The 286,858-nt window shown below is 37.7% G+C and overlaps 3 protein-coding genes across 8 annotated transcripts; 2 read left to right on the plus strand and 1 right to left on the minus strand.

Moving 5' to 3' along the window:
• Positions 1 to 5,623: 5,623 nt before the first annotated feature.
• Positions 5,624 to 14,643, minus strand: LOC113950822 (vitamin D 25-hydroxylase). Its single transcript, XM_027651083.1, has 5 exons — positions 14,395 to 14,643; positions 11,859 to 12,000; positions 10,938 to 11,570; positions 7,659 to 7,988; positions 5,624 to 7,056 (listed from the first exon to the last, which is right to left on the minus strand). Exons 1-5 carry the CDS (start codon positions 14,641 to 14,643, stop codon positions 6,881 to 6,883), a joined length of 1,530 nt encoding a protein of 509 aa, XP_027506884.1. The 3' UTR covers positions 5,624 to 6,880.
• A 10,045-nt stretch (positions 14,644 to 24,688) lies between these two features.
• Positions 24,689 to 30,053, plus strand: CALCB (calcitonin related polypeptide beta). Of its 3 annotated transcripts, none has more exons than XM_027651268.1 (5): positions 24,689 to 24,801; positions 25,808 to 25,903; positions 26,218 to 26,349; positions 29,086 to 29,273; positions 29,589 to 30,053. In XM_027651268.1, exons 2-4 carry the CDS (start codon positions 25,818 to 25,820, stop codon positions 29,246 to 29,248), a joined length of 381 nt encoding a protein of 126 aa, XP_027507069.1. In that variant the 5' UTR covers positions 24,689 to 24,801; positions 25,808 to 25,817; the 3' UTR covers positions 29,249 to 29,273; positions 29,589 to 30,053. The 3 variants fall into 3 exon arrangements, with proteins under 3 accessions (XP_027507069.1, XP_027507070.1, XP_027507068.1); XM_027651269.1 differs by having other exon boundaries at positions 29,089 to 29,273; XM_027651267.1 differs by lacking the exons at positions 29,086 to 29,273; positions 29,589 to 30,053 and adding an exon at positions 27,154 to 27,689.
• Positions 30,054 to 48,918: 18,865 nt separating this feature from the next.
• INSC (INSC, spindle orientation adaptor protein) lies at positions 48,919 to 184,634 on the plus strand. Of its 4 annotated transcripts, XR_003528942.1 has the most exons (14): positions 48,919 to 49,112; positions 91,943 to 92,036; positions 121,932 to 122,277; positions 122,771 to 122,823; positions 124,410 to 124,533; positions 127,198 to 127,311; positions 132,460 to 132,585; positions 162,708 to 162,879; positions 165,060 to 165,238; positions 175,943 to 176,009; positions 178,872 to 179,027; positions 179,638 to 179,714; positions 181,665 to 183,764; positions 184,624 to 184,634. XR_003528942.1 is itself a non-coding variant. In XM_027651398.1 (13 exons), the coding sequence occupies exons 2-13, from the start codon at positions 91,984 to 91,986 to the stop codon at positions 181,791 to 181,793; spliced, it is 1,596 nt and encodes a 531-aa protein (XP_027507199.1). In that variant the 5' UTR covers positions 48,919 to 49,112; positions 91,943 to 91,983; the 3' UTR covers positions 181,794 to 184,339. The 4 variants fall into 4 exon arrangements, 3 of the variants coding, with proteins under 3 accessions (XP_027507199.1, XP_027507200.1, XP_027507201.1); XM_027651398.1 differs by lacking the exon at positions 184,624 to 184,634 and having other exon boundaries at positions 181,665 to 184,339; XM_027651399.1 differs by lacking the exons at positions 48,919 to 49,112; positions 184,624 to 184,634 and adding an exon at positions 49,370 to 49,438 and having other exon boundaries at positions 181,665 to 184,339.
• The last annotated feature ends 102,224 nt before the right edge of the window (positions 184,635 to 286,858 follow it).

A 286,858-nucleotide genomic window follows, 5' to 3' on the forward strand; every position in this document is an offset into this window, starting at 1 on the left:
TCCTTTCTGGACCTATTTTTTAAATACTAGGACTAGAGATGAGATCTGATATGGATCACCTGAAATACCAATACAAAATTGTGCACAGCTGTAGAAAACACCAAAATAATAACATTGTTTGTTATGTACTGATCCTCTATTTCAGTGAATATTAAAATCTTTGCATTTACTGAGCATTTAACTGATAATGCATCTCCCACCAGAAACAATCTTTTTATTTGTTGAGGGAGAGAGCTAGAATCCTCTTGAAAAAACAGACAAGGTTTGAAGCTTGGCCAAAGTTAAGAATCTATCTAGTTGTCAACTTGTGAATAAATGGAGATGCAGTAGCCAAAATGTTTTTTAAAAATATGATTATCTAAAGTTAGTTTGCTAAAGCTAATTATATTTTAAAGATTTGTCAAGCCATATGAGCCTTTCTAGATCTTAAGAAAGTGCATACTTAAGACATTGGGAGGTGTTGGACACTTTTGAAGATGATGTAATTCATATACTTACAAAAAGAATTACTTTAAGTGATTGGGGATTTTTTAGATAATTTTTAGTGTTTAGCACTAAGTTTTATTCCCATCAACAATGAATTATTCTTAGTCTCTTTTCAAATTTATAATTATGACATTCATTATGACACAAAGAACTTGAATATTCTATAGATTATACCTACAATTTACGATTAAGTAAACCCAGTATTGGTATGTTGCATTTCCCTCTATACTGTGGCAGTTTAGACCATACATTCTTTGAGAGAGAAATGGTATGTCTTTACACAGTGTAAAATAAAATGGAACAAAATCTAAAAATGCCTTGAAGGGTCTTTAAAACCCAATTTTCATATGTCAAAAAAACCCCAATTAAATTAATCTCCTAAGCTATATAGGCACAGTATTTATGTTTTTCCAGGAAAAAGTAGGCTTAAAAATTCTGTTGTGGTGCATGGTCAGCATAATTATTACTTTAAATGGGCTTATTGTACGAGTTGAAGAGAACCAAAATGGCATTTGGACTTCTTAAACAGCGATGCATGTGGGGAAAGGAAACTTAGTTACCTGAGAATAACTGGAATTCTTTAAGATGTTTCATCCACAGTGATTCCGTTATGTACCTTTCATTCCTTATTGGTGTAAAATCCTACCTGGATTACCTTTATTAGTGAAGGACCTGAACACTGAGGCCTTGTTTTGGTGAAGGTATAAGTCTCCATGGGGCATACAGTGTGGTTCCTGTTGTCTAGGTGGTAAGGATGGGCCTAATGTAGTTAAGCATCCAAACAAATGAACTTTACCAAAAAAATTCATCTTTTTAATGTGTAATGTTTTTTCATGCCTCTGATAAACCATAAAAGATTTCTTTTAAGTTTTTTAGAATGAGTGTAGAAAAGGAAGTCAGCATTTAAACAAAGCAGCAGAATAAATAGTAAATTTATTCTGTTTTCTGGTAAATTGCTATAGGCCGGTCTATATCACATGTAAAATTTTAGGCAAGCAGCCATCTGCTGCAGTAACAGTAAACTATTGGATTAGACTGCATATTCCTGATATGCTCCATTATTTTAATGGGTTTAATCTATTTGGAATGTTACTTATTCAGAAGAATGTAACAAATGTAATATCTCCTGAAGTCTGGCAGTCTTCCGAAGGAATGACCACTCTGGGTATGGGTTCTGTCTAATTCTAATGTCATCGAGGCAGTTGACAGCCTTCAAAAATACCTAAAGGGATAATCCAGAAATGGGAGAATCTGCTGATCCTCAATTTATATTGTTATGAAAGGACAGAGTAAGGCATATTATTTCCAGAATGGGTAGTTGGATTGGATCTTGATTAGACAATGGGTTTGAATTGTGAGGCCCAGTACAAAAAAAACCACCTTGGCCACGTAGCTGGTATGAAAATGCTTGTCCGTATCTTCACAGAGCAATTTATACTGAGAGCTGACCTTTCCAACTCTTATTGAACAGTACCCTGTACTTGGCTTGTTATCTTGTGTATTCATCATTCCATCTCTCTCGATCAAAGGTAACTTCTGGTGTCTTCACTGGTATGATTTCCTTCCCCTACCACCCTGCATTTATCCTGAATCCTTATGTTTTCCTATTTGATGCATTGTTGCAAAAATCACAACATTTTATTTTCACAGCTTTTTCTAAGTGATTTGACTATTTTTCATTGTGTTTCTCTCTGAGCTTGCTACTTTTCTTGTGAAAGTGCTATCTTCATGACAACATAATCTGCCTCATCTACTGCTGCTTGCACAAACCCTTAGACTTAATTCAGGCTAAAGAATGCAGATTGGTTGTTATTTTCAGTTTTCGGACAGCCTGAAATGGAATTAGATTCAGAATCTAATTGTGTATCAGAACAACACACTAAATCAAGAAAATATCTGCTTGCTACATGAGCTCAGGCTGCTTTAGCACTTGAATAGTTAGGAGGGGTTTGGAGTTCAGAAAGAATAGGACATTTTATAAGCTGGTGATTGAGATAGGAGGGACTACTGTAAAATGATGTTGTTAATTAGATGCAAATTAGAACCACAGCACAGAAGAAAGCTCTAATAACTAATTTTAAAGTTTCGGTAACAATCCAGGATTAACTATCCTCACTGCTAGTTGTATACCTGTTTCTGCATTTGAAGGTGTTCAAAGTATTCACCTCATTCCTAGTTTAAAGATATTTCATCTTGACTTCTATTTATGTTCTTGTCTACTTACTGAAGAGATCATTTATCTACTTACTGAAGAGATCATTTATCAACTTTTTGGACTCAAGTCACAGTCACATGTTTGGTAAACCAAGCAAATGAATTATCTTGAATGTGTCACTATTCAGTACGTTTACTGTACTGTGTATATTCTGGTGTATATTCTGGAGCATGTTCGGTCACCCAACTGATCCAAAAATTTTATAACAGTGCCAGTGGGTCACCAAGTCTGAAGTGGAAGGGTATTAGCTTGGACTTGGTGCTGCCCTGGTATGATCACATACTATTTGGTCAATTTATAAGGCAGTAGAAGTACCTTGCAATAATCCAGAATATATTGCACAAGCATATTCTTAGTGATTTTTATGGCTTTACAGGAACACTACTGATTTTTTCTTTTTAATCCTCCTTCAGCTATAGACAACAGAACAAGGCTCAGTATTCAAGGAATGCTTGTGCCAGCACCAAATACTTATATAGCTTCCACAACTGTCAATGGTTGGACTCAATGATCTTAAAGGTATTTTCCAAGCTAAATGATTCTATGATTCTATCCTCATTCAATATTCCATAAACAAAAGATCTTTTGGCTGAACAGTTAAAGTTCATGTTTAACTAACAACCCACCATGAATCCCAAGCTCTTTCTGAATTACAGCTTTTAATGTAGGTGTCCCTCATCCCATGCCTGTTTTCTGTGTCATTGGCTCATACACATATGCATTTATATTTGGACATGCCCAAACAGGTGAGTCCAGAAGAAAAGATTTTCCTTCTGTTGATATTGGATCTGGCCCACAGGGGGTCAAAAACATACTCTGTGAAATGAATGGATTGCAGTATGAGTGTATGAAATGAATATCTCACCTTTTTCACTGCTAGATGCTGTGCTGATATACTACCTACCAGAATCCTTTCTGAACATGATCTGAAAAGATATGAGCTCACCTTAAGCATCTTCATGCCAAGTTGCCTTGTTTGTCCTTGGCACACTGAGTAACTGGAGGTTTGGACCAGCCAGTAAGAAATTATTTTGAACATACAGAGAATCTACACGGAATCTGCTTCTCTCTATGAGGTGACAACTATTCCTAACAAAACATCTGAAAATTTACCAGCTGTTGTCCAGCCATCTGCAGGCTAAAGATGGCATTGCCATGGATCTCTTGGGCTGTTTAAGCAAGATCCCATGGCAGATGCCAGATCATGGTTCCACATAACCTAAATCATACTGGATTACAATCACTTTGCTCTCTTGTAAGATTTCTATGGCTCTAGAGCACCACATTTCCCTTTACCCATGATACAGTGACATACCCCCATAGCTGAAGCAAATATTGGTTCTGCCCTGTGAAAGGTAATTTCCTTGCAAGTTCATAGTGCTTCCAGTTCTAAACTACCATCATGAATTCAAAGAGGTAACTCTGAAAAAAAAAAAAAAACAAGGCAAAAAAGACAAAAAATGAATACTAGGGGAAATAAAACATAGGAAAATGGTAAAACAAAGAGCACAATAAATGACATTAATATGCAAAAAAAATGAGGAGTCACAACTTAAATGCCAAGAAATCTTTTTGATCAGTATCTGGAACATTGTTTTAATCCAAAACGTTAGGACACTTAAGGTCAGGCAGAAAAAACTGCTGTTTAATGCCTTTTGTCATCCTTAAATTCTACACCAGAAAAAGATATACTGGTTAATATATCAACCTTTAATCCCAAAACAATGTTAAATAGCAGCCAGCTGCTATCTATGCTAGATATTTCAGCCTTTGAAAGCTCACCAGGAAATTCTGAACATCTGGCTGGCTACTGATATTCATTACTAATGAATGTAGATACAACAGAGAAATTCCAGAGGACTGGAAAATACTATTCTTATGTCAGTATTACAAATTATTAAATTGGATCATTAGGATAATTCTAAGTCAGAGGGAAAATAATGAAAAAGTTGATACAGAATGAAACATGTAGATATAACTAAAACTGATAAAGATTTATAGAAAAGACAGTTTGTCAAACGTATTTGATTACTTAAACGAGACCATAAGTTGGCAGATAATGGTAAAAGTTTGGATTGATATTCTGAGGCTTTTAAAAGGCATTTTGATTTAGAAACCAGAATGACATATAATCAATATGGTTCTCATTAAATGGATTAAAGACTAGTCAGGAGTTAGATCTCGAAATACCTCAGCAAAAGAGAATTATAACTGTCCAGCTGCATTTTGAGCATAGCCCCCTGAAAGAACTTGTTCTTGACGGTTTTTAATCTCTCCTCACTTCAAGTAGCAATATTTCAATCATGTTTTAACCAAAGGATTGCCTAGAGTTCTTGCAACCCAGAAGGCAAGACTAGATACTGACAAAACTCTGGCTGTCTGATTTAAGAGCACAGGGTTAGGTATAAAAAGAATTAACATGAGTCCAGAACTGTAACTTGAACTCTTCAATGTTGCTTCATACTGAAGGCACCCCAGTTCAATAGATTCTGCAATTTTTACTTTTGCATTTCACAAGCACCCAACATCTACTTACGCAGGTATCCAGGAGTGCCTCAGTCATGACTTCTAAGCCCCACTGTTTGCCAGTGTCTTAGGAGTGGTTTATTCATGGTTTTCATGGTGTGCCCAGTGCAGAGCAATCAGACTTGCGTCCTTCCTCTCTTTTTTGAGTCTTAAATCCTCTCTGTGAAAGGCAGTTAATTATTCAGCAAGTAGAGTAGCCTGCCCACCCTCTTCAGAGCATGAGGAATAAGAATATGAGCTGCTCACTGTGGGACATGTGGGTGTGACTACCCTCAAATGAGTAAATTAATCTGGACCTGCTGCATCTGAAGTTAATAGGCTACTACGTAAGTGAACTGGTATTAGCTCTGATTCTTCTCTTTTGCTGTTTAAAAGGAAAGGAAATATTTCTGAAAACATCAGGTCAGCGGAAAAACACCAACTCCTGCCTTTCAACTTTCCTGCAACTCCAAGTTGAAGCATTATTTGTATAAAACCCGAGGTCTAACACTCAGCCTTGTCCTCAAATAGCTGCTTGCTCAGCACATGTTTTGTTCTGAACCTTGTTCTGAGGCCCTCTCTCCCCACATGGCAGGGACCAAACATGCCATATTTAGAGTATCAGATTCTCCTGTAGGGTCTGCAGACACAAATCTTTTATCTGCCATTAACCTCAAAGGAGTAGCTGTCAAGAATAGAAAATGAAGCTGGCAGAAGTCAAGAGTAGCTCCTACGCCTAATATTTGTGCTTAAAATGCAATTAAGGTGTTTCTCTCCATCCTATTCCAACCTCCCTCCCCAAAAACTCTCTTCTCTGGTCAGAACGATGAGCAGCTTATTTTCTTTACTCATAGGATAGTTACATGTGACTCTGGTCACATAAACACTGATTTTTTTCAGACTATTTAAGCAGAGATTAATCATTACACAGTGCTTCGTGTGGGAAGGCAATGGAGGACACGTGTCTGGAAATGCAACATACTGGCATAAAGTTCCTGTAATTGTCAGGAGTATGGCAATAACTGAACACTTTGTGTACTTGGCTAAATCAAAAGGAAGTCATAAAAGATTCTGAAAGTGAATTCAGTTATCTGATTCACTAGAAAACTATGACCACCCAGGAATATAGAGCAAGGAGAAAGAAGGATTAAAATGCCTTAATAGACAATCTGTCAAGGCTGGAAAAGATAGTTTATTCTTGGTTACAGAAATTTAAATAGATATCTTTTAAACTTTTTTAGCTATGAAAACTTTAAGGAGAATTATAAAGAACAGCTTAGTTGGAATAATGTAAATGAGATTTCCATGGATGAATTCAAGTATAAACATTTTGAAACATATTCTCCATGCTTATAAAAATATCCTCTCAAAGTAAAATGACTTGCTAAGTAATTAAATATATAAAAACCATATCAGAAGTTAGATTTAAAATAGTCCCATGTAGTGAAAGTATCAGTTTTACATAGGATGTGTTCCACACTTTTGGTTCCGTTCTTTTTCTGTGAAAAACCAAATAAAAAGAAATTATTTATTTGTACATAAACAGCCAGAATTTATCTGCAAGTCCTTTAAGTTGGCTTTCTGGCATGAACATGTTTAGAAATATAAGGCAAAGTGGATCTTGAGCTGCAACTTGGAGCATTGTGCTCCACCTGACAATCCTGACCCTTCTCTTCACCGTCTCTCAGCGCAGATGAGGTAAGGCTGTGGTTGTAATGTCATTCCTAATCTTGGTTTGAGGTCTGGAATCACACCATGGGGGAAATGCAGGTGAAATCGTTGTAGTAATGAAGTAAAAAACAGGAACATTTCCATTCGAGCAAGGTGTTCTCCAAGACAATGTCTTCTTCCTGGATTGAAAAGAAGGTTTTAAAAACACTTTTAAATGTCTGCAGTTGCATTTTCACTCTTACTATGAATAAGAAGGATAATTTCTGTGTTCTAAGAGGAGCTGTACGAACTTGCTGGTAGTATTGTTTAAGAAGGATAGGTGATAATTTACACTAAGAAACAGATTTTAGAGAATTTGTTGCTCTCACCTCACAAATGCCACTGAAATGAATTGTCAAATTTATTTAGACATATTTATTAGCTACTTTTTCTTGCCTTGAAGTACCAATCTAGACAGAAGATGCTTCAAAAAAAATTATACTGTTAATTTCAGCCTTTTCCCCCTACTATTTTACTAATTACACCTACTTTCAGTCATTATTAACTGGCAATTATTATAACTTTTTAAGGTGTATTTTTGTTAGTTTATATATAATAATGAGCTCACCTATATAAAAGATATTATGCCAAAATTTGTTATCTCCAGATTGCATTAGATTGAATATCTTTAAAATCTGTTTCATCAGAACAGAGGATATCATTCTGTCCCTTTATTGCCATCACCTCTGTGTCATACATCTCTAGATTTACGAAAAGGAACAGTGGAAGGAAGCACTCTTACCTAGTGAAAAAGGAATAAATGCATCTTTCTTGACAAACTGCCCATTGCTGTCCAAAAATCTCTCAGGAAAAAACACTTCTGGATTGCTCCAGTATTTTTCATCAAAGTGAACGGAGTAGAGGTTTGTAATTACTGTGGTGCCTCCAGGAATTGAGTAACCACGCACAACAGTATCTTTGGAAGTTGCATGAAAAATCCCAAGTGGAACTATGTTACAGAACCTCAGAACCTCATGTAGAACAGCCTCAGTGTATGGCATCTTGCATTTCTCTTCAAAGGTGGGCATTTTGTTTGGGCCAACGACTAGGTCGACCTCTTTTTGAACTTGCCCTGTTAGGAACAGCAATAAAAGCTGATGTTTATTGTGTAATAGCCTTTACATTGTAATTTAAACTAAAATATATACTTTTAAAAGACTACTGAAACATGAAGTATCTTATACAAAATATAGTAGCTTACAAACTTTTAAATTTAGACTATATTTCTTGTCCAGCTAGTAGGGATTATTCCTAGCATATATACCACTAATCTTCATTTAGAATGTAATTATTCTTAGTAAAATCGTGTTTTAATATAGTTTTCTTGTGTATATTTTTATTTCTGGAGGTCTTCAAAACTAAAGAAACAAGTAAAAGGCTGTAAAAGATAAAGTACATTAAATACTTGGGTGAACACAGATAAGGCTCAAATCAGCCACTTGAACTTCCCCTTTTTTAAATCTGCTATGATTCTTTAGAATTATCGGAGTGTAAAATCATTCACTCTAGAACCAAAAATATCTGAAAAAACACAGTGAGAATTAACAGCCACATGAGCCAGAATTTAATCGAAAAGGAACAAATTCAACCACAGCTATTTTTAAAATTAAGTTCATGTATTATTGAAATAAACTCAAAGGTATTTAAACCGCCTCTTTCTGATGCACTTTTTTTTGTTGAAACTGCCAAACAACTCCTAACTAAAACAAATCTGAACTTTTACAATTCATGTGGAACCAATAATGAAAATCTGGGCAGTAGCTGAAAAATTCTACCAGAATCACCAGCTTTTTCAACCTGAAGTGACAATGTTTCACATCAAAATAAAGAGATGAAAAGCAGCTTGGTGAAAGCACACTTGTGATGTAGTGGTGTGTCAGTGCATGTTGTAATAGCTGGACAATGAAATTCTAAATAAATGAAAAATAACAGTAATTTTTATTTTTATCGAGATGAACTGTTTTTTAATCCAAATTCAGAAACTCATTGTATTGCAAGAGCTGAGATCAGATTAAATTAGGTGGGTAGATCTCTGCAAAATCAGTCAGTGCATAGCAGACACAAAACTACAAAGTTTTCTTGATCTTTACTGAGAAACAATATCTTGGTCAGATGTTAATTGAGAAGAAATAAGGATGTTCTTGTTTTAAGATATGAATGTTGTTTGTGAGCCAGGACAGACTGATTAGAAACTTTGATTTAAATGGACCTTATTGCATTTGGGCTTTTCATGTAACATAAAGCATAAACATATCCTATTGCCTAATTATCACCCTTAATACAGATTTAACTAAAACATGGATCATGTAAGTACCTATAAAATCAGATTTTTTTTTTATTTTACTAAATGTTTTTATTTTTTATAGATTTTCTTATTATTCTGTGTAAAGCATATAAATTAATTGGTGGAACTCAGGTGTATGAAAAGCAATATTTCTTTTTTTAAAAACTCATTTTTATCATTTGGAATGTGCTGTCTGGTTATAAACGGCAATCTTAGTTTTAAGCTTCCACAAAAAAAATTTTTGTCTGAACTGATTGAGCTGAAGCTACATATTTCTCTTAAGCATGTCCCTCAAATTCTTTAAAATTAGCATCTCAAATCCCATTAAATCTAGGCTAGAAGAAAGCTTTCCCATTTTTAAAAATCTTTAATCAGTTCATTCAGTTAATTCATCAACTAACTTAAATAGCTGAATAAATGAAAGTAAGAAAATATGTAAGAGGTTATGGCTCTATGGAGATATTTGAATAAACTTTGGTTCTACTTGCTTAGCCAGATATTTTAACCAGCTAAGTGAATATGGGACTTAAAATAATGATAACAGCGGCAACAATAGAGCTTTGGCATCAACTTCTTTATTTAGGCTGAATGATTTGTACTGTTTATAGCATGCCAGGCCTTAACATATGATACCGTCATATTTTCACTTTAATTTTTTCCAAGTAAAGCTGTATTTACTTTAAAAGTAAATATAAAATTTGATCTCCAATTTTAGAATAATTGTATTTTGTGCCCCAAGATTTAAATTAAAAATTATTCTAGCTGAGAAAATCAGAGTGTATAGAGTCATGCACATACTACCATAAGAAGAAAGTCTAATTTTTCATACATAAAGATATCTGATTTCTATGCAGAACTTGAGAGCTCAAAAGCCTTAGAGCTACAGGTAATGCTATTGTCCCCACTCTGAAATGATGACAAAATTGATGTCAGAGCAATGATTTTTGGTCAAAGTATCAGCAGTAACTGTCCAAGTTATCTTGGCTGCTCTTCCTCCAAATACTGGAAGTCCCTAATTGAACCAAGCACTGCTAAGGTTTTGACAGGAAAAGTGAAGTGGAGGCAGGGAAACTAGAGACATGACTGTTCAATTCTAAAATCCAAACTTCTGCACAAAATGTTTGGGCTGACAGTCAGACACCTATTGCTGTCTTACTTCAGAGTGAATATAACACATCTTCTTTGTTTTTAAATGCCATTCCCGTTCTTTCAGAAGTGTGAATATGAATGTCTATAACATGTAAATGTACTGTGAACTGAGCACTTAAGATAAAAAGAAATAGTACCTAAACTAACTACAACCTGATTTACATTTTTGCTGATGTTTGTATATTTTTAATTTAGTTTATTACTTTCATATTTAATTGCATTTTCTTATTATTTATTAACAGCATAGGTTAGTATATCTGCCAACAACAGACCATGCATCACAACACTAAATTTAAATATACTGGAAATACTTAAAAATATTAAAGCTTCATAAAAATGTATTCCCAAAATAATATGTTTGTGGTGGTTTGGGCTTGACATGACACTTGACTTTTGATATCCTCTTCATCTGCATATAAAACAAACTTTTCACCTCTGTCCATAGTATGTTTGGTAAACGATACAATAGAATAACATACATAAACCTTCTTTTTGGTTATGACTATGGATCACTGCACAACTTTGAAAAAGCATTTTAAATTTGCAATAGGAAAGGATATCCGTTCCTCAAAATGTCAAATTTCTTACCTTGTATGTTTGGATAAAGAGCCATAAATAACACTGCCCATCTTAAAACATTTGTTGTGGTTTCAGTTCCAGCTATGATGAGTTCTCCAACAGAGAAAATTAAATTTTCTCTTGAATATGTAGATTCTGGATCATTTTCATTGCAATCCATCTCATCTAAATATGCATCTACAAAATGTCGAGGTGATTGAGGCTTCCTATTTTCAGAGACACGTTCAATGAGATCATGAAGAAAGTCATAGACTTCAGCTGCATTTCTAAACAGCTGCTGGTGTTTCCCAAATGGCAAGATACCAATCCAAGGAAAAGCATTATATAAAAATACAGAAGCACTAGCAGCTAATTCAATGTTTTCACTAAAAATCTCAATCATGTGCTGAAATTCAGTATCTTCGTAAGTAAAACGTTCTCCAAAAATAATCAAATTAGTAATGTTTGAAACAGCATTTGTTATCAAGTGCTTAAGATCAAACGGTCTGCCTTTGTATGTATCAATGGCATCAAGAAAAAACACAGATTCTTCTGAAATTTTGTGTTCAAAGGACCTTTGACCATATCCAAAAGTTCGAAAGGTATTTACAGCTAATTTGCGATGTTCTGTCCATCCTCTGCCATATTTACTGTTCAGTAAGCCTGAAAAAATATTTTGACATGTATTTTATGCAACGCTTAATTTGTTTTCCCCCATAAGATAATAAAATCATTTAACAAGACAAAAAGAGAGACAAAATATTTCAGACATCTTTCTATGGAACATAGTCCAAGACTGACAACCCTTTCCAAACAAAACTGTTTAAGAAGCATCAAGTATTTTATGAAAGGAGACTAAGTAAAGAAAATGGCTAAAACCAATGTTTCATGTGATTATGTCCATCTATTGGACAAAAATTACATTGTTATACAGAAGATATTAGCACTCACCTCCCATGTTTGTCAGCTTCTTAAACAAGGGAAGAGATGGCCTATCTGCAAAGATTTCACTTTGATGAACAAGGCATTCTTTCACTGCATCATAGCCGTTCAGTACAACAGCAGATATACCTCCGAGGTCAAGACTGAAGATCTTGGGGGGAAAAAAAAAAAATAATTGTAAAACGCTATTACAACCAAATCCTAAGAACAAATAATGAGAACAAGCAAAGAAAAGGTGAAACAACACTAAACAATGCAAAATACTTGAATAACTTTCAGTAGGGCATACAGGTAACCAGAGGTGGTACAGCTGTGGCATTACAGTAGAGTCTGTTGTGAGATAACTTGCTCTGTCAAAAGATAAAGCAAATTATCTCACACTGCATTCTGTGCTTTGCTGTACACCCCAAAGCAACCAGCTCTCCAAAGTAGGGACTGGGATACTTTCACAGTCATTAAAAAAATGTGAATTTGGTACAACAATGCATATTTTTCAGAAAAAAAATGTACTTTCTCCTAGCATTAGTAGATATAAGTAGGTATTAGTAGAAGTATATATTTATCTAATAATATTATGTTATATACTTTATATATATAACTTTTTAGTAAGCACTGGAAATAAAGTACATGTATTGTCTACTTTCTTAATTTGCTGAGACTATTTCCACAGGAGGGAGAAAAGCTGTATTATTGTATCTGCTTCTCTTCCCTGCCTGAGTCAAGGTAAATTCCAACAGCTTAATTTGTTTAAGGGCAGTAGGGCTGAAGTTCCTATCACAGACTCCCAACATGTCACTTAATAATGGTAGACACAGAAGTGGTGTCAGTTATGAGAACAAACAGGCTGCTCTCAGTCCTTTCTGCATCTGAACCCAGACACCAGTTTACTTTGCACAGGCTCCCAAAGAACGAGCAGTGAGAGCCATGAGGAGAGCCAACAACTGACAGCACAGCCCAGCTAGGCCCATCTCCTGTTTCCACAAGTGGTTATCATTAGATGCTTTGGGAAAAAATGCAATACAGCCTGCAGAAGGTATAAACTTCTGCAGGATAAACAAAATTAAAATCTTAACCTAAGTTTTAAAAATTGTAACCGACACTAAACTCAAGATTGAAATCTTACATCCCTTTCCATACTTTCCTTAGCGTTATAAATCTGTGTTTTTACCTATACCAATCTCTGTGTTTTTCTTCATCTCAAAGCTGTTGACCTCCACAATAAGAAATTATATTAGTCTAATTACACATTCTGTGACAACTGGGTTGTCACCAAAAGGGTTGTCAGGCACTGGAACAGGCTGCTCAGGAAAGTGGTGGAGTCACAATCCGTAGAGGTATTTAAAAGCTGTGTAGATGTGGCACTTGGGGTCATAGTTTAGGGGTGGACTTCATGCGAGATTAATGGTTGGACTCAATGATCTTAAGGGTCTTTTCCAACCTAAATGATTCTAGAGTCTGTGACTATTTTATTTTAGCAAACTTGACATTTTCACTGTTATAATGGCTCTTCTTTTCTATGTGCCAAGAACACATTCCCAATATATTTCTGTATACCATTTGTGAGTTTTGTATACTTTGATCTAGCTCATTTATCTTTATTCCTTTGTCATACATAATTTTAAAAAAAATTCTCTTATTGTATTTTTCCATTTTGAAGTCCCTCAAAATGCTTCAGGATCTTTTCTGACAGTGACTAGAACTACATACAGCACTCCAGGCAAGTAGAAAGCTTACTTTATTTGATGACGTGTTTTCCTTCCTATTTCCATTCTGCTTGTCCTAATATTTTGCTTGAAACACATTTACTTTTTTTTTTTTTTTCCTACTGCCAAAACACATGCCTGCTTTTCCCCTCTAGATCTAGTTTGGAGTTAAATTTTATGATGCTTGTAAGACTATACTGCTGATGAAAAGAAAAACCTGATCTGTAAGAAAGTACAAAAAGAAAATAAATCCATTCTTACATAGTAACACTAAGGGACTGTAAATAAGTATCCCAAATACACCACTGAAGGTACATTGAAAGTACACTGGAGGTACTTTGAAGGAAGATGTTTTCAGTGAAAATGTTGCCTTATCCCAGTGCCTGCTCTTTCAGTGTTGTAATTTTGTTAATTTTAAGCCCAGGACTTGTGGATATGAAACAAGGGAGTTATTGCCATTTACAGGACACCAGTTTAAGCATTGCACCCCCCAAAAAAAAGAGAACTAAGAGCAGGAGCCTAAGGAGGGAGCTGCGGCGTGAGAGATAGGTGGAAATCCTCCCCGTTTGCCGCGGGCCTGTCCCCGCTCCCACGAGACGGGTCCCGATCCCGTTCCCGGCTCCCGTTGCCCGGCGGGGCGCTCCGCCCCCCGCGCCGCTGCCTCCGCCCCGGGGACACCGGCACCGAGAGTCGCTCGGGGCCGCTCCGGGACAACTCCGGGGCACGTCCCTCCCGGCTGCTCCTCCCCGGGTTCCGCCGCCGGCAGCGAAGCCCGCCCCGCCCCATCCCGCCCCTCTCCCGCTCCGGGGGCCCCGAGGAGGAGGCGGCGGGAGCGGCGGTACCTGCCCGTGGATCTGGCTCTGCCGCCGCATGTAGACGTGCGGCTGCTCCGCGCCCAGCGCGGGGATGTTGCCGAGGAGCGGCAGCCCCGCGGGGCCGGGGGGGAAGCCGGGCGGCCGCCGCTGCTTCAGCAGCTGCCGCACCACCAGCGTGAGCAGCAGCGCCAGCGCCGCCGCCAGTGGCAGGAGCCAGGAGCCGCTGCCCGCTGCTGAGCCCGGGCGGTGCCCCGGGTCCGCCGCCGCCGCCCGCATCGGCCCGAGCCGCCGCTTCCTCCTGCACCGCCCCCGGCCCCGCGCATTGGCCCGCGGGGGCTCCGCCCGCCACGTCAGGCGGGTTCTGCCTTTTTTTTTTGTTACTTCTCCTTTTTTTTTTTTTTTTTTTTCCTGTAATAATAATATTCAGAGTTGGTCCCTTCGGGTTTATGGAGTGTTGAAACCCACCGCTGGCTGACTTTGCGCTCTACACGCTGACCCTCTGGCAACCGAGAAAAGTAATCGGCAATTCTTCGCTCCTCGTTAAAGTCTCTGTGGAATCTAAAATCCCCGGTTTTGAGATGTCTTTTCCCAGAGCCCATTCGGGTCTGCGGAGCCTTGAGACAATAAATTCCTCTGTGATTCCCACTGGCAGATCTTTACCTTGCAGATTTCTTATAGTAGGTGGGTGGGTGGCAACTCCACGTGTCGTGCCTGTGGTTCCCTGTGCTGTGCAGCCTGTCCGCGGGTCACTGGCCCAGCCGCCAGCGGTGCCGGAGAGCTGCAGCTGAAAGGGGCTGGTATGCCTGTGCTCACGGGCAGCTGAGCACGGAGGAGAATGTCCCCAGTCTGTGTGACCGAGCCGCAAGGAGATCACATACTTAACGTGTAAGGGTTATTGTTATTCAGTGGGATGATCCCTCAGCAAAAGGGCACGAGTTGCAGAAGAGACCGAGATCTGTTACCACAGAGCTCAGAAGCCAATTCTGCTGTGCCATGTGGCATTCCTGCTAAACTTCCTAAACAAACCCAGATTTGTTTCCACTTGCACTGGTTTGGCTATTCCATTACTACTGTTTTACAAGCAATTTTAGGCATAGCAGAAGCATTCCTGGTCTGTTAAAATTTCTATGTCACATTTTTCTAACTTGAGATGTCTTTTTTGTTGAATTCAGCTTAATATCTCTACATAGATTCTTAAGAACATTAATAAGATCTAAACTGATAAAGAATTTATCAGTTGTGGAACCTGGCTGTGGCTACATACTTTACGATCTAACCATCGAATGCCTAACTAACTCTCAGTGAGTTTCTGTGATAGGACATTCTGCTTCAAACGTGGTGGTACTGACCTGAGAGCACATGGAACAAAAGCAAATGTTGCACAGAAGGCAGGTGGCCAACAACTCAAATGCAGCAAAGGACGTTTCTTTGGGAGTACAGAGAGGAGGTAAGAGCTCCCCTGTACAACAGGGGAACAGGGATGGAAGCTGGAAAGTGACAAAGTGTAGCTCTTTGGCTGGAAAACCATCTGCAAGGGGTCTGTCAGGCTTCATGGCAATCAAAGTGGCCATCCGGGTGCTTGCTGGATACATCACGGAGCTATGGAGTGTAGAAAGAGAAGAGGATTCAGAGAATGTATTTGCTCACATAAGCAAAGGTTGGGCAGGTTGAAAAGGATGGACAGAGGTCCCATGTTACCGTAACTTTTAATGAAGGCAAGTACAATGATACTGTCCTGGTTTTTCTCAGATGGATCTGATGCCTGTGTGTTGTCATGCCCCGAAGGCTGGTTGGGCTGGTTGGCTGCACCAGGGTCTGTGCCAGTTTCCATGGGTCAATGGAGAAAGAAACTCTGATTTCTGGGTGAGAAAGACTAATTCACAACCTACAGACAATTATACAGAATTAACTTGCAAGATGAAATTGCAGTTGATTATAGTGAGCGTAGAAACATTAATATGCCACGTACATCGTGCGGTTTATATGGTGAAAGGTGTGGTGTACATGCATATGGTTGTTATGGCAGTCTCAGTTAGTAGGATGTAAACCATTATGTACCTAAACTTCCGTCTTTGGAAAAAAGAGCTTGGTACTTTTTGTCCCCTCATCCTCCCTCGGTAAGATGATACTTGAATAGTTCTTAAAGTATCTGAGAAAACATAGAAAGAGGTACTATTGCTTTGGTTGATTTTTACTGCCTATCTTAAATGTTCTGTTATTTCAGTGCGTAATACACAATGTTTTAGACCATCGTGATTTCCACTGCATCTGTAGAAGAAAAGAAAGGAAAAGTGATTGACAGTTTTGGTAGCAAGCATTTTGAAGGGGAAACCAGGAAAAAAGACCCAAGAATAGGGCGGGGGGGAAAGATACAGAAGGAAAGTTGAAATATTTGACTAAAAAGGAAGGAATAGACTTGTGTGGGGAAAAAAAGGCAACAATATTTGACAATTAAGCAGAGGAGAGAACAGTCAAAACTGACTTTACCATGGTTTTGAGCCTTGGTGACAGAGATGGTGATGTTATCCACTGTAACAGAGGAAGGGAAAGCAAAGAGCGTGACTGCAGAACAATAAAATCTATTTCGGTCAAGCCAAATGCTAAAAGGTGGTGAATCAACCCAGACTAAAGATCCGAGAACCTCTAAAAGACGCATGATTAAATGGAGGTAAAAGGATCAGCATGGACAAATATGACTGAAAGTTGTCAAAAGTAAGTGATAAATAAACCCTTGTGGACAGATGAAATCACTTAAGAATGCAGGTTTAGGGATGCAAGACTCCAATGGCTGTCCAAGGGCAGGATTCCTTGCCAGTTTCTGATTGATCTTTTTTTTTTTTTCTTTCATTCATTCATTCCTTCAGAAGTGTGTGGGCAGCTTGTGCTGAATTGCTTCTTTGGGAACGTTTTACTCATCTTAATCATGAATGATCAAATGAGTAAACTCATAGGATGAATAAAGGTTTTTTTATTTCAATTATAAAAATGATGGCTGAGTAAAGAAACCCATTAAAGCATGTATCTTTATTAAATTCTAAAACATTGTAGTCATCAAGTTTTTTTTTGCATTGAAAATTCTGTAAGTAGAAGTTGGAGACAATTAAGTAACAGGAAATGATTGTACTCCTGTCCTCTCAAGAAAAGCAGAAAACAATTATTTGGCTTCTTATTCTTTGACTACACATATATAGCTTTGACTTTTGAAGAAACATACTGACAGGTGTGGCTGCTCTTTTAGTAACAATATGAAGATCCTGATGATTATTATACTTGGGAGAAAAATTAAATGGTTTCCAAGTTCCATTAAATACCTCACAAACTTATATTTAGCTACAGTTTGAAACAGTCTTCAGATATTTTTATTCTTCAGTGTTGACATTGTTGCTGCACTTCTAGAAAACAAGGTAAACCTTTATCAGGTGAAAGTGTTTCCATTCCTATAGTAATGTCTGTTGTGCAGTGGAATCATGACAATCTTTAAAAAATGTTATGCAGGAAAACAACTTCTCTATAGCCATAACAGTAAAGGTTTTACTCCTTCCTTTTGAGGGTGGAGGGGCAGGGAAAAGAAAGAGATCTGTAGAAATGCATGTAAAACAGGCGTGCTTCTCATGGAAGAAATGAATTTCGTAAGCCCACTGACGAGTTTAGAGTCATGTGCAGATGTTATCTATTACACTCACAAAGCTCTTTTTAACCCATGTCATCATGCTGAATGATCACCTTATATGTTACAATTACCTCCTGAGTTAAGCCTATAATGGTGTTGGTGCTTTCCAGATTTGCTAAAACAGAAAAAACACATCTGATGTTTTCCCCTGTGAATTTTTTCCTTCATCACAGTCCTACTATGCCTAAACATTTTATGTCTGTCAGGAAGGCTCATAAAGCTATGAGACTGGCTTAAAGACTGTAACTTCAAAAATAGTTTTGACTTGTTTTATTTTCTGGCTCTTTCACAGTATACTTAGGTCAATTCTATGCATAAATTTAGAAATTTTTCTTTTTAATTGATAGTTTCATGTAACTATTGGTTCCCAGAAACTCTGCTTTAAGTAGATTAGCAAATATTATGTTGTAATAACCTTTGTCTTCACGTGGTATTTACCAGCACTGAGAGAAATCTTTTTAAATCCCAAATTTAGCTGAAGGCACAGGTCTTGCACGGGTTACTTTTTTAAATTAAACAGCCAACTGAGGAACAAGTGCACCCAGTCCTGCTCATGTGAAGGGCTGTACTGGAAACATCAGGATGTGTAGCTGTAGTACCTTACAATGCCAGGTCAACTGCGTGGTTCTGGAAGGGACTGAGGAAAATATGTTTACATACATACACACACAGTGGCTTCATCAGACCTCAGTACTGCAAGACAAAGAATGAAATGATGACACAAGATCTTCCACTCTTCTTATATCCTGTAAAGAATAAGCAGGGATTAACTTGAGGATTTAAGACGCAGTTTCTCACCATACTTTTGCTGACATGCTCTGATGATATATAAGATAGTAGTATAGTAGTTGTGCAAGCAATCAAATCAAAGTTTTATAACTCTACTATTGCTTAACAAGGTTAGGTTTCTGTTTTGAGGCTGTTTGTTCAACTCTTATTTTCCCTGCAGAGTACATAAAACTGAAGTGGAAATAGGTGTTGATTTTGAAATATTTTTGGAGTGAGCTTTTCCTCTGCAGTTCCTCGATACTACCCTGGTGATACTGCAAGTCTGACCCTGGCTGTGTTTGGTGAGCTGCTAGGGGTTCTCCTTGTCAGCCCACTGGAAGTGCAGCCTGGAACAGAACTGGGTCTGGCCAGAGCATGGATGAGTTTTGCCAGTTGTCAGAGGGTGGGAGCATCTTGCCAGGTGTCATGAGAGAGGGTTGGAGCCTCTGTGAACCTGCTCCAAAACTGAGCTGTGGCAAAGCAGGATAGAGGATGATTCAGCCATAGCCAGCTTCCTTGTGGTCTGCCCTTCTGCCTCACCAAGCAAACTTCAGCACAGAACAGTGTGGCCCAGTCAGTTTTAAAAGATTTTTTTCACACTGGATTTTGAATATATAGAGGGAAATTGCTGCAAAACCTACAGAACTTTTTTTTTTTTTGCAAGGTAGGAATGTTTCAATGAGATTAAACCAATGCCACAGTGATCTTCTGTTTAAAATGTCTTTCATAAATCAGTCTGGAAGCTTTTCTGAGGCATTTTGGAGGAAAATTTTCTTCCAGAGTGATTAATAGATTTTTCAGTGATTAGCTCAACAGCAGTTCCACGTTCTCAAAAGTAGGCACTGAAGCAGCCCAAATTCAGATTTAATGTCCATTAAAATGGAAACACTTTAGTGCTGGGTTTTATATCAGTATTCTAGTTCTCAGGAAAGTACTTTTATAAAAAAGAATATTTCATTTTTGGGCCAAATTCAAACCAAACTACAAGATGGATAGGTAAAATATTATTTGTGTGGATAAGCTTGATGTGAGCTTATGCTAAATCTGAATACAGCTTTTCAGACACTATGAGAACAGAATTAAGCAAAGAATTCAAACAATTAGGGATACAAGCTTTGCAAAAGCAATTGCCTACAAAAGTTTGGATGATCAGTAGTGTTATGTTTCAGAATTTAAGCCAGTCTCTAGTTATTAAAATTACAGTATCACAGAATTTGGAGGTGAAAGATATGAAGACAGCACACGTTGCCAATTATGATCCTTCCCCAGAGCATCTCTCCTGTATGTCTTTCCTGACAGATGTTAGAGTAACATGCCATAAAACCCTCCACTGAAAGACATGCCATAACTACAATGCAACCTAGCCTTGCATGCCATTATTCTCAGTTGTAGAAAATACTTTTAATATATGGTATCTTCTTTGTTGCCTTTTAAGACTATATATATATATATCTAAAATACAGTACTTCATTGTTATTGCTTCATGGCAAGTATTTATATTTTTGTTATTACATTTCTCTGTAGTCTTTCCTTCTGTTAACTGTTTCCACAATCTTTGAGTTTGTTTCTCTAAATCATGTTATGGGATCTCTGATAATTTTTAGTGGCATTTTTCTGGACTTTCTCCAAGTTGCCCAAGATTTTTGAGGTATGGCATGCTGTCCCAATTGGAGTACACTAGCTGATCTAGATCTTATCAGCAACAAGAAGAGTGTGAGGATTACTTCATGAGCCTTAAAAAAGATATTCCTTCTAATATACAGCTTGCTTTTACAGCAGCACACTGTTGTTAACTCTGGCTTAGCTTATTTAACTTTCTGCAGAACAGGTTGCAATGAAGTGTTAGAATGGTAGCTCAGCAGGGCTCACTTTGCCCCATGGGGCTTATGGAGTCTTCTTAGGTGGCAGTGTTTGCTGACAGTTCATGGAGACAGAATCCTGAATTAGAAAGACCAGGCATCCACTGGAAACTCAAATAAATAACTCCCTGGCTTCTCTTTGTAAAGAAAGACCATGTGATTCTTAAAGATGGCTTTATCATGAATTATCCCTATCTACAAAAGCTTAATTAGGTGCTATGAAGCACTAACTTGGAGCAGAAACCTGAATCATGCTCACCTCCCTTGTGAAGAACTTACTGTGTCTGTGGATTGTGGCATCATCAGCCTACCCTCTCCTTTCTGTAAAGTCTGCTTTTCTCTGCTATGAACTATTATTTGGAATGGAGATTTTATCTCTGCAGCTTGCAGTCTTTTCTTTCTTGAAGAATTGTATTTTATTATTGAACAAAAATTGCAACATAATAGAGAAATGTGTTATTTTTTTAACAGCATGTCAGCTGGTAATACTTAAAAACTTCACTGCAGTGTCTGTGGCTTGTTGACATAATGGCAATATTTACAGTAGATGAAATGGCCACATTTTCAAATACATTGGTTGAACTATATCAAAGAGTATAATATTGTAAGAAGTTGCATCTAGTGTAGAGAAAGTCACTTTAAAATAACCCAGGTTTTTCTTATTGTCTACAAATTTAAACAAATTTATTTGAAAAAGAAATTCCTTTTACTTGGAGCTGTGGGTTGCATTAGATAATCTGATTTCTTAAAATAATAAAAAAATCCAGTAATTCTGTAGCTTTTCATTTCACCTGTTTTGAACTTATACCCATTGATTATTTTACCTGACATATTATCAGGCACTGAAGAAAGCAGAACAAGTTCTTCAAAACAGATTGTTTCAGTAAATGTCTTACTTTCCTAGTGCAATACTACAAAATACCCCTCTCTGCTAGTTTTTCCATGAATACTTAACCTCTAGTTTTGGATTTATCAAGCAACAGCAGACCATTACTCTGTGAAAATCCTATATCTTTTTTACAGCTTCAAATACACAAACTCATCAACTCCCCTTCTTCTCCATCTTACATATAAGAGAAGCGAGATTTGCAAAAGGCAAATCTATCTGGGGAGACCAGATGACATATAGCTGTGGGGGAAAAATAGGATAAGCGTTCCAGCTGGGAGTCCCTCCATTAGCGCTGGCAAGGAGCAGCCAAAGTGCTTGCCAACATCCAAGTGCTACATCATCTATACGTGCACAAAAGTAGATCTATTGGCATTCGTACCTGTTGGTTTAAATTTACGTTTCTTCCTGTGAAAGCTTAAAGTAGAAATGTTGGCACCTGAAATCCTGTAATCACTTCATCCTACAGGCTCCAGCCTGGGACGGAGTTGCACTGGCAAGAGAAGGACTTGAACTGACTGGAATCAACCATAAAAAAAATTTAGCTTTTTCCTCCCTGAAGGAGGAAACTGAAATATGCTATTACACCAGAATGGTCTGGATTTTTTTTTTTTAACTTTAAAACGAGAATATTCTATATGGAGAAGGAGTACATAATTCCGCAAAGGAAATGTGAACGAGTAACTGTTAACATGGGAAGAGAAAAGGAACAGTGGAATTGAGGAGAGAGAGAGAGAATAACTGTCGGGCTGGAAGCCCAATCATTTAAATTCCTACACTTTATTTCTGCTGGTGTAACTGTATAAGTCACATTAAAACAGCAATAGAGATGCCGAGCCGTTTCTTTAGGTGCTGCTTAATGTTCGTAAATGCAACTTCAGAAAACAATACTTTGAAATCAGAACGGGAGTCCTGAAATCGGAAGAGATTTAAAAATCAAATACTTAAACTCCTTCTCCCTAGGGATTCCCGTGATGAGCATACGTGCGAGGGAGCTGCCGTTTAAAACGAACTTTCAAATTTGGCTGTGCCGGGGGGAGGAGGAAGCCTTCCAGAGATCATCCATCTGTGAGGGCTGCAGCTACGAAGACGTGTTAGAAAAAAAAAACAACAAAAACCCCTAAACCAAAAAACCAAGTGGTTTGAGTTGTCGTCTGGAAAAAAACCCCAGAACCAAGACCTCAAAAAACTAAAGGGCTTTGCAATCGTCGTTCTGCAAAACGAGGGCGTGGAAGCGGCGCAGCGCCCGCCGGTGGCCACCCCCGCGCTGGGAGGGGAGGGAGCAGGGGCGGCCAAGGGGGGCTGGCACCCCAAAGGCTGACAGCGAGGTAAAGAACAAACCCTCACCTCACGGACAGCGACCCGCCTGTGGTTTTCTGTATGTCAGTGTTTCGTTCTAAACTTCCCAGCTAAAATCGCATCAACAAAACATCACCCGCCCCGCGGCTCTCCCCAAATTTTTCCGGTGAAACACCCGGCTCCAGCCGCCAGCAGTGACCCGTGTCATCGGCTTCTGCAAGAACATAAACGAGGAGCCGCCGGGATGTCCCCAGGAAAGCTCCTCGTCCATTTTGACAGTGAAACGAGCGATCCAGCCGCGCTGGGCACCCGCCCCCGGCGCGGCCGCGCTCTGTGCGCGGGGCTTCGCTCGCCACCGTGTCACTGCGGGCGACAGCGGCACAGGCGTCACCCACCGAAGCCGCCGGCGGTGTCCGCAGCCGCCGGGAGCCAGGAAGCACCAAGGCAATGCAGGGGACTGAGGGCAGGGGCGGGGACGGGCGTGGCCGCACCGTGCCGGGGGTCCCAGGGACTGGCCGCGCCCCCCGCCCGCCTCCTCCGGCCGCGGTCCCTGTGCGCCCCCCGCCCGACCCATCGCCCGCTGCCGGCGACTGCCGGTGCCGTCGTCCTCTGCAAACGCCCAGCGACTTCGGGCGGGCAGGAAAGGCGCTCTCGGGGGACGGTGGGAGCACTCTCCGCGCCCAGGTGCTGCCGAGCATCCCTCCCGGCCCGCTTCTCCCCCTCCCAAACGGTGTTCTCCCACCCCCGTGCCGCGTCCAGCCGCGTCTCCCCGTGGCCGCCCCCGCCGGGCCGGTACTTGCTGCGCCTGGGCAAACACACCACCCGGGCAAACATCCTGCGAAGGCAGGTGCAGTGCCGCCCGCCGTGACAGAGGGTCCTCGGCGGGTGATGCATGGGCAGCGCGCAGCTGCCCGGTAATCCCCGCCGGCGGGGATCAGCGCCGTGCAGCGCGGGGGCGATTCTCCCTTGCCAGGTGCGTCTTCCGTGCACGGAAAGGCGCTGCACCTGTCCCTAAAGTTGTGTGATGGAGATGGTGACGCCGATGATGATGGTTTCCTTTAGGACTGCGGAGTTACTAGGCGGACCCGTTCCGGGGTGGGGGGCGGTGTGTGCGCCCGGCAGGGCACGGAGCGCCGCTCGCTGCCGCCGCGGGGCTGCTCGCAGGTGCCAAGCGTCCGTCGCTCCGGTGAGGAGCGGCGGGCATCGGCCGCCAGCGCCCCCTCCTCTGCCGGGGCACCGAGGGTTCCCTGGGGTGCACGCTTCGTGCGGGGATCAGCGCTGGGGAGGCGGCGGCCGCGAGCACCGCGTACCCCAGTGCACATCTCGCCTGTCCCCGCCAGCGCGGGGCCCCCGCCCGCCCTTACTTCGCTGCTGTCGGGGCACCCGGGCTCCTCGCTGGAGCCGCGGCGGCTGCCCGGGGCGGGGGGAGCGGGAATTCCCGGGGAGGGAGCGGCCCCGCTCTGCAATGCGGTCCCGCTGCTGCAGAGGTCGCCACGCGTGAGCGCTCCCGCGGGGGAGCGGCAGGAACAGTCCCCCCGGCGCTCGCTCCGGCGCTCGCTCGCTCGCTCGCTCGCTCCCTCCCTCCCTCCCTCCCTCTCTCTCCCTCTCTCTCTCTCTCTCTCTCCCTCCCTCTCTCTCGCTCCCTCCCTCCCTCCGCAGTGCCCGCCGGTGCCTCGCCCGCCCCGCGCCCGATTTTTGTGAATGGGACGCGCGGGGAGCGGGCCATGACGTCACCGCCGAGCCGGGCCCTGGCGCCCAATGGCGGAGCGGGGCCCGTCGCGCGGCCGCGGCGGTGATTGGCTGGCGGGCGCGCGCGGACGCCCACGCAGGCGGCGGCGGCGGCAGGTATAAAGGGGAGCCGGCGGCGGTGCGTGACAGCGCGGAGCAGCGGCGACACCCGCACCGGCAGCACCCTCCTCTTCCTCCTTCTCCTCCTGCCCGCCGCACCGCCGGTAAGCTCCGCGCCGGCTCCCGGTCCGGCTCCCTGCGCGGGGCGGGTCGCGGCAGCCCTGTTTCTCTCCCGGGGTGCGGGGCCGTGATGCCTCCGTTCACGTACTTGTGCCAAGGCAGGTGGGAGGCAGCTGTTCCGCGGTCTCTCACTTCCTTTTACCGCGCCGACACCGCGTGGAGCGTACGGCTGGGACCGGCGCTCCCTGCAGAGCGGTGCGGCTGCCGGTCACAGAGCCGTAGGGAAGCGGGGCGTCCTTTGGAAGGTGTCTCGTCGTTCCCGTGAGCCCCGTCGAGTATTGGGAGCTGGCAGAAATGAAGATGATGTTCTAGTTAGGATGTGCTCCTTTGAGTCCAGGGAACCGATGCTGTGAGAAAGAGATGTGCATCTCAAAGCAGCTGTCTTCAGTTACAGAATTTTTTTTTTTTACAGGTTTTGTTCTTATGACTGATTTTTAACTTATCCTTTTTCTGGTTTCAGAGTAAAAATATTTATTAAAATTAAACTACTTAGTTCTTATAGTGTAATCTGGAGTATTAGTGTGCTGATTGCCAAGAAGCAAGTATCTTCAGGTAAAGTGCTAACAGGGGCACTTCATTCTCAAAAATGTTAAACGCTAAACATTTTTTTTCCCTTGTGACTTGTATCCCATAGCTATCTGTTCATGTTGGACACACTGTCTATGACACTGTGTGCAGTAGTTAGAGGAATGTCTTTTCCATTAGTTTGGGGGGGAAGTGCATTAAGCTGAATGCAAACAGCTGTATAAAACTGCAGGTCTGAAAAGCCACATTTTTGTGTCCTGTAATAGTGCTAAGCTATCTTAAAATTTTGAGAAAACCAAAGCACAATAACAATAATCAAAATAAAAGGAAAGTAACATTAAAAAAAAATATAAGCTGTTAGTATTTGTGCTACTTGTGGCTAAGAATCAATGACCTCTTTAGTGGAACTTGCAGGATTGAGAGGGTTGGAAAACAGCCATTGCTTGATGTACCTCTTTGTTGTAGAGAGGAAATCATGGTTATGCTGAAGATTTCATCTTTCCTTGCTGTTTATGCCTTGGTTGTGTGCCAGATGGACAGCTTCCAGGCAGCCCCAGTCAGGTAAGAAGCTGGTCCTGTTGCTGAGTGCTATGTCTGAATGGTATGAAAACAATATTCTTTAGAGGTCTAGCAGGGAAAGAGACTATAGTGAATGAGAGACGTGGCTGCTTTTTATGCTGTGTTTGACATTGTGGCTTTTTGATTACATCTATAAAATGCCCAATGCTGCGCACGAGGGTGGCTTGCACATTCACATTGGTGAACGACATTGTCAATGACATGCAGCAAAACGCATGTCAGACCCCTCTCTCCTGCCTGTGGCTTTCTGCAGCAGCCTGGGTTTTATTCACCCTGTTGTGCTTGCCTCTGCTCAGACCTGGCTTGGAGTCCATAACGGATCGAGTGACGCTCAGTGATTACGAAGCTCGGAGGTTATTAAATGCGCTGGTGAAAGAGTTCATACAGATGACAGCAGAAGAGCTGGAGCAAGCCTCTGAGGGGAACAGGTAAGGACTGCAGTCCTGGGCAGGAGAAAGGCAATGGGGCAATGTTACGTGTTTGAAATTTAGCAAAAGCAGATGCTTTGCAGGTTCAAGATTTTTTTGTTTTCTCGGGGTTATGGCTCACTGTGGTCAGCTAACTGGTAAAGGATGATACTGCAGAGGCATCCTAATACCGGTGTTGGACAATGTCTTCCATCTAGTTAACCTGCTTCTATCTATCTTTTACATCTGAAAGTGGAGGGCGATTTGATCTTGAATGAGTAGGTTGTGTAAAAATATGGCATCAAAAGGTATGTCTTCTAGTGGAGAGTTAGGGGTGATTCAGTCACTCTTGGATTCTCTGTCATGAAGGTGCATGCTGTTGTAAGGCATGGAAAGTCCCTGGCAGAGGGGATGTGTTCCTCCTAATGCACGCAGCATCACTCTGCCTTAGACCAAAGGCATGCAAGAGCATTTGCATTATCCTAACAGGATTTGCATTGCAATGCATGGTGATGTATGAGTGACTGAGCAGCATGCTGGAAGATGTGGGAAGTTAAGCTTCCTGACCTCTGACTATGAGCATTCAAAAGGCTAATGAACTTGCTTGTCAACAAAGTTGGATTCATTGAAAAATAATGTTTTCCTTCTGACTGCTTTTGTATGAACTTGCCTTGCATGGAATGTGATGCAGAGGGTTTGGATTTATTTTGAATTCATTTTTAAGTTAACTAACTGTAGATTTTTTTTCCTAGGGAAGAATGGCATGAATGTGCATGTTTGAGGTTACTCTTCCTTTGGCATGTCTTTATTTTTTCCCCCCTGCAGCCTGGATAGACCCATTTCCAAACGCTGTGCCAGTCTGAGTACTTGTGTGCTGGGCAAACTGTCTCAAGAATTGCACAAATTGCAAACTTACCCTCGCACTGACGTCGGGGCTGGAACTCCTGGCAAGAAACGAAATGTGCTGAGTGACCTGGAACATGAACGCTATACAAACTATGGGGAACCCCTAGGAAACAACTAGACATGCTTATTTCTCCCCCTCTCCCTTTTTTTAACTTGATGCATGTGGATCTAACTTTGATTGCTAACTTTGCTATGTTCTTTTGATTCTGTTTTCGACAGAGAATGTTTGAGATGGACCTAATGTTAGGAAGACAGAGAATATAACATGCATACCAAGCTAGGGAATAAAATAAATAAAAATGATCAGCACTACCTTGACATTTCAAATGATTTTCTTAGACACTGATTAAAAAAATTTTAAACAAGGCTCTTCATTTCTGGCTGCTAAATGTAAAAGTAGATTCTTTCTTTTGTGCTTGCCCATGCACTTGTTCAATAAACCTATTTTTCTATAAGGATTAGATCTGCTTGGTTTAATAACTTGTTTTAGAATGTGAGACTTCTAGATAAGGCTAGAAAAATTTTGTAACTTGTCTTAATGTTCAAGAGAGGCAACGATAGTAATTTCTAGAAAAACTGAAAGAGAACTTAGAAGTCAAAATTATACATATACGTTAATATGTAGTGCTGTAATCAGACGTGCATACAATCCTCTCGGTAAAGAACCTGAGAAGCAAAGAATTCAGGGAAGGCTCATGCATATTCATTCAAACAAACTAGAAATGTAATCCTGTTTAAAACTGGGTACTGAACACGTCCAGGTAAGAATTTTGTGTTCTTTTTCTTTTTTCTTATTTTACAATAGGTCTTTGCACTAGTATATTTAAAACTTGTGTACCTTTAAAATATTTATATTAATTCACCTACATTATATTATCTTGAATTAAGGATTGAATTAGTTCTGTTGCATTACTGCATCTATCTATCTTCTAATTCAAGAAATTGGCATTGGTGTTACAAACATTCTTCATTGTTAACATTAATAAACTGTCTTGTGATGGTTATCTGGCAAAAATCCCTCCTACTGCAAGAAAAAGTCAATGCTTTAGTAGAAAATTCTCCAAGCAAGGACTGTGTGAATGAATATACCTTAAAGTTCCCGTCTAGCAAAACTGTTAGCTGCAGGCTGAACTCTGTGCTCAGAACTAATACTGTTGAGGTCTGTGACCTATTCCCATGGTGAAGTACTGTAGCAGACAAAGCTCTAATTGCAGGAAAGAGAGGTTTCCCTCATTCCCATTAAGTACCTGGAAGCAGTATTTTTATGTGATTCAGCCTCTGAAAGCAGCTGGTCAGCTACTGTGCATGTACAGCCCTATGAGAGTCACTGACAAAGCTCCCGCAGTCATCAATGATGCTGGAATTCCATGTGCTTTTTGGGTGTTCTGGAGCATAGGTGTTGAAGTGAGAAGTGAAAGATCAGTGTCTGCTTCTGCCCTGCAGCAGCACCACAACCAAAATGCAGATCTGAGCTTTTGGATGAAGCAGAAACTGGTTAAACGCTCTAGACCTGGACCTCTGGCACCTCTCGTGGCCATGCCTAGCTGGAGGCAGGCAATAGCTCAGGTGTTGCTGAAAATGTCGGCTGGCTTAGTCTCCAGTCCAACTGTCCAGGAAAGGCAGGGCTTGACCACCTTTTGTAAAGTAAGCTTGACATTTAGAAAACTGTAAAGATGCATCTTTTAGCACTTGTAAGCTGTGCACACAGAAGGTGACAAATCCTCACTGCACAGCAAGCCTGCTTTTTCTGCTACGGAAGAGCCTTTCCTAGTCATAGCGTCCTTTACTGATATTCTGTTGCATGCAGGGTGTGTGCTGTGGGAACTAACTCTTCCTTTTCCTTCTGAAAAGCAGTGTAACAGCACAGAAGCGGGCGTGCAACACGGCGACCTGCGTGACCCACCGCCTGGCAGACTTCCTGAGCAGGTCAGGGGGAGTGGGCAAGAACAACTTCGTACCAACCAACGTGGGATCCAAGGCCTTTGGCAGGCGAAGAAGAAGCGTTCAGATATAAAAAGCTGTGTGATAATGTGAACATGGTAAATGCATTGCAACAGTCAGAATCCCACGGTGCAGGCAGCCTGTGCCATCACCAAAGTTTTAGTTTTGCTGCACGAGTAACAGACCTACAGTGGTAACCTCAGCAGGGCAAGTAACAGTATAAAGAAAAAATGTTACAAATAGAACAAAGGCATGTTTGGACTGTGAAGAAGAGCTTTTGTAGATGTCCTGCTTGGAAAACTATCTTCACAGAACATTAACTAAACACAACAATTTGGTTGAAATTATTTGCTTATTTTACCAGTAACATTTCATTATCAACATATCAGTAACTCTGGTTTTCTTTCTTTCAGATTGCAATGAGACTGAAAACTCGACTTTAATTTCTAATGGAAGCAGCTCTTCTCCATAAACCAAGACAGCCAAAAAGAAGATTAATTTTTCATCCTAATATTGAAAATGTTTTATTTAATACAAATGAAAACACTTCTGTTATGTATAGTACAAGAGAATCTAGTTATTAAAGTTAAATTATTGTATATTCTTTTTATATGCAACTCTATTTCAAATAAAATGTGACAGCATCTATTATTTATTTATCTTCCAGCTTATGTGATCCATGCTACTTATCCTGGCCCTACTGCCAAATCTCGGGGATTATACTAAACTGCTGCCTGGCAAGGCATGTGTATTATACAGTGTGCTGTGCCTTGATGTAAAACAACTAACCTGATTGTACAGTATGTTTAAAAAAAAATCACTTCAATATTGTATTATTTGTGAATTTACGCAAAATTAAAAAAAGTATTTTAGATACACTTGGATTGAGATACTGATTTTTCATTTGGACCCACTTATGGAAACATTTGGCTCTAAGCCAACATCATTGCAGATCAGCTAGCCCATTGATCTGTTCTAGCATTATTAACTATAATACTAGAATTTGAGTCAAAAGTTCAGAACAGGAAGAATAGCTGCTTTTTATATATATTAAAAAAACCCCGCAAACAATCAAAAGACACGACTCAGTAAGGCTTCTGCTATAAAAATAAAAAGAAGCCACAGTTACATTTAGTAAAACCATGGAGACAAATTTCATCATATGTGGTTTAAGACCAAATATTTTTATACAGGATGTAGTTCAGATGTAATGACCTAACATACTCTGAAGATTTTTGTGTAAGGTCAAAAAAGTGAATTAGAAAGGAAGAGAAAAGAAGCTACGGAAATGTACATTTCTTTGAAGCAATCCTGAGACAGAGTCTATTTAGGGATCAGGGATAAATAATTAGAGTGAGTGGAGAAGAGGGTAGCTGGAAGCGTTCCATGGACTTCTAAGTAGTGCTGCCAACTTCCTTCTTAAAGCTGCTGCTGTTTCACTTTAGTAGCTGAGTCAGATATTTGTTTAGATTTGTTTCGTGCTTTACAGCCTGACCCTAAAATCTGCTTCATCAGTTCAGATGAATTCCAGAATGAGTAAAGGAAGGGACCACAGTGGATCATCTGGTCCAACCTCCCTGCTCAGGCAGGGTCGTCCTAGAGCACATTGTACAGGATTGCATCCGGGTGGTTCTTGAATACATCCAGTGAGGAAGACGACTCCACCTTGCTGTGCAAAGGTTAAGGCTCTCACAATATCTCTGTCTGTCTCTGCTGCAGGTGCAATAGCAAAAGAGAAGCTTGGTCAGCCTGATGTAGGCCTTCCAGTGATGACGCTTCTATACCGTGCTCATTCATGGCTATGATTTTACTCCTCTGGGAACCCTTCAGCCCTGGTAAGTCAGTGTACAAAGTGGATCTTGTAGGAGATATAAGCCAGTTTATAGGGAAAAGTTCCAGTGCCTAAATGGGCAAAGAAGGGATGTTCAGGCTTGGCTTTCAAATTCGTTGTCCAGAGGTAGTCTAGTGCCTTTTTTTTTTTTTTCATTTTTTCCTGAAGTATCTGAGTTTGGCCGTAACTGGGTGTCTTATACCTGCATGGTGAACCACCACACTATCTTTGTGCAAGGATCTGGTTGGGTTAGACCAAACTGCCAGGTTTGGAGCCTGTAAGCATTCTCTACCATGTTTCAGGTATTTTTCCCCATTTTTCTTTACATGAAGTGGGAGGTCGTACACTGGGGTCACCTGGCTACCTCAGCAACACATTTCCCTGTCACTGCAGATCCTCTGGGCACAGGTGGCAGTGTGTCTCTTTTGTTCCCTACCACAGCACATAAGAGCTTAATCTTCTCCAAGATAAAACACTAAGCACAGTTATTGGGATGAATACATGTAATTTAGTGATTCGTATTCAATAAGAAGCCAGGCAGCATTCCTAGACCCCTGCTGGCTTCAAAGTCTAAATGCAGTTTATTTTTTCCATTTACAGCCATTCTCTACTGAGAGACACCTGAGACTGCTTTGTGTAATTGAATGGCATCTGCAGTGTCCATCTAGTCTAAAAACTGTTAGTCCTTCTTTTCACTTTAATGAAGTTATACATTTTTTCTGTCAGACAGAGAGATTTTCTCAGGCTAACATTGTACACCAAAACACAGACCTTACATGTAAAACATTATAGTAACCTTAGTGCTGGTTTTAACATTGTCCTGGTTGTAGAAATATCAGATGGAACTTTTGATACATTTTTTTGTTTAGATTGTTGTTTTCTTTTTCCTTAGGAAGAAATAGCTACTTTCCTGTCTCAAGATCTATTCCTGTTATATCTTCTGTCTCTTTTCTCATTAGAATGTCTGTACAGAAATTCAATACACCTACCTATACATACACCTACAAAGGACAGAGTGCCAAAGCACTATGGAAGAAAAGGTGAATATGAAAAAAATTGAGGACCTTTATATCCTTTTCCATGATGTGAAGGGATAGAAACCCTTCACCAGGAAACTGAGTTGCTCATTGCTGCTTTCAGAAGAAGCAGGTTGTTGTTGAAACGAGAGAAGAAGAGATGTAAAAATTAATTTTTTAAAATTTTTTTTTATTATTTTTATTTTAAGACAGAAGACATGGTAGAAGCAATTGCAGAGATGCTAGAGGGTTGTCAATCATTTCAACTGACTGCGAACAAGTGGAAGGAATTGTTTCCATTTTTAAAAAGTACTGTCCTGGGTAATATTACCCAAAATTATCAGCTGTTAAATAAACCCTAAACTTCTACCCCAGGAGCAAATCTGGTTTGGAATTAGCATTTAATAAGGGAAAGTATGGTTTCTAATGTACTTATCTTTCCATTTTAATTACATTGCCATTCTAAGCATGCTTAAAGCAGGTGGAAAATACAGTGGTAGTGCAGTATCTGTGAGTGGCATCAAACCCAAGTTACTTGGTATTCAGTCAGCAAAGACACTACAGATCAGTCACTCATGAGTGTTTGTATTCTTGTTTATGAGGCAGTATCATCATGACTATAGTTTTGTTCTGATGTCTTCAGATATTTGTCTGTGTGTTTTCTTCAACCACTAGGGTGTTTTTTTTTAATCCATGTGCAAATGAAGGTTTTGAGAGAGTACTTTTCAAGTAAACGGAAAAGCGGAAGAAATTTCCAAGAAATAAATATCTGAGGATAATTTATTGTAGATTGTATTCATGTAGCTGTAGAGTTTTTTAATTTGCAGACTGTTTTCTAGTGTTTTGGTTTTCCGGTACAAATATGGGCACATGCACCACAAGGGCCCAGGAAAGGTTATGAATTTTGCCCAGTTCTCTGCTCTGAGCTGATGGCAGGTAAAAAAGCACCATCTTGTGCCAAGTGACAGTGAGAGAAGGGCATCCAGGGATCATTCAGATGCTTTTGCCTTGCCGGTGGGTGCAGCTTCCAGCTGGACGTGAGCAGGGGCAGCCACTTGGGATGATGACACAAGGCAAACTCACCTGCTTCCCTGCTGTTGTCATGAGCCCCCAGATCTCCTGTGCTGGGCTGTGGCACCACATGGGGCATCAGGCAGACATGGGCCAGCTGGTGCCGTGCCAGGTGATGGATAACAGGAACTAATATCAACATGTGTCCCCACGGACCTTTGCAGCTGCCGAAACAGAGAGGCAGGAGCTGTTCAGCTGTGTGCTTCTTGTCAAAGGGCAGGTGCTCTTCTGCTCCTATATCTGACTGAGTTTTTGATTCAGGATCATTCACCAGGACATTGCTGCACATATCACTAGAGCATCATTTTGAAATAACCCAACTGAACTTTCACTGTGTCTCTCTCCAATATTTAGATCATTTTTTTTCTCCTTCTGTTAGTGAAATTTAATTCATCTTCCTGAAAGCTTCCATTATCTGCAGTGTGAGAAAGGAACAGAGCTAATGCTATTGCTTCTGACACTGAACACTGCCAAAAGCAACTTATAGCAGGCAGTAGTAAATTTTGGTATTGGTTATCTAATCCAGTCATGTCTAATTAGCAGATTGAACATCTCCACAAGGTGAATAGTTTAATATGTGCTGGAGAATTTGGGTTTTTCTAGACTGAACTGTCTCAAAACAGGTGAACACTGGTTAGAAATAAACTGGATGTTTCCAGCCTGGCTTCACCCATGTTGAACACTGGCAGCTTGGTTCCAAGCTGGTCATGCTCACTGCTTCTGACAGTCAGTTGAATGCCCTGGCAGCTGGAAGGAGTCTGCACAGTGCAAACATTCGCTACCTCTTTATTGTTCTAAAATGCACCCCATCCTTCCCCTGTTCTGTAGAGAGTTGTCCTCTACTTTTGCCTTCTAAAACTGTTCTTTATTGCAGAAAATATCCAAGGAGTATGGTAACTATTTTTTTTTCCTGAAGAAAGTAAATAATTCCCACTTCTAAATTATTCCAAGCATTACAATACTTTCTCCATGAGATTTCTGATCTCTGTGAATTTTCCCATTTGATGGAGTAATCAGAATCATTGCAACATTTCTCTTTTCTTTCTATTCTTGGCTTTATCATAATTCTTATTTTCACCAATTACTCTTTTGGCTGGGGCTGAGCTGGGATCCCGGCTAAATTATTAGTGTCACCTCCACGAAAGCACACATTGCCTTTAAAAATCTGAATGTATATACCTCTGGGCAGGCTTTTTTCCACCCCTGTAATGTGCGAGAAAACACTCCCACTTGCATTACACTCATATTGGCTGTCCACAAAAGAATGATTACACTCTTGCTTATTTGGCTTTCTATTTACTTCCGTTGTTTTCTTCTCCTTTTCAATGGCTTTTCCTAACAACATCTTGTCACATCAGCACATGAGCCAATTTGACATTGCATTAATCAGTCCAGTGTCCACTAACTACAGCATATATCTGTTTGGCTTTCCAACTGCTCTTTGAGAGCCTTGAAGCCACTCTTCTCAGAGGAGCCTACAGGGCAAGGAGTGTGGTCATCTGCAGGTGTTTGGTAGAGGCACAGGTACAACAGGCTTGAGTAACCCCGGCCAAGGTTGTCTTGAATAATTGCTTCCGAGATAGCCAGCAAACATGAACACTTGAGATGCCAGCAGCCATGCTTAAGAAAGGAAATTGCCTTGGGATGAAGCAAAGGAGAGGAAGCTATGAGGGCTTTAAATGCTGAACAGTTTGTGTAATTACAAAGTGTGGATGCAGAAGCAGTGCTGTTTGGGAGCTGCCTGCCAGACAGCTCAGGTGTTCCTCTGAGAGGCCACCTATCATATTAGAGCACAGAAGGTGGAGAGGACAGCCAGATTAGTGTTTTCAGTACGTTACTTTGTTTTTCTTAACGTGGTGTTTTGTGTCCAGCCAAGCACTGCAGGTGTTCTCTTATCTCAAAGTTCTCTCTGTCAGCTGGCTCAGAAAGGCTGGATGTGCCTGGTTCTGGGGGCTGGAGGGTTGGTTTAGGGCAAATTACTCTAGGGCTGCCAGGTGCCCCGAAGGCAGACTGTGCCCCAGCCCTTTCACAGGGCAGGAAGAGGGACTGACAACTTCTACTTCCCCAGGCTGAAGCCCCCGCCTTGACAAGTGGCCAAGGTGATCCTTTTGGCCCCCGAGAGAGAGGCATATAAAGGCTTCATCCTACTGCATGAGCTGCCTGGCATGATACTACTGTCATAGCCTGAGAAGGAACATAGCTCTGTGCTGCTTTGCTGCCTCTCGCTGGCTCCCGTCCTCCCACAGCAGCTGTGACCCAGAGTATTGGGCGTGCTGGAGGCTGCCTACTCCTCCTCTGCTAGGGCTGAAGGAGATAGCCTATGGACCCCAGCTGTCCCCTTCCTGGTAGGTTCCACTGACCTCTGTTGCTGCACAGCCAACAATTTTCCTGTATAGCTTTGCTACAAGTCAGAAATTGTAATCATAAGGAAAAATTTTCTTTTGCTGTTTAGAAAACCAGAGGTTTTGCTCACTTTTTGTTTGTTTCCTCTCAGGCTGTTTCTGCTGGTATTAGGTTTGTGTGGCAAGGTTTTGGTAGCAGGGGTGGCTTCTGTGAGAGATTCCCCTGCAGCCTGTGGTGCAGACCAGGGTGAGGCAGCAGTGCTCCTGCAGCCCATGGAGGTCTGCACCCCTGTGGAAGGGATGCACAGTGGAGCAGTTTGTGAAGAAGTGCAGCCATGAGAAGGAATCATGTTAGAGAAGTTTGTGGAGGACTGTGTCCCATGGGAGGGACCCCACTCCAGAGCAGAGGAAGAATTTGAGGAGTCCTGTACCTGCAGAGGAAGTAGCATCAGAAACCACATGTGATGAACTGACCACAGCCCCAGTTTTTCATCCCCTTGTGCTGCTGGTAGGGGAGGAGGTAGGGAAATTGGGAGTAAAGTTAAGCCCAGGAAGAAGAGAGAGGTGGGGGAAGGTGTTTTTAAGGTTCGGTTTTACTTCTTGTTATCTTACTCTGATTTGATAGGTAATAAATTAAACTAATTTTCACAAGTTGAGTCTGCTTTGCTCACATTGGTAACTGCTGAGTGACTTCCCCCCATCCTTATCTCATCCCACAAGCCTTTTATTTTCCCTCCCATGTTCAGTTCAGAATGGAGGGGAACAGAGAGACTTTGGTGGGCACCTGGAGTCCAGCCAGGGTCAACCCACCACACTGAAGGAGCATCCTCATATGCCTATCTGGAGTCTTTATACTTTCTTTGCAGCTTTCCAAACACTTTGAAAGTCCAAATCTATTATGTCAGACATGTTAATTTGCTTATTATTCTACTGACATGTTTGAAAGGCTGTCATAGGTCTTCACTGTGTCTTATTGTGGAGGGAGCCAATTATTCTAATTAGCATATGTTCCTAAAAAAATTGCATAGATAGTTTATAATTCCATTTTTAGCTCATGATATAACCATGTTTTTGTATGGAACAACATCATAGTTACTATTAGTACTGGGTAGCAATGCCTCATTATTGCAAATGAATTTGAAGCAAGTGGATTGGGGGAAGGATGACAATCCTTCCAGTGCAGTGATTTCCATGAAGACAGGAAGATTTTATCTATGAAATAGGCTTAGTAACTTTTAGGTACTTTTTAACGTCCATCCTCCCAGACAGGCTGAAGAAGACAATGTGGTCAGGAATGTTTTTGAGTGTGTGTACATTTTCCAAACAAGGTTTGCAATACTCTCCTCATAGGCTGGAGCAGTCTTCTTTATCATTTTATGGTTAAAGATACTATCTAAGAGTTAAATTAGTTATGAAAATGAATATTGATTTGTGTTCTTAATGTAATAGATGCAGAGAATTAAATAGAAAAAGGAAATAGATCTGACCTTTAAATGCTGGAATTGCAGAGTTTAAATGAAAACTGCCTTAGTTTTTTTTTTTTTAGAAGATTTACAGATAAGCAGATGAGAGACCAAGCCATTTGAAACACTTGATGCATATTGACAATGGAGGCAAAGATTTTTTTCATAAACTTTATGCATTGGCTGTTACTACTTTAGGCTTATTCCTGGTAAGGTTACACATTTCAGTGTAGAAAAACTTTTGTTTGTGTTACGTGAAGCTGCCTTTTGCTTCTCTTTCCTAACTCAGGTTCTCAGAAGAGACAAAATGTTTTTATTGTACCCTTTTCTACTAGACAGTGGCAGAACTATGTGTTACCTTGCTCCTCATGTGTCAAAGCACTGGTTTTATAACTTAATATTTTAAAACCAGGTGCATTTAGTATTTAACTTACTGATATGTCCTTGTGAATGAAGTTTTTGATAGGATTGGTGTCTCTATTCTGTTATTCCAGTGACTCTCTGAAAGATGATGGAATACCACCATATAACTGCAGTATCTCCAGCTGCAGCAATGGTAACTGAAAACCTTATCCCTGGGTCCTGCCTCTTGTTAGCACAGGTTGCCAAAGTCTTCCACTCACAGAAAGAACAGCCCAGATATCCTCTGTCTCCATAAGACCTTTATCTCAGTGTAATCACCAATATTTGCTCTCAACAAAAATTTTATTTCTTATTTATGTATCCCTTGCAACATTTCCAGAAGCTATGTTTTAGAGGCTGCCACTGGTGCCACCCTAATGGTGTGGCAGGTAGAATTTGAGGTAAAACCTCTACTCTTTCAAAAGTTTATAATTTAGCAGGTGAAATACACTTCTAGTTCAGTTGCTTGTGATGATATCATAGAGCCATAGAATGGTTTGTGTTGGAAGGGGACCTTGAAGATCATCTAGTTCCAACCCCTGCTATGGGTAGGAACACCTTCAACTAGACCAGGTTGCTCAGAGCTCCAGCCAATCTGGCCTTAACACTTCCAGGGATGGGGCATCCACAACTTCTCTGGACAACTTGTTCCTGTGCTTCACCACTCTCATAGTGAAGAGTTTTTTCCTAATATCTGATATAAACCTACTCTCTTTGGTATAAATATAAAGTGTACCTATAAAGCCCTTTTATACTGCCACAGAAGTATGAAGTGCCTTTAAGATAAAAAAGAATCTAGACTTAAGATTTTCATGTCTTCAGTTCTGTCTGAGGTTAAAGTTATATCTGGCAAGAAGACAGGGAAAGGCTAAACTTTCTGTTTTAGCAAGTTTTCAGTGACTGCATAGAAATGAAAAGTATATAAACCTGCTTAAGTTAAGGGATTGATTGGTAAATACATCTTCTAGAAGCTAGAGGGCACAGGAGCCACAGAAAGTCTCTGGTATAACTCAGTTACCAAGAGGTGTGAGTAAGTCAGAGTAACTTTTGAGTCTTTTCACATAAAATGGCACTTGCTACTCAAGTTCAAACTAATTTTGTTCTCTCTCTAAAGAGAAGTTACTGAAAATGAGTAATGTCTTTCTGGATTTTTATAATTTTTTCAGATGGTCTAAAGGAAAATAAAGTATTTGTATTGCTATTGGTCTAAATGAAGATGTTAAATATGCTTCCCATTTTTAATCCAGATTAGTTCAGTAATAAATTTATTCTGCAGGAGCTTCTATTATTAACTGATAAATATTTAAATGGAAAAAGTCAAAGGTAAGTTCACAGGCACATTGCTCTCAAGCATAATAACCACATACTTCAGATTTTCACTTGTCTAGCCCGTCTGGTCGAAGTATTTGATAACTTTTCTTCACCCCTACACAGTATCTCTGTGATAATGAAGTCCTGCTGTGTTTTATGTTACAAGCCACATGTCTATTAGAGTGATACTTGTGTGAGAGAGACACTGGCAGATTTTTTGCGGTATACACCAATCCTTCTTTTGTTTGCATTAGAGAATAAAATTCACAGGCCTTGCCCTAAACATGTAAGAGGAACAGAGCACCCTGACCTGCTCTTGGAAGACCTCCCCAGATTCCAGTGTGTTTTTGTTTTCAATTCAAATTAAGCCTGTGAGAGAAAAGAATTTTGCCACAGCATGTAAAGAAGATGCATGTATCGATTAATTTCTCAGGTCAGTTGACTTTCTCATTAATAGAAAATCAGAGGTACTGTTTGTAGGACTCCAGCGTCACAGAAAAAAATTCCCCCCAGCCTTTGTAAATTGCTATGTTTTCCACAGGTTTTATGCCTAAAGCCAGATGGGTGCTGAACCCCAGGATGATATTGCAGTAAACAAAAAAAAAGACTGATGGAGTAATGAGACTCCACTGAATTATTCATTGGGTCCTAAATGATGCAGAGAGAGTTATCATAGTGAACAGCCCTGAACACGAGACCAGTGCCAGGCACAGCCCTGCCTGTGCTGTGCACCTGACCTGTTTTTCCAGGTAGGCATCCACAAAAATGAATACCTTGTATAAATGAGCTGGAACAACTGTGTTTGGTAGCTGTCCAAGAAAAAGAATAAGAATTCATCTAAGAATAATCAATCTAATTTCAAAAAAAGCCTAGTTAAGTGCATGCTCCAGTGCAGTGGACATAAAATTAAAAGCACATTCAAGGACTTTGCTGCAAAGCAATGGACTTCTACACATCTTTAAAGAGAAACACATCTTCAGGCTTGTTGGCTGAAATCTGATGATGGCTCATAGTAAATATCACAGATAAGTACAAGAACACAGAATATGTCAACACAGAGCAGGTTGCAAAAACCGGTGTGTACAAATAACACAATTTTAGCACATGAAGCATTTTCCCAGCTGGCTTTTGGAAGCTGAGGAACCGTACAGCCTCACCCAAAAGGTAGGTATCTTGAGGTATGGTATTCCCACTGCTGTCATGGTTTAATAATTATCAGTGATGTGTTAATGTACTGAGTAGGGAAGTTAAAAGAGGGTGTCCAGCACGGAGAAGCTGTAGTAGAGGAAATTGTGATAGTAAGGTCAATTGTGTTTGTAAAATGAACTGGCCTTTCAAATAAAAAAGTATTTGGAAGTTTATTTTTGATGGTTCTGTGAAGGAGTTTCTTCTGAAACCTGCCAGTAGTGGTGTGAGTGAAGCATTGTTTCACTCTACAGCTCTGGAGGAAAGATCACATTGGGGGTGAGGGGAAGGTAGAAACCCCTCTGTAGAATGAATTTGGAATCCCACCCTCCCACCTTCCCAAAGGAAGGTTTTTTCTTCAAAACGCCATTACAAGCTTTGGTGGAAGCATCAAAAGGTTCAAAATTACCATACAATAGTCTGGTTGCTGGTATCCACTCATGGCAGAGAACCACTGGCAGGGAGAATCGTGCTGTCACTTCAGATTTGTTCTGGGCTTGAACGTGGCAGTGATGACAGGTGCTATAAGAAAATAATGGGTGATACCGCGAGGTTTGAGAAACGTGCAGTGTCACGAGGGCTGAGGAGTTATAAAATACTGTTCATTGGGTGCCATCTGTGCTGCCATTCAGCGAGGCAGAACCTTGTAAAAAAAAAAAGAGTAAAAGCATAGAAATCAGGGCAGCATTTTGAACTGAGCAATAACAAATCAAGGGAAAGCTGGTATACTCAGGCTTTCCTCTATGTAACTTCGTAACATAATGTCTTATTAACACTGTATTATTATAACATCCGAGTGTATACTAATATGCAGACTAATTTAACTCAGCTGATATCCCATTTTGGATGTCTGGCTTCCACTGCTGAGCTGTCATAGTACTTGAAATTACCCGAGAACAAGGTACAGATGTTCCTCCATAGAACAATTTTTTTAATCCTCTGATGATTTTAAAAAATATAATTTACAATTTATGACAACAGTTTTCTTTTTTTCATTAAAGGGAAAGTTCATTAAAGGGAAAGTTCATTAAAGTTTATTAGGATGCCTTGTAATCCTAGAGTAAAATTTAACAAATTAATCTGATCCTTTGTCATAAGAAGCAAAAAGTTATTTGTTTTGCTATGGGATATCAAAGCATATGGCTTTTTGAAAATGTGACTCTGCTTAAAGGCATTTTTTCCTCACAGTAATTTGTGGGAGACTGAGACATGGTTTGTCCTAAGAGGGCAGGTTTCAATTTAATAGAATATTACCAACTTTGTGTGGTAGAAGACTGCTGTCTTTGCATTTCCAGATGTACATACTGCCTTTGCTAGCTCCACTTGGTGAGATTGTGTTGTTAGGCAGAGGCATGGAGAAGTCTTAGTGTTGTTTCCCTGAAATTATATGTATTTATGTGTTGCTACTGTCACAGGCCTTCCCCTTCCTGCCTGGCGACGAGCTATCTACAGTACCAGGCTTGGTACTTTGTTCTCTGAGCTTGACTTGTAAGAGAGCATAATTTATAGGGAGAAGAGAGAGCAATGGGAAACTGTTAATTTTAAAAAGTTATGTAATCTTGACTTCTCCTGCACAATGGGCTTTCAATTTCTGACTTGACTTTTTGTGATATCTTTGTCTGTAGGGCTGAAATAGGATGATGTTCAGTTTCTGCTTCTCTGAACTTTTGACACTCTCACTGGCTATTTTCTGTGTGTTATTCCCTATCCAGTCCAGATGTTTCTGCACATGAGCCACCCAGCCATTCATGGTTTTTTTGGATGGCAAAGCCTTGATCTTGTCTTGTGATGGAGGACAATGTTACAATGTGGAGACTACACGTATTTTGTGGAAGGGCTCCAGCAACCTTGGTGTTCTTGCATGATTGGATGTGGTTAACAGAGCCATGACTTTCAACTGCTGCTTTAAACTGACCTTGGCTGAGGCTGTGTGATTTCTGTAGTGTTTCTCTGGACTAATTTGGGTGCCCTGTTTTGTGTTCCTGAGAGACTGTAATTTGAGCTTGGGGAAATCACATGTGAATTGTGATCACTGGGGCTCCTCTCAACCTGTGCTTGACTGATGCTGCCTGCAGCCTGTGCTCCCAAGGGGCCTTGATATTTTAAGCCTAAATTCGGATCTGTTCCTCCCTTGAAACATATGTTGACTGGTAGTATTTTTAAAAAAAGATTATGTTAAAAACAGGTTCATCACTCCTCAGGCCAGATTTCTAAACTAGCTCTGCACTAAGCAGGTCTTACTGCAACAACAGAGCCCAGCTGAGCACTGTGTCCATAGACAAGACAAAATGGGAAGATTTTTCAGAAAACCTTACTTTGGGATATCTTGGCAAAACCCTGATGAAACTTCTTGTTTTGGGCCACAGTTCTTGTATGGGTGGGAAGAGCACGTGGAAACCTTGCCTTCTCTGCAGAGCTGTCAGCCTAGGTCAGGCTGTCAGAGAAATGAAAAACTGGGTTTCCTCTAACTTTCTCTATTGCTTGTACAGCATTAAGTTGCTGGAATAAATCCAAGAGGGAGGCAGAAAAGGAGAAAGGAAGCTCATGTTTTCTAGTAAGAAGATTAAGAAAAAACTTGAGTGGTGATTGTGCAAGGACTTTGGTTGTGTCTTGCTGTAAGCACTGCCTAATTACTGTGGGGGGCAAGACAGAGCAAAGGCTAAGCAGGGACTGAGAATACACACAAGTGAGACTATGTAAGAAGTAAAATAGGAGGAGATAAATTGGAAAGGGCTAAAATTTAATTCCAAGAGGGAAGATTATTCTTCTTCTCCCCCTTTCAATTTTTGGGTGGCCAGTCCTGACTACAAGCTGTATGGAGGAAGAAATGTGCCCTAGTCTTGACAGAATTTGGGATGCTATTTAATCTGCACTGGACTGTTGTGGTTTAACCTGACAGGCATATAAACATTACACATCCACTTGTCCCATCTTCCCCTGATACCAGTCAGATGAGGGAGAGAACTGAGAAGAAAGAATAAAATTCATGAGTTGAGATAAAGACAGTTCAATAGGAGACAAATGAAAGGCAAAATAATAACAATCATAATGACGATAAAAGAATTAGAAAACACGAAACAAGTGATGCTCAGTGCAATTGCTCACCACTCATCAACCAATGCCCTGCCAATTCCTGCGCAGCAGCCCCTGACCAGCTCTCTCCCCAGTTTATATATTGACCATGCCATCATATGTTATGGAATATCCCTCTGGCCAGTTTGGATCAACTGTCCTGGCTGTGTCCCCTGCCAGCTCCTTGTACACCCCGTCTCTTTGCTGGTGTGGTGGGGTGAGAAGCTCAAAAGCCCCAGACTTACTCAAACACCATTTAGCAACAACTAAAACATCAGTGTTTTATCAACATTATTCTCATCCTATATCCAAAACAGCAGCACTGTACCAGCTACTAGGAAGAAAATTAACTCAATCCCAGCTGAAACCAGTACATGGATGAAATGAGGAAGAGAAAAAAAGGAAATCCAGGCTCAGCAGAAAGAATAGTTTTTGTTGAGTGAATGCAATTGCAGGATGCAACCACATCCAGTAGCCAGGGATAGAAAAGAATGTTGGTGGTATCCTTAGGAGTGTTAAGGAGCACTGGTGTCAATGACAGTGCTTATTGACCAGTCTGAGCCCTTACAATGAGAACAACTAATACCAGATTCCTAAGAAGGTGGTGGAATTTGCCAAGCATCCAAAAAACAACCAGACCATTTTCAGGTCCTGACTATTTCCTAAAGAACTGCTTGACCCCAGGGGCCTATAGCAGCCATGACAATCTTCCTTTGCAAAGCCTCTTAGAATAGTTCCATTCAAATACAGACATAATTACACCTCTCCTCACAATATTATATTTCAAATATCCTCCCAGTAATCAGAATCACTGCAGTGTGTGAGTGAAGAGCTCCTTTATCCTTACAGCAGAAAGCATATGAACTGTTATGAGCTAAAGAAGGTTTATAATGGGAAAGGCTAATAGAAAAGGCTTTGAGGCATCATCACAGTCACGAAAAAGCCATGAGCAAATCTGAGTCTGAGAGCGAGCGACAATGCTGCCCCTTTACTAGAAAATGCCCCAATGGAGAGTGACTGAGAACAAGAATCCTCTGCCTCCCCCGCAGAAAATCACGGCCACAGAGAAGTTGTTGTATATTTCAGTTTATTCCCATGGTTTTAATCTTCTAACTTGCTCTAATTATTCCTGTTCAAGGCTGATTTATGTTTGGCAACTTTATGTTAAAATAAGTTCCCTTTAACAGAGCAACACTCATGCTTTCAGGCAGGATGGGGGGAATATGATGTGTTTAGATGCAGTGGGAAGCAGTCTTTTGGCAAAAAAAACCTCTCTGATACTGGCGGTGTGCCTGCAGATTTTTCCTTATTTGCAGTAGGCCCTTAGTTTTCTGTCTCTCCTTGATGAAGAGCAGCAGTGTTGACCTCATAAGGGATTCCTTACAGTTTGTTTCCCAGGGTTTTTTTTGGTACTAATGCATAGTTTATTTAACAACTGCATGGTTTTTTACATGAGCAGTACGTAGCACAATAGTAAGCCCACAAGAAGTTTCAACCAGCTGTTCAGTGTTATGCTGCAGCACTCAGAGCTCTGCTTTCCAGAATGGAGCAGGAGTTCTCAGCATCCTCACTCTGGGACAGTCACTTCACAGGTGGGAGTGGGACATGCCTGACAGCTGTGTAACTAGAAAGTCTGTAAAATCCCAGCATCTCATAAGAACAAAATTTCCCCAAGTTTTATCAAAATCAGCATCCTGGTGGTTTCCTACTAAGGTAAAAGTGAGGAATTAGCTGCTTTCTTCTTTCAGGAACTGCTTGTCATGGGGAGATGAGCTCGAGGGGTTTGTTAGAAGGAAGCAGAGGAGCCGTAATGGATGTAATACAGCACATGGCAAAGAACTGAGAGCAGAAAGTTTAATAAACAGCATGGAAATCTGTAGGAAAACAACCTTTGCTAGTTCTGCTCCCTGTAGAGGTGCAGACTTCGCAGTTTCTCTTCGGTGGGTGTGCGTTCACAGCACAGAGGTGGGTCAGCTGGGGAGGTGACTGTTTTTCCAAATAAAAAGCAACTGGTAATGGTGGTTTGATCATGGAACAGAAAGTGAGACCACAGAACAAACAAATGATTGAGGAATAGGAGCCAGAAGTTATAGCCAACTGACTCTAAATGTCAGACTGATGGGCCTGCTGTCACCTACACACAAAGATACACAAACAGCATGCAAATTGTGTTTAAAATGGAGGAAGAATTAGTAATGAGTGAGCTCTACACTTATGAGTGTTACTTCAAGAAACTTTGCTGAAAGTCTGCAAAGTTTGTGAACTGTAACCATACAAAGCTGGTTTGACTGAAAACCTGTTATTTGCTAGATTAGCAGTTTGCAGAGATATGGTTTAGCACTAAGTGAGGGTTTCTAACTAAAAAAAGAAAAATATTGTTCAATAGATATTGATTTGTCTGATTATATGCAGGGTCTATTTAAAGTGGAGACTCGTCTACTTTAAAAAAGAAAAAAAATTGTAGTGAGTGTGTCTGAGTGCATTTACTGGTGGAAGCATTGGATTCCCATATATTGTTCAGTTGGTTTTGAAATGTATAAGAAGAAATGCATTTCTTCATATCAAATTGTCTTATCTTTGATAAAGTGTAGGTGATTCAACGTTATGTCTCTGGTGCTATCAAAGTAGTATTTGACATAATGAAGGACATTATATATGTCCCATGGTCATTAGTATTTCTGAGGAGAATAACAAGGACTTTTTCTGATAATTACTCTGTGGAAAGGGTCCTGGTTCTGCATGGCAAAATGGGTGAGCTGGAGCCATAGCTCTGTGGAAGCCATCCAGGGGTGTTTTCCTGGTCCCACTGTCTCCATGAGTCGTAGGGACTGTGGGAATTTGGTTTCTTATGAACTCACTAATGAAGAGTGGCAAATGACAAATTCCCGCTGGAATTTTTTTCCCAGTTTTCATTAACCTCTGTATAGATATTATTTTAATTAAAATAATCTTGACAGCACCTATGAAAAAGTTGTGGGGGTTGTAACAGTAATTAAATGTGTTGTCAAAAATGATAAGCAGCCTGGTATCACAGGAAGGAAATTAACACTCTGACCAATAATGAAACAGTAATCTTAATCCAGAGGTTTTTTCCTCTCAGAAACTCTTTAAAATGGATGGATTTTAGAGACCAGGCAATTTTGGAAAAAGACAGTTAGGCAATCAGTGCCATAAACCATCTCCATTTTAAAAGTCAATGTCATACTGGTGTAATAGTGGCTGATAGCCTGTCAGCAAGAAATGTGATGTTAATTAGACATTAATAGTGCAAAGTCTTGATGATTTTCGTGCATTTTGGATATCAGAATGATTGGGAATTGTGTTCAGCATTAGGTGCTGGTGGTAGTGGAGTTTAACAATGATCTGCATCAGTGCCAGCTGTTTCTTTGGGTTGTCCACTGCAGAGAGAAGGTGCGGAAATGCTGGCAGGCTGTTCACTGCTTTGGGAAAGATAGGGTTTGAGAGCCTTGGTGTCTAGGTTGTGTTACCACAAGTCTTTTATTGCATGGGAGCTGTGCTGAGCACAAAATACACGAGTATTTTGGTAAATTACAAACTCCCTAAATTACAGTATTTTGCTCAACTTGAAAGCACTGTTTGTCCTTTAGATGAACTGGCATCAGATTTGGGCAGGCACAAGAAAAATCAAAACTTCTGTGCTGGTCCACACTGGAAGGCACCATCCTCTCCCCCATCACACCAGGCTCAGAAGATGCAGGTGAAGCTGCCTTGGGTGCAAGAACTGGGTTGTTCTGCCCAGCATGCTCACAGGGGTCTGGTGAGAAACGCTGCCCAGAGAGGAGCAAGCTGTAAAAACAGCCACAGTGTTACTATGGGAGAGGGTATCAGGAGTCTGACTAAGGGTTGGATTCAAATGGCTCCTTGGTAAACGAGAACTGGGAATAGTTCATCAGTAGGCACCAGAGCTGATATGGGCAGGTTTGTAGGACCTAAGAGTGGATGAAGCTGTGCTTATTCAGAAAGTCTGAGGGAAAAATGAGCCTGAAGAAAGTTTATGGTCTCCTTGGGCACCCCTGCCTGAGGTAAAGTCTTCTTTATCTGTCACCAGTGAAAGATTTGCAGGTATCCTTGTATCTAAGGATTAAACAGAGAAATTCAACTCCTATGTCAGCAAGAAAAGGGCTGGCAAATTTAACAAAGATAATCCTGCCTTATCCTAATCCTGTCTTCCCAAATGTAATCCAAGCAGAACTGCACTTTAGCAGTTAGGGCTCCTTTTGCCCTTCTGCTGCATCCCTGAGCTCCAGCTTGTGCTTCTCTCCTTCACATTTCCTTGTCCCACTCTTAGCAAACATGAGAATTAAAGAATGAAATGGTAGCATGTCGTGTTCCTGGTTAGAGAAACCTGCACAGTAATGTGCCTGAGATGTTTCAAGAGGGAAGCAAGTTCCTAGTTCTGCTGAAGCTTTAATAGCCTATTGTCTTTTCTGGTAATGTGTGGGTACCCATCTACAATGTGCACCCGTCTACACAGAGGTTTTTTTAGTCTACTTTTTTCATCCCTAAAATTAAAACAAGTCTATTCATTCAGTAGAAAGCTATATCTCACAAGAGCTGTGATTTGAGGAAGAAGAAAATAAGTAGCAAGATGTTAATGAAAGAGCTTATTTCTTGCTTGCTTTGCGATAATGTCCAGCAGTGTAAAAAGACTGGATCCTGTTATTCCAGGGACTAATTCAAAATGTAGTAAGTGATGTCCAAGGACATCCACACTGTAAGGGAACTTGAAACATTTGAGCAAAAAAGCAACATGTAAGTATGAAGAACAGGGGGACAGCAAGTGCTTCTTTTCTCCTCTGTTAAAATATGTACTCACAATTCTCTAACTTACTGCTGTGGTTCTCTCATGTCTTCTAGTGTATGTGGATGAAGGCTTTGACCTGAGGGATGGTGACAGCCAGGACCAGCTTACTTCGTGGACTAAGTCAGGAGGGAGCTTTCTACACTTAGAAGTAGCATGGAAGGTAACCCAGCAGGCAGCAGTGGCTGGAGAAGCCCTAAGACAGGCAGGGCAGGGCATTCACTCAGTGAGCAGGACCTGCAGACTGGGACTCAGAACTGTAAACAAGACTAAAAAGGGGTATCAGTGCATAATGGAAAAGGGTAGCGATGGAGGACATCAGAGGAGGATTGATGGGAACAAAACACTAAGTGTGAAAGGGGCAATGGGTGAGGAATTTGGAGCAGAGAGAAGGCAGCAGGGACAAAAGTTCAGCCTCCTCGATGATGACAGTGTTTTGTGGAATTGAACTAAAAGCTTCCCTTGTGAGGAAAGTCTTGGGTCTGAATAGCTCAACGGATCAGTAATGATGTTCACTGAGTTTCAGTGTCACCTTCCAGACTGAACATACACAGGAAATGATCATACTTTCTCACTGATACAATAAAAATAAAAATTAAATCCAACAGAAGTGAAACATATAATTTCCAAAGTATTTTCCGACTTCACAAAGCCAGAAGTTTAAAAAGTTTATTTTGTAAGACAGCAATAGGCAACATGTGAAGTACTTCTAAGGTAACAGCTGTGTCGAGTAAAAACACTAACATACCAGACATAACATGGGTGGTAAACCAAATTTTTAGTACTCTGAATAATATAATTAAATTTTTTACTGAAATTATTACATTAAAAAAGATCAGCCTACATATGTTGAAAATTTGGTGTTATCCCACTACTCCTGACAACAATACTGTTTTCAAAAAAAAGTTTTTACAATTTTCTTCCAGTAAACCACATCTGGATTTTTAACCTCGTTAAAAGTTTTCACTGTGCTTTTAGATCAGACTGTATTGTAATGGAACTGTTATTTATCTCCAGATTTATCCAGTTCCTCCTTTCTGGACTCTCTTACATTTATCAGGGTCTCTAATTACATTCCTCTACTAGCTGACCACTACAAAAATTGAAATCCTCACCACAAATCTGTAAAAATGTTTCCACTTGCATTGGGAGACAAAAATAGAATAATTCCATGTCTTTTTGGACGGATGCCTAGCTGAAACTATGCAGGGTTTGACTGACAAGAGGATGTAGTCTTTACTGAGAGCACTTTCTTTAAGGTTCTTTTTAGTCTTCAGGAACATTTGACTAGATGAATGAGGAGAGGATTTATGCTAGTTTCCTTTCATTTTTGTTAACTTTGTCTGCTTTTTTGTAACTTTTGTCTCCTGCAACAAAATCTCTTCAGCTCATCGGGCTTACTGAATATATAATCACAAGCTGGTAAGTAGTAACTTCAGGAGTTTTGGGTTGAAATGGCACTCTATTCTTTTGTGTACAGCTGTGCTAGAAGACTAAAACCCCTTTGTGCAGATAAGCAAAACCAGAATTATTTAAATGCTCAGTATTTGCCAGAGTTATAACTGTAAAGTGTAGTCTTTCAGTAGTGAATAAATACGGTTAACACATAGCTCAGCCTGCAAATGCAGTGGAGAGACTTTGAGTAAGTTCAGAATTATTTTGCATCTGAGTGATCTCTCCTCACTGTGCTGCACGGCACTTTATCCGTTTCCTGGGGAATGTGGACGGGAGCTTACAGTGCACAGCAGGTAATTGGCTGCTTCAGCTGGAAAAGCAGAAAAAGGATATTTGTTGGTATATACAGAAAGAAAATGAGGGCAAGTGATAATTACTATTGGGTGATAATATTTGTCCATAGTCTTCTGAGCTGTCTGTGAAATTAAATCTATACTGGTACTTTGTAAGGGTAGTGAGTGTGTTCAATGTGAAGTTTAAGCAGTTGAGCAACTTTTTCTGTCGATGTATCTTGGACTGGAACTTTCATATGCTTTGAATGTGAAAAAGGAGGTGAATATATATGTGATAACACATTTTTTCAGAATGATTTCTTCTGCTGCTCAAGGCTTGTGTTTCTGTATCTTAGCACACACTCTTATGTTGTTGCTTATTTTGAACCATATCTTCACTTTATGTGAATGGTCTTATCTGATGTCTATGGGAAGTGAACATACCTCAGCCTTTAGGAACTCATTTCTGTATTTCTAAAACTTGCGTACGCCGAGACAAATATTTCCTCTTGGAAAGGGAAAGCTATTACTGGGTTAGATACTTTTTCTCAGTTGCACATGTGGCAGTTTCTACAGACAGCCCAAAAAGAGCTGTAATGGTATATCTATGTTTTCTGTTTAAAGTGGTTTATATCCAGATGGGGTGTGGAAGTGTGTTGGCAGTGTAGTGTCAGTTGCACCAGGTTCCTCCTAAAATAGGGTCATTTTCATAAAAACTTTTTATTCTCTGCTTTTTCTATTTCTGCTCGCTTTAACTAAATGAACCATACAGTTTAAAGTCAAAGCTGATAGATACTAGAATAACATCAAATCTGTTTTAATTTTCATAATACTGTGTAAAACCCCACCTATCTGAGGTTTGATAGTTCAAGGATCTTTGCATATGGGTAAATATGCCTGATTAATTTTGCTGGAATTGATTGACACACGAATATAGTATTTGCTTCAAAAATCTTTTGCAGTTTCATGTTGCAGGACTCCAGTCCTTGGATAGTTTGATTTTGTTTGCTGGAAATCTCACAATGAACCATGCACACTGTGTTGGAGGTTGAAATTGTGCTACATCTGTAGAAAAAGACAAATGAAATATTTTATGGATTTGGTAGGTCTACATGGCTGTATGTAGAGAGGATACTTAGAAGACTGAAAAATAGATAATACATTGTTAGCACTTTACAATCTTTAAAAAACAAAGATTTGTTTCCTCCTCTTTGCTAGAGATGAAATCCAAGTGTTTCTTTGCTTCTTTTATAGACCCTTGTACTCTTTGAGCTGGCTTTAAATTTTCATCAGTGTCATATGAGGTAAAATGTGTATTAAAATATTAAGGAAAATGGGGTTAAGACATGCTCTGTCTAATAAAAGATATTAGTATTTTTTGGCAGTCATCCTTTGGCCTATGTAATTTTTTTTCCAAGGGGCACTGACATTGGTCCTGGTTTCTTTAACGACCATCATTCTGTGTGTCGATGTGCTTTTTACCCACTGACCTTTTTTATTTATTTTTTTCTGAATGCCAAATGCTTAATGTGTCATTTCTGGCAGAAACTTCTGGTGATCAAAGAGAAAATAAAATGGGCTTGAAGAAAGTTGCTGGAAAGGCACATACAGGATGGCACAGGCATGTAAAGCTCTTTTTTCCTCCTGCAGGAGTTGCATACCAGTCTTCATACCTACTTAATGAACACAGGAGGAAGCACATATTTTTCTTGGGCCTGGAAAGCAAATGTGGTCTCAGAGTGCAAGGTTTACTACCAGTATAATCAGCTAGAGTGGCATGAGAGACCGCGTGCCAACTTTCTTTTGCCTCCTGTGTACCTGGCCCAATTAACTCCATTCTTCATTCTTCAGTCATCTCCCCAGGTAGCTACCTGGTGTTAATGGGCCATAAAATGCATGGCACTGGTCCATATGGAAATGTTTTGGGGTATAGGGGGTGTCTCAGCCCTTCATGGGTGTCTTTGAGAGCGTCAGAGGTAGAAGTGCTGTCTGAAAGGAAATTCAGAGGATGTGTACCTGTACCCTCTCCCTGATTGCTGGAAGAGAAACTTTGAATAATGCAGATCACCAGGTGAAAGCTAGATTAGTTTGGGAGAGTAAATTAATGGCACAGAAGACCCAATGGAGTGAATTTCTGTTAAGCACAAAGAGAAGAACCTCAGCTGGGATTAGATACTGTTGTTCTTATCTCTTAAACAAGATTTCTTCCCTTGCTTCTTCCTGCCTGCTTGCTTGTCTCTGTCTCTCCCTCCCAAGCAGGGATTAACCATAACTTTTCTAATTGGACTTCTAAACGGATTGTGCTTAGTTACAAGTCAAGTAGCTCAGTTCTTTCCCTGCTATCGCTCCTGTGTTTCCTGGACTCTATCCCTCTGTCTGCAGAGGTTGATGAAGTGAGAGGTAGCAGGGGACAGATGGTCTGGTGGAAAGACACTCATTCTGCAGACATCAAATTGCAAATAAAAAGCCCTAGGAAGGCCTGAACTTCTGCAGGTGAAGCTCTGCAGGGAGGGAAAGCACCTCGTGCTGTGAACCCAGCAGAAGGAAATAGATCCACAACTTTTGGGTAGGTTCATGCTTGAAAATGCATTGAAAATATTTTAGCAGGCTTGTGACCTTTAAAAGAGATTAGACCTAGTTATTAGTTCATTTCTACTTAAGCATGTTATTTGAGTGAGTGCTCTATATTAAGTGTGACTAGTATGCAAGTGGCTTTTTTTGGTATTTCATAGAAATTGTGCAGAGCTGAGGAATGTATTTGATTACCTATGCCTATTCCTTGGGGTCTTCCATGGATACATGCTCAAGCTCAGGACATTATCTAGAGCATCTGAATCAAAACTGTTGATTGAAATTGGAGTAGATCAGAAGAGAAGATCTGAGACTCTGCAAATTTCTCAGATCCTACCTTTCTTCTGTGCATATTTCTGAGTGTGCCTTTGATATCCAGGGACTCCTGTATGGACCTTGTTAGCATAAGGAAGAGGTGTTGCCAAACAAAAACTAATAACCTGGCAAGCCAACTCAAATCTGCTTGGAGTGATTTGAAGGAGCACTGAAAATTGGAAATTGGATTTCTGACTCATATTTTTCTGGGAATGTTGTGACATATTGGGATAATACACCTACTCTGTGTCACTCTTAGTCACCTAGCAAATTTATACCATTTTGTGAATTTAAACCTGTCCAGGTCTCCTGTCATACAGGAAAAACCTGTGGCACAGCCAGAAATGGTTGGGAAACATTTCCTTGGGAGCTCCTGTGGGGACACAGGGCCACCTGTGCCATGTCTGGTGGCCTAAATAGTTGTAATTTCCCCCCTGATTGTAGAGGAACCATTCAACAACACATTTCTCTTCTTACTCTTTGTGTTTAGGAGGAAAAGGGTTATGTACTGCTCTGTATGCCATGCCTAGATCTGAAAAGTGACCACAGCATTCAAGAAACCAAATTACTTGCTTGATGCATTTCAGGAGTCAAAAATTTCTTCCCAAACATGCTTATTTTTGTACCTTCATCTTCAGTTAGATCAAGTCACAAGTCAGGTTTTGGTGGTCCTGAGCTCTCTCACATGGAGCTGCAAACGATAATTTCTGATGTCAGAATGCCAACTCATCAAAATTGTAATAATTCAGAGTTATGGAGAAAACTTTTTGGTCAGACCTAACAGAGATCAGTGAAAAGCTACTTCTAGAGAAATTATGCTGGTTTTATATGCTCACAACCCAGACTCTGTCACTGTGTCACCCTGGTAGAGCCCTAATGTAGTCAGTAGAGCCATATTAATTTGACTCTGGCCAGGATAGGCCAGAGTAGTACTTAAAACTCATAGTTTTGAGTAAGTCATATCTATGTTAAAGAATAATTAAATCTGGGACCTTGAATCATACAAGCGTGCCTGGAGAGGGCTGAAATTACAACCAGAGGTGCTGGCACCTGCCAGATTTAATGGTGACCTCTCTCTGCAAATCCAAATGCAGCTCACCGAGTTCTAGAATTGTTAGGAAAACTCAAAACACCCAGATGGTGATGGGTCGCTTTCAGCCAGAAACAGCTCGCTCTGATTCTTTTTGAGTTCTTGGTTAGGAAGGACTTGAAACTAGTGCAGGAAGTGAGCTGAAATATTCAGAGTAATAGTTTTCCAGAGGGAGCTGTTCTGACTGAGGTTAAACTTAGCACTTTCAGCTGCTCTTCTGTTCTCTCAAAGTGTGAAAGGAGAACAAACTCACTGGTTGCGGGGTCTCCCAAGGAATGGCTCACACCAGTCATTCAGTATTGGCCTAATTGAAGCATTTCCATGTGCACCAGCACTCACATCCTTGATTTGTCTACTGGGACACAGATATGCCACCCTTCTCAGTGCAGTGGAGTCAGGGTTAGTAAAAGTGTATTGCTTTATTTTCACTGTTGTAATTTCAGGAGAGTAAACACGAAAAGGAATAAAAGTCAGACCATCTGGGCAATATAGGCTCTATCTCCCATTAAGGATTTGCCACAAGAAGATGGTACACCTCGCCTGAGACAGGAATTCTGACTCTGGGCAGAATTTTCTCTCCAGAGAATTTTCTCTCCATTTCTCTCCAGAGCCATGCACCAGATACACCCTCTCTCACCAGCTCTGTGTCTCTCCTTGTGAGGATGTAATCTTCCTTCCCCTGATTTTGCTGCTGTGCAGTGGCTGCCAAGGTCCCAGTGCTGCCGGGAGGTCATTTCCAGGGCTAGACATGGGGAGGTAAAAGCTGGATTGCTAAACAAACCTTGGTGAAAACTGATCATCTCTTGGCTAAACTCTTAATTCCTTTGGCCTGCTGAAGGTCTGCTGAGGGAGCCAGAGAACTCATGCAGCTCTGCAGCCAGCTGTGTGTGCCTGGTGCAGGAATTAAAACTCACCAAGACAGTACAGCTGTGTTTTTCATCTCCTTCACTTTAAAAAATGTGTCATTCCATGTTAATTATCCTTTTCGTATATGTCAGAATTGATGTATGATTCATAAATAAGAATATTTTATGTGTTGCCTTTGACACTGCATAAGTCAGGCAGTGACATGGCACAGACTGTGTTTACAGAGCCCTTATTGCAGGCGAGACCTGCAGTGGGGTCCTGACTGCAGCATGCAGGGTTGGTGACAAGGTATAAAAACTTAAATTCAAAAAAGTGTCTTGGAAGCATTTCTCCAGAAACAGAACATATTGCAGGTGCTGTATTTCCAACCAGTGAGGCCCGCATTAGGAATAACTTTTCTGTTAGCTAATTTTTGTCCTTAAGAGAAAGCTGCTTCCTTCCTCCCCTCATTTAATTCCTTTGCTGTTTTGACCTTCACCTGTGTGACTCGCTCCCTGAAATCCTCTCGGGAGGATCAGTGTCAGTTCTAATAAGCCAGCTGTCACTTTACACCAAACAGAAAGTAAGTGTTTCATTTGTTAAATGGGCCAGGAGAATACATCGGCTTTTTCTACCATCCTCGGTTTTCTTCTCGGGGAAAGTTACTTTTATGTGACTGAAAGTACATAAAGCGGATTTGAAGCTGCAGATTTAAGTGTCTTGAATGAAGACTGTTATGTAAGGCTTTTCTTTATTTATCAGTTGGACTGAAATGTGATCAGCGTTACAGCACAGGGTCTGGGAGCAATGAATTTCCTTGTGTTTCTAGTAAGAAGATAAGGGACACACTGTGTAAGGAATGCACTGGGAATTTTTCTTTAGAAAGCTGCGCAGGAAGGCACAGGAATAGTAAGATTATTGCACTGAGCTCTTGGCTGCTGATTCAGGATGCAACACTGCTTCTTGTTGGGAGTTTTGCCATTGCCTTGATTGGGAGAAGGATAGCTTTCCTCCGTCACAGCTTCTCTTGTGTTTGTTTATTGCTCCCCTTCCGCTGCTGTTTAGTGCTGACAAGCACAACCTGTGCTTCTCTACCAGCTTGCACAGGTGGGGTAGATTTACGTTACCAAGCTCGGAAAGTATTTGGGAGTGGCTGTTGAAGGGGAGCATCTACTTTTTTGTGCCTTTCACACAGAAGTTGGTGTTTGGGTTTTGCATTCAGCAGCTTGTGGAGCATAGTTTTTAAATAGTGTTTGACAAACACGAAGACAGTGCATCTCACTAACTAACCACTACAGTGGAGAGCAATTTGAGACAGGAAGAGAAGGTGGCAGCTCCAGTGCATGAAAGGAAGGCCATGGCTTTATATCATGAATCAGGAGATTGTGTAAGTATGGCTATGGTTGTTTCTGTGGATTTGGCTCTGTGGTGTGGTTTTTTGAGCTGAAAACAAGACTGTTTGTGGAGTAAGATGATGATGGTGAAACATCAACCCCTGGCTCAGCATTTAAACTCTGAAGCCAGACCATCTTATCTTGTAAAGTAAGGCCTTTTGGTGATGCTCCTGAGGGCACTGGCTGCTCAGCTCTCAGGGCAGATGAGCCTTCTTGCTCAGTATTGTTTGGAGGTATCTCCACAGCATTGTAGCTATACCCCACAGATTCTCTCCTCCCTGTGGGCATTACCTCATGAGCTCTTCAAACTTCTCCTGTCACTGCTGTTCCATGGGAGCCTTTGCCAACAGAGACTAAGGGACAGCAAGCTGCTTAGTGCATGTTACAGGAGGCTGCCCAAGCTTTACCATGGAGATCATCCTTTCACCTTCTTGGCTGCAAAAGTAGGGAGGGCAGCTTGTATCTTCTGGGCATTTAGTTTGTCCTTGTTTCATGATGTGGATAGGCTGGGGGCTAAGGGTCAAAAATCTCTCTTTGGTAGCACCCTAATTTATGCTCTGAACTAAATGTTTGCAGTAACTGAAATAGATATCTATGAAAATGATTTCAAGATACTAAAATCTAGTTAAGTCTCCAGTATACCATCCATCAGGCTGAGTGAGCTTTTAAACTGTGTATGTATGACAAATATACATCTTCTATTCAAGTATCTTTCCATGTGTTAGGAAAGGCCTTAAAAATTTTAAATCTAGAACCCTGTGCTTGGTCCTGCTCAGCAATGAGCATCCCTAAATTGCAAAGAAGTGGTTCTGTCTTTGTTGGTTCAGATTTATGTTGGATAGGGGTGTATTTGATATTTAGGAGTGTGATTCTCCCTCACACCCAACCCTCTTTGTCACTTCAAACAACTACAAAGGAGGGGGTGGCTATCTAATCTTTAGAAAAAAAAAAAACGAAACAAAAAAGCACCACCAAAACTTCTGACTATAGCAATACCACACCCTAAAAAAAAGTACCCTCTGGCCATTAAGCTGCACACCTTTGAACAATTGACTTTCTCAACAAGGGCTCAGGTTTGTGGCTTTTCAAGTGTATGGAACCCGAGCCTATGGAATCATTGTCTGTTCAAGCCACTGCCCAGGTGGGAAGCGGTGCTGGGATGATGAAACAAAACTTTCTATAAGAAAGGAAAAACAGATAGCTTAATTTACAAGAGATCTAGGATTGGCTTTATTTTAAATATAAGTGTATATATAAGTATATGACTATACAAATTTATATATAGAAGCAACAACAGGTAATTGGCCTGTAAAATGTGTAAGCAATAGATGTCTTTCAGCATGCACTACCTGGATTTAAACCTAGAAAAACAAAGAAGATTCTTTTATGGTTAAATCTCATCATGTGAGAGAAGTCAAGCAATTGGTAGACTTGCTGTAAATCCTTGCTGTTAAATTTGGAAAATAGGCAACATGGAATTCAAAAGATAGTTCAGACTTTTTATTTTTGATAAAACTTGGTCTGTGCCACTCCCTGTGGATGTGAACACAGCTACTAGTTAGGAAAATGCAATGTTCCCTTGTGTAGGCATAAGGCTGTGCAGACAGCTCTGTCTATTTGCTCTGAGAGTAGTGAAACTGGACAACTGAAAACTTGTTGATGTTGAAACAAATTGTGATTTGTGAACTCAAGCTCTTTTCTGATTTGTCCTAGAACAAGAAGCCACAGCATGATATAGCACATTTTATATACAGTGAGTGTGTCTGTTACAGAATTTTGTCCTATATAAAGGGGTTTTACTACTTATAGTCTGCATATATGAATTAATAAAATATAGGTTTTCTTCTTAACAACTTGTAATCCAGATATGGGTTTAGAGCCTTATCTTGGACATTACAAACACCTTGGAGGAGCAGATGTAAAACATCAGCATGCTCAAATAATTTTACTTTAAATATTCTCAACTTTCTTGGCTCAAACACCACCTTACTCTCATCACTCACATTAGCCTTTCTACAGTCCAGTTGCGAGAGAACTTTCTTGGCCAGAGAACTACCCTTCTCTGTTCCATGTGTTAAGGATTAGTTGGTTTAGTAACTTTACATTTCCCTTTCCTAGCTGTATTCCTCTGAAAAGTGCTGTTGGTAGATGCCCATAGCAATCACTGAGTACAATGGTCCTGGGTGCCCTTTGCACCAACTTGTGCAAAGAAGTAGAGCTGTTTCAAAATGAATTGCCTCAAGAAAACAAACAAAACCAAACCTCAACTGGCTGGACAGCCAACACGAGGTGATTTGGTAAAGGAATGTAAATCACTGTTTGTTTTTTTTTTTTTTTTAGTACAAAGTGTGGTTTTGGAATTAATAATGTCTCTGAGGGTGGGATAAATATTAAATATGCTTCCTCATTAAGTGTCCTCTAAGCTTTCATTGCTATTTTGTTGTTCTCTACAAATGGAGAAGCAATCAACTGCCTATGAAATGCAGGATTTGGAGAGAAAACTTCACAACTCCTGAACCTGTTTAATTTTGAAAGTTATACTGCTTCTGTGTGGTTGTGAGTATGTACTACATGTGTGAACCCACCTTTGCACTTACAAGCTGCAACTGAATTTTCATAAGGAGGGATGAACATTTATGTTGATTCCCACTTAGAGGTTGGTTCCCTGCACTTTGGAAGATAGGGAAATTTTTAATTTTATTTTTTTTTTTCTACTCAACTAGACATAGGTGTGCATGTTTTCTGTTTTTTTTTTTTTTTTTTTTTTTTTTGGGGGGGGTGGAGTATTAAAAAAAAAAAAGAAGCTTGGCTCATAATTACTGTGTGAGCAGAAAATGTGTTCCCAAGTTAGGATTATTACAGCCAACACCTGTGAGCTTGTTTCAGTCAAACAGCCGATGCTGTAAATTCCTTAGTAAGTATTTTGGAGTCAGTATTCTTCTCCTGAGTGCATAGATCTGTCCTCTCCCCCACTAAGCCCCTAAGATCTACTTTCCTTTATGTCTCGAAAATGACCCCAAGCACCCACTGTCTGTCAATCTAAAAAAGTGTGCAAATCCCCATCAAGACTTTTAGAATAGCTGTGTTCAGTGAAGATTGTATCCTGTTGGATCTGTTAATCTCTAGCAAAAGTTGAGTTGGGGTTTATACAATTATTTTCATGATATCATGGAGGACCCAATGCGTGTTGCAGAAAGGTCAGTGATGAAATAGGCCTGGAGGCTACACACAGATCCAAAATGATGTAACAGTAAATTGTAGTGCTGGTAAGTGTCTTGTTGGTGTTGAAGGGGGGCAATGTAGTAAAAATAGAATCTTTGTTATGGTCTGAGTGTCATTGTTTTGTGCAGATGTGAAAGCAGAGAAAAGATATGCTGTAAATGGCCAGGACTTTGCCAACCTGTTAGAGTAGTTTGTTCATAATAAAGTATAAAAATGGCAAAACAGTTTGGTCGTAGTTATGAACATGCCACTGCTGCATTTTGTTTTTAAACAAAAATAGGACAAATATGAAAAACGAGGAGGACAGAGGTGTCTCTTTCAATTGGATCATTTAAATTTCTAATGTTTTTGGATTCTCCATACTCCACTGGAGTATGGAGATGACCACTGGAAATCAAACTACCATCTTAATTTTAATACTACTCTGAGCAAGGTAACAATCCAGATGAGGTTAAAAGAAGATTGATAGAAATGTCCTGGTTGTCACATTGGAGACTATGATTGCAGCACAACTCTTCATCCAAACTAAAGCCAAAGATGGAAGGATGCTCTCTGAATGCTAAGTTTTGTTACTACACTAATAGACAAGAGTGAGGAATTTACTTTCTTTATGAAGTAACTTAATCTTCTTTAGGGACTTATTTTAAGACAGAAAAAGAAAAACAGAAGCCTCTTTCTAGAGGTGAAAGTAAGAGTAGGACTTCAGAATCCTATAAATCACTTTCTAAAAATGATCCTATTCATAAGGAAAACACTATTTTTGTCTATTTTGCATTGTAACTTTTAGTGGGAATGTAGATATCCACTCGGCAGTGCTCAAGAGCAGTGCCAGAGCTCATGGACTAGTGTTCTGTTCCATCTCTCACCAAAAATCTACATGCACAGAAAAATGACCTTGTGATGAAAGGATGTAATCCAGATAATATTGTTTGATTCAAGAATATTCTTTTTTCTTCTCACAGTTTCCTTGCTGGTTTCCATGGATAAACATGGCATCTAAATGAGGTGCTTATAAAAATGTACATTTTCCTAGAGTGGGGTTATTTCACTAGCACCTGGTGGCAGATTTTGGAGCTATTTCTGTGGAGAGGTTGACAATTGTGCCTCAAGAAAAGACAGGAGAACAGTTTGAGATTAATCAGGTTCCCTACACCTTGAGTTCCTCTTCGTGGTTTCTGCCTTTATGATCCTAGTTGGCAGCTTTTGCACTTAATGGTACATTGTATGGAATAATTTTGGCTTTTCTCTTGAATCTTGTGTTTTTTTGGACACAGATAGGGAGATTGATACAAATAATTCCTTCTCCTTATTTGTTTGTATTTTCAGTGGAATTTTAACTGTAGTTGTCAAAACCTGAGCACAACAAGCTACATCACAAAACAATAGAAATTAAAACATTTATTATAAATGAAACAAAACCAATGTTTAGTATTGTGAATCTCTGTGTCATTTGCCAAAGGCAGACTGCAGTTTAACAGGCTTTCAAAGTAGAAATGTTAAATCAATCAGATCTATTTCTGAGGAAAATAAATGTAGCAATTCTTATCAGATGAATAAATTGTTCCTTTAGAATATTGTTTTGCACCATTGTTGCTTCAAGTAGCATTTATGTAGTCTACTAATGAAAAGTCTCTGTAACAGCTAACACACCAGGTACAAAAAAGGCTTAAAATTCCCAATTTCTTTCAAAAGTGAATACAGTGTGTCAGAAAGGAGAGGAGAAGGGGAAAAAGAATAAGGAGCTAGAACTTTTTTCTTTTTTAAATAATAAGAACAGTGAGCTATCCTGGGGAGAAAAGTTCCTGTGAAAGGATAATATATAAAAAGTTTTTCACACTACCTCAAGTTTTCTTTGTTAAAAATATATTCAAGTTTTCTAGAGTTTTTTTCAACTTAAAATACTTTTTTTTCCTCTTTCCCTTCCCCCAGCCTGGGTAACTCCAAAATAAGTTGAAGGAATGAGCAAAAGGGTAATTGGTTTAAAGAAAATGAGATGGGGACACAGAAAATTGAATAATATTGCTAAAGAGGGAAAAATCTGGTTGAAGGAGGCAACTGACCCATCACAGTGTTGCAAAAGTATTCTTTTAGCTTCCAGGTTGTATTAACTAAATTGCTTTATTAGCTATTACATATACTAAATATAAGTAACTATAACTCTAGATTTCGGAGAAATAATGAAGTGTGACTTTATGTGCCAAGTCAATCTGTTCATTACTTGTTATGGATTTGATTCCATAAACAAAGTGCCCATCGGTGGAGATGAGATCATATCTGAAATGCCAGATGAGCTCTGTAACGGTTCCAGGTCTCTGTAAAGCAATGCCTGACTCTGCAGTGCCTGCCTCCCTTTGACCTGGCTAATGGCTGCTACATTTAGAAAGAATATTTCAAGTTGGTGCCTGTTCCTCTTCTTTTTATCTCCCCTTTCTTTTCCGCCTTCTCAGAAGTACCAGGATCCTCATGGAGGGGAGTCCTGTAGTTTGGCTGGCTCACCCTCTGATTTATTGCAGCTGAGATGCTTCACAGTTTCTGGTAAAAACAAAAAAGTGCATTTGTGTTAAAGACTTTTTATTTTTCTTTTGATTGCTGTGGAGTTTAACTGCCTCAAACTGGGGCCAGACTCTGTTTTCTGTCTCGCAGTTAAGTAACTCTGGTATTTATGATAGCCTGCAATTACTGTACAAACTACAATTTTTCCATTTCAAAAGTTAGCATTTCTCCACTCTTGCAGCATTATCTCAGATACCACAATTCTGTGCATCCTCAGGAGGAGGAAATGGCTGTGGCACATCACGTACTGTGGTGTGGTGAGGGTAGGGAAATGTGTTTTGGGTGTTTCTGTGATAAGTGTTCTTGTGAAGCCAAATTTTCATAAGTGTCCAACACAAAAATTTAGTTCATTGTGCATAATGTAATACCTTTCTTAGGAAGACTTTAGGTCTGCTAATCATTGTTAAGTGTTTTAAACATATGTGTAGCAAGGTAATTATGAGGTAAATTGGAGAAAAAAAAAAGAATCCTCAAGGTCTCATTTAGTCTTGGGCCCACATGAGAACAGATTCCAGGAATCAAGAAGAACAAAAATGTTTTTCCAAGTAGGCAGTGGTCTCAAAGGTTGAAATTAAAACTGATGTGCAAGGAGACCACTTCCTACAGGAACTGCTAAAACAGCAGATTGGCTGTGCCAAACCTGGGAAAACTGTGCTGTGTTGGATTTGTTTGTTCTGATTTGCTCTTTGGCTTCCTGGAATTTGTAGAGTTCAAGCTGAGATATGTGGTACCTAAAAGCAAAGCAAGAATAAATCCCTATCCTCCCTTTTTGTCAGGAGTTTGCTATTTATTTTTTCAGGCAATGTGCAATCTACATATGACACAGTGCAAGTGGGAAGATGGGTTTCATCATTCTCTGATCTCTGATTAGCTGGGATCCTGATGGCTTCAGTGTTCTGGAAACTGAGGGATATTTGCACGTGGATTTGGATGTATAAGATCTGCTTCAAAAATAGACGCAATTTTAACGAAACCTTACACAAGAGGCGTATAAATATTTTTGCCTTTTGCCAATGTATTAACTAGGGATTTTGAAAAGGTATGTCAATCTGTCTTTTGCCAAAAGCTGTTGGAGGAACTATGTTGCAGCCCTTTAAGTCTGACAACTTTCTACTCTTGTAGAGCTACTCTGTCAAGCTAAATTTTTTTAATAAGAGACTAACTTTTTACAGGGATGTTGATTAATTTTTTATTATTCAAGGTAGTACAAGATAACTGGTGGTTTATTTTTCTATCAGTTAACAGAGATGTAACAATAACCATGTTCAAATGTTTTGATATTTTAATGTACTGGGATGGCCACATATTTCAAATTTTGGTTTTTATTCTTTCATGGCAGAGCCTTTCATGACTTTGAGATGGTAAACGCTTCATTCTGCAAAAAAGGGTAGAATCAGCTGAGTTTATTGTAGAACAATACAGTTTTGATTTGGGGAAGAAGAGACTAAAAGTAACAAGGAAATATAGTCCTGAAGCTTGGCTGACACCACTCGTTGGTAGCCCATCTAATATATGAGGGCCTGTCTCCTCCTCAGGGTTCTTTGGAGCTCAGGACAGGCCTGTCTTTTATTCAATCTGCTTGTCCTGCTCTGTTCTGTGGCTTTGCTCACACTTTTGTCTCACCTGGTGGAGGGGACACTGCAACCCCTTCCTGCTGCAGCACCACTACCAAAGGCCTTCTCTCCCTAAGACCAGACACAGTGTTTTATGTGGCTTCTGCTGTAATAAATCAAATAAGGCAGCCACTCAAGTAGAGTTTGCAAGAACTGACTTTTTTTGTCTCAGTGGTGGTTTGAATAGTATTAGTACTGTGTGTCCTTCTAGTATTAATAGGGGAAAAACAGGCTACAATTTTAAACTTATATTTTATAATGGCTTTAGTGCTGTCTTAAAAGAAGAGATTCAAAGGAATTGCTTTGCAAATTCATTTATACACTTAATGATATATATGTTTACATGAAAAGTAGTGTGCAGTGGTTTCTCAATATATAGGCGACAAAGCTGGTGATGGGTATAGAGAGTAACTCCTGTGAGGAGTGCCTGAGGGAACTGGGGGTGTTAAGCCTGGAGAAAAGGAGGCTCAGGGGAGACCTTATTGCTCTCTTCAACTACCTGAAAGGAGGATGTAGCCAGGTGGGGATCATCCTCTTTTCCCAGGCAACAAGTGACAAGAAAAGAGGAATTGGCCTCAGGTTGTAACAGAGGAGGTTCAGGTGGCACATCAGGAAGAATTTCCTCATGTAAAGAGTGGAGCTTTTGGAATGGGTGGAGTCACCATCCCTGGAAGTCTTGAAGAAGTAACTGGCTGTGGCACTTAGTGCTCTGGTTTAGTTGACAAGATGGTGATTGGTCAAGGGTTGGACTTGATGATCCTGGAGGTCCTTTCCAAGCCTAATGATTCTGTGATATGTCTGTAGTCTCTTTAATCCCTTGGATGTGTAAAAAGCTCTCTTGGAAGCATTGGAAAGTTTTTACTTTTGATAAACTTAGCACAAGTGTGTAGTGTATCACTTTTACACTAAACTTGCTTATCTGAGAAGGGGAATGTGGTACCAGGGAGGACAGTAACCTCCAAAGTGTTACTAATACAATCAGTAATTGCCCTTCTGTACAAGTACACAGTGTGTACACAGCTCTCCTCTGCCTCCTATTCTCTGTTTATTTTCCTAAGCAAGAGGGGGAATTACCTTTAACTAGCCAAAGAAGTAGCTTTGTCTATTTTCATATCCCTTTGGAAAAAAAAAAAGGCAGCCAGATGTGGCTCTGATTTAATGGTAGCGGGGTGCAGTCCCTCCTTGGACTGAGCACTGTTTTGTAATATTGACCTCAAATACTCTGCAAATGGATGAAAACCATGGCATGAATACATTAAAATATAAGCAAACAGTGAGAGAACTCTTGATAATGTTTATGGTTTGTCCAAAATAAAATATTCTTCTGAAATAACAAAAAGGATGCATCACAGAAAATGACTTCAGTGAAATTGTTTGAATGCTGAGCAGCTGGCCAAAGTTCAGTGCAAGTCAATTCTGTTGACAGTAATACATCACAATTCAGTGCTGATCGATATTGGGACACTGCAGTCCTTGCTTATAGCATGACAAAAAAGGCTATTGATAAAAGGAAGCTTCAGATATTGGTATAAAAACTTTTGCACCTCACCGTATGTAACTGTATCTTACACTTTTCTGCAATAGCACTTCAATAGTCCAGAATTTAAAGTGCCACTAGAAATTATAGGCAGTTGTGTCATTAAATCAAGGTATGTTTTTCAACACTGCAGAATCAAAATGGTATTCTCTGGTCCAACAAAACTTTGGTGATGGAAAGAAGTGTTGGTGCTGACAAGAAGTCAGTAGGTTCACTTGATAAACAATGTTCACAGTATCAGATCATTGCATTTATTCTGGAAACCCCTTATCACTCCTTTGGGATGCAAATGTGGGATGAAGTTCTTTTTGAGTATTGCAGTGCCAGTTGCTCGTTTGAAGGATCTGTGACTGGCAGTGATATACAAAAGAAGACATTTTTTTGTTAGGTAGTTAAATGACATGAATTTACATCAGTCTGGGATATCATGGACAAATATACTCGTGCTGCTCTGTGCACTTGCAGTAAGTTTGAAGCTCCCAGGAAGTATCAGACTCCTTCATTTTAAGTACTGTGACTGTATTTTCACAGCATGTATGCTTCACTTCCACAGCGCTGAATTTATGATAGAGGTATGCTCAGATTTCTAGCATTACTAATACAATGCACATGACTAACAATATTGGGATGTTTCATTTATTAATAGGCTTATTGTGTGTTGGGGGATCCCGGATTAATGGAAGGATTCCTCAAAAGTCCTGTGTACAATGAATTCCTGCTTTCTACACGGGGAATTTAGTCCCGCGTGGCTTTTCGATTGCTGTTACAAGGTCAAGACGAATGGGTGTGATGGGTTTGGACTCGAACCTTGGAGTTTTTGGTGGTGTCATTCAGTGAACTGGTGTCACAGAGACATACATGTGCATGCAGGCAAGACTTATGTTTTATTTTATTTTTTCCTTTTTATGTTGTTTAAAGGGAGGGAGACCATCTTACATACTTCCATATTTTTCTTTTTCCTAGTAACCTGACTTTCAACTCACACCACGAGTTTTCATTTTTGATGTTCAAAATACCCATTTGTGCAAGTAATTTCTGTATAGACTATTCCAGGAGACCAGAGGCTGACTGAGGAAAACGTGCAGATGCTTGTCAGCCACCACATTCATCCCCACAGTATACTGACACAGTGTTCGTGTGCTAAAACAGTGTTGTAGACTTTGCGTTGTCCCTTATTACTGAAAAAGACAGTAAAGAATGAAACAAACTTACATATAATCAAAAACAACCTCAGTTTGCTGTTCTTGTTTCTTTTTTTATTTTTCTAAATGATAAGCTGATTTTTAGCTGAGTTTGTGAATTTTGATATCATTGCCCCATGTTCAACTTGTTATTATCAAAATCCTCTCCATTTGCAAATGACTACATTGATTCATGTAGGAAAAATAGTACAAGACTGTTGTTTGCCTACAACTACCTATTTTTGGTACTATTTCTTCATTGCAACACACTTCTAAAGACTTGATGGCTATGCATTGTGTTTCTAGTATAAAAGCTGGGAAAGTCTGTACAGCATATTGCTTTGTCTCTTACTTTATCACTGGGAATAGATTGCCAGCTATCTCTGTACATCTAATTTGTCTAAAAAAAAGGCACTGGCCAAATTTTCCCATTTTAGAGTTATTCAATTTACCCTAATGGTCTTTAACTGAGAGTTATGTTCACACAATAGAGGATAAAATAGACTGAAAACTTTTTTCAGAGCTATTAAATTTTTGAACTCAATGAGTTCCCATCCAATCCAGAAAATACAGGTTTCTAAATGTGTCCCATATGCATGTAAAATCTGGCAACTAGGAGCTAGATTTCTTGAGGTTGTTGGAAGATAAAGGAATAGCGGAAAGAGAAAAATGGAGAGGAATGTGATTATTTCTAATCTACAGTGATTGAAGGGCTAGATGCCAGTTGTGTCCAAGTGACATCATGTCAAAAGCATAACTGTGCTGAGGCAACTTGTAGGAAGCAGCCTTCTGCATCCGCTCAGTAAGAGCACCTTGCTAGATGATATACTGATGTTATTTCCTTCTTCGAGTTGAGGGGAAACAAAACCTTTCAAGTACTCTAGTTTTGTTCTGGAGTACTTTATTTTTAAAAGCAAATACCCTCAAAAACCCTCAAAAAAGCAACCCCCCAAGCTCAATGTATTTAAGGACATACTTTGTAACTAGGCATTGTTAAAGAGCCTGATGCCTATGCTCACTGTGAAGGTGAACATGAAAGGGCTGAGAAACCTGTATTGAAAACCATTGCACTGAGCTAGACATGAAGGGGGGCAACCCAAGGAAGCTTCAGAAAGTTCCATCTGAATATGGAGAAGAACTTCTTCACTGTGCAGGTGACTGCACACTGGAACAGATTGCTCAGCGAGGTTGTGGAATCTCCCTCATTGGAGGTATCAAAGAACTGTCCTGTACCATGTGCTCTAGGATGACCCTGCTTGAGCAGGGAGGTTGGATCAAATGACCCACTATGGTCTCTTCCAATTGACCCTTTCTGTGATTCATTTCAGTGTATCTAATTGACTAAATAGGCAGGACTGAAAGGCAAACAAATAGGAAAAATAGTTCTCTGCTCCTTAAAATTATTATTATTTTTTTTTTTTTTAGGACTTAGCATAAGCCTATAGTCCAACAAAGCACAAGCTTGCTTAATTGACAAAGAACAAATCTTAATTAAATAATTTGACCTTAAGGATATGCTCTGTCTCTTCCTGGTTAGACATACGTTTTGCAGAATCAGAGTATGAGTGAATCACTGGGCTGTGTAAGAAACAGGGACAGAATCAGACTGGTGCTCTGAAAACCATGTCTGTCCTGAAAAGTGTGTGACTTCCAAATGAACTAGTGAGGGTAGCTGCTGGTAGAACTTAAGGTAGACGTGTTGTGCTACCATCCCCTAAAAGGCATTTAAAAAAAAAAGTTCCAAGTGTAAACAATTGCATGGGGGCCATGTTCTTTTCAGTATTGTTCTTACTGAAAGTTTCTGTGCTAGAGTTCTTTAATTTCTTCAAGAGTTGTGTCAAAGATTTAGAAACCACTATTACTCTATGTGTTTTAATAGCAGAACAGCAGCTGTGCTGAGACAAGCCTCAGGTGGCCCATGTACAAACCATGGAATGTTTGGGGAGGTTAAAGGCAAGTGCCAAAGGACAGCAAAACTGACTTCAGTGAAGATTCAGAAGCAGCTTAGCTGAGAAGTCATGAGGTTGCTGGCCCTAATGTAGGAAAGTACTTAAGCAGGTGTATGGTTTTAAGCATGTGAGGTTTTTAATTTTGTTTCCTATGAACATCCTTAAGTACTTTGCTGGATTAGGATTCTGGCAGGACTGAAACCCTGGATATCTTTGCACATTAAGCAACATAGATTATAGCAAGAATTTCTTTGGATTTTCAGTTTTTCTGTAAATTCTGTACCACAGTTATACTATTTCCTTTTCGGTTGTTCTTGCTTGTAGTGCTCGAAAGAGTTCACTGGGTTTTACAACATTTAAGATTCTACATTTTCCTGCTATTAGATAAGCAAATGTGTTTCAAGAGTTTTGGGGAGGGAAGGAGTCCCAACCAACAAAACTCAAGAAACTAAAACGGATGGAAAATACTCCTCTTATAAAGCTTTGAGGCTGGCCGTAGAAAGATTGCAGTCTTGTCAAACAAGTCATGGCAGAGTAGGAATTATTTGTGTTCTGACCTGCAAAAAGAAAAAAAAAAAAGTAAGTTTGCACTTAGCATGAAGGCAAAGATAAAGCACACCTAGGAACAGCTCAGCTCAGTTTATCTGAGCTGTAAGAACTCAAAGTTAACAGCAAACCATCATAAATGACATTAGTTCTTCTACAAAATAAGTGTGGTTGGGCTTGATTCTGCATTACACACCTCTCTGTGTCTCTCCAGTGATGATACCTTTCTCTTTTGTGAAGTTTCTTCATGCTGTTTTTACATATTATTGAAGTAGGAATTGGGAGATTGGACGGCGAGCACTGGATGCAAAGAATTTTTCAAGGGGTGTTGGTTGTTTACCAAAATTAGCTGAATTAAACGGCTAAAAATAATCAAATGATGTTTCAGCATAGAACAATACAGCTTTTTTTCTGGCTGATGAGAAGAAAGCTGAACCAAGGCTGGGAGAGCTGTCATGATTCAGGCAGCAGGACCTGGACTACTCTTGCTCCGTTTATGCTCTTATAACTTGCAGATTTCCTATTGTTCTCCTAAAACAGATTTTTACACATTGATTGAGGGTTTCCTTTGGCTTGAACGAAGGGATAATACAGCAGTTTTTCAGTGCAGAGGGGGAGTGTTTTCCAGCTGTAGGTTCTCTGTCTGCCTGGCTAATGAGTCTGTCTGAGGTAGATGGACTTCAGCAGTTTCTAATACTGAAGACTGGGCCAACAAAGGAACCAAAGAGGATGTGATTTCAGAAAGAATTTTACTTAATTAAAAAAAAAAAGGTAGCCTGTTGCAAATAAATGCTGTTCTTTTGGAAATGAGCACCATTTCTGCTCTTTCTCCAGCTGGATAGATAAAAAGTTGGAATTACAAAAGCATACCCAATAAGCTGGCTCCCAAAATATGATACTAGCTGCCTCAGTCACAGCACAGACCTTACTATTATTTTGAGGTTGCACAGGTTTTCCAAGGGCTGAATTGACCCATTCATTTCTCTTCTAAAAATTCCATTTTGGTAATGAAACATGATCTCAGCTTTCATTCCTAGTTCCAGTAGAAGTAAAAGGAATTGAGTCTACTTTCGCCCTTATGTCAATTGCTGGTGTCTTATCTGACACTCCAGCAGTATCCAAACTTTCAGGTTCCAATGTTCACAAAAACCATAAATAAGTAGAGTGGTGCCATGCATCATTCATCCCCTTCCTGGTGAACCTATTAATTCAATGATGGTAAAGCATCTTGGAGCAATTCTTTGACCTTAGCTCTGCTAGTTTGTCTTTGTTCAGGTTACTGAAGGGGGAGCACATGGAAGGTATAGCAATGTCTTGGGCAATATGTATAGGGTTTATTTATTTTTTTTTTGGGGGGGAGAAGTGTCTTCACTCAATGCAGTATGAGATGCAAGGTGCCTATACAGGGCTAAAGCATTTGGTACTCTCTGACTCTCCCCTCTGCAGGCTGGCAGTGTGTGGAAATGCACTTAACAGTCCCACAGATAGCTTGAAAAAGTGGCTTGTAGGATAAATGTCTGCTTGTTTATTAGGGTGGATTAAAAGACAGGAAAGTAAATGTCATGTCTAAGTACTAAACTGTGCTGCTATGCTGTGTAAAACAAATTGAACTTTACATCTATATTGCATTAGTGCACCGCCTTCTTTGTTCTTGATTTATAGTTTTGAAAAATACTTTTAAGCCTTAATGTGAGCATTTCTGTAGTTGCATAATTAGAACGAACAATTTATCCTTTAAAAAGGAAGGGATTTTTCTTATTCACTTTTTGGTTTGTGTCATTACTTTTTAAATTTCATGAACTTAAATGTGCTTGTAACTGTTACAAAATGATCTGAACACCACATTCAAAATCTCAGGCTTTTACTGCAAACAAACATTTCCTTCATTCACAGCGATAAGCATTTCTTCTTCGTTTTCTTTAAGTCAGACCATTAATTATGGTACACCTAGTATGGTGTTTTACTAATCAATGAAATATCAATTGATTTTAGTCAAATGTTTTGTGTGATCGAAGTTGTCTTACTACACAGCTCACAGTAAATTATTCCTAAAGGTTTTGGATTAAGTTGCAAAATTTTTGTAAAAGCAGCTAAATATTTTTCTGCTTTATGTGAAAAATCTTCAAATTATTTTGATTTTAAAATTATACTTCATATACCCTAGTTAATAGCAACAATAGAAAAGATATTTTTGAACTAGCTTGTTATTGATAAGTTCTTAATATTTACAAAATTTAAATTATATATCCTGCAGAGACCTTTCTGAATCATAGTTTCATCTTGTGTGCTGATCCTACAGGAAAACAGATTTTCATTTACTGGCCCTATGCTGCAAGATAAAAACAAGTGTATGGGGGAAAAGAAGTATAGGATTTACCACTGAGTTTTTCTGTGAGGCAGTAGAACCCTGAGATGCTACCTTTCCCCAGGGATAGTTTGCTGTGTTGCATATACTGAGTTCTAGTTCATTTCCTCTTCGGGACAGAGAGGAAAAATTTCAGAGAAAGTACAGTATCTGGAAATCTACATTAAAAAACTTGGGCCATAGCATAGTGTTTTAAGATTCCAGCTCTCTATGGCAAGGGGAGTGAGCCGTATTTTCAGCTGGCATAACCTGGCACTGCTCCATGATTGCCATCTCTCATTGGCATCTGTGTTGTCCTCCAGTAAAACAGATGATGTTGATTCACTGTAGGTTATGTTCCTAGTGAACCTATATTACAACATGATGTTTCGATTCAGAAAAGTGCTTTTCCAGTTCATATGTCAGATGTATGCCTTGTGTTACCCTGGAATCCATATATTTGACACAGAAAATGTGTTTCCTGAATTTAGAAAAGACGTATTTTTTTTGTTCTTATACTTTCTATATTTGAAAATGGGATCTCTTGAATCTGATCTGATTTCTTGAGAGGTATTGTCTTTCAACATCTGCTTTATGAGATCTACTGGCAGGTGGAAGAAAAAAACATTTTTGAAGACTTGTTCACTAGGATAAAATGGTCTGTTGATCATTAACCGTCTTCAGAAGACAGATGGAGAACCACCAACAGATTAAATAGGTGGAAAATAACTATGCAAGAACTTTGCTGCAATCAGAAACAAAGCTTTAGAAAAATATTCTGAGAAAGTCTTTGAGGGCTGGCTGGGTTATATATTTTCCCAGGCGCTGCAGTTGGGGAAAACCAGCCTACTGAGACTTAAGCACATGAATAATTAAAACTTGGTCAACTCATTCTCAAAGATCAAGGTCTGAGTAATTTGCAAATGTCAAGTTTCTTTATATAAGCAAACTACTCTGTCAAGCACACACTACATATAGGGTTTTAACATGCCTTTTCAGTCCAAGTGCAAGGGAGTTTAAAGTGTTTGATTGTACTAACACTGGACTGACCTTTTGGTATTTCATTTTTTCCACCTCCTGTTTGTTACAGGCCAGGTAAGGTGTTTCAGGATTGATGCCTGATTGTGTTCTAAAAGCAATATTCATTGCGAGTCACAAAAAATCATTTTGATACTGTGTGATGAAACAGGTAGATGAAAGGGCTAACGACAATCCTTGCCACAGCAGTGACAGTCTGAAACATGTGCTCTTGTTTCTTGAACTTGTGTCTTTATCAGTACCAGTTTAACACAGTAAAATTTAAACAGAGTAGGAAAAAGGCAGCTCCTGGGAGTCTGTAGCCACTAATACCAAGTCAAGCTGATGACTGGGGTTATATTGTCTTTAAAAAACGTGGTATTTAATGCCAGTTTTTGTCTTGGAGCCTGAAGAGTTTATGTATATTGGACTCTGAAACTCATGTTTCAAAACACAGCATTGAAATGACAAATTTACTCCTTGCCTGCTGGAACTGGCTTTTGTTTTGGTTTCTTTCTAAGCTATTTAGAACTGAAAGAAAATGAAGATAGACGAATACCTAACCCGTGCTGGAAACTTTGGGGTTTTTTTGCTGCTTCTGTTAGCTAGACACCATGATGTACTACATCAAGGTGCAGATGTTCTAGGGATTGCATTTACATAAATGCTTGAAGTTTTCTGCCGACACTGTGATGGTTCATATTCAAAACAGTGCAGGCAAGCAAAGTCATGATTATCTCTGGGACACTCTGTTTCCCAGGAAAGCAGAGCTAGATGTGCCAAAGCAAATAATAGTAGTGAAGATGGTGATCTGACTGCTTTAGTCCCTCTACACACAGTGCTTGCATGTTTACATGAAGTCCCACCAGAAAGGTCTGAGTGGTTGCAATAGCTGTACTGAGAAAAGAAAGTGAACTTGCAACACTCTATATGGTGATTTTTTTGCATATTTGATCTGTTGTGTCTTAAGAAACATGCTTACCTTTGATTTTTCTAGATCTGATTTCTGACCCTTGCAGTTTCTCCTTACTCTCTCCCACAGTCTGCAACTATTCTGCCAAATGAAAATAAAAAAGTACACTAACTATACTGAGGAAGTGGTTTCCTTGGAAATGGTGACCATACGAAAGCTATAAATGCTGATACCAAAACTATAGTTGATTGTACGGATGTGGGCCCTGTAAAAAAGTAAAATGGGTTCCCTTTGCTAGCTAAAGGGAAAAATCTTGTTGCTGCTTAGGCTTTTTGCCAAGGTGCAGCTGAAGTAAGATTATTTTAGCTGTGTGATGTGTGAGAGCTTTTTGTATCTTTCTGTTTTATATAAGGTCCTTGTAGGAACGTGTCTATGAACAAAAGCCATTCTGATTTCATATTTTCATAGACTTGTAAGTGAAAAGGTGAGTGCATACTTTGACAACTGAGCATGGGACAAGGCTTCCAGTGCTGCCTTCAGCTGTGAGTTGGTTCTACTCAGCTCCCTGTCACAGCTATTGTGGTGTCCAGGCAGACACAGGGCAGACACAAGGCTGTCCCCGTTGCAGAGCTGGTGAGGAGATTTGACAGCTGGAAGTGGTCAGAGGAGCAATTGCTGACAGAAAAGTGGGAGGCAAAGCTCGGGAGGCTGCAGTGTTGGTACACGCAGAGCTCTGTTCTCTCTGCTTTCTCCAAGTGTCCATGCAAACCACATCTTCTTATCAGGCCTGAGTTACAGCACTGATCTAATATGAACATGGTGTTGGTTCTAATCCTGAGAAAATGTAGATCTATGAACGTGAGATGGATAAAAAGTTGGAGTTGGATTTCTCTAGAAATGTTAGAATATGGCCATGGTGCCTGGCACTGCTAAACACCAGTCTAAGTCAGTGAGCTGCAGAGCTTTATATCCATCTCTCAAATAGAGATTTGCTGTTGAAATTGTTATCCTTCTTCCTTATAAGATATAAACTTTGGTACTTTTGTATCCACTCTATTTTTTTTCACCTGGGACCTTCACTTTGATGTAAGTTGCAAAATCAGTCAATATGTTTCCTTTAAAGGAAAAATCAGGAATGAATATTCAGCAGCTGTAAAAATGCTCTGGAGATTGATATCTAATAGAGATGAAATAAAAAGCAGAAGCTGATTAGAATTCCAGAAAATAAGATATTCATCTATTTATAGGAATTTGAGTCTTCATATGCCAGATTTTGTAATTTAATGCTGAGAACATCCTTGATTTTAAGCACTTCTGGATAAATCATTAAATGAAGGAAAAGTAAAAGCAATGTTAAAAGAGCCAAGTTACGTTGATTTACAAAAGAAAAATGTAGCCAATATGAATTGTCTGGTTGAAGGATGCATGAGTAAAATGGAACACTGTGCTGTGTCTGAGATGTGCTCTCATCATTGTTGAGGCATTGCCCCATACCAGGGACTTACTGTCTCCAACACAGACTGATGTGCTAAGCTAGAAACACAGGGTGTAATAAGAATGTTTCATGGTGGATCTTCTTTTGCTCTTGCCTCTCCCATTTCTAGCTTCTAAGTTTATGACTTCGGAGAGCATTTGTAGGATTTGTGAAATGAAGATGACCTCTGACCACTGAGAAAATGTAAAAAAAAATGCTGGACTTCCACTACTATGGAGATGTATTAAACAGCTCTGTGTATAATTTTTTAAATCTAAACATGTACGAACTATGAAATTAAGGGCTGTTATAGGGTGACATATCTCATGTGGAAGTATTCCACATCTCATGTGGAAGTATTACCTGTTCATTTGTTTATCTAAGTATTGCTATAGCTAGAAAAGAATGTCAAGGGTTTTGAGGGGGGGAAAAAGCCTCAAAAAAAAGCTAAGCAAAGCTTGGTGCTCTGTGAGCAGGGTTGGGCCAACTAATCACAGTGCCATTTTCTAGCTGATGTGCACTCCTGACCCGTAATTTTTGTGAATTGTAATGTTGATGCAAATACAGAGCACCCACATAAGGTGGAGGGAAATTGTACTGTATTTTGGTACAACTTCACTGTGGTCTGCCTCTTGGCAAGGGATGTTCAGGTGCTTTGTAAATAATACTTGTTAATCAGGTCCCCTTGTAGCAGTTCATGTCCTTGTGCACAATATGGACAGGACACAATATGGACTCATGCTCAAGACAGAAGGGATTGGCAGTAAATGGGGATGAGGACACAGGAGCTGTGTGCCTCAACATTACTGTCTGTACCATCTGAAAGGAGATGATGTCAAGTGACTCATCCTAGGCCAAGTCATTCCTTCCAATAGTTGGTCCTATGTTTTCTTGGCGACAGTATGGCCACATTATCAGGCCAGCTTGGCTGTGCTGTCACTGCTGGTGTGAGTGGCCCACAGAGCTGTGCTCCCACCAAGTGACTGGACAACTAATGCACTCACTACAGCTTGGCCCAGGGAAAGGCAAATGAAGAGCTTAGGGAAAACTGAAGTGCAACATTGACTCCTTCTGCCTCCTTCACTTCAGTGCCTCCTAACTTTTTTTCTGATTCAAGATGTCTGTTCTGAAAAACTGCTCAGAAATATGTATATTTTATACACTCATTATTCCTTATTCAATACTTATTCAATACTCAATATTCCTTATTCAATAACGTGGGGTAGTTATGATGTGTTGCAACTTTACTGGGAATGGACCTTCAATGTCTCAGTTCCTTTTACCTCTCCTGTTTGGCCATCTGGAGGGATTTTGGGACTAGAAAAAAATACAAAAGTTAATGATTTGATGCGGAGAAGTCTGTTTTAGCCGATTATGTTATTAAAAATGTGGATCCGAATTTACATTATCAGTAGTTTTTGTCATCTGTGATTTTTTTCTTTTTTTTTTTTTTTTAAATACTTTAGGCTTACTGGGTGATTTCAAGTGCCATGAAAAGTATTGTAATTATTCTTCACTCTTTACTAGATGAAGGATTAGCTTGCAATCTTGTTTAACTCAGTGCCTTTCAGGCAGGTAAAAAAATAATTGGAAATTAACTGTGGAATTTTTCAGAAGATCATCTCATGTTTAAAGGATATAAGACCAAGCCAACTCCTTGTGCACCAGAAGGAATGTCAGCAGATATGAGCATGTTTAGTCTGCGAGCAGGAGGGTGGACAAGGAAGACATTGTATGAAGAGGTGTAGGTCAAGCAGAGATGGTCACCAGGGACTCAAATATCAGAGTCCTGCTTTTTAAAGTGTAGAACTGTTATTACTATTACTTGTATTACTATAGCATCTAAAAAGTATTTCAAGGGGAGGAGGGTTTTGAGCTTCTGCAAATAATAATGGAGTAATATTTGGCATAGCTTAGAGTCACTGAAAATCTGGGCTAAAATTTGCTTAATATATTTGGTTTTGCTAGAGCTAGAAATTAAAATAATAGATATTTCATAAGAGGATGAAAGCAGCTAGTAAAATAAGGAACAAATATTGAATTACAGAAAATAGGATCTGGAGCCATAGAAATGCAGACCTCCCTTAGGAATTCAGGAGTTGTGTTTAGGAGGTGTTTTGAACAATCTGACCAGCAATTTTGGCTATAAGGCACCAACTGACAGTTAAATTTACAATAGTCTAGTTATGGTAAGCTGGTCTTCTGACTAAATTCATCATTACAAGCAGCCAGCCTGAATTCCTTGCTCATGGAAGTGAGTGAATACATGCTAAGAGTAAGAAGGGTTTCATTGTGCCAGCAGCTTTAGTGGAATTGAAAAAAATAAGAAAAAGAGTAGTTCATGCAAATACATCCTTTGAATACAGATGCTGGCTACACTTGTATTTTCTGTAGTGTGTTGCTTGCAGTCCCCCAGCAAACCTTCACTTGCTGGCATAGGCAAGTACAGCTCCCATTAAGCTCAGCAGGAGCTGTGCTTGCTGAACTTGGCCCTCTGCCTGTAGAAAATTAAATGTGTTGGCAGGTTAGCCAGAGGATAGTGTTCTTCTATTTGGGGTGCTCGGCACTTGTTCTGAGACATTCTGGGCTTGTGGAAGACAGAAATTCTCCAAAATCAGGGCTAGTGAGGAGGGGTCAGACAAATTGCCTCTTCCTTCTTTCCCTGGGTGTTAAATGCTGAGAGACCTGAGAACTGTGTGAAGCATTTTTACTGGCAGGCTCAGCATGCACAGTAGCCTTTCCTGCACCGTGGACTTCATGTTGCTGTCTATAATAGTGAGAACTTCTCATTTACTTTCTTTTATGAGTCGGGGGTTTTACAGGGGACAGCCAGGTCATGACTTCATGCTTTTTCCTCCAGATGTAGTGGTCAGACTAGAATGTATACAACAGGGATTGTAACACGTGCTCATGCACACCCTTCAGCACCTCGGAAAAAACAGAAGAATGTGTAAAGGAATCCTCAAAGACTATTTTTGTGTTGTTGCAGTGTGATCATTCTCCCTTCTTCGGGGCTGTATTTTAGCCCCAACCTGCACTTCTCTAACTTGTTCTTCATTTGATTATTCTTCTGAATCCCCTTTGTGAGGGCAACTGGGTTGTCCTATCCTGGGATTTCACGAATTAAAAATCTCCCCCTCTCCAAATGTCTTGGGACATTGAATCCTGTTTTGGAAAGTGAAGTAGGCACTTAGCAGTATAAATCTCATTACAGATAAATGAAATTCAGAGTTGCTCATGCCCAACTTTTTATTTAAATGGAAATTTTGTATCCTTCTAGCATATGGTCCTGTTTTTTTCTTTTGTTTTGTTTTTTTTTTTTTTTTTAAAAAGGGCTCATTTTCTGTTACTTGAAATTGTGCCTAAAGTAAAGCAGTTGTATGAGACGCTGGTTACTAACATTCCTTGCACTGTATGATGACTTACTTTTGAAGTTGACGGAATTACATTATCTGGAGTTACAGCACTTTGGTATCTCTTAGAATGCTTACAATAAAAATCTGATGCTGACAAGCATTGTGGAGTATATTTATTCTCTTGCTGTGGATTAAACAATTGATTCCAAAAGATTAAAATGCCCCACCTGCCTTCTTGCACACTTCTGTTTTGCCGTGTCAAACAATATAAAATGAATACTGCACTTCCCTCTATCTAATTGAATAATTTACTGTAAATAGCTGTCATTTACTTTAGAGCAGTAGGGGATCATTAGCCAAATGGATGTGAGTAAGTCATGCCTTTAATGCGTTAGAGGGGCCTAAAATGGAATCATCTAAATGGGACCATCAATACAGCATGCTGAATTAAGTCAGAGGCACTTAAAGCTTTAAGTCCTCTTTCTTGTAAATTACATGCTTCCTCGGCAGAAAGGTAATCAAGAACTTGCATAAAATATGGCATCTTTGTTTCAAAGCATTATTTTTAATGAATAAAATAGTACAATTTATATGACATGATTGGTATATTGAATCCATAACTGTGTTTTGGATTTCCCTCGTTTTAATTACATCCCTTCCTTAATGATTGAAGCCTTCTTGCTTGCAAGCAGCTACTCATGCTGAGTAATACTGGCTCAATTCTGTGAATGAGTAAGATGAGCAGGTAATAAATATGTTTTCTTGACTTTTATGGGTATATGACCTGACAATTATTTGCAGAAGCTGATATCTTGCATATGCAATTTTAGAAAGGTCCCAGTCAATCTTAACTCCTGAATGTACAATATGTTTTTGGCTTCTTTCACCGCTGAACTCAGTGGCAGGACTGTTGGGTGCTTTAATGCATTTGTTCTTCTCATTGACTCCTCCTGGCCCCATCTAGTTCTTCCATTGAGTTTTCTGTTCTCCTGGAAAAGGTTGGTCTTCCATTAAATTGGAAGCCAAACTTTCAAGGACATTCCAATAGGAGAATGCACTACAAACAGTGATTGTCTTGAGGTGAGAGAGTTGATTTAAAAATTATTGCAATTAATTTTAACTTTGGTGATATGTATTATCTATAAGAATTTTCCTTTTGGAGTTTACTGAAGTCTCTTCTACCTCAACCATTCTGTGGCTTCTGAGCCACAGTGACTTTGTGGGAACAAGTGATGTGTGTTTTACAAAAAACCAATTCCCATCTGATTTTGACTTCGCAGTTTTATTCTTCTAATTTTTTATGGGCTCTCAGACGTCAAGCTTCCTCACCTATTTTTCCATGTTTATTTCCCACTGAATTCCCCTCTTAGTCACCTCCTGTCAGTAGTTAACCACTTTGCATTTTTTCTAAAATCAATTTCTGTGCCTTAGACGTTCCACTCTCATGTGCATGTGGTCTTCAATTCCTAGAACTGAATTTGGGCTGATGTTGTAAAATCAACTTGAGGTTCAAGGCACACCTCCCTATCCCCATTGCAGATATAATCTGTAACTGCACTAAAGAGATTTGAAGAATTTGATACACCATCACTTCAGAAATATGGAGAGAGGTTAAATATGTTCCTGTGTAGTTGTGAGGAAGATGGTGACAACCTTTGTTGTGGAAAGCAGGATGATGTCTGTATTTTCATTCCCTTGATGTAACCACTGCCCTGTGTTTCCTGTAAGTGATTTTTTTTTTCCACCCCATCTTACTGAATTTTTTATTTTTTTAAAGGTAAATTCATCTTGCGCTTTGAAACTTTTCAGAATTTGCTTATGAACTGCTTTCACTTTTATTGGATGAGTCATGAGAAGAAAGCTCTGTCCTGTAGATCTACCATGAGTAATGCTTAACATTTTCTTGGGTTCTCTTTTAGAAGACTATTAAATTAAAAGAAGAATCTGTTTTTTGATATCTTAATGGAGAATTAGGTGGCTGGGTCTCAGAACTGATTTACATTTAGCACTGCAGTAATTTTAATTTTTTCCTTGCATGTATATGTTGCTGGTCATAGCACTCTATCTTTAAATAAATAAAGACACTTCAGTTTTGGGGACTGCTGTACAAGTACTGATTCTGCTTTTGGGGACAGTTTTCTCACTGATGTCTGTATTGACAGAAGCTACCAGAGCTGGACAATGTACACAAGCTTCAAATGCAACCTTCCAGTCATGGTAAAGAATATAGTTGATAAGCCCTTCCAGGATTCTGTTCTTTAGCCTGAGTACTGAGAGAGGTCACAGGGTATTTCCCTAAAACCTCTGTTCTGAGTCTTGTCCAGATAACGTGTACCTAAAGAAAAGCAATGTGCCGCTGGAGGAAATTTTTTTGCCTGACTGCTCAGGTGGCAGATCCTTCCTCTTGGATGCCAAGGCACCGGCACATCAGTAGATAAGTATTGGCAATACCTAGCAAGTTATTTGACCATGCCTGACCCTTAAGTATTTACTGGTATAATGTAAGTGTAATTGGCACAGGCAGTTCTTTGGGTCCAGCTGATGTAAAGGTTGGATTGTTGATAGCATCTCTAAACTTAGGCACACTGAAAATAATGAAAGCCGTATTTTCAGGTAGAATGTACACTCTGTCACCCTCAGTGGTTAGGAACGTGTCTGTTTTCTTGCTGAGGCCAATTATTGCCTTCAGTTACATTGGCGATGTTGGGAGATGACAGGTGTTAGGAAATAAGCAGTTTTCTGAGGCTGATCATGGAAAATGGAGATGTCTGAAATTCTTAAACGTGAAACTATCTCTAGAGGAGGTAGGTGGAAAGATGCTGGTAATTTAATAGTGAAATGAGATCTCTGGAGGGGTTTGGAGTTTGCTTGGATACTTCTCTAAATGGGAGATAGTCTCCACAGCCCACATATCACAGATAACAACTGAAACAAGTCTGAAGACTGAAGTTTTCAGGGCAATGGATCAGCAGTGTGACCTCTGCTAAGTTTTGGTGCATTTGCAGCTGGAATGGAAGTTCATGGAGAACTTTTACATTTCTTTGTTCTTAACCAATCTCAGGTGTCTGGAGTGTTAGTAGTGCAGAGACTTGCATTGGAAAGGAGTGAATAGACTGCTTTCCAAATGTGAATCTGATGTGTATCTGTCTGACCTGCAGGGAAACAAAGTTCTGTGACATAGTCATAAATAACTGCAAAGCTCAAGCCAAAGCTGAGCATAAAGTCCCCATTGGTCACTGTTATATTTTTCTATGGGGAGGAAAAATGAAGTCTGGAATCTGAGCACTCCTAAGCCTAATGATTAGGAATTCATTGAATTTGGCTGCTAGTAGCAAAATCTTGGCTCTGGGACCTTTATTTCCAGCTAATTCCAGTGTATGCGTCTCTACTTGTGCCATCACAAACTGTTACAACTGCATGATAATAAAGGGAAATATTTATCAAAATGTTAGCCCTCTTCTGCAGTGAGACCTGTACTGTTTAAAAGATAATTTTTCTTTTCTTTCAACATCATTTTTTAGAAAACCATGAGGACAAACAATGCAGCCATCCTGGAACAGGCTGTGTAGTAGTTCATTGTGTACTCAAAACCTGTGTGCCAGTTCCTTGCGTCATAGGTTACCGGACATCAGCTGAGGAGCACAGTCAGTTACTGTAGTTCAGCTGATAAATGAGAAGTTGTTGAACTCCTGTAATTTGCTACATATTGGGGAGTTACTGATGTGAAAGAAGACACAGGCCACAACCTGTACGCCTTCCAAATTTGGGGGTTTAGTAACTAAAAGTACTGCGACGCACAATCACTTTTTAAATGAAACTTCACAGGTCCCTACTGAGGTACCATATTTGTAGGAATGGCGCCATGTAATGCAGAGTTACAGTGTATATTAGTAAGTATTGTTATAAACTGATAGGATGTGCCTTTGACTCTACAGCATCGCTGGATTTTAAACAAAAGACAAAATCCAGAGGGCCTAACAAAAAGCCCTCGTTGCTCCACACTAATATTTTTTGTCCTTGTACTCAGTGCAAGCGGCAAATACTAGGGCTTGCTTTCCCATTTTCACTAAATCCTTAGTTATGCAAGTTTTTCACTGATAGACAGACTTCTGGAAAAGAGCATTCAGTTGTGTTCTGTCAGGACCATTAATGTTGCAAGCTCCTGGGTGTGGCACAGTTCTTCATATGTACATCCATCAACATCCAAACTTCACTTGCTAACAAAAAATACTCCTCTCCTTATGTTTCTTATTGTTTTGGTGCCTGTGCTCTCTTCATTGGCCCTTCTGCACTAAAACTTCAACCTATGAATTCGGAAGGGGGGAAACATTAAAAAAGCCCGAACTAACAACATCATCAACAAAAACTACAAACCCCAAAAGTGCCAAAGAAAACTGTGTCCTGCATAAGGCCAAGAGTTGGACTCAATGATCCTCATGGGTCCGTTCCAACTCAACATATTCTATCAACCACATTGCAGTCTACAGTCTCCTCACGAGGGGAAGCAGAGGGGCAGGCACTAATCTCTTCTCTCTGGTGAGCAGTGACAGAACCCAAGGGAAACCATGGAGCAGTGTCAGGGGAGGTTTAAGCTGGATATTTGGAGAAGGCTCTTCACCCAGAGGGTGGCTGGGCACTGGAACAGATGAACAGACTTCCTATGGAAGTGGTCACAGCACCAAGCCTGCCAGAATTCAAGAAGTTCAAAGCTTTGGACAATGCTCTCAGGTACATGGTGTGATACTTGAGGCCGTCATGCGCAGGGCAAGGAGTTGGACTATGATGATCTTTGGGGTCTCTTCCAATTCAAGATATTCTATGATTCTAACAAAAGCATTACATCAGGTAATACCATTTGAAATTTTTTTTGTGGGCCTTCTGGAGCCCTGTGAAGGCTTGGGAGTGCTCACTACAAAAGGAGTGAATGCAGCATGTTTACTTGAAGTAGGCTTTGCATTTCCTGCTCCAACACACAGCTTTAATCTCTGGTTCAAATCTAATGTGTGCAGCCTTTAGTTGTGCTAGGAGTTTCTGAATGTGCTCTGCTCTTGTTACACCTACCCCTGAGACACCAAATACGGGAATAATCCTACAGGGCAGTTTTGCCTCTAGCCCTGCTGGGGATTCCCTGTGTTACTGCCACAGCTTTTTGGCTCCTCCACATTTTTTGTGCGAAGGACAGAGGAAGAAGAAAATGTCTGAGTGGATACTCTTTGGCAGTGGCTCAAAAATATAAATGCAGCATTTTCTCCTCATGAACAGGAAAAAGCCCACTGCTGCTTTATTACTTGTTCTTTATGTAGAATTATAATAACTAGGCAGTATAGTTCTGCTGACAGGCTCTCTGGAATTGTTAATTGGAGCTTATTAAGGGAAAAAGGCAAGAAATAGAAACTATACTCAAACTTTGACATATGCTTAATGTTCTGGCTTTTTATGTATAGATAATTTCACAGCATAGTCAGACTATTTCCACCCCCCCCCCCCCCCCAGCTTTTAGGAAATTTGACTACTAGATTTGTTGTGTCTATCTAGAAGAGGCAGTTTGAAGTTAGAATCTGCAAACAGCATGAAGATAGCCTAGTGGAGGGGAATCATTGTTCAGAGAGTTGGAATCCTTGAAAGTATGTAACTGAACCACATGTGTTCAACATGTTCCTTGGTGTGTGTTGGTTCATCTCATGTGCTTGTTGCCCAGTTGGATCTCCTGCTCTTGCTTTTGTTGAGTAACCTTTTTAGCAGGCAATAACTTTGATCTCTCTTATCTACTTTCTTCCATTTTAACTTTTCTGTAGTTCTCTGTCTTTTGTTTTTCTTTTCCCCACTGTGTAGAAGAAAGGTGAAAAAATTATGCTGAACTTCATTAATAGAAATAGCAAATTTATTAGTAATTTAAGAAGGGAGGTGATTAGATGACTAGAGGTAGCTACTCTTGGCCTTTTGTAATTGTGCTAAATTTTAGATAAATGTGTGTTTATCTGTACTGATCTAAAGCTGTTTTTAAGGTTTTTGTTATTATGACAAAAAAAGAGCAATTTGATATTAACTCTGTAAAATGATAAACTTAATCACTGCTGGGAAATATTGTGAAAATACCACCACTGTTTACCATGTAATGCCTTCTGATACCTCCAGTAGAGACTCGGCTAGTGTGGGCTATGACCTGAGTTAATAATATTGTTTTGCTCATCTCTGTTGAAATGTCAGTTGTTTTTTTTTTTTCTTTAGAGGAATATCAATGCAAATAAAAATGTCTTTCAGACTGCCTGTCTGACTAACTGAAATGGATATTAAGATGAAATCTTTTCATAACAGAAAATGGATTGTACACAGAGATGTGCAAATATATTATTGTCATATTTCCTTGCAGTGAATTTTTTGTGTAGGTCCTTACTCTTTTCCCTCTGAAGTTGTTAAATACAGTGTCATCTTCTCTATTTACTTGTTTACAGTATTGAATGTTTGAATATTTTGTTTCAATTTCTACTTGCATCATGTTTAACTTTGGGTAGATTACTTAATTTTCTCTATTTCCTGCCTCAATAGGAAAAGGATTTTTTTATCTCTCTTAATTCTAAGAACCTTTTGGAGTTTTTACATGTTTGTCAGAGAAATAATGAATCTTAGTTGCAATGTTATTACAGCTGGAAGACTCGTGCTAATAACAGAAAATTGTGATATTCTGGAGGTATTTCTTATGAGCAGCATAGTCCATACTTGTACAACTGTACATTTATACAATTTAAGGTGAAAAAAATCTCCCCCTGTTTTCCTTTATACCCTACACAATGGCTGGTTGAAATAGCAGCTCTTTTATTTCTGATTTCTCCAAATGGATACTGGGACACAAGATCCTGCCTGCTGTTGAGGAGACAAGATAAAATCCATGGTGTCAGGGGTAAATGAGACCAAAGCAGGGGAGTTTCACTTGAATGAATTTACAGCCAATCAACACAAAACTTGGATCTCTAACACCAGACTGAGATCTCCAGCACAGGCAGGACACAGTCCTGTTGGAGTGAGTCCAGAGGAGGGCCACAAAGATGATTAGAGAGATGGAGCACCTCTCCCATGAGGAAAATAGGAGAGAATTGGGATTGTTCAGCCTGGAGAAGAGAAGGTTCTGGGGAGACCTTAGAACAGCCTTCCAGTACCTAAAGGGAGATACAGGAAAGCCGGAGAGGGACTTTTTAAAAAGGCATGTAGTGATAGGACAAGGGATGATGGCTTTAAATTGAGAGCAGGTTTAGATTAGATATTAGGAAGAAATTCTTTACTGTGAGGGTGGTGAGGCACTAGAACAGGTTGCCCAGAGAAGTTGTGGATAAAGTCAGGTTGAATGGGGCTTTGAACAACCTGGTCTAGTAAAAGGTGTCCCTGCCCATGGCAGGGGGGAAGCGTTGGGAAGCCCAAATTCTGGCCTCAGCTGCCCTTACTTTCATGGAGTTGTGTGAGGTTGAGGTGATAGCAACAGTGGTTTCCTCTCAGTCCCCTCCCATGGAGGCTACAGACCCCTCCTCAGGTCAGCCCTGGGGCTGCAGACCCCTCCCCTGCCCTGGTGTGGGGTCTGGGCTGGATTCTGCTGCTAGTCTTGTGCTCACCTCAGGGCTGTCTGGGACCATCAGGTGGGGACTCCCCTTGTAAGCAGGGTGGGGGCCCTCAGAGACATGTCCATGAGATGCTGATTTTACAGCTGGTGTGTCCTTGATTGCTGCATTGTGTCTAGTCTTGGGGACGTAGGGGGAGAAAAGAAGAGATGGAAGGAAGTTGTTTTTCAGCCTGATGGCAGCTGGGCATCTTGAAAGAGAAAGCTCTGGTGACACATAGAGGCCACAGGTGCAGGAACTGCCATGGCTGAGAGCAATCCCCATTGAAGAGAGCTGGTCTGCAAACCAAATGGTGAAAGCCTGTTTTATCCATTTCTCTTTGGAAATACCTTTGAACCCAAGTGACCAGGAACAGGGATGCCCCTGTTGTTTTTGAATTGAGACTGGTGTTGGTGCAGGTGATGTTGAAGTGGCTGTTTGGTTTAAGGAAATAGGAAAGCCCTATGCCAACTGTCAGAAAGCAAGGAAAGTGTAAATATCAATGAGTTGTACCCCTCAGAATTTTATGGTATCGACTTGCATTGCTGCTCCTCTGAGAACCAATAAACTCTTTCATATGGTGATTATTCTGCATTGCATTAAAGATAAAATATAGCTCTAGAGTGCACAAACTTGACACCTATTATTCAGTTCCTGAACCTCAGAAGTAATTCTTTTCTAGTAGAACTGCCTCTAAAATGCTGATTTCTAGAAATATGACCACTAGTCAGTTTGTTCCCATAATACTGCCATCTATAGAAATTGGGATGCCCCTTTTGGAAGGGGAGATTTTAGAGAATTTGATAAGATTAGAAAAAAAAAAGATGCCAGGTGATAATTCTAGTGGCCTGTTGCCTAATATATTTTTGAGGGGGACTGGGAGAAAGAAAGTCATAGAATCTGTTATGCCCTTTTCTATCTTCTTATATTAAATATTTTCATAATGTAGTCCATGATGATAAACTTCATCTTTCTAGAGATTTTGGATCTAAATGGGAAATTTGCTAAAGATGTATTGTAAGAAAACTTATTCCTTGGCAAAAGGACTTTTATAGTGTATGTGATGGTAGATCTTCTCCATTCCTAATCCTGGAGAAAGCTGGATTACTTGGGTAAACAGGCATCTATGCTTTCCCTCGTGATGCAACCAGAAGTTGCTGATTGCATTGCATATATTTTCCAAGTGTGTTTTCATGTGATCCGCTTACTAAAATAAAGATATGAAATGAGCAATCCAACAGCTCTTGCTTTAAAAGCAGGGGTTTGCCTTGTGGTGACCAAAAAGAAAAAATTGTACATGTTCAAGGAGGGCTTTAAAAACAGGAAGTGGTTTAGGGAATTGAACTCTGTATGCAGAGGAATGGGACTGGCCTCAGATTTTGTATTTTCTTTACTTTGACTCTCAAGAATCTACACAGAAATGTTCCTCATCTGTAACTTTCAGGATGACCTATTTGAACTAAAGATTTATCAGCTTCTCCCCCCCGCTCCAACCCACTGGATATTTCCAAGGTATAGGTGAGTAGAATAAGGTTAAAATGAGAACTATCCAGAACACAAAAGAAGTAGCACAAACTCCAGTTTGCATGAATAACTACATTTGATGGAGAGAGATATAGATATATACCTCTCCCATACACATAATATATACTTTAAAAATATTTAATATAATAGAAACTTATGATTAATATATAATAAAATGCGAGATTTTTTTGACAAATAAAAATATAAGTGAATATAATATAGTTAAATAAACAGAGGTCAATAAGTATGTATTACATACATATTTTTTATGTATATATTCAAGGACAGGTTAGATGAGGCTTTGAGCAACCTGAAGGCATGGAAAGTAATAATGAAAGGTAATAGAAGGTATGGTGGATGGTATCTACCTAATGGAAAGTATCCCTACCCAAAACCGGGGGGCTGGAACTAGACTATCTTTAAGGTCCCTTCCAAAACAAAACATTCTATTATATATTAAGAGGTATTGTTTAAAATGAGATCCTCTCTCTGCAGAAGGCAGAGAGAAAAGATGGAAAGAAATATGCAATAAAAATCTCTGTAACTGAAAATAAATTTACCCTTCACATAGTACTTGAAGTGTAAGGCATAAACTTTTCAGCAGTGCTTCCTCTATGATTATTGGTTCTGCAAGAGCAGTTACCATGAATGAATGCCATATGTAGTGACTGTTCCCACCCCTCTGTCCCAGTTTTAATTTGGCATTCTAGGAGTGTGGCACATAGATCTGTGTATATGATCCCATGGTAATACAACACATTTTAATGCATCATTTAAAGGACTCTTCATTATTTTTGCTCCTGGTTTTATGGTTTCTTAGATTTGTGATACCCAGCTTAATTCTGAGTTGGCTTTTACTATTGTAATTAATTAATGTCTATATAAGACTCTTACAATGCAAAATGACATGGGATTCTGAGACCTGAAATGGCTAGTGTGGAAAAACTTCTGATGGTCTGGATTGTTGCTGAAGGACAGAATGTATGTATTTACTTTCTGACCTATCACATAAATGCTGTCAGAATTTTGCTCTTAATTTGATTTGTGGCATTCCATTAACAGTTTTTCTGTGTACAGGAGAATAATAACTAATGATTCCCAGACTCCCAGAATTGTAAAATAAGGGCAGGCTCTGTTTGGCAGAACAGAGGTTGTACTTTAGTACAGACAGGAACTGTTCATATTAATCAAGTGATATCTTGTCTGAAATGACTTTTAGCTAATGACTGTTATTCTCAGGTTAACCATATTGGTTATAGGCAGCATGTTCATCTAATTCAAGTGATTATTAATAATCAAAGGGTAAGTGTGTGGATTTCTGTCTTTTTCTGAAAGAGAAATGATGCTCTTGATTGACCTTATTTTAAGACATTGTTAGTGTTGAAATTATGATGTTAGGGGTTGGAAGGGGAGTGAGGAAAATTCATGGATTTGCCTTTTGATTTCAGCCTTTACAAAGGTGGGCATGTGTGACATGAATGACTTCAAAAATGTGAATTTAATTGTATGAAGTTTCAGGGCTTAATTATTAAGGACATCATTTTGTGATAAAGAACTTTAGGGCCATCAGTAGTAGAAAAAAATGAGTCACACACATTTCACGTGTTATCATGATACTTTTGGTCATGGATGTTGTTTCCAACAGAAGCCTGACTGCTGAAATCCTCCTAATTTCTAGCTTATTAAAGATAAACTATCATGTTAAATGATGTAGAAGAAATTTAAATTGGGACAATTTAAACAAGATTTTACAATTTGTTTACCTAGCAGGAGTAACATCTTTTGTAGGTTGTTAAAACACCATGTGGCACTGTAGAAGCTGCTCTCCAATGGTAAACAAACTTGAGCAAGAGGAGGCTCCCAGCAGGGAGTTCTTGTAAGGCAGGAGGGGGTCTGTTGTTGTGGAACAAGTGGGTTAACAGGTTGCAGCTGCATCACTCCACTAATGAGGTGTTGCACAGCTTTCACAGATGCTGCCAAGCCTGGCATAAGTCAGGGTGAGACTCTTCCTTCTTTAACTTATGGGTGGGCTAGTTTGGCAGGTTTTTTAGGCTGTTTTTAGTTCTCTGTGTCAATTGCTGGCAAGGCTTGGTGTTTGTATATAAGCAAGTTCCCTCTTCCTGGTTATGTAGTGTTTGTTTATTTATTTATTGGTCATGAAGACCACATCCTCTGCTGACACTGCTTTTTCTGCCAATAGTACTTAGATGCTGTCTCAGGTGTGATGCTTTGTCTTCTTATGAAGGCCAGTTCTCTGAAAGAAGCTTTTGGCTGACTATCTTAGATGGGATTGAAAGGATGTTTGTGATCTGCTTATCTACATCTATCCAATAAACATGAGGAAATAACATCTTAAAATCTGATCCAGTGTTAACACAAAAATGCAGGACATAGAGGCAGCTGCCTTGAATAAATCTAATTCCACACGCACACCCTGCTATCTACCAGAAGAATTATAAGTTATTATTTACAATTGAAATACAAGTCTGTGTACAGACATATATTTATGTATAATCCAGTGTAAGGTGTTAAATAAAAGACCTTATAATAGTTCAATAATACAATTTTATTATTTCAGTGTGTCGTTCGGGCTTGTACCAAAATCACCAATATTGCAAAATACAAGTAGTGTTACTTTTTTGTTCAAGTTTACCTAGACAGCATCTCTGACCAGCTGTGGGCCTATTCAGTGGCCACAGAACCCGCTGGAAAAAACAGACTCTCCTGCAGAACTCTACTGATGTTACCTGTTAGTGTGCATATACTTAATAAATGTGAGTATGTGTAGGTATACACACACAAAATATCTACATGGTCAGCTGTGGGAGAGGACATTCCTTTTAGGAGTGCTGACTAGAGCTCAACACTGTGTTGTGGACTTGAGTAAAAAGCAGCATCAATTAAATAGAAGGATTCATCAGTCCTCTTATAGTCTTTACCAGGAAGTACAATTCTTGGTCTTACCCAGAAAGATGAACGAGAACACTGAAAACTGAACGTCTGCCATTGAGCACAGTAATTGCCCAGCATGTGGTGGAGCCATTCCAAGCAGGACCAGGAGCCTGTACCATAACAGTCACTGGTTCTCCAGCTTCTCTTGTAGTCTTGGGGATATTATGGGTCCTCTGGCAGACTGCCAAGTGCTTGGAGAGAGCATTTTCTCATGCTGCCAACATTAACTTGGGATGAAGGTTTGAGCTAATATCTAATCATAGTCTTGAGCCAGACAGTCTGGTTAAGATATTGTTGTGTATTTTGTTATTGTTCCTGGGGTGTAAGTAACCTCTAAGTAGGAGTTGATCATGTTTTTAGAGGCTCTCAGACATAATATAAAAGTGTGTTTTGCAGGAAGAAAGCATATAAAAACTTGCATTTTTGTCAGGTTTCTAATTTATAGGGAACAATGACATGCAATAATCTAATTTATGTCTGTGTACATTATGTCACTGATCACAAGTAATGGAGTACAAGCAGGTGGCTTTGATTTGTATGTTAGAAATTGTTAGTAGGCTGAGCTAATGGTGAAGTAGCTTTAGCTTGCCAGAGGGAAGCTGTTGATTTAGTGTTGGTAGCATAAGGAGGTAAATCCCAGTCTGATGCTGAGCAGAAAGAGATGGCTAGTGTCCATGAAATCTGTACTTCTGTAGGTTGAAAGATTTATTTTCTTGGTCCTTTATATGATAAGATTCAGGAGGGGGAACTTCATCTTTGAAATTAAGGTGTTATGCAGATGTGTTCAGCTTTGGTTAAGGGTATTGCCTCCAAGGGAAGACAGTGCTAATTGTGATATTTGGCTATTTACAGAAAATGTGATTATATCATTATTTGAATTTGGTAATCTTAAATATCTTTGAAAAAGGGAAAAAAAATCTACTAGCAAAAATAAATGAAGATAGCTGATTTATTCCAGTTAGTGAAATCTTTCCATCATATGCTAAATGCTTTGAATAAAAAAGCCCAACAATAAGCTTGTTTTTCAAATCTTGGTGTGTATGGGAGTGGAAGGATACATACTAACATTTGCATACTTGGGCACATGAATTTTCAGTCACAGTCTATCTAATACCTGCAATCCCTTTAAAGTGGACAATTCAGTAACACTTAAACTGCCTATCTGGTTTTTTTAGTGTTGGTTTTGGGATTTTTTTACAGATTCTTCTCCCATGTTTCAGTCTTTTAGTCCATACACCTTATTTCCAGGAAAATCTGGTGTGTAGGCAGGAACACAGGCAACAGCATTACAAAGGCAATCTGATGCTAATAGTGGGCAGAGTATTGTTGATTGAACACATTATGTTGATTGTAATACTTTGAGGTACTCAGGACGATGTTTGTGAGATCTAGGGGAAAAAAACAAGGACATGCATTAGTAATGAGATCAGTTTGCTAGGAAAGATTCTGAGGACCACTCTGTGGCAATTAAGAGCAATTTGGAGTGGCAATATCTTAAATACTGGCTGACTCCACTTGCAGAATGTACCCAATAACCAAATAGCAGAATTTCACAAGCAGCTACATCAAAAACATTCTGCCTTAGTTGGTGACACAAACAGCAGTAATTTCCTGTGTAAAGTATTTTCTTCAGGAGTGAGATTCATTGATCCTGTTTTTTTCTTCACGTCTAAGAAACTGTAATTTCCCCACTGTTCCTGTCTCCTTGTCCAAATTAATTCATCTCCTCCTTGTTCTTCATGAGTCATAGATTAATCTTTTTCTTCAAATATTTTGCATTAGTTTTCTGTGGCCATGTGGGTGAGTGCAAATGACTTCACTTTTGGTAGAATAAATCCCCTACAACTTTTGTTGCAAATACACATTGATCTGTAGTAGGTAGTGTAAGACGAGGTTAATTAAAAGAAGAGGGAAGGAGATAGCACCCCTTCCTCGTGTGAAAATGAGTCTCTCTCCTCCTTTCTTGTATCTTGCCAGTACAGTTAATGTTTGGATGCACCTCTTGGTAAGTGGGTATAAAGGGAAAACATGGAGGAGGAGTGTGTAGCCTTAAAAATGGATAAAAAAATGAAATTGTTTAACATGGATGGGATTAATACTTCGGTAGTTTAGACATCAAGGACCTTTCTGTAAATGTAGTACTAAATGATCCTGAAATCATATGAACATACGCTCACTTGCAATCTTCCTCCCAGTAACATGAATAATTACAATAATACTCATTAGATTTTTTTTTTCCTAGAGTTCAAGTTAGTACAAAACAAATGAGGCTAAATAATAACTCAGTATTAACTCAGAAATGTTCAGCCCAGATGACTCTGACCTCTGCAGCAGTCCAGGAAGTTCAGGAAATGCAAACCCTATGTTGCTTATGCCATGAAATGTACTTAAGGCCCTTGGTTATCTGCTGGAGTTGTGAGGTAGTCTGTGGAAAAGAAGCTTTTTGAATTGTTTTTAATGAGTTATCTCCACAGATGAGTAGGGCAATGCATGAAGAGGCCTGAGTTTCCTTAGCTTTACTAAATAACTGTTTTCTTTCTAGATCCCAGCCTATGGGGAAGTGCACATAAGAAGAGGATAAATATGGCTTTTAAGGGCGAGGATCACTTAGATTCCCTTTCATTACCAGTTCAGCGGTAAGTGGTGCATTCTATCATCCAGATTTGAGTGATTAAATGCCTCTGAGGCTGCAGCTGCACTTTCCTTTGAGGACCCAAGGATGTTTAAAATCTCATTTTTAAACTCAGTAGTAGGTAATGTTCCTACAAAATGTTGAGAATGAATATGGAAATCTGAGATGTATTTCTTGAGGTATTTGCAAATTTGTGTACCTGAAGTCTGGTAAATCATGACAGTGAACATGCAGCCATCATTTTTAAAGGATGACCATATTTGCAGTAGAGATGTGATTGTGTTTACTGGATCAATTCTTTGTCGTGATGGAAATCCCTGGAACTTGCTACTCTCTGTGAATACTGCTGAAAACTGTAAATATGAATCTTTTTAAATTGGTTGACTTTCTTCTGGTGTAGATATGGAGGTATGGTAATGATATGAAGGCTATAGTAAAATCTCTCCAGTCTGTGTTGCCCATTTGGGAGTGGAGACACTGGTGATTCTGCTAATCAACAGATTAAGAAAAATAAAATTTATCAGTTGGTTGGCATCTAGTAGTATAGTTCTGTTTCTAGCAAATGGCTGTTCCAGGAAAAGGAAAAAAAAATGAATGCAATAGTCTACGGTCTTCATATGTGGCACAACTGGGGTGGTTTTGTTTTTATTTTGGGAAAGGGAGGAAAGGTGGGGCTGCTGAATGCAGGAATAAAATCAGAAATTAAAAGGTTTTGAATTTCAGTCTTTCTTCCAGTCTTCTTTCTTCAGGTCCCACTGTAATTGCATATCAGGGACCATTTAATTATGATAAAGAATCTCAAAATGTGATGCTCTTCTTTGTCAGTAATTTGATATTTCTCTACTTGTCCCTACCTGAGTCTTCCAGCAGACACTTTGGTAATGCCATTAAGCTCACAATCACAGTAAGACCGTGTGAATATATTCTCTTCTACAACAAACACTCTATGGAGGAACATAGTTTAGGGATACCAGATTCCAGGACAACTGTTACTGTTCATTAGATGTTAGCTTAAACTTGCTTTGGAAATAAGTGAGTCCTAGAATCCTGAAGAGCCAAACATAGAATGGACTAGCATAAATAGCAATGAGGTGTCCTATTTTACTTATTAGTTTAGTTTTCTTCTGTGGGATGAAGCCATGGAGGATCATTTCAGATGGAGACAGTAGTGAAATCAGGCCAATGACTTTGCTATGGAAATTCTCAGGCTAACCAAGTGGTCAGATAAGGTGCCAGACATCCAGGTTAATTTCTTGGTGATAACTAATGGGTTTCACAAGCTGAATCCTGGATCAAAAGTCAAAGAATCTATTACAGCCAACTGGGCCAGTGTAACACTTATAGCAGTAGAAAACTATCTGCATAGGCCCTGTGGGTGGCCAAGGGCTGATCCAGGCTGGTGGTGGCAAGATTGTTTGCCCACACGTAAATGGGGAAATTAGCTGGAGGCTCTCTATGCTAGTAAATGGAAATGTGGAGGAGGAATAATGCACTTAAAGATAGCAGCAGCACAGAACTGAAAAGCACTGAATTTTGTAGGCTAGAGACCTCTAGAAAAGGAAACTGCCTGTGTACAGTGTTCAGGGAAGAAAAGCTCTGCCATGCTATGTGAACTGTCGGAGGATAGAAATTGTGTGAACAATTTCCATTGCATTTCTATGACCTCTGCCTTGGCATGACTGGGTTCAGACACTAATAATTACTGCGACACTAATATGGCTGCGGGCCTTGTGCCAAGGTGAAGGAGGAGTTATACTGGCAGAAAAACAAGTTTTATGGACACCTGCTGTGGTCCAATTGGTAATGTACAGCTCAGTATGTTTCTCTTATGTATCCAATGTAACCTGGGGAAGAATCACATGCCTGTGTGTCACAAGCAGCATATAAGCTGCCTTTTCTCTAATAAAGGGGACATTTTTACCAATCATATTGATTCGTGTGCAATTCTGTCCGAGCCTCTCCGCCGAGAGTGAACAAAGCCACACCGTCTCACAAGGACTCTGCACTAAGATGTAGCTTAGCACAAGAAGTGACTTGGAGAAGTCCCATGTCACAAACATTATGTTCTGACAAACATCTTGACTCAGCAGGGCAATTCTCTATAGCGAAATTCAAAGAGAAAAAAATATTCTTCCCCACCCCCAATAAAATATGAAGCTCTTGTATTTTGTGTCTCTTTTGAAAGAGAATCCTTTTTTCTGCCAATGAGGATTATTTCAGATAAAACCCTTGTAACAAAGGGGCAGACTGAAGTTGACAGTGGCCGGAGAGGTGAAGGCACAGAGAAGGCCAGAACTGAAAAACATCTGTTTTTACCCGAAGAATTTGGCAGAAAGAACACAGTATTGGGTAGATAATAAAGTTCAGGAGTTGTACAAAGTGTTTTTCTTGATTATTAAAAATCCCAACAAAACTCATTCCACATAACAGCTTTTCCAAAGAAATGGAATTTTTATGAGATTAAGCTTTTTGTCTCAGTTAGAGAAAGGAGTGATATATGGCCCCTGTGTAAGGGGGATTTAAAAAGATTTAGTTTTCAAAATAACAAAATTCAAGTATTTTTACTTCATTATTGTTCTTATATCCAAACCTAGGATGTATGTCTGTCTCAGGATTCCAGTTCATGCTCCTGCTTTTTGAGAAAAGGGGCTTGAATATACCTGAGGGGCTGTGCTGTTGTGTCCTGTCACAGCGAAAATCTAACACAAATTCAACTGAGGGTCAGTCCTGTGTAGCACCACAACTGTGTCTTGCCTCACATTTAGGTCAGAATATTTCAAAAGTAAAATCATCCTAAAGCAAGAATATCTGTATCCATAGGAAAAGTGTACCATACACATGGAAACGGACTCCAAGTGTTTCCACAACAATCATTAAAGTCAGAAGTTATTGTGGCTGTGTAAGGAATTTAAAACTGGGACCTTAAACCAAGTTTCAGTGCTGCATGAACTGTTGTTTACACTCTTTCCTCAGATTTTATGGGAAATTACAGCTTGTATTGGAAAGTCTCTAGAGTACTGAGTCACTATGTTAATGGTTTTCTAACACACTGGCAGACCTACTTTCTGTAATTGATATCTAGACTCCTATAGATGCAGTATTTAAAAGTATCCTGAGGAAAAACACAAATTATTGTTACAGAAACTTTATTTTCTATTTCAATGAGTTAGGAACTTACTGATGGTTTTGTCTCCTAGGAGAGAAAACAACTGACAATAGGTAATTTTTATAAAGAACTGATCTAGTTACTCTCCAAAAGCTGTTAGTCTTATGTAAAGCATTTTACATGGTCATAAAAGTTATCTGTTTTCGTCAGTGATAACCAGTTCACTACAGCATATGAAATGTGAATGTATTCCTTAGAGATGCACACATCCCCATTCTGAAGTAGCTATTTTTAGTATAGCTTTTGGAAAATGTCATTACCCTTTCCTCATATCTTTGTATTGGTATCGTTTTTCCATATTTCTGGTGAGCTTTTACCTTGGCTTTTCTATCTGGAATAAAACCTGTTATGTCCCTGCCCCTCTTCCCATGTAACAAAAGTTCATTGAACTTTCTGTTTTCTGTAAATTAAAGTTGTAAACTACACAGGTTTTTTTCATTAAGGGTTTCTTATACTTTCCATATTGGATGGTAAACTCACCACTTGGAGTGCTGAATCTAAAGTCATTCAATAAAAGAGAGAATACTCATAACCAAAAGTGAAACAGGATGCTGTTTTTGCTTCTCGAATTACGTGTTCTGTTCAGTGTTGCAACTGTGAGAAACCGTATAATTAGACATTTTTTGAAAATAATAAATGAGGGTCTTGTAGTGAAATTAGGTAAAAAATTCCATCACCAACCCCCTCCCCATTCCAAAACCAAGTGAAACCAAAATGAAGCAAACAAAAACAAACTGAAGAAAGACATAATCTTGCTAAAAGAACTTGAAATATACGCTACTCTTGAAGTGGGTAGAGAATTTGTCTTTCTAATCTCCAGAAATGCAACACTGCTGGTCTGTTTAATCCGTTGTCTAAACATGTTTACAGCTTCAAAAATTAAAGATGTTTCTGGAGGTTATAACTTAAACTAACATACAAACAAAGGGCAATGTTAATCATTTAAATGGGATGTTTTGTTGTTGTTTATACAAGGTCAATACTTTGAGGACCAGGAAGACGTTGTATCTGTTTTGACAGATGATATTTGTCAAAAGTTGAAAGTTGTGACTTGAAACAGAAGCAAGAGAAATTCAGGGGTTTTATACTGTAGGAACTGCATTTATTCTACTTGTTTCTCTGCCAAATCAGAATGACAAGCTTGTAGAACTTCATGGAACATATGGACAGATGAGATGAAAAATATGGAAGTTTATAATTTTTTTTTTCATAATGGAAAAAGTTGCTCATCCAAAACCCCCCCAACACTTGACAAAATAGTCCCAGTAATGAGTATGTGGGTTTAAAAAGAAAAAAAAAAAACACAAAACAACACAACTTTGTAAAGATAATTTCTACCTGTATGGGAACTGAACTATTTCAGGGACCATTCACATCACATTTTACTTCTATTTCTGGAGCTTCATGTGGACTCTATGCTGCTGGAAAGAGATGTTTTGAAAAACTTTGACTTTGAGATATAAGACACATGAAGAACCTTTCAACATATTTGATATATGTTCAGATGGGGCTGTCAGGAAAACAATGGATCTGTTGGTTTCTATCCCTAGAGCATCTAATATTTCTCAAATACTGGGTGATTTAATCCTAAGAATCAAAAGCAGGGAAGTTATGTTATTCCATTTAGAAAGTGACTCTTGACCAGAATCGTACAAGTAAGGTAGGTTGCCTTTTTTTTCAACTAGCCAGTGGTGTCTTGCCCCTTGTATTCTATGGGCCATGAGAATCTGTAGGTTTTGATGCTATCTCTTTTTCTGGCCCCGAAATTTGGGCAGCAACTCATTTCGTTGCATGTCAGTTCATTGCAACATTTCCTGTTTGGTTATCTACCTATTTTCTTAGATGTGAAACGCTCAAGTGAATGATTTCTAGGGGTTTGACTGGGGTTTGACTTCTGTGAGTTAACCTGAATAGGGATTATTTTCTTTTATCTCACTCTGGTCTATTCCTTTTTTAACCTTATCAGTTCTTACCTTTCTACTTTGAATCTGCATGTAATTTGTTACTGACTTTGTTCTCCCAAGATTTACCTTGTTTTTTCCTTTTTTTTTTTTTCAATAGCACTTTTTTTAGTCTCAACTCTAAGACTGTGCTTGGGTTATAATTAATCATAAAATCATGTTTAAGTACAAGTGTTTAAATGCTTTGTCTGATCAGTGATTGTATATGTCTTATATTTTTTGGACATCTTCTGTGTGAATTCTTTCTGTTTCATGGTCTCCTACAGTGTCTGCTGCTGATAATCAAGGGCTTGTTCTATATTTCTGTCTTCTCTATGTCTGTGAACTGAACTTCTTGTCTGACAAGCATTCCCTGCAAAATAGAAAACAACATTTGTATTTCGTTTTTGTATTGTAGAGGCTACTTACTGTGCATATATCTTGCCGTGCTTATTAGAAACCTACATTCCCTATGATCAGTTTTATTTGGATGATGTCAGGAACTTGTTTGTTGTGGCTCTTTGAAAGCATTCAGATAAAGACTGTAAGAAACTCTAGAGAAAAAAAAATGCATTGTTACTTGTAATACAAGAGCTATAGAGCAGAAGATTTTCAGAATTTCAAGTTCAGTGTGCCTACAGGGCTCTATGAATCGCTGCTCTATCAGTTTTTGAAAACTATTTGAGAAGTGAATGCTTGCTAGGGAATTGAAAATTCAGTGGCTGTAGGAATAGAGTACAGCAGAAAAAAGGAAGCTGCTTTGCTTTGCCAATAATGCAATAAAGTTACCTTCCGGTGACAAGAGATAAAATCAGTTATTGCAGAGCTCGAGGCACTAATGATGTCTCGTTTAATGACATTGCATTCTTTTCCTTTCACTCAGTTTACATTATAGCAATTCAGCAAATAATTTTACAGCGACAGAAAGGGAGCTCACCTTACTACGTATTTCTGATTTTAGTGATTTATGTTCTACATGTAACCAGGCCGAAAGCTGAGTAGTTTGTGGGAGTTTTGATGGTGGTAGTAAAACAAATTTGTGTATCCGTATGGTCCTTCTGGGAAGGATTTTCAGACGTTCTATCTGGCTGAGGCCAAAGGGTGATGTTAGTAAACCAGCAACTATTGATTTGCTATAATTTGGTGGCATTCATGAGGAATATGAACTCAACAGCTTTTTTTTTTTTTCCCTTTGAATCCATGGGTAAAATATCTCTGTTCCTATATTCAGGATGTTAAAATGTAGATCAGCACTTAAGCTTGCAAAAAGCAAAAAAAAATGCATTTAATTTGAACTTTAGGCATTTTTGGAGTCTGCAAGCCTGCCAGAATGCAAGATATTTCCCAGCCTTTTCTTTATGATTGTTTTGTCACTATATCTTTATATTTAGTTGTATAACATACTGTAGGAACATATACTACTTCCCAGAGCTGTCCTGTAAAATATTGTATGTTGAACTGTAGAAGTCACAAAAGAATTTTGGCTTTTAACCTAGAGGAAATTTGAGTTTGTCCATTATAATAATTGTGAAGTTATGGTGACTTTAAAATGTGAGAAAATTGATGAATTTAAACAACCTGTTCAACTGGCCTCTCTAGATCTTTTTTCATTAAACTTGGTATTTCATATTTGTGGCTTGCTGTTACTTGGAAACTACTTTTGAAAGATCAAGACCATCTTTCATCCCTAAAGACAATCAAGAGTTTATCCTGAATCCCTCTTCTCAGGGTCAGTAACATGTTTCACAGCATGTGGCACGCAAGCACTGTAAAAAGGTCAGGCAAGTGCTGGTATGGCCTTTATCACGGAAGAAATTTGGCTGATTATTTTGAGAATGAATATTTTTTAAATGTGGGAGTCTATAGAAGAGACTCTTTTTCTGTGTCTTAGGGAAATAGCAGTCCCTATCTGCCCAATGAGTATCTTGTGTGTGGGACTTGGCATCCTTTTCAGAAAACACCCTCAAATAAGTGTATTGGAAAACTTTGACAGAACTTGCCTGAATATTAGGTTACCTTATCTGCCAGACAGAGGTGATGCTTTCTGACTGTCTTCACAAGTACTGCATGAAATTTTTATCCTTACATCAATGTAGTAATCCTGCCAGCTTTACACCTTGCAGCCAGCTTTTCTATTAATTGTTTTATGGCTTTGACTCCATGGTTTGTGCCTCTCTGCAAAATTTTACTGGCACTAGCATTCAGATGTTGTTTGTGGTCTGTTATGTTTACTTGCATTCCTATCTTCATCGTGCTTGTTTTTCTGTAGTACATTTTGGAAGAGATGTTGATCAGGTTTACACATCTGCTATCACTCCCGCTGGAGTGCTCTGTTTTCAGAAGACATCTTGCTAGTTATTTATATGTTTAAGGTTTTTTTTGATTTAGCGTTACACATCATTCCTCCTGTTTCTCTGCTGGTTGTAATGCTGATTGATCTTCTTGCCTTAGGCAAACCACTTTCTCTTCCCCTGTTTTTGTGCTCCACCTCAGCTGGGGAAACACAAAGAAAGTCCTTACTAGCTTACCTTCAGAGGTTGCTATTTAAATGATGCTTATACAGCACCATGTTATGAGCTCATATGCCTTGTTGTGCCTGATGTGTGTACATCATTCTACTGCACTGTGCCAGGCTGGCAATGTTGAGTACTACCTAGCAGATGCTTTCAGTAAATTTTGGGTTATGTTCCTGTTCACAAAACCTAACTTGTTCCTTCCATGTGTTAACATTTTATTATCCTTTGCACAGTGCTGTTGCCTGGCAAGTGAGTTCATTAAACTCTCTTTACAAACATGGCTGTAACAGAGGATGATGAATAAGTACCAGTACCTTGTTATTTCTGAGGTGTTTTCCCACAATCCAATTAAAAAAAAAAAGTAATCCCTTCATTAAAGATATTTTAATGTTCTTACTATGATTTGTTTTCTCAGTTATTTAGCACAAATACTAAATACAGTATTTGTCATTTCAGTTCGCGTTTCCTGGGAATTTCTTCCTTATTTAATTGCCTGGTCTCTCTTAATCTGGTTTACTGCTGCCTGGGGATGGTGGGAGGATCTTGTTGTTCAGTAACCTGTAATGAGCAAATTTGAGAAAGCTAGCAGGACAGTGCTGCAACTTTGTAAATTTTTTTTTTTTTTTTTTTGACAAACAGTATAGTGATCTTAAGAAATGTGCTGGTTGGTCTGACCCCGTTTCTAGTCTCATTAAATTTGGTAGTGTCTGTTAGTGGTTGGGTTTCTGAGCTCATATTAGGCCTGAGGGATTTGGAGTGAAATGCACACAGGAGTTTAATATTAAGATGAAATGTGACTGTTAGCAATTCCAAGTTTATTATTTTTGCCCATTACAGTATTTCAGAGAATGTATTAAATTGAGTGTGTATATACCTGTATATATATGTACACACACTTTTATTTAGCAAAATATGCCTAAAGGCCAATATGCAATATTTTACTTGTTTTTAAAGAAAAAACTTTTTACTATGTTGCATGTGTAAACTATTCTTCAGGTACTTGAATTTTGTATTTTGCTATTTGTGGGTGCTTTCTTGTTCAAGTTCTTTGAGGGGTACAATGGAAACACGGAAAACAACTACATCAAGAACATAATATTCTGACAAACCTAGGCTATGGAAATATTTTTCCGATACCTTAAATGTCAACAAGACTGAGCTCAGGATAAAGATTAAACAGGAGCAAACCAGGGAAAACCAGAAAATTATTAAAAGACAAAGGAAAGAACTAGGCAATGGTATCCAAGCAGTCGAACTTATTCGACAGATGGCAAGATAGTTGAAAGCAATCTTTTAGGAAGAGTTATAGAGCCAAAAATGTCTTGTTCAGTATCAACTGTGCATACATCAATGCTTGATTTTGGAAATTACCTACTTGGCATTTCAAAATGAACTTCCTAGATCCGACTTGACAAACATGATGCAAGAAGTAAGTTACTTTGCTATGGCAATGAAAAATTATTTTTCATACTACTTATGCAAAAAGTGTAAAATAATTTGGTTTATCTGTAATTTAAAAATGAATAAATTGAAAAGTAAAGAACATTCCATGATTGTGAATCTGGATTTTTTGCCTAGACAGGAAGCAAACATGCATGGTGAGATATTCTATTAAATTTTTCATTTTAAAAAATATTCTGCTGAGTTCAGAGCACAAAGTGTACTGCTCACTGGGAGAATTAAATGTTAACTTTCAACCACATTTGTTGTCTCCCAGTAGAGTAACTGCACTGTCAATGGACACAGAGGGGCTTCTCTGAGAGTGTTGTAAGCCTGTGGCCAGGAAGCCTCAGATATTCTCATCACAGATGTTTTCTACCTTCTTTGCTTTTGTAACATAGCTGAGAAGCTCTGAAAAACTATCCAGAATGTTACCCTCTTTTTGGTGTGAGTATCATTAGAATTAGATTTTTATTAGATGGGAATTAAATCGGATCATCTTCATTGAGGGGAAACAGTTTATGTGTGACAAGGAAGATCTTTGTTCAGTATGTGAAATTACTGTTTCAATAACTACTACTTTTTCACATTTGATTTTTAAGATTTATTTAAATTGTAGAAATCAGGGAATAATTTGTTTTGAAAAGAATCTGTCTTCATCCCCTGTTTCCTGCAGGCAATTCTTTTTTTTCTTTTTTTTTAAAGTGATATGTGTAAATTTGACACATGTATTATATAATATATGAAGATATATTTCATATATCTTCATATATTTATACAATGGTTTTCCAAAACTTGGAAAAGCAAAGTTTGTACTAACATCAAAATCAGTTTGACAACTTGCCTCTGGGATAGGTGTGTTGGTGGAGATGGTGGTGGTGGCAACATGGGATAAAATCAAAGGACAGGCAAAAATTAGAATTGGGAAAAAGTGAAATCAGCTAATGATACCTATTCAGATTGTTAACCTTGTTTGTCTGGACCCCAAAGTATGGGAAACATAATTGTCTGCAGGCTGACTTATAGTCTAGGCTTGAATTCTGGGCCATAATTTTCTATGCTTTGTGCCATTGATGCAAAAGAACCCTTCTGATTTAAAAAAAGGATAATTTGCTGTTTTTTTTTTTTTTTAATTGCAAGTCTCAAAAGTAATTCACTTAAATCAAAATAGTAAAGTTAAAATTCCAAGCATAAAATCTGACATGCTGACCTGTCTTCAAACCTTAAAGGAAGTAACCTTATGAATATTACAAGTCTCTAACCTGTAGCTGTTGAGTGCTTTATTCACAGGTGTTTGGGTTGGGTTCTCAGTTTTGAGAATACCTTGAAGTCCTCAGGCTTGCAGATTGAAATAAGAGTCTTTGTAAGTTGCTGTTGTTTAACACTTTCTTTTAGTCCAGTGCACCCAGGGGGAACTCAGGAGGGAGAAATATGGCAATGTCTCTTCATAACTTTTTAAAATTTTTTTTACAGAAAGTTAGCTCTATGGCTGAACCATTATTGAGAGAAGTTTTCCATCTCATTTAGAAGCAAACAAACTTTTCTCAAGCCTGTCTTCCTGTGGCACAGTCCTGATATGCCCGGAAGCGATTAGATGGGAGCACTGCCGGTTTTGCTGTGTAGAGAGTCTAAGCCCTATTGCTCTTGGCTAAAATACCAGGAGCAACCTGAAAAGCAATCAACTGCTACTGCCAGGGGAAAGTAAGATATTTATTTCCCCAAGCATTTTGTTCTGCTCTGAAGGGCTGGAATTGTACTGAACGTTTCCTGTAGTTCAACTGCTGGATGAGAGTTTGATCTCGGTAATTTTGAAAGTATGTCTTGGTAAAACACGAAGACAGTCCAACTGACTAAAGTGCTACACAACTGCCCCATCCAAGCCAACCTTGAACACTTCCAGGGATGGGGCATCCACAGCTTTTCTGGGTAGCCTGTTCCAGTGCCTCATGACCCTCACAGTAAAGAAATTCTTCCTAATATCCAATTTAAACCCACTCTCTTTCAGTTTGAAGCTATTCTCCCTTTCCTGTCACTGCGTGCTCTTGTAAATAGTCTCTCTCCATCTGTCTTGTAGGCCAATTCAGGTACTCAAAGCCTGGAATTAGGTTACTTAGCTTTCTACACACTCGTTGTAATGCAATTCTCTTTCTCCCTCTAATCAGCATTTCATTTGGACCCCCCTCAACGTGTGCTTGCATATGGACATATGTTCATGTTATAAAATGACACGGAGGCCTCATATGAAGACCAAGTGAAGCCACCTTTTGCACTTTTCATACGCCTCCACACTGATCACCTGTTTCACACTCTGAAAAAATGCCTTGGGCAAATATGATCACCTCAGCATTAAATAAATCAGGAAAGAGAAAACGGATATGCTGAAACATGCATAATATTTCACAAATGTAGTACAGGAATCATACATGCTTCCTGCAGGTATATTAACCTTAGTTTTATTTGAACCTATATATAGCCTCCAATCACTCTTGCACCCAGCATACAGCAGTGCTGCTTCCCAATTTAGGTCTTTATGTAATCTATAACTAGAAGTGCTCTTAGTTATTTTTTATATCTCAAAGAGCATTGATGGTGAAAACAGCCCATTATCGTCAGAGGTCTGTATATGTCTCTGCAGCTTGTTAGGACTAGTTTTTCTATTTCAAGAAGATAAATGTGGTACAGGTTAGCTTATTTATTACAGTAACATAAGACAAGTTAGGATTTCAGACATCCTTTTATGTCAGAAATGGTCAAATCTTTTGCTAATAAGCAGCAAAGTGCTGCTGCTATTTGCCTTAAAACCATTCTCCAATATTTTTTTTCTGAGTACTTTTAAGCTGTGGTGCTCAGAATGCTGTCACTGTCAGGCATCTATGCACAGGGTAGCCAAGTGGTACACTGAGCCACATACTCGTGAAGAAGTTGTGAAAGGGTATCCTATCCAATGGTAGTGTGACTTAGAGATTATTCAACATGACCTAGAAAACTCCTAGGAGAAACTCTTTTGCAGTTCTCAAGAAATATGAAGGTAGGAAGTTGAATTAATCTTGCATGTGTGTGCAAGATGATTATTTCACGGTAGCTTAGGTCTGCAGATTAAATGAAGGGAAATAAGGTGTTTATCAAGTCTTTGCTTTTGTTTTTCTCAAAGCTGAAGTTGTGCAACAAAATGACAGGAATTCTGAGTACAGTGGGCTGAGAAATGGTTCTTCTGTTTGAATATTTAGGATTTTACCTCTATGTGAAGATAATGTTTCTTGTTTGGTCCACTTAACTATCTGAAATCAGCAGAGGAAGATCTTCCCCTCTCTGACAGCTTCTATTTCGTAAGACCATCCCTTGAAGTATATAGGTATTGATAGGCAAATGGTTCCAGCAGAATCTAGTGCGTGAGACTAATGTTAGAAAAGCAAGTAGCTGGAAGATGGAATATGAGGTTAAAATGTGTTAAAAGAGCAACTTAGTGGTTGGATTCAGCAGATATATGGCCAGTGATTAACCCCTCAGGTGCTGGGATTTTGGCTAGCATGGGTTGCATATGTGTGCGGTCTTGATTGTGACTACAAGTTCAGTCTGATACATAAAAACTGATCTGATAAAAAAAAGGAGGGTAGGAGAGGATAGAGTAAGACAGAAACAACAAAATTGCTCAGAAAATGGCCAACCACTGCTAGATCTGATTTGTTTTTGATATTTGATATGTAGTCTCATGGACGTGGTAGTTATCTTTTTCTTTGTATGAAGCATCATGACATTTGGTTTAAACTGTGTGTGTATGGACACAAATAAGATAATGAATTAGTTGGCATATGCCCTGTTGTGATCTCACTCCTGCTATCACCAGCCATCCTTTAAGGCAACTGTGAAGTACAGCAGAGTTCCAGTTCCAGTAAAGTTATGCTTGATGAGAAATCAAACCAAACATTTAATAGGTCAAGGGTGCTGTGAGACAAAGGTGATATTTCCTGATTAGAGGAAGAAGATACTACCCCATGTCTCTCCAGTCTCAGTGGGACCGATGACACTTCTATCCACATTGCCCTTCAAAGCCTCACTATCACGCTTTGACTTGAATAGTGCAGTCTGGGATATCTCAGGTCTTCAAAACTTCTGAGTTCAGGTCAGATGTCTGCAGGGTTGAGGGGCTGTGAACAGCTAGGAAGGGAAGAGAATAGCAAAGACATAAGCACACAGTTTTTGTTGTCAGTACTCATCTGAAAAATACAGGCAGGAGACATTTAATCAGGTTTTCACTGATTCAGTTGTAGGAGTAAGTTTGCAGCATGTAGCATTGACTCCCCTCCACCCTGCCTTCTACGTAGAGAATTGAATATAATTTGAAAGTGTGAAATTGTGGTGAATTGCTGATGTTTTGCTTGCTTCTTCATACTGTTTCCAATGCCTGTTTTTTTGATCATCCTTAAGTAGGTTCACTGACATTTCTTTTCTGCTGGCTACTGGAAATGGGTTGTCTTTTGATGGCTTTTGTGCATAGCAGGAGTGAGAAGCAAGAAATCAGGGGCATTTTCTAGTTTGGTTTTGAGAACAGAGGTGCTTGTCAGTACCTTTTGAAGAGTGTACCTATTTAAATTATAAATTTCTGGAATATATTGAAGAGAAATACTGGATCTTTCCCCAGATAGGAATTGTGTAATTGGATCTTGTCTCCTGATTCTGTGAGAAAGTTTCAGCTGCTTTGCTCTTTGTTGGATAATTTCCAGTCTAAGAATGAATTCAGTTAAATGAAAATTCTGCAGGGAGAGGGACACTAGAGAGAGAAACTACATTTCTCTCCAAGTTAGAGATGGCCCAAAATACACAGTGTTGATCCTGTTTCAAATGTTTTAGATTTATTGTCTGATTTTCAAGACTTTGTTTGAGTCCTTCCAGAAACAGGTGTCAGGTGAGGTGGAATTTGAATTGCACAATCTTTTGCTTGCAGCCAATGTACCAAGTTAGTGCTGAAATTGCTGCCTTAGTTTTGCATTAGTGGTAGCTACAGAAATGTACCTCCTGCTTGAGAACAGGTAGACTGAAAAACTACTGAGCATGTAGTAAATTTTATGAATGATGAAAAACTTTTAGTAAAGCCAAATTGATTTATCTTTGCACTCCAGAAACAGTAGAACATAGAAGTCATGTAAAAAACTGTATCTACTTTATTTGCTTCTCTATGCAGTGAAGTCAGTTAACTTGTTTTCTGGTTACATGGTAGCAGCAGAAAAGGATTGTTAATCAGACACATGAAAAATTTACAGAGATTTTTTTTCTTTCCTCTGAACTCCTTACTCTCATAGAGACTGACAAGGGGGAGGTAAAAGAGAATATTCATTGAATAAGTAATTTTTTCTTCACACAAGTGTTTCCTGTTTGTGAGGAAGTTCTGTAATCCCACAGTAACTTAGATGAAATAAATTTATTTAGTCGAAGTGGGTGATGATAACAAAGTTAATATGATGGAACAGTTTCTTGCTTCCATTTCTGATGTATTTTCACATCCAATTTGCTTGCTGTACTATGAGATATCATAAAGGATTACAGCAGGACAAAAACCTAGTTCCACTTATCCTTTAATTGTTTTTTTAATGCAAAATAATGTACCCACATAAAATATCCATTTATTTATATTTGGTGCCAGAGGCTAATTCAATGAACCTGGGATGTATTATTGAAAAACAATGGTGTTCACCACACTTTTTTGCTCTGTTAGCTGTTTTTCAGGTTCTTTGATGGCCACTAAGAGTTTATTAATGTTAGTAAATAATTAAGAAGGGATAATTGACTAATTTTTGTGCAATGACACCATAATGACGCTTTTTTTTTTTTCTGAAAACATCATTTTTCTGTTTTTAATGCACTGCAGAATGTGAAGCCTGCACACCCTTATGAATCATGGATAACTCATTTGTGCCAAGGTTTCACTGACAGTGACCCAAACCCTCCTCTTGTTAAATGAAGAGGAATAAATAGATATGCTGTTTCATTCTACTAACTAAGAAGGGGGAAAAAGAAGCAATCTTTATTCTGTCTTTTCTTCTTGCCATCGTTTGTAGTATTTTCTCAGCCCCTGTAAAAGCCATTTGGTTCTATCCTCCAGGCTAAGTAATTCTTTTCACTTGGTCCCTTGTGAAGATGGAGATTGACACCTGTGCAAGGGGGCTCTTGTCAGCAAGATTTGCTCTCTCCCTTGCTCCTGTTTTACACCTGATATTATGAGTTGCTGTGAACAGCAGCAAGGTGAAAAGTCCTTGCTAATGAATTATTTCCAAGGAATGAGCAAGGGTGAGGATCTGCAGGACTCCTCACCCACTCATCTTTATTTTCACCAGGAAACCAGACTGTTGTCATTTCTTCACCTCGTTTGCTCTTTTGAAGAACCCTCCTGAACTCTTGTCTATTTCAGGTCTTGGAATCCATTTGCTTTGGATTTTATATTTTAATGAGACTGTTCTACTTCAGGCATTCTTCACACTTCAGCTGTTGTCCCTCATTCAAAAGCAACTCTATAGTAGTAAAAATAACCATTCATTTCCTTTCTCCTTTTCCTATTTGGTCTTCAAAACTCCTCTCAGGATTGTTTGAAAAACTTAGATTTTTGCTTTTCTTCACTACTTGTGTTACAGTAACATCTGGAAGTTCCAATCAAGATCAGAATACTGTGTGCAATGCTTAGAGCAAAAAAATAAAGTGTCACTTCACAGACTAAGAAGAGAAGAGAGACAGAGTTAAGCAGGAGGTGATAAAACTTCTCTAAGTGTCAGTAGGAAAGCAAAGAGTAGAGCTCAACTTTTTGAATTTCTATTTGAGTCTGTCCACAAGATCACTCCGCTTCTCTGAATAACACTATTGTGGCTGTAGAGGCATGCAAACTCAAAGCAATTCAGAAAATAAAAGTCTGACTGTGTACAGCCACCCAACACATATATAAGATGGGCAAAAAGAGAAAAAAAGATCGTATCGCTCTTTCTGATGTGACATAATGCACAAAACTTACAGCTTTAATCCAGAGTTATGCAGAAAGCCTTGTGTGAAGAGCACATTATGTTATGGAACCCGTGTGTTTAATACAGACCCTGGAAAGATGATGTTTGTATGGGTGCCTCAATTGATTTGGTGGTGGTTCTTGAACAATTCTGGCCATCTTGGTGCAGTACTCAGTGCTTATGCAGATTTCACATCACATGTGTTGCATTTGTTCTTGAAAAATAAATTCTCTGAAAAATACTGCTTATGGAATGGAAAGAGGTAAAACTTTGAAATGATCCTATCCAGTTAGTGGTTGTTGAAACAGATGTACAACCTGCGCTCTGCATCTGAAGTGTTTCTGAGCATCCCATGGTGTACCCTCCAAAACCTGAAAGTTTGAAACATGCACTATGCATTCAAGTATCCATTAATGCATCCTAGGAGTGAAGATCCTGAGAATTAGCTCAGCTGGTTAGAAAATGGGGTTATTAAAGCCAAGACTGTGAATTTGATCCCTGTATGGGCCATTCACTTAAGAGCTGGACTTGATAATCCTTGTGGGTCCCTTCCCATTCAGAATATTGTTATTGTCTCTTTACTGAAAAGTAAAGAGAAAAATCTATTGATACCAGTGAAGAGAGTATTTCCTACAATTCCTTTCCAAAATTCTATGGTTTTGAGACTTAATATTCAGTTTAGGAATGGTTTGTAGTGGGGGTCCAAAAACTACACGATCCCAGTATGGGGTATAAACTGGAATAATTTATTGAACGTGAGAACACAATTTAAGGGTCTTGGGGGCAGGACATGTTAATGAGGAGGATGACCTATGTTAATTAGAGAGTTACACAAGTTTTACTGCAGTTGAACCAATAGGTTAATATTTCTCTCAACCAAGATTACATAGGGTGAAAGGGATTAAAGGGGTTTAGAAATGGTCTGATAAAATAATTTCAAAAGTCCTTTCTTGTTTCTGCTGGATGCAGGCTTAATCCACAAGGTTGAACTTTTACAGGTCTTGTGAGAAGGATCCAACTCCTTCAGATCACAGGATTTTTGTCAGCCCTTATTGCCCAAAGTTTATGGCTCTTTTTTGCAGATATTACATTTTTGGAATCCTACGGTTTGTCATTTTCATTTAAGTCCAGTCATCAACATTAAACATATTTATCTTTCTTACCAGCACTGAATGACAGTGTAAGACTTCATTCTGAACAAGCAACTCTGCATTCCTTTTTGCTAAAAGAAACATTGCTAAACTGTTACCTCCCCGCTTTCCAGTAAAAATGTCTATAACATCTCTCTGAATCATCTTCCTCTAAGTTTCTATAAATTTAGCATAGTAAGGCATAAAAGTGGATTTAGTAAAGAGTAAAAAGCACATCCATAGCATTGTTTCAAAAATGTGTTCTCTATTTCAATGACATTTGTAGTTCAGTTTGTAACAATAATGCGTGATGCAAGGAAAATGCAAGAGTTAAAAGATGAAAGTCATTTGGTTGTAAGCAAAAAAAATTCTGAGAAGTTTATTGCTTTGCTTTAATCTGTCTTATTTCATTAATGGAAGCGTAGGATTTATAACAATAAATAAAAAAGTAATTTTTTAATACATTAAAGCACAAGGTCTTTGTTAGTGGAACAAAGTAATTTCGAAGGTAAGGGAACCAGTGAACTTGTAATTAGAAGTCTTCCTGCAGTTCTGTCCATGTGGATATAAATGCCACCATGTAGCACAAAGGGCCTTGTCAGGGAATGCCACTCCTTTCCACGCTTTCCTCAGGACCACTGTGTCAGTCTCTTCTTCTTTGCTGTGCTGACAAATTGCTTTCTGCCAATGCTGCCTGCAGAGCTTGAACAGCACCAAGATGACCAAGGAAAGGAATTTCCACGTATGCTGTTGGATCTTTCCAGTCCTAATTCAAACCTTTCCAGAGCCTTCTGTCAACGCTTATCTTATTCTTACAATTCTTTATCCTTGATTCTTTCCCTTGGAGAAATACACTCTAAACGTCCTCTAAAGAATTATGAGTGTCACACACCCATGCCTGACCCAAGTCCACTGGAACCAGAGGTGGAATTTACTTTCAATTTTAAGGAGTATTGGAACATAGTACATTTAGTTATTATGTTTTAAATTGATGGTTCACAGTTACTGCTTATGCTGCAGTCCTGAGGTATCTGGGAATATCACCCAAAAACCTATGACATATTACATTACAGTTATTCCATAGAAATATATTTTATAGTGAGGTGGCTCAGAATTCCCTTTTTCAATTGAAAAACACTGCAATAATTTGTTAAAATGCTTTTTCTTTACATGTTTTATGACAAAACACACTACAATCATGAGCAAAGTCTGATGGAAAAAGTGATAGCATAGCCCAAGTCTTTGTTTTGAAAGGAGGTTTGAAATGAAGATATAATGTGAGTTTGGCTTTTTGTATTGATTTGTAATTTTTGAACCTGCTTTATTTGTGTTTAAACCTTCAGTTGATATCAGAGACTGGCTTTGTTAGGTTCAACACCTGCACAAATGGAAATGAAAGGCAGCCAGGAGCATCACTCGTCAAAACCATCTTGTTTTGACTCTGTCAGGTGCATGGAAAGAGAATGAAATGTGTCTGAAGGAGAAACAAAACACAACTCAGCTTACAAAAGGCAGGAAAATTATTCTGTTTAGGCTGCTGAACTTGCTGGAAAAGTTTCGTAGTGACTCTGAGTGTAAAGTAGCAAAATATAATGCTTATATCTAAGGGGTGAGAAGAGATGGAATAAGAGGCAATTGGAAATGAAAAGCAAGACATTCTAATAAAGAGTAGTTAAGGGTTTGGAATCAGGCAGGGAATGGGATGCCAAAAAAATGAATTTGGCAGAGGTGTATAGCAGTGAATAATCTGCTAACATTCTCTAGGATATACAAAGTTACCTTAACATTTTCCCCCTGAACAAAGGAAATTCAGGGGAGATTATACACATGGTAATTTGCTAGTAAAAGCAGAAACCTAGTGATTAGAAAAAAGGTAAAATGTAGTTCACTTGAAGAGGAAAAAACAGGAGAAGGATCTATGTATGCTGGTTGATTGAGATGACTGCGACTGCATTTGCCGGTAAGATGCGGTGATGAAGGCAGGAACTTTGGTCTTAGTATGGATGAAGTGAGATATTTCTGGAGAGAAGGGTGTATTAATGTCACTGCAAATTACTGTTAGACTTCATTTGCTATCAGGCAGGATATCAAGTCTTTCAGTAAAAAATTAATTTTACAGGAACTATAGATCTATCAGACTCTTTAGATTGGGGGACAGGAAAGCGACAGTTTCCTAAAAGGAACCTGAAGAATTTTGCTTGCTAAGTCTTGTAAAACAGAAGTGGAGAGCATGCTTTCTAGAAATGCATTTAAAAATTTCCTTTAAAAGGAAACATTAAACCAAATAAGAATTAAATTACTTTTAAGAAATTTAAATTAGATATAAGAAACTTCCAACCATCAAAGCACCATGATTCTAGAATAGCAACTTAATAGAACAATTCTGAACCCACAATAAATTATTTTTTGAGTTGAATTTTAAGCCATTTATGAACAAATTTTCTGACCTGATTGCTTCTGGTATCAGGAGAGTCAAATTAATGGTGTGAGATTTAATTTTCAGTTCCTCTGACTTCTACAGAAGTATAAAAACATGTGCATAAATATTGAATTTGTTTGATTGGAAACTGCATTCTTGTTTGAATGTGACCACATAAGGTATTTTTGCCAACTCATTCCAGTATCTGTGACACTGTATTGCTAGTTTTCATCTTTTTAACTTGTCTGTTGAAGAGTTAATGTTCTGATGTGAATCTTAGAAAAGCCCAACATCAGGTTATCCTTTTCACACCCCTTATTTGACAGTTTTAGCTAGAGCTGCAGTGTAATAGGTGTGAATGAGGGTCTCCAAATTTCTGTAGTCTCCTGAGTGATACTGATCTCATAAGTCCCTGTAAAATGGTTGTTGCTTCCTTCATTAAGTAATCCAGGCTTTACTTAATCATAGGGTTAGAACCTTAAATGAGTAAATAGTAGAAGGTGAAAGGCTAATGTTGCTGCTCATAATGCATGTCATAACTCCTTTGGAAAGGGGACAGAGAGCTGTACTGTTTGTTATTAAACTGCAAATTAAAGCAGATTTGGAGGAAGAAAAAAACAATGTTCAATGAGGCCCTGGTGCTATTTTCATGGACCCTCATATTAGTCTCCAAATGAGTCCTTGCTTGTGATTGTGTCTGAGCATTTCCACTGTCTATGGCCCCAAATTATGTTCAGTGTTGTTTTTCTCCTTCTCACTCTCATTTCTAATTCTCCCTCCCTGCTAGGTGTTTACAAGGACTTCTCTCTCTTGCAGCATATTGTTCTTATAAGGCTATGAGAAATACTGTCCTCTTCAATTACAAGTGTAGCCTGAGCATCATGAAACAATGAACTAGGATGAACTCTCTGATTAATATCTTGAGCACATTCTCTCCTGTTGCTGACCTTGTTGACTTTTCTTTTTCACAATGCAGGAAACATGTCCAGTTATTTATATTAGTGAAAACTATGTGCGTACTCAGTAATTTGCAATTTAAATATATGCTGATGACAACATCCCTTCAAGATTATCGATATACTTCACTCACCATGTCAGATTTAAACTTTTGTAAGAATCTGTAGAAAGGTTCTGAGTAGATCTTTCGTGGGATGTTCCATGAGGCAACGCTGTTCTTCTCACGTTGGGCTAAATGAAGTCTAAAGATATGGATTCTGCCATTGTACACAAAGTTAACAGTGCTTTTGTCTTTGCCTTGGAGAATAGTTCGTTATTGAAGGACCTAACAACCGATAGAGGGAATGCCTACTTCATTTGGCTCATGAAAGGGAATTTACCTGAGAAATGAAGGGAATCTGCTTACTAACTGCAGAACAAATCATCAAGCAACATACTGAACAAATGAAACAATATGTTTCATAAATCTCTGTCAGAAGAATTTTTTTTTCCCCATCTATCATGTCCAAACTGTAGAGTGGCTAAAATTGCCTGTTTATAAATCTGGTGGATTCCTTAAGTTGTATCAAAGCTTATTAAGTGTGATCTGAGTTCATAACAGTTTACTAAATCTGAATATACCAATATCCCAGGGTGCAACAAGCTAATTGGTTTTGAAAATTTTACTCAGTTTACTAGTTTATAGCAACACTACAAATGCAATAATAATCCCTGCAAGTATGAATTAAGGATACAATACACATATAAATTCAACAGACGTATTTTGGTTGATAATCATTGTAACTATATTAGCACACTGTTCAACTTCACCTGAAAAGAGGCCAATTAACAGCCTTATACTGTCATTAACTTGCTGGGACTTTTCAGCATTTTCCTCCTTTCTCTCAGGAAATCATATTCGCTTTTACTGTGGTCTTTAATTTCTGTGAACTCAGTGGTTTATGTGCTTGTCAAGACAGCTACTGTTTTAGCAATTTAATGTACTAGGCACAAAAGAAAAATCCTCAAAACTACTTTGAACTGTCTCTGACTATGCCTTCAGTTGATGGAGTCTGGGTAGGACTTGGACTTACTCAAACTATACCCATGTAAAAAAAATTACTACGTGATAAGTTATAAGTTTATCCTGGACTTTACACAAACTAATCAACTGAGTTAGTTTGTGATTTTTTTATTTTTTTTTTTTTTGTGTGTGACTTTGTGTTCTGTAGTGTGCCAGTAATTCTAGGCTGATATAATATTTCCAGACATTTTTAGAGGGGCAACTTACAATGAGGATTTCTCAGAAAAACATGAAGATCTGAGAATGACATAGGTGCAGTAATTAACACTAAATTATTTACTTGGCCTTTTAAACAGGTGTGATATAGTAAGTTCACACATCATACCTTATATATTACAAGTGTTTATAGTGTTTTTACTTTCCTTATAGATTTTTCTGCATTGGTGAATATATAAGATCTCACAAAATGCAGTAGCCTGACCACAAATGTTTGGTTCTAAGTTGTTCATTTGATATCCCTGCAGTAGTTGGATGGATGCTTGACAAGGCACAAGATGTTTGTGGGTTTAACATATTTTCTCTATAGTAGCATTGATTTTTCACTCCATCCTCCCAGAGTGCAGATGCCAAACTGAATTTGGTGGTACTGAAGTTTCAGCAAAAGGCAAAGAGGGACCATTGTTGTATTGAGGTCAGGTGAAGACATTCATAGATATCAGTTGCTAGAAAAGTAGCAATATTGAGGTGTCCCTAGTGGACAAAAAACTTATTACCACTACTGTAATACATTTCCATTTCATTTGTGATCTTTGAGTAATTCTAGTTTTGTTACCAGTATTTATTTATTCTGCTTCCTGAGACCAGTGGTCATCTCTCTATTACTTCTACTGTGTTTCTTCGTAGTTTAAGCCTACTCCTAAAATAAATGGAAATGTTAAAAATGTTAAAATATCAGTGTTAGCGAACAAAGTTCTGTCTTCCACAGTACGCTTTAGGACAGTTGGCTTAATACAGCACAAATTTCCCTAAGTTCTTCTGTTTTGAGAAATATTTCAGGGCTGTAGCTTAAATTGTCTGTTACTGAATTTATTTGGGGAAGATGTTAGACTTTAGTAACTATAACAGTTGAGTAATCATTAAGACAAATTAAAATACCATTTTAAGATAACTTGTTAACTCCTTTAAAGGCTAGAAACTAACTTGCTTTTATCACTGCGTTCTAAAGGCTTAAATAATTCATACTAAACTTACTTTTTGTCACAATGAAGTTGGGTTGCTAATGTTCTGTTGGAAAAGAAGTAGGTAAGATTAAGAGGAAAAAAAGAACACACTACCACATCAGTTACAAAACTGAAGTATTCATAGGACATGTTACCTTAGGAATGATTTACAAAGCAAGTGCATTCACTTAAAAAAATGAATCTGATTCTCAGCTACCTTACAGCTATTCTGTATGTTCTAAGCTAGCTCTATACAGTTTTGCTAAAATCAGTGCAAATACAATATCATGTATCTACAGGGCTCTTATGTGATTAATATTGTGTAAAGTAATAGAGGATAAATAAAAGCTGTCTCTATGACTCTTCTCTACATCCTTCCACTGAGAGTTGAGTTCTGCTGTCCATTGTATTGATGTGGAAATTGGCCCTGGGTGTACTGCATACCTATGAATAATTTGAAAAGATGAATTAGAAAAAAATTAGAGATTATTTATGTTCAAAGAGGGGGCTAAATTCATTCAAGAAGTTGTTTGTTGCCAATTAATTACCTACCAATAATTAGAATAATAAATTTGAGTACAGTTGTAAGACTTGGCATTGATTTTCACCATCAGCTTCTCTGGAAGCTGTACTATCATTAGTATTGGTAATAAATCTGTCATATTAGGTAAAAATGGATAAAAAGGCTGAGAAGCCTTGAAAATATAATTTGACTGAGCAGAAGTCTTTGCACTTTATAAATATGAACACTGGAATTATTCATGTGAATTGATCAGCTCAGACTTCAACACAATGTTATAAAACAGGAAACTTTTGCACTTAGTGAAACTCAGTGCTAAATTGGAGGTATAACTCTTCTTCATTGTAACACCTGCAATTTAAAAAAGAAGTGTATGTGCTGCCAGTAAAATTGTGGTAAAGCACTTCCAGCTGGAAGTTTAAACAAATCATCTGGTTATTAACTCTTCACTTTTGTATTCCTGTAACACCAATATGAGATAGATCAATCCTTTTGATGCTAATCTGTCTTGTCTATCCTAAAGACCTTGATTTGATTTGTTAGTCAACAAACTACTTAAAAGATGATAGAAAATAGCAAAAAAAAAATAATAATAAAAAAAATGCTAGTTAGAGAACTCTGAATATCTCTTATCTCTTTTTAGAAATTTAAAATAGGAGTATTTTTTTTTTTTTGAGTATTTCTCCAGGATGAAATTTGCCTGAAATGTGTTATGTAGTGCATACATATTTGTATGAAAAAAAATCTGATCATCTTTTGAAGCAACATACTTTTAACATGCTGTTGTTCTAAGTTGGCCTTAGTCGACTGCACCAGAAGATTTTGTCAAAATAACACAATTTTAAAAAGACTTTGTTTTTTTGTCAAGCATTAGAATTCAAAGTATTCAAATTTCTAGTTACTCAAGTTCAGTTGAGTGCTCTTGAAAACTTCATGAAATATTTTACAACCTCAATTAAAATAGAATGACTTGGAAGAAATGTTGGAGACTTTCTCTTGAATCTTTATTTTGCACTGAATTATTTTTACAACAGTTTTTACATTAAATGCTACTTTTATAATGTAGAGTCTAGATAAATTGCTGTTTTGTCAATATGCCATGATGTACTAAATTCAGGAATTCTAAGTGGTGGGGAACTACTATCTATCTATGTATCTATATATCTTCCTTTCAAGAAGGAAATCCTAAAGGCACAGGATCAGGCTGTCCCCATGTGCCAAAAGATGAGCCAGTGGGGAATAAGACTAGCCTGGCTGAACAGAGAACCTTGGCTGGAATCAGGAAAAAAGGTGAGTTTATCACCTCTGGGAGAAGGGAGAGGGCAACTCAGGAGAACTACAAGGATGCCATGAGGTTATACAAGGAGAAAATTAGAAGGGCTAAAGCCCAACCAGAACTTGATCTGGCTACTGCTGTAAAAAAACAATAAAAAAAAGTTCCTATAAGTACACTGGAAACAAAAGGAGGGCTCAGGAGAACTTCCATCCTTTATTGCATGGGGAGGGGGAAATAATGACAAAGACTGAGGAAAGCGCTGATGTAGCTAACACTTTCTTGCCTATGGGCCAAATGGGATCCACCCAAGGGTACTGAGAGTACTGGTAGAAATGCTCAATGAGCCACCATTTACCAACAGATTTGGCTATATGGAGAGGTCCCAGTTGACTGGATTTTAGCCAGTGTGACCCCCACGTTCCAGAAGTGCTGGAAGGTGAATACAGGGAACTACAGACCTGTCAGTCTGACCTCAGTGCCCAGGAAAGTGATGGAGCAGATCATTTTCAGTGCCATCATGTGGCATGTACAGACTGAGGGGGGGATCAGGCATGGGTTCATGAAAGGTAGGTCCTACTTGGCCAACCTGACCTCCTTCTATGACAAGGTGACCTGCTTAGTGGATGTGGGAAAGGTTTTAAATTTTGTCTGTCTACCTGGACTTCAGTAAAACCTTTGACACTTTTTCCCAGTGTTCTCCTGGAGAAACTGGCTACTCAGGGCTCAGATGGGTGCATTGTTCACTTGGTGAAAAACTGGCTGGCTGGTTGGGCTCAGAGAGTGATGGTTAATGGAGTTATATCCAGCTGGCAGCCAGTCACCAGTGGTGTTCCCCAGGGCTCAGTATTAAGGCCAGTCCTGCTTAAGATCTTTATCAATGATCTGAACAACGGGATTAAGGACACCCTCAGGTCAGTTTGCAGACCACACCAAACTGGGTGGGAGCGTTAATCTGCTGGAGGATAGGAAGGCTCTACAGAGGGATTTGGAAAGGCTGGATTAATGGGCTGAGACTGACTGCATGAGGTCAATGAGGCCAAGTGCTGAGTTCTGTCCTTGGGCCACAACAGTCCCAGGCAGTGCCACGGGCTGGGGGCAGAGTGGCTGGAAACTGGCCTGGCAGAAAAGGACCTGGGGGGTGCTGGTTGACAGCAACTGAGCACAAGCCAGCGATGTGACCTAGTGACCAGGAAGGCCAGTGGCATCCTGGTTTGGATCAGCAACAGTGTGACCAGCAGGACCAGGGCTGTGATTGTCCCCCTGTACTTGGCACTGGTGAGGCTGAACCTCGAGCCCTGTGTTCAGTTCTGGGTCCCTCACTGCAAGAAAGACATTGAGATGCTGGAACATGTCCAGAGAAGGGCAATGGAACTCATGAGGGGTTTGGAGCACGGGTCCTACGAGGAGCGACTGAGGGAGTTGGGGTTTTTAAGCCTGGAGAAAAAGAGATTGAGGGGAGATCTTATTGTTCTCTGCAACTGCCTGAAAGGTGGCTGTAGCAAGGTGGGGGTCAGTCTCTTGTCCCAAGTAACCAGTGATAGAATAAGAGAAAATGGCCTCAAGTGGCCCCAGGGGAGGTTTAAATTTGAAATTAAGGAAGATTTCTTCACTGAAAGGGTTATCAAGCATTAGAATGGAGTCTCTGGGGAAGTGGTGGAGTCACCATCCCTGGAGGTATTTAAAAGCTGTGTAGATGTAGCACTTAGTGACATGGTTTGGTAGCGGACCTGGCAGTGTTGGGTTAATGGTTGGACTTCATGATGTTAGAGGCTTTTTCCAACCTAGATATCAGGGTCTCTGCCAGTTGACCAGATATTGTTGCTCAGTTAAACAGAACTGTGGAGAATCACACCAGCAAGGTCTCTTATGCTTGAACCAGTTCTGCTTAATGTATTGAATGACCTGAAAAATGGTTATAATAGCAAGGCAACACAATAATGTTAAATTGCTAAATGAAATTATATGTTAATGAACATAAAGTAGTGCATGTGAGAAGGGAAAGGGAACTGATGAACAATTTCATCGTATGTATAGAGTAGAAAACTCTACATTATGTATTATCACTAATGGAAAAATTCTGAAATCAAAATAAGTAGATTTTTTGGTAAGGTAAAAAGGTAAAAATCAAAGAGCCCTCTGGAAAACACTTTGGTAAGAGGGAAATTTAATTTAAGAATTGTTGGAAAATAGGGGCAGTGCAGAAAATGTGTTTCAAATTTATAAATCTATAATTTGTCTGAATATTGTATATTTTGTCCTGTCCTTGCCATCACATCTTAGGACACAAGGACACTGGAAATGACTTTTTGAAAAGGTGGGGCAAGTAAACAAATGATCAGAGGAGTGGAAAAATGTCTGTATGATGATAGACTATACAGACCGAGTTTCTCTACCTTGGAAATAAAATAATCTAGAGAAGATAAGGTGGAGCAAATGAAATAATGAATTGCATGAAGAGAGTGAGTGCAGAACTGTCATTTCAGTATCCCTTAAAATATAAGAACTAAAGAGTTTGTGTTTATATGTCCAAACAAGTTTAAAGCAAAGAGTAAGAAACACTTTTTCATACAAAAAATAATCAAACAATATGAGACACTGCCACTAGATGTTGCAAAGGCCAAAAGTTTAACTGAGTTCAAAAAGGGATTAATGGCTACTTTTGTTTCATGAATTGTAAAAACATCCTGCTCAGACACAACTTCTGGCTGAGGAAGTATCTAAACCACTAATTGCCAGAAGATGGGAAGGAGGGGTTGCTAAACTATTGCCACAGTTCTTATAATCTTTCCTTATGCATCTCCTAATGGGCGTGTTGGGACCAGGATAATGGGCTAGACAGATTCTGTTGTTTTGTTTCTTTTTTTTTGGTCTGACCTATTATGGTTCTTTTTATTTTGTAGGTGTAGATTTTTTTTTTTCAGTAATAGGGAGACAAAATGGAAATTTTTCAACTTGTTTTTTGAGTTCAGTAAATGCTGTCTGGAATAACATTCTTAATAGCTAATTATGAATGATCACACTTTTTGCTTTTCTTATTTTAAAATATAAAAAATTAGTCCAAAAATTCGTCTACTGCATATTTAGGAAGCTTTTCTCTAAACATAGGGAGATGTGGATGAAGGTGAATAATTTATATATGTAATTTGAGTGATAATGCTGTATGTCTAATTTAAAGACTAATGTGTCAGAAAAGCTGAGATAGTAAGCAGAGGGGGAGTTTTCTGTGGCCCTTCTCTGAAAGGATGTGGAGGGTGTTATTTTTGCTGTTGTTGTCAGTTAAGGAATACTAAGTTTCAGTGAAAGAATATCCTAAATTCTACAGTTGTACTTTCAACAATTAATAGGAACAGAAGCCAACAAGGAGAGTTTCTTTAATATTTGTACTTTTTTTTTTTTTTACAGCTCTGTAATCTTTTTTTCTCCTCAGAGTGAATTTTGGTTTTTGGGACCAGAGGAAATGTGAATGATTTTTTGTTGTTGGGCTTTTTTTCCCTCACTAAGCTTCTATTCTATTTTTTTTAATGTGAATTTATAATATAGAAGTTTATTTCTATTTACTAAACAGAGGTTTAATCAATTATCATGGAGCACTTTAGAAATGAAAGATACATTACTCTGCGTCAAATGAGTTTATCCTGATCTGCACGCAAACTATGCACAGTATTATAAATCATGGTCTCAAACTTCTAAAGTTGTTGGTTTTGTTTATTAGGAAACCTTGCTTCAGATCCAAAAAGGCAATAAGAAAGCATGAAGAAAGTGGGCCTCAATTGATCATGAAGTGCAATTACACAATATTCAAAGCTGAGTGAAATAAAGACGTTAAATAGCAGTAGCCCGTAAAGTTTAAAATTAAAAGTAGTTTCATCAAATATGGTGAAAAGGGAGATTGGATCAATGAAACTTATCTCTTGTATCTTGTTTGCTGTCAATTTATATGAAATGATATGAGGTCCACTCCTTTTCATATGTACGTAAACACATTTTGTTTATTTGTGGAATATTACTGGAGTGGTCTGGTAGGAGTTTTCTTGAGTTCAGTGTATAAATGGAGGCAAAAGAATGAAAAAGCCTTCCATCTGGTCATCCTTAGCCTAGTTAATGTAATTGCAGATTTTGTTCTAACAGTAAAGTTTAATATAACAACACAGAACTTTACTATTGTGTTGCTGCTGAGTTGCAATGAATCAGTATCTGAGTTAAATGAATGGGAACTATAATAAAAACATCTTTTTTGTCCTATCTGGTATAGTATTATTTAAAACTGCAGCTTGCATCCAGAAGGTAGCCAGCAATCCACTACATTGTCAGATTATCTGTAGGATACCAATAGAAACTTGAAAAAAAATTAAATTAATTTTCTCTTGCTTTTCCTGAATCTAATTTCTCCTTTACTTTTTATCTTCAACTCTTTGGAAACCCTTAGTATGGTTGGAGTGAGGATTAAGGTATTTTTATTAGGGTCTGGGTATCTTTTTATAAGAAAAAAAAATTAGGCACCTCCATCTCAAGGCTCTGGGGAACTTGTGATCCCTCACAAAGATGAGCTCAGAACAGCTCAGTACAACTTCTGCGTTGGGTACAACGTTTTACTAGCTGGAGGGTGCAAAGGCATGAAATGCAGGCTTGTTGCCCTTGTTTCAGGGAGTACTTATCAAGGAGTTTTTCAGCCTTACTGGTTCACATCATATTTGTTGTAGTGCAAAAATGTGGTTTGGAAGTTAGATGCGTAAATTATACAGAGCGATGAGAAATAAGGGGGAAGGTACAGATCTGGTGAGGAAGTAGAATCCAGCTGAGATTTAAGGGATTACAATATGGCAGAAACAAATATTGCTGACAGTATTGTTCATTTGTCTTGGTTTGGCTGTGTAACTTTGTGTGGAAGGGCTTTGGAGAGATGCTGCAAGGTAAAACTATGCTAAGCACTTAATAGACAAAGTGTCTAGATAAACCTGACAATCCCATAAACAACAAGCAAACATACTCATAACTTTGTTTCTTCTCCATGTTAAATGTACATCTGAATGTACAAAAAACTTTTTCCCTAAAAAGCATAGTATAAACTTCTGTTTACTACTGATTTTTCAGAAATAATTTTATAGCAGGGAATGTGATGTAAAGGTAATTAGAAAACCAGAACCTATATTTGGAATGAAAAGCTAAACATGTCGCTGTGTTACTACAAGCCAATTGTTGGTTCAATTTTTTTTGCCTTTTGTCAACCAATTGTAACCTAGTAATGGATAGAGCTGTATAGTGTTGCTGGTGGTTATTCTAAGTTTTTTTTGTTTTACCTCATTCTTTCCTCTCTTTCTCTTTCTTCTAGCATGCATTTAATCCAGGTGGACTCTGTTCAACGCTGGATGGAAGATTTGAAGTTGATGACAGACTGCGAATGTATGTGTATTCTCCAGTCCAAACCCATCAGCATTGAGAAGGATGAACAAAATGAACTTATGCTTTCCTCACAGTACAGCACTTGTGATAACTTGCAGCTTCTGTTAAAGAGAGCTTGGATCATAAGCACAGAATTGACAAGGATTGCTCAGAAGCTGGAGAAGAATAGATGGCAGAGAGTCCACAGCATGACAGTAAGAGTCAACTGCCATGTGCGTTCAATGATAAATGAGTACAATACGTTCACCAGGAATCCTTCAGAAGAAATGCACCAGGTATGATGCTTTACCTGATGTCATGTTTCTCTTATTTTTTGTTTGTTATTATTATTATTATTACTTGCTTTAAACAATCTGTAAGAAATCCTTATATACTGATACTGGTCCCGAGTTTAAGACTTTCTAATGTCTTTTCGGTGACGGACATTTTATTGAATTATTTTGGATCCTATTTTATAGGCTTGATTCTGAATGTTATTAATGACTAATTGTGTTGAAAAATGTTTTGCTTTTGAACACTACAGGACTAAAGTATTTTGATACCCCATCTGTGAGTTCCTTTGCATTTCCTACATAGAAAATGCTACTTTTCTGTAAACTTCTGTTTTATCTCTACTTGTTTTATTCAGAAAAATAGATAAAGAAGTTTTATGTGAAATATTACATTTCTGGAGGTTTTTCAATTAACAAACAAGTATTATTAATTTTTGTAAAGAAATTATACATATGGATATTGCTCTAAAACCACTTTCTCTTTCTCTCTCTGCAGTTTGAGAAACTTTTAATAGACAAGTGTTCAGAATTTACAGCATTCACAGAAAGGTAACCTAAATTTTGTAATTGAAATATTAATTTTGCTGGTTTATTATGTTGTGGAATTTCTAATGAGAAGCATAAATCCACTAACACCCTCAGTTGTTTGAAATAGGCCCCTGTAGCTCTACAAGACTTTCTACGTATTAGTTTGCAGTGGGTGAAGTGAGTCGCTTTTATCTGAACTGCATCGTTATGAAAGATGGGATCTGCTGCTGCACAAAAAGCCTGGCATAGATGTGAAGCTTCACGCAAGGGGATTTTTCAGGACTTACAGACATAATCAAGGGAGAAAGTCTGGCTCTAAGGATGTCAGTGACAAAGTACCCTTCCAGTTCTGTGGAGCCAAGATTTCGGTTGGTGTGAAAACCTAGTATACACATATCCATGTATGTATTAGTAAATAAAACCAAAGTAAATACACAATCCTTTAAATTGTAGTTGTAGGTTTACTCATCTCCCTGCACTCTGGAATGCTGAGAGTAGAAGATAAGAATCTCTATAATTCTTCTCACTGTATCTCCACTTCCTAAGTTACCCAATCCCTTCAGCACAGTTTAATCACTCTTTTTGATTTACTTTTAACTCTGTGAAAGTCACTTTGCTTTGGGGGAAGACACCATCTAATTATCAGGAAATAACATTTTTTGAGCACTATTTTTTTTTTGCCAAACCCACACAACTCAGACTTTACTTTTATATTCTACTGTGAGACACACTGATTTAATGAGAGCTCTGATCTCAAAGTGTCTGCCCCAAATCAGCCATCTCCCTCCTTGTCTTTTTAACAAAAATTTGATATAGGTGGGTGACAAATAAAGCTGAAAAGGTTACCCATGTGTAGGTAAAGAGACTGATCAGCCAAACTGTATCTTCCCTTACAGTGGCCTGTCTTGGAGGAATATGTTCTAGCAATTCACATGAATGTATTTCTGTGAGGAAATATTAGTTATTTCATTTGAATTGTATAAAGTTTTCCATCTTTATCTCATTTCTTCAATTATAGCCAAACATCACTGGTTACAGGATAGTTATACTAATTCTGTAAAGCTGCTTTATGTAATCTTTCTGTTTAGATGGACAAATTTTACTTTTGAATATGCTTTTTAACTCATCTGGACACACATTCATTTCTGCATCCTTATTCTGCTATCATTAAACTATGGCAAAAAAGGTAAAGAAATGAAAATTATGGAAAGTCCTTCTTTGATTACGAATGATGGATGGATGTGCACAGCTGCAGTTGAATGCAAACATCTGAGAGTGACTAGAACTGTCATCACAAGTGGAAAAGAGCAGAGTTACACTATATGAACACACAGCATCTACAGTAAAATTTGACCTGCAGTCTGTGAAGTTAATTGTGATTCCAAAATTATTCAGTAATGTCCACTATTGTTTTTTCATGGTATACTTACTATGTGCAGGCAAAGCTTTGATTAAAGTCTGGAATAAAGCTAACAGCACAAAGACATTGTCCTTGTCAGCAGCTGAATTCCCATTATATCCTCATTGTTAACACAGGCCTCACCTCTGATAGTCAGGTCTGTTGCATCTTTTTTTCCTTCACCCCTTTCCTTTCTCCTTCTTTTCAGGTGCATACAGACTGAAGATGAAGAGATACTGAAGTCTATGAAATCTTGTATTAATGAAACACTCACCACCGTTGCCCAGTATTTTGGCCAGTTGATAGAGCTGGTTTTAACACATGAGGCACAGGTGAGTTTATATTAAAAAAAAAAAAAAGGTATTCCAAAATGATTGAATCTTGAGGGAGACCATCCACTGGCGACCCAAGGTCAGGTTGGATGGGGCTCTGAGCAACCTGATCGTAGTGAAAGGTGTCCCTGCTCATAGCATGGGATGGAACCAGATATTCTCTAAGGCCCCTTGAAACCCAAGACATCCTATGATTAAGAGGAGGATTAGAATTACAACTCTCAGTTTTCAACAAACCCATGATCAGTAATTCAAATATGTTGCAGTGAGATTTAGGTGATTGTATTCTCAAGTTCTCCAATAAACTCAAACCCAGACAAAATGATCTTGTGGCTTAGCATGTTACTTACTTTTCCTGATGTCTCTCTTGCAAGCTAACTTCTGGACAATGTCTTGCCAATAAGGTCTTTGGAAACTCCTTCTCTTCCTTTCATACAGACACTGCTTTCCTTTAGAAACCTTGGAAAAAAATTATCTCCTGCTCTCAGTAATTCTCATTAAAAGCTGAACTTTTAAAACCATGCATATATAACAAGTATATTATTGCAGCACACATTTTAAACAGTGCATGTTTTAGACTCCAGGAAGTAGTGATAAAATATAGTGTTGTGTACACGTTACACATTGTCCAGAGAGGTTGTTGACTGTTCTTTCCTGGAGATATTCGAGAGCTGCCCGAACACAATCCTAAGTAATGTGCTAGGGAATCCTACTTGAGCTGGGAAGTTGGGCTAGATGACTTCCAGTGATCCCTTCCAACCTTACCCATGCTGCAATTCCGATTCTGTGAAATATGCTGAGTAATTAGTCTGAGATTGCAAATGTATTAATTTTTTTTCTGCTAGACCATTCTTGAAATAGTACCAACCTGCAAGCCTAACCAATCTATCACAACTAATACTGTTTTCTTTCTTAAGATCTCAGTAGAAATCCCTTTGCATCCCCTAGTCTTCCTCATTTATGCCCAGTTAATTTGTCCATGTTTTAGAGGAGATGTTAGGCTTAAATTTTTTTGTTGTGTCTGTAGAAAAAGAGGACAGGAGAAGCTTAGTGAGCATGAAATAATTAATTAGTATTTACTAGAGTGCTAAAACAAAATTAGTGTGTGGTATTGGCTAAATTCTAACATACCTTGATGCATTAAGATTTCAAAACAAGTGGTTCTTTCAGAAACATCCCTTCTAGTTTTAGAAGATGATTACTGGTAGGTGAGAATCTCCAAAATACATTTGCAGAATTGCAGTCCAATTAACAAGCTACTTGCTAATGTGCTTTGGTTGAGAATTATGAGAACCATATGAAATGCCACATATAAGTTGAGGTGTGTAAATAACTTTGCATATTGCAAATTCGGTAAGTTGTTGTTGTTTCAGTGCCTAGGCTTTTCAATCTGAAGAACAGTTATTCACTGCTGATATTTCTGCCTTTGAGCATCTCAGCATCTGCATGAAATCCTAGTCCCTTTTTCTTTTAAGGAGTGGAATTATTACTCCACATCATCTCATTTGTATTTGTGGGGCTGAAGGACTTGGATTAGAACTCGTTAATAAAAATAATTTTAAGAACAGTTTTCTGAACCATTCAGCCAGCCTGTGTGCCCACTTCTACCATAAAAACCCATTGTCTGTGGGTAGTTTGTTGCTCTGAATCAGACTAAGTGACGGTGTGAGAGGTCAGAACTTTCAGCTTGCATTGTGTAAAGAGCTTTCTTTTCTAATCAGTGTATCAGGATTTTATTCAGTATAGGTTCATATCAAGTGTGAACTGTTAAACTATATTTTTATGGAACATTTTTGTAATGCTAAAGGTGAAAGAACAGAGCTCTTAAAGGGAAGGTAATTGAATTTTGTATAAATAACAGTATAAAATGTGGTATGCTTCCTTGCTCTTCTTTTAAATTTAGATAAAAATGCTTACCTTCTTCCTCCAGCAAATATAATTAGTTCTTCCTTTAATGATTCTATTTTGTTTCAGAAAGAGTAAAATGAAATAAACTTCATATTCTTCTGACAGCTGTGCTTCTCTATTGAGCTGCAGTGACACAAATGCAAAAGCAATATCATTATTTATGAAGATAAAAATATCTAATCCATTTCATACATTGGAGAAAGCCCCCTATATTTCTTTATATTGATCAATTTTCTGTGTAGTCTGAGAATAGTAATGAACCCAGAGGCTTAGAGAGTAGTGTAAGAAAAGGTATAGCAATATTCCTTATAAATAAGGTGGCAACCTTGTGATCAGCTTTTACACCAAGCTAAATTACTTGTCTTCTGAAAATTCTGGTTCAATCTCAGGCCAAACCCAATAATAATTTACTAAATAGCTGAAGAGTTCTTTGCTGAATTCTCAGGCATGACCCCATTTTCTTGCCCTGTAAATATTTATTTTTAAAATATCACTATTCTTGGTTACACCTATTGAAATGCAATGATAAGTGAGTTAGTGTTATCAGTTTGATTTGTCCAACTTTTCTTTTCTTTCTCTGGATGAGAAGCAAGATGATTAAAGAACTAGTCTGTTTACTCCATCTTGTCTTTAAATATAGAATAATAAACTAGAATCATAGAATCATCAAGCTTCGAAAAGACCTCCAAGACCAGCGATCAAACACAAATGCCTTTAATTGGAAGTAAGTTATGTTTATTATGTTATGTCACACAGAACCTGCTGAGACAAATAGAGCTGTCAGACAGTGTGCACGTCACCGAGTCGGCGATTAGCAGTTTGTTCAGCCTTACCCAGGAAGGTGCCCATCTCTGCCGCATCATAGCTAAGGTAAGGGCATGTATGGAGTGATCCAAAGCAAACTGGTAGTACAAGCAAGTTATTTTCCTTAACACAGTAGTGGTTGCAAATTTTGAAATGCACAGTGCAAGATGAAATTATGTATGTCAGGAGACTAATAGTCTAGGTTAAAGAACAACAAAGTTTACTCCGAGAAAGTATTTTTTTTCTTCTTTTGCTGCTTTTGCAAGCCTTACTTTGCAGAGTTTACCACCACAACCATCCTATAAGAAATTTTTTTTTTTTAAAAGGACCACAGCCCCTCAATCTTTAATTTAATAAAGCTCAATACCTGTGCAAACATCTTCTTCAGAAGTCTCTTCTCCAAGAGACTTCTGAGCATTGCTTCAATTACAGTTTTCTCTGTATCACCTGAGGTATGCATCATTTGAGAACTTTTTTAATATCTCTCTCGATAGTACTTTTTAAGTACCAGCCATGTAAGTAGAGAGAAACTTTACAATTGGCCATGCACATGGCTGGCTATGCAGAGAAACAGCAAGACCTCTTCAGCTGTGTGTACAGAGGATGTTAGAGATACTATCAAAGATGTAAATTTAGAAATATTTTGCATGCATTATTATCCTTTAACAAAAGAATACCATTACAACTGCTTCTGTCAGTGTGTGTTCTTTTTACTGAATACTTGGTGCTAACTTTTGGTACAAATGAATCATTCTGCCAAAATCAATGATACTGGAAATCCCTGAAGAGTTTGCACCTTTGAGGACACTTGGATCTTGAAAAGTGAGAAAGGTAGGACATTGTGTGATGCTGAGGATAGGATAATCACAACCACAGGGTGTGTAGAAAAAGGAAAACCTCCCTCCTTAAGCTTCTGCTTATGTAGTGGTGTGCTAATACTTTGTCCTACTCAGAGATGATGTTGAACAGCAACATTTGATTAATTTGACTTCTGATGTGCCTTTAGATGGATATTTACACTATAAAAGGTACTACTCTGTTCTGAAGGCTGAGGATGAGGTAGGCTCAGAAATGTGTAGTGGATTCTGGTAACAGCCTGAGAGGTTTATTTTTTTCTAAATTGGTATTTGAGCTCCACTCAGTGGTACCCAAAAACAATGTTAAAATGTTGAGTACTGAGGAACTGCAGAACTGGCAAACTAATGAAAATTGATGTTGTGCTTTTTACAATTTTGTGACTTCCATAACAGTTTAATTTAGCAGAAGTGAAGTCAAACCTTCCATAAATTACTCAACTAATATATTGCTGAAACCTGGATGTGTCACAGGTTTATAGCTGAGGAAATGCATCCCCTTACGCAAAGAATCCTGAGTGGTGTTTGGTTGCCAAATTACAGCTGTGATTGAATCACCTGTCCTGTGTGTCTGTCTCCCCTGGGCACTGTGAAATGCATTTGTCCCGACTCACCATCATCCTTCGCCCTCTGTATTTTCAAATTCAGCCACTTGAATAGTTAGCTGTAACAGTAAAAATGCAAGGTGATAAAAAAAAAAAAAAAAAAAAATCTAAAATTGCATTCACTCATTATGAGGGTGAGAAAGGATTAAAGTCATGCAAAGATCTCAAAACCTTCCACAGATACTGTAGTTCCCTTGAGAACTGTCATATTATCCTTGGTAAAAACTAGCCAGAGAAGTGGAATATTTGTTCACCGTGAAAGCAAAACTCAACAAATTTGTTCATGTAACCTTGAAGTCTTACTCTCCATGACAAAGTGTGATCTTGTGGCACACTGTTGTAAGGTTTTTTTCCCTGCCCTAAGCTATAAATTACAACTCCCAAGTACACCAAAATCTCTGACATGCAAAAAAAGCCCCATGACAATATTGTAATGCTACGATATTACAGGGACTGATTTCTCTCTTTACATTTTGGTAGGTGTTTCAGTCTTCTCCCTCCTTCTCCCTCATACCCTGCCAGTATTTTAGAGAAATTAAAAAAGGCTTTGAAATGCTCCCCTCTATGCTGAAGCATCACCCAGAATTTTATTTCACCTGGAGGTATTTTTTGAAGCTTTTTTTCAGCATATAACTTTGTAATCTGCCGTGAAAGAATCATGTTGCTGACTCACCCTGGCAGCCAGCTAGTGCTTCTCACTAGCTGTCAGAGGTATAAAGCCTCAGGTCTCCAACATAAATAAGTAGTAGCAAGGACATAATAAGAAAATTAGCATTACTTGGAGCAAATGGGTTATAAACAGATTTGGCTTTTTAACAACCAGAAAGGAGAATTAGTAAAAAATCTGTTCCAGAGTTATAATAAATAAATGCTGCGATATATAGTTATAAAGAAAAAAGTCTTTTTTGAAAATCCATTTTACCAATGATAGGGTCCAATACCAGCTGTAATGAACTAGGTGCTGCAATAATAGTCTTGTAAAAGAGAAAGAAGCAAAAATGAAGATAGTCATACTTGCCTACCACCCCTTTTGGAGAATGCTTGACTGATTTCCTTGTGGCTGCACAGCAGCTCACTTGCTTTGAGAAGCTTCTAATGCATCTTACCTTACCTTTGTACTCCAGTTCCTTTTCTAGCAAGTATTTACTATGAAGGTCTCTTTGGAGATCAAGACAATTACAGCTGTTTCCAAAGGCTTGATGAGAATTTATTGCATTTTGAGTCATTTTGGGCTGAAACTGCAAAATATTCCCTTAGAAATTAGGTGCCTTTTCCTTCCTCTCTTTATTCACTCAATTTACTATGCAAAATGGGGCTTTTCATACACGTGACCTCTTTCACATACTGCTGGTGATTGTATTCTGGGTGATTTTATCTACTGCTAGCCCTTCTGAACAGCATCCCAAGGATATCCCCAAAAACTGAATTCCTCTTAATCCCATATACGAAAGGAGTAGGTCATCAGGCAATAAAGCAAGTGCCTCTCCTTCTCTGCTTCAGAGTATGTGAAGCCTGTCCCAAATGAAACCTGAATTACAGCAAGAACAACATTTCACGTGTTATTTGGTCAAAAACTGGAAATGCCAAGAAGTCTGTGAAGGATAAATAAAAGCATACTTTATATATATTGGGAACTTTTGGAAAAGTGCAAGTTGATCTCCAAAGCAAGCAGAACTCAGTAATGTTATGTTTCTTTGTCTGAATGTTACTGTTTACCCATTTGACCAATTTATGTATATCCCTGTCAGATGGAATAGTTTGACATCATTGCAAAAGATACAGGGGATGAAGCTTAAAAATTTGAATAAATTCTGAGAACTGCTCTCATTCCAGTGAGGGGATTAATTTTGACAAACCACAGAATCAGGCTCAGTATTATCTACCTATCCTATATTTAATTTACAGATCTCTAGGTTCATTACTCATCATCACTATTTTACAGCTTGGTAATGGCACACAAGGCACAAAATAAACAGTTTAGATCTCCTCCTGATGAATGCAGTGATAAATCACTTCCTGTCCATCAAAGGGAAAAGTAGGGCACCCATTTGTCACACAGAAGGCTTGAAGCAAATGTGCCAACATCGCTTGAGCTTTACTAGTATTGTCCATAAACTTCTACTTATTATGACTGCAGCAAAGATTAAGATCATCTCTGATTCTGTTGAACTGTGGGAAATTTCAAATCGATAATGAAATTAAAAAAAAAACTAACAAAACCATTACCTTTGGCTTGGGGATGACACTGTAACAGCTTTTTCCCCCTATATTTTTGACAGATAATTTAGTTACTGTTTAGGTGAAATACCAGTCTCCTTTTGTGGAAGAAAAAATATAACTGAACCTTTTTTTGAGTGTGCTGCCTCTTTTTTTAATTTAAAGACTCAGAAATATCTTTCTGCAATAGGCTATATATAACAGTGTTAGATATAAAATAACTCATACAGATACATGAGCACTTCTTACAATTCCAGAAATAAGTTTTACTTTTAGCAAACTTCAGTAAGCTTAGTGTTTTCACTGATGTCAAAGAAATTCCATATACATATGTAAAGACATGATATAAAACTTTCATCTGAAAAATATATTGAAGTATTAATTTTCTCTAATTCTATATAAATTGGTATAAATTTTTTTTAGACTGAATAGAGGATTTTGCTTGCTCTATTATTCTTTATTGTATTCAAGCAGAACTAGTACAAAAGTATAGAATTCTGAAAATGAGTGGAGTTTGAATTGTAGCCTGGAGGTGTTAAGTCAGTACAACTTGTTAAGCTTTCAAATGACACAAATGGTTGAGGAACAAAATAATGTTATTTCTATTAATCTAAAAAAAAATTAAACAAAGGCTACAGAAACAGACTTAAGAAGAAGGGTGTATTTTATAGTTGATCTATTATTTCAACTATTTTTTAATTTACTGCTGTGATCTGAATACTGTAGTCTGAGGTCTTTGTCTGTAATCAATATTTGAAATGCTTTTCTCTCCATTATGTGTCTGCTCTTGCATAATATAAGACACCTGTAATCTACCTGATAGCAGAACATTTTGAAATGAAAAATAATTAAAAAAATCCCCACCACATGAAGTGCATATGTCGTTGGTACTTATTTATATCTTTCCATTTGTTATATGAACTTTGCTAACATAAGCTGTACTGGAAATGGTTAAGGATAACTAATATATACCCATATAATAATATATTGTTGCATTTAAAGAAAAACAATCTATTAGAGGATGAAGATAGGAATTGTATCTGTATAAAACTTGACACATATTTCTACCTTATTTTCAGTAGCTCTTCAACCACATGACCTTCTTGTTCAAATTTTTAGCATTAAGTAAATACTGCATGGAGTTCAGAAATATAGAGGAAAGGGAAATATATGCTAACAAAAATCTGCTTTATACTAATAGAATATGGCTGAGCTATCACTTAAATGTCACTCTAATTGCCATCTATTGATAATTCTTTGTAATTCTCACACGAATGTCAAGTTTAATTTAAATGGAGCTTGTAATTGGTAAAAGTCAATCACTTAAGCACACCTCCTACTGAGATTATATTACTTTTTCATCATTTAGTGTACAAGCATTAATCAACTTGAGTTCTCTGTGTGAGCTTAACATCACTTTGGTGTTGTTATAGTAATTTGGATAAATTACTAAAGGAATCTGCCCCCCAGCCTATTCTTGGTTAAATACTAGGGAAACGTTCAGTGCTGCTTTCCTGATTTTTGTTTTTCCCCTGCAGGAAGGAGGTGTAGTCACTCTCTTTAAGATCTGTCGCCAGGATTGTTTCAGATGTCTTTATCCCCAGACACTGAGAACCTTGGCATCAATTTGCTGCGTGGAGGAAGGGATGCACCAACTGGAAAAGGTAGGCACTTCAGTATTCTTTACTGACTGCATCATAAAACAGAGAAGTGCTGTCTTTAATCTCTTCTAGGAATTGATAATATGGTGGTGTTTGATACTGATGATGCTCCACACTATACTCACCTCGTCTGTGCTGAAAACATCTTTGGCCTTTACAAAATTAGCTGCAACAGTACCATTATTCTATTTTGCTTTCATAAATAAGGTTCCTAAGTGGGGATAATTTCTGTAAAACAGATAAACATGTTGGTGACTATGTCAAAAAAGCTAGAGAAATTACAATTTCTGGACTCTCTGGAGTGTTTTTTTAGAAACTCCACTATTTCAAATAATCCTTAAAAGAGAGAAAGATTTATTTCTCTTTAAATCCTTTCCTGATGCTCTGGTAGGGCAGCTGCTTGTGGTACTGAAGCAACTTGTGAGAGTTATAATTACACACAAAGAAGTGGGACAGATATAATTGTTAGCCAAACAAAAAATGTATCTGCTAATCAGCAGCAGGTCTACCGAAAGCCAATTTTAACTGGGATGACCAACATCAAAACATTATCCAGATAAAATTATATCAACAGTTTAGGCTCCATTCCTTTGTCACTCTCACTACATACTGCTATGTTTTGGAAAATGAACACTTCTGGTCACTAAATCATGATCTCATCCTTTGTATTTCATAAAACAGTCATCTTCCACAGCTGAATAATGGCCTCTTCAAGTTAATGATAAATGATTTCAGTGCCACTTTACATTGACGTATCTTGTAATTTACTGCCCCAAATTCAAGCAAACTGTGACAGAACATCTGAAGCAAAAAGCAAGTCTCTGAGCTTACAGTAAATGAAGATGACTTAAATTTTTTTTGACATAATGCTGTTTCAGACTGACACCAGAATCAGTCTAAAAGGACCTTTCATTATGTCCACTATAATAGAGGAATTAATAGAGTTAGAAATAAAAAAGATTGATTTATCTCACCTGGTCCAATTCCTGGCAGTGTCAACATGTGTTTAATGTGGCCCATATCAAAGCTGATGAAACAGGAATACTAGAAAAAGTGATAACTTTCAAGATCTTTCTTTAATCTACTTTAATGTTGGTCACAAGTTAAACTTATCAGGGTAAGCTTTACCACAATCAGGATTGGAGCAGGGTTTAAAGGATTTTTAACTGAAATCCCCACCTTCAAGGACCTTCAATTCTTAAATCACCTCTTGGCAAAAATTAAGTCTGCAACATGAGGGCCTGGACATTAATCCTATTCACCTGACTGAACAGACAGGTTTATGAAAGGAGATTTGGTTATCACACTGTCAACTTCTTTGCCCAAAACTGTGTTACTGGAGATCTCTATGTTATGTGGGTCCAGTACACAGTGCAGTATGTTATGTGGCCTGGGTTTCTGTTGGGTGAGAATATGTGATTTCATATGTCAAAAGAAACAAAGACATTTTCTCTGCAAGGAGGTTAATGTGCCTACAAGTGCTCATGGATGTTAACACAGGCCATGTCAACCGTATGTCACCTGTAAATTATCTATCAGAAGGTGACAACCCAGGTTTGCCAGTTCAGAGAGCTGAGGAATGATAATAAGCAAGAAGGTTTTACTACTCTTTGTATTCTCTTTTAATCCTTTTTGTACGTTTATTTAGATGCAACAGGGTATTCTGACACAGGAAATCAATGAAAAGTGCATGTTTCGACTGACCAGTATTTTGATGGGAACAATACCCCAGTTTTTTATATTGTCTTACTGAAAAAAGAGAGGCTTACTTCTTCCAAAATTTGAAGTACTCTTTCAAAGAAAAAAAAAGAGATGGTTAACAATACTAGTATTATCAGTTAACAGTATTGTCATTACAGAAGTTAGCATAGGACTTTTTATTTGTCAGAAAGAGTGGTTTCTATTATCCAACTGAGTACTGGGTGCTAGTGAAGCATTTAATTTACTCTAATGTGAATATCATTATGCCACCTAGCGCATTAAAACATCAGTGCAATTTGAATTTGATTTTTAATGACAGACACTCCATACAAAAAAAAAAAAAAAAAAAAGGCTTGGACTCCAAAAGATTTAGATTAGGCAAATCAAGATAAAAAAATCCCACCAAAACCACACAAGCCCTCCCTCCTCTATTTTTCAGTTAGAATTTACAGCCATTAAAGTACTTAGAAGACCACTTAAAAGAAAGCATCATAATTTCTAATGAAACATTTATCTGAGAGGTGAACTAAAACGATGTAGTATACTTTCTGCAGTAATTGCAGTGCTTAATTACTAAAGACATCAGGAATATTGTTTATTTATCCAGTGCTCTTTGATCTTGCCAATTCAGAACATGTATTAATGTAGGTGTTATTTAGAAAGTGAGCAAGCAAGTCTGCAGTTCACAGGAAGCAATCCAAGTAGAGAATATCTTAACTTTTTAACATCTATCTTTAAGACACTTGAGTATTTAGCTTTCTTTATATTTATATTTCTTTATACTTGGTGCAAATTCAATGTGAATGGGTTTGCTGGGTTTGCACCATTTGTCTTGAATAAGTTTTTGGATTATAATATGGAAATACTGTCCTCATATACTAATAAAGGAAAGTAACACAATGTAGAAAATTGCCTATTATAAACAAAAATATTTCTTTCAATTTTTTTTTAAAAAAACTTGCTCTTCCCATTCACATATATTTAAATATATCACACTTGAAAAAGCCAAAGCCATTATTACTTTTTTATCATCTTGATAAACAAGCTGATCTTTGCTATAATTGCAGTGACAAGGTAGTTGTTGCAATGATTTTTTTTTTTCTCACTTAGGTGAATCTAATTGGCTGTGTGTACAATAAAGCAGAATCAGTAGGTTAAAATGCTAGTTTAGAATAGTTGTTCTTTCACTTGCAAGTACTTTACTGAATTTTGAAAAAGTACTGTTACTTTGTTGTATGTTGAACTATAGAGCTCCAGGAACTCAACAGTAACAAATTAGTCAGGCAATTGAAGTAGAAAAATAGTGAAGAAATAGCTCATTTCATGACTGGGGACTGTGTAAATAAATGTTCTACGTAAGCTGTTCTTGATAAGTGGTAATTTTGGTGCTTCAAGCTGCTTGCAGATGTCTGGTTGTTTGGTACACTTTAATTTTGTAATCTCCTGTGACAGCAGCAGGTTTGAGATCATTGTTTGGTCTCCGCTGTCTGACCAGTCCCACTTCAGAGAGGAGTAGAGAGACCCTGGAAAAGCAATCAGAACGCATTATTCCTATAGCTTCCCATCCCTGTACCCAAGAGAACCTTGTCATCTGTGTCTTGTGGCTTTTGAGCATGCAAAGTTTTCAGGGGAAAGCTCACTCCATCAGAAAAGATGGGTATTCTTTGTTTAGGTGTTCCAGAGTTTAAGCAGAGACAATATGTAATACAGGTAGTTGGTAATATAGAAAATACATAAAATCTCCTTTCAGAAGAACTGAAAGGAGTTTGTGGGAGATGAGCACAACTGAAACTGAGGGACAATATTAGTGCTGCACATGCAGGTACATATGGCAAATCCATTGCCACAGGCACACATGTTGGTGTATCCTGCCCTGAGATTAAGGACAGAAATAAAATGAGGTATTGGGAGATTGATTCTGAAGACAGACATTTGTTGAGGATTCTGGAGGGTAGAATATCGGAACCTTTATGAGTGTGCTTTGAAAACTTAATTTACCTCAAGGGTTACAGACTGGAGGAGTCACAGAGTTGGGGTAGATTATCCTATTTTGTGAAATTTAGGGCTCAAAAAAATAATATTGTGATCTTGATAACATACATTCTGCAAATTGCATTAGGAATAACTGTACCTTAAATAATGTTTTCATTATCAAGACAGACATAAAATCTAACAGATACTGTTTTCAACATGAAGCAACCTTACCTGGAAATGAGGTTTCTATCTGACTACAATCATACATCTTTAGCACATTTTTTTGCCTAAAGCAATTCTTCAGCCTTTTTCCTTCCTGCATTTGCTGACATTCAGCTTCATTAAAGTCTAGTCTGTGGCAGTTTCTCTTCTTCAGGTCTCTCCATACAAAGGCTGTCCGTGGTGGTGCTAAAAGGCATGGATTTCTACTTTTTGCCCTACTTGAAGCTCAGTTGTGTGAGTTTTCACTGAGGCTTCTGCTACAACGAACTTCCAGTTTCAATAAAAGAACTGCAGAGCTAGTTCAGAAATAAATAGCAAACAGACAGTGTAATGTACTGCAGTTTTTACTGTGCATAAGAAACATTATTACATTAAAAATATTCAGCTCAGCTGAGACCTAGATCAAGGCTCAACTGCTACAAAAACGTAATGATTATACAAATAGTTGTTCAAGCAACTGCCTAAATATTAACAGTGTGCAGTGTATGTTTACTTACACTACTTAAACTACTCCAGAAAGTAAGACACCTGGAATCAACTCATTAAGAGGAGATAATCCAGAGACACTGGTGACAACAGTTGTTACTTTCACTAGTAAACCCCTGTTTTTAACAAATGACACAGCTTTTATCGATGTGCTTTAAGCAAAATTGCCTTGGAATAGATTATACATTGCTTTGAATGCTTAATTTAAAGCACATTGTATCAGATTACCCCCAGGAAAAGAATCTGAAGAAGGGTGAAGCAAGTACAAAGTGTACAAATTTTGTGACTGGGAAACTATGAATTTCACAAGGACTTCTTAAACATGAGTGACCTAAAAATGTATTATTCACTGTGAACCCAGCCTGCTTCTCAGAACAGCCATGATGTTGTACACAATAATAACTTCTGCATGATGGGAGTGTAGTCTGCCAGTGATACCACTGAAAAAACCAAACTTTTATGGGGAATTAAATAAAATGTTTATTATAGAACCTGCAACCACAACTTTTTCCTAGCTTTTGAGCATTTGTGTGTTGATTACTTGATTCAGCTCTAACCACTTTGAGCTTTCAGTTTCAAACATTAGCTTCTATCAAAACCATGGACTAACTTTGTTTCAGATGAAATAATCTCAGCTTTTAAAACCACTGAAGTTCACTTAACTGTAGGGTGAGACAGAAGTGACAATTAGGTATTAGGAAGAAATTCTTCACTGTGAGAGTGGTGAGACATTGGAACAGGTTTCCCAGAGAAGTTATGGATGCACCATCCCTGGAAGTGATCAAGACCAGGCTGGATGAGGCTTTGAGCAACGTGGTCGAGTGGAAGATTCCCTGCCTGTGGCAAAGGGAATTGGAACCAGATGATCTTTAGGATCTCTTCCAATTCAAACTATTCTATGAATTATGAACAAACCCACAGTCTGCTAGATTTAAAAGCATGTCTATAGGTTGTTTCCTTTTTTCAAGAGGTGCAATAGTGGTGTGTAGCTTTCTGAGAAGCAGTGAAATGTTGATTTTTATTGTGGCAAAGAGTGGCTTATTCACAAGACTTTCAGCAATGAGAAAATCTCAGAAAACGCAGAGATCTGCCTTAGCCTGTTAGCCTTTCTCACTCTTCAGAGAAGAGCTTTGTGTTAAAGTTTCTTTCTTTCCTATATGAAAAATTTTTATGGCCAATTTTGTTAGTTTCAGAACAAGAGATTAGATGGGTTTATAAGATGATAAAAATTGCATAGTTATTTTATTCTAAAAAGAGTTGAATTCAAGAACTCAAATGATTCAGAATTTTTTAAAAGAAAAATATTTTAAAAACTCTAAAGTTTTCAAAATTTAGTTTTAATTCATGGATAGACAAATTTCATGTTGATTTGTTCCCTGGCTAAGAGAGGACATGGCTGGGCAATAACAGAAAAATACAGGGCTCTTAGAAGTCACTAGAAAGTGTTAAGTTGTTAAGGAGCCCTTCTCTTGTCTCTTTTCCATAAAAACAGGCAAAATGCAGTGTTATAACCTTTTCTTAGTTTTTCATGTGTCATGTTGGCAAACACATTCTCAATGATGTTTTATGAAGGGAAATATCATTCTTTCACATTCCTCAAAGTAGTTCTGGTTTGCAGGGAAAACCTCTGAAGCTTCATGGTTGGGAAGAGAACAGAAACTTACTTTCTGCGTGCTTAAAACCACAGAGCACTGGCTTGTGTGCTAAAAGCATGTGAAATGATTTAGGTGGGTAGGGTCCAAGTGATACATTCCTCTTACACCCCTTTGCCTGGGGAGTCAGCTCTTCTGGTTTGCATTATGCACTTCTTTCCATTCTAGAACATTGTTTTGGATCATTTGCCATGGCTGTTTGTAGCCAGGCTTTGAAATTGTGATTGTGAAGTTACGAACAGTAAGCAAGAATGGATAAAAAGATTTCTGAATTTTGAGAGAGAAGGATAACCTTTTAAAGACTAATTCTGGCAACTTTTGACATACAGTGCAGAGCACACTCTAACTTGGTGGCATTGATAGCTGGAGCTGGGAGCTGTGTCTCACTGCTGTCACTGAGTAATTGTGTAAGCCACATGAGAATTAAGAGCTACAGTGAGAAAGAACTACAAGTCAACCTTAAGGAATAGTGTGGGGAACAACATTTTTAAAGCTGCTTTTCACATAGCCTTTTTGATAACCAGGCATATCTATTTCAGTAGCTGAGTTTGTAGCACAATTAGAGAATGTGAAGTTCTAGGCTTGCAGCTCTTTAATTTACTGGACACTTTTTCTCAGTAAGGCTGTTTAATTAATTGGCAGTGAAAAATGTGCTGGGTTTGGCAAATTACATTTCTGTCAGAGCCCCTGCAAGATTCATTAAATCATATCTCAGAGTGCAGCAACTGCCCTTCCTCCGCTGCTGGCTTTGTATATATTAGGTGGTGTTTCAAGTTTTACCTCCTGACTGCATAGCTATGTACATACAATTAGTAAATGCAGCCTCTTTCAGCACAATCCCAGGCAAGAGTAGCAAGACTTCTTAAGTCATTGCAGAATCTGGCATCTTAGATGCAACAGGCTGCAGTTCTAAGGCAATGTGCTTTGGAAGTCAAGGCAGTGACATGTTTCTGAATACTGAAAAACAGTGTGAAAACATGTTTAAAAAAACCCTTGACCACCACCCTCACCTCTCCCCTGAAAAATCTCACAACAACAACAACAAAAGGAAAAAAAACCCTCTAAACCCAAAAGGTTAGCTAAATTCTTCAGTGTCATTTGGTCTGTTGAAAACCTTCTACCAGTTACACATCAGATTAAAACTTGTTTGCTTTATGGTAGTACCTACTTTATCATGGACAGAAGAAAGCGAGGGGTTTTCTTTTGTTATGCCTTATTCAGGAGACATGGTAATGAATAAAGACAGACATGTTAGTGCAAGATTATGGTACATTGCCAGTTCTCTATAGGAAAAAAGTTTACTCAAACTGCTTTGGCTGAGGTCATGGCCATTATTTCAATTCTGTTAAAATGACTAATGAAATTACAGTTGTCGTGCTGTTATAACCCTGATGGTCTAAAGACATATGTATCAGCTGCTCTGCTAAAAGATATTACTTCTCCTTAGAAACCTTCCTTCACTTAAATCGTATTATAGATTTTAGAAGAGGGAGAAAGGAGCCAGCAAGCATAGGACTAAAGATAAACATTTTGGTAAGAAGACCTGGTTAAAGAGTTGGTGAATATTTGGCTTTGGAGAAGAAAGACTTCTATTGTCTATCAGTAGATCCTCACTTAGATATCTGACCTTACCCAGATTCTGCAAATATATACATGTGCACTCAGCCTTAAGCATGTGAATAATTTAATTTAAAAACAAGAGAACTTCCACCTGTTAAAAATGTCAACAGATATGCACATCTGTTGGTCTGTTCATGGCTAAGGTTTCCTACTGCAGTAGGAAAGTTGAATATTTGTTTGCTGACTACCGTACATATGTGGCACAAAGCAAAACTTTCAGGGACAAATCAAATAGGGCCTTTTTAATCAACCTTGTCTGCCTTTTCAATGGAGTGAAATAGGCAGTCTATGAATTGACATACAAATCTACAGAAGTGCTGTCTCCTAACCTAACAACGAATGCTTTAAGTCTTTAGTGTGAGTCCTTCCATGTCACTCACAGATTTAGGCTTTGTGTTGTTTGCCCTCTGCTTAAGTGGCATATTGCTTAAATGTGGATCTGTGATAATGTGTCCACATGCAAAAATTTGAAAACAACCAAACTGACCCTGTATGGTTTGGTTTTTTTGTTAGTTAGTTTGTTTGTTTTTTGTTGTTGTTGTTGTTTTTTTCATGTTTCAGTCAGACCTAATTGGGAGAAGGCATTGCAGTGGCATTCAGGTATCATCAATGATGTGCTGGAAGTAAATCTTGCCACTGCTTTGTTGTACTTTTTTCGTGGCTCCAGAACACTGTTCAGCAGAGTGAGAGCTGATAGGATTAGGTGTACTTTGGCACTTAGTTTCCATACAAGATGTAGTCACTGAAGGAGGAGCAACTTCTCATCTGTGCCTCAGCTCTGTCTTTTTATATATCTCAATTTTTTTTAATTGTGATGCAGGAGAGACTCTACAATCTTTTTTCCTTCTTGTTTTGAAAAGACAAGTTTCATCGAAATAGATTTCGAAAGTTGAAAAGGAGAGTCCTCAGACTTTGCCAGGTTACTGAGGTGTGCGCTTCAAAGTGCAAGATCAAACTGGAGTGGTGCCTGTAGGTTGCCATTCCTTCCAACTCCATTTTGAAAACTTGAGCTGGTGCCAGGTTACCGTTCTGCACTTGTTTGGCTCCCATATAATTTACACATGGTTTTCACAGTCAGTTATGTTAGTATTTTATACTACCTATTGATTTTGTATTTCGCTAAGTATTTTATTTAAAGCACTCTGAATAGCTTTAGATTTATGTTTCAAAAGTCAAGATGTTAAGAGAATTTTATAAATGAAAAATAATTTGGAAATCACCAGATGATGATTTTTCTATAACGACTTAAAATATAGCCTAAAGTGATGACAATGACCAGGGCAGTGAATGATCCATGAATGACGTCCGAAGGAACAGAAGCCAATGTATCAAATGACAGGTGGGTTTTCCCTGCCTAATAATAATAATAATAATAATAATCTATCAAGCAAATTTAATTTTAAGATGAAAGAAGCAGCTTACTCAGCTCCTAAACTGAAGGCAGAGATTAATGAGAATCAATTGAAGCATTTAAAAAGAGTGCAAGGGGAGAGCTATTTTGGACCTCAAATATTCCTCTTGTCCCTCATAGAAGCAGAAAACTGTAAAGAGATGGCCTTACAGAAGGGCTTAACAGATGAGCTAACAGAGTAGCTTTCATACTCCTTTTCTCTTCACTCAGCAGGAAGCTGTTGCATCTCATATCTGCATTTGTATCCATATGTAAACACATGTACTGAATGTGCTTATGTTGCACTTATTAAATAGCTTAGCTGTAGCCACGATAAAGTGTGAGAAGAAATAGGGGTGAAAATGCTTGTAAAAGGAGATAAACACACTAGATAGCTCCCCTCTACAAAATTTCTGCTAGATAAATTATGCTAGTCTGACCAATCCATCCTGTTACAGACTTAATGACTCAGTATTTTTAATGATTTTTCTGGCTCATTAGAAAATGAGAAAAAGTCCAAAGAGTTTACTGCTCAGAACTTCCCTTTCTTGTCTGGCTGATCCTTGAGTTCACCTAAAAACCCACCAGTTTCTGAGACCTCTGCAGGATGAAGAACTACATGCAGAAATCTGGTAACAACAAAGGGATTTCAACACTTTTGGAACTTGAGAATTCAGTACTAACATTATTTTCCCTTCTAAGGCTTCTGTCAGGTTTATTTTCTTGCTTAAATTAACTATGACTCTAGGAGTTTTCTAGTGCTCTATACGGTTTCTTGTATATCTATTACTGCTTGTGCAACACTGACTTTCAAAAATGTTAGCACACGTTTAATTTTGAAGGACTGAATTCTCAGATACACATGACTAAAAAGAAAAATGAGAAAATAGTTTCTTCATTCATCTAACTGAAATGATGGAATTCTTCACTAACGTAAAACTACACTTACAGAAGTACTGAATGACAAAATCCCTCAAATGTGAAGAATTATTTCTCCTGGTTCCATGTGATTTGTATTTCTTTTCTTTAAGGCATGCCAGCTGAAAAGAGAGTATTTTCCACTTGCTGGAGATTTTAGCTCATCCATAAATGACCTGATGTCAGTCATATATGAGGATAACATGATGGAAGCTGCTAGACAAACTGACTGACTTATTCTGATCTGGAAATAAATATTGGTCATATATTGGGGTGACAGTCAGGACCTGAGAGCACTACAGAAAATTGGTTTTCATCACAAGAGCATCCATATTGAGTTAACTTCACATCTTGACCACTTCCTTGGCAGTAGATCAAACTAGCAAAACACATAAACCTCAGCTTATGCTCAACTTAGACCTTGGCTTTTTTCCAAAACCGCTTTTGTAGTTCTTGTACTCCCATGAGTGTTACTAGCCTTCCTCCAGTTCAACACAGGGCTAACAAGCCCCTTGCATCACAGCACTTCCCAGTGTTCACACTTGCTTAGGCAGTGAGGCTCTAAGAGTCCTGCTGCGACACAATTCGGTGCACATGTGAGCTGGGAATCTTTTTAGCTACAGACAACAGTAAGGAACCTTTGCAAATTCGGTGCCAGCAGGGCTCCCAAAATGCAAAAGGCCTGGATAGTGTCACTGAGAAGGAAATTCACAAATTTGTATTTCGCAAATTTTAATTATGTGCATATACATTTGCTTGTGGGTTTTGTTTGGTTTCACACAATGTTTGCCAAAATTATGGTCAAAATACATGGTTCAAACCCTCTTTTCTCTTTCCTTCTCTCCAGTACCTATCACTGCAACAAAGAAAACAGTTTAAAAAACAGGGGAAAAAGTACATGCAGGAAATTTTTTTGTGATATCAGCTTTGACCAGTTCTAGTACTGGCTGCTATTAAACTTTCTACCAGTAGATTTGTTTGGTTTAAATGAGTGCTTAGCAGTTTAACTTTACCCCTGAAACAGCATTATAGAAACCAAAAGCTTTCTCAGGGTTTTCCCGTTGGTAATATTCTGACTCTGCTGCATGGACCAAAAAAATAACTCTTACTGGAGCTGAGTGTTTTTCCAGAGCTAGTTGTAAAAAAAGCAGAGGAAATCAAAGCCAGTGTAATTTACTTGACTAATTTAATGAAACTCAGTATCCTTTCCTTGTGATATACATTTTAAGTCAGAGCTGGAATTACTCAGGTAAAGCATCCTGCATGTGCTTCTAACAAATCCAAGGAAGTTAGTTGCTTAAGTTTTTTCTTAGCTCAGGTTTGTAATGAGCTAAGAGCTACCATGTGGCTTAGCTGAAGCTCACACATGATATACATGAGTTTCCCTGTCTTTCTTAAAAAAAAAGTGAAGGTTAAATAATAATTAATGGCAGATGATGTAGAGACATGCTTGTGTGTCAGTATAACAGAGTTTTTTGCTTAGACTTGTTTGCAGGAAACCACTTAAGTCTGGCACTCTGCCTGATTTATACTAAAACTTTCATGTTTCATAAAGAATCTTCGAAAACACTTAAAGAGCTGTTGGAAAAACAGTCTCATCCAGTAAAGATAATAATCCTGTCAGTTAAACAATTAACAGCACTGCTTGTGTGTTTACCTTTCCTGTACCTTACTTCTCTTGCCCATCGTTAACTCCCCAGACAGTAGCTCTTTCACTGACTCTTCCTTCCCTTGCCAGTACAGTCTGGACCTTTTCCTTTTCTGAGGGCTTTCAGTTTGTTCATTTGCAGTCCCTGGGAACAGATGAGCAAGCTTTTGTATGGATCAGGGCATATTGATATACAAAATCAGTCTAAATTTCCAGGGATACTCTGCTGCGTGTCATAGAGTAGCAGCTTGTGTTTTGGTAGGCAGGGCTGATATAAACTTCAGCTGGACACTTGAACTGGGGTTGAGTGTTATTCTTTAATTTGGAAGTAATCTTGAGTCCTTAAAATTTTCTCTTAGACCTTGTGCATAGCTGATTTATTTAACACTGCTAGCTTTTAGACTTCAAAAGCTCAATCTGACCACTATCTTCAGCTGAGATGAAGAAGGAATCCCTATGGGACCCACATATTGAATTAAGAAGACAGAAGTCTTTCCAGTTTTTACACAAACTGATCTTTGTCACTTTGCTCTCACCGAGAAGGCGTGGAAAAGGTTTCACAATAACTTGAATTAATCAAAGTCAAGTCCTGCCTGATCAACTTCACGGTCTTCTATGATGGGGTGACTCCCTTAGTGGACAAGGGAAGACTGACTGAAATCATCTATCTGGACTTTTGTAAGGTCTTTGACACTATCTTCTAATTCTGAGAATCCTGTCATAGTGGATGTGTGTACACCTATTCATACTGTGTATATAACTGCCATAGGATCTTGTTTTGCTGCCACCAAGTACTAGATTTTTATTTGAGATTAGCTGTTACTTTCAATCACAAGAAAATAATTATATACTTTTATAATACTAAACAAAATTAGTGAAGTTCCAATATTTGTCTTTTTTCATACATGTTTTATAGTAGCCACTTTTAGAGGTGTTATAGGTCTTATTTCTTAAGAAAGCTCATTGTGACGATATTTCTTGTGCAGATTCAGTTATCCACCATTTTGTCCCTTAAAACATGGGCAAGTATTAGCAATGTTTTGGGGTTTTTAAATGCTTTGTTTAGCTACAGTAATGACATCATAGAATTTGATGGCATATTTAATAGAAAAGGCCAACCTTTTCAGCAACAGACATTCTAGATCCCCCTTCGAGTTTCAACAAGGCTTCATGGGATGTACGTAAGAGCAGACTTTGATTTCCTTTCCAAATCCAATTTTCTGAAGTATTCATGCCACTAATGACTGATTTTTGTGAGCCAGCTAAGCCCACTTTTAAACAAAGACAAACAGGAAGACACTAGGACTCTGGTAGAGACACAGAAGTGTGACATTATGAAGACAGAACAGAAGGAAAGAAAAATTCATTTAGACCAGTAAACTTTTGATTAGGTGTGAACTGTTTGTTGGATAATGAATTGGCTGGATTGTCACAACCAGTGAGTAATTGTCAAGTGCTCAATGTATGGATGGAGATCAGTGACTAATGGTGTCCCTCAGGAGTCCATATTTGGACCAGTCCTGTTTAATATCTTTATCATGACATGGACAGTGGGATCAAGTGCATTCTCAGGAAATTTGCAGATGACAAAAAGCTGAGTTGTGCAGCTGGCATGAGGGATGGGATGCTATCCAGAGGGACCTGGACAAGCTTGAGAAGTGGGCCCATGTTGGACCTCCTAAGGTCCAACAAAGTGAAATGCGAAGTTACACACCTTGTTCAGGGCAATCCATTGGTATCCAAACAGGCTAGGAGATGAGAGTGGTTCTGCAGAAAAGAACTTGGGAGTATTGGTGGATAAAAACCTGGACATTCACTGTGTGCTTGCAGGGCAGAAAGCCAATCACATCCCAGACTGCATCAAAAGAAGTGTGGCAAACAGGTCGAGTTAGGTGATTCTCCCACTCTACTCCACTCTCGTGGGACACCACCTGGAGTACTAAATCCAGCCCTAGAGTCCTCAGTATAGAAAAGACATGGACCTGCTTGAGAGGGCCCAGAGGAGGCCATGAAGATGATCAGAAGGCTGGAGCATCTGCACTATGAGGACAGGCTGAGAGATTTGGTGTTGTTCAGTCTGGAGAAGAGAAGGCTTTCAAGAATACTTAAAGGCATTTATAAGAAAAATGTGGACAGATGTTCTAATGGACCCTGCAGTGATGGGACAGGGATAATGGATTTAAACAGAAAGAGGGTAGATTCAGACTAGGTGTAAGGAAGAAATATTTCACAGCAAGGGTGGTAAAACGTGGATGCAGGTTGCCCAGAGAGGTGGTACATGCCACATCCCTGGAAACATTGAAGGCTAAGTTAGATTAGGCTCTGAGCAACCTTCTCTAGTTGAAAATGTTGCAGCTCTTTGCCCTCATCTTTAGGCTAGATGACCTTTAAAGGTCCCTTCCAACCAAATCATTCTACTATTCTACAGTTCTAACTTTTTCTCTAATCTTGCTGAAGAAGAAAACCACTTCTTGTGCCAACTGGACTCTACAAAAGCAGGATATCTACTGCCAAAAGACAGAACTCATGATATAGCCTACTTGTTAACTTCAACAGCCGTAAACAGTGACATCTTTGTAGAGTAGAAACTGTCTTACTAGTTTTATTAGTCCCTACACTGTTCTTCTGAGTTACAACCAACTGTCAGTATACTAGCCAAAGGCACTCCTTTGTCCCTCAGGACTTTACATCCTTTCCACTCACCTATGTAAGCATCTATATTTTGTAAGGAAATATGCATCTTTTGTGTATATCTTGAATTTTTAAAGAAACTCCTTTCTAAGAAGAGGTTGTGACAACTTGATCCAGCTGAAGGCAATGTAGAGCTGGATGATCATGAAGCTGAGTCCTGTGCCACTGGTGATCTTGTCACATGAAAAGGTACAAATGGAGCTGTGCAAGATCTGCATGTGAGGACATTAGGCATTATCACATGCATATAATGAAAGCATTTCCTGGTCACTCTTTTGTCTACAAATCTTCATCTATACTGGCCAGAGTCCCTGATTAACTAAGGTTTATAAAATAAGGGAAAAAAAAAAAGGAAAACCCCCAAACCCTAACAATTAAATAAAACTGGAAAGCAGTGCTGAGGTTGAAGCCTTCTGGTAGCCTGACAATTGCCTGGAAGAATTCTGAAGGCAGAACAAGACCCCTTTGGGAAGTATTTCTAGTGACTGTGAATGGGCAGATAGGACAGACCATACATTTTCTAGATTCCTGGAAGTAGGACTGGGCTTTTCTCCTGCTGAGAAATTTTTAATTTAGCTGTTAATGGAAAGACAGGGATTTTCCAGTTTTGTGCCCAAATTGATTTATAAATCTGAACTTCTTACCATCTGTGACGTTTCCTTTACATTCACATGCATACATCTGATAGACAGAGACCAATTTAAGGAGCGGGTAAATAGTTCTTTTATCTTGTTGCTGTTTCTAATATGACTCAATAAGTAGGTGTAACAGGAGCAATTATGTGGGTGATAGTCATTCCAGCAGAGTTTGCCATGTCTGGCACACAGCATGATGAGAGCAACCTAGCAGGGCTGCTCTAGTAAAGTGAAATACTGCCCCTGCCTCAATCCTCTTTTGCAAATACTTCTATTTCTTGCTCTGGATGAATTTCTTGAATTTACTAGTTTACCTTACCAAATGAATTGCTGTTTCTCCTTACCCACTAACAGCCATGAGTTTCCCAGCAATGCAGGAATGGCCAGACTTCAGGACACTGGTCTTACCTGCTGCCTCCAGACCCGCACCTCAGACCTGTTTTGCTGCATGGCACCAGTGATTTAGCTTGCTTTGAGAAACTGTCGGTCAGATTAAGATTCAATCTATTTGCTGTTTGCTTTTGTTGATTTCTCCGCTTTGTTGTATAGTATCTTTCTCTCTTCCTGCTATATTTTCAGGCCCTAGAGGAACCTCTACTGCCAGGCAACTGCTTGCATGTTCTTTTTTGCCCATCTCTGTGATAATACAACCAGTGTTGGCAGAGTCACATAAGCCTCTGCTTGCAGAAAAGCCTGTGTCAGAATATATCAGATTTTCAAGAAAATAGTTTGAATTTCTGCTAGAAAAGACTGAGATCTTTTCAAAGCTCAATGACTATAGTAATTTCTGTATATATCAGTGAATGCCACCATCTACCAGACAAGAGTGTTGAGAAGAGTGAGAGGAAAGACCAGAAGTTACAAAGGCAGACTCCATAAACACTGAAACACTGCTTCCATCATCTTCAGCAACTTGAAACAATTGTGGCTATGTCACTTCTGCCAGTTGAGTAATATAATAAATTATTCCAGGATAGAAGGATGGTATGAAATCTCCTTGTAATAGTCTCTTGCCTGGAAGAATTCTTCATGTTTAGTGTAAGCTCTCAAAATATTAAATTAGATAATATTTATTTATATAATTATATAACTTATTGATACATAATATATTATTAATAATATTAAGATATTAATATAATGTATGAATAATATTTTAATGCCTTCTTATATTTATATAAATAACTAATAAGTAATATTAGTTAATATTCTGTTATTTATTTACTTACTTATTTGAGGCCTGAGGAAAGGAAATAAAGCAAAATCTGAGAGCTGGGTTAATGTGAAATAGACAGGTGAAAGGTTATTACATTGTCTGGCCAGAATTTTCAAAAGTAATTCATAACATTAAGCTTCATTAATTTTGGATTCCAGGTTGAGTCACCAGAATGGTATTTAGCAAGTTGTGGATATCCATGGACCATCAAATGGAAATTACAACCATTCAGTAAAATTAATACTTAATTGCCATTAAATTAAGTTGGCTGATAATGTATTTTCAGTGTTACTGCAACTTTTGTGCACACCGTTTAAGAACATTGAGTGTTCTTAAGGTCATCTATGGGTCTGTGGTAAGGTTTTACCCTTATGCTAGTTAAGCTGTCTTCAAAGCATTTTAGATGGAGACATGGAACAATATAATAGTTTGGGCTGGTAGGGACCTTTAAATATCATCTAGTCCAACCCCTCTGCAGTGAGCAGTGAATCTTCAACTAGAGCAGGTTGCTCAGAGCCATATGTTCCTTCAGAGATTAAAAAATATAGATCAAAATGGGGGCTAAGTTTTATCAGTCATCATGGAGGAACAGATCCACACATGGGGCTAAAAGACTTATTTAAGTGCAAAATCAGGAAAAAATCGGAGTACTGTTGCATTTGAGCCTTTTAGCCATAGTGATGTAGGAAGAATTAAGTCCTCATGTTTCTGTTCTAAAAGGATTATCATGCGGCATCTTGAGGGCACTAAAAAACAAGCGATAATTCTCTGCACGTGGTTTGAAAACTTCACGAGAGTGAAGTGCAAGCTGGAAGTTGGTTTCGTCATTTGACTTACTCGGCGTGCGCACACATTGTGCTGGGCAACAGTGGCACCCAGTGGAGGCTGGAATTACAGCAAAGTTTGCATTGATGCTGGGTAAGGCTTGCACGAATTTATCCCGTGCCGGCGAGGATTTGGGAAGACAGGGCTATGAGGACACAACTGAATTGTCCTCTTAAATCAAGGCAAGCCCTGTCAACCTGGCTTTTAATCTGAAAAGTTTAGGCTCTCTATTCACAATAATCTCTGCATAGCGTGAGGACCATTTTCCTACAGGTAGCTACATAAATTTAAACCCCCCCACCTTAAACAACATCTAATGCAAGAGCATCCTGCAGAGTGGAGAAAAAATGCCTTTTGCTCCTACTGCCCTGAAAGTACTACTTGGATAGTGACAGTATCAGCCTCAAAAGCTTGGAGAGAAAATGAAGAGTAGGATGTGTGCATGGGGACAAGGAGGATCAGAAGGAAATCATAGCTCCTTGTGCAGTTGCAGTCTGGCCTAAGATGCAATAATCTGAATAGGCTGTAAAGGTGCATGAGAGAGGAGTGAGAACAGAAGGAATACCAGATGTGTGTCAGGTAGGTGGGAAGGAAGTATTGAGGGAACATGTCTTCATGTTTTGGATTCAGGTAATGCTAAGAGTAACACTATCAAAAATAAATCAGCACTAACAATAAGTTGTAAGCAGATCAACCCTCTCATGATGTGGAGTCCTCAATAGGTGAAAGGACTACCAGATTTCCCTAAGGAATATATTATTTACTAGGAGGCTGGTCAACATGCTGCTCCAGGGGAAGTGGGGCTATCTATGTGTGTCATCTTCTGTTTATTTCTTTCTCAGGCATCATGTATTGCAAATAGTTGTGATGAATAGGGATTTGGAAATAACTGAGTGGAATGAATTAGAATAATGTTCCTGCATACAAGGTGCTATTGAGCTCAGATTTCAGTTCCAGCTGGTATGCATGCCTACTCAGTTTCTGATATTATCACCAAAATGTGATGAGTGAGGAAACTTTTCATCCTTAATTGCATCAGCACTTTAGTTTTTTGTGTTTTGTTTGGTTGGTTGATTGACTTTTTTGTTTTGTTTTATTTTGTTGTTGTTTTTTTTTAATTATTTTATCATTTCATTATAAGCAGTGGATGCTTTGGCATTTTGACCATGCTGGAATTATTTAATTTCTGCAAAGAGAGGCTAGATGAAGAAAAAAATGTTGAAGTAGCTTTTGTTTTGCAGTCAAGAAAGAGTTTAAGAGAGGGAGAATGAGAAGTGGGACTGATTTATTTACACACTTTGGAATTGTTTTCATAGGTGCAAAACTCATTAGGCAGAAGAGGCTTCTTATTAAGTGCATGCTCTGTCACATTTGCAATACAGTACTTAGCAAGTGATCCCCTTAAGTCACCAGGACTTTCTGTTGGTTAGGTTACTATTAGGTGTGAGATTCACTCTCAAAATTGCTGGAGAAATTATAGCTTATTTTAGTTATAATAGGTGGAATCATTACAATGGAATTTAACCAAACATGTGGCAGTAGGTAAGTAAATTTTTATCTTCATTTTATAGCACAGGGTATGAGAGGGAAATTAAGACACTGAGGACTGAGAATCTGCCTCAAATGTGTAATGTGAACTTTGTGACTGATCCAAACATGGTGTTGTACTATTTTCTAGGTCGAGGAAGGAATTATAACCAAAGAGAAGGCAAAACAGCTGTTAGAATAGGTTGCCATTTATTTTTAAGCTAGATACTTGATTTGTCCTGAGAAAAATAATTAAAAGGCATAAGTCACCTTTTTGTTACTAAAGATCGCTCCCACCTCCTCCTGTATCCTGAAATAAGAACTGGGTTACAAGTCACGGTATCACACCTAAGAAATATTCATGGATGTAGCCATGTGTCTTCTGACTTCCTGCTCCTGTTAGTGGAATTTATTTTGTATGTTTAAAGGCCGTAAACAGTTTCTTTTCCTTTAATTTAATAGAGGATTTTTGATGGTTTTTGAGCCAGGGAACTGGAAGTGTTTGAGTTCCCCAGCCCATGGCACTTTGGTGTTGCTGTGTCAGATTAGGCTGACAAGCACACCCCACACATTTGTGGTATTGGCTTTGCCATCGTATTGCACAAAATATAAGTGTTTCTCTGAGTAAAAATTCTGTGTTTGCTGTTCTCCTTTGGTTCATCTTCCCTTCAAGCTCCTCTAAACGTGAAATAACACACTTGCATCTAATTTTTGGCACATTTCTCTGCTAAAAGGATTTCTATCTTGTTTGAACCAGTAAAAATGGAGTACTTGCCACAAAATGTATGAAGAAGGTAAGGCACTTAGGACCTAGGGCATTGGAGAAGACATTAGGACAGAGAAGTCCAATTAATCAGATCAAGATTTCCAGACCAAAAAAAGGACAGGTAATTGAGACATACTCATGTAATTACAATTGATTTTTCTTGCAGAAAGAAAAACCCAAAAAAACCTCAAAAACAACCCAAAGGGCAAAGAATGACAATTGCTGAAAGTGGTAATGGAAAAGGAAGTAATTTTATGTAGAGATGATGCTGGCTTTTTTCTTTCCTTTTCCCTCCTAGTTTTCAAAGAAAGTTATCAGTGCTGACTTCTGATCCTTCTAATGCTACAAAAAAAAAAAAAAAGGAGTAAGCTTATATCAATAAATAGTATTTCATAGTTCAAGTAAAAAGAGAATAACATAGAGATAGCACAGGATATAACAAGTCCTCTTCAGTAACATGGATTAAGAATTAATTGAATAAAGAAAGATCAGTTGATTGAACTCTTTAAAAGCCAACTGATTAGACTGATTCTTTTTTTTTTTCTATTAAGCAGAGTCGTTTGTGGCCAGCTATTTTGAACAGAAATTAATGCATTTTCCTTTAAAATCCTTAAGGCTTTGGAGTAGGTACTGTCTTGCATTTACCTCGGCCATTCATTTTTGCAGGGTCTCCTGTATCTTACCTCTGGTTGTAGTTTCTCTTTGGTAAGACAACCAAGGATCTAAGCTGTACGTGCCAATAAAAGCCCAGCCAGTATCTCTGTTGATGCTCTGTTACTAGTTTATAATGGCTAGCAATGGAGATGACAGACACCCAGCAGACTTTGTGCATAAGGCGTGGGAAGCACTAATTCTCTGTCTGGGCAAGGACCATCTAGAAGGAAGTTTAGATCTACTTTGCTTCACAGGTGTCTTTGCTCAGTGATGGGACTAATGAACCTATGGAGTTCATGGTAAATCATTTTCAGACCTGTGAATATGAGTGGAAATCAACAGTTTAATTAGAACCAAATGTTTTGTGGTTTGTTTTTTTTTTTTTAAAGTTCCCTGTATACATGATAAAAGAAGCTTTACAAAGCATTTTAAAAAGTGCTTCAGAAAAAGACTCAACCCCCCCCATACATTACTCTGCTGAAGTCTGGCTACTGTTTAAACATCTATTTGGAGTCTGAATGTTAAATGTAAAGTCTGTACTCCCTAAAATTGTCATTCAGTAATTGTAAATTCCCAGGTTGATAGAACAGTGCTAGAAAAGTAAGGTGGAAACTAATTTAAAATGTGTATATATTCAAGGGCAATATCATGTAGATATGAATGGCACCCTAGCTTTTTTTGTGCCTGTAAAAACATGTTTAGTAAACATACTCATATTTAATAAAGCTCACAGTTTACCAAATTTCACATTGTGACAAACTTTGTCTATAGACTTTAAGGAAGAACTGCTAGAAGGCATTGAGTGAAAGCATTTAATCAGAGTACTCCCGCAGTGTTGTTGCTTTCTTTGCTCTTGGCAATATGGAAGATATTTTGATGTGAAACAATATGGAAATAAATGCTATTTGCATTTGACTTTGGGTATTAGGAAAAAGCATAGTCACAGACAAAAACTCAATGATGTTAACTATTGTACATACCCACACAAAGTCATTTCAAGAACTGACAATTCTACAAATATCTTGAAAAAAAAAAAAGACCACTTCTCCAGTGTAACAACTGTTATTTAGATTTTTATACAGAACTTTAGAGCAGATGTTGTGAACAGAACATCTATGTGTCTAGGCAGGCTGAGACTTGTAGTCTTTGGGACAATATGGGATATGGAACAGTTCTTAGCTCGACTTGGTCTTGATCATGTGCAAGGACTTTTATTGATGGCTCCTAATTTCACTGTGGAATGAGAAGACCTAAGTTTGTCATACTATTAATGTGCCTGAATTGCAAGGCACTTTTCACAGAGTTTGGGTGAAACTAAGCCTGAGGTATGTTCTTTGTTCACGGAATGTAGAGAGACAGTGTTTCTTAGCACACCAGAGATTCAGTTCAAGACAGTTTTGCATGATCTTTGCTAGAACATCTCTTCCTCTAAGTAAGTTATGATGAGAGGAAAAGAAAATATGTAAGAGAGATTGGACAGAATTTTTTTGTTTGGAGGCTACTAATCTAGTCATAAACAATAATAAAATGTGTGGGTTATTTTTAAAAATTGATCTAATTCTAAAAGAATTACATTTTTTGGCCTCAAGTGTTTGGTAGTTCTGGTTTCAGAGTGACGTATATACCCCAGTTTCCTGTCACACTCTTCTAATATATCTTCTAAATGTCCCATTATGTATCTCTGCTTCCCTCTGAAACAGAAGTCCTAGTGCTGGGAGCATCTTGTGGAGCCAGGGGAAGCGCTGTACCATTCTGTGCAGATCTGCATTCATTCTTTTTCTATTAATTATGGACTGGCAGATGGCAGGATGCAGTTCGATTTTGTGAAATTTCTGGTCCAGACTTGAGCCTTCCAAATTTGGAGGATTTGGTTGGTTTGGAATACGGAATGAGAGTTTTTCCTGTTTATATGAAGTGAACCTAAAATGTTATAGGGGAATTCTAATATTTAGTACTTGTTAGTTGTTAGGTTCCTTCTGTCATAACATCTCTTGTATTATTCCAAGAGTGAACAAGCTGGCCCCATACATTAGGGACATTATTAGAAAAAACAGGCAGTGACTAGATGACAGAATCAGAAGAGTATTTGGGACTTTCCTAAACAACATATTTATTTTCTCAGATCTGCACAGCTGAAATATGGCAAATTGAGGTTTTATCTTTGCCATAACATAAGGTTTACTCATTTTTCTATCAAAAATTACTGGAGAAGATCCTGGGCTATTGAAGCTGGAATCTGCTCACTAGGTAAATTTAGTTTCAGTTAGTTCCGACTTGTTTTTCTGATGTGAGATCTGTTTATGAAAATAAGCCTGACTTTTGCAAATACAATTTTGAATGCAAATTGGAACTACCCCTGTATCACAGCACTGTGTTGTAGTTAGCTTTGCTTGTTGAAAAAATAACCTCTGCTGAAAATGTAACCCAGTTTGTGGGTTTACTCCTTCTTCAATGCAATGTTCAAATCCTAGCTTAACTTTAAATATATACATTTATTATCGTTGATAAGGATGCTTATTATCGTTGATAAGGAGACTTGTTAAGGCAGTGAATAATACTGAGTAGAAAAAAAATCTAAATTAACTTGTAAAAATATTTGATTTTCTCAGCATTTTAGGATTGTCCTTATTTCTTCTCATATAGAGTCAATGTAGCAACTGTATTTGACCATAGAACAGTACTGGAAGGTGTTAATGGAGAGAAAAATCTGAGATCACTTTACCTGATGGTTTATAGTAGACCTCTGACTGCTCATAAAGATTGCATGCAAACAGCTGATCTTAAACTTGAATTTCTTAGGCTTAAAGCAATTTTGAAATTATTTTATTGCCACTGAAGTCATAGAAATAAATCCATGTTTGTGGGACACCCGAGGAGACTTTCCTAACTGTCAGGAGAGGAATCTTAGGACCAAATAACTTGAGTATTCTGTAGCGAGTAAAGTTCTATCAATTTTCACCAGATGAAAACTGCTACATTTTTACTTTTTTAAAATTCTTGTTTGAATAAGCGTAACAATTTCCTTTGTTAGTATTGAAATGCAAATGGACTCTTACTGAGTTGCTCACTAAAAGTTTTATAGCTAAAGTACTGTAAGTGTTTTCATTATAAATGATTATCATAAAACTGAATAACTTGCTTGTAAAAATTCTCTGCCAATAAAAATTTGGCACATCCAAGGTTGATTCTAGAGCTAATTTATTTAAATTAATTTATTAAAATAATTGAATGACTATTGTGAAGCAATGAAGGTAGCAAACAATTATATTCATGCTTGGTGCCTCATAGTACTTTTCTTAAAAGCAAGAAAAAATTTTGAGGAGAGAAACATGGGTGAAACACTGAGTCAGTTTTGGTAATTGTGTGAATTTAGACATAAAACCATTTTTCTGAATAAGTTACTGTATGTATTTGATACATCATATTAGATGAATGTTCTACTCCTATATTGCATTTAGTTAGTGTACATATGATTCAAACGCTACAGAATCCTTGCATTTCAGAGACAGGATATTTCTTGGGCTAAACTGACTGACACCACTGAAGTGAGAAATATTTACAGGAAAATTGTTTGTATAAGGATGTTTTTCTTAAATGCATTTGCAGAATCTTGTATTTAAACTAACAGTAAAAAAAAAAAAGGAGAGACATGCTCTTCTATGTCCACTGCTTGATAACTCTATCTGCCTTTCTAATTTAACTCTACTTTCTGAGGTGGTGTTTCCATTGCCATACTTTGAGAATAGGGTAGGGTTGTGTTTGTATTTAAGTTATAATGACCCGTTTAAGAATTTTAATTTGATGAGAGGAGAAGTTGTATGGGAAATTATAATAATAATAGTATAGGGGATTAGTATTAATTAACTGTTTAGCATAATCATGTTAAGGTTTCAAAGTATTGACTTAAACAAATCCAGAATTCTAGGAAGATTATCAGATACTTTTCCTGAGAGAACAAAGACACTATGAAGAGTTAGCTTATGTGATAATGAGTGGCTGTGACCTCCATGCTGATAGAGACCCTTTCTCATTATTTTAATAGAATAAGAGGATCCTCTAAAAATGTAGTGTGCAGGGGATTTTTTTTCTCGTGAAGAGGTGCGCTAGCAGACGCTTCTTGAAAATAAAATCCGTGGTGTCATGCCAAAACCTAAATGATACAAAGTAATCAAACATGTTGAAAGAGTGTCCTTGTTTTTAAGTACCAGACACCAGGTGTTTATGAATATGCCCTCATGCAATGAAGTGTCTGTGACATTATTTATTTAAAAGCAGATGACTGGAGCATGGTTTTTTCAGTGAGCACATCTCATTTTCTGGAGTGACCTGCTATGGATAGCCCTGGAGCCCCTGTTTGTTTATAGGAATAGTTAAGGTGGGTATTTTTTTTTTTTTTTCAGACTATGATCCCCCAGGGTAAATAAAAATGAGGGCCATATGAAAACCACTAATGTATGGTCTTTCTCTAATTCAGATTTCAGGTCCCAATATCTTGTTCAGCATTCTTGTACAACACTTGACAGTTCCTCTTATCTTGTTGACAAGTCCTTTTTTGGGTCTATGTGTCTTCATTTTAATGGATTTCAGACCCCAAAATATAATATACAAAGCCTTATTCATTATTTAAAAGAAACAAGTGTGTACTTTCTGGAATTTTTATTGCAGATACCAAGAAAACCCTACAAATAGGAATAGATTCCTGAAACTTAAAAACAAGCCATCATATCCAGCCCTCCAAAATGTGGGGCAAAGAAATCTAAGAAATATTTGGTGTCATGTGTCACATAACTTGAATAATTTAATCTCTACCATATGTGAGAATAAATAGTTCTTCCTTATTCTTATAGAATCCTGACATTACAGATAGCACAGTCATTACTGTGTTTTTTTGACAGAGTAGAAGAAAGACAGTGTAACAAATACTGCATGCAAAGACCATTGCAAATACATATATACATTTTTTCCAAGCCACTATGCTCATTTGTGACCAGTGATTTTCCTTCTGTTTTATCAAGGCATCTCAATTCTGTGAACATCAGCAGTGTGTTTGAGTAGAAGCATCTGTACTTTGGATGACTTCTATATAACTGCAAGTGAATTCCTTTGCAGTCTCTTCTGCTGTCCTTTGTAGCCACTCAGCAGTCATCCTGTAGAATTAGAGGCACATCATGTTGGAGGCACAGATAGGGAAAGCTGAACGTATCTTTGGGTGGTTCATCTATGTTTGCAGAGAGGAGTTTGAAACAGTGTAAGCTGAGATTTATGGGAGTGGGAATATATGAGTTGCTAGGCTAATAGCAGTGCAGTTCCTGCTTTCTTTTATCAATGACAGAAATACTTTAAAAAGCTGTCTTTTCCCTTCATATCAGTCCTCAAAATTGGGGGAGTTCAAAGCCAACTATTCTCTTTTCCTTGAAGTAAAGACAAGAGAGAAGTCTGGATATGAATCTTACTGATTTTGTCCGTCCTTTCTATACAATGACTTATTCTCTAGTACTTCTTTAACAAACAGTTGTACTTTTTATCTGCAAGAAGCTTAGAGCATCCATGAGTGCCAAAGAACATGCGTTCTAAGGTGCATCACTGCTTTCCCTAGGTTACATGGGGAGAAAAGGTTTGCATACAATTTATCCTTTCACTCCTAGTCAACCAAGAGTCAGGAGCTTCTCATTTCATCTTGCTCTGCAGTTTGTTTCTCCATGTAACATGATTTCAAGGTTGCTACTTACATGCATTCTTCAAGCTGATAAGGCCAACTGTGTCTTTTATGCCACATAACAATATTCCTCATATAATGCAGATCAGCTTCACGTTCCTCCTTGATGGCTAAATGTAAAGAGGAACGAATACATCTTCATTAGCTTGACCACTTTCTGAAGGAGGGAAGTTTAAAAGGGAAACCACAGTTGAAGTTGCTGTGAACTGAAGCACAACTCACAGCCAGTTTAGATACAAAGCTGTTATTGACAGAAGTTTTAAAGCTCCTGAGTTGGGAACCATTCAACCTCCATTCACACCCCACATTATTCTGTGGTGTATACAGTATGGCTTGTAGATTAGGTGCCATGGCCATTATTGTACAGCAGCAGTTATAAAATCATTGCAGTTTTGTTCACTGGTCACTGCTGCTGCCATGGAATTGCTGCAGTAGCTTTGCCTGCTTGGAATCATATTTGTGGACGTTTTTATAGCATCACTTTGTTAACTTAGAATCTAATTTTCAAAACAGCTGACCAAATTTTCATTTGGTATAAATCAGCACAGTTCTCAGTTAGTGGAACTAAGGCAGTTTTTATTTGCAGAGCACTTGGCAGTGCAGCTGCTCAAACATGAAAGATCATTATGGGCAAGGTACTTTTCCCTTCCTTTCTCTGAATGCAGAAATTAAACAAGACTTGTAGATCTTCTACAGATGCAGAATAAGTTGCAGAAGTTCACATAGGATAAACCTTAGCCTTGATAATCAGTAATTCAATTACAAGTTATCAAAATAACAGTATATGTGTTCAGCTGGATGATATTTTCAATGGAGTTCCAGAAGTGGCTTCGTGGTTCATGCGATGATCTGCTTTGGAAACTGCTGATGCTGCTTTCCAGAAGCACCCAGTTGGAGGTTGACAGAGTTATCCAAGGATTTGACAGTGGGAAGTCAGCTGATAGCCTGTAAGACATTCCAATCTGAGAAGATGACTTGAGAGATCAATTTAGAGAAGGCAAGAAAAAAATAAATTGAGGAAGTTTATCAATATGTATGCTAAGTGGGCAAACTGGAATGGTAGAGAAAGTCATATAATGAGAAAAGACCTTTGGCAGCATTTTATACAGAAGAGCACAGACTACTAAAAAGAAGACAATGGGTCTTGGTTCCCAGAGTGGCATGGAAAGCCTGCCTGGAACCTCCTTGTGGAAAGCACAGGGTTAAGATTGCTGCTGTGTGCAATATTTCAAATTATGAAGTTAATGCAGTTCATCCCAAGTTCTGTATTGGTATCTTTAACAGATACCTAGTTCTGTTTAATATTTTCAGGAGAAAGGACAGGTATACTGAAGAAAGAAGAGTGTTGCCCCAGAACTCATTCATTCCTGTTGCAGAGAAAAGAAATTATCTCCTTTCAGAAGACTTGATCTATGCAGTAACATGGTCACACATTTATTTTGTCAGTTGGATTAAGTTTCTATAACAGGGCTGTGCTCATAAGGATGTAAGTTCCTGGCATTTTTCCACTTATCAATATTGAAATATTAGTGATCAAGCATTTACTGAACATCATTCCTCAAATGCAGGGTCTCCACAGCATCTTGTTGCATTCATGGATTTCATTTGTTTGCGTTATCTGGCTAACTGGTTCTTTTGTATTGCCAAGGTGATGAACAGATTTGGCATTTAGCTGATTACTTCACCAAAATTAAACAGAAAACATGGCAGAGATCCAAAGTTCCTTTCAGTGTGAAAGCTAATTATAAAAATGCTTTGAGCAGCAATTTCTTTTTGGATGTTAAAGTGCTTTTATTAGATTGTTCCCCTGTCATTTTAAAATTTATTGCTAGGCACTTATAAATGGGGTTGCCTGCTGAAGTAGAATTATTTTATTTTCTATATTTAAGATGGGAGGAAAAAAGGGTATGGAGTAAATTTTAGGCTGAATTTGTTATTATTTTATATGATTCTGAATAGGGAGGAGAATAACTAGTGCTGGCTTTCATGGATCCAAAATGTGTAATTTATCTTAGTGCTGAATAAGAACATACCCACTTCTTTTTCACATTTCAGCAACTCCCAATTTCCAAAAACAATTACTTAGCAAATAAAGAAATCAAATACGTGATTTAAAAGTTGTGTACCGCCCCTTATTGTTAGAAACTTGTATTTTACAGTGTAGATTAAACAATCAGCGGTGATGGAAAAATCTAACCATGTGCTTGTACCTGTCTTTCCTAAGCCATTACTTGTTCTCAAATAGCATAAAAGTACTCTAAAGTCATTTTGTTGAGGTCACTGAATAAGAGTTAGCCAAGTGAATTTTAACCAGTAAATTTAGAGCTGAAGAGTGCTGACCAGATCTCAGAAGTTTGTTGTGAAATATTTTTTAAATGCCTTGGAATATGTTTAACTTTTTGTACTGACTGTTGCTATTAGTATCCTTCGAACCTCAGACAAGGTGTAATCTTGGGAGGTTTCAAGGTGACAAAACTGGGGGGAGGGGGGGGGTTGCATGTGATATTGTCTAGCACAATTTGGGAACTAAATCATACTGTGAGGACATATATTAATTCTTGACACTGAGATCTATTAATATACCTTGAAACCAAGTGAATTATGTGAATCTTCTGTTTCAAGCTGTAGAATTCTGCCATAACTAGGAGGAAATATTTTGCTGTAGGTAGATTAATGTTGAAGGCTTGTCAAGGAAAAGTTTAATGTTGTAAATTTATTCCTCTTTTTGCCAGTACTTGAGCTTCTACACTAAATCCCATTTGTGATCTGAGGAAAAATAGGGATAAAATTTCTTTTGTATTTATCTGTGTTATTAGAATTTCAATGATACAGTCTATTGCCTATTAAAAAGTGCATCCCAGTGAATAATCTTCCAGAGGGTAATTTTTGCTCCCATCAATCTGAGAGCTTTTCTTGTAAAATACAGTAACTGTCAGTGCTTATCAAATAATTTAATTCATGCCCATTGCAGGATAAGTAATTAAGATAACTCAACATTCTGCATTAATAAATAACAGAAATGAGAATAAGATATTTACTAAATACCCTTTCTGAAGATAATGGATAAGACTTGTTATGGATGTTAAGAGGAACTGACAGAGAATGCAGAGAAGGCAGTCTGAACAACAGACCTAAGAAAGAGTCTCAGTGAGAGTACGACATAAATGTGGGTTTGTTTTTGTTTGACTGTTTGAAGTATATTTCAGTACTAAGCCTTCATAACTCCTCTTTGCATCTATAAAATGTCCAGAGTCTGGAGAAGAGGAAGCTCAGAGCAGACCTTATCACTCTCTACAACTACCTGAAAGGAGGCTGTAACAAGGTGGAGTTGGCCTTTTCTCACAGGCAATTAGTGTGGGGACAAGAGGAAATGGCCTCAAGTTGTGCCAGGGAAGGTTCAGGTTGGACATCAGGAAGAATTTCTTCATGGAAAGGGTTGTCAAGCACTGGAATGGACGGCCCAGAGAAGTGGTGGAATTACCATACGTGGAAGTGTTCAAGAGATGACTGGATGTAGCACTTAGTGCATGGTCTAGTTGACAAGGTAGTGTTCAGTCAAAGGTTGAACTTGATGATCTAAATGATTCTATGACTCTATGATCTAACTACTTGCTTGTCAACATGATAATTTATTCAGGGATATGTTAAACAGGGAGAAACATAGTGCTGTTAATTTGAAAGTTCACAGATCATGCGCTTGTCTGCAGAGAACATTCCCTTACTGCATTTGGTTGCCATCAGATGATCCCATCAGCTGTGCTCTGTTGGTGTCTTTCATTGTGTCAGTGGGTCCCCTATAATCTAAAGCAAGGTGTACATATATGATCTATCTGCCCGAACTGTGTAAGAACACTTCAAACACTCTATAAACATAAACCTACATAATTTCACTCATTTTTCTGTTTCCCGTCAAAGTAAAGAAGGAATATGTGGACCTAACTTTAATGTTAAGTGCTGTGCAAGCTCATCAGGGACAGTTTGGCCACGGTTGTCTTAATAGTATTTTTCTTGATCATGTGTTGGCTTTGTGACAAGTTCAGAGAAAAGTGGCAAAAAAGAATTCTGTATAGAGCTTACTGCATGCACAGGTTCAAGTCTTGAAGGGAAACACACATTCAGACAAGAGCTCAAATGAGGTTGTGGTGTAGTAGCAGTAAGCATTTGCTTATCAGAGCTAGCTTATTTTTGGATGAATATTTAACTTGAGATGTCTGTCCAAAAAAACTTTGTTTGACCAAAATCAATTTAACAGAAACATTAAAGGAGAACGAAGTGCAAGACTCTTTGTTGGCCAACAAACTTGGATGCTGAACTCATTTGTTTTTGATAAACTGAAACTTCTTATAAATGCCACCAAGTTTTGGTTATTTTTGAAAATAAGCTGAGTAAGTTAGTCACAGCCAAGAAAAGAGAACTGGTAACACATCTTTAACTGCAAAAGTATTTCCTAGAGTACTTCTAACCTATACCTATTGCTTTTTCCATAGGTTGATGGGATACTGTGCCTGGCTGACATTCTCACTGATAACAGCCATTCTGAAGCTACTCATGCTGAAGCAGCAGCAGTAATTGCACAGATCACATCTCCACATCTCACGTTCACTCAGCATCTCAGCAGCTTTCTGGAAAATATGGAAGAAATTGTGACCGCACTTGTCAGTAAGTTCTCTGTGGGACTTCTGAGTCCAGTTAAAATAACAGGTTGGGGTAGGACTCTTTCAATAGAAATATTCCCTAAATAATGTTTACCATACTTCCCTTAACAGATAAAAGAACAATTTAAAATTTTGAATCTGAGCATTCTGCCACTACATAATGTTTTTTACTCCAGCCCACATTTGAATAGAATTTATGCATATTTGTAAAAACAATATCTGTATGAAAATCTGCCATGAGAGCCATAGGAAAGACTCAGCAAAGCATCCTCTTGTCGAATTTTTGTCTGTAAAACAACAGTTTCTGAGAGCTGCTAACATTTATACCTGCTGTATTTTCTACACTTGTTAGAACTCAAACTCACCAGCACATCTGTATTTGTATGATAATTCAGAGGAAAAGTAGATTGTTGTATAATCTATGGGCATTGTTACAAGAAAATAAAAAATCTGTCTTTCTTGTCTAGGCCTCTGATCCATGGTAAAATGAGGCAAAGGTAACAGTAAGATTTTCTTTAACCTGGGTCAGTGAAGACATTTCAGAAAAACAAGATGATATTTCTCATTATTTTCTAAAGAGAGGAATATCTTATTTCTGGCACTCTGTTTCCTCCCTCTCAAATACCAGAAGCTTTTATTCAAGCATTCTCTTCTCTCTGATCTGGAAATTCAGTTTCCCAGAGCTCCATGTCAGAATGTACAGTTTGGGTCATCTAGTTTGATTTCTCATGTATAATAGATCAGTACATTTGGATATTTCTCCACTGAGCCCAGTGGTTACAGTTAAACTGCAGGACTTCAATTTTAATGAATGGTCTTGTGTTTGTTTTTTAATAGAACATAAAAAGAGTATAGTAGTACCAGTATTTGAGGATTCTGCAGTGGCTGGGAATTGTCTGAAATGTAGTTAGGCATTCCTCAGTAGGCCCAAACAGAACTAGTGCTGTAAAAACCAAGGAAACAATTTATTCCTGATGTCCAGCAGCAAACTTATACCCTAAACCTGCGCTGAATCCAGTGGGTGGAATTAACCTGTGCTGAGCTTGGTTCTGCTGTAGCTATACTGCTAGAGGAATCTGACTGATTTATTTAAGATGATTTTCCAGGTTGTTATAGTGTACCACAAACAGGGGACAATCTAAACAACCTGTCTAGAAGGTATTAGCTGGTAGATCATTTCCTCGCTGTTTAAGTTCTACAGGAATTTTAGTAGTATATATTCTGCCCAAGAAATGTGAACATTAAAAATAGAACATGTATAACTTTGCAAGAACCATTTCAGTAATCACACACTAGTTTCCTTGTAATATTTATAACTCAGTAATTGAATTACTGTAATATGTTTAATTTTTAAACCATGAAGAAATCCCATTACTAGGTGATTCACTTCTTAGTTAAAGCACATGTGTGCAAGGAATTAAAAGGTAGCTGTTTCTTCAGCACTTATTGAAGCTGAAAAATATAACAGGATGATTTTTGATTATAGAGAAATAGAGATAGGAAACATGTATATGTACCTTGTTCTAAAGCAGAGGATATACAACAGAATTATTCTCTTATGGATCATTTACTTTTAGGCTTTTGCCTCCTGTTATTAATTTTATTTATTTGTATCTAGGGTTTTTTTTAAGAACACCCAGTGAAATATTCCCTGTAGACTGGTATGCTAGGTAGACCACATCATTCATTAGAGGTTGTAGCAAGGTGGTTGTTGGTCTCTTCTTCCAAGCAACAAGTGATAGATCAAAAGGAAATGGCCTCAAGCTGTGCTAGGGGAGGTTTAGTTTGGATATTAGAAAAAATTACGTAGTGGAAACAGCTGTTAAGTGTTGAAACAGGCTGCCCAGGGAAGTGGTTGAGTTGCCATCCCTGGAGGTATTTAAAAGACGTGTAGATGTGGCACTTGGGGACATGGTTTAGTGGTGAGCTTGGTAGTGCTGGGTTTATAGTGTTAGAGTTGATGATCTTAGAGGTCTTTTCCACCCTAAACAGTTCTATGATATTATATAATTGAAAAAAACTAAGATTTTGTCCTGTTTTGGTTTTCTTCCTTTTTTATCTTGTTTATATGAACTTGATCTTAGCTACTGAGATTACTATTGGAAATTGCAGATGCTTAAATATTGCTTTGAAACACTGCAATGAAAGAATGACTTTTATTCCACTTATTTTCTGCATCCCTAGAACTGTGCCAAGAAGCCTCGTCAGGTGAAGTTTTCTTGCTGGCTTCAGCAGCTCTTGCCAATATTACTTTCTTTGATACCATGGCTTGTGAAATATTGCTCCAGTTAAATGCAATGAAGATTCTTCTAGCAGCATGTTCAGACAAACGCATAGTGGATACTCCATATTCTCGAGATCAGGTGAGGAGTTTCTCAGCAAGCTGCTGTCTGAGCACATTCATGTAAAAATCAACAGGTTTCAGCGCTATCTGTTTTGACACAGCCAAGCTGAAGTTACTTTCGTGTATTCCATTCTTGATTATTTTCAATATATGACTCTGCTTCTGTTGTCTTTTTTTTAATGAGCATTATCAAATATGACAGCTTTAATGTGATTCTACAACAATGAAAAAAAAAAAAGAAGGCACAGTTCCATACTTCTAAGATTCTAGAACGTTTTTTTTTCATCATGAAGATGGTCAAACAGTGACACAGAGGCCCAGAGAGGCTGTGGAATCTGTCTTTGGAGGTATTCAAAACCTGACTGGATGGAGCTTTGAGGCAGGGAAGATATATATGGAGACTGCAGCCTAAATATAAAGTTGTCACTTTAAAGACGAATTAGATCCAAAAGCTGAATAAGGATCTGATTCCCAGCCCATTGACGTCGGTGGGCTTTGGATCAAGTCCTAACTGCCTTGGTAGATGGTTTGCAAATTTTACTGGCAAATACTGCTAATGCACTTTTACCTTTCCCTTTCTTCCTCACAATTTTTTTTTTTTTTAGTAAAGAGACATAGAAAATTAAAGGTCTGTGCTAATGCACAGATGAAGTCAGATGAATCCTTTTGCTCCTCTCAGGTACTGCCATGCAATGGGATGCTGTAGAGGTACTGTTTAACTGGCATCTCAGGGATTAATTTTGTCACAGCAGAGTAACATGTAAGAGGCTTGAGGGTTCCAGGAGTTATTACTAAAGGGTGGAGGCTGCTAGTGAGCTTACTTGAACTATTTCTGTTTATGAAACATTGTGAATATAACTAAATGTTCATAATTCAGGCCTCACAAACCCATCCCCTTCACACCTCCGAAGTAACTGAAAGATGACTTATGGTAGACTTGGGATCTGCATTGCCACAGAAAACTCTATTCACTCTTAAACAGGAGACAGGCCACGGAAATTGAGGCACAGGGGACCTTAGAAATTGATTATTGGTGTTCTAGATGGGTTACTGGGACAGCTTTAGCTTATATTATAGCACTCAGTAGTTTTCCAGCTCAGGAGTGCATATATAAGAAGATGGAATTAGGCCATAATTACCATATTGCTCTTTGGGCAAAGTCAAGCTGTGGTGTTGACACGACTGTGTACTATTATTACATATGTACAATTCTTCATGTTCTTTTTTTTTTATTCCTCCTCCATGCTCTCATAGTTTTGATTTCTGTATTTATTTATGCCCTCATCTTAATTCTGCTGTCAGCTGTGAGTTTGCAGTTTGCTCTCTGGTCTTTTTATGATGAACGCAGACATTGAAAGAAATATGTATGACTTTTTCAGTAACTGGCTATTCCAGGCCTTTTGCAGCTTGCAGGGCATCTCATTAGGTAGAGGAACAGAGAACTGAATGGCCTCCTTCCAAGAACGGAGAAGATTTCATTCCCCATAACCCCTTGCCTTCCTTCTTGGACTGAAAAACTAGATCAGAAAGGGTGCTGTTCTCAGTGCAGCCAGTTTCTGAGCTGGCTCCTTGGCTCCCACAGCAAGAGAGACTGTAAAATCCCACCTTCTTTTACTGCGCACCTGATGTCCAGGTGGAACCTGAGTGCTGCTTATCTTGTCTTTAAGAGCTGCCAGAGTTGCTCATCAAGCAGTTTTGGTAATGCAACAGCCTTAAGAGAAGTCTTCCTTCAAATTCCTAAATAAGTGTGCGTTTTCCTAAACTACTCCCCTTGTTTCAGTGTTGTATTTCAGTGTTGTTGTGGTATGGATGTGGTGTCTGCCAATTTTGACAGTTTTATGGAATATTTTGCCTTTTAATTCACTCTGTGTGTAGTTGCAATCAGGAAAACACACTCAACTGGAGAGAAAAACAACATTACAGTACTATGTTTTAAAAGGGTATTAAAATTACCATTTTGCTTTTTGACTTTAGTTCCGTTTAGGTGCACAGCATAACCAGTAACTTTTCTCAGTGTATGTATTATTATGTCCCAACCAGTAGACATTTACCAAGGAAGAAGTACATTACAGATGAGTAGGTTTGCAAATTTTTTCAATTCAAGTTTTTACTTAGGAATATGCAACCAATGTCAAATATATTTTCAAGGCCTAATGTCCATTCTGAATGATCAAGGCCAGTAAAATAGATTATTTAGAATTAAACTGTACTAAATGTTGAAACAAAATAAGTTTCATAACAAATACAACAAAATATTGCCTAATTACAATAGAATGTTATAAAAGAGCCCCTCAAACTTAAATGCCCTGTTTTTCATATAGAACTTTAATTTTAAATAATGCATTTATCTTATAGAAAACTACCCAGTATTTCTTTATACATTACTACTTTAGCATTATTGCTGATTTAAGAAAATTCTAATTTGCTGAAATAGACTGAAGCACGTTCACTGTAAGCCAAAAATGGGAGAAAGATGGCTGAGGTGCAGGAAAGGAACAGTGAACTCTGTTTTCCCTCCTACCTTTTCATCTCATTTAAAGTTGCAGTATGTCCTTCTGTACAGCCTTTCTAAGGACAACTAGAACTGACTAGTTTTCACCCTCCCTATGGTATAAATTAATAACAGTCTGTTCAGGATTTGGATGTTGGATACATTGTGAGTTGCCTGCAGAAAGTATTTTCATGCTTAAGTACTTTTAAAAGTGTTCTGCCTTTTGGCTTCTGGAAAGCTTTTGTGTGCAAATGATAAACTTTTCCCCTTTACTATTTGAAAATCAACCTCTTTCTTCTTTAATATTCCAAGCAGTGTCAGATTAGGTCAGGTAAGAAATCTAGAACTGAGTGCTGGATTTATTTAAACAAGATTATCATTTTCTATTTTATAGAAGTATGTAACTACTTCTGTGACCAGCAGTATTACCTTGAGATTTCTCAGTTTTGTAACTAAATACGTTGTATAAGAATCACTACAAAGCGGTTATTTCCTGATCCTCTAGTCCCCAGTTTTGGGTCACAATGGAGATAAATCTGCCATGTTCTTTTTCTTTCTGCAAATCCTTATTTTCTGAATAGTAAGGTTTTTTTCTTTGAAAGAGCATCAGAATACTCTTTCAGAAGAGTTCATGCCTAAATTCAGCAGTGTATTGTACACAGTCAGATGTCTTAATGGAGTTTAAGCACTGTCAGAAGAAGGGTTTAGCCAAAACCTTTATCATTCAGAATCTCCTTGACTTTAGCCATTGTCTTAGACTCTACATAGAAAAATATGAAATATTTATGTTTGTGCACAGTATGTTTATGCATAATAAAATTTTTTTCTCTGCATTACCACTTGTCTCTTCAGTGTTGCTAGTATTCTCACCTTACCTGTGAAGTTGTGGAGGTATAGGCTAACACCTTCTCATCTTCTGTTATTCAGGCAGACAAAGAATTAATGTGCAGTGAACACATCAATTTTAAAATGGCTATTCCTAGGTCTAAAGTCAGTAAATCATGTTACAAAAAAGTTTGAGGTGGAGAAAGACTTTTAAGTTGGAAGGAGAAAGCAGAAATGATTGCTGCTTTTTTTCTACTGAATTCTTTCCTGTTTCCTTGGTATTTGGGAGATGGTGCAAGTTCTGAAGCTGAGACCTTCTGTCTCATTTAAGACTTAAAATCCTTAACACCATTCTTCCTCTAGGTTTCTCCTTCTTTTCTTTGTTCTTCCAGGGTCTTTTTCAGGGAATTTGTGATGGTTTTTATTGCCTTTCCCCCTTTTTTTCTCTTATGTGGAGATTGCAGTATCAAAAGGAATGCAGAGACAGATGTTACTTTAACATAAAGGAGTTTTGAATTTTTAAGTGTTGCCAAATGCATGGTGAAAGATTTTGGGGGCAGTGTTTTTAATGAGAATAATATTAACAGATTTTATTTTTTTTTTTTGAAAATCCATGTGTGGATGAAAGAAACTTGCAGTACTACTTCTCAATTTGAGTTTCTTGAATACTGGGGAAATATTTTTACTCCTCACCAACTACTTTTTGTTTCTGCTTGTTATCATGAAGACAGATGGTTGCCTCTGTCTTTTCATAAACATGTGAACAACATAATAATATGAGTAACAGTATTGACTGACATTGTATGGTAAATGTTGTGGATTGTTATGTTTCAGGAGTCCAACATTGACTCTCTTAAACACTATAATTTTTGAGACAAAATGCCTGTTTAGCTACAATTCTGCCTTTCACATTTAGATTCAATCCAGGATAAGACAATGTGCTCCAACTTTCAAAGCAAGAGGTTCAGTTGGAAGAGTGAAAGCTCAGTTGAAGAACTCTGCTATTCTTTGCTAGCTTAGTGTGGTGAGGTTTTCATTCTTTCGTCCTAGTATTGCTACTGCTCTGATTTTGAAGAAGCAATTTAACCTCTGTGCATTTTTGTTTAATCCTCTGCAAAGTTGGGTAGATGTTGCGCTCACTCTGTAAAGTCTCTCCAGAAGGAGAAGACACATGTTATGTCAGCAGAATTCATTGTGGTTTCTGTTTTCTGCCCTTGCCTGTCAGGTTCACAGTACAACCAGGCTGGTGCTGGGTTGTTTACTGCAGAAATTATAAACAAGAGACTTTGCTGTAGGCTGTACCAGCCATAGAGCTGTAAGTTAGAGGTGGGTTTGTACACATTTTCCTGCAGTTTTTTGTCTTTTTGTCTTCAGTCCTTCAGGAATTGAGACAGCAGATTTCAAACAGCCTCTGAGTTTGGCCGATGATTTTTTTTTTTTTCCCCCCAAGCAGAATCACTGGTCCAGGTGACAGTTGTGATTTCAGTCTTGGTTCTGAGCAAGTGAGCTAGTAAACAGTTTTCTACAGATTGCAGTTTCTTTTTTTGTCTTCCTCGACTAGAAAATTGTTACCTTCTAGGACGGCATCAGAAATTACTTCCTGACCACCCTGCTTGAGTTGGTGGAGGTTGAACTGATCCTGAAACGGGAGTAACTAAGTTTCTTACCACATACTCAAACCCTGATTTCAGGGTTTAATTCCAGCTAGACAAGCAAAGTTGTTTCCTACAAAGTTGCTTCTTCAGCTTATCTAGGTAAATTTAATTTCTAACCACAAAAATGGCTCTCAGAAGCAATGGGAATTGTTTTCTATTTTAAGCAATATAATGCCCCAGAGAAAATTTCTGGAGATTTCTTAGTGAAGTTTTTTGTCCCAGTAGATGAAACTATTGAAAGGTTTTCCCTACCTTGTCTTAATGTAAATCCTGCTCTTGACTCACACTATATGTACTGTTTTGCTGTCTCCCTGTGGGGTGGATCTTGAATTGTGACAGTTTGATGGTTTTAATTTACATTCAGAAACGAAGACTCCATTCTACTTCTGAGTAGTTGTTAAATGCCTCTTTGTTTCTGAAGATGGGTATCTGGAGCTTTGCAGACACACTCTGATCTACCCTTATGTCATTTATTTGAATGAATTACAAAATGCTCTTATAATATGTACAGAAATTAATATTACTTAGTGATGAATCAGCCTTAAAGGAGTAATTAGCTAAGAGAATTAGTAATTCTATATTGATCTACTTTACCACTCAATTACATTACTTGCTAATTCTTATTTTGAGTGTGTGTCTTTCTTTTTATGTCAGGACTGTTAATAAAAGCTGACTGAGCAGTGTGCCTTTATTATCAATAAAGGTATATTAGCATCACATCTTCTACCTCTATAGACACCTCCTCCTCTCACAAATGAAGTAAAGGACCCTCACCTGTGGAAGATATTGTCCCTTAACAGGCTTAAATTTATGCTTTCATCTTCCAAATCCTATTGCATCTTTCTGAGTAGTTGGTTTCACAATAATGGGAAACAATTTCAGATCATCTTAAATCTCCCATTAAGGGAAAGTCATCAAAGTTAACAAAGTTATTGTTTCTTATGTTTTCTTTAGGTTTAAATCTCTTTGTTAACTAAGGCATTTGGGATTTACACTCTCAGTATATGTATCTTACTTTATAGCAAAACATTTTCATCTAGTTTTCACTTTTGCAACAAACATTCAGTACCTTTGTACACTGGTTAATGAACATTAGTCACCATTAGTGACTAACATTAACCAGCAATAGTTACTAATATTCGTAATTACATATTTTAGTGAGAGAATTTCCAAGGTGACTATTGTTTGAACAAAACTATTTTAAAGTTCTCAATTAACCCTGGTTTCTCAAATTTAAATAACTTTTTACAAGTGAAATTTCTACAACTCAGTGCAAAGCAGACTACAGAACTGTAGAGGAAGGTTCATCACTCATAAATTCAGTATGTGTGAAAAGTGGAGGGAGTGGAAGGAAACTATGTGGAAATAAAAACAATTTTCAAATTATGAAAATAGATTTTGTTTACTAGAGTAACCAAGATCAGCACTGCCAATTTTATGATAATGGATGATATTGCCACTAGAGAGAGGTATCTGTGTTTACTATCTGTTTACTGATTTTACTATAGAAATAGAGATTTTTCATTAGATTTCAGATTAATTTCCACAGCAAGATGATGCTGTACTGACATTTGAAATGAACGAAATAATTCTATTATTTTTTAGATTTATTTATTAAATAGGGAAATATTCCAAAGACCTAAAGGGACCCTTCCCCCTCAAATATCTCTGCATACTTAACTCACCAACAAACCATTTAAAGGTGAACTTTCAAAGCTTTTTAATTTTAGGTGTGGGGGTTTTTAAGCTCTAAAAGTTAACTGCTTAGTATCTTAGTCTTGTGAAAAATCTTACTAGTCTCAGTGTGACTCTCTGCATGTTAATATTTTGATAAGTTGGTGCCTTTTCAAAAAGTGCGAAGACATGAGCTGGTCTGAGAATTCTTTTCCTGGCATTTTACGTTTTACTGTGTCTCACTACCGCGTGGTTTAGGTGCGTGGTGCACAGCACATGGTAAAAGGCAGGTGTTGAACACAGGATAAACCCTAGAGGGCTGTTCCTTTCCTCTGGTTGTTTTTAGTAGTGTAACTCATGTGACACTGACCTGAATCATTCAGCTTTCATCTGGTGGCAAACCAATGTAATGAACCTTACAGGACTTGAAGGGAGCCTGCAAGAATAATGGAGAGACTTTTTACAAGGGCATCTAGTGAGAGGACAAGGGGAAAAGGTTTTGAACTGAAAGACAGTAGGTTTAGATTAGATATTGAGAAAAAATTCTTTACTGTGAGGGTGGTGAGGCACTGGAACAGGTTGCCCAGAGAAAGTGTGGGTGCCCTAACCCTGGAAATGTTCAAGGCCAGATTGGATGGGGCTTTGAGCAACGTGGTCTAGTGGAAGGTATCCCTGCCTATGGCAAAGGGTTGGAACTAGGTGATCTTTAAGGTCCCTTCCAACCCAGACCATTCCATGCTTCTGTGATGACTATTTGTTGATCAAGTCTATTTTTACGTGGTCTTCATGAGTTGCAGTAATTTTAGGGCTGCCAGTTCACAGAGAAAACTGGAGCCACCAGGTTTATCAGATTCCTACTCTAGAGACATACCTGCAATTTCTGGGGGATCAGGATAACAGAGAATGGAGTGTGGACCAGCCAGGATCAATCTATCGGAGAGCACTGCTAGAATACAGATATTGGAAATGCATGTATCAAGATCTACCTCCAAAGCAGATCTGCCAAGGAAAGATATAGGTTCTGGGGCAGGGAATTAAGTTTGATGGGATCAGTTCTTCCAGCATATGGTTTCTGAGGCAGTCCACTATAATCCTGCATTAGGTTTGGCAATAGAATCTGAGATCAGATGTTGTGTTAAAAAATTCCACATAGGATGAAGCAATTTCTTTTTTCTTCTTTTCTTCTCCTCTAGGAAATCTCTGGCACTATTTGCTCAATAGCACATCTGCAAATACCACAGATCAAGATATCACTAGGGTACTGGAATTTGTGGGTGGCTTCAGCACATTTTTTCTGCATGATAGGATGGCTCTGGAAGATGATCAGGGCTCACGTGTCCTGTCTTTGGGATATGTTCTTTTTTATGCTTTGAGCTGACCATTCATTGTATGGAATCCAGAAAAATTGCAAAAATCATAAATTGTGTCAGGTGCCAGTGCTTTGTAATCTTAGAGTGTAATCTTTTACAGGAACAACTACTCGAAGATTAATGAAATTGATATTAAATATTGCAGTTGAACAGAAGAGATTCCATGTTAAATATTTTCAAGTCTCTCAATTATTTGAAAATTATTCAGTTCTGAGAGAGGTTTTGGTATTTATTTCCCCCAGTAATTTTCAACTGCAAAATTAGGGTTAGGCAGTCGCTTTTATCTGTATCTGTTTGAGTGCTCCATGTTTCACAATAAGGTCTGAACTGGTTTGCTGATTCAACAGGACTTCATAGTTACTTTTGAGAAACTGCCTAAGGCTTTATGAAATTTGGAGCCAGATGATGGGAAAAGAGCATAAGATAAAGACTGCAGTATAAGCCTACACGTCATTAGAAAAAAAAAAAAAAAAAAAATCAACAGCAGGAGAGATGCTACGGGAAAACTTGTGCTCATAGTTTTTGATCAACTCTAAATCCAAAAGAGATGAGACTTCATTAATACCAGTGCTCACAGAAGTGTTACTTTTCAAAGCAAATGAAGTCTGCATTTAAGTTTTTGTTTTACTCTAGAGAGTTCATATTTAGTAGGAAACTTCCTTGAACTTTGGTCTGTATTACAGAGGAGATTTTCATGTAAATTGAATGAATTTTAAAATCGGAAAGTATAGGAGAAGTAGAGCATTTAAAGTCTACTCTTTATTCAGCTTGCCTGCTATATGTTTACGTTATGCTATTTCATGTTACATTGTTTACTTCACAGGAAAATGGAATTTTCTGGGGAAAAACAAATATCTATCCATATGGAGTGAGCTAATCTATGGATTAACTACTTTTTGAGTCCTGCTATGATTTTAAAAGATAATGTAGGTAGAACTTGATGGTTATTAATCATAAGAGTCTTTTATACACCCTTTAGGAGAAGGTTACGTATAAACCCCCTAGGCTAGTTTATAAGCATTGCAAAATGTAGGGGCCACATAATCAACCCAAAGGAAGTATAGGTATAACCTCAAAAAATCTTTGGTGTCAAAAGTTGCACACAAAATATTTTTATGTATGAAAATACTTATTAGAAAAAATAACTTGAAGCAGTGGAATAATTGGCATGTATTCAAATTGTGGTTAATTGAATTCTTCATCTGTGGCTTAGAGAGCCACATGGGGCACAGATTCTGCACAGAGGAAGCAATTTTCATTAACAGGATATAATTTAGAATGAGAAAACATATACACTCTGCCTGAAACACAGTTAATAATTAATATGGAATAAATACATAGACATATACTGTTACCATATTTCTACCTGTCACTCTGTACAGTTTCGGCAACTCATTTGCATCCTAAGTAAGTATATTTATTCAGAGAGATGACACTGTAACACTACCTTCAAAAGTGGAAGACCTTCATGTCACAGCATCGGAAATGAGTCATCCTTGTTTTTAAAATGGCAAAGTGAGATCAGAATGGTGATTTGATCTCATGCCTACTTGCATCTAAGAAGTTTGATTGTTTGTGAGCTGACACTGTGCTGTTAAAAAGCTGATAAACATTTCCAAAATTGACTGGTGTTTCTGAGGCTGATCAGTTTTTCTGAACTGGATTAGAGAAAACTAAAACTTTTTAGGAAAGAATATTATTTCTATTTTGTATTCTAGTGATCTATAGCATTTATTACTTGGTGTCTCAAATACGCTGCTAATATTGAGATGTATGTATTGTTTGCATCTAAAAAGCAAGCTATTTGAAGCATAAAGTAAAAAAGAACATTTATCAGGATCCGTGAAGGGAATGGGTGACTGAAAGCCAACAGCACTTCATGGTCAATGACTAGCTGCATCACTTAAAGTTGAGTTACACCTAATCTTGAAAACAGTTAAAACGATTTTGGATAAGAAATTCTGTTAATCAAGATCTCAAAATGTGCTTCTGTTGGTACAAAACCTAGCTGTTGTCTTAACTGAGGAAAGGTATAAACAAATTTTTAATCCAGCTCTTTTTGGGACAGTGCTTTGACATGCCCACAGCTCGTGACTTCAATGAAACTGAAAAGTGTTCCTTAAATACTCACTTGACTCAAGGCTCAAAACTACAAATCTCTTGTGAGGATTTCTCAGTATTTCAGCTGAACCCTGAACCAGAAAAGGGGCAATAACAGCACTATGGAATGTGTGATGTGTACTGGTTCTTTGCTTTCACTGTGAGCTCTGCCTGAGCTGAAATGGGACTACGGGACTGGTTCCTGAGGGTAGGCAGCTCCTGGCTGAACTAGGACTCTAGTTGGTGGGTTTTTTTCTGTTAGTTGAGTTTTGTAAATTTTTATCCTCCTCTTTCTACCAATTTGATCACTGAACAAACCTGCTGCACATATCTCTCTAAGACAGATTTTGTGCACGAGTATAAAACTGTGATAAAAGGAGATCTCACTTTTCTTGTTGTCTGGCTTTCAGTTGGCAGCCATAAGTAAGATAAAGACCCCCGAGAAATCACAGAGGTGGGAACAGGCTGTCCAGCTGCAAGAATGCTTTTTAGTTTTATTGGGTTTGACATATTTCTGTCATACTAATTTTATAAGCAATAGTGTTTGTTATTTAATATTATTGAATTGTAGGGCTAGACTTCATACTTCCTTCTCTTTTTAACAACAGGTGGTAACAATATTGGCAAACATGTCTGTGTTGGACCAGTGTGCTTCAGAAATCATTCAAGGAAATGGTATGTATTTTAGCTGAATTTTATTTTTTATTTATTTCAGGAGAATGTGGATAGATGGGAAAGTTAAGTAAAGGAGAAAAGCTTCACTAATAAAACTTCATTTTGCATCTTATCTCTTGCACATTGCTGCAGGGTGCAAAATGAGTCCTGGGGATGGTTCTTTGCAAATGATATAAATAAAATATAATAACACTGTTTTAGAAAACTTTGCATTCATGACCACATTGCTGTTGTTCTCTGTGTGTGGCTTACTCATAGATGCAAAACAAAGTAGAAAAAAGTAGAAAAAAGTGTTTCAACAGCCTTTATTCTGGTAATTACATTGTATAAGGTGGCAATTATTACGTGTCGAAAGACATCACCTGACACTGAGCCATGCATACCTGCATTTTGTGTCCCTTTTTTTCACAGGCATTAAGAGGTATTACAAATTTTGAAGTTTCATGTTTTTATTACTATACAGCAGTTGCCAGGGTTTTTTTTCCCTAATATCTTTAAATATCATATTATACAAAATTCATTATGTTTAAAAAACCCTGTGTGTTATAGACCCACTAGAAGTCTTAGAAGTTACTAAATCTATGAATAAGAATAAATGCCTTATTAATACATCTACCAGCAAATTCATGGCCAAGCAATATAGTAAGACAGCTCTTTTTTTTTGGGGGGGGAGGGGAGATATTACAGTGAAGCTTCCCATATATTGCTTTTTCTGACCTAGGAATATCCCCTCCTTACTTTTAAAATTAACATTTACATAGGAATGGTTTTAGCTTGGATTCATTTGCATCTCGGACATGTCTGATTGTAGGTGGGAGAAGGTATTTCAGAAATTATATCCATAGAAGCAGGTCCTCAAAGAGAACTGGCCAATTCCAGTGTCATATTGGATTTAGATGTCTTGCATTTTAATAGAAAATTTGGGCTCTGTGCATACAAATATGACTGGCAAGGATCAGGTACTATGCAATCCATGTGTGCCCAGAGGTAAGTGTGCATTTGATGTCCTTGTAGAAGTAGAGAGGTGTCACAGTTTCAGAACAAATGACAACGTGGAGGTTGAATGAATCTGGATACTGAAGCAATTCAATCAACAGATACATGCAATTTTACAAATAACGTAAAATTTCCATGTCCCATGTAGAAGCCAATGCAGTGAAGGGGAGAAGCAAGGCAGGTTAGCATGATCATTTCTCATGTGACCTCCTTGTTTCATGGGGAGGATGGGGCAATCGCAGAGAGAGGTTGCTCAGGTCCATTTGGTGATTCCTGCCATGCTCCTGGTCCAAGCTTGTTGTGTTCCTGGAACTTGGAGAGGCGCTCCTGGACTTCTTGATGCAGACATATGTGGCTTCCCCTACCCAGAGTCTTTTCTAGAAACTCTTGGGAAGACCCTGACATTTCCCAGGACCCAGGTGTCTGTAATTATAGATTTGAGTAGAAAAAACCATTTTGGCGATTTGTCTGTTTGACTTGGGCTGATCTTCTGTCGTCAATTCTTACAGTCCAGATATGCCCTGGAAGTTTTCACACTCATTTATGAGTAACAGATTGGTTTTGTAGTTAGGCTATCTATTTCCTTGAGCACATCAAAACCTCTTCTGTTATTTGGGACAGGTGTTTGATCGTATTTCATCTGCTTTTACTTCAGCAGAAACTTGATTGAAGTTCACGAAATTATACTAAGAGCTATGCCAACTAAGCCTAACGCATGCCAGATACTAGAGTGGGTGGACATGTACATGCAGATTGTCAAGGACAATGGGACAAAGTTTGTGTATACATTCCATAATGGAAGTTCACAAGAAGAATTTTCCCACTGGCTTTTGAGAAGGGCTGGCACTCAGCTTGTGTGTACAGGTATCTTGTGTCTGCCCAATGTTGTAATACTCAGATGCTGGTCAGTGGTCAGATTCACAAACCAAGCAGGGGTTTTGAATGCTAGAGAGTTTGGATACTTTCTTAAAGTATTCTCTGACTTTTTAAGTATGTCAGTTGATTATTATCTAGATGTATGATTCTCATGCTAATTCTCTGAATTATTTATGCAAACGTTACAACAGTTAAAATCCTCTGATGCTACCTGAAGTAATCTGAATGCCTAATAGCGTATGGAGTCTAATAGTACATAATTGTCTTTACACTTAAAATAATCTAGAAAATAGAAATCAGTACAGTCTCAAGTATTTTTGTGGAACTACAATAAGAATATCAACTCCTACAGGAAATAATAGGTTAATGAAGTCATTTCGACATGGAAAACATTGTCTCTTCTGAAGTAAAGAGTCAGTCACACAGTAAGCTTCAAGAGACAGAATCTCATAGTTTCCTTCGCTAAAGGATTCCCCATTCTAAAGTACACTTAAACCTTTTGATAAGAAAACTTTTAAAGACTTATTTAAAAACACATAAACTGAAAAAAAATTTAATTCAGAGTGAAACTTCATGTAGAGATCTGAAATACATCACTACAGGTTTTAGATAGTGATTACCTTCAGGTCAGTTTGGAAGAGAAATAAAGAAATGCAATTAATTTGACTGAAATAAATTCATGAAAACTAAAATGCCAACTTGTAGGGGAGTCAGAAGGTTGGAGAAGGGAAGAGATAGTGCATTTTCTAGTTCCAGAAATTCTGTAGCTTCCCAGTGAAGACAAACTTATGCACAGATCAGATGTGCCTGAATGCTGATGTCCAAACTGCTGTCCACATTTATGCATTCTTCACGACTTATTTGGGCAAGTCATTGGTCTGTATTTACCTTGCTTGCTTTTTCCCTTTACTTTTTTTGCAACAATTTTTTTTTTTTTTTTTTTTTTTTTTTTTGGAGAGAGGATAACAATGTCTCTTTAAATTCTTTTAGGTATTCAACTTTTAATGGAAATGCTCTTTGAAAAATCATCTTCAGGAAGTTCAGCAGAAGTTGCTGCTTGCAAGCGAGTCCAACAGAAATCTGCAGTTACACTGGCACGACTCAGCCGGGATCCTGAAGTGGCAGATGCAGCTGTAAAACTCAGCTGTAAGGATGTATCTCTAGCTTAATATCACACTGACAAAGAGGGAGGAACTGCCAGTCAAGGAGAAACTCTTTTAAATTTGTAGCCTCGCTTGGTATACTTTATGGAATATATTCCCTGTAGAGTCTGTCCAGAGAATGACTGAGGAGGTTGAGCTAAATGAACCTTTGGCTCATTTCCCAGAGGAACCTGAGGTGCAGTATCCACTCAACGTGGAGCTGTGTCTTACTGTGCCAACTGGCACTGCTGCCTCCTCCATTCCTTTATGTAAACCCTTGTGCAGGATCTATCAGTGGAATGAATCCAATGGGAGGGAGCAGGTTCTTTGAGTTGGAGTTTTTAAGGGTGTAGGGGAGGACTGATAGGGAAGAAATGGAGGTCACAATTTCTGCTCTGAAAGAGCAACAGCAAATAAACCCAATTTATTTGTTTATGCTTTACAACTATTAATTATGACTGCTCTGATCTGCATAACTCCATGAAAAGTCCCTTAAGTATTTGCGTATCATCTTTACATTAGAGATCATGTCTACTAAGAAAGATAAATATTACATATCTCAAAAGAAGTTGTTTTTCTAAATTATTTCTCCTGACACTCTTTTGTGCACTCAGGTATTCCTCGCCTAATTAAACTTTGCAGGTCACCAACCGAAAGAAATAACAGCGATTCTGTTCTAGTGGCATGTCTGGTATGTACATTTTAGTCTTTCTTTCAAGCTTATAATGGAAAATTAAGAAAACCCCCATCCCTTTAGATTTCAAAATGCATAAGTATTGCAGGAATGTTTCAAATTCATGCCAGGGTCTCCTGCTTTTCCCCTTAAGCATAATCCTGTACACTGTCAATTATTTATCCTCTAATTGAAGATTTAAGCACTAAAGGAAAAATGGCTTCATCTTTACATTTTTGAGCACCAAAAATTTTCACTGAAACACTTCAGAATTTAAAGATTTGTTAGTTTCTAAATTCCATTCTCTGATGATGCTGTTTACCGAAATTACCCTTGAGTCAAGGGATAGCAGCCCTTTATCTGCACACACATATATGTATAGAAATATTTATGTAAAGTGTCCAAAAAGAGGAAAAGATATTACTTGCTTTTATTGCAGTCTATTTTTTTTTTTCTATTTGAATCTCCAAGAAAATATAGTGCCCAGCCAAGGACAGGGCAACAGAAGGTTAACACTTTCTCTACTCAGGAGAAAGATCCCAGCTGCTGGCCCTGCACTGCATGGACTGTGAGCTCCCAATGACTGTTGGAGTTGAGTGGTTTCACCCAGCATTTTGTGAAAGTGCTCTGGGCACACGAGTGATCTAGGGTTAGGACATAGGTTTTGAGAAATGAAGACTGAAGAATATTGTTTGACAATGGTTTATAGTATAAATGTTATTTTAAGTGTGAAACTCGGTTACTGCAGCTTGTTCGTTTAAGCAGGACTCATTCAGGATGAAGAAAGTATGAATGTGAGCACAAGAAATGCAGAGGTTATCCTTCATACATGCTGAGAAGGCTTATTAGTCTTGTATGGCTAAAGCAGAGACGACAGAGAGATGGCAGCAAACCAGCTATGATTTTTTCTGTCTCATGGAAGTTGCTGCTGCACATTCCTTGAATTCATGTCTATTGTTTGAGACGTTACCTGCCTGTCTCAGCAACTCTGCTTCTCTGGATATTTTAGTAACTGCCTGAAGACATTTTCTAATAAACATGTGGCAAAAATATTGTCCTGGAGACATAAGCTGCTTCAAGGTCTGATAGGTATTGTCCGTGAAGTGTGAGGGCTTGTACTGTTCGATATTTTTAGCGTGGTTGTTTATTTTTTATGTATTTTGAAGCAGGCAATAAACTCTTGTGCTAGTGCTTCACTGACAAACAACACAGAGAGGGTAAGCTGATCCCACTTTATCACACTTTAGCTATCACACTTTATCAACAGAAGACAATTTTTGTTCTTGAGGAAAGCCAGCCTGCTTTCCAATTGCATCTGTCATATCAAGTTGCTAGAAGGTATGCAATTGTTGTACATTTTTCTCCAGTGAGAAAACCAAATAACTCCTTAGAAGGGAAGAGTTTATGAAGACAATAGTAGTGTCAATGCGATTTTTATTGTACAGCCTCATAATCAGAACAAATGTCAGTTTTATTTGTTCCTAAATTGTTTGAAATGTACTGCTTCTTTCTACACTAGTACCTAGAAGATTTCTATGGCAGGCATTGCATAAAACTTTGGTAGCAGATATTTTCTGAATCAGATGACTTATAGTTCTGATAAATAAGACAAAAGGTGAGAGGAGAGTCGAGATACAAAGAGGCAGAGTGAGATGTGCAGCAGATCAGAGATACCTTTACAGTCAAAGTCCTCTGATTCTCACCTCTGTTCTTTAACACCACACTGTCCCTGCTACTCAGGTCTAAAAGTAATGTGCCCCAAAAGAATTGTTGTTTATTAGCTGCATTTGGGGGAGATCCATCTGACAGATGAAGACAGTAACAAGAGATTAACCAGGTAGGAGAATTCAACATGCACAGTTCAGTTCTGAGTCCTGGCTGTTATTCTGAGATAGTTACAATAGATTCCTGTAATGAAGACTTTGTCAAACCTAACTGCATTACAACTGTGCCTTTTTGTTTTTCCAGGCAGCCTTACGAAGACTAGCAGTTATGAGTCCTGATGGACTTGAAGATTCAGATTTTCAGCAGCTAGTGAAGCCTAGACTTGTGGACTCTTTTTTGTTATGCACTAATATGGAAGAGAGCTTTGTATAAATGTGAGCCAAAAATGTTAATCAACATGATAAGTATACAGTAAGATAATACATATACAATTTTATTTTTTTTTAGTCCTGTTGTTATTTATGACTTATTTATTCTAAACCCATGAACATGGATTTTGTAGGAGAAAAGGAACAGAATGAACAGACTTGTTTCAGTGATTTGCAAAGCAATTTTTTATTTTATTTTCCTGCCAAGACGCATCAACAGACCTTATCATTGCCATCTAACAAAATGTTGTTTTGTTTAATATAGTTAAATCAAGGTAATGAAGCCAAGAATTTGTTGCTATGATGTTAAATGCTTCTAATAATGTTTTATCTCTGATATTTTTCTATAGTTAGGACATTTTGCTGGTTTTTTTTAATAAATTCTTTAGCCTTATGTATTTGCTGTTTTAGAAGAAAAATAATCCTAAAAACTGCAAGTATGTACTTTGAAATGAAAGGGATGTTACAGTCAAAGTCCAGTTCTTAACTGTTGTTGCTTTCAATAGAATTATGAAATATGTAACTGAGAGAAAAACTTCCAGAAAATTTTCAAATACTGGCTTTGAATGATGTTAGAGGACATTCTTACATTGTATAAAGATATGCTCCTCTAGAGGATACACACTTGCAGAAAACTATTTACATTTACTGAAATTTCTGAAAGAAATTGATAAAATTCTAGAAAAATCTCTGATGTATGTTTTATTTCATAATGTGAGATTATCCCTCTAAGATTTAAAATCATTACATACTGAAAATTTTCTCTCTTTTCCAAACCTTAAAGGAACTGGAGGTGCTTATGTCTAGACATGTTTTTAATATTCATGCTACTACTACTTTTGTGAAAAGTTGTGCATGCATATGTTAAATAATGAGAACAGATAATTGTAACTTGAATTTCCATTTTTCTGTTTTTCTAACTAGTCCTCTATTTCTAAAATGAAATGGAACTTTAAGGATATTTTGGAATTGAGGAGATTTTACCAATGGATAACAACTTAAAGAATAGACTTGATTTTAAAATAGATTTTTTTTTCATGAACATTCTTCTAAGATCTTGGTTTTTCTTTTCATTGAGAAACAATATATATTTAAAATTATTCAAAGAGCAATATCTTCAGAGTGTTTTCCCCCTTAACTTTTCACAAAGCACTCTGTAGATTATAAAAGTATATATAATTTTTTTCTTGATGATTTGCAACTATTGCTTTGAATCATTTTGTGATCAGCAACTTTAGGGTAGTAGGACTTCTGCCAAAAAAATAAGCACATTTCTTCTTTACTGTACTTAGTAGATATGTTAAGGAGCTTAATTAATTAATGTTTATTTAGTATTATGTGGCATTTAGATGAGAGGAACCAGGAAATTGAGAAGTTGTGACTGTCTTCCACATTTTCTGTGTCTGAAAAATCTGTCCTGGTTCGGTCGGTGATACGTGGTGGCTACTTTTCCCTTGAGTACATGGGTTAAGAAGTCTCTACCTTAACATTTCTTTCTTGTGAGCTCTTCATTTAATAAGCTCTATCTTGACCAAATTTTAAAAAATTAGAAAACCTACAATGACCTCTGTCAAAAGCAACTACTCAAAGAGAAGTGTTGAATCAGATGTTTCACAGATGTAATTTTCTAGTAAGCACAGAGATGAATTCTGCTTTGTTTTCTTACTTTGAGACAACTCCTTAGATTTCCAAGGTTGTTAAAGTGTATAGTACTGTACAACTTTAAAAATATTATATTACCAATGGACTTTAACACTTTCCTCACTAAGCAGAAAGAAACCATGGATGCTTTAAATGTTAAAATCAGCATTCTTGTTATAAAAAGTGAACTCATAAATTACACTAAAAACCCCTTAAAATAAGGTCCTGTTGCACTGTTCTGATGGCCTGGCAATCCCTGACAGAATACAACACATCAGATTCTGTTGTGAATGAACCTCATTCTGTCAGCTGCAACTAACACTCTGTAGACAGAGTAGAGTTTATCCCATAACAGGTGAAGCTGAACTCTCATTTAAAAAAATTTCCACAAATGCAAAGTGAACTGCAGGAGCTATTAAGAAAATACCACTGTGACTCATAATGCTTTAATGCCATTTCTAACAGGTCAATCAAATATTCAGTGAGCAGGTCAGTAGAAATTAATTTGCTCTCAAATACAGTAATGTGGATCCACATCAATTGAATTTATTACAGATACTCTCAATCTGTAACTATGTAGCCATAATTCTGGCCCATATTGTCCTTTTACGTGTGTTCATATTATGAATATGGCTGTTTATATTATAAAACCAAAACACATTTAGGTGAATCTCTCATTTGTAGTAGAAAATGCATCTTGAAAGAGCCATTTTGGACCTTTTAATCACCTAAGTGTCCTCAAAACCCTTTTACCTAGGTCTGATTTTTTTGTCTAGCGTGGTGCACTTTATTTTTAGATATGGTAAAGTTTATGAGAAAATAGACATATCTCTACCTTACAGTTTAATCAACTCGGAAATAATAATTCAATGAAAATATTGAATTATTTTCTCATTGCTTCTGAATAAATACTGGATTAAAAATGTTTGCTTAGAAAGTGACTCTTCAGTTTTTAAACAAAAAAACCCCCAACCAACCAACCAAACAATGAACTGTTTAAGCCAGAATAAACATTTTTTATTTCAATGTAGTATGAAACAAAATATTTCATATTAAAATTTACCCTAAAGTAAGTGTTTCGGTGGCTCAATCTTTGGACTCCCTCTGTATTTGCATATAGAGTTAGGAAAGAGAGAGTATGTGTAATATATTCACAAATCAACTAATATATGTGGACTCATTGACCTACTGAGACAGCATGTAGGTTAGATATTAGCTTAATCATTACAGCAACTGCATATTACACTTGTTAGAAATGTTGTAGTTTCATTTAAATTCTTCAGAACTTTTTTGATTTTGTATGAGGTTAGAAACTTTTCACAAACATACAGTGAATTGCAGGATTCTTTGTAATTTTGATTTACATTCCAGTGATTTTGGATAACGTCTTCAAATTTCAGCTTTTGTTTGAACTGTTTACAGATATTCAGGGCCCAGATGTTTCATTCATGGAATAAATTTTGTTTTTTCTCAGTTTATTGTGTGTTTGGTACATGAATGACTTGTATGGAATGTTACTCGTCTGACCTGTTCTGTTTAAAATAGTATGTGTATCTACAAGGGATTAGATAATGCCTTCGTAAATTGGATATCATATCTGTTTTTTGGGTTACCTGTTAGTATGCAAAAGACAGGACTTTTTCTGTAGCACTTAGTACAAAATGATTCTGGTATCTCATATGGCTTGTTCCAAATTTGTATGTTGACCATCTCCTTTTGAACAACAGCAATGAACAGTCAAAATAACATTGGCTTTTTTATTTTGAGGAATCTGCTTTGATTTTCAGATTAAATTTATATTAAATTTAATGTATTTAAAGAAGCACTCTAGACACTGTAAATTATTCACTAGTGTTCTCATTTTTAAAGGGAGGGAGGGAAGATAGCATTTAAAGAAAGGTCTAGAGTGAATTTGTTAATTGAAATTGGAAGTGCATAGCTGATGGGAAGGCAGGTGAATAGTTTCAGCCTTTGAGAGGCTAGAGAACCAGGAACAAGCAAAACAGAAGATCATATATCCCTAGATACTTGTATGCCTTGCAAAGATCCTTATCTCTATTTTCTAGTCTGCTCTTGGGTCTGAGTTCCTGTTTTTCTAACTGTGACAAATTTCTTGAGAGTTCTATTTGTATAATTGATAGTTTTCTGAATAGAAGACAGTTACAGTCCAAGGTTTGGTCCTGCTAATTATTAAATTGATAAGGTTTTTGCTGAGAAACTAAGTAACAAAAATACCTTGTTAAATAAATCTAATAAAGATTACCTACAGCAAAAGGAACTGTTTATTGTTCCTACAATGGGGGGAAGAACCAACATATTCTCCAGAAAACCTGAGAGAAAATGTGTTTAATAGCCTAACTCCAGGTTTTGTTACTTTTACGAGCAGACCTGCTAACTAAGAGTGTATGAATTGATCAGTTCCCTGTCAGATAATCATTGAATAAAAGTAATAAAAGGAAAACCACTAGAATTAAAGACAAAACACTAGAAAACCTAAGATTTTTCTCTTTAATTTTCAACAGCCAGTTAGTGATTTTTTTGTTTTAATAACTGAAGTGCCTCTAGAACACAGTAGAACCCATGGGAAACCAGTGGGGAAAAAAAAATGAAGCAGATAATACTGCTAATTTGCTTTGAAGGCTTAAATGGTGTGAAGAAGGAGGTGTGTCTAATGTCGTACCTCTCCTATCACTGTGTGATCACCTGTGTTACAAATGTCTAATTGAAATCTGCACTGGTTATACATTCATTTTCTGGATTACCACTGTCTCTTAACTAGCTTTTGTTTGTGCCTTCCACAATCTTCAGAATGTGACCTAATAATGCACATGATTTCAAAGCGATTTACTTAATCTGATTTATTCTTTTTTATACCACATATTGTAAAAATCTTTTTTTTTTTTTTAATAGTTCTGAAAGGATATACCTAACAAGATATGTCTGTTATGTGTACTCATCAGGTAAGACAAAGATTATGATAAATCAGGAAGATACGTCTAAAAAGATCCAGAAACAGCCATGTGTTTTCACTTGCATCAAAAGAATAGTTATGGAATGGAGCAAAATAATCCAGGGAAGTCTTATTTGATGTTGCTTCTTTTGACTTCTGCAAGTCAGTTTGCCTGCACTGTGGTAAAGAAGACCCAGAGCTAGCTCCAGGGTTTCAAAGATCTTGCTAGAATTAGAACTGGAGAGTTCTAACAAATAAAATAAAGATAAATAAAATCTCAGAGTATGAAACTAAGGATAAACATCTTGTGAAATTTTGTGATCAACATGAACGTTTAAGGACTACACTGCCCTACATCACAGCTCTTTCATTTTAAACCACTTACTTATTAAAAAGGCCATGCTTTCTTCAGAGCAGTGATTATTACAAATCAGTGATTTAAAGTTTAGTCCACCAGTAGAAGAATTGGTGCTTTATCTAGTGGGTAATTCTCAACTGTTTTGAAGTTCAATTTTGTAAGCATAGTCCAGACCAGTAATTTAGGTGGTTTCTGCAGACCACAGAAAGAAGTGGGCAATACTTTCTCTTAGAGAATGACTGCCATAGACAGGCAGTATAAATTATACCACGTAGCTTCCTTCTTTTCTCCAATGGCTATGGAAAAATTGCTGATGATTTGTTTGGAGGAAATGTCTAGACACCTCCGACTATTAATTCAGATCATGAATAGCAAGATGAATTCCAGGCTCGGTCTGGAGACAAAAGGAAGACACTCCTTCAGCTGGAGTTTCACATACTGTTTACATATCAAGTACAATTTCCATCAAACAAGAAATTTTTGCAAGATTGGACTATCTGTCTCAAATGACAGAGACACTATTTACTTATTTGGTGTGTACTAGACAATGACTCCTCTTTACCAGGTTTTAAAGCAAGAAATAGCTGAATCAGTTCATCGAGCTCAGAATATTATACCAACTATACATTTATTATTAGAGAAAAAATCTCTTGCATTTGAAGAAAGGGAGAAAGAAGACAGGTCACAGGACACTAACTTGGGACTCCAAAGTGAGCTATCCTGGACAATATGTGAAATATCATTGAGCTGATCAATAATATTGCACTTGCCAGGAAAGCTGCTGCACAACAGCAAACAAAAAAGAGTCCCCTCAAACTCAGCATGCCTTCTTTCCTAAAAAGTAATAAACTGAGCTCTAAGAAGAAGACAGGACCTGCCATTGCAAGTCATATCCTGGGACTTAGCAACACCACAGGTAACACAGTGATAAATGAGGACTATTTCCAGGTGGTTCAAGCCATCCTATCAAACCCATGCTGGCATGTTGTAAGTATAAATGGAAGTTGCTTACCATCAAGACCATTGCTAAATCCTTGCATGGAAGTCTCTGCTGCTGGGCTTACTGTGGCTTAAGAACTGAGGTAGCAAACCATAGTAATCCTTTCTTGAATCAAGGATATGATTTTCATCAAAGTTGCAAATGATGACATACGTGTGGTGGTTCACAACTGTGTTCCTTTCGAACTTTCTCTGTGCCTTTCTGCCTGATGTCAGCTGACTAATGCTTCCCATTAGAGTGAATGACAGCTGAAGGATTTGCATGACCCAATATGGCAACTGAAAATTCAAACCCAACATCTGTGAAACCCAAGACAGTGACATGTTTTGTTTGCAGGTTCTGTCTCATTGCTCTGTTACATTTGCACCAAGGCAATCTCTTGGTCTAACATCTTGGCTGAAAGGTTATCTGTTTTCTCACTTGCACAGTTATCACCATCTGAGAAATGTTTCTCCTCAAATACTTAGATCTTATTTATTTTTCCCTTTTGAAAGCACTTTACTTATAGTTACTGAAATACTGGATACTGCACTCAAAAGGAGTTTCTGGATTCTACTGCAAAGACTGGATGAATATGCATGAATTGTTTCTACTCTCATTTTTTGTTTCTTTCCTATGTAGGCAAAAGCTAGAGAAGTGAAATGTTCCTTTCAATCTTTTTGTATGATACTAAGTTCTCTAAGATTGCTCCTTTTCTTTGAGGCCACTTAGAGATAATATATATTTAAAAAATTATTAATAAAAAGACCAGCTCCTTTGGCAGTACCAACATGTTCTTTGTGTTTGTGATCCTATGATATTCCTTGTGTGGAAATGTCTTTGCAGCTTGTTTTGCAGTTAGTAATCTGACATGGCTGTAATGGAGATGGTTGCCTTTTGTGTCCAAGCACGTGTTCAGCTGCATCTTTCATTCAATAAGAACAGCTGATTTCAAACATTTTTTTCCTGTTGATGCTTCTATTGTTTGCAAGCTCATCTGAGTGCCTCTTTCATGTGGTAATACTTTTGTTGCTTCTCATATTCAGTTCTTCATTTACCACTGATCACCTTTACTATTTGTCCACTTTTCTCATTATGTGTATCAATAAGATATTGTAGCTGTTTTACTTCTCATTTAAATGTTATAATTTGGCATGGGAAATAATTGAAAAGGCTGATGAAAATTAGATCACTAAAACGTGGTTTTGCAACAGAAGTGTTATTGAGAGAAGTATTTTGAAATAGTTCTCAGACACTTTTGAGGTCGTGCATCTTTCACTAAAGAAGTACGAATATATTTTTATTTAAAAAATTATCTTAAGTAGGTTTTTTTAGAAATATTTCTATTAAAATAAATGCAAATAGACTCTCACTGCTATTTTATGAAACTAACTAGAAAAGAAAAACTATTTAGTTTAAAGAGAAGTCACCATAAAAATCAGTTTAAAATTTTTAACCATTACTTTGCTTTCTACAGTCTTGCTGCATATGAATAAATACACCAGGTCCCTGGAGACTTTCAATAGACAAATTATATATCTTACTAATATTCTGGGGCTACTTTTTCTAATATAGAACTATTTCCAAGTCTTAGCTGGAATCAGTAGAATAAAACATGGTTACTGTTAAGTAAAAATTTTAGGATTATGAAGCATTTCTTTTAATAAGGTTCAGTTTGGCATTTCTGCTAAGGCCCAGCAACTGCACTAGTGGAAAAGCTCTCAGCTGCAAACTGTTCCAAAACAACTCTTCACTGCCCAGTGATTCTCAGAAGTTCTAGGTACTCTACCTTAGCATAAGGTTGTACCAAACAGGCTCTCATATTTTGTTTTCTTTCAGGACATTTCACATAGGTTTTGTGTTCCTTTTTACCTTGAGTCCAGACAGTGTCAGCAGACAGAAAAAAAAAATCTTCTTTCACCCAGGGGCTACTTTTTCAGTCACGGGGAAGTGACCAAATATCGTATGGTTTTACTTGCAGCACTCTTGTATGCAGACTGAAGGTCTGTTTCCTGTGGGAGGCCAAGGGACAGGAAATGTATGAAATGTAAGCAAAACTGAAGGTCTTGCTGAAAGTGCTTCCTCCTGTTGAAGATTCAACAAAGTCTTTGTCATTTGGAAAGTGCTCCATGGTCTCTAACGAGTTCAGGTGTCTACTGCCTTCGTTCAGTATCCTTTGGACTTGTTTACTTTTTAAAAAATCTTTGAGTGGTAACTTCTCTCTTTTCACATCAGGACAGCTGAGAGTTGCAGCCCTGTGGATAATTCTGATTTTGTCTGCATACCTCTTTTTTTCTGCTTTATTTGTAACACTTGCCTGCTGAAGAATCATCTTCCTTACTGTCTGTTTACTCATTACAGACTTTTCTGACATCTAAAAAACTGCAATCAAACTTACCACTTAACTAATATGTTTCTTCTGTGTAAAGACAGTATTGTTTTTTTAATGTTAAGGCGTTTTCTGGAATACTTAATAACCATTTTTTTCAGGGACAGTTACATACTGTCTCCTCCAGTACATTTGGTCAATAAATTGCTTTAAACGGTTCAATCAAAAAATCTCTTTTCAATTTTAACTTTTATTCATAGAAGTAAACAATTTTAAGTGCTTAACATGAAGGTTTATTTAAAAAAAAAGACAAGGAATCAGACAATCTTCTAAAGGGAGTCAATCCTCCTGTAGCAGTCCAAGGTTTTAACACAGACTGCATTTTTCCTTTTCCTTTTCCTTGAGAAGAAGTACAATGTTGCTATTGTTCAGTTTCATGTTAGTTCTGGCTACTATTCCACAAATCCCATGGACAATACAGTAATTTAGAGGCCCCTTTACAGCTGGGTGGGAAAGGAATTGAAACAATAATGTTTTAGAGATTCTTAAAAAGTGCCTGATAGTTTTTTAACTTGTTCTAATGACCTGATCCCATATATAAGGACATATATAAAAGTCCTGTGGATGCATTTGAATCTTGTCTCACTTCCTAAAACACTTAAGAACCAATTTTCCTTACATCTGTGATGTCTTGAATCAGTTTGGCTGTTTCAGTCTGGGTGAAATCTGGATAAGAATAAATAATCTACAGGCCTTCAAATGAACTTTTCTGAAGTCTTTAAACCACTCTTGAACTTATCAGAAATATATGGTCATTATGCACTGCTATGCATTTTAATTGTCTTCCAAGTCTTAAGGGGTGAATGGAACCAGAAACTCAGTTTCTCCTGGGGCCACCTGGTCATGCAAAAAAAAAAAAAAATCACAAAACCCCCATTTTCTTCAAATCATTGCTGATTTTTTTTTCTAATATTCTTCAGAAAATATAGAATTTGTCCCAAAAGCAAAGGAATATTAAAAGCTCTTCAGAAAATGAAATTTAGACTGCAGAAATTTTCTGTAAGAGAGTGAGTTTTTCTTAGGTTGGTTTTACATATTATAATGTCCTGTGTATCTGAGCTGCTTTTAAAAGAGCAGCATAAATATTTTTTTGTTTTATTCTATGATGTAGACAAATATAAAGGGATGAAAATGTATTAATTGTCAGATGTGTCAATATCAATTTAATCTGATATTAATTTAAAAATAAATTATTCCATGGAGACTTCGTGTGTAAAGTGGCAGGGAAAGTACCAGAAATATCTGCCTGGATGTAGCTGACCAAAAGTATGAGCCCTCTTCCATAATGTCAGAACAGTAGGCCTCATGGACATTTTGTTCCCAATGGGAGTGGAGAAAAATATAACCATGAAAATCAGATGAATTGAAGCGTGAGATCTCATTTTTCATGAGAGGGGAGGAAGACAGCAAGCAAAAGCTGAAAAGAATTGAACCCAAATGTTTAGGAAGGGGACATGGCTGGGGCTTGGGAAATAAAAGCAGATGAATGTTGTAGGGAAGGGATATGAACGCTGCAGCTAGAAAACCAACTGTAGTCACAATCAGGACTATACTTATAATAAAAGTATAATTTAAAACTTTGATATTTATGAAGGGAAAAAATTAATACAGTACTAAATAATGTTTTGTATTAGCAACAACATCACAACTGGCAGGTGATCTGCACTTGATTTGGTTTACAACAGTGGCATGAGCTCTATAAGGTCAATTATTCATTGACACAGAGTAGAAAAATGAATATATTCTTTTCCTGTCAAAATATAACGTAACACAAAGCAAAAGGAGTCTCTCTGCTTTCTCAACTCATGATGTAGTGCAAACTGAGTTTTCAAAAGCTTCTTTTAGATGTACTTAAGGACTTGCTGGGGGAGAAGTGGTGACATCTACTGGAATTTTTAAACACTTCATTATATGTTTCCAAGGCTGCTAGCAAGACATATTTGGTTTAGGTCTAAAGCTGGATGAATAATGCAGAAACAATTTCTACTTATATTTGTGCAAATTTGGAAGCAAATCTTCAGCCATCTTGGGGTTGCTTTTGGTGTCATTTCCTGCACACACTCACAGAGTTATTAAACTTTAATCTCATAACTGTTGGCAGAAAATAAATGTTAAGCTCACATAGGAATACTACGAAAAGTGAATTTCTAATGTGTTCTCTGTAAGCGTGCGTACCACAAAGCTGATTCCATGAGTTATGTTCATTAGACTGGAGGATGGAAACAATATTAAGTGATTTATGGGACTAACTGCAATTGAACAGTGAGTTTGTGCTTGGAATAGCAACCCCTTACTTTAAAAGAAATTAAAAAAAGATTCAATGAGGAAGGACTATGTGAAGCAAATTGCAACCCTCTCCCCACATTTCATGGTAAGAAGGAAGGAAACTCATCCATCATTAAATGTATTCATTAAAAATTATTCACTCAGATCCATTTAAAATATGTTCTAACTTTAATCTCTTGATTTCTTGGGGCTAGATTGTGATGTGTCCTGCATGCCCAATAAGAGTGTGAAGGCTTTTCTTGCATCCTGATTTAGGCTACTTGGACCTTGGGACTGGGCCTGCAGGAGCAGCATGGTTATGGATGTGCCTCCTTTCTCCCTTCAGAGGAAGCATGTGGAGAGGAGAGAAAGGTGAATGAGTGAAGCAATCCCTCTTGATACAGAAATCATGGGTTATGGGGATTGGATGGGGGTCAGGGTTTCCCAAAATTTTACTACTATGAACAATTGAATAAATAACTCCTACTGGGCTAAGAAAGATGTAGGCAATAAATTGGCCTTTGAGATGTACCCTGAAGGTGTGTTTTCCGGTGTTATCTGTGTACCATTGCAATTTGCCTATCCCATCCCCTTCAGTCTGTGCTTTATTTTAATACTTAAAGTCCAAAGACCTTATGATTTTACAAAGTTTATGACCTGATTATACAATGCGATTGTGTCATACATTAAAAGTTTTAGAAAGTGAGGAGTTTTGTTAAAAAAATTGTCTAATCTCTGAGAAACTTTCTGTAAGGCTTTCCACCAAGCTGTCCTTAAGGATTTTCTACTGCTATGACAAAAGGGAACCATCTGCTGTTATTAATCAAAATGCACGTTTACCATTAGTCTTACTGCTGATTCTGAAAGTTTCAGATGTGTGGAGATTTTACGTTGATTTTTGCATCTGTGAGCATATGATCTGCTGTAATATCCTATTCTTTCAGCCTTTAGTTGGGTCCTGGGAATTACAGTATATCCCAGTCACAACAGCTTTTCTAGTAATGGGAGTTATTTTGCTTCAGCAGTGTGCTCTGGTTATGAGACTGCCTGGCTAAAGAGATCACAAGTGTGACAGTCTAACTTACCTAGACAAAATATGAACTGTTTGGCTGTCAGAATTATGGTGAGAAATGCTGCTATAATGATTTTCTGACTTTAGTAATAAGTTTTAATACTCCAGTTTTATTAGTATGTGTCGACTTTCACACACTATGTCTTTTATTTGCTAAACTGACAAGTTTCTATCAATCTATCAATCTTATTTAGTTGGACTGCTACTCACAAGTTTTTCTAAATTTATCCCAAATAACACATTTTTAATTGAACAGAGGTTCCCTGAGTCTGTATGCATACACACATATATTTGAAACTGTTTTCAGGGCTTAAACCTACTCTTACTGCAGACCCTCCAACATCCAAGATCTGTACACAAAGTCTTAGTATAATTTTGGTTAGTTCTTTTCATAATTACGCTTTGGTGGATCAGGTCAGGGTGCTCAGTTTGCTGGGAAAACATACCTGTATGTAAGAAATGCAAGAAATTGCCTTTACAGGGGTGCTGGCACAAGTTCAGAGTATTTTAGTACTACATCCACTTACATAAGTTGAAGATCTGCCTGATGAAAACAATAAATGACTGAGGGTGCAAATACTAAAATCTTCCCCAGACAATAGCACATGATATCCAATTAATAGTTATGGTAAATCTGTCTGAAATGTATTCTATATTATTTGTGGCAAGATTTTCTTTCAATCAGAGATTACAGAGAACATTTAAATTAGCAATGAGAATTACCCTGAATAACAAGCTCATTATTTATTATATTTGCATTTTGTTGAGCTTATTAGCAGCACTGCCTGGTTAGATTTTGTGGTTCCTTTTCTATCCTTTCTGCAAAAAAGCCCAACTATGGAACATTTCTGAAAGCAACAATTGTGATTTTATAATGAACCACAAGAGGGGGGAGAATGAACATAAATGAAAGAACTTGATTTTAATGAACAACTGTTACATTTAGGACAATACTGTATCAATGCTCAATGTAGGAATCTTGGCCAGGTGTTGTCTGTGGAATGAAGAGTTTGAACTAATGATGAAATGTTTTTCTTAAGATTCATCTTTTCAGGCCTGCTGATCTATTGCTGAGCTTCACTTGAAGTTGTGGACAAACCACAAAAGCTAAAAAATACCATGCTGAGTGTGCTCATCCCTTCATTGCCTTGATCAAACAGAAACAAATGCTAATGAAATGATAAAAATAGAGATCTCTGTGACCTGAGTAATCAGCTTTCTAGCCTTCTATCCTGCCTTTTAATTTTTTCCCCCCATTTACACAAAGGAGTTCTCTAACTCCAGTAATCAAGGAATTCCTCCCTAGTGCAGAGATGAGTTTTTGGTGTTAATACGAAAAATAAATCATCTCGCTGTTGTGATCATGGACTGACACAGGATTGGTGAATTTCCAAATGTTTTCAGCCTACTTTTCAAAGAAGGCTCGTAGTCCCCTGCTCCTCCAGTGCAGAAGCATATGTAGTGATGACAAAGCTAGAGACTTCTAGAGATGGTACTCTGGGACTGCTGAGAACACTTAGGAGAGGATGCACAAGCAGCTTTGGCAAGGAATCACTTTCCTAACCCCAGGACTATGATGGTAGTTCCTACATACAGCTGGAGGGCAAGGAGGGAAAACAGATTTCAAGAAGCCACCCACTCCACCCTCCACTTTCTTTTATTTCAAAGTGGATAGAAGACGAAAGCAGCTTTCCCAATATTTAGTCCTCTGTATCCCATCTTGCATGTTCTTTCTGCCTAGGTTATCAGTCTTTTGGGAGAGGAAAAGGAAAGAGTCTTCCCCTCAGACTCAGAAAGAAGTAAAGCAACAATTATAACTGTAATATAAGGATGGTATTGCAGCAGGTGTTTGCAGCATGGCAAAAAACCAGTCAAATAGCCAGCAAACCTCTGCTTTTCTCTGCAAGTATTTGCAAGTAGCCCAGTAGACCATAACTCTGAGACAACACTGTTATTGGGTAAAATGATAATGTTCTTAATTTCATGTTCAAAAGCTGAATGGTGGTAAAGGAGGCTTGCAAAAAGAAATGAAGATAGTTATACTAGAAGAAGACAGAATGTTGATTACCAGCAGTGCGGTATCCAGATATAACTAATGGCACAGTTATTGTATGCATAAGCCCTAGTGGTGTTTAAGTAGTTGCTAGAATGAATGTAATTGATGTAATTTATCTGTCAGCATCCAAACACTATAATACCCAAAATAAGATGGGAGGTCCCTTGCCTAGTATATAACCCTATGAATATTTTTCAGTGTCTCTTTTCACAAGTACAAAAAAGCAGAACTGTGGGATTTTTTTTTTGTTTTGTTTTTGGGGTCTTTGGGGGTTATTTTTAATAACTTTCCTCATGTTTCAAGGAGCATTATCTACATAGTTCTATTGATTTAAACTGATTTTTTTTATTGGTTTCATGGATTTTGGGGGGATCCTTCAAGATGTTCTAGTCTGGCTTGCCACTTGAAGACAATAAGTGACCTTGAATCTATCCTACAGGTTCTGAATGTATGTTTTTTTTAGAGAGAGATCCTCCTAGTTTGTCTGAACTACTGTAGGGTTGACAGTAAATTGATTATTTCTTAAATTGCTTCAGTAATTGATGATGATCTATGGTTAGAAAAGAAGAAGACCAGTGTATTTCTAATGTAAGTTTCTTTCAGCTGAAAGCTGAAGTTAATATTCACCTATGGGATCTTGTCATGCTACATCAAAAAAGCTGTGTTAATGGAGAACTTTCCTTTCCCTACCAAAGTATGACTGGGATGTAATCAAAATTTTTGAATTCCACAGATAAGGCTTCTGATGTTTCTTACTGTGTATCTGTTGCTCTTGGTTTCACATTTTTATAACTTTCCATTTCAATATCTTCACTTTGTCTTTTTGAGAGTTTTTTGGTTGTTGTTTTTTGAGGTTTTTTTGAGAACTAAAGATCTCACTAATGTCATGTCTGAGGACAAAACCACCTCGGAGTTCTTGCTTGATATTTTCTTACTTACACAAGGAGACAGGGGCATCAATCCTTTTGAGAGATATTCCCCTATATGGTATTATTCCTCCTAATGTGTATAGTACCTCTACCACTACACTCTACCCTCTAGTTGCACTAATGTGCAAATGCTCCTATCTCCTAGCTAAATCAAAAAGCAGATTCATTTTTCTTTTACAAAGAAAAATTGATTAATATATTAGGGTTAATAGCAAAATTTTATCGATGCGCGGAACTTATCAGCTTACTTTTCAGGCAAGTTATTCAAATATATTGACAGTCTGTCTAAGCTACAGCTCCCCTCTGACCTGAGGCCTGACACTGTAGGACTGACAAGACACCATTGCCTTTCAGTCTGGATCCAGATCAATTACCTTATTGTGAAGCCACCAATAAGAAAGCTGGGCTGTATATCAAAGTTCAACATAAATATTGTCTGTCAAAACCATCAGATTAATTATTGTTCATTAATCATTTCTTGTTCAAGATGGAGAACCCTTCCAAATCAAGGCATAGAGAACTTGGAATTTCTGTTTAAAGCAGTAGATGTGTATTTTGATGACGGTTTATGGATTTCCCAAATGTTTGTTACTTACACGCTAAATAATTTTTGATTGGTAATATCTCCCTCCCATACCCAACAGCACAGCTGAGATATGCCATTGCAGTTCCACTGTAAATAGGGGAGGTATACAAATTTATATGTGTGCTTCCTCTTTATTCCCTCTGACTTGCATGACCCATTTGAACAAACTGTCACGTTTAGGATAGCTTAAAATAGCATAGAAATATTTCTCTTAAGACATATCACTGCAAATGGAAGGATTTTCTTTTTTTTTTTCTTTTATTTCTTTGTCCTTTTTGGCTAGCAAAATGTACAATGAGAAGCATAGTTAATAACAAAGCTCCTTGTAATGGAACAAACAAACTGTTACTTTTAACTGTTTCGCGAAAAAATGGAACACTAAAATTTAGCTCTAATTCTGAAAGAGTAAATTACTAACAGTTTTTAAACAATCTACTGTATTGAAAAAATGTATCCTTGTGCCTAAGTGCTTCTGAGTTCCTCCAGGTATCTCACAATCTTTGAATTGCTTCTTATTGCTATCTTGATCTAAGAAGCTTGACTTAACATAGTGGTGCATAAATTCTTCTGTGCATTATTTCCCATGCCTACCATCTATACAACGATAAACCTGAGGTGTTTGAGTTTTTACCTCCAATAATCACAACTAGAAAACCACAAATAGACTTTTCATTTCTCCCTTGCAGGTGCTATAAAAGCTAAGGTAAACCATCCTGCCAAATCACTTCTATAGGGACCTCACTTTCCTGTTCACTAGTTTTACTCCAGCTAATTAAAAGCAGCACTCCTACCCTTCACTGTAATTTCCAAGGTATTCATGGGGTGCACATGCTCCATCCAAAATCCTGAGTGAGAATGAACTGGAGGTCCTTGGTGGGTTCATACCTCATGGCTCCTATACTTGGGGATTTGAGTTGCAGTGTCCACAAAGTCCCCTTCTCTAAATGATGGAAGGCTTGCAACACTGAAATGAGCAGCTCACATAAAATTTAATACAGTGCTGAAGATGAGCGTACTCAACCATCATTCTTTTATTTTTTTTTTTGTTTCAAATAGGATTGATCATTTTGATGACTCTGTAAGGAAAAGGTGAGCTGAATATTTAAGTCTGTGGGTGGGTTGTTGTTTTGGTTTGTTTCCTTTTTTTATTATTTTATTTTAAATTTGTTGGTTGGTTGGTTGGTTTGTTTTTTGTTTTTGTTTTTGTTTTTGTTTTTTTTAAGAACATATTCCTATCTGTAAAATGCCTTTAAGCATTCTGCATTCTCGATGCTTTCCAAGTAAGTTTTCTGGGCTTTCTAATGTGGTCCTCTGAGTGCTGGAAAGTAACAGAAACAAGAATGCATTTAATACCTGGCCTGGTGTCTTGGCAGCAAAGCTTAGCACTCCAGTGTGGAGAGTAGCAGGTTCAAGACCAACCCCAGGAGTCTTACTACTTGGACTGGCAGAGGGCTGGTGTAATGCACAGACAGTGAGCTCATTCTGCAGGTGGAGTGTTCAGCTGCATTGATCTTATGGCAAACCCTGCCTGCTAAGGTCTTGGAGAAACATTGGCTCTGATCTAAAAGGAAATTGTGCTGCCTTTCTCTGTCTTTCCACTAGTTTAGCTTGCAAGCTCTAATAACATTAAAACATGCTTTAAGCAAGAAGGCTGACGCAGCCACAGAGACAAAAAGTAATTTCCTAGAAATAGTAAATACAATAAGCAAAACTCTAATCTCTCATTAGGTAATTGTATTTTCAAGGGGTCAGCCAGCCTCCCTGGCCAGGTTGAGGTCAATTCTAAAATATGTGCATTATATACATTAGGCATCTGTTAATGAAGCATAAATTTCATCAGCAAGTTCAGTGCCAAAATCAACTCATTTTGGTACATGGTTTGCATCTATGGTGGTGTCTTATGGGTTTGTTCCATAGCTGAAACAGCAACTTTGTGTAGATGCCATGAATGGCGTATAATAAGGAAAAAAATGAACACCACAGGCATCATAGACGAGCATAAATCTTCTGAATTTTGATTAAATGAAATTCAGAATTCAGTGGGTTCCAAGATAACAATAAATAAAGGGTAAGGAAGAGACCATGTTACCAGAACCAAGAATATCTGTTCAGTGTAATAAATATTTCCTTTGACAAAAGATGAAATAAAAGCAGGTAATTACTAAACAAATCCTCCATTTTAAGCTCCATTTCCTAAAAGGAACCGAGTGGGGGCTTCACTTTAAAAATTCATTAGTATTTTACTCAGATCCATCATAGGGGCCCTAGTAAAGCAGCAGCAAAATGCCACCCCTCAAAAATTGAGCAACAAGCCCTTAAGAGTCTTACTTCTCCTGTCAGCCTAGAAGATCAAATGTGGGGGTTTTTTGCCAATAATGGTGTGCCTGGAAATGAGATCAGGTTGAATAACCCTAATGCCAGTAATGATAGTATGATAGTACTGTTCCTTTGCAAGCACATAAGTAAAATTACTTGTTTACTTTGAAGTAAAGTAAGGCTTGTGTTTCCTCTCAACATGTAGGCTGGAATATTGCTTTGTTTTATTTAACTGACACAGGGTCTAAGGACAGCAAGGATTTTGGCTATTTTTTATTGTTCATTAAAGTGACAGAAGTGTTTCAGAGCAGGAGCCAATGTGAAAAAGAATATGAAATAAAATAAATTCTTCAGATTTCAGAAATGCTCCCCTTTCATTCATTAAGTTTTCATAGTTGAGCACAGGATTGTTGTGTGCTCTGGCAGTGGAAAATAACATTTCAGAAGGAGAAAACTTTACCAGTAGAACATGTTGGAGCAACACTACAGACTCCAAGTTGTGTTAAGCCAACAGTAAATTTGACAGAAGAAACATATCAGTCTCTTTGAACAAATAATCTGATATATATATATATATATATATATCCATGTGAACTGTTCTCTTAGTTTTGATTCAGTACGTTTCATGTAAAGTGAAGATGAGATTTTAGTAGTCAATAGCATGAGCAAGTTATTGGGAAAAAGAATGCACCATGACAAGAATTGTCTCACAAGACGTTGAATCCCAGTGAGAACTGAGGACTGGTAAGTGTGCAAGAGGAAAAGATAATCTCTTAATTCTTCATTCCACTTCCAGTTGAGGAGAGGATGGGTAAGTAAAGACAGGTTGGTTCTTCTTATTACTGTGTATCCACACTTCAGGCAGAAAGGAACTGAATAATAGAAATACAGAGGAGGGAAGGATATTTATAAACTGATAGTTATTTGCTAAAAGAAATTAAAAACACAAAATCTTTTCTCTGTGTGTCTACACCTGGATGTGAAACACAGGCCCACAGAGGCACTTCCATCTACTGCAGTGGGCTTTGGAACTGTCCAGTAATTACCCCATTGGAATGATGTTAAAGTACCTTCAGAGAGGCTGACTGTTTCCCTTCTGCTGCAGGTAATAGTGTTGCAGTCTAATAGTTAAGAGGCTTTTTATGCACACTGCTTGATTGCCTCTGTAAAAGAAAGCAGCGAGCAAGACACCCTTAGGTTTTTAATGCTGCTGGCTTCTAGGTTAAACAGGAATGATTCTCATTTTGAAAATCTCTGTACTGTTGAAATTAGTGCAAACAGTATCATGAATTTCTTGGAGGGAAAAAAAATCAATGACATATTTCCCCCTTTATCCATCTAGCTCTGGGGAATGTAATGCTGCTGAATATACTGGCTTTTGTAAGGGATGTAAAACAGAGTCTGTGATCATTTGTGGTCATTAAGGATAACTTTTTTTTTTCTTGTTTCATGAATAGAGGTGTTAGTGAAGGTGTTCTGGCCTAATTCCAGGTCCAGTAATTGGAATTTTTTTTTTTTTTTAACCTACACACATTCCTTCAGCAGTTTAATTTAGCTATATATGTTGGGCTCAGTTCAGTGTTACCATATTGACCCCCCTTTTGTCAGTTAAACTGATGCAAGCAGACATTAAGAAAACTGTAAGCTCTCTTTTCCCTCCCACATGGCCCTTTATCCAAAGAATATAATTACTGCTTCACACAGTTTCACCAGGTGTGTTTTCAGTGTTATATTTGTATCACTTCAGCACCAATGGATGGTAGGGGGACATTTCTAGGTGGTATTATTCAGTAGGAACTCAGAAAGTGAATAGATTAGCTATTAGAGACTGGAAATTGGTGGCTGAGTCATTCTTCTGGCACAATGAGTTTTGTACCTGTAGTGGCACACAGGAGCACTCTGAGTCAGCTTGTGACAGGAGGTATAACTCACTGTGTATTGCACAGTTGGATTTGTAGTGATAGATGGTATCAGCAAGAGAGAAAGATAATTCTGTCTCTCTGTGTAACCATAAAAATTCTTCCAAAATTCATCAGAGAGGGGATGAGTAAGCTGAAGACAGAAGTAAAGTATTAGATGGAAGAAACAAAAGAAACACGAGGCACATGAAACACATAAAAATAATACATCTTTTGTTCTGACAGATATGAGGACATAATGAAAAACAAGGTTGCTGTCTTTCTGCTGCTGTGCCTAACTGAAGTTACAAAGGATGATGGAAGGTCAGATACAGTGTAAAACTCTCATTTTTCATCTAGACTTTGAATAGTTTCCAATGTGCTATGTGTTACAAGCTTTAGACCTTCATCCTATGTTACATGGGAGCTCTTCAGCCACTCTAGAATGCTTAAACAGCCTGGGTTGGCTGAGGTTTGATGAACTACTAGAAATACGGGGTTTCGGTCCTCCACAGAGATAGCAGAACTAATATACAGTGACACAACCAAGCTCAGAGATTTCCTCTCAGTCATTCCTTGTCCCCTGTAACTCCACGCACATCACAGTTTTAAATACACAGGTAATCCCTTGCTTCTCTGCACCAGGAAAAGTCCATTCGCTCATGGAAGCGTAACTAGGAATTGCCATGTGTTTAATTTCCCCAGTCCTTCTTGAAGGCTATGATTAAACAAGGGAGACAAAGGCCCCCAAATTAGAGCATGGTACAAACTCCACAGCTAAATGAAATGAAAACTTTATGTTGGGTCCACTCTCGTACCTTAGGTGACAGAGAGTATCTCTGTCCCCAGGCTGTGACCATCACCAGGTCTGGAGATCATGAACAGGCAGTACAGAGAACAGGTACCCAGGATAGGCAAAACCACAGTACTTAAAAAAAGAATATATAGGGTTAATACATATTACTCTTTTCAAGAATATAAGTGTGCTTGCTCCAAGAAAAGTTCGTCATAGGCTATCAAGGGTTAAAAAGCATTTCAAAATCAGCTTGTATTGGACTATTTTGTTTGGCCACTATCTGACATGGGTTGTACTGAGCACGTTTTGCCACCTGGCCAATTTTTTTCCTGCCAAGCTGTTCGCTTAGGCTTGTGGTGTGAAAAATAGATGTTTAATAGTCAATGAAGTACTATAGTGGGTAATAGTTTATAAATTTCCATGACTTATTATGCTGAGCCTAAGTGACTGTTTATTAAGTGTATTTAAAGCCCCCCGTCCCATTAACTTACAGTACTGGTGATTCCCTCCTCCTACCACTGCTGTTTTTAGTGGAAAATATTCACACATGTCTTTTGCCTAGGGTATGTGAAACAACTGTGGAAAAGAGGCTGGCTGGATAAAGACAGGGCATCATCCTTGGCTAGGTACAATGTGTTTAAAATTTTGGAAGTAAAGTGAATCTGAAATATGAGATATATAAGTTGTGGACCAAAAGAAATCTATAGATATCCTTTGTAAAAATACAGCTGCCAATATCCTACCATGTTCTACCTTGGGTTCACAGTGAAGGACATGGTCAGCTTTATCAGTAAAGCATGTCTCATGTAAAAAATATTAAACCAGCAATTTAATTATGAAATACTGCCTTTATTTGCTTAATGAATTCCATGGTACTTCAGGGAAATATTACATACTAAGGTTAAATAAATTCTCTGTTAACCAAAAACAGTCCCGGTCCTAACTTTAGGGATCTAATATTAGCTGTGCAATGGGAAAGTGAGTTTCTATAGCAGGAAGAGACTGCTAGTTATAAAAGAACATGTTTTTTCCCCTATAATAACCTCTAGAATGAAAAAGGTCATTGGTTGCTCTTGAAAAATTATATGAAATCTATCAAAAGCATCCCGCTGACATCAACGAGATAAGTGTAATTTTGTTGTATATAATATTTTAGTAAGGCTATGTAAGTAAAACTCTGGATTAATTCCTGAGGTAATTCCATAGAAGATACTAGGAACATAATATAGTTAACTTTAGTCCTGTAAACCTAGCATGGCTTCATTCTGTTTACATCAGTTTCCTGAAGGTCACTTGTAAGATGAAGATAAACATGAGATAATGACAACATGAAAACAGAAAAACTGGCAAGTATTATGACAATGTGAAGAGGTGGCTCTAAGAAAAGTAAAGGAAGTTGTGCATAAAATTGCCTCTGGTAGAAAGTATCTGAGAACACAGTTTTTCCTAACTGAGATGTTAAACTGACAGAGATGTTACAGAGCAGCTCCTTCCGTACAACCTCAGATGCCATGAATGGAAACAACCACAAACATCACCTCAACCTGCAACTGTGACGAGTGGAGCAAGAGCAGGGCCACCTGTGCTGCAGGGAGTGAGCAGCTCTCTTTTGGCCTGCTCCCAGGTGCTTCCAAACAGCAGATATAAAATGCATGCCCCCAGTGTTGAAGGAGTTAATGTGACATTGCAAAATGAGCTTTGCTATTTGCTGTTTTGTTTGGCCAATAGCTGACACAAGCACATTTTGCCACCTGGCTAATTTTGTGCTGCCAAGTTATTCATTCAGGCCAGTGGTGTGAAAAAGGAGGCATTTAATAGTCAACAGAGCACTATATAGGGTAATAGTTTATGATTTTCCATGACTACTTAGATGCTGTTCAAATTATTCTTGATTGAGCAAATTATTCTTTTTTAAAATCATCCCATTCATTTATTTACTAATGACTCTATCCCTTCTCTCCCGTACAATATTTTTTTAAAAATGGAAACAATCAGCCATTTCCATGTTTGAGGAGATTTAGCCAAAGGAAAACTCTGAGTGTATTATAGTTCAGATCACAACTTTGAAAGACCTTTTGCCAAGATATTAGAGGTTGAATAAAATTCCTTTCTGAGCTTCCCAAGGAGCTCTGCACAGTGGTGAGGTGAACTGTAGAGAAATCCTGACATTTTGGTTCAGCAGATAAAAATATTAACTCTTCCTACCCCCAGATATTTTATTTTTTTCAGCAGGTGGTTGGTTGGTTGGTTTTCAAGCTAAACCACAGCCCGATGGGTTCATTCCAGAGGGAATGCCTCAGGTTTGGTGTTAGAGACTGTCCATGCCAGGGCCTGAGGGGAGGCTGTTCTTTCCCTCAGTTGCCCCCACTCACAGGGGGGGGGAAAGGGGAACCTGGGCTGCTCCACAGACAAGAGCAGCCCCCTGGATCCTAGCAGGATAGGTCTGTGTCCACAGGATTAACCAGAGTCAGCCAGAGCCCGACAGGCAGGTGGGTCCTCAGGGATGAGGCTGTTGCTCTTCCCTTGGCAGGGTCACTGACAGCATGGCTGGGGACAGGCAGCCAAAGCCCGGTGCAGGGCAGCAATGGAAGTGGTGCTGTGGGGCCTTTGGTGCCATTCTGAGACCTTGTCACCTTGTGGTGCCAGCCAGGGGAACCAAAGTGTCCTGGCATGCCAAGGCCCCACACTGCAGGCAGTGACTGTCTCTCTCCTGCTCTCTCTCTCTCCTTCTCTGTTTTTTTTCTAGTTACCTAGTTGGAAGCCCTTCAACCCTTTGCCGACAGGGAAATCTTGGCAAGGCTATCCAAGATTAACGTTGAAACATCAAACCCTTCCTCAGATCACCTGATCTGTTAATTTAGCTTGCAAGGTACTGGGGGAGGTGCCAGAGACAGCATTCTTTGGGGTAGGTTGCTTTCATTCTTGTTTGCTTTTATGTGTACTTCCTAAGTTGGTGGAAGCAAACAGGGGAGGTAATCCATTGCCCATCACAGTAAATACATTAGTACTGTATGTAAATTGGTTTTCCATACTTTTGCTTACCTATGTTAAACCAAAGGAAGGAAGGGTTACCAAACCATCTTGCTCTACAGATGGTAGTTTATTAAGCTATAATGCCAGAAGTTGTCAAAGCAAAATAATGCTTGCTTTTGTCAGTTTATCTGGTGTCATATAGTTTAGAAAAACATTGGTGTTAATATTCATTGTATGGCTTAATTGGTTTGATACAGTGCAGCAACACAAGTGTAGCGAGATGCTTGTTATGTAGGTCTTCGTGTTGTTTCAAAGTCTTTATTATTATGACAGCAAAGTCTTGTTCATTAAAGTTTCACAATCCATTTTCATTAGGATGAAACTGATTCTGTAAATGAACAGTTGCTCTGAAAAATCAAACCCTTGCAGCTATCACAGGGGAGGTACAAAGTCTGTATTAATTATCAGGAATATGGTGTCGATCGAAGATGTTAATTGCCCTGATGGTTAGTTATTTGGGGAATTGCCATGCATTTCATGCAGGGATAATAAAAATGAATTTTTAAACAAAGAGATCTTAAAATAATATATAATCTGTAGAGAATACCAACATCAAAGGCTTATCTCAAAGCTTTGAATTTTATCTTTGTGGTCCAAAATGTTAAAGATGAACTGAGCAATATTTCAGCTGGTTCAAGTTTGTGAGAGGAAAACAAAACAAGAGTTAATTAACTGTTATTACAAACCTTTTCAACTTTAATTTGACTTTCAAATATTAGCATTTATCTATGAACTATGCTTCTGGGTTTGACAAATTAGCTTTCACAGAACAAGTTTAATTAGGCTTCATTGTGCTTTTATGTCACTTTGCACAGTTCCAGACAATGAATGGATTAACTTACTAAAAGTCATATGTTTAAAAGAATTTGTTGAATGCTAAAAAGGTTGACAAAGTTGCAAAGCTTTACCAGGCTAATGCAGAAAAGATGCATCCTGTTTAGCATGATAACACGCATTCTTTGCAGACAACAGCTGGTGCTGACACACACAACCCTGCCTGGCTGCTCTCAGCACCCACAGGCTATGTCACCACCCCCTTCCCATCCCGTACCACCCTGAGAAAGTCTGGGGGGTGTGTGTTTACTACCAAAGCTCAGGAAGGAGAGAGAGCTACAGGTGCATACCACAACTGGTTCTCTAGCTGGAATAAAATAATCTCAGTGCTAGTTTGTGTTTCTGTTTTAATTTTAATTTGGGGGTTTTGGGGGGTTTCTTTTTGTTGTTGTTGTTGTTGGTTTTTTGTTTATTCATTTGTTTGTTTTTGTTTTGTTTTCACCAGTGGTATTAAGGCTGCCTCATATTTATGCCATATTTATGAAAGATCAAAAAAAAAAAAAAAGAAAAGTTACTATGTGATTCTGAAATAGTATAGCAAGCTAATTTGACTCAACGGAGTCCCAGGTGAGAGTAATGAGTGTTGTAGAAAAGTATGAATAAATCTTGGAGTAGAGAAATGTGTTGTTACTCTCCTTCACAAAGGGTTAAGTCACTTTAGATTTCACTAAAAGCAGATTTTACATTACAGGAGGTACTATCTGTGTATAGGAGAGCTTGTTTTGTAGATGGATGTTTCTGATTCTCTCTGGTTTTGGTCCTTCTCTCTAGCCAAATAGGTGCTTCTCTGCCCTTCCAGGGATATTGCAGTGTTAAACCTCTTTTGTCTGGACAAGGTAGCTGATGCTCAGAACAGTCTGGAGATCTTGAAAAGACCTAAGAAGTGATTTAGTGAAAATTGTACTTGGTAACAGAAAGTCATGGCAGTTTGTGCCATGGAGAGAAAGAGAAAAAATTTTTCTAGGGATAGAGAAGTGCATCTAACCAAAGAACATATTTGTGATGCATATAGGGAGGCAGAAGTAAATGCTTTTAGAAACTGGAAACGCTGAAGCAGCAGCAGGTTTATGAATGCTTACCCATTCCAAACCCCATAGCCACTTCCTTGTGGCCAGTATAATTTAGGTTAATATCAGGACTGTGCTAACTCATGGTTGACTGACTGCCTGAAGAGTTGTTCCAGGAATGATACTGCACCAGGATTGTCCAGTCAGGACATTTACACTCCAATCATACACTGCAGTCCATAGTCAAGAAAAGCCCATGCCACGTATATTGATTTAGTGGCTGAATGCCAGTTAAGTATTTTCCCCATGCAGGAACATTGCCTGGGGGGCCCTGCTGGTGTCCTGGCTAAATGCTGAGGATGTGTCCTCTTATCTTTTGGATAAGAGTGTTGTTGGACACTGTGGGCTTCTTCAGGGTGTACACTATGTTTGATAGACAAGAAAAAAAAGTCATATGTGAGAAAATTACAAAAAAAGGAGTTTAGGAGTATAAGGAAGACAAAGTAGGGAAGAAATGTCATGAACAGAAACAGAGGCAACAAGGAAGCCATTATTATGCAGCACTGAGAAATAAACTAGAGACATTATAGAGCAGAAATAAAAGACATCCAAAAACCACTTTGCAGTGAAGTGATAGCAAACTCAAACAAAACCAAATAAATAAGCACAAAGATCAGGCTGCCACTTAAACCTTCCTAGGCAGCAAGATGAAATGTCCTGTAGTGATCATTTTGTAAAGGGTCCTTTAAATCTAGGAGAGAGAGGCAGCTTTAACCCTATCAGCACATTGTAGCTTTACCTCCCTCCCTTGTAGCTGGCAAGCAAGTTACTCAGTTTTTCTGTATGCCCATTATTGAAATTTTTCAGTAACTTTGCACAATTCATACCAATATATAAAACAGAAGTCTGGATGAAACCAAGTGAGGAAGACAGTGAAGGGAACACACAATATGCTTTTATACTTAAGACTCCCATTCCCCTTATCAGGATTTATAAATGCTAAAGAAGGATGGGCCCACATTAAACAGCTTTAACATTATCTTATATTTTCCTAAATTTGTACTAAAAATAAATATAAAATCTATTAGTTTATGTGTATAAGGACTGGTTGGAAAGTGGAAAAACCGTTCCATTTTATAGAATACCATAAAATTTTTGACATAATTTCTGTTTTATAAAGTCGAAAAATGTATAATGTTTGCAAAACACATTCACTATTTTACAAATCAATTTTTTCCCCTGTCACTCATATTTTTCTCTTTTGGTACTGAGTCACTTAAAATCCACACTGTCTACACATGTTTACTTCCAACTTTCCTCCTGTTTTCAATATCTCTTCTCTGCTTCATCAACATTGGGAAAGTTACAATAAATAATAAAAAAAAATCTCTTTTTTAAGCCAAAGAAATAAAAAAAAAAAATCGGTTCCAGAGTACAAATCTACATGAAAATAAACACCTTATTCTGCTAAGGAGCTTTGACATATATACTCATATATAATGTCTTGGTCTAAAAAAAATTTTTAGTACTCTGTTTATTACTTGTCCTGATTGATTCCAATGAGACATTTCTGAATACAAGTAGTTTAAAATATTAAGTAGGTGCTTCAGGATTTGGTGTGCTTACATTAAAGTCTCCAGTGTTGTAAAAGGTTATACGTTTGCTTGAAATGTGTGCACTGTAAGTACATCTTTTGAAGTCAATGGGACAAATCCTCAGTTGATATTGATTGCTATTCCTCCACTGATTTCAGTGAAGTGATAACATTTATTGTAGCTGAAGACCTATCCCATAGGGACTGTGAATGCTATTGTTAAGTTGCACACTTAAGAGCTTTTTCCACATTTACCCCAAGTCTATTTCCTCTCTGTCCCTGGAACTTTCAAGCAGCCTTTTATAGTATTTCACTTCACAGCAGTGATGACAGGAGTTTCATTTCAGTGACAGAAGAGAATCCTATACTTCTGTGGAGCATAAAATGTTATAAACAAAAGACAAGTGATAAATCAGACCCACATACTATGCTTTATTTATATACTTTCAATGTGTATAGTGTGCTGCTTGTACTGGTATGGAGTTCTTTCAGGTATGGTTTTCATGTGTGAAAAGATTGTACTTCCTTATGTCATTTTTCACTCTCATGAATTGTATATGGATTCTGTGAAAATGTGGTCATTGGGGTTTTTTTTCTGTTGAAAGATGAAATCAAGTAGGATTTTCATTCATGTTGTCATGTCTGACAAAGAGCTTACAGGACAATGTACATTCTTAGTTTATGGCTACGCAGCCCTTCTTTTCTCTCAGGTGTTAAGCTGATTTTAGAGTACGTTGATCAGAAACTGCTCTCTGAGACTTCCTTGTATTTTCGCTTGTAAATTCTTGTATGCTCATGCAGTGCCAAGTGGAGACTGACTGTGTGTTGGGCCACAGCCTACAATAGTCAATGGTTTTCATGGCTTATCATTTTAAGTGTCCCTATTTGTCCCCTGGATTCAGTGCCTATGGTGGCATCAAAATGAATGTTTAGGTTGATTTTCAGAGCCTTGTAATTAGACCCTAGAAATACTTTGGTAGGGAAACTAAAAGAAAAACATGAAACTGTTTTTCCAAATGAGATCTTTCAGAAGGTAAGATGAAGCATAAGGGTTGGTACAGAGGCGAGTTGCTGAGTTTCTTAAAAGCCAAGTCTCTGTGTTAATAAAAAACCAAAAATATGAATTTAGACACTTCCATACTGAAAATCCTGACAGATGAACTTTAGGGCAACAAACTTCAGCTGTGTATGAGACAACTGGAAAAAGAGAGTATCATAAGAATTAGCCAAATCATTTTGACATGGCAGTCCTTCCATAAGCACAACACAAATGTAAGACTCAGACCAAGTCTTTTACTGCTGAATCAGGGAATATAAGTATTTTCACACTTCTTCTCTGGAAAACAGCAAAACGACCTTGGGTAATTAGAAACAGTAGCCTTACTTGTAGATTCAGCAATGTATGAACTCTGCAGCCACCTTTTTATCCAAAGCATGATTCCCAGAACCCAGAAGACATGGCAAAGGGCCAAAATGCCTAACCTACCCTTACTCAGGGGAGGAATTATGGTCTCTTGCTGAGGGAGGAATGTACGCCTTTTGCTTCTGAGGTAGCAGCAACTGTGAGTGTACTCATTCCTGCAGAGGGAATCTTCTCTTGTGTTGTTTTTCTGGAAACTTGTCTTGTCGGCTTCAAATTCCGAGCCTAGTTGTGTCCATTTACCTTCATCCAGAAACTGATCTGTTGGATGAAAAATGGGAACAATAAAAGGGGATAAAATACAGATCCTCAGACTTTAGGGAGAGGAAGATGAAGAAGTTTGGGATGTATTTACTTTATGGGAAAAATCTGTCATGAGCAAACTATGCACTTTGCTCACTGGTAACCTATTGTTACTGCAGATTTTGCAGGTAGATTGTCAGCCATTTGCTGAGTTGTTTTGTGCAATCTCTAAATCATTGCAGGCCATCTATTTGAAAAGTGTTAGCGGAGGAAGCATAATGTGCTTTCATGGTAATGTAAAATGCATTAGAAATGAATTGCATGATGCTTACCTCTCAAATTACAGAAAAGACAATGACACCCATATGTGTAAATGCAAATTGTATATAAAAATATCACAGATGAATCCCTGAGCTGTAACACTTGTTGTTCATTTCTATAAATATTAACATATCAGGATTTATTTTGACATACTACTAAGATAAGTGCTAGAACTGACAATAATAATGTATAATTTATGTCCTCCATATTACCTTAACATCACTGTGCTTACATTATTGCATAAATTAATTTAATGTTTCTGACATGCAGCAGATTATTCAAGCATTTATTCTTTTGTCTTCTACTGGTTTCTGTTGCTGTATTCCAAATTACAGAATATTATTATACTCTAATGTTTATTTTATGGTACATACAATTCATAAAGTCACTTTAAAGTTCTGAAAGCTTTTATTTAGCACTCAGATAAACATGTGTTGTTATATGATGTGGAAAGAGCATTAAAGCTTTTGTATTTTAAATAACTTTATGCTTGAGATGCAAATTGACAATAGCTGAGAAATGCAAAGCTCAGGAGAAGTTGAATATGCAGCCTATACAGTTAGGGCACTCGGGAAATATATGGTTGGTACTGAGGGTGACTGTGTGTGAGAATCTCTCCCAAATGCATGTAACAATTCCTAGCTTTAGCAAAATATCTGTTGGCATTTGCTGGTCTGAAACACAGTCCTGTCCTTACCTGGCCTAGATGACAAGTTGTGCCTAACCAAGTGTGCATTTTCACATGGCCAACAAATGCAAGGTGATGTGCTTATTGCATCCCACTGATTACACTGGTATTTTGTTTGGACCTGAGGTAAGAATTCAACTTTTTGTTTCATATAAAAAAAAATCCCCCAGAAAAGGTAGAATATCCTCTCTGGACAAACAGTATATTTTCTTTTAGTTGGAAATAAATTTATAAGAATTGATAATTCGATGCCTTAATTTTTTTGCATTTAATAGAAATGAAAACTAGTTCCCTTTAAAAAAAGCAAACAAGCAAACTACAAAACACTAGCATCTGTATCATTTCCTCTTGTCTCAAAGTGTTTCAGCAATGCATAATTTGAGGCATTTGAAACTCTCAATAATTGTTAGTTAGTAGCATTTGTGTATCTTCACTAAATCTGGAGAAAAGAAAGTGTGATAAAGCCAAGCTGTTCACCATTCAGCCCAGACCAGTAGCCTGGAGAACTCTGGATGGAGGATTGCCAAGCTGAACCTCTTTGACTCTCTCAGTGTCCTAGGCAAGTATTACCCTTTTACTGAGACTAAAGGGAACACAGAATCATATTTGGCTGTAAGAGCTCCAGAGTGTGAAGGTCAGGATGCACACAGCATGGAGTGGTTTTGCTGGTGCATTATTTGGACTGCTTCCCTTGGTTTTCAGGTCTTCATGGCTGCATAATCACCACTTGTTAGTATTTTTAAAAATATATATATTAAAGAATAATTAATCAAATAGGGGAACTGGCTTTGTTCTAACTCCATTTTGTATGTACTCAGAAAAAAACTGTAGAGGAAAATAGATTTACATTTTAAAGGCCAAAATCACCTGTACAGTGTGGTGGTCTTATGTGCTTGCTCTAAAATCTAAAACCACTGTAAACCTCATTGATAACCAACTGGTTATTGGTGTGTTTAGCAAATTGGTTAATATCCTCCAAAATTAATAAAAATTATTAAATTCCAATACTAAATATCAAATAACTGGAAATATCATAGGTTTGCTTCTGTTGCTTTTGTTTGGATATTATATAACTGTGGAGCTTCTCTGACAAAATGCTGCAGAAAGGCAGAGCTGAGGTCAAGGTTATGAGTCAGCAATTTGGGAAGGTAGATGTAATATATGAATATAGTAACAAACAAAAATCAAAAAATACAATCACTGGAAAGACCCACTGAAGATTTACCCATATGAAATTCCATTGTAGCAACCAATTTGCAGGCATCTGATCTTCAAGGTAGAATCTACAACCCTAAATTACACCTCCAGATAATGACTAAGGAAAATCACTTTCCTCAAAAAGACAATATTCAAAATAATGGTCATCTATGCAGGAAGCTACTAAACTCTAGGCCCGTGGAAAGGTGTTTTCTAAGATCCTGCAGCTCTGACATGTAAGGTCCCAGGAGATAGGTAGAGGCTTCCATCCATCAGGGATCCCCGTTGCAGAATGGTGCATTCAGCTGCCTTTCAGAGTAAGTATAGCTTTACTGAAGGGCTTGCTCTCCTGCCAGTTCACATCCAGTTGATGTGTAAACACATTGCTCATCTCCTTGGAGATTATCGTAGTCATGATGATAAAAATGGCATGGTTGAGGCAAGCACTATTCCTTCATTTCTATACCCTTATGCCAAAAAGAATGCAAGGCACAGTGCATCAGGGTTGAATTCTGTATCTTCTGATGGGACATTTCTTGGGTTTAATTTCCTCTCTTAAGGAATGATTTTCTATATCACCTACAGGGATATAGAAATAGGAGGAAAAAAAAGTTTTTCTGAATTGCCATTTACTAATTAGTTGATACATATAATCTATTTTTCAAATCCCACTCAAGACCTTAATTCTTTCTCAATACAACTTGTTACATTCATTCATTTGAGGACATCAGTAATCAAGGCATTAATTTGCTGTGCTGAGGGACTTTAACAAAGCAACCTCTTGTGCATATTTGCAGACTACCTCTGCAACTGCAGAGTACAGAGCCTCCTTGGAAGCACTGGCTATGCTGCTCTTGATGATGCCTGACACAGAACAAAGTGTGCTGCTGGAATTTAATTGCTGCTGCTGCTGTGTTTTTATATGAAACTAAACCCAAAAGCAGGCATCCTCAAACGATGCTGGGAATTATAATTTCACAGTGCTCTAATCATCAAAAATTCAACTTAAATGACAGATACAGATGGGTCAGTTTACATTACAACAAAGAACACAACAGTCTTTTAGAAGGTAATGTATTTTGTGGTTGTTTAAATCAGCTGTATAAAGAAGCATTCAAAACAATCTTTCAATGAAAAATATTCAATATTTTATCAATGTCATTGTTTTCCTGCTGCTAAATGCTTGAAATGCTGAAGTCTTCTCTGTTTAAGTCAGTATTCCATTTTTACTAGAGTATGCTCTTAGCAGTGGTAGAAAACATAATATGTTTCTTTTGACTTATTTTGATGTAAATTAATCCTGTATTTTATGATTGGTCTTTCTCCCTTACCAGCAGGAATAGTACCATGGTGTTTTAGGGTTTTTTTTAGCTGATGGTTAAAGACAGGATTTATTAGGTTCTGCGGATATTAATGTGGAGCAACATATTCAGATTTTTTACTGCCGAAGAGGCATGGGTGGGCAATCGTATTCTGCATCATCTAACTATGAGGTTGCACTCTGACTAGAGCAGAATACTGACTGAAATGTGCAGGGGCAGCATTACTGCCTGATATCTGGTGCAGCAGCAGAAATTTTTTCCCACAGAAAAAGAAGAGATCCCAGTTTGAAAGAGAACTACAGACTGGAGGCAGTAATGCTTGAGAAAGACAAAAGCTGATAAGGGAGTGTAGCTGGTAGTCAATCAACACTTTCAAGCACAGCTTCAGCAGCATATCAGAAATTGCATGCTGCAGAAGTCCTTCAGCATGAGAAATGGGCAGCTGTGCAAAGATCATAACTAGGTGATGGAACTGCAGCTGATAGCAATTACTAATATAGGTATCAGCTGCAAACCACAGCTGAGTCCAGAAGAAAAAAACCTTAGTAGAGAGTAAGGGGAATGGGAAGAAAGTGATACCTCCGAGGTTGCCAGAGAGGAAGGAAGTAGTAGGACAATTCAACTTTCCTTTTAAGTTTAGCTTAGTGTTCTTTAGTACCCCTACAGCAAGTAGTCAGGATAAGAAAGAAAGAGAAGAAAAGGAGTGAGCTTCAGGACCCTGGAAGCAGTATTGGAGGAGCCAGGTAACTTTTTTGTTTGCTTAGTTGTTTTCTTGTTAGATGGTCATGGTTGCCATGTCAGAGAGACCAAGGTGGACACAGTGGGTTTACAACCCACTGTAATGTTGAGATCGAGAGAGTGCCTTCGCTTGAAAGTCAGCGATGGTAGAGCTGTAAAAGTCTTTAATGCCAGTGATCCCTAGTCTGGACGCAGCTGTACTGGCAAAACTTAACTCCCAAGAGAGAAATTAGCTATGCTGGCAAAAGTTCAATTTTGCCGGTAAAACCACATCTATGCTAGGGCCTTCTGCCAGCACAGCTGTGTTGGTTGCAAATCCCATGTTCTTACACCCCTGACTTTCTGCTAGCGAAAGTTTAGCGTAAGATTTGTCTCAGAAAGAAAATAATAGGGAGATTCACTTGTATTGATTCAAAGCTACTTGTTTTAATATAGAAAGTAAGGCAAAATCTCCATAATGTTATAGTTTATTCAGTCTCTATTTAGAGCTTTTCTCACTTGCATTTCTTAAATGTTGATTTTTCAATTTATGTTCAGCACTTTAATACCAAATCATCAAAAACGCAATCTGGTAACCTGAGCCACATTACAGCTTCAATGCAGCACTGCCTCATTTTGTGCTAAACCACAGTTCTTTGATAAAAAACATGATAAAGAGCTACATTGTACAAAACACAGTGCAGCCAGCTGCAAATATTCTAGGGCTATCCAGTAGTAAATGGTATAAAGTACAGAATGTGTGGAGGCTAATGCTCTCATTCATTCCTGGAGATATATATATTTTTAAAGCAAAAATCAGATGAAGAAAACCATGTAAAATCTGCCTACCATCAGCTGAAAGCATCTAGGAAAAGGAGAGGTTTTTATCACTTATCTGCCAAACGAGAACACAGTGCAAATATAGATGTATTTTCAGAGCTCTAAACTAGATTTAAGAGTGAACTAAAGTTCTAGATTCTTTCTCCTCCATGCTCCAAAAAAATGGGGTTGAGCGTTGTTTTTGTAGGTCAAATCATACTGATTTTACCACTTTTATTGAGAAAAAAAGGGTCATAGAATCATAGGATATGCTGAGTTGGAAGGCACTCATGAAGATCATCAAGTCCAACTCCTGGCCCTGGACAGGATTCTCCAAGAGTCACACCATGTGCATGAGAGTGTTGTCCACTTGTCACTATACTTTATATAAAAGATTTATATAAAATATATACAAAAATTTATATAAAAATAAATCTTCAGAAAATGTGTATTCATAAAGGAACTAGAAGATGTGGGCTCTTTCCAAGAGGCCTGTGTAATGAATGAGGTTGATGCATAGAATGTATCTGCCTAGCTTGCTTTTTGGTGAATCTGATGCAAATTCTCTTTTCAAATGGGAAAAAAACGAATGAAGTAGCTTTGGAAGTGTACAGACATGTATGAGTACAACCAGAACAGATTATTCCTGGTCTCTGAGTTCTAATGTTGCAGAGCTACACTGATACTGAGAACAACATGAAAGGTAAAAGCAAATAGTTCCTGGAGCACAAGACCGATTTTGGACTGGTTTTCAGTAGAACTACATAAAATGCTTGATGGCAAAATCTGACATTTTCCCATGACTTGGAAGGATCTCCTGTCTTTACCCTAGTGATGTCATGCTGTTTTTTCAAAAGAAGAAAATTATTTTGGTCTTCCCAGTGTAAACCTTTCTAGGGACCAGTAAGAGCACAAACCTGGCCTTGAGCTTTTCCTTTTACTGACAGCCTGTTTTCACTCAACATATCTTTGATACTAGTTCTACTTGCAAATGTGCTGATGTGGGAAGCTTTGCTGAAAAACAGATAAACAAATATTGCATCAGCCTTGTTTTCTGAGGAATCTAGGAATAAAAACCTATTTGCATATATATGTATAATGAAGAGTGTTTTGGGTGACCCCTTCTTAAAAAAGATTGCTTGGTAGGTAGAATATCCTTTTCCAAAATGCTACCTGAGTCTAATATGACGGTTATAGGAAAACTCTCTCTTGCCAGGAGTATCCTGAAGTAGTGCCAGAGGCTTGTTGGCTTTGAGACATGTTAGGAGTTATTCATAACTCAGTGTGGGTACCTACTAGCACTGGAATGTGTAAAGTGATTTTTTGAAACCCACACAGAATCTTCAGAAGATGGTCATATTTGATGTAGGCTTTTTCATGCTATAGAGACTGTGCATAAGAAATCATAGCATGCATAAATAGTGCCAAGACTTGAAATTCCAGACTTTTCCCTAGGAGACAGTTCCCACAAATGTTTTTTTTTTCCTTTTTTCCCGTCTTCTTTTTCTTTTGTGGTCATGCTGTAGCCAGAAGATGAGTAGGAAGTACAATATTGTATTTTTGACATGGTGAAAATTACACTTGTGTTGCTGTAGTTCTGAGTGAACATCTGTGATATTTAACTATGGTGGCAAAACCAAAGCATTAGATTTTTCTGCACAGTCACAACTTGTCAGAAAGAAAGCTTAAACTCAAATTTGTTTAACTAGTTTATGGTTTGTTTTCTTAGAACTGATAACACAGACTAAGCCTAAGACTGGTTGTGCTGAAAAAACAGTGCATCTTCTGAATTTCCATTAAAGATATTGGTACTGTGGTTGTTCCATGGAATTTTAGTGATGACTTGTTTTCAGTAAAAATGGGCAGTTTTGTGAGTAGATGCAAAACTAGAAATTCATCTGTTTAAAATTACTTTTTATTCTTTGTTGTCATATATTAAATTTTCTTAGGCTAACAAAGGGAACAGACCTAAAGGAAAGCGACAAGTAATAGTTTGAATGGTTTTGCTAAAATCTATGCAGCACGTTCAAAAACACTACAAGAGACTTGACTTGTGTCTATGTGACAAATTATACAGCAGAATACTTAGATGTCACACACTATGTGATACAGACTATCATGATACTTGTTTGAGATCAGGAAAGAATTTCCCATATTGGTTGATGATTGGCCAGTATTGATTACCGAAAAAGGATGGTAACTGTTAGGGTGAAGGTCTCTGATGTGCCATGAGCAGGGCATAAAAATCTTCACAGAGCAAAGATGAGAAAGAGTGTGCTGTCAAATATTCCTGCCACAGAGTCTTGGATTACTAGTCAGAAAAACATGTATTTTTTTTTTTTTTAAATTAAAGTTGACGTGCTTTTTTCGTCTAAAAAATCTTCAAGTAGTTAATTGATTCTGAGAAGGTGAACTTTTGAGTCTCTTTTAAAACCATAAGTTCCTTTTGATTCTAACTTCCTGAAGATGGTTGTAACCTGACACTTTTTCTAAGTCTCAGGGCAACAGATATCTAAATGCATTATTTTCCATGGTGATAATCTCCTCAGAAAAGCCTGAGTTTGTAGGGGACCTTCTAAGTCACAGAATGCTTCCAGCCTTTGATAGCATTAAATAAATTAGAAATTTGTCTGCTCTTCTCACTACAGAGATACATCCCATATGTTTGTTATGCTTATTGTCAGTAGAAAGAGAGGTCACGCAGCTATTCCTTCCTGTACTGTTTTCTCTCAATGTGCAAGAGATATGCCAAAGAAGTTTGGGGTCTTGCATTCCAGCAGCAAGGAACTTGTGTGCTCTGTGACAGAGAAGAGGTTGCTTATTTGCTTTTTTCTGTTATTTGTGGAAGGTCTATTGAAACAGCCTCTAGGCGAGGAAATAAATAAATAATATTTTGGCAATCTTTCCAGATTACCCAGAAAATGTGAATTTCACAGGAGATCATTGGGATAAACAACTTTTTTTCTGCAATAACTCCTTTTCTGTGGTTTGGTGCGTGTCTATAGACATGATGGAGCAATTTGAGCAATTTCAGCCGGCATTTTGAGGTCAAACAGGTGGGTATTCCCTTGCTTTGGGGCAGGTGTGCATTTCCATGTTGTAACTTTTCATTTGCATTACCAGGTATACACCAATAGGTGATATAATGAAAGATTCAGCTGCCTTGTCCTCTTTTTTTTTTTTTTTTCTTATCTGAATAAGTATGGTCCTGACCTATAGAAATTCCCGAATATCAGATCAGGATAAATGACAGATTCCATTTCTTCACAGATTCATTGCTATGGAGGCAGGTGGTAGTTTCTGGCTGTTGAGTACAGAATAATGGAATGGTGAGTAGAGGAGAGGGAAGCTTAGGGAAAGAGAGTTGTTTCTCATGGTGCAGCATGCAGTGATCCCTGTAAGAGACTCATTCTCTGAGGATGGAAAGAGATGAATTAGGGACATTGCTGTCTGCACTTTCTGACCAGTGTTGCAGGAAAACACCTTTGCTGATGTATGAGGGAACAGTTTGGAGTATGGCACTTGGGCTGCCACCGATCCTGTTAACACTGTTTCCCTCTAATGAGAGCGGGTTTTTCACCCAGCCCTGCCCAGACCAGTGGTGGTTTCTGTGCAGTGGCACTGAACTCTGCCAGGTTGCTGTATGAGCTGAGCACAGTCGATGAGGCCACGATCTACAGCCTCCCACCCCTTTGGCAAAGCATGAGTGCAAATAGAGCTTTCTTGCTCTAGTGACTGTGAAAAGCAAACACAAACTGAACACACTCTGCAGATCGATTCTGAATTGCTGAGGGAATGCTTTCAAAAAACATCTTTGTTGCCAGTTTTCTTTTTTCTTTCTTTTTTTTTTTTTTTTTTTTTCTTTTTTCTATGCCACGACTTCCAGCCCTTCTGGCTTGAGAGGCAAAGGCATTATTTCAAAACCTTTAGGGTTCTGAAATCAATAATTGGGGAAGATTGTCTGCTTTGTTTTCGAGCAGCACAAAAGGACAAAAGCCACCCCGTCTGGATACAAACAGAGAGAGAGAGCATAGATGGGTTTTATTTTTTGTAGGCTCTAGTGCACAGAGTATCTCGTAGTGAGAAGAGGGGATATTAGAAGTGAGAATGGTAAAACAGTCGTAATCTGCATTTGGTCAGTGATCTTTGGGGGCATCAAACAAGATGACCTAAGCCTGAAGGCTGTTCTCACTTCAGTGGGAGCAGAATTTGGGGATCAATGGTTGGGCATCGGTTTTTCCTTTTCTCCTTTTCTTTCTTGGGCTGTCCTACATGGAAAAATTCTTAGTTTTAATAAACACACTGCAAAACTCCTACTGAGCAGGGTGATTTGGGAATCCTTTTTGTTGGCTGTAAGACTTCTGGTTAAAGAACACAATTGGAGTGTATTTCTGGGAAATTTGTGGTGAATCAAAGCAGCAGCTTTGATTTGCTCTCCCTCCTGATAGGAAGGATCTGGCCTGCAGGAGCAATGGGTTTGCTGATGCCTTTACAATGCATGGGATATACCAATGCTGGAAATATCCTCCACCTGGTGTGCAGGGGATCAGAGTGCAATCCAGAGGGGTGTCTTTCGCTGCTTGTGATCCACGTGTGTGACAAAAAAGTGGTTATCAGGCTGGAAGCCCTTCAGGACATGGTAGGAATGAGGTGCTCCTGGAAGGAAGACTCAGTTATGAGGGAATTGCTCTAAAGACAGAGAAGTAGAGAAAATAAGGTGGACCTCCATTGAGATAGCATGTGTCAAGAAGGAAGGTGGACAATGCAGAGTATAGAGAGTGTTAGGAGAAGAGTAGTTCATGGGAAGAGAGAAAGGTGAACAAAGGGAAGAGCAAAAAAAAAAGGAACTTGACTGTAATGGGCTGTGAAATGTAAAGGTAAAGAGAAATGAAGTCAGTCTCAAAATACAAACTATATATTTTTTTTTAGTCAGATGGAGCTGCCAGATGAACTCTCTTCCCCCAAGTTACCAGGATAATCTCTTTATTCTATTGCACCTCATCCAGTAGTTTAGCTGTCATGAGTTACAGCCCTTCACAAAATGGGCATGTATGAAAAGCAGAGCTGACCTGTAAAATAAGAGCTTTCTTAAATGGGATATGAGTAAATTAGTTGGCTCCACAGACAAGCTTGCAGTCTCCTTTAATAAAAGTTTTGTATTAGACTTTCCAAAAGAGATAGAGGGAGGCCTTGCAGCAATTGCATAATTTTAAATATTAAGGGTGTAAATTGGATAAAGCCTCAAACCATGCACAAGGCTTAATTTTTCCATATTTTTGGTTTATGAAGTTCAACTTTGTTTCTGATGTCTTAAAGTTGAGTTTGCTTTCTAGTACATTTTTCATGTCCTACCAGTTAGTTTCCTGGATTATAAGCAGGGAACACAATAGAGATATGGTTGCATCCTGTTGCATGTGTTTCTTAGAAACTTTGCCACTTTAGGGGTGTTCTTGCTTCCTTGTAATGATTTGTCAGTATGTACCTGAGAGAGAAGAATGTGCAGTCTCTGTTAATTTTATTAAGGGTAGTTCTCAAAATGAAGGATGGTGTTGGGACTGACACTTATGGCAGGAATTGGTTCACAAACCTGAGCATTGGTCCAGTATTGCAACTCAATAGTAACAGCTGCTTGTATGAAGCATGCTGGGCAAATGAACGGTATGTTTAGTTCAGCATATTTTATTTGACAATTGCCAGAAGCAGAGAGATTTCAGAGAATAGTCCTGCTTTTGTGACTCCACTGTAGTAGGAAATGTCCTGCAGAACCACTCTGAAAATGGACTTTGCTATAAACAGAATTCAGACCAAAAAATATTTTACTGCCTTAGGGAGCATAAGTGTTCTTACTGACACAAAAAATGAAGTCTCTGTTTTGGCTTGTGTCATGTTGAGCTGTTTGATAATTCAGTTACTACTAACAATTGTGTATGTTATATGTACACACATTCAACAGGATGCTTAAATAAATTACTTGCATAATTTTGCAAAATGGAAATGAATAATTTGTTGTCAAGTAGGTCCTTGCAAACAGTAAATTACCCAAGAAACTCTCAAGGACAGCAGGGAAACAGGAAGGAAAGGAGAGGGAGAAAAATTGAACAGCAGAGAAAGCAGGCTATATAGAGGAAGTGGAGATGCAAGAACGCTGAACAGCTGGGAAAAAACCATATGTGTTGACCATGAGTACATTCAGGTTGAAAATCAGGAGCAAAACTATCAGAGCAGTGAGAGACTAGAACTGCCTTCCACGAGCCCTGTGGACCCAAGTTACATTTTCCAGGATGGAGGTTTAACTACTTCTGGAAGGCCTTATATGAAGTGTACGTCTTTGAGACCAGCAGCTGATAGTCCAAGTAGAACTCTTGGATTCCATGTGTCTGCAAGAGGTTTGTTCCTGTGGTTATCCTGTGTATAGCTTGGACCTAAATGGGAAATGACCAAAACATTATACTTATTTTCCCATGTTAAACTCTAATCTTGAGTATGAACAGTAGACAAGTAAGGGTCAGACTGAATGTTGCACAAAAAGCTCTTAACATAGCCATTTGTTTCCAAAAATACACTATCAAGAATAAATGTCGTAGCAATCGTTGTTAGGCTGCAGCTCATCTTGCATTCAGAAAGTGGAAATCTCCTTTAGGAAGTATTCCCAGGTTTTTGTCATTAGCAGTTGCTATTTTATATGCAGTCACATAGTAATACTAGACAATAAATTGTAGTAGTCAAGCAGGTTTAATTAGTTTTTTTAAAACAACTTTTCATGTGAGACCCAGTCCTCACCTCTACTGGGAACCCACAGAGATACACAGGCAGAATCTTTATGAAAGTTATTATAGTTCAGCCTACAAAGTTGGTGACATTCCATTTTGAGTCTCTGTGTAGATCCACACAGGAAAATTAAACTGATTTTTCTTTTTTTTTTTTCTTTTCTTTTTTTAATAACAGAAGAGTTTGGGCACAAACCAGTCTATTCCTAAATCCAGCTCTTCAAACCAGTATTCTCTGCACTGTAAATCAGGAAACTCATGAAAAATGAAAAGCTGTGTTATCGTATTAGAGAATTTTGCTCTCTTTGGCAATACATATGTAATGCCAGTTCCCATAATCGAGTAGACTTTTCCCTGTACTTTCAGAAGCCTGCAGGCTAAATGGAAGTGAATGCCGTGGGCATTATGGTCTTGATTATATGGTGTATCCATTTTCATATCCTGGATGTCTGACCATAGCCTCTGGGCATCTGTAACAGAGGAGCAGCTCTACTAACTCGTGCATTTGTTACTTATATCTACAGCTGCACTTTATATTGGTCTGGAGCACTTCTGCTGTTAAACCTGCTGTAAGAACTGTTTTGAGTAAGCCACCCTGAATGGCTAATTCTGTTTGGCTTTTAGGTTTCACAGGTACAGCTCCTCATTAGATCCCAACTATTCTTCCCTGAGACTGCCGTGCTTTCCAAGTTCTGTTTTCATTCCTCTTTTTTTTTCTCCTGTTTCTCTAATAATCAATATCCCCACGGGCACCTAAAAACTTAGACAAGTTTGAATCACTGAGAACAATGTTTCAGTATTAAGTTTCTATGATGAGAGTGTGAGGTGTCATGCAGAAAAACAATAAAATATGTTTTTATGTTTTAAAATAGAGATGGAATTGGAGGGTAAGGGATAAGGGAAAAGTGTAGAGAATTTGTATTTTACTTAGTCTTCTGCAAGATAGTGTCTTGCTTTTCATTCTAAACTCAATTATTCTATTGTTGGGAGGAAAAAAATAAAATAAGAACTAATCTTTTTCTTTCTATTAAGTGCACTAGTTTCAGTTTCTGGAATTTTGACTTCTTACTCAGTATTTCAATTTACCCACGTGAATGTATATTTATCAAAGGTCAAGAGGAAACAATTTTCCTCTGCTTTTTAGGAAAAAAATCTTGGTGATGCTAATAGGAGCTAACCAAAGAAATTGCAGAAACTCAAAGTAAGCAAGCTGAACATTGTTTGTAATTTTTGTGAGGTGGTCTGATTTCCCAACTTGAAAGTACTAATTACTTACTGTCTTCTACTGTACCTCACCTCTGAAATAATTCTAGTGCTTCTCAATAAAATGTTTTTCTCCACAGCATAGTGCCCCCCCAGTTATTGAAAGTCTTCCTAATGTACATACAGTAAAAAAATCTCTTGGATCATGATTGTTGAAATTTTCATTAAGGGTCCTGTTCCCAGAAATCTGTGTCTTTGTCTTCTGGGTACAAGATAATATTCAAACAACAGCATTTCTGGGGGATGGGTTGGTATTGGTGTGGAGTTTTTTGTTGTTTTTAAATTGTGGGATATCTTTTAATCCTAAGCAGAAGTTATTTTAAATAAATGCATTTCTGTGTGGTGACCTGAGTCTATGTCATCTGCCTGGCTTGTTTTATTTAGTTTGTTGTGCTGTTGTCCTGCATGGAAGCAGGATATGGTACCTACATCTGCAGAAGTTGAAGGTCCAGTCCTCTTAGCTGATTGTGCAGAAGAGTAGCTTTCTCCAAATGGACTTCTGCAGTGGTGGTGCTGCTTGGTGTGTGCGCCCCCAGGCAATTTGATTCTTTTTAAAAAGACTATTTGACAGTCTGAAATTTGTGCTCATGGCAGTCCTGCTTAGTGTCTTGCAACTTGCTTAACCAGTTCAAGTAGGGAACCAGACTATAGCAAAGGATGAGGCACAAGACATGCTTTCTCTATCCCTGGAGAAAATTGTTCTGTCTGTGTGACTAACCTACCTACCTGATTTTCCTACAAGCCTATGGAGTCTTGGGAAACTCATGAAAAATCACAAGTGAAAAGGCTGAGAATAGGCTAATTGGGTAGTTGGTTAGAGCCCAGTGCTAACAAAGCCAAGGTTGTGGGTTTGATCCCCTTAAGGGTCATTCACTTAAGAGTTGGACTCCATGATCCTTGTGGGTCCCTTCCAACTCAGAATATCCTGTGAAATCAGCAGAGAAATCATCAGGATAAGACATGTAAAGTTGTTGCGGCGAAAGCCCTACAAGTATCCCATGGCAATACCAGAAATTTTGTGTATGAGTTGGAGCAGTTACATTGACATGATATATACACAGAAGAGGCATTCTTTGTATTGAAGCATTCTTTGTTTCAAAAGGCAGAAAAAAGCCTAAAGAAAATATTCTGCTATTCCCATTTCACAGAAAGGAGCAAGTAAAATATAAAATTTTTAGCTCAAAAATGCCCAGGAAGGATATGATAAAGTAGGAGAGCTTGAAGCTTTTGTGTCCCAGTCAGTGTTCTCAACTGTTCTCAAGAAGGACCAGCTTTTAGGAGGCACATGTCCTGAATACTCTGTTTTTAATAGTGATTTACATAACAACCTGTAGCCCTGTTTCAGTATTACAGAATAGGGCTCACTCTTTTGTGAAAATGACCTGGATTTATATTGGCAGTAGTAAGATACTGTGGCAGAGAAGGGCTGTGAAGAGGGGGGAGGGAGTATGAAACTAAAAATAAGAAATATGTACAGTACATAATTCTAACAATGTTATCTGAAAGACAGTAAAAATAGACTCAATTAGATATTGTCAGAGCTTTTTTCTCCATGCAGCTGCCTAGCCAAATATGACAATTTTTCAACAATATAAAAGTTCTAACACAATGCATGATACGTTGTGCTGAATTCATTAACACTTTGCTACCTTAAACATCATTGTAAAGAAGGAAAATAATGTAAGAGAAGCTTGTCATTTTTTGTTGCTGTTCCTTTTGTTTCTGTGACATGTTTGGAATTGCATGCCTGCGAGAATTTTGTGATCTAAATTTAATGATCCTAAAAGGGATTTAGTAAGATATTGTTCTTTTCTCCTGCAGACATCCCTAGGCTGAGTGCTACATGAAAAGTGTGACTCAATTATACAAAAAATTTAATTTATCTTCAAAAAATAAAAAGCCTTTTCATGCAGTATTTCCACAGGGATGTAGCCTTAGTGTAGAGCCTTCCTAGCTCTACTTTGCAACAGCATAATTCCTATAGAATAAGAATTTACATGCAGTCTATAGAATATCGATGTGCACATATGTACTCCTACTTTTCATGACTAAAGACTTTACAATGACAGTTGGTATATTTGGCTTTGATTTGGCAGTGGAATCTGCAGAGTTGTCAATTTACAGAATTACTAGAGTGGACAGTTTATCAAAATGCAGATATTAAACTATAAAATCTGAATCTTCATCATTAGACTGAAATATTGAGTCCAGACCTGATATAGATCTTTTAGTTACCTTTTTTTTCTTTTTTTTTTCTTTTTTTTTTTTTACGGAATACTACATTTGAGATGGATAGAAACTTGCAAAATTATTGAGGATTAAGTTGGAGTTAAAAGTAGTTTTCTATTGAACAAATAAAATAACCATTTGTTTGGGCATGCTGTTCTACTTTAAGAATTTTTTTTGTGGATATAACGTGCTTTGTCATGTCTCTATGTCTTGATCATCATGCTTGAACTACAGATTGAGAAAAACTCTATGACTGAAGAAGAATCTGATCCATTTTTGAAAGGAAATAAGGCTGATGACTGAGAAAACATTAGTTATTGGGCTATATAATAAACTTATAAACCTATTATTTCCTTCTATGTTCCAGTTCAGTGAAATGCATACTTGTGGCAAATTATATGGAAGTATTTAATTCCATGTTGGATAAAATTTAACCAGGGTTATTTTGCTATGTCCTTTAACCCTTAGCCCTGGGAACTGGGAAAGATATTCTGTGTGGTCAAAGCATGAACAAAGAGGATTACTGTGATTACTTAATCAGGATATGGTAGGTGATAGCAGTTAGTTTCTGGGAGGTTAGACTAGAGTCCTCTTCACTCGTAATGAGGAATTCCTGTATAGATCCAATTTTCCTGTTCCTAAAATGTAGAGTATCAGATTGAAGTGGAGTTTGCATTTCTATAGGCACAGGCATCCAGTACATGGATGTACTGGATTCGATCTATTTCTCCTTTCTAAAGTAAACTTCAAAAAACTACTGCTTTCAGACACTGGTCACCGTCCTTGGAGGTACTCAAAAGACATATAGATGTGGCACTTAGGGACGTGGTTTAATGATGGCTTTGGTAGTGCTGTGTTATTGATTTGACTTGGTGATCTTAAAGGTCTTTTCCAACCTAAACAATTCTGTGGAATTTGGGAAGAAGACATTGGAACAGAAAAATTTTGAATTAATATATCACTGGAATGTCATTCTTACCAGTTATATAGAAGTTTCATCTTTAGTTGTGGCATGTTGATCTGAATTAAGCTGGGTTCTACATGGAAAGATCAGTGAAGAGATTATGCCAACTGAAGAGAGAGTAATGTACGCTACTTATTAACTGGAAAGAGAAAGACAATATTTATTAGGGAAGCACTAGACAGGGCAGGCAATAAAAAAGATACTGGAAATTGGGAAATACCCTATGCCAAGGCAGTGTTTTCATATTTCACCTTCGTATTTCCTATGTGAATAAAATACCAGTCTGTACTAGTAAAAATAGTGGAACAGGTGAAGGGGCAAAACACCACAAACAAATTAAAATCTAAACCAAACAACGAAAAACCACCCCAAAACCAGCAACAACAAAAAAGCACCCCAAAAACAGTAACACCAAAACCCCAAAATTTGGGCTGGACATTTACCCGAAAGACTGGCCAAACTAGAGATATTGCAGTCACCCCTAATATGACAGGAACAAAATGACACAGTGTCTGTTCTAATAACACTTTAAATAGAAAACCAGAAATTATGGAAAACATGTATTTTCTGAGTGTTCTAGAAAACATGTGCCACACAGAACATTCATGCCTATAGGCATTAGAAAATTAACTCCACCCCAGCCACACATAGTACAGCATGTATCTGACTGGGGAAGAAGGTATTTTATGCTATGTCATGGTGGAAAAACATGAAAAGTTAAGGAGCAAAATTATTTTATTTTTTAAGATGTAGAGGGGTCCCTTAAACTCAGTCGCTTGCTGTATAAGCTCTCTGAGTTCATTCTTCTTACCATTCCCCACCATGTCACGATTGCTTTGGTTCCAACTGAACTGAAATTATGCCTCTATCTTCCACCAAAGCTTTGTTTTCACAAAGTCTGTAATTACAATTAAATTTAAACCACATATATTTGTATGTATATGATAGGAAAACATTTCTTTGCCATCAATCTATATATAAAGGGCAAAAAGAGTGTTAAAAACCTACCCAACCAAAAAATCCCAAAGAACTTCATGAATGTTTTGCAATGCATTCATTCAAGTTTTTCAGCCAATATGGAGTTTGTCCAGCTGTACTCATGGTCTGACAAGCACCAGTAGAGATTGAGTTGTGTCTGTTCATCAGACCCTGTAAAAGTTTGATTCATAGCACTTCTCTGGACTGAAAGCCTCTGCTCTAGCATGGCTGGGTGGCCATGGCATACACCCAGAAGCTGCTTACATCTGCTCAGGATCTTGTCTGGTATGGCAGTCAGGTTTTGATATACTTTTGATAATTCTTTGCTAATGCTGAAGCAGTCCAGTGGCAGGCTTTGTGACAGTGCTCTTCGAAGAGTAAAACAGCGACACAAGGTATGTGCTACTGAATTATGTAAAATACATTTAGCCACTTCTAATTTGGGAGTATGCAGTTTACTAATCCTTTATTTAGGGATACAAGGCCTGATATCTTGGAGTTCAAAAGAAGTAATCATGCTTCGCCAAATTTGCCTTGACAATTGATTCGTCTGCTTTATGAATGTTATTGTTGGGTTGAATGGGAGCAAGAGGGAATGGCACTACATTGCACTAAATTTTGCTGAAGTTCACTAAGGTGCTCCTTGCTGCTTCTCATAGCATTGCTGTGGACTTTTAGGCAGCTAAGGATTTCTGTTCCAGAGAGGTTTGAGTTCGAGTAGTGAATCAGTCCCTCATCGTAATTACAAAAGTGTCTGTTTGTTAGAGCTCTTCAAGATCCTTTCAGATGAAAGATGCTAATAGATGTAAGATAATGTGTACATGCAAGAATGTCGTCATTAATAAATATTAAAGAAAAGAAAAGCTGTCTGTGAACGATGTAAAATAGCACCAATGTGTATTTAATCTGCTTTTTAAATTGAATTTTCAGCTTAAAGAGGAAAACTTTTCTTCTTGTTTGAAAAATTAAAATAGAAAAATGAATATTGAAATGTATTGGCTTGGGATTTTCAATGCAGTTTAAATAACTAATTAAGAAAAAGTTGCAGGGAGGAAAAACATTAAAATATGCAATAATTTATTTTTAATAAGTGTAAAACAGATTATTTTAATTACCACATTTTTAAAAATACAGGGTAAATAAAATGCCTTAAATTGTCATTCATAGAGATTTGGAATTGAAGTGTAGGGATTAAAGCCTTTTATCAGTAGATGTAGACAAAAGACTTAATGAATAACGAACAGAGAAATTAACTGAAATGTCAGAGCTACACAATTTTTTCTTGATTTCCCACATCCACTGACTTTTCGCTACTTTGGTTTTGCTTTTTAGAATAAGCTGTTAGCCAGGTGAGGTTTCATTTTGTCTTCTGTATCACAATTTATTTTCTATAAAGCTTTAAATCTGCTTTTTAAATATACCTCCTTGCCTTTAGAATAACAGCTACCTAGTTGACCTCTTCTGCTGCACAAGGGCTTGAGGTAGATGCTAGTCTATATAATTTTTTTACACTTAATTTTCAGTTCCCTGTGTTTCCATGGAAATCCTTGTATGCAATGCTGCCAAAATCACCTAACACCAATCAAGCTTTGCCAAAGGCTGCACACCCTGGCTGGAGTTAATATTTTATATTACTACATAAATTTTGGATCCAAGCGCTCCCTATTTATTGTGCAACTTTTTCAGAGGGGTTTTGAGGAGCCGTCCTGCTGCCTGCCAGTGCATGAACTCGGTTCTCTGAACCAGGGTGTCTCTTGGAGAGCTCTGGTAGTGAAGATTTCTCCCTTTTAATGTAAAAAATTTCATGCAGAAATAGAACACAACAGAGCCATATTTGCTGTGTTATGTCAAGTGGGGGTAAGGTTTCCTTTTCTGTGAAAGCACATGCTTTTTGTTGACTTGCTCTAAAACATCTAAATGACATGCACTTTGTGTAATTCACTTCGTGTTTATTCAAAACTGGTGTCTGACCCTGAAGTGCTGTATTTGTCCCAGTTGTTATAAGGGTGTATGCTCATTGTGCATAAATGAGTAATTGTCCTTTAGAGGCCTGTGCTTTAGTTCAGTCTGTTAGGGCTGCTGAGCCAACAAGCACAGAAAGAGCTGTACTTTGGCATCATCCCAAAAAGTTAGAGGTCATGAGCCAAAAACCCCAGGAAAGCTTTTCAGCTTTCCCGTCAGCCCGGTGTGCTGGAGTTCAGAGCTGCTGATCTCACCTGGAAAGGACAGCAGCAGGAAGGTGGGGGAGGGGGCAGCTCTTTCCATGGAAAGAGTGTACAAACTCTCCAAGTCTTCCAGCAGTGGGGGAAACTGTCCTACTAGCAAGCAGGAAAACAAGTAATCTCTTGCCTTGAGTTTTAATGAGAAATATTTGTTCTACTCTTGACTTGTTCTATTTTACATCTGAATTTCCTGCTGCTTTAAGGGGGGAAAGATATGTGAAGAAATCTCTGTCTGTAAGCCAGAATAATTTTGTCACATCTTCCTCTCACTTTAGCACTCCAGATAGTCTTCTAAGTGGGGAAAAATAATTTGGGAGTCCCTGGCAGTTTTGTTATTTTGTAAGGAAATATTAAAGATGAGAGGATTTGGCCCGATGGTAGCTGAAAGCCCTTGGGCTCTGCCAGGATTTAATTCCCTGTGAACTCTGACCTGGAATGAATACAACATATGTGCTACTGTTCCTCTATAATTTAGCATCCCTTTTTCCTGTGTGGGTATTTCTCCCCCCACACTGGTTTCTGTTAAACCTGACTGAGTGGTTTACCCCTTATAACCAGTATCCCTGCAAGGGAGAGACTCTCACTGTTTTTACAGGCCTCTTTAGACTCGTGCTAAAAAGTACTGGAGATTTGCCTTTGCCTGCCTTAATAATGTTGCTGGTTTTGGATCCAAAGACCTCTAGTTCAAGTCTCCCCAGTAGAGTTAGATTCCTCACAAAGTAAAAAGGCGCTCCTCAGATTAAAGGAACTGATTGAATGCTGCTGTGTAGGCCACTAATGCACTACAAGGGTACTCCGTTCTTTAGCAGGAATTGCGGTGTGCTGCTGGGGGACTTCTCAGGCACTGTTACTTAGAAATTACATGGTGCTACACCAGCTCTGGGACTTGTAGATTTGCATTCACTCTGCAGCTTCATTAAAAATTTTAACTGGGACATATTTAGACTACTCAAGCTGTTTCTATAGAGTTGATTATTTTGTCTTGTCCTTAGAAAACAGCTTATCCTTGTGAAAATAACATATAAATTGTACTATTATATTTAGTGGTGCAAGCTTTGCTGTTGCTGTTAGTTTTCTTTTCCTTTTGACGCCATGGAATTTCTGACAAATAATGTCTTCCAAGTTAAAATCTACCATAGTAAGAACATATTCTGTGCCTTTTCCATTTTTCTCAGTAAATGCAATGAACCTCCATCGTTAGCATGGTTATTGCCTAGAGAATAAAGAAAAGGGAGAAAGGATGTTTCAGTGAGCAGGACACAAGATGCTTCAGACGTACCATCTCATCCAGAGGAAATATTAAATCTCTGTGCACCTCTATTCTATCTATAAAATGTGTATAGTAGTATCTGCTCACTTTTGGAGCACTGTTTGTGTCTTAATTTGTTGAAGAAATTTGATTCTCTCCTAAGGAAGCTTTTATAGAAATAGAAGTGCTACTCTCATGAGCACAGGTGTTTTGTGGTTTTCTGAAATATGCTGCAAAATCATTCTCCTCATAGGGAGCTGTGATCCAGAATCTATGATTTAGTCGTTAGTGTTGAACTGAAGAAAAAAATAATTGTGTAAATATTTCTTTTCCTGGCACTCAACAGTCCAGAATAATCTCTCTAAGCACAGGCTGTTTTGTCTCTGTTAGACTGTCACTGATGAGCCTGAAATTTTTAGGATTTTCATAATTAAAAGAGTTTGTAATTGTTGCAAGAATATCTACAACATACATGTATATCAGTCATCATTTCATCTTTCTCCCCTTAAACATGGGAATATCCAGTGTTACAAGCTACAGATGCCTAGGCAGTTCTTGCGGAAGTGCATGGAAGTAATGAAAGTGTACAGGCAAGTCATGACAACTTTAAGTGGAATTAGATAACACAGGAGCAAGTAAACTTTACACATTATTCCATTCACTTCATTTTACATTTGAAAAATACAGCTTATCTAAAATTAGATGAAGCTGCCACAGCATTTTTAGTCCATGATGGCATTTGAGATATAATTTCTCCTCTGAAAGCACTGTTCATTTTTGTGGAATTCTGCAGGTGCTGTATGTTTGTGAGATCCAGGAGGTCTTAAATTTTGTTACAGATGTTTGTTACACTCGGTTTCATGCAAAGCCTGTAGTAAGCAATCTGTCGATTAAAGAATATGCCTCAGCAGTTCATCCTTTTCAAGTTTCCTTTTTATATGTTTAAACACAAAAAAGGACAAGTCTAAATGCTGTTTGCTTTCTTTTGTTGTTTTCTGGGAGCAGCAGGAAATTATTTTCACACTTGATAAAGCTCAGCCTCCATAAGTAAGGCAATGAAGAGCAAACTACACACCAGAGTGTAAGGCAGCTTAGAGTTAAACTTGCAATACCAAGTAGGTTTTTAGCAGCTTCTCTGAGGAAAAAAAAACCTGAATTGTTTCCAAGGATTTTTGAACCAGCTTTTTGGGCTTCTTATATTGCCTTTACATTTTGTTGTAATTCCATATGCTGGAAATCTAATTTGGAGTTGCACAAATGCTCTGACTGAGTAAAATGTCTGGGGATTAAGTTGTGACTTTACCTCTTCATTGGGAATGGCCAGCTTTCCTGATACTGCAAACTATAATATTAGTTATCCTCTTTGAGGAATGGAGGAGCCGTGGGAATTGTTTACTGTCTTACTTTGATTGAGGAGTGGGTGTATGGGTTTGGGGTTTTTTTTGGTGTTATGGTTTTTTCTGTGTTTTTGTTTGTTGGTTTGTTTTAAATTCTCTATAATGTGTACCATGGAACAAGTAAGTCCTGAATAACATTTACTCTGTCTAAGAAATCACTAAAAACTTATTTTCTTCTCTGCTTTGAAGCCACCTATTTTTCTGTCCCTAGTTGCTGGAATTGATTAACTTTTACCCTTTACTCTGTAGTTACACACTGTACGAGAGCTTTCCTGTCACAGGAGGCCTAGCAATAATTCTCATCTGGTTATGAGCTTTGATATGATACAACCTGTGATTATTTACCAGTATTTTAAAAAAAAAACAAATACTGCATTTGCTTTCTGACTAATTTGCTTTTCTATGGATTTTGGACAGCACTAAACTCCTCACAAGAATTACACTCGTTGAGCCGATTTGAAACATGATTAAGAGCAGTCAGTTAGTTTCTGAATAAATACCTGTTGATTATTTTCGAGAAAACACTCACTACTTCTTTTAATATGTTTAGGTGTTGCTAATTTTTCTCCATGCATCTGGAAGAGCACCCATCTGCATTTCTGATGGCTGCCATAGGGTGGTGCCAGGCTATCAGTATATACTGTAGGAGACAATGGTTTGGGTTTGAACAGATCAAAAACCAAACGAGCTTTAAAATCTGATCTCGAACAATTTACAGTGCAAATAAATGAAGCAGCCAGTGCAAATAGTTACTTTGATGCCTTTTTTTTTTTTTTTTTTTACACTTAACATAAAGGAAAGGTCTCTCTGATATATACTTCATTATGTGTGGCTGTTTGTGTGTGTGTATGTACAGGCATGCACATATATGTGCATGCATGGATGTAAAGTGTGACCTGAAATGTGTTTTTGCCCTAAGGGTACTGATGTCTTGTTTTTGATCACATTGTACTAATGTGGCTTAATTAATAGTCCTCTTAGCATCTCTGTTAATATTCAAGATTTTGTTGCCTACGTGTGTATTTATTACAAACCTGCTAAGTGTTAAAGCTGACTGGGGACAAATGATAGATTTCCAACTTTTGAGAAACAATATCTATCCCAACATATGTTTAAGGAAGACTAATTTACTGCCTTAAACTCAACTCACAATTGAATGCCCAATGAGAGCAAGGAAATATTAATATTTTAAAGTCATGTTTTAAATATCCTGTATATTTGGTTCAAAAATATATATTATATTAATTATACAGATGTACCAATTTATTCTTTGAGCTATCTTACTCATTTTCCAAAGTTTATAATAACTGAGGAGAAAAAATTAGGCCTGTGGTTAATGAGAGATACAAATGTTTATTGAATATCGCATTTGAACAGCTATTGTCTGTGTCAGATAAAATGATAATAGTTGAAAAAGAAAAAATATTATTGGCAATGCATTACATGGATCAGGATGGTCTAAAATGCTTGATTTCACATTCCTCTTTATATTCACATTTAATAAAGAGGTTTATGTTTATAAAAACATATCTTTAGTGGGGGAAACATTAAAATTCACAATTCATTTGCTCTTGAACACCTTTTGTTAATATATGAAATGAAATGCAACATGGAGCCTGGCAACTGAACAAGCTAAAATTAAAAATGATTGAACTTATATGCATTTATAGAGCTTTGGAGTTGCATGGAGAAAAACAGTAATTCTTCTGACAAATTTTAGATGGTACTGTATTCTTTGCCACATAGTTGTAACTTAAAAAAAAAAAACAAACAAAAAAACCCAAACCAAAAACGAACACCCTGAAAAACCAATCCAAATCTAATCCACACCAAACAACAAAATATCCCCAAAATCTCATCCCACAATTCTTTTTCTTTCTAATTTAAAAAGAAAACTAACTTAAGCATAGCGTACTGAGTTGAATAATTTCAAATTCATACAAATAACTTTGGAAAATTGGTGTAAATAACCAAAACCAGCCTGTTAACCCTTTGTGATTCAGACTTCTTATCATACTAATTTTCCCCTCAGTGAATAGGAGTAAGACCCACTTGTATCTAAGATGCTGCACAGAGTGGTATTTTGAGGCTAAAAGCCTCTAAAATATTTGTAATAATTTAGATAGTGATTACCCTGTCTAGACCTTTTACTCTTCACTAGACTTTCGTTTAAATGTTGGACTCTTTTTTTCTAATCGTAAATCAGTGGCAAATGTGTAGATTTGGACTCTCTGAAGTTTTACTTTGACAATGTTTTCTTAAAGCATTCCAAAACACTGAAATCCTGGAATGGCAGGGGGAAAAAAAAAATCAAGTCAAAGGTAAAAGCAAAAATTATTTATGGAGTGTTTTGTCTCTAGTCCTAAAACTGAGAGTACTAGTGGCAGCAGTGATGAGCTTAGCTGCTTCTTGTGCCTAATGCTTGTCGTGAAGTCAAATTTGATTGACACTTCATCATAAATTTCTATTCCTCATAACAAATATTTCTTTTCCTCTATTTGTAAGAACCTTTTAAAGATGCTTCCTTAAAACAATGTAACAGTCATTTACAGCTTTTATGGCATCTAAATCTATGCCGTTATGCTGGCTTGGTTCTACTGACATTTTAACATTGTTAATAATCACTGGCCATTTGTGTGTGCTGTGTAAAGGCATAATGTGCTTTTATATAAAACACTGTTATGAGGGCTCATTATCTTGTGAGGCAGCAGTTATAATGAAAATTAAACAATTTTGAACTTGCTTTGCCAAGTGTTTTTTAAATAAATTTAACCGGGCTGATTCACAGCTCCTACCTGGATCTACGGGGTTATATATCAAAGCTGTTGGAGAGTTGCATGCATAAATTCCTTCATGCAGTTGTGAGAGCTGTGTGCAATCCGTTTCTCCAAGCTCTGCTAAAACTGATGAGGAAATGCTTGTTTCATAGGTAAGATCCTGGCAGGGCATGAAATAAGTGTAAACCTTTGAAACTAGTCTCTGTTGTATCAATAGTTAAATGGACTTTACAAATGACCATTTACTCACAGTTAGCCACAGAAGTACTGGGGCTGCAATCTGTAAGCTACTCCTGCTGTTTAAAGCTGGATGGTTCAGAATTACCAAAATAATTGCATTTTTCAAGCTAAGAAAAGGTTGAGAACCTAAGTATGGGCTATTCAGTGTTTTGTTTATAGACTGCAAAGTTTTACTAAACATTATAAGCAATGACATTTTTTCAAAACTTCTTCAGTGTTTCTACATAAAATTATTTGAATAGGAAGTAGTTTAATAGTAAAGTGAATGAATGATGAGACATCCATGGTTTTAGCTTCCCACGGTGTCTGCATTTTAGCAGAGTTGATCTAGCTGAGGATCTGGACATTTGAAATTCACTTTTAAAATTACTGTTGTTGAGCACCCTTTCAAAGCTGAGCTAACCAGGGTAGTTTGTGTAATTTCTGACATGTTTCCCTTCTGTTATGCATTCAACTCGATAGCCCTTATAGGACTTGTATTCAGCTGCTCCTCTGTCTTTTATTTTAACGCAGCACTTAGAGACAGATTGTTTCAGTACAACAGTAGTAAGAGAAAGTAAATTTCCATTTTCTTTTTTTTTTTCTTTATTGCACATATTTTAATTTGAAAACTACCATGGCATGAAACAATAATTCAGAGAGACTCTGTTTCAAATTACCTTTCTTCATTAAAAAATAAAATAAAATAACCAGGAGGTCTAGCACATTATGTCACTAAGTCACACAGTGAGAGGGACCATCAAAGAATGGTGGGAATTATCACAGCAGCTTGCTCCTTGTTAGAAGCATTTACCTCATGACCCTTTCATTTGCCTACTGCCACTTTAGTTTAAGAGTGACAACACTGTATAGCACTCTGCACTTTCCACCTCCCCCCCCCTCGCCCTTTCCCTTAGCACCAGATGCCTTTGTAAAGCAGCCTGGTGAAGGAGTGAACAAAACCTTGTGGGATAAGTCTGACACTGGAAGTTAATGATTATCAGTCGAAACAAAACACTTGTTTACATGTTGTAGTCATTAGAGGTTCCAGTCAGTCATACCTCGGCTGGGATTCCTGCCAAATGTTTTGAGGGTTCTTTCACAAGCTGTGCAGTTTTGTAAATACAAAAGCACTCTTATTAAGCCTTTTTAGTATTAGACTGTGCAATTAAGATTACGGGTAATTAGATTCCTTTATTTGGAGTAGAATAGTCCAAGATACACACACAACTTTCTTAGCCACAGGATACCATCGTATCTCTATTTGGGTGTTCCATTACAGCTCAATGACTAAGAGAAACTCTCTTGTCTTGTGCACATTTTTTTTTATTAAAACTTGCACTCAAAACTTAGGGTGGTATGGATTTTTCCTCACCTTATTGTCAGCACCTCCTTCACAGCTATAAAACTTTCCTTTTTGATTAACATGTCTCAATTTGCTGGAAACACTTTGCTTGCATCTCTTTTAGTATTGCCGGCTTTTCATTTCAGCCTTATTACAGCTAGGACTAAGGAGGTGATTTGGCTATGAAGGAATTTAGGAAAATTTCCAGTAAGCTAAAGATGATTTTAAGTTAACTGCAGGATAACAGAGTTGTAGAAATGAATGTTTCTTTTAACACCTGTGAATTAGTCCATACCTGAATAAATAAACGATCCCTTTGGTATTTGAAGTTCGTATAAACCAGCTCAAATTTCACCACTTTCTTGTAAACACTTTAATCATGCAAAAATGCATCTAATAGAAATAATCGTGTGAGCTGGTGAACCTGTTTCACGTGCTCTTCTGCTTAGAGAGTATTCTCTGCACTGAGTATGATGGTAAATTATTTAAGGTTTGGGAGGCCATTTTTTCATAACTGTGAATTGTAAGACAACTGAATCATCCATACATATTTTATCTCTATTTTTTTCCTTTGCCAGGGAAGATATCCGTTTTAGTTGCTCCAGTGCAGGACTGCTCGCTTTGACATTTCCCGGTTGTCTGTAGTGCTAGGCAATAATTAAATATCAGGTGCATAAGCTGCTCTTTAATTTGACATGTGTGCTCCAGGCAATAAACACATGCAGTGCAACGTGGGAGTGTAATTGCTAAGGAATAAAATCTTGTACCAAGTGAGATCATTGTATCAGGTACTGTGTGACAGCTCATTTGATCATTATGCCCAGGCTAAAGAGGTTGCCTAATTAGTTTCCATTAAAACTCACCCTTTAATCAGGAATTATTCTTGCATAAAGAATGTCACTTGGTCCAGATGAATGAACAATGGTTCCCCCTTGAGATTCAACTATCTGTTACACTTGGGATGCCATATGTCTTTTCAAACAATTCAGCTACAACAGTACTTTGTGAGTTTGGATCTCGCAGCACTATACAGTATTTGCATTTCCTAGATACTAGCTAGTATTCTGTGGAAAAATCACAGTCGCATTCTGTATATACTTCATCAAGTCAGAGAAGCTATGTTCATGCAGAAGAAGTGTGTTGTAAACATACAAATGACTAATGGGCCTCTCTTAACTAATGTGTCTTAGTTGTTGTATATATTTCATTAGTGACATACATAGCATATGTGCTATTACCTGGAGCTAGACTTTGGTTTCTCACCTAGAAACGTCAAGGTTCATCTAAATTTAATATTTTGAAGGGAAATAACTCCCTAGGTTTTTTTCTTCTTGTGACAATAGCTTTGTCGGTTGAAGATGATCACAGGAGTAGCTGTGCTTTTTCTTTTCTCTTCCCCTCAAAAAATCTTTCACGTTGAATTCCTTCCCCCTGCTCCCACAAGACAGGTGCATTTTGGCAGATTACTAGGTTCGTGCACATCACAGATGTAGAGCTTAGTTGTTGGGTATGTTTCAGTCTGAACCATTTCTGCAAGTTCCAAGTTGTCCCACAGAGTTGACTCATCTGCCATGTAGTAACTGCAGTGAGTGGGTTATCTGAGCTGACCAGAAACTGCTCTCCAGGAGAGGCTTCCCTCTCTGGCAGTACAGACTGGTAGGCCAGGTGGAGAGAAAGAGATTTCCAAGTCAAAGCTCAACACTTGCAGTCAGTGGCTTCAGTCAGTTCCCTTGATATATCTGCTTGTACAGATGTGAACTTGTTTAGTAATGTTTGCAAAATGCCACGGACTGGACTGGCAATTTGAAGTCTAGTGATAGAAAGAGCTGCTAGGTGCTCTTCCTTTCCCCGGAGGCGTCCTGGGGCAGTGTCTAAGCTTCCCTTCTGTAGTAGAAGGATGACCCTACAACATGTCCATGTCTGCACTGGCTGCCTCTGCCAAGTGTGGTGTCCAACTACTTTTAATCAAATGGTTTATGAGGCATCCGGATAAATAGGACTCAAAAATACTTCCAAATTTTTATTATTTTTTAGCTCAGACTGTAGCAGACCCCTGTTGTGTTTGGAGGAATTTAAAAATGTTTTGTGGGCTTTGTGTACCTTTTTGTGGCAATGCCTTCGACAGAAACAACAGCAACCTAAGGTTTTGTGAAAGATTGCCACAAACATTAAGTGTGCTCCAGGTTCACTCTTGGCTCTGGTAAGTCTGAGTGCTCTAACCTTCATACTTAAACACAAGGCATATGAGCTTTCACACTGCAAGTGTATTCAAGGCAACAGAAAGACATGAGTGTAAAGTGGAATTCAAATCCTTAATGCTTCTTGTTGCTATTGCTCTGAGTACCCCCATTCTCCATACCCAATATATAATGTGTCATACCCACAGTGAATGAAGCAAACAGGAAAGTGGCTAAAGCACATGATTAACATCTAGAATCTGAAGAGAAGAGAAATGGTTTGATGATCTAATGTGACTCTCTGAATAGCAGAGGCTTTAAATTTATTGGTTTTCATAACTTGAGCTACGTGTTTAGGAAAATTAGTATTCAATGTTGTCCAAGAGCTGTCCACCTTTACCTAATACTTTCTTCGTGGCTGTGGTCAGTCTCCAATACATCAGAGGAAGATGGAGAAAAAGCAATAAATGATTCTGTGAGCACAGAATTCTGATTTCTTCTGGCTTCCTTCTGGTTAATCCATACTATTTTGGCATTCTCACATATATTTTACACCCCCTTGTAGTATTTTCAGCAAACAATCTTCTCTTTCATGTTCTCAATGCCATTCCTGATTGCTTTCCATGTCCCCAACTTGTATTTTTCCAGGCTTCTGGAGAAATATGTTGTATCTGATTCAGTTACAGACATCGATTGGTGTCAGTTGCTGTCTCTTGGCTATTAGTCAAAGAGGATTTGTTGCATCTTAGTTACTTCAAACCCAACAAATGCCTAGAGGGGCTCCATGATGATGATTTATGCAAATACTTTAGTGAAGCTCCTAGATGGTATCTAGACTTCTCTGGTGGTATGCAGTGATAAAGATCAGATATCACTAGAATGATCTGAATTATCTGGCCATAATATCTTTATTTTTAAGGAGGTTATTGATAGCTCCAAAGCAAGGAGGTAAGTCTAGTAATCATAAATGAAGTGCCTTCTCATTTTCTGCAGGCCTCTCTCTTGGAAGCCTGTGTGTTGAAGAACACACAGAGTCTTTGCAGATTATTGATCTCAGGACAATATTTTGGCAATAAAGACTAACATAACTCTTAAATGAAAGCAATTGGAAATGTAGTAACATAATGGGGAAATACAAATGCTGAATTAATAATGGGTAAATTTAGTAACGTTAGTAATAATAGTGGTATTATTTGGTACAAAAGGCAACCTACCCAAGAGGTGAGTTTTGCTCTGTCTTGAATCAGGTTAACCTCTTTAATCAGTCAGCTTTTATGCTAATCTTAGTGGTTTGTATTTTTAAGTTTTCTTCTTTCTTTTTTTATACCATTTTTGAGAAGTATCGGTAAAGATTTTCCTTTTTTTATATATGTAATCTCTTCTGTTTTCCTTACAGGACTGAACGTTATTCTACAGGTTATTTATGATTTATGGTTAAAAAAAAAAAAGGAGTAACTTAAAGTTACACTTTAAAAAGAGTGTTTTTGCAATCTTTATTCTCGCATAGTGATAGGGGGCACGGGAACATCTGAAATCCCTGACTGCGTGTTGCGTGCAGGAGCTCTAGCATGTTCCCTCCCTCTTTCCCCTCTTTCCTCTGAAAAAAAAAAATTTCCAAGTTTTTCAAAATTTCCTTCTGCAACTATATTTTTCACTGCAATTGTGGCTTTGCCTGGATTTTAGTCCCACATCGTAGGTCTGTGTTCTTTCTGCCTGCTTCTTTCTCTGTGTTCTTATCAAAACTGAATAGACAGAACATACAAAGTTATCCCATAAGAGCGTATCTGACTGATTTATAATATTGAGACTATTATTCAATTTTTGAACTTTCTGAAGATAACGAGATGCTTCTTTTTTTAAATACAATGCTGTAAATCAATATGAGTTCATTTTAGACTTGACCCGGTTTTACTTAAAGGTTTATGAACTTAGCAAACTTGGCTCAAATATTGATGAAAAGCTGTACTGAGATGCATCACATTATGATTAAAATCTTGATGAAGCCTTACTCTAAGTATATCTAATTATCTTCAGTAGCAAGCTTAAACCAGAAATGACCTAAGAAAAATACTTCTACTATAAACAAATACAAGGGCTAAAACCAGTTTTGGTTGACCATTCAGGGCTCCTTTTACTTTCTCTGAACCTCTTTGCCAAGATCTAAATTTTACATCTTTTCCGCAAAACACATTTTCCTTTTACAAATACATATGTTTATCTTTGTATTATAAAGTGGGAACTATTTTTATTGCTCTTGTTATTAATCCAAGTAATCTTTTGTGTTTCTATAAGAACTTCACTAGAGTGGAATCAAAACATTGTTCAGTATAGAATTAACCTTTCCCATACGCAAAAAGCAAACTAAACTGCATTCAATATAAATAGAGTAAAAACCATCAGCATTACTCTATGTAATATCCTGATACTTTACAGCCCTTTTGGACCAGAACATATCAGCCATACTTCAGAAGCCTTCATAAACTTGTATAAATGTTTTCTTTTGCAACAATTTTTCAAAGTTTCCAGTAACAATTATTCATTGGTCTCTTGTGAGTTGTAATGCGTGGATTGAATATTATCAAGGAAAATAAACTGGTTTTGTTTTATTTCTCTGAAGTGCTTTCTAAAAGAATTCTGTTCAAAATATACCCATTGGATCATATTCTGCCCCTGGCTATGGTATCTGATAAAATGCCATTGACTTTATTACTGTCCACTTTGGCGTATTTCCATGTGCTCCAGTCTGCCAGTGTAACTAAGGAGGGCAAAAGAAAAAAACAACTGTGGCATGTCTTGCTTCGGAGAGAGCTGCATTATTTATCCTCAGTGAGGAAAGTACGGTAATTCATACATTACACACACTAAGACAGAATGAGTCCTAAAGTCCTGTAGTAAAAGTTCCCTCTTGCAGAGCTCCCCAGTGAGATACTTCCCAGAACAGTCAGCTGCAAGCCCTTGTTTGTGGAGAACAGTGCTCAGATTCAGCTTGTGGCTTCCCAGGACTGTGAAAAAAAATTACTGTGCAGGTCAAGGACCAGGGTGAGTCCTGCTATGAGAAAGAGAGGGACTGGGTAAGGACACGGAGGTGTTGGACTCGCTGATTCTGTATGGATGGAAAGGATGAGGGCAGCAAATGGTCTTGTTGTAGTGAGGAGGACTATGTGCCCTAACCCACCCCAGTATCCCTGCTGGGGCTCTTGTAGTACTGAAATAGGTTCAGGGACAACAGCCATTTTTGGTGTGCAAACTGACTGCCAACCTAGGAAATGGCCAAAATTCCTTTATGCTCTCTTATATCTGGCCATAATTGCCCTCCTCCTCTAAGAAATCTTGACTGGGAAAAAAACCCAAAACAACAAGAAATATGGATCTAGAAATGTTTCTCCATTATTTCCAGGTTTAGTCTGGAAGGCCTAAGTTTAATCTACATAAGAATAAAAAAAATGAAGATATTTTGCAAAAAATGTGAAATGGCATATCATTTGCTAAATACTATCCCTGTGCGGCTGCTCTATCATGAAACAAAAACAATTTTGCTTTGGAATAACTGCTGTGGGAAAGAATTTATTTCAATTGGAATATATTCTGGAAATTTTATCAGTGTATTTACTTAATGCTTTCCATCCTTTCTCTCCAACGATGAAGTTTTGTGTTTTTATTACTTTTGAAATTAATGCTGCTCTCAAAATATGTCATTCAGGAAGAAACAGCAAATATACTGAATTTCAAGATAAAAGTGTTAGAACTGGGACCAATCAATTTATTTTTGGTTTTTGGGTTTTTTTTTAAAAATACAGAACTTAGAGCAGGAAGGATAGACAGATCATTCTTAAACATCAGATTAGTACAACTAGAATTACGTCAGAAACTCTCATTTTAACAAAATGATGTATTAACTTTTGAAGTTGCTCTAAAAATATAGAAATTTTATACATGCTATTCCTTCATTTTCCAAATATTGTTCTCTAACTTTTCAAAAAGCCAATTTTCAGGGGAGGTTACATCCTAAGTTCAAAGAACAGTGTGCATTTACAGCTGACTAAATTTTGAAAGCTTTTGCTGTTCATTCTTTCACATAGAACATTGAACACATAATATTCACAGCCCTCATGATAATAGGTTTGTTGGGACAGGGAAGGCATCTTTCTTTCTTGTTCCATCTGAGTTAATATGTTTGGTTTAGCCACTTGAGAAATAAAGTTGGCATCTACAACCTCTTGTTTAAAAGATGTCTAGATCCCATCCTCTGTGGTCTGTCAAAAATGGTTATGGAGGGGTCGCTTTTGAGCTTTGAAGAAAAAGAATTTTTATTCATGTCTTAAACTTAGTTTAAAACCAAGTATCATATATTACTGTTATTTTTTTCTGTGTCTTGTAAAGATACCAACTGCTAAAATAGGACAGATGTACATGTTCAGTTGGATTGAGAAGTGAAGCAGAAGCACACAGATTTCACAAAGGGGACATGGAAGATCTCTAATGCTTTTCCTTACAGGAAAAAAGGCACTAGTGTGGGTTTTAGAAAGTGGAGTATAAACTTTTGATGGCAAATGACTGGAAACATATTTTTCATTTGGCCCGAAACAGTGTAATAACTAATATCTGAAGGGAATAAAGGAAGGATCAATATGTGCAAGTACTTTGGTTATTTAAGCAGTTGGTAAAGTGGTATGGTTCTCTTAAGCCACAAGAAGACACAACCATTATTTTAACTGGAAAATAACATAAATAAGAATTTATATATATTTATGCACCCTTAAAAAACCCCACAAATTTATGCACTTCACAATTTTAATGCTTACGTATGTTGGCAAATTCTAAGAACTTGTTTGACATGCATGTAGTTTGCATGTTACAGCTACAGGATGCTTGGCTGGAAAGTTGAACCAAGAATAGTATCTAGGCCAACTACAGTCACAGTGCAATAAACAGTTGTGTGGGTAGGCAAATGGCCCTACTGCTACTCCACGGCTCTAACGTGACCCCAAAAGGCTCCAGCTGGCTGATGTTGCTGGAGAAGTCAAGAACATGATGTGCTCTGTGATTATTGCTGGCAGGTGGCAGCTGCACCCACTCCTGGCAGCAGATCTGGCACAAGGATAGGCTCTCCTCTGGGATCTCCAAGGCTTCTGGCCTCTTGTCATTGCTCCCCTGCCTTGACAGGGGTAGCTTTGTCTCTTCTTCTCTGGTTGGCAACTCTGTTTCTGTCCACTTACTTGAAAGAATTCCAAATTACATATGCAATATAATGTTTTAAGTTTTAATTATATTTTATTGAAATATGAACTGCCTGGATGAGCTCTAAGGTGAGTGGGAAACTGGCAACACCAACAGGTTGAAAGGATTACTCGTTCAGGGTGGCATTCTTCAAGAGTCAATACTATGGTCAAGGTGGTTTAATGTCTTTGTTACTGAACAGAATGTGGGATGGAGTGTACCCGCACTCAGTTCACAAGTGACAATGTATTGAAAAGTCCAGCAATACAGAGCTGCCTTGGCTTGCTGAAGGACTGGAGTAACAGGAATTTCATGAAGTTCAACATAGCCTGAAAACAAAATTCCTAGATTCCTAGGATTGCAGACTGGCGGGGATACACTTCTTTGGAAAAGCACTTGGGGCCTTGGCCAATGACAAATCAAACTGGGGTCAGTTGTGTGTACTTTTGTCAAGAAAGGTCAGCAACATATTGCTGTATTGGTAAGAGAGCAGACAGCAGGCTGAAGGAGGTGAGTGCTCCCCTCTGGTGAAAGGAAGATGGTATTTTAAGTGCTGTCTCCAGTGTAGGGCTTGCTGGTAGACAGTAGCAGAGAGGCTTGTGCAGCAGGTGTCTGAAAAAATCACTGTGGAGGCTGAAGCACATGAAGTACAAGGAGTGTCTTGAGAGTTGGTTCAATCTGAGGAAGAGAAGATGAATCATACTGCTGTCTTCAACTCTTTAATAAGCTATAAAGAAGACAGACTCTTCTTTAATGTGAACAGCAAAATAAAGCTATTAGCATTGTTTATCACTGAGTTGTGAGTGCCTTTTCTAAAGCTCTTCATCTGTATTAACATCGGGTTTGAATGTAAGGATTTTTTAAATGATGCATTAGTGTTAAACATGTAAGACAAAAACTACTGATATAAAAACTTACATTACTTCGGTGCTAGAGGTATAATAATTTAAGTCATGTCTGTACAGATTGTAACTCTCGTCACAAGTCAAACCATGTTTTTAGGTACTGTTACATGAGTTACTTAAATTCAAGTTGATGTGCTTTGGTTTCAATCACGTTGGCTGGTCAGAAACTTTGATAACAGCTACAACTCAGCTAAAATCAGATTCTTGGTCGAAACCTTATTTATAGTCGTTCCATTGAGCACTTTCCACTAGCCAATGCATGAAGAAAAGGGTGTAAATCCCATACTGAATGAGACTTAACCCCTCCAAAAGAAGAAAGAAATGTCTCAGAGATGGCCTAATTGTGGTGTAGGCCATATGTACTAGTGCATTATGTATGGGGCTTTCAGAAGGTGTCCTACTTGGAGGCAGACCATTATCTTTGAATGGGGCAGGGCAGCATGTCTTTTTCTTATGTCTAACAGAGGATGAAAGTAGTCGTGTCCTCTCCCTTCCTTACACTGTCTAGATTCAGGTAGCAGTGAGGAAGTTGAATTTTCCAAAGCCTTCTCCCATGAACACGTTCTTCTCATTTCTGTCTTGTCTTTATTTTGTCTCTTCATCCAGAACTCTGCTATTTCTTTGCTGCCTTCCCGTGTTTAGAGAAATGGAAGCAAACAGGAGCAATAAAGGGAAGGATAGATACTGTTCCTGATGGTCTGCTCTGAATCCTGAGCTCTGCTTCAGGAAAGCTTGCCATTGCATACTGCTGCATTAACATCTGATCTGGAGCCTGGCCTGGGGAGGATCAGCAGGCTGACCCCGTGCACACTGTTCTCACCTCCTTTGGTAGTAAGACAGGGATGAACAAATGAGAGAATGAAGGATCAGAGAAGCTACCACATCTCAGTGGCTCTTCGCTGTGGGAAGGTAGTATTAAAATGGGTAAGCAGAACTTATGCAGAGACCATGTCATTCCCCAAGGCTGCAAGAGTCAAAAATCAGAATAGTAGCAAAGCAAGGTCATCAGAGGAACTGATTGCAGAGCCCCAGGGTCTGTAACTTTCTTTGTGTATTTCTTTGCTAAAAAATTCTGTTAGGAAGCTTATTAGAAGAAAGAAACCTTCAAATCTCATCAATGACAATAGCTGGCAGCTACAGAGAAACTTAAATTTTAGTATTTCAGCAGTCATGCAAATAGCTATTTCAGTGAAAGAAGAGGGAATTAGTTCAGGTTTTTACAAAGAATCTCCTGAAGTGAAGATCACTAATGAGTCATTTGTAATTGTTGTCAGATCACTGGCCAGAGAGGAATTTGCAGTCAGGCATTGATATTGCTGCCTGTTAACAGCCATCTAATTAGTAACAGAAGTTCTGGGCTTTACGTATGTCATCTCTCTATATGAAGAAGTTTTCTGGAACTATCAGGTGCATACTCATTATTGTCAAACAGTTCATGTGTCTTTGAACCTAAAATATTTTCTGAGCTTTTTCAAAAACTGATTTAAAAGAAATTTTTTTATGTTTTCCTCTGTACCTCTGTTAAAATTGGCTGGAAATTGTGGCACTCCTTTATCTGGAACTGTGAAGATATAGTTCAGATTCCAGCTAATAAGACATGAGAGAGGGACCTAAAGTGCAAGGGCACAAGCATGCTGAAATTATAAGAGACTCATGGAATTACAGTTTTCAATTATTCTTTTTAAAAAAAGAAAATAAACCTTGCTACCTACCCCTTAAAATATCTTTGTTCCTGACTGCTGCTCTTTTGTAATGAAATAGCTGTTTATAAACAGTTTGAAATGCTTTTCATTCGACTTCCAGCTGAAGTCAAATGCACAGTTTGCAGACTTTTACAAGCAAGCCTAGAGAATGGTTGAACAGCAGTCAAAATATTCAGCTAAGACATGTAACTTTAATCTTCAGCAAGTTAATTTTTCTTGACTGAATAACAATGGACCTCTCAGCCAGCATCGAGTGCTGACTTTAATGGGTGGTGTGCACATGTGCCTGTCATCAAACCTGGCCCAAGAAACCCGAGGTGGTTAACTTGCCGTTTAGAAAGATAAACAGTCTATTCAATTTAGAATAGAATAATAGTAATTTAACGTACTTGAGCCAAAGTAATTACCTTTTGCTGTTTCCACAGCATGAAATTACAGTCTACAATAATTTTGAAATATTGACTCTTTCAGGCATCTGATGTTAGGAATGTTTCTTGAATACATTGTGCTGGAAGAAAGTGAAGTTTTTTGCATTCCGATGAAGAGTAATTTGACTTCTTTTTAAATACGGTATCTACTGTGTCATTTGGGGCTGTCTAGCAGCTGCAGAGGAGTTGCCACTGAAATTCCTCATATCTGCACCTCAGGTGCCATCAATTTCTCTTTATGTTTTACAAATTTCTAATATGTAAAGTGTGCATATTCCTGAAAAAGGCTTTCTTTCCTGTTTTTTCTTTGAGTTTTCTCTTATTCCTGCATCTTATTGAAAGAAATCAGTTTTGCATGGAGAACACCATTAATAATGAAATGCAGTCCGTGAGCTTTTGAAAAGTCTATTTCTTCCTTATAAATAAATGGTAATTTGTTTTAAAGCATCATTGCACACAGTGTTCAGCTGGCTCTCATGCATTCGATTATTTTAAATAAATGTACCATAAATGGAACAAGTTCTTTCTAATTTGCAAATGATATGCAACATTTTTCAAAAAAAAAAAAAGAGAGAAAAAAGAAAAACTGTAAAATTTGTTCTTAACTACATCTCATTAATGTGAAGCTGTTCAATGACCTGTAAAGATTAAAGAATTAGTGAATTGGTAAAATTATCAGAATGAAAAATCTGTATAATTTTGATTTCAATTTAAAAATCTGCTAAACAGTCTGGGGGCTTTAGAAAAGTATATTACTTTTTAATATCGGTTCCACAAATGTCCTAGTATCAGTGTTACAAATGGACTGAAATAAAGGCAACAAATAGTATGTTTAAATGTATAGTGTTACACATTCTGTTAAAGCTGTTTTTTTTTTTCTTTTCATTAAAACAACTGAAGACATTTAATTAAGTGACCACTCTGCTAAGTGGAGCAAAAATTAATATACATAAATGAATTTATGTGTGGGCAATGATGCATAATTAAGAATATGCTTCAAATAAGGAGTTGAGGAGAAAGAAAACAGTTTAACAAGAATCTTTGAGACTATTTCCTCCTGAATTTTTGAAGTCAGACATGCATAGGATTTACTTATTGGCAGCATTTCAACTAAAATATGTGACAAAAATGTCTTAAAAATACTGAAGCCATAGTATTATGGGACAATGATTTATTGAAAGCTAGTCTTGACCAGAAAAATTGTCTTAGTGTCTTGTAACTGTTGCATCTTACTCAGCTTGATAAAAATGCTCCCTTTAGGCATACCTTGTCTCTGACAGACTTTTATTCAAAACTCACTGAAGTTCTCCTTATGGCAAGATATGTCAAAACTCGAGTCATAGAAAACATTTATATGAAAACTAAAAGATGATGTGGAATACAAATGCAAATTGAAGGAATATGCTTTTGACAAGGGATGATTGTATTGATCATATTATCTTAGTTATAGGCTACCCGTTTGGGATAGAAACTCATCTTTATGTTGCTTAGTAGTTGGAAGAAGTTGGAAAGAAGAGGAGTGAATTTCCTTTCTTAAGTGAAAAATGGAGTAATTTTGGTTTTAGATCCTTGAATGTTTCATGGCAATCTATATAGTTATTCCTTGTGGAAGGATAAGTTGTGGTTGGGTTTTTTTATGATGCAGTAGTCAAAAGATGTGCTTTGAACCACCATCATTTCGTTCAGATGGGGTTTCAGGCAAATTCTCCATATTTTCCCTGTCTGGTGAGCAAATGTCAGAATGGTGAACATAAAGCTTTTTTGTCTTGCACTGGAGTATATAAGGTATGTAGTAATGGAAAATCAGGCCTGTTTTGCCTTTTCTAACAAATACAAGAAAGAAGTGCATTTGGATTTTGGTTTTGTGACTGTTTCTGTAAGACTTGTGAGTGTTGCCTTAACAAAGCCCCGTGCTTTGTGTGTTACAGATTTCTGACATTTCATTTGATCAGTCACAGCTGACTCCGGCCCTGTTTACTGTTCTCAAAGAGAAACAAAGTAGGAGGAAAACTGCAGCATCTGCCTACACACCTCTTGTCTCGAGGTGATGCTGCAAAGTGAAGGAGAGAGCAGCACAGAAAGCCCTCCCCGCATGACTTGCCTCTCCCACTCGAAATCAGCAGCTGCCATTCTGGTGATGTTCAGGTTCAGTTGAACTCCCACCCCACTGAAAAAAAATAAACTCCTTGATCCACCATAGTATTTTATTGGCGAGTTTAGTTCAGTAATGAGAGGGGACTTTGGGGAGTACAAAAGCTGGAGTCCCTAAGGCCACGTATAAAGAACAGAAAAGCAACAGTTCTTTACTATTTTTTACTAATAAACACATGTAACAGTAACTGCCATTACTTAATTACTGCAAAGCAGTTTTAAACAACTGGCTTAACACTGTATTAACACAACGTAAAAACAACCGCACCAGGAGTATCACTCGTCATTATTGGATATGGCCCTATTGAAGTCAATGGCATGAATTTAATAGGTGCAGGGTTTGGCCCCTTAGGCCCCTGTTGGTCTAGGAATTCATTGCCTCATATTCAGGTTTTCCACTACCTTACAGCTCCAACAATCTTATTTTCATGAACCTTCACAGTGTTTCTAGTCCTAAATAAGCATGTGCAAGTTTTTTTCATGATACCTATGGAATAAGAGCTGAATTTCTTTAACCGGGGCATTTGTCTACTTCACTTTGAGAGTGGGTAACTATAGAACAACCTCTGCCTTCAATGTGTAGAACTATTCCCAGAGGGTAGATTACATCTCATTGCTTAGATTTTCAGAGACACTTAATCAGAGTCCTGTGGTTGCCGCTAACTGTACCTTTTCTGTGAGGTTCTGTGTAGTTCCAGGTCAGTTTAGTTTTTCTGTACCTGTGATATTTTTCTGTCTATTTTCTTTTTCTACTAGCTCAGTTCTGAAAGCATGCTGTGGTTTCCACAAGTGTCTCTATCAAGATACTTGGTTCTTATGAGAGCAAAGGAGATGAACTGAGTAGATGAGAAGAGATGACCCCTCTGTTTCATCAGCGACGTTTTTTATCCTCTGTGGTGTTAAGAACAGTGAAATGGGGAGTCCACAAAAGAAAAAGCAAATGCTTAGAAGGTATTCCTTTCCAATGGTAGATGTTGTTTTCAGGGTTGTATGTGATACAGGGGTGAAGAAGAAGAAAGAAGGGTTGGTAATAAATGGCAGAAGGAGAGAGGTGCTTTGAGGCAATATAAAACTTGAGTAGCAAGCTATTTGTTCAGTGTGCGGCGTTTCCATCATTAAGAGATAAAAATAATAACAAATTCCCCCACTGGCTGTCAAAAGCTCATGCATCTTGCCCTGGTAAAAATTTCTGTATAATCTTTCATCCTGCAATGTTACCAGCATTCTTCTTTTTTCATATGCTTTTAGAATATTTTGATACAAAGCTGGACAAAGGGCTTTTCTAATTACTGGAAGTTTTGTAAGTGTTGTGCAGGGATCTACTACATGAACTGATGATTTGGTTTTTTTTTTTAAAAAGTGCACTGATACTAAAGGCAAAAAAGTACTTATGAGTTAAGTCAGTTCAGGATATGAGAAGGTAGAGAAAAATGAAGTGCCACAAGGATCAGTTTTAGGACTAATTCAATTTAATATATACCTTAGTGATCAAGAGGAAAAAACACTTGGCAAAAGCATTTAAGATGCCAAAAATAAAAAGGGTAGTCAAAATAAAGAAAGAAGGCAATTTAGTTAAGAATTATGTGGATAAATTAAATTAATTTTATTTATGTAGCTATAATTCTGGATACTGAGCTGTATAAAACTAGGGACAAATATATTTTAAAAATGTAGTACTGAGAAGTTATACCATTGTGTTGTGTTTTAAGGATAGAAAATACTGTAGATAAGAAGTATTTGGGAACATGTTAAATATTTCTAGCAGCATAATACTTGGAAACAGGAAACATGCTCCCTGGTGTTTTTTGTGCTACTTGATTTACAGATGAAAATTGTCTCTCTCCAGGTGTGAGCACTTCCTATTTACTTGTTTTGTGATAGCAGCTTGAACCTGCTTGCTGCCATTCTTCCTAAACCTGTGCAAAAAAGAGTCCAAGGATCACAAGAGCTAAACTATTTGCTTTTTACTTCTTTTCATAATTTTAGGAAATAATTTTTTCTATTTTCTAACGTATTTAGAAGACTCCAGCCTTGTGCTCATCACCTCTGACCATACTTGCAAATTTCCCCATACTCTTTACGGAAGCTCAGAGAACAACTAAAACAATGTTTTACAGTGTTTCTGTCAATCTAGTTGGGACACATGGAATTCTGGACATAGTTATTGATGAGGAATATCAGCTTCTGAAATCCAGCTAATGTTCCTCCTTTTTCATGAGCAAGATTGTCATTAGGAAGTGGTCTCCTTTGAGTCCCTTTCACAGACAATATCCCTACATATAGAGGGTCAGATTCTTTTCTGACATAACACTGAAGATTTTATCCACTGACTAAAAAGAACCAAAAGGTTCTTTCTACATTGGCTCAGTAAGAAGTGCAGGTGACAATGAATGGAGTTACAAATACCATTCATGGTAGTACCAACTAATTTGACCCACTTTCAGATGAGACACCAAAGCTTCTGTGCTCCTCTTGAATTGAGCTGAGAGTTTGATGGTAATGGGGAAGAGAGAAAGCACTGACAGCTCTCCAGGCTAATGAAGGCATCACTGCAATCACGAGATCAGTTGGTGTCCAGGTGGGAGTGAGCTGATACAGTCGGCATGGCTTTTGTTTAACTCCACTTTTCTGCTGCAGTGAAGTCTGGTCAGAGGGGAACCTCGACTGCATCTGAAGTACTTGTGGGAGGTACACTGTGGTCACCACCTGGCTCATGCAGCAAATTACATTACTGTGGAAAGTAGGTTCTTAGCAGAATGGGAATGAGGAAGGTCAGAAAACATTTCTTGATCTGGGTATTCAGATGCATGTTTCAGCTCAGATATCAGCTATCCTTTGGCTTTGACCACATCAGGTCAGTTGTTTTAGTTACCCTGGAAATGATTGCACAAGCCTTCTTTGAAACATGTAATCTGATCTTTTTGTACAATGTTATGTACGTAGATCTCAAGGGAAAACCCCTATGACAACGTCTGTGGTTTTAATAAGGCAATTTTTTGTTTCCTTTTTTAAGCAGAATCACTTACTTGGTGACTTGACTTCTTTGGGGATCAGGCCACTTTACCTGTTTTCAGGGTGTCTACCAGTTTCCAGTGCTTTTTGTTTGCATTAGCAGATGAGGAGATAGAATTTGTGTAGATACCACTCTACTTGCTTTACACATGGTCCTTTTGAACTTAAGTTTCTCTCTTGCTTTCTGGATGTAAAGTACTATAAAAGTCTGAAAAAAACACAGTGGTGAGGGTTTTTTTCTGTTTTTTGTTTTGCTTTGGTTTGGTTTTTTTGTTGTTGTTGGTTTTGGGGGTTTTGTTTTTGGGTTTTTTTGTTGTTTTGTTTTGTTTTGGTCTTCTTTTGTTTGGTTGGTTTTTTGTTTGGGTATTTTGTTTTGTTTGTTTTTTTGTTCTTAGAATTTCATTGAAATTTCCCAGAAGTTTTTCTGGCCTGATATCTGGCAGGGGAAGAAAAGGGAATTTGTATTTCCCCAGAAAGGAAAAATTCTGTGAAGAGAATTAGTTGGAATCTCATGGGAAATAATTCGAAAAATGACTTCTTACCTAATTTAATTCCACCTAAGCTGCCTTTCAAGATGAGGTTTGCTGCAGGAAGGTAAACTTTTCATCTGTCATTAAGATTTGCCATTGTATTACTCTGTTGAAATGTTCACATCAGATTTCAGTAATGAATATTTAGAGATCCAAAAATCTGTAAGTCATTTTGTATTGAAAATACAGTATCAGTATTCCAAAGCTGGTGAAGAGAAACTCTCCTAATTATGAGAAATATTTGTGAATTTTAGATTTGCAACCTAATTTTGCATATTTGCCATAACTCTCCATTAAAACAAAGCATCTGGAGGAGACTGAGTTTCGATTGCTGGCCTTTTGAATGCTTCCTGTTCCGCTCTCCCCACACACATTTCAACCCTGCCTTTGGGAATGTAACTGCTCCCAAAGGTGAAAATTAAGCAAAAGGAGAGAAGATAGCTGTTCATCAGTAGTATTCCAAACTGTACAAAACAAAATGAAATTGTATGGAAAAGGTGGATCATTCTCTTTCTTTCTCCTCACAGAAAGAAAATTTCGCTTTCTACTCTTCAATCTTTCACTTGCATAAAAAGTGCAAAACTTACATGAAAAGTGCTCACCTATTACTAAAGTGAAAATAGTCTATTTAATCCCCAAATAATCCAAATTTTAGCTAATGGGCCAATATAATGTGTCTGGTGTAAACATATTAGGTGTGAGGGAATGATTGTTTTAGTTCTGTACTAGAGTGGAGGGAAATTGTTTGGGGGAATTCAGAACCAACAGGAAAAAACTCACTTTTTCTTTTGATTCCAGCTCCTGGTTTGCTTCAAATCTATCTGTTCCTCTTGCAGACACTTCCTCTGCAAGGGTGGAAATATGAGTGAGATCACAACCAATGCCAAACACAATTTTTTAATTTGTTAATATTTTCCTGCAACACCTCACCATTTCTATTTCTTCATAACACCCCTACTGTGGGAAATAAGGTCACACAACACACTAGTACTTATTTCACAATACCTCCTGATGAGGAACATTTTACTATTCTCACATCTCTACCCCTTTTTCTCCGCCTCTCCCTGCCCTCCTCCCTCCTACTTGGCCTCTGCTAATAGCTGGTCTAAATTTCCCAGATTAATCCAATGTGCAAGAAACAGTGATACAAACTCGAAAATTAAATATACACAAAAGCAGAAAGGCTACAGAATGGAAGATACACGTCCTACTTGACTTGCTGTGGGACAGACAGACTTATAAACAGATACACAGCTTTGCCCATAGCCACTGTATTCCACAAACCCTTTGAAATATTTCGGTTTCATGTCTGTGATAATTAAAGAGCAATGACCTTCTCATTAGCGCCAAGAGGGCTGATGATGATTGTTCCCCATTTTTCTTAATGGATGCAAGCTACATGCATGATCTTAGAATATCAAAGCAATTCTCCAAGATATTTATTAGAGTCAAAATTATGAAAACACATAGCAAACCTTTAGTTTGAATTACAAGTGTTAATATATGCAGAACCAAATGAATAGCTCATCTTTCTTCCTCTCTTGTATCTTAAATTTTTCATTACAAATTTCCAGGGCTTCAAAGTAGTATCTCACAGTCGGTCCCCTTTTTTCTCTCTTGCATGACAAAGAGCTGTCAAAAATTGTTCCTGTGTTTGTTAGTATTTTTCTCTTTTTTCTCTCATCTAAATGTCAAACAACTTAGCTTAAATAAAGCACAGCATTCTTCATCTGGTGCTTCTCAAAAGAAAAACAACACCACAGAAGGCGTCTAAAAAGGCCCTAATTAATGTTTCTCATTGATTTTGTTTTAGTGTGATGTATTTTATGAAAAAAATATGAATCCAGAAGGCACTCTCATTAAAATCATTAGTGGCTCAATGTTAGCTGAAAACAGCTCATTCTTTGGTGCACTGTAGTGCTTAAAAGCACGTTCACACACACAGTTTCTTATTTAACATCACAAGCTAGTGTTAGATGAAAACCAGCATTAGTTTTGTCAGGTACCATTGAACTATGATGAGCACAATGTACTAAAGCTGTATTAAGGTGAATAATAAGAATGTACTGTCACCAGTCTAGGCCCTCTTTCGTGCCCAAGAATGAAACTTTCTGTAATTGATTTCTGTGTTATCTGTTTGAGAAACAGTAGCAGCCAGATGAAAATGAAGTAATAATCTGTGGCCTGTTACAGAAGTAAGACCTAGAGTTGTTCTGGTTTTTAGGCAAATTCCTGGAAGCTGATTGTCAAGATGAACAGCGATGTGCTGCTATTTGCAGAGCAGTGTTTACAATTCTGTAGTGGTGCAGCCACACAGTGACTGTATCCATGTGCCCTCTCCAGCAGTACTTAAAATTAAATACTCTCCACTAGTAGTTAAAACTAGAAGAAGAAATTCCACATGTACCTTTCAGAAGACCAAAATAGCTAAAAAAAAAAAAAAAAAAAAAAATTAAAAGAAATAATTAAGTGGGCAAGAAGATATTTTCAGTTTTAAAAGGAGCCCTAAAACAGCTTTTTTTTTTTTTTCTCTATAATCTTCTGTAATCATTGTTATCTATGTAGGACAAAATGGGCTTTCCAGAGCAAATACGGAGAATTCTTTTTAAAGCACTGTATGATGGGAAATAATTTTCAGGGCTGTGCTGCTTTGTACTGAAACATGACTTTTGCCGGCAGAATTATTTCCAACATAAGAAAGCAAGTTTAATGATTTAAATTTGCTCTATTCAAGTAAAACTGACCATCTTCATAAATCATGTGTTGTTTATCTGAGAATACTTCAGTGAGTCGGACAAATTCTGTGAAGTTCCAGTAGAATAATGCAGTAGAATAGGCTCAGAAGTGAGAACTGTTGCTATTGCTAGACTCTGATATAAGGCATTGGAAACTGCCTTGGGGTTTTTCAGATTTAGGATGTACAGAGCCACAAGTTTAGCAGAAACACATTTTGGCATCAAACATATGCATCTCATTTTAAAAAATAATGAAACAATAAGTAATGTTATTTTTTCTACTGTCTCCTTTGAATTTTTATAAGAGTCATTATGAGCTGGAATAGTGCAGCTTGTAATAACATTTTTGTGTTATGGAACCATACTGACAAATAGGACTACTGAGAAGTAGTGTATAAGGGGAATAGAAATTTCTGGATTAACAGTATAGCTGTTTCAGCTCTTTAAGCTTTGTAACACGTAGTGCAATGACAGAATTTTCATAAATTTGTGTCTTGGATTTTAATATACCATTCATTATAAAACTTCACTGAATTGCTGATGGATATGTACTAATATATGGCACACTCTGCCAGAGAAGTCGCATTTTTAGTAGAAGAGGTAACATTTATTCTGGTCTGATCACTGTTAATGAGGTTGTCAACAATATTTTTGTAGAAAAATAATTACTCTGGAAGTAAGGCCATTTAGATCTAGATATGAGTAGTAAACTTGTATCAATTTAGGATTCAGACTATGTTAATGTTTAATATTTTTTCTTTATAGAGAACACAATAGTGAGGTCATCTGTAATAAAGATGATAATATTGAACCTTGGTAGTTTTCCTTCCTGTATCTATAGGACATTTATGGCTGAAATATGGTTGAGAGAGCCTTAAAATGTTGCTTTATGGTAACCTCTATGCAGTGCTATAAAGCACTTTCTGTTAATGATAAATAAACTATGGAAGATCTATGTCTTAGCAAAAGGCTGTGTCTTTCTCCTTGTGAGCAGCCTGACTTCAGCAATGTTTAACTTATCACAGTTATGTGAGCTCCAATTTAATCCTGTCGCAAGGAGATGTAATTCCAGTAGCACTGGTGGATGTATGGACAGGCACAGTGCTGCTGAGTTTGGCCTAAGAAACAAAGTGCATGTTAAAGACACCATGACAGTTCTATGACTTTTAAGTGGCCTACTATGTCATGAATTGTCTCTTTAAAAATATATATAAAATTGTCCAGGTTTTCTGCAAACAATTGCTTTAAATGGGTCTTTCTAGGGCTGTGAGGCTCTCATTGGTACATTCCTTAAGAGGTCGTGAATAAGAAGCATGATTGACTTTCATTATTTTCTGAAATGTTGATTGAATTTATTAATGTTAATGAAATTGTAGAATATAATAGACATGTTACTGTATTGCAAAAGATCGGGTCAGGTTTTGTGTTACATCCTCTGTGTATTGTAGTGATGGGAGCAAGCTCAGAAACAGACTGAACTACAGTTCATAACTTATTTTTGATCACACTATTGCAAAAGAGATGTAATTTTCTTAAATTAGAGTGAACTTAGGTCTTCTGTAAATGAGATTTTTTTCAAAGTTTACAAAGTCTTCCTTTTTTTTTTCCCCCTTTTTTTCTTCATTTTCCCTTTTGAGGATGATTGGCAATGATGTCTAGGTCCCTGAAATCCCTGTATCTGTTCAGTGACAATGGTGATCTTCCTGATATCTACTTTAGGATGGAGAAATATTCCTTTGACCTTAATGTCATAGACTGAAGAATACTGTTCTTACTTCACAGTTTGATTACTCTCAATGAACGCTATTTACTGTTCATTTATTTTTCAGCTGAGACTATAGTTAGGTACTTGTGCACTTAGATCATTTCACAATACAAACCTATATTTGACTTTAAAATTTTGCAATTTAAAATTTTCAATTTGCAAATAGATAAGGCAGCATAGAAAAGAAGAGAAAAAGAGAGAGAAAGAGGGGTTAAAGATGTTGCTTAGAGATCACACAGGCAATCCAAGGAGAGCTGAGGCTCCTTCCAGTAGCCCTGTTATAACTATTATACCATATTTTTGCTAAGATGTGAAGTATTACATCTATTCCTAATATTTGCTACAGAAATAGAATGCTACTTGGATGCACAAGCTGCTTCTTGCTAAAGAAAAAGCTTCAGGGACATGGATTGTGACTGATAATTGTCTCAGGTATTTTGGATGAGCCAAGAATCCATTGCCTCTGGGAAGGTGAAAACTTTTAACATTAAGAAGTCCCTGGCTCATACGAGTACAACCCAGTATATTTGTTTCCCTCCTGCACATTATGTCTGCACGTTATATGTGGTTCCTGTCAAAGTACTGTGTACCTGGACAGAACCAGAACATGTGTTTTATCTCTTTTGACTTAGAGAGCTTTACTCTTATGCACAATCATTAGGCATTCTTCAATAACTGATAGACAATGCTTTGGCACCTGTAATTTGCTACAGCTGCATAAGAAAGCTGACTGATGGACAGAGAGGAATCAGAATGATGGAGCTGGCCTCCAGATATAAACTTAATCAGTGCTTGGAAGCTTCTTGTACATGAGCTTTACCTGCAGGATCACCTCTACGAATAGTATCTTGCACTGGTCGCACTAAAAGTTATTGGCTCTTTTTGCATGCACTGGACTTGACGAAAACATTTTCCTCACCCTAATAAACCAAGTCTCATTGCAACCAGCCCATGACTAAAACAGTCGAGTGACAATGTGTCCCCTGAAGGTGGAAGTGAGTACACAGCCATAGTGCTGTTTCTGGATTATTTCAAACCTTAATTGGAAGAAAAGATTTGCCTTATTAAGAAGTTGCTTTGTGCCTTAAATAACAAGTGACTTGAATTCCCCCTAGAATAGAGTTTACAATTTTTTTCTTAATTCTAATTGTTTTATTTTGTCAATCATCTGACATTGAAAAGAATTTCTTATAAAGCATCTCTCTCAGATGATAATTTGAATTTATATGATTTATATTATTAATTTTAACTATTAAAAATAGAATTCTTTACAAATCAACATTTTTATTCACTTTTATAAAGCCCCTCCTCTCTTTAAATACAACAGTATATTTGATATTTTTTTGTACTCAAAGCATTCTCTCAAATTCACATTTTCATTTCCTTTTTTTGTTGCATTTGCAGCCCTGAATATATGTCCTGTGTTGTGCAATTCTTTAGTAAGTGCATCGACAGTGAACAGTAAGTAAAGGGAATGTATTAAGCAACACACTTCAAACCCGTGGTTTTAATTAGCTAAGGACAGGATTTAGCAAGTCACAGCTTTTATTTAAACAGTCTCGACATAGCTCAAGACAGCAACAGCAAATTTAACACTTAAGACCACATTAACAAACACAGATGGTTTCAGATTCTCTCTTTAGAGTGATACTGTTGCTTAGATGATGCAGAGCAGTTGGAAACTTTTTGAAATAACTGCTGGTTGCAAGTTGCAAGATTTAGCTGTGAGTTACGTCCACTATATTCTATCCATGCAAACGCCTTGATTAGTTTTATATATCACTGTAAGAGACTCAACACATCAATGATTATTTTGTGTTCAGATCGTTTACTGCAGGCCTGATTTGTCTTTATGTAGCCATTTATACTGCCTGTAACAACTGCACTATAATATTCTTTTTTCTTTTTTTTTTTTTTTTTACACTCAGTGAAAATATCTGAAACTTGAACATTTTTGCCTTTAAATTTCAGAATGGGATTTTTTTTTGTTACTTTAAATCTATGGGCCAAGAAGTACATTTTTAGCATCCTGTGTAGCTGAACAAACATACAGCTCCCATTAACATTAATTGGAGTTGCATATTCTACTTTTCCCCTCAAATGGTTGAATACTCATGCCTAGCTGTTTAAAACAGAGCAGGAACATGCCATTTGAAGCTACAGGAAAGTGCCAGAATTTCTGGCACAGAATAAAACCTAAATGTTGAAGTGGTTTTAACACAGGCTTACGTTTAGCTTAACCTTATAGATTTCTATTTTTCTGTGTTTGTGCTGCTTTACTTATATTCATTTGTGATGTTATTCACTGCTTAAATATATTGCTAGCTTGGATTACCTGCCTATGAAGACACATTCAGTGAGCTGGACTTTGCTCTTAAGTATTTTGCTCTATTTTACTATATCTTAACTCTGGTTTTAGTTAACCCCTGATGAAGTGTGGAGCTAAAAAAACCACTCTTGAACACTGTTTCTGTAAGATTCTTAAGGAGATGTGACTGTATGCTAACTTGAGAATAGCTTAATTAAATTATTCTTAATTAAATGGGAACTCATTATTGTCCATAGCGGTCCTCTATATCTCAGATATCACCAAAAACCCTTAAAGTTGTGTATATTTAGGAAATATAGCTGTGGAGTCCCCATTGTACCTATATAATGACACCATTGAATAAAGATGAAGAGATAATATCATAAGCAGTTTTCATCGAGTAAAAATCGGAAGTGAAATATTTCAGTAAGAGCAGGTATAACAGTATCCCAAAGCAAAATTTTAATGAGGGTTATTATGAATCTAGTTTTGAAAAAACAAAAGTCTAGTGATTAGTAACTGCATAAGCATTTAGGATCCACTAAGATCGTGGTTAAGAAAATTCAATTCACGCAATGAATTGCTTTTCTGAAATCCAGGGAAACATATATAAAAAAATGAAAGTCCATAGCCCATGGATTAGTGGTTAAATAGGTTTTATTTTCATTCTGTAGAAAATTCCAATGACTTTGCATTCTTTGTCTGCAGCCTATTAATGCACTGTCTGCTAACAGACAGTTCCTACTGCCCGCCTTGCCTTTGGCTTTCCTTCAGGGGCAGTACCAGTAACACTCTGGTTTTGCAGGGCTGTGACATAGGCAGAAAAACAATGAAGCAAAGGCTGCGTGGCTGTCTTTAGCAGTCAGTCACTCTGGGCAGTAGCCTGTGTAGAGACGACTCTATTTATGGCAAATGAACACAAGAAAATGGAAAAGCAGTTTTAAACATGTAAAAAAAAAATTTATGAAATAGCAGTTTTAAGTATGTGAAAAAATTATTTTATAAAAATGTTTACCTTGAAGCCTTATTTCTTTTTGAAGTCCAGATATGTGCAAACATGGATTCTTCTACATTGTCTGTAGAAGAAAAGACAGTGTTAAGTATTGATTTTTTTTTTTCCCCTTTAAATGCTGTTCAGGTCAGCAGTTTTTAATTTTTCTTCTTTCAAGACTATTAGCAAACCTGATATCCTTTTCTTCTTACCAAGAGAATCACGAAACTGGAAGTTTTGTGAGTGTTGTCAGACTTTTGAATTAACAAAAGAAGTTGGAAAACCAGGCATAGAAGGACCTTTCAGTATGTGACATAATGAAGAAAAATGTATAGATTCAAGGAAGAAAAAACTTTGAGAGAGACAATTAACAAAGTCTGACTACTGTTTAGCATTTTGGGCCATTAATTACAGCAACAACTTGAGATATATGTCATATTCTCCCTTCTGTTTTCTTATCAATATTATGTCTCCTTAGCACCATAATGCAGTCAAACACATTAAAAAAAAAATAATTTTTTTTTCTTTTGCCAGTGCTGTCTTGCTGCCAATGATATTTCCCTTCTGGCAGTTTCTAGAATTAGAGATTAACATTGAATGAAAAAAATATCCAATTTATATTTGTATTGCAAAATAAACTTGTGTTTATACTTGTGCCCCAGCACCAGCAGTAGGTGTAAGTGTAGCTCCTTTCCTCCCAGACTCTCAGACCTCACTGGGGAGAAAGCTGCTCTGTCTCAGGAGCTCATCTAGCAGAGTTGACCTTCTCCCTGTTTTCACACATCTGTGTGTACAAACAGACCCAGGGTGAAAGCCTTTTTTTTTCCCAGGCAAAATCTTATTTGTATTTTCATTTTTTAATAAAAAAGAAGTCAGAAGGCTGATTAACACCACCGTCTGGTGACATCTGCCCAGCACTCCTGTGGTTTGATGGTCCACCATAGCCAGAAAACACCTTCTATAGTTAGTTTTTCACATACAACTGCACTCCAACACTGTGAGACTCAGGAAAGAGGAATAATCTGTAGTCTAAATCCACAACATTTTTTGACTGTAGGTGTTGTTCATTAGAACTTTAGTCCTGTCAGGGAAAAGAATACATTTTTAAAAATCACTCTAATTTGGCCTTTTATTGTGTGCCCATGAGATGCTTTTCAAATTTGCATGGTTACTTTTTGGTAAGTAAATTGAGGTTTCTTAGGTACCTGAGCAGTGTGTTTTTCACTTCTTAAACTTGAAAGAATTTCAAATATTATTTTATACTTTGAATTTTCTAGCCTTAGTAACATATGTCTATGTATCAATATGCACATATACACAAATATATGACTAAAATTCCCCAAATACTAATCTACTTTAACTTTGCTTTGAAATTACTTATGTCTGAAAACACATTCAGATCTGTAGTTGGTTTTATTCATGTTGAGAAGTTAATACCTGTCTCTTTTCAGATTCTCTTGTTTCCATTGCTCTTTTCTTATTTTGGCACTAAACCAAACATGTTACAAATGCAAATATCTACAAGCAAAGAACCAGTTTGCTCAAGGATACATCATGATCAGCAAATACAAAAAGAGGAATTTGTGGGGAATAATGTGCACCTGGGGAGACAGTGTGGATGAGTCTAGGAAATGGAAGGGATAAGGAAGACATGAACTACCAGCTGGAGCCTATGAAAGAGAAGATTGCCTAGAAACCCACTGAAAGCTCCCAAATCACAAACAGGAGGAAAAGATTTTCCTGTTGGCATTGTGGTGTTCTGTCAAGTGAACAGTGAATGAATTGCTTTGGCTTAGATCTTGGACTCCAACTGATGTTTACTCTTCAGATAGCAATCTGGTTGGTCTTCTAAAAATAGTTCATTCAGATTGCAAATATGCAGATTGCACCAGCCCAGAAGAACATACGGGACTAAGATGTTGAAGAAATTATGAAATGCCTATGTAACACTTTTTTTTTTTTTTCATAATTTGCTCTCTGCTAAAGTTTTAATTACTGCTTGGGAGCTGACACACAATATCAACCTGATTTTTCCCTTGTCCTTGCTCATTTCCCCTCTGTATAAGCCACTGTTTATTTTCATTTAGAGTCCTCCATGAGAGAGGTCATTTATCCTGACTTCCCTGTGGTGTTCCTTCTTTACCACTTACTGTTGGGTTTTTTTTGAAAAGTACAGTTTGCTTTCTGGTAGTATTTAGAGACCTTAGCTGTCTGTGCTGTGAGTCTGTGTACCTACATAGAAACAAACAAACAAAAAGCAAGCTTTGCCTTGGAGACAAAATGATTGAAGGTGAATTTATTATCCACTTAACCATTATGTAAAATGGAAAAGAGAGACCTGTCAGTTTTAGTTGCGTGTCGAAAACCAGGCATAAGGAATTACTTTGCTTTTCTTTACCACAGTTAGGGACCTATACTATTGCTGTGCATCATATAGATTGTGTAAGTGCCACTGCTGAAGTACATTTCACCACCACTCCCAAATTTGATGGTCTTTTTAGTGCATGTTGAGTTGTTGTTTTTCTTTGGCTTCTTGTGGTCTTTTTTTTCTTGAAGAAAATAAATGTACCTATTGGCATTTGGGTTTAGGCTTTACTTGTTTTTTTCCCTTTTAATATGAAACATTTGTCTTCCTATGTTCACTGGCTGTAATGGTTATACACATAATCATTGTGTGCAAGCTAGACTCAAGTACTGCCAATGCAAAACTGGTTAGTCTGAGATAGTATGCAACAAAATGCACTGTAATAGGTAGTCAGCTAAGGCCAGGAGTGGTCTGCTTGTAGTTGTGTGTTACCTATTAGTATCACATGCTTTGAGGTAAATGGATGGTGCTTTGTGTCTGCTGAAATTCAGAAATCACGGTTGTAAGAGTCTAAGAGGAAAATTAAGAAGCACAAAGTGTAGAAGCAGTTGTGAAGACTAGCTCGTAATGGATTACTTAAAGAAATCATTTTTGTCACTCTGGGGGATTAAATTACTTTGTCCTTAAACTAATAAGTGCAGGGAGACTGTATTTTCTTCAACAAAACTTACATTTTTCTGGTTTTTGTTTGTTATTCTCTGCCATTAAATTCTCCTGGAGAGAGCTGCTAAAGTCGGGTCAGGCATTTACTAGCCCTCATATTAGTATCTGAAATGCTTTTTTCTCTTCCTGTGCTTATACTGCTGTGTCCCTGTGATCACACCTGCCTTTTCTTATCACAGTTAACCTGCCTTTTGCTGAAAGGGAACTCAATTATAAGAACTTTCTATACACAGTTACAACAAGACCCAACAGGTAAGGCAGATGCTCCTCAGGCTAATTTAAATACCTTATTTCCAAGAATTTGCATAATTATTCTGCATGGGCATTAGCTGTTGAATGGCGGCATTCTGCCTGATTTGGTTAAAGGCAGTTGTGAAGGAAAAGGGTAGGTGGTGCTTTAGCTCTGGCTTTAAGATGTGAGCATTGCCAATATGGCAATATAAATGCCTGCATGTTGATTTAATGGTTTGCTTCCTTTCAAAATCCAGCCCACATGTGCCCAACTCTGTTTTGAAATTGTAATATGAAAGTGACTGTCTTAATGGTTCTTAAAGTTTCTCCCAAGTTGTGACAAAATCACAAGCTATTATTCTCTACTTGGCACTTCTTTCATGTCAGCAGTAAGCATTTTTAAAAGTTAGATGTACTCTGCCTTTTATTTTTCGTTATGCACTCTCTCTGCTTCTGACTGAGGCTGGCAAAACTTCTTGACAAGACTGCCATAATGTAATAGAACCAAAAAGATGAAAAATCAGAATGACAATATTCAGTTACAAAATAATTCCTACTGTGATTATTCCAGCCTAAAAAAATCTGCCTGTTAGCAAAGTTTTCTGAGTCAGACTGTACCTTTCTTCAGTCTTTGCAGTACCAGAGCTCAACAATGGTAAAATGAAAAATACATGATATGTGGTGTGACAATTTGGGCTGTAGGAACTAAAGACAGTGCACAGAGTTACTTTAAAACCAGAGGCCCACGCTAATGAGTAGGAACTTATGCTCTCAAAGTCTGGGGAAGTTGGACCCAGCAAGACCATTACTTTATTTCACATAAGCAACATAAGACAGTTCATTAACTTCTCACTGCAGCTTCTCCCTGAAAGTTTACAAGTTTGTAATTTGCTTGGGACTGAATCTGAACCAGTTCCTGTGCTGCAGGACCGAGACATGGCATGTACAGATCTACTGAGTAAGGAGTACAGGATTTGGTCCCATAGAAATACTTGACACTTGAGAAAAGAGAAAAAAACCCAGTGATTAACTTGGGGAAACATAGCCTAGTACTGCTGGAGAACTTGTTGGATGCATAAGCTGTTGCTCACTTGTACACTGTGTTGTAAAATCAAGATGAAACAAAATATCTATAGTTATTGCAGGAAGAATTGGGAAATCATCAAATCGTAATTAGAGTGGCAAGAAAGAGTTTATACTCATTATTAGCTAAAACAAAATAGATAAGTAGTTATCGATTAAAGGGTTGCAAGCTTAACAGCAATTTATAAATCCAGGACTCAAAAGATAATGTTTGTTTTACTATTTTTAATTATTTAACATGCAGTGACATTTTTGTTTTGCCAACAGCAGCACAATAGGTCCCTAATGAGCTGCACTGAGTTACTAATAATTAAACCATCAGACAGAAGTAAGGGGTGCATTGTGTTATTAACATTCCTAAATAGTTCTTTTTTTTTTTCCTGAAGAAAACAGAGAGTCTTCTACCCAGTCCCAAACCAACTACATATCATCCTACTTGAAATAGCAAAGTTTATTCATGGCTGACACAGACTCCTTGAAAAAATTATAACCCTGCCCTGAAATTATTCATAGGACTTGACAAATGTTTGGTATCAGTACTTCAAACTCTAACCCATATACAAATAGAAATTGATTGTTTGCTGAGGGTGTTGGTCAAGCATTTTCCTTGCTCTGTTTAACTTCTTACTCTGTGATTATTTGATCATTTAAAGAAAAAAAGGGCTTGGAGTGCAATAAAAAGTTGGTTTATATGGTTTCTTGAAGGGCAGTATTGGAGACCAGTGGACTTGTTGAAGGATTTTGTTCTCTGGGGAGCAGAATACAGTAGCTTGTGTAAAGAACAGGTTGGCGATTAAAAAAACCCACTAGTCTAACACCTTCAAGGAAAATCTGTTATTTTTTTTCTAGAATAAAAATTCAGTTCTACTTGCATAGTAGCTTCAAAAGATATGGAAGAAACGAACAGGGCGTTGAAAGGGAAAACAAGAATAATTTGGGTTATGGAACAAGAATGATACGAAAAGAGGTGGAAAATACTAAGCCTTTTTATTCAGAACAGAATGAAGAAAAAAGAGATATGATAAAGGGATGAGAAGAAAATTATTCTTATAGATAAGGTAGATCAAGAGCACTATTCACTCTTCCTCTTAATGCTAAAACAAGAAAATATACAACAGAATAAAAAGGAGGCTAACTCAAAACTGATAAGAAATACTTTCACTTGATCCCCCTGGCAGAATTCCTTTATAATAGGTGCCACTGAATTACAGAATTTAGCAAGATTCTTTTTAAAAAATCAACTGCTAACATTAAGAAATATTCAAAACATGTTAATATCACCTCTAAAGTTCCCATTTTCATTCAGAGTTTGTCTATCTATGGGCAAAACCTTGATTTTTAGTCAGATTATTCGATAACCACGCTTTACTGGAAAGGCCTGTGTCAGAGGCTGGTTAGAACACTGCTTTTCTTGCATCCACCATGAGATGTTTCTGTCTTCTGCCTTCTCCATCAAGTTGGAAAATTCAGATGAGCCTGAACTGAACAGTTAGCTATGTGCTGTTTATCCCCAAAAGCTGTAACATGAAAGTGTTTGACGAATGCACTGCCCTTGTTTGTGTCCGTAAGTACTAGTTGTAAATGGATAGAATGTAGCATAAAACTCTGGCGATGAAGTTAGCAATTATGTTTTCTAGATGATCTCTTACATTGTTGAGAAACTTTCAGAGCTAAGAAAAGAGGGCCTCATTTGTATTTTAAATTAATCCAGATTCAGAAAATCGTTTTGAGAAGCTAATGTAGCAGGCACAATGTGACTAGAAGGAAAGAATCTACATAGAGCTGTGAGGAGAAATCAAATATGCCTTGGTCCAGGCCTGGTTTTCTGGCTTCACTGAGTTTTGCAAGATGGTAACATTGACCATTTTTCTTTTTTTTTTTTTTTTGTCAAATGTTAAGGTAGGCAAATGAAGGGTAATTTTTTTTTAGCAGTACTGTCAGAATTTGGCATGAATACTTTTCTACGAAAAGGTAATATACATGTATTTGTGGTCTTAATAAGGATAACATTGGTAAATAAGTATTTTATGCATGGACTTTTCTTCCATGTGGTGTTTTTGAGACTGACACACTGCATTATTGAGAGCAGAACACACTGCCTTAGTTTCAGCCAGGATAGAGTTAATTTTCTACTTTGCAGCTGGTATGGTGCTATGTTATGGGTTTAGTATGAAAATGACACACATTGATGCTTTAGTTGGTGCTAGGTAGTGCTTTCTCTAAGCCAAGGACTTCTCAATTTCTCATGCTCTGCCAATGAACAGGTGGGAAGAAGCTGGGAAGGAGGACGACCAGGAGAGCTGACCCAAAGTGGCCACAGAGATATTCCATACATTGCCACACCATAGAAGGTCATACTCAATAAATAACCAGGGATAGCTGGACAGAAGGCATCAGTCACTGTTCGGGTATGGATGGGATGAGCATCAGTTAACAGGTGGTGAGCAATTGCATTGGGTATCACTTCTCTTTCTTGTTGTTTTTTCCTTTTGTTGTTGTTGTTGTACTGTTCTTATCTCAAGCCACAGGTTTCACCTCCTTTTCATCCTCCTCCCCATCCCACCTTGGGGGAAAAACAGAAAGAGGAGTGAGTAAGTGGCTGCATGGTGCTTAATTGCCAGCTAGGATTAAACCACAACAAAACCTCAGGTCAGGTCAGGCTCTAACACCATAGTGGTGCTAAATGGGTATGACTAAAATAATCCTGGGCTGGTTCCAAAAATATCCTGTTAAATAGATGTATAAATAAATCCTTAGGCTTATTGTATATCTGATTGATGCCTCTCTAGTCTTTATTCTTAGAGTAAATGTATATCCAATCTACTGCAGACCAAAGTCATCCACTGATTAGCACTGGATATGACTTTGGATCAGTATTTTTGAGTGTTTTCACCCTTTTGGGGGAAAAGAATCTTAAATGTTCCATTAATGTTAAAACATCTATGGTGGTTATTTTGAAAAATTGAGTATTTCTAGTTGGTGCCTTCACTTTTAGGGCTATGAGCCTGTCATCAAACATGGAAGCTTTCTGTTTTCCATTACCCCCAATACCTATGCATTTTAACATGCCTAGGTCTGGATGTAAAACATCTCACCACTTTGAGGCTCTTAGGGCTATATATTGATCCATGCAACAACATCTTTCTCTCTGGTGTTTGGCAGCAGTCAGGTCATGTTCTGAAGAGGCTCTGAGTAGTGGTGCTTCTCATCTACGTGGACTGTTCAACTAATGAAAACTTCCTATAATGTTTTGCAAGTAAAAAATTTTTTGCATATTATATGCATACCTGGGTAGACTTTGACTTCCTCCCATCTACATTACCTTTGAATATTTGCTTTAAGTAGCCTGAAATCATCCATAGATGTTCAGTTTAATGCTGTTTTACTTTGAATCTGTGATTTTTCTTAATTCTAGCATTACTGGGAAGCCTTAGTACTGGAGGGGCATGCCCTGGCAAACAGGCTGAGAAGCTGCCTGTGTAACAATCATGTTACTGTAAATATGCACAGACTGCATTTGCATCAAAGACAAAGCAACCAAAGGCATCATACACTACATTTTATACTACAAAAATCCATACTGTATTAGAAGAAACATGAAAATCAAAGTGATATTTGCAACAGTAGTAGATGATAACAATGTTGTTTTGAAATTTTCATTATGAAGGGTTTTCAAAAGTGATTACTAGGGCTTAATTTTGTTCCCAATACAGTGGATATTGCCAAGTTGCAGTTTGCCTGGTCTCGGAGATTGAGAAAACTCACCCTAAAAATTATCTTTAAATGGTCCTTCAGGCTTGGTCCAAATCACAGAGTAGCAATTACCTTGTCCTTGAGCGACCTGCAGTGGCCTGCACCAGATGTTTCACAAGAACTGACATAATTTTGCATTAGGGAGAGTCAGGCTAAACCACTTCCAGTTTTATGTCTGGTTTTCTCAAGCAGTCATATTCCTTCCAAAATGTTTGCTTTTGTTCATGAATGTTCTGGATATCCTTGAAAGTGTTATTGGTAATTCCACCATTTTGGTGTTTCTGTTGGCAGGCAGGCTGAGAGCAAGTTTGTCCTGGTCATGCTGCTGTAAATCTGACCATTATACATGCAGAAGTTTGTAGGTACTGTATGAGAAACACATTGTATAAGAAGTACTTTCTTTTGCAGATTTTTTACTTTGTTTATGACATGCAGAATAATGAGGGGTATTACTTCACAATGCCATCATCTAAGTGTTAGACACAAAATGAAGAGTATTTCCGTGACTACCTGCATGTGACTGCTGCCAGTTTCCTACCAGTAGCTTGGGGCTGGGACAACTAAGAGACCTCCTAGATCATGGAATCATAGAATGGCCTGGGTTGGAAGGGACCTTAAAGTTCATCTTGTTCCAACTCCTCTGCCATGGGCAGGGACATCTCCCACTCAGTCAGGTTGCTCAGAGCCCCATTCAACCTGGCCTTGAACACTTCCAGGGATGGGGTATCCACAACTTCTCTGGGCAGGCTGTGCCAGTGTCTCACCACCCTCAGAGTGAAGAATTTCTTCCTAATATCTCAGATCATATGCTTCATAAACTAACTTAGACTGAATTTTTGAGGAGTTATTTTTTTTAATGTTCATGTGACTCATTTTTCCCTATTTATAAATTATGTTGGTTCTGAAAATCTGGAGAATCTGAAGAAAAGCAGTGCATGGGAGAACTTCAACCCACTTTTGCAAATTCATGAAACTCAGCTAGTACGTGGGTTATTCAAACTGAATTTCAACATATAATCTTTTGAAATTTGCTCATCTGTCAAGAATATGCTATTTCATTTAAACTATAAAAAGACTAAATAGATTCTATAATTTAGTAAATATTTTGTCTTCTGACAGGTCTTCTTTTTCTTCTACTATTTATATTTTTAAGATTCTTTTTTCCCTCCGTGATGTGATGTTCTGATGAGACTTACAGGTGGCAAAAGAATTAATTTTGGAAAAGAGTTAAAAAGATTTTCTTATTATAATAAGTTCCTAATTCCTTTTCTCTTTCTTTCTTTCTTCTTTTTTTCCCTTGTGTCGTGTAGATATTTGTTTTCATTTAGGAACTAATCTGAATATTTGGTAGTGACTGGTTGGATTGGGGCTCTTGGATTTGGACCCCTTCTGAATATGAATGTAAAGCTGGAAAAAGTCATATTGAATCTTTTTTTTATGTGATGCATTAGAAGGTTCAGAAAAAGTTCATTTTATTTTTACCTTGAAGAATTGTGATTAGCCAGAAACGATGCTTTCAGAACCTACAAACAGTCCATTTATTTGCCAGCATCAGAATGAGGTTCAGAGTTCCAGTGAAAACATCTTTTTGTCTGCTAATGTAATGGGTGCTTATTTTCTGCATCTTCATGTTCCTTGGAAAAGCATCAGGGTTTCATTGTAAATCCATTATGTCTCCCTTGGTCAGAAATTATAAATGACAACTAGTCCCAAGGTAAAGAAAAGAAAGTATTATTTTGTAGAGTAAAAAGGGGTTAAATCACTTTTTATCATGACTGTCCTCCTGGTTATGACATATTCAATGTATTATTTAGTTTAAGTGCATGATTAAGATAGAACTGGGGTACTTCTGGGGAGCATTTTCACAGACATTATACTCACAGTACCTCATTCTGTGGTACAGAAGAAAGAAAAATGACATGTCCCTTTGTGAACCTATCCTTTTAAAATTAGGTTATAGATTATATAGTGGTGTGAGATCCTCTAAGAATTTCTGGGTCAGAGGTACTTTGTTTTCTTTCTTTTATACAGCAAAACTCTTGTATCTTTATTAAAAATTTATTTGCTGTCAATAATTAAATGCTTATTATTTGATCTTTAATGGGGTCATGATTCCCATATTCCCATATTAATGAAATAATGCAAAAGTAAAAAATGCCTTTCAGTTGGAAAAAGTACTTATTATTCTTTCTTTGTTCTGAGTAAAATAGTTTATCTTAAATTAAAAATTAAAAAAATGATTTTTCTTTAATCTTAGAATTAAATTAGCGCTAATTAGTTCTATTTTCTCTACAACATTCAAATGCTAAAGTCTTAGTCATTTCTTCAGAGTATTAATAGTGCCCTTTGGCTGTAATCAAGATTATCTTCAATTAAAAGCAATACAGTTAACTGAGTTACATTAGCAGTTATTGTTCTCAAATCACAGGGTTAAGAACACAAACCCTGTGTGTTTTCAGCATGGGTACATTACAAGGGTGTGTGATGATGCATGTAGGACCTGTTATTCACATGTGAAAACTAAAAAGCACTAACCCATAGTGTTCACTGATGAAGCCCTTCATATGTGTAATGCACTTCAAACAAAGCCTTTCTGAAGGGCAGTGATGCAGATGGAATTCAAAGATCTTGCAGCAAGATAAAACATTTTTTGGATTTGGTAAATTTTTGAGTGGTCTCTCCCTGCCCCTGTATACTCCCAGCACTTTTTACTGTAAACTCTGTAAAATATGGGGCATTTTCAATGAGTGAGTTCTGCTTGATAGTCACAGCTGTTATTCTCTTCTGTGAAGAGTTAAAGAGCACTTGCCACTCTGCAATAATTAATTATATTTTATTAATTTTTTTTCATTTAGTTCAAGAAATTTGTTATATACAGCAGTAGTGGATTTCAGCTGAAAATAGAAGTATTTCATTCAAATTTCTTAATGTAGCCAATGTGAATAAATTCTGGTCCCATAGAAACAGAAGAAAAATGTTTTTATCCATGCTTGTAGAACAGTTCTTTCTGGCTTCAAAAACTAAGCACAGAATATGGGAAAATTTCGTGAACATTGCTGTGTTTACAAACAAAAAGTATAAACATCTTGAGCAAACAAAACTGAAGAGGAGAACTGTGATGCTTGTTAGCAGATCACCACTCCAATAGCAAAAATAAACTGTGGCTCTGTCTCAGTAAAAATTAATAACAGTTGGTGAGACAAAAAAAACCAAGAGTTGCAAAAATGTTCTTATGGCATTTCTATGTGCACCTGCCAACATCACTTCTGTAAGGAATTCCAGCCAGAACAGAAAGCTCTGGGCACTTCTGGTGGGTCCCAGTACTTGGGAGTTTACATCAGTTTTGTCTACATTTTTATACTTTAGATGATTTACCAAATTCTAATCTCTGTTTATTATCTATCTCTCTCTCTATATATATATATATTTTAGATTCACACTTTGCTAATCTGCAGAACATGATGGTGGTTTTTCTATGTTGCTGCCCTTCAGGAGCTAATGAGGTAAATGTCAGATGGGTAGATACTGTCAGTAAAACAAATTTAAACAGGTTTCTAAAATTTTAAAATCTGTTTTCTCAAAGCATAAATGCAAGAAAAGATTTTCTTGAAACTAACATTTGTATTCTGCGGAGCAAATACCCTTTTTATGTTTTAAAATGCTGGCGCAGTCATCGTATTTTGACACTGAGGCAATAAATCAAAAGGGATGGACAAAGATATGAAACCGTACCCTTCAGAAAGAGCATTGTGTCTGTACATGCAAAAATAATTGCTTTCTTGGAATGTGACAAAAGAAAATTGAATATAAAATAGGGTGTTAACAGACAACAAGTCTAGTTTTTAGAGTATTCTTTTTCTACCTCAGTCAGGAGGATTTCCTGAGGAGCCATACATCTTTGGTACAAAATGTGGTTAGGTATGCAGGTAGACTTTAATGCTTTCTGTCTTGAAGGAAAATTAAAATGTGATAAACTTTTCCAGGAAGTTACAACATTTGTCCCAGAATGTGACTTTTAATAAAACCAAGAGAAAAACCATAGAGCCCAAAACACGAAGTCCCAATGACTTGTTACGTTCTTCTGTGACTTAGATGAGACTGAAAAATCATCTGGAAAACTTCTACAGAATTTGGAATACAGGAGTTAAATACCTTAATTTTACCCAATGGCCAGTATGTTACTTACCTCTTTCTTAGGCCTCTTCTCTTTTGTTTGTACGGTAGGCAGAGATTTTAGCAGCCAGATTTCATGACCCTCCTCTGTACTTAGAGGAAATGAAGAAACATGGACAGATTTTGTGCAAATTTTGGGAATTTATATGAACTTATATATGTTTCTGCAGGAGAGTGTGTCTGTGTATTTGTAGGGTGGAGAGAAAGGGATATTTTCTGGGTCTGATTTTTTTTTAAATGGGGGAAACTGAATTCCTCTCCTGAATTAAGCAACATCTTAATCTTAGGAAATAATTTTATTAAGCTTGAGGAAAATATGTAAAAGAAATTATTTCTTTAACTGGGCATGCCCCTTAGCAAAATATATAAAACTTGATTCAATCTTATATCTGTCTGTTTTATCAAGTTATATCTTTGTAGCTTCATTGCAGCTAGTGGTCTCAGTTTGCTGGTTTAGGTTACAGGAGCTGTTCTTGTGCTTCCATCTGATTTTTAGATTAGGCCACAAGTTGTTGAAATCATGTTAACAGTTTTATAATGGATTGCAAGCCTTGATAGGAAGTCAGTCCATGATTTCAAAGACTGGTATCTTCTATCTAGCTTTACATGACATGAGATATTTCCTAGGAGAAAAGTTCTACCCCGAGTTCTGTTGCTGGATTTTATTACCCTGCAGAAAGTATTTGGAAGGATGTGTAAAGAGGATATCTAAAGATATTATGTAAAGAGAGAGTGGAGTGTAGAGGTGTTTCAGACTGTGGAGTGCCTGTTTTTGTATTGTTCATATTTCACAGTCAGATCAGCTGTTGTAGGAGTATGGTAGGCTGTATTTTGACCCCAGCCACTGAGAATTTGTCACAGTGCAGTTAAGACTGGGCTGTGTCATAATAGACATTCTGCTATTTATTCCAGGCTTGTTCTTCTTTTTTGTTTTTCTTTCCAGCAAGACCCACATTTATACTTATTTACATGTGGATGTGTGAAGGATAGATACAAAATACTTCCTACCTGCATACAGCAGTGATGTGCACTCAAGCATACCCGGTGTACAGGCGTATCCTTATGTCTCTCAGTGACCCTCAGGTGTTTTCTCTATGATATGTGAAAGGGAATATGGTGCTTCTTAGTCCTATCTAATTTTATGAATTATTGTGATGGGTAGAAGAAAGAATTACCACTTACTATCTTTCTTCAGTTACCAGGCAATACAACACTAGGTAAGGAAAATAACCTTTAGTATTTCAGTTGATTTCAGTTGACATTGAATCTATCTAAAATAATTTCCAGTATTTCTCCAAATCTTGATGGGAAACTGTTTAAAATGGGATTCAGTTTTGATTATGTGCTTCCTCCCACATTTTTTTTTAATATCTCTCTGCACAGCCAACAGGTCAGATACACATTTTGTATGAATACTTTATTTCCCAATTTTCTTTATTAGCAAGAAGGAGGTATTAAAATGAATATAAATGTCAGCCTGAAAGCTGTGACACTCTAAGTGTAGTCAGACTGACTAGCTGATCTGAGTCATTATATGTAAAAAAAGTAGACGGAGTAAGCCAGCCAAAAAAAGCCTTTTTCCCCTAATCAAGTTGTGACAAGAATAGGGAAAAAGTGTTTTGTGTCACAAACCTACAGGAGCTGAAAATATAAAATTCAAAGTTCATTCTCTACAAAGAAATGAGGAAAAGAACCAAAGAGCTCCATCAACCCCCGAAGCTCTACTTTCAATTAATAGAGCTGTACATTAACTCCTCTGATGTTATTACATTATGAAATTCACAGTAAATTAAAGCAAAACCTGCACTTCATTGAATTTTTAGTCTAATTTGAAATCAGAAATGGATTAGAAATGTTTACGTATATGCAGAGAAGGTAGTTTACTTTAGTAGCTCACAAAGAACGGTCCTGAAAGCCTGGTCTTGTCACCAAGTGTGGGCTGATGAGGAGGTTCACCTGGGACTCAGGCTTTGGCAAAGGCAGCTTAGAAAACTCAGTGCAGTATAGCAGCATTCTCCATTTTTTCTTTAAGTGAAGGATCCCTCCCTAGTAGGTTCCTAATATTTTTTTGATGTTTCAGGGTGTATTTTAAGTGTGAGTGAAACAATCATTTCCCAGGTATAGTTACTGATGTGCAAGAAGTTGTCTGAAAATGTTTCAGGAATTTGATTGACAAAATGAAATATGGTCCTGACGTCAATTTACTGAGATTACTTTTTAATGAATACGCCTTTAAAAGCATATGCAAAATTAAGATCAGTCACAAAAAATGCATTTGGATGTGACATTTAAAGAATGATATACATAATGTATTGGAAATTAACTTTTATAATCTACAGAAAATGATTCTTGTTGCTGGCTCTCTCAATTTGTGAAAGCTTTGGTAATGAAATTATTAATTACGAGTAAAGGAAAACTGAATTATATATTTTTTATTAATATTGCCTGTGTGCCAGATAATGACCTCTTAAAATATTAGTGTACATGATTAGTGAGTTCTTTTACAGTCAAATCCTGCAACATCTCTCTGAAGTTAAGGAATGGGTGTGTCTTGCAAAAATAGATTTGTCCAGAATTTCCCCCTGCGCTGTTATTCATAAAGATCATGCTGGTTTTGCACTCTGTTTTCTCTGTTTAGATTAATGGAATTCCTAATGAAGGCAATGAAAAAGTTCACAGTGGCTGTAATGACAGAGTAAAAAGTCCTTTGACTGTAATTTTGCAGTCAAAAATATATGCAAAAATTTTACACACACATATATGTAGCTTCATTAAGGTCATATTAATTTATACTAGATTTACCGGTTTTTAGTGATAAAACACATTCCTGTATAAGAATTTAAAGCTTAAATAAGTGGCTGAAAGAACTGGTTTTATCTTCTGTTGTTGAAAAACAGAGGAATCTTGGCAGTAGCATTTCAGTGTCTAAACAGTTGTCAGGAGCATGCTGAATTTTTCCCCATAACTGTCAGGTGAAGGAAAAGAGAAAATTAGCTTAGTTTATAGAAAGAGAATGTCTCCATTCAGAGAAAAAAACAAAACACTGTACAGATACATAAGCAGGTAAATAAGTTTTCCAAAAGGAAGAAATGCAGCTGGAGATTTTAAAGAACTGTTAACTTCCACTGGTGTTTAATTAAGGACAGATGACTCTGCTGCAGATCGTGGTCTTAGACAAAGTGATCTACTGAGGTCCTTTTCATCCCTGCAGTTGTCTGACTTGATGGTTGTGAGAATTTATCAACTAAAAGGTTCTGTTCTTGTTCCGCTAATGATGTTTGTGATTTTATGGGAGAAATCTTCCCCCTTTCCTTTCTCCCCTATTTATATTTCAGAAGTGATGGCATCAGTTTCACAGCTTTTTTTTGATGATGATTTGTCCTTTAAAGAAACATCACAATATGTGTTTGACTTTCTGATATTCCATAAGTCAGCTGTGCTCAGAAAGTCACTGTTGTCCACACAGTCATACTCTGCTAGCAATGATTGTCTGTATCTTGTCTACTACCACTACTTTAATTGCATTAAAAGGGAACAAATGCGAAAAATGCCTTGTGCTTCATGAGAGAAGGCAGGAACTGCATACAGTTTAGTCTTCTCATTGACTGATGAGAGGAGTAGGTGGAGGTGTGGTGGCTTTTGGGAGAGCTGTATTGTGACCTGTTTCTCTTCAGAAAAAAAATAAGGTGATTATATGGAAAAAAAAGAGAGGGAGTAAACCAGCCAAAAAAAGCCTTTTTTCCCCTAACCAAGTTGTGACAAAAATAAGGAAAAAGTGTTTGGTGTCACAAACCTACAGGAGCTGAAAATATAAAATTCAAAGTGACCCGACTCTTAGCTGAAAAACTGATCCTTTTGTAAACTTGTTCTTCTTTCCTCAAAGAAAGAATGATAGAATGATGGAAAAGTTCTCTAGACCAGATCTTACTCTTCTCCATAACAGCAAACATGAGGTTTGTTTCCAAACATGTGCTGGTTTTCCCTGGAGATTTTATAAGGGTCACAACTTATCATAAATTACATTAATAGCATCTTTGAGGCAATGGGTGATGCAGTAAAAATAGTTGTATAATTTAGTTGTACTTCTCTTTAGATTGTATATTTTGCAGTCAGAAAAAGAATACCCATGTTAACAGAAGTGCTCTGCATAGCTTGATAGAAGTGACTTAATCTGAGTGCATTTGAGAGCTCTGTGTCTGCTATAGCCACGTTGAATGAAAGGAAAAGGTCTAATTTTGTATGTGAAGGTAGAATGCTTTCCAAAGGAAAATAAACGAGGGGGTGGGTGAGAAAGTAACCTTAAATTAAAGCAACTCATGCATTATTAATCTAATTTTCTATAAAGTTTGAACAAAAAGCATGTTGAGACATTACTCTGTGTTTCCTTGTTAGACTGCGTTCATAATGCCCTCTCCCATTTTATTAATATATTCTTCAGCCTAAATAAGATATTCCTGAAGCCTCAGGATTTTCATGCTTTCAAAGATCTCTGTTTTATTTCTAAATATTATAGATTTTGAAGCACAAGAGGCTTTAATTTTGGTACCTCAAAGGATGTTCACCCTTTTAGGTAACCCCCAAGTTGGCTTTCATATTTGCTTATTACCCGAAATTCTTCACAAGAAGCTTCAGCCTGTTTTACAATTAAAGGCTTTGATCATATTTACTGTAGATACGTAAAATATTTCTGCATGAATGTTACATGAGTTCAATTTCCGTATTAGGCTAGGAGTTTACCTAGTATCCAGCATTTCTTTGTATAGTAATTCTTGTCTACTTTGGATGTATTGAAGATGACCAGGACTATCTTCTCTTAAAGTAATAAAATTATTTCTTATTGCTTCATTCAGATTAGACTTGAGCTTTCCTGAAAATTTCGGTTTTCATGGTTTTGTAGTTGCTTGATTCCGCTGATATTAATAACAAACCTCAGTTTTGATTATGTGGTATTTTTAAAGGCATTTCAGGTTTGGCACATATGCACACACACCTTATCAGGAAGTTGCCCATCTACCCCCAAAGAAGAGTAGAGCTAAGAAAGTATTTCAGTATTTGCAGAATGGAATATTTTGGTATGCTTTTGCTTTGCTACTTATAATTTTGATGTTTAAATACAGAAAATTGGAGAATAGAACTTTCACTACTTTAGTACTAATAGCAAAACCTTCATAGAAACTATTTCTACCAAAAATTAAAAAAAAAAGGTAGCAATTTATGGGAAGTGTCACATTTATTTTTTAGCTTGAGAAAACAAACATATTTAGGAAAACACTGGAAAATACTTTCTGGCTCTATTATTTTTCAGTGGAACACTGACAACTTCCAACCATGGAGGATCAATTTCATTCCTTATATTTAGGTCCTGTAGTTTGAGGATTATCCAGCTGCAAATTTTCCTTCTGTTCAAGCTTCAAAGAATGTTCCTTTCTATGTGGGGTTGGTTCCCTACTTCTCTTGGACCTGGTTGACAATAAAAATTGTCCAGAAATCTTGTAGGAAGCAAAGTCTTGATATGCCCCTTTAACCTTTTCTGATTATTTCTAGTTGTTCTGTTATACGAATTGACATGTATTCCTTGGGATACTATCCTCTTGTGAACACTGCCTTCCTTCCCTGTGCTTCCTCACATTTAATACTTTGTTGTTCACCAAAGCATACAACTCTTCTGCTGGAAGAACTGTTGTGGTTCAACTCAGAAGGCTGCTAAGCAACACACAACCGTTTGCTCATTCCCCACTCACCCAGTGGGATGGGAGAAGGAACTGGGTGGAAAAAAAGTAAAACTCATGGTTTAAGATAAAGATAATTTAATAGGAGAGAGAAAAGGAAGGAAAAGGAATTAAAATAATAATAACGATTAAATAATTAGAATGAAATAATTAGGATAAAAGCCAAGTGATGCACTGTGCAATTGCTCACCATCTACCACAGATGCCTTCCCAGTCTCTGAGCAGTGGTCCCTGGCCATCTTTCCGCCTGGTTTATGCACTGACCATGACAGCATGGAGTATCCCTTTGGCTAGTTTGGGTAGGCTGTGCTCGCTGTTCTCCCTCCCAGCTCCTCCTGTCCCCCAGCCTCCACACTGGCAGGGCAGTATGAGAAGCTGAAAAGTCTTAGGGTAAGCTCTGCTGATCAACAACTAAAATATCAGCGTATTACATTGTTCTTGTACTAAAATCCAAAACGTGGCACTGTACAAGCTACTGGGAAGAGAAGTAACTCTATCCTGGATGAAACCAGGACACAGTACTGAGATTTTAACATTTACTTTTGAATTTCAAAAATGCAATAGATTTTCAACACTAATTAATTAGTTATCAAAATATATAATCTTGATATTTATCTTATTTTTCGTATATTTTTCTGACACCTGTTCTTTCACTCACGTCACCAGCTCATTCTTTATATGACTTAAGGAGTGAAAAAGTCTAGTCTTAAATTTTCTCATCCTCATTGCTAGGACTGATATTCTCATTTGGTTTTTTACCAATTACTTTTGTTAAGTGCAGCTTTCCACAGAGCATTCCCCCTCATCTCCTGTGCTGTAACTTGTAAAAATATTCAATCTTTCAATTTGGAATTCTTCCAGAAGCAGATGACATTGGTCTTCTGTATTATACAATTCTTGCTCACATTACTGGTCATATTTCTCCTATGAAAACTCTTCTGATTAATTCTTCTCATTAGTCAACTTGGTAAACAAATTACTGCAGGAAGCTTAAAAGCTTGGGTTGAAAGCCAGAACAGAAGCAAAAGATATCTTGTTTGCAAGTCACTATTTTCCCTTGGAAATATCTCCTCTTCTATCAGGTTGTCATTTGAGGCTGCTAGAAGTTTTTATAACTCAGGGTTAATTGCCTCTGGCACAATAATCTCAGATTTCTCTGGAGAATTACTGATAGCACACACTTTCCTTCTGAAATAAAATTACTTTGCTGTCATGAGAAATGTGTCAACTTTTTAATATTTCTTTTAAAAAAAATAGAATAAATGGGATTAGGACCAACATTCCTCTGCCTCCTAGTTCTGTTTTTTCATCTCTCCTGTGGATATTGTTCTCTGTTTCTAGGTAAACCTTCTCCAGATTAATATACCAGTGGAAACTGTATCATACATTAGTCCAATAAATACAACTAGCTACTTTCTTGGGTGACTAGTCTTCAACTTGTATGTGTAGGTGAACATTTCTTGGCAAAAAGTGTTTTTAATTCATCTGTTTACACAGTTCAGACATAGATCATCTTTCTAAATACATAATCAGGAATACTTTTTGGCTATATGTCTGTATCCTATAGTGTCTTTCTCCTAGTGTGTTAGGTCACTGAAAGCCTCTTGGAAGTAGGCTGCTGAAATCCATAGTTCCATGTACCGGCTTGCAAATCTTTCCAAATAGTTAATGTATTTAAAATATATTACTGTAATATGACACTTAAGGATAACCTACCAGTGTAACTAATTTTTGTTTCTGGAAATACCCTTCCGGAAAGGAACACTCCAAATGGTGATATTTTTGTCAGTCACTGACTCTTTAATCAGTTGTGATGTAATTCTGAAATTCCTACTTCTGTGCTCATCCGTGGAAAGCAAAAGTGAGAATATCATAGTCCCAGGGCTGGCAACTGTAAGGATGATGCGTGTTTTGATTGACCATGGTTTCTGCCAAAGCCCTGTGTTCACAATTCCAGAGCATGTGGAGGGCAGGATAGAGTTGTCACTGACATCCCCATCATATTTGCAATTAGTAAACATGCTTCTTGTGCGTTCCAATGATTTAGGAATGCGAAAATATATTTTGCCTTTGAACAAAAGCCACTGAAGATTTTCTGAAAAATGCTTGATTGGAAGTGTGACAAATTGAAGACTTTTGGAATTTTTCCAAAGAGATTTTTCAGATGTTGGGCAGATGTTATTGTTTGCTGACCTAGGACTTTGCAGAATGACAGAAAATAATTTGATGCGCTAACAAAACATTGATTACACACACTAAATAGCCCTGGTAGAGTATTTCCCTTATGGCTTGCACTTCCAGGGTTATGGTTAAACGAGCACCCCATGTCATCAAACATACAGAAGGTGCCTTTGCCACTCTGAGGGGATGATCCCAGCATTTAAATAATGATTTACTGATGCTTTTATTAGAACAATTATTGGTTATTTCAGACTTGAAATGGGCAGATTAAGCTCTGTGAACCTCACAGCTGAAACCTCACAACACTGGCAATTTTCAGTGATTAAAGTAATTTACTTTATCTATAAAATGTAAAGATATTTCATAATAGCCATACAGCAAGAACAGGGAGGTGTAGTTTTCCTGGAGATAATCAGACCTCTGGGGATAAAGGGTCCTGGCTGCACCTCATGCATTGCAAGACCCAGAGGGCTTTATTATCTGATGATTACCACACCCCCATTTCCATGTCTTTTTGCTTAATTAATCACAGTAACATTATTGCCCAACTTCAGACAACAAAAATAATGAGAGAGGCTTTAAAAGATTCAAAGACTAGAGGAAAAACAAGAGATCCCATAGGAAAGTACCCATAGTGAAACTGAGGTCTACAAATCACTGAAATCTATTAAAAATGATGCTTACATTTTGTAAAGTGCCTTCTTTAATATAAATATAATTATGTTTTAAATATTGTAAATGTGTATATACATTATAAAACATATACTTGTTTTGATCAGAGGAGATGAGGTTTTATTTTTAAGACAAAAAACTTTTAAAATATTCCAGCCATAACATTGAAGGCTATTTTCTTGGGAAATCTTGCCATATCTACTGTGTTGTTTCTTATTTGGTCCAAATACAGTTTCATGTACATTCCTATGTCTTTGCTGCCTTTCTAAGTTATCAACTAATCATGCAGTTTACAGGCATATATCCAGAGTAAAGTCTTCAGGTATTACCTGTCAGAAGTGACTTCTGAAGAAGCTTATATGATTAAACTTCTAGTATATTCTAATCATCTCTCCAATTTATCTTTGCCACACTTGACCATTGTTCTTACTGTACCTCAGTAAGGTAATTGTCTGTAAAACTGATGCCTGATTTTTAAAAAGTTGTGTGAAACATAATTGTTTACATGCTGATGTCCTTCCTTACATTTGTAATATTAGCTTGGACTGTAGGCAGAAATCTTTTACTGTAGGTCAAGATACAGTAGCTTCCAGAGAAGGTTTTATCAAAAGCTACATACCACTGATTTACTCCTGATTTTGCATTTGAAAAACTCGTTGCTTTTCATAGGACTCATTAAATATTTCTAATATTTTGAGTGAAAGGGGAACAACCTTTTAAGAGCCGCAAACTAGTTATTTTGAAGTCATAAAAGATACAAGTCAAGGAAAAAAGGTTGTCTTGAGCTTTGAGATTTCCAGATTTTCTTGTCTGTTAGTCAAAATATACCAGGTTTGCACAGCACAGCTACATGAGCTGTACACTTTCTCAAATGGAAGCTGATACAGGTGGAGGATTATGCTTTCAACCCTTTTTCAAAGTTATAGTCTTCAATGTCTGAGACATAGGTAGTCTAAATTGGAAGACAAAATGAGTTTCCAAATAGTGTTTTCACCTTTTCATTCACATATAAGCATGCTTAGGAGCATTTGTCTGAGTGGTCAACTCCTGGGGATAACCTTGACTCTCGGTAGGACATGTGTTGACCTGCCTCATTTAGACAGTCAGCTAACTAAATTTGGTGGTCAAGAGGGAGGCTAGATAATTTATGATAACCAATCTTGTACTCCACTAATTTTAAGTGGAGGAAGAGCCTTCTGTTTTGTAATTCACTGTGATAATAGTAACTGCTTTCATCTCTTGGTGTGGTTAAAACTGGCCTGCAATCCCATCAATGGAAGAATGTATAAAGAAATTAGAACATCTTTGTGTGTGTACTACAGAAATACCCTTTTCTTTAAAAGTCTCTCTATATGTATTTCAAACTTCTGACTGATGTGCATGAATTGTGCTCATTAATTAATCATCTTTGAGAGAAGTAAAAACCACACTTTGTTAGGGCAGATTTTAGTATGTGCATCTGTAGGGTCTATGATTCCTCTGGTGATAGATAGTTTCCTGATTTAAAAACCTGCCTTTTTTTTTTTTTTTTCTATTACCAAGGATCTCAACAGTAGACACAGCAGATAGATAACATGGTAGGTATTTCATACCTAGTTCAACTTGAGATTACCCTTAGTCTTCACTGTTCATTATTTGATAGACATTAAGGAAAATATCCATCCAGGAAAGATCTTGCTGTGAAACCTGGTCTTTCACATGATAACACTTTCCCTGAGCAATGTATTTGTGACTGTCTTAGCTTTGTAATCAAAAATGGGTTTTTTGCTTTTTCAGGTATTGTTATGCTGGAGAGCAACATGAACCTGGTAAGTCAAAGTAAATGTCTAGCCATGAAAATCAGAGGGTAATTCATCAAATCCTCTAATATTTACATAGACTCTGTTCCATTTTATCACTTTATCTGAAATCTAGATTTTAATGGACATCTAGAATGAAAGATCAATGAAGAAATTAATCAACTTAGATGAACACTTCACACCTGTTTGAATTAATAAATAAGGAAAACCTCTAAACTGCATACGAATAATGTTATCAGAAGCTTCAAGGTGTACTGTAGAAAGCATGAAAGTGTTTGTAAGCCACTCACATTAGGTATCTAATAGATTCCAGTGGATAATACTGTTTCAGTTGTTGAAATAGAACAATAATAGAGAAAAAAAACCCCAAGAGAACAGCAATAACAACCAATCAAAAAAAATCAAAAGGAAGAGATTACAGTCACTTTTGAGAAGTACATATCTAGCATTTTCATTGTTAAGTTCTTATACCATCCCCATCAATGTAACTTTCAAATGACTGTGTTTTCTGACTTAATACTTTCTAGTGACTTTAATGTTGTTATTTTGCAATTTATTATCATTCAACTTCAGAACAAAACAATTTTCTTTCATTTCCATTACTTCTGCTCCAAATGTGTTCATTCTAAAATGTGACTTTAGAAATTTAAAATATTTGTGTAGATTTTTATTGTGGAATACACTCCACCTCTCCAAACTAAGTTTGCAGATTTTCTATAGGAAATAGTAAGTATAAGTATATTGTTAAAATGATTTTGCCCCAAACATAATTTTTGCATGAAAACAATTCCAACTAAACCTTTTTAAGCATCCCTGACTCCTGGATTAAGATCTATAGTAAATTTCCCAGGAGACCACTGATTTCTGAATCTTGCCATGTGCTATTTGATGGTTCAGACAAAAACTATGTGGGCAGTTTTGTGTCCCTCCCTCTACAGATGTCTTTATGTCTCAAAACCTTTTTCAGGAAGCTCAAAGCACAGCTGGTGCAAATTCTTTTCTCTATCAGAGAATTTCACTGACAAGATGTACTGAAGAAAGTACCTGAAAAAAGATTTAGGTGGCAGGGAGAACATTTACAATGTTTTCTGTTTTTAGGCAGGAAAGATATTAGTCACGCCCTGTTGATCCTGCGCTGTCAACCAGTATAATGATCTGATAATCACATAATGCATTTTCAGATTTTCATATGGGTTTTTTTCTCAAGTGATTGCTGACCTGGTGTTGAAAGTATTAGGCATTTTGTAAAAGTTTGTCTGCATGGTCTCAAATGTTTGCTTTTGTATCCCCAAACTGCCATGTGTATCATACTCCTTCAAAACCACAGCTGAAAGTGTACCACTGCTAAAGGTGCACGTAGTCTTTCCCAGTGCCTAGACATTACCTTGGGAATTTATTCTTGCAAGGAAAATGTTTCATCCTGGCATTTGGCTACACACTGAAGTAGATCCAAGTTGTTTTTCCTAACATAAGTTCTCCAGAAAACACAACAGACTGGCCCAGAAGTCAGTAATCTGGTAGTGCTGCTGTGCTACCTACCTCTGCTGCCTGTAGTTCAGTGTTTTATGGCTTAATCAAGGCATGATAATAGACCAAAACAATTTATGTGGCAGGAAATGGGTTCAAAAGTGGAAAATTGGTGGAATTTGGGGGGCAAACGGGAAGAAAGTATTTCCCCCCCTAAATTTACAGATGTGGAACCTTTGTAAATGAAGCTCTTTCAGAAATGTTATTTGGATATAAACTATGCATAGAACTCAATTGCCTTGACCCTCTTCTTTTATTTTTTCTCTGAACATATTTGGCAGACCCAAATATCCACTTTCAATTTGATAATTTAAAGCCTAGTATCAGAAAGCAGAGTAATGCATAGAAATTCATACAATCACTGTTGCTGCATCCTTTTTACAAAAGACAGAACCATGAAAGATATGCAAATTGTCCTTAATTATACTTTTAGATGGTTACTTAAATACCTGTCTTTTTCACACTACAGGCACAAAGTTAGTATACCTCAGATATGCTAATAAAAACAAATGTCTGTGGTTTCTGGCAAAATAAAAGCTCCAGTAGTTTGCTATGTGTGCTGTATACAACTCTTAGGCAATGTCACGATGCCTACCGAGACGAGCTTGGATAAAGCTGCTGCAGTATAAAGATTAAGGCTATTTTATATTCTTTGATTTTTATTTAAATTCTCCCTGCATTTAAATTACCATATTACTAATTTTAGCTGATATATTAATACAAGTGTCTCAACTATTTATACATACAATATAAAACCCAAGTGAAATACCAAACAGGGTGTATGATGCTGTAACTCTGTAACATGTACTGTCTCTTCTATTCAGTAGGTTTGTTCATAGGAATCAATGGGGTTTGCAGAGTATTTGCATTAAGAACTGACTTTAGACATATCTTTACAGAATCTCCTTAATTAAAGGTGATGGCTAATGACTTTAATCCAAAGTGACTACTGCCCTTTACACACCCCTACTACTTTTAATAGCATTACTGAGAAAACAGTTCAAACTCTGTCAATATTAATGGTGATGGAATCTGACCCTCTGTAAATGAGAAATGAATTTTCATAAAAATTACCAGATGCCAAGGATGTGAGGATTACTGCCTTTTTTCACTAGCTGTTCTTGCTAAAGTGCATGGGAAAGCCATGCCTCTGATTTCAGGGTATTCTACCACCAATGGGTCAGGCACTTGTAACAAGTAGTGGATTACTGAGTTCAGGATAGCAGACTGAGTCTGAGCCTGTGCTCCTTGTACACTCCAAAGGTCTGAAAAGTTCAGATTTGAGCTGTCAGCTTTGGTCTAATTTGTAAATGAGCTTCCAGCATGTATAACTTACTTCCAGTATATCTATACTCTGTCTTTAATTTTATTATTATTCTTCTGAAAGTACTTTATTACATAATTTTCTTCCTAATCAGGCACTCATTTTATATATTTCATGTGTGTCGTTCAAATTTCCACCTTCCTCAAATAATCACAGATCATATTAATTGTCCTTGGTAACCTACCACTCTTTTTCTTAATTGTCTTATCATTAAACCTGGTGATCTGAGAGAAGGTTGACCACCAGGTTTTAAACCTTTCTTGTCTATTGAAGAATAATCCAGTCATCAAGGCTATCGTTATACTTTTAAGTATTTTAGTAATATTTTTCTCAGTCTACTCAACTCTTAGATGAACATTATATCTTTTACCTCCCAGACCTGATTACCTTGGGTAAAAAAATGAAATTAATAGGGACAGTGGGTAAAACTGAGCTTTTTTTTCTTACTATCTTAATACACCTCTGAGTTATTCTACTACTGGTATGTAACTACTTAGTGCTGTTTGATGATATGTCTATTATCATTTACTATAGTTTTCATATAGATTTTTTTTATTAGTTTGAAGAGGGAGATCAATGAGTGCCAGAAGAAAGTTTACTACCAGTAGAGAGAGACCTTCCACCCACCACAATTAGTATCTCATTTTGTAAAAGAAGGAAAAGGGAAATTAGTTTTTAGAGGGTGAATGTGTTTTGGTACTTCTGGGCAGAATATCTGATGTCTTCTTCATTATTTCCATCTTATAAGTTAGAACTACTCGTACAAGTTAAGGTCATGTTACTCATAGAGATGAAACTGTGGTCTTG

This window comes from Corapipo altera, unplaced genomic scaffold (genome assembly GCF_003945725.1).
Source record: "Corapipo altera isolate COAL_440 unplaced genomic scaffold, ASM394572v1 78, whole genome shotgun sequence".
In the NCBI taxonomy this organism is placed as follows: domain Eukaryota; kingdom Metazoa; phylum Chordata; class Aves; order Passeriformes; family Pipridae; genus Corapipo; species Corapipo altera.

Coding starts and splice junctions, on each gene's coding strand:
- LOC113950822 (XM_027651083.1), bottom strand. CDS start 14,643: ATGCGGGCGGCGGCGGCGGACCCGGGGCACCGCCCGGGCTCAGCAGCG. Junction 12,001..14,394: donor AGAGCCAGATCCACGGGCAG/GTACCGCCGCTC, acceptor TTTCCCCCCAAG/ATCTTCAGTCTTGACCTCGG. Junction 7,057..7,658: donor ATTTATTCCTTTTTCACTAG/GTAAGAGTGCTT, acceptor TTTTCAATCCAG/GAAGAAGACATTGTCTTGGA.
- CALCB (XM_027651267.1), top strand. CDS start 25,818: ATGGTTATGCTGAAGATTTCATCTTTCCTTGCTGTTTATGCCTTGGTT. Junction 25,904..26,217: donor TTCCAGGCAGCCCCAGTCAG/GTAAGAAGCTGG, acceptor GCCTCTGCTCAG/ACCTGGCTTGGAGTCCATAA. Junction 26,350..27,153: donor CAAGCCTCTGAGGGGAACAG/GTAAGGACTGCA, acceptor TCCCCCCTGCAG/CCTGGATAGACCCATTTCCA.
- INSC (XM_027651398.1), top strand. CDS start 91,984: ATGGCTTTTAAGGGCGAGGATCACTTAGATTCCCTTTCATTACCAGTT. Junction 122,824..124,409: donor TTTACAGCATTCACAGAAAG/GTAACCTAAATT, acceptor CCTTCTTTTCAG/GTGCATACAGACTGAAGATG. Junction 179,715..181,664: donor CTGTTCTAGTGGCATGTCTG/GTATGTACATTT, acceptor TTGTTTTTCCAG/GCAGCCTTACGAAGACTAGC.